The 209042-nt window shown below is 54.9% G+C and overlaps 81 protein-coding genes across 81 annotated transcripts; 42 read left to right on the top strand and 39 right to left on the bottom strand.

The window, feature by feature from the left end:
- Positions 1-1323: 1323 nt before the first annotated feature.
- On the bottom strand, positions 1324-2676 carry J7T54_003778 (uncharacterized protein; the record flags this gene model as incomplete). The annotated part of the gene is made up of 1 exon (XM_051508249.1): positions 1324-2676. One exon carries the CDS (start codon positions 2674-2676, stop codon positions 1324-1326), a length of 1353 nt encoding a protein of 450 aa, XP_051360710.1.
- Positions 2677-4840: 2164 nt separating this feature from the next.
- On the bottom strand, positions 4841-6556 carry J7T54_003777 (carbohydrate-binding module family 50 protein; the record flags this gene model as incomplete). Its single annotated transcript, XM_051508248.1, has 3 exons — positions 4841-5908; positions 5991-6019; positions 6085-6556. The coding sequence occupies 3 exons, from the start codon at positions 6554-6556 to the stop codon at positions 4841-4843; spliced, it is 1569 nt and encodes a 522-aa protein (XP_051360709.1).
- A 936-nt stretch (positions 6557-7492) lies between these two features.
- On the top strand, positions 7493-8628 carry J7T54_003776 (uncharacterized protein; the record flags this gene model as incomplete). The annotated part of the gene is made up of 2 exons (XM_051508247.1): positions 7493-8252; positions 8321-8628. 2 exons carry the CDS (start codon positions 7493-7495, stop codon positions 8626-8628), a joined length of 1068 nt encoding a protein of 355 aa, XP_051360708.1.
- Positions 8629-8902: 274 nt separating this feature from the next.
- J7T54_003775 (putative chitinase) lies at positions 8903-10787 on the bottom strand (the record flags this gene model as incomplete). Its single annotated transcript, XM_051508246.1, has 5 exons — positions 8903-9032; positions 9115-9449; positions 9687-9807; positions 9858-10475; positions 10549-10787. 5 exons carry the CDS (start codon positions 10785-10787, stop codon positions 8903-8905), a joined length of 1443 nt encoding a protein of 480 aa, XP_051360707.1.
- A 1072-nt stretch (positions 10788-11859) lies between these two features.
- Positions 11860-14059, top strand: J7T54_003774 (SGNH hydrolase; the record flags this gene model as incomplete). Its single annotated transcript, XM_051508245.1, has 3 exons — positions 11860-13137; positions 13215-13899; positions 13959-14059. 3 exons carry the CDS (start codon positions 11860-11862, stop codon positions 14057-14059), a joined length of 2064 nt encoding a protein of 687 aa, XP_051360706.1.
- Positions 14060-14843: 784 nt separating this feature from the next.
- Positions 14844-16214, bottom strand: J7T54_003773 (lin1 family; the record flags this gene model as incomplete). The annotated part of the gene is made up of 1 exon (XM_051508243.1): positions 14844-16214. The coding sequence occupies one exon, from the start codon at positions 16212-16214 to the stop codon at positions 14844-14846; it is 1371 nt and encodes a 456-aa protein (XP_051360705.1).
- A 485-nt stretch (positions 16215-16699) lies between these two features.
- J7T54_003772 (Ubiquitin fusion degradation protein-like protein) lies at positions 16700-17846 on the top strand (the record flags this gene model as incomplete). Its single annotated transcript, XM_051508242.1, has 2 exons — positions 16700-16990; positions 17037-17846. The coding sequence occupies 2 exons, from the start codon at positions 16700-16702 to the stop codon at positions 17844-17846; spliced, it is 1101 nt and encodes a 366-aa protein (XP_051360704.1).
- A 386-nt stretch (positions 17847-18232) lies between these two features.
- On the bottom strand, positions 18233-18854 carry J7T54_003771 (uncharacterized protein; the record flags this gene model as incomplete). Its single annotated transcript, XM_051508241.1, has 3 exons — positions 18233-18293; positions 18367-18630; positions 18688-18854. 3 exons carry the CDS (start codon positions 18852-18854, stop codon positions 18233-18235), a joined length of 492 nt encoding a protein of 163 aa, XP_051360703.1.
- Positions 18855-19761: 907 nt separating this feature from the next.
- Positions 19762-20266, bottom strand: J7T54_003770 (uncharacterized protein; the record flags this gene model as incomplete). The annotated part of the gene is made up of 2 exons (XM_051508240.1): positions 19762-20056; positions 20124-20266. The coding sequence occupies 2 exons, from the start codon at positions 20264-20266 to the stop codon at positions 19762-19764; spliced, it is 438 nt and encodes a 145-aa protein (XP_051360702.1).
- Positions 20267-20491: 225 nt separating this feature from the next.
- Positions 20492-21040, bottom strand: J7T54_003769 (uncharacterized protein; the record flags this gene model as incomplete). The annotated part of the gene is made up of 2 exons (XM_051508239.1): positions 20492-20647; positions 20867-21040. 2 exons carry the CDS (start codon positions 21038-21040, stop codon positions 20492-20494), a joined length of 330 nt encoding a protein of 109 aa, XP_051360701.1.
- Positions 21041-21504: 464 nt separating this feature from the next.
- Positions 21505-22885, bottom strand: J7T54_003768 (uncharacterized protein; the record flags this gene model as incomplete). Its single annotated transcript, XM_051508238.1, has 3 exons — positions 21505-21529; positions 21579-22430; positions 22731-22885. 3 exons carry the CDS (start codon positions 22883-22885, stop codon positions 21505-21507), a joined length of 1032 nt encoding a protein of 343 aa, XP_051360700.1.
- A 2132-nt stretch (positions 22886-25017) lies between these two features.
- On the top strand, positions 25018-25735 carry J7T54_003767 (uncharacterized protein; the record flags this gene model as incomplete). Its single annotated transcript, XM_051508237.1, has 2 exons — positions 25018-25089; positions 25142-25735. The coding sequence occupies 2 exons, from the start codon at positions 25018-25020 to the stop codon at positions 25733-25735; spliced, it is 666 nt and encodes a 221-aa protein (XP_051360699.1).
- Positions 25736-26511: 776 nt separating this feature from the next.
- Positions 26512-27045, top strand: J7T54_003766 (uncharacterized protein; the record flags this gene model as incomplete). The annotated part of the gene is made up of 2 exons (XM_051508236.1): positions 26512-26679; positions 26731-27045. The coding sequence occupies 2 exons, from the start codon at positions 26512-26514 to the stop codon at positions 27043-27045; spliced, it is 483 nt and encodes a 160-aa protein (XP_051360698.1).
- A 763-nt stretch (positions 27046-27808) lies between these two features.
- J7T54_003765 (uncharacterized protein) lies at positions 27809-28201 on the top strand (the record flags this gene model as incomplete). Its single annotated transcript, XM_051508235.1, has 1 exon — positions 27809-28201. The coding sequence occupies one exon, from the start codon at positions 27809-27811 to the stop codon at positions 28199-28201; it is 393 nt and encodes a 130-aa protein (XP_051360697.1).
- Positions 28202-29357: 1156 nt separating this feature from the next.
- On the top strand, positions 29358-30321 carry J7T54_003764 (uncharacterized protein; the record flags this gene model as incomplete). The annotated part of the gene is made up of 5 exons (XM_051508234.1): positions 29358-29432; positions 29553-29696; positions 29750-29802; positions 29848-30236; positions 30284-30321. 5 exons carry the CDS (start codon positions 29358-29360, stop codon positions 30319-30321), a joined length of 699 nt encoding a protein of 232 aa, XP_051360696.1.
- Positions 30322-31146: 825 nt separating this feature from the next.
- On the top strand, positions 31147-32391 carry J7T54_003763 (uncharacterized protein; the record flags this gene model as incomplete). The annotated part of the gene is made up of 1 exon (XM_051508232.1): positions 31147-32391. One exon carries the CDS (start codon positions 31147-31149, stop codon positions 32389-32391), a length of 1245 nt encoding a protein of 414 aa, XP_051360695.1.
- An 824-nt stretch (positions 32392-33215) lies between these two features.
- Positions 33216-37475, top strand: J7T54_003762 (Heat shock protein-like protein; the record flags this gene model as incomplete). The annotated part of the gene is made up of 6 exons (XM_051508231.1): positions 33216-33429; positions 33483-34090; positions 34145-34720; positions 35614-35709; positions 35761-35902; positions 35959-37475. The coding sequence occupies 6 exons, from the start codon at positions 33216-33218 to the stop codon at positions 37473-37475; spliced, it is 3153 nt and encodes a 1050-aa protein (XP_051360694.1).
- A 907-nt stretch (positions 37476-38382) lies between these two features.
- On the top strand, positions 38383-39149 carry J7T54_003761 (uncharacterized protein; the record flags this gene model as incomplete). The annotated part of the gene is made up of 5 exons (XM_051508230.1): positions 38383-38385; positions 38438-38448; positions 38597-38780; positions 38832-38905; positions 38960-39149. 5 exons carry the CDS (start codon positions 38383-38385, stop codon positions 39147-39149), a joined length of 462 nt encoding a protein of 153 aa, XP_051360693.1.
- Positions 39150-39374: 225 nt separating this feature from the next.
- Positions 39375-40059, bottom strand: J7T54_003760 (uncharacterized protein; the record flags this gene model as incomplete). Its single annotated transcript, XM_051508229.1, has 2 exons — positions 39375-39887; positions 39949-40059. The coding sequence occupies 2 exons, from the start codon at positions 40057-40059 to the stop codon at positions 39375-39377; spliced, it is 624 nt and encodes a 207-aa protein (XP_051360692.1).
- Positions 40060-40474: 415 nt separating this feature from the next.
- J7T54_003759 (tRNA (cytosine-5-)-methyltransferase NCL1) lies at positions 40475-42487 on the top strand (the record flags this gene model as incomplete). The annotated part of the gene is made up of 1 exon (XM_051508228.1): positions 40475-42487. The coding sequence occupies one exon, from the start codon at positions 40475-40477 to the stop codon at positions 42485-42487; it is 2013 nt and encodes a 670-aa protein (XP_051360691.1).
- Positions 42488-42984: 497 nt separating this feature from the next.
- J7T54_003758 (putative cytokinesis regulator protein) lies at positions 42985-46007 on the bottom strand (the record flags this gene model as incomplete). Its single annotated transcript, XM_051508227.1, has 3 exons — positions 42985-43562; positions 43613-44215; positions 44645-46007. The coding sequence occupies 3 exons, from the start codon at positions 46005-46007 to the stop codon at positions 42985-42987; spliced, it is 2544 nt and encodes an 847-aa protein (XP_051360690.1).
- Positions 46008-47191: 1184 nt separating this feature from the next.
- J7T54_003757 (uncharacterized protein) lies at positions 47192-48380 on the top strand (the record flags this gene model as incomplete). Its single annotated transcript, XM_051508226.1, has 3 exons — positions 47192-47336; positions 47395-47549; positions 47622-48380. 3 exons carry the CDS (start codon positions 47192-47194, stop codon positions 48378-48380), a joined length of 1059 nt encoding a protein of 352 aa, XP_051360689.1.
- A 39-nt stretch (positions 48381-48419) lies between these two features.
- J7T54_003756 (aldo-keto reductase family protein) lies at positions 48420-49245 on the bottom strand (the record flags this gene model as incomplete). Its single annotated transcript, XM_051508225.1, has 2 exons — positions 48420-49156; positions 49203-49245. 2 exons carry the CDS (start codon positions 49243-49245, stop codon positions 48420-48422), a joined length of 780 nt encoding a protein of 259 aa, XP_051360688.1.
- Positions 49246-50678: 1433 nt separating this feature from the next.
- Positions 50679-52615, top strand: J7T54_003755 (uncharacterized protein; the record flags this gene model as incomplete). Its single annotated transcript, XM_051508224.1, has 2 exons — positions 50679-51638; positions 51689-52615. 2 exons carry the CDS (start codon positions 50679-50681, stop codon positions 52613-52615), a joined length of 1887 nt encoding a protein of 628 aa, XP_051360687.1.
- A 481-nt stretch (positions 52616-53096) lies between these two features.
- Positions 53097-55582, top strand: J7T54_003754 (NADH-ubiquinone oxidoreductase 78 kDa subunit-like protein; the record flags this gene model as incomplete). The annotated part of the gene is made up of 5 exons (XM_051508223.1): positions 53097-53211; positions 53264-53287; positions 53341-53392; positions 53509-55413; positions 55465-55582. The coding sequence occupies 5 exons, from the start codon at positions 53097-53099 to the stop codon at positions 55580-55582; spliced, it is 2214 nt and encodes a 737-aa protein (XP_051360686.1).
- Positions 55583-55824: 242 nt separating this feature from the next.
- J7T54_003753 (uncharacterized protein) lies at positions 55825-56451 on the bottom strand (the record flags this gene model as incomplete). Its single annotated transcript, XM_051508221.1, has 1 exon — positions 55825-56451. The coding sequence occupies one exon, from the start codon at positions 56449-56451 to the stop codon at positions 55825-55827; it is 627 nt and encodes a 208-aa protein (XP_051360685.1).
- Positions 56452-57302: 851 nt separating this feature from the next.
- On the bottom strand, positions 57303-58266 carry J7T54_003752 (Acyl-CoA-binding protein-like protein; the record flags this gene model as incomplete). The annotated part of the gene is made up of 3 exons (XM_051508220.1): positions 57303-57846; positions 57901-58198; positions 58251-58266. 3 exons carry the CDS (start codon positions 58264-58266, stop codon positions 57303-57305), a joined length of 858 nt encoding a protein of 285 aa, XP_051360684.1.
- A 739-nt stretch (positions 58267-59005) lies between these two features.
- Positions 59006-59989, bottom strand: J7T54_003751 (Ribonuclease-like protein; the record flags this gene model as incomplete). Its single annotated transcript, XM_051508219.1, has 1 exon — positions 59006-59989. The coding sequence occupies one exon, from the start codon at positions 59987-59989 to the stop codon at positions 59006-59008; it is 984 nt and encodes a 327-aa protein (XP_051360683.1).
- A 540-nt stretch (positions 59990-60529) lies between these two features.
- Positions 60530-61062, top strand: J7T54_003750 (ribosomal protein S27/S33; the record flags this gene model as incomplete). Its single annotated transcript, XM_051508218.1, has 4 exons — positions 60530-60568; positions 60616-60872; positions 60931-60980; positions 61028-61062. 4 exons carry the CDS (start codon positions 60530-60532, stop codon positions 61060-61062), a joined length of 381 nt encoding a protein of 126 aa, XP_051360682.1.
- Positions 61063-62385: 1323 nt separating this feature from the next.
- Positions 62386-64660, top strand: J7T54_003749 (Pumilio-family RNA binding repeat protein; the record flags this gene model as incomplete). Its single annotated transcript, XM_051508217.1, has 4 exons — positions 62386-62388; positions 62450-63388; positions 63444-64070; positions 64124-64660. The coding sequence occupies 4 exons, from the start codon at positions 62386-62388 to the stop codon at positions 64658-64660; spliced, it is 2106 nt and encodes a 701-aa protein (XP_051360681.1).
- A 591-nt stretch (positions 64661-65251) lies between these two features.
- J7T54_003748 (uncharacterized protein) lies at positions 65252-66028 on the bottom strand (the record flags this gene model as incomplete). Its single annotated transcript, XM_051508216.1, has 3 exons — positions 65252-65325; positions 65413-65854; positions 65912-66028. The coding sequence occupies 3 exons, from the start codon at positions 66026-66028 to the stop codon at positions 65252-65254; spliced, it is 633 nt and encodes a 210-aa protein (XP_051360680.1).
- A 564-nt stretch (positions 66029-66592) lies between these two features.
- Positions 66593-68507, top strand: J7T54_003747 (Protein phosphatase 2C-like protein; the record flags this gene model as incomplete). The annotated part of the gene is made up of 3 exons (XM_051508215.1): positions 66593-67275; positions 67329-68333; positions 68396-68507. 3 exons carry the CDS (start codon positions 66593-66595, stop codon positions 68505-68507), a joined length of 1800 nt encoding a protein of 599 aa, XP_051360679.1.
- Positions 68508-69105: 598 nt separating this feature from the next.
- Positions 69106-69986, top strand: J7T54_003746 (uncharacterized protein; the record flags this gene model as incomplete). The annotated part of the gene is made up of 2 exons (XM_051508214.1): positions 69106-69360; positions 69423-69986. 2 exons carry the CDS (start codon positions 69106-69108, stop codon positions 69984-69986), a joined length of 819 nt encoding a protein of 272 aa, XP_051360678.1.
- A 476-nt stretch (positions 69987-70462) lies between these two features.
- J7T54_003745 (uncharacterized protein) lies at positions 70463-72933 on the top strand (the record flags this gene model as incomplete). The annotated part of the gene is made up of 3 exons (XM_051508213.1): positions 70463-70615; positions 70665-72770; positions 72838-72933. The coding sequence occupies 3 exons, from the start codon at positions 70463-70465 to the stop codon at positions 72931-72933; spliced, it is 2355 nt and encodes a 784-aa protein (XP_051360677.1).
- A 786-nt stretch (positions 72934-73719) lies between these two features.
- On the bottom strand, positions 73720-75807 carry J7T54_003744 (uncharacterized protein; the record flags this gene model as incomplete). Its single annotated transcript, XM_051508212.1, has 1 exon — positions 73720-75807. The coding sequence occupies one exon, from the start codon at positions 75805-75807 to the stop codon at positions 73720-73722; it is 2088 nt and encodes a 695-aa protein (XP_051360676.1).
- A 4410-nt stretch (positions 75808-80217) lies between these two features.
- J7T54_003743 (uncharacterized protein) lies at positions 80218-80545 on the bottom strand (the record flags this gene model as incomplete). Its single annotated transcript, XM_051508210.1, has 3 exons — positions 80218-80250; positions 80302-80493; positions 80543-80545. The coding sequence occupies 3 exons, from the start codon at positions 80543-80545 to the stop codon at positions 80218-80220; spliced, it is 228 nt and encodes a 75-aa protein (XP_051360675.1).
- A 336-nt stretch (positions 80546-80881) lies between these two features.
- Positions 80882-81407, top strand: J7T54_003742 (uncharacterized protein; the record flags this gene model as incomplete). The annotated part of the gene is made up of 2 exons (XM_051508209.1): positions 80882-80942; positions 81001-81407. 2 exons carry the CDS (start codon positions 80882-80884, stop codon positions 81405-81407), a joined length of 468 nt encoding a protein of 155 aa, XP_051360674.1.
- A 1422-nt stretch (positions 81408-82829) lies between these two features.
- J7T54_003741 (tip49) lies at positions 82830-85992 on the top strand (the record flags this gene model as incomplete). Its single annotated transcript, XM_051508208.1, has 6 exons — positions 82830-83167; positions 83235-84036; positions 84350-84583; positions 84639-85406; positions 85464-85795; positions 85860-85992. The coding sequence occupies 6 exons, from the start codon at positions 82830-82832 to the stop codon at positions 85990-85992; spliced, it is 2607 nt and encodes an 868-aa protein (XP_051360673.1).
- A 1694-nt stretch (positions 85993-87686) lies between these two features.
- On the top strand, positions 87687-89742 carry J7T54_003740 (Silenced mating-type M-specific polypeptide Mc-like protein; the record flags this gene model as incomplete). The annotated part of the gene is made up of 2 exons (XM_051508207.1): positions 87687-87954; positions 88085-89742. The coding sequence occupies 2 exons, from the start codon at positions 87687-87689 to the stop codon at positions 89740-89742; spliced, it is 1926 nt and encodes a 641-aa protein (XP_051360672.1).
- Positions 89743-90426: 684 nt separating this feature from the next.
- J7T54_003739 (Dynactin) lies at positions 90427-94454 on the top strand (the record flags this gene model as incomplete). The annotated part of the gene is made up of 4 exons (XM_051508206.1): positions 90427-90726; positions 90801-90819; positions 90873-90989; positions 91168-94454. The coding sequence occupies 4 exons, from the start codon at positions 90427-90429 to the stop codon at positions 94452-94454; spliced, it is 3723 nt and encodes a 1240-aa protein (XP_051360671.1).
- A 206-nt stretch (positions 94455-94660) lies between these two features.
- On the bottom strand, positions 94661-95500 carry J7T54_003738 (Signal recognition particle SEC65 subunit-like protein; the record flags this gene model as incomplete). The annotated part of the gene is made up of 1 exon (XM_051508205.1): positions 94661-95500. The coding sequence occupies one exon, from the start codon at positions 95498-95500 to the stop codon at positions 94661-94663; it is 840 nt and encodes a 279-aa protein (XP_051360670.1).
- A 482-nt stretch (positions 95501-95982) lies between these two features.
- J7T54_003737 (uncharacterized protein) lies at positions 95983-97785 on the bottom strand (the record flags this gene model as incomplete). The annotated part of the gene is made up of 5 exons (XM_051508204.1): positions 95983-96093; positions 96150-96865; positions 97020-97305; positions 97474-97650; positions 97699-97785. 5 exons carry the CDS (start codon positions 97783-97785, stop codon positions 95983-95985), a joined length of 1377 nt encoding a protein of 458 aa, XP_051360669.1.
- An 816-nt stretch (positions 97786-98601) lies between these two features.
- Positions 98602-99265, bottom strand: J7T54_003736 (uncharacterized protein; the record flags this gene model as incomplete). Its single annotated transcript, XM_051508203.1, has 4 exons — positions 98602-98841; positions 98919-99077; positions 99146-99166; positions 99245-99265. 4 exons carry the CDS (start codon positions 99263-99265, stop codon positions 98602-98604), a joined length of 441 nt encoding a protein of 146 aa, XP_051360668.1.
- Positions 99266-99901: 636 nt separating this feature from the next.
- J7T54_003735 (Oleate activated transcription factor-like protein) lies at positions 99902-102414 on the bottom strand (the record flags this gene model as incomplete). Its single annotated transcript, XM_051508202.1, has 5 exons — positions 99902-100523; positions 100585-101115; positions 101186-101343; positions 101397-102185; positions 102256-102414. The coding sequence occupies 5 exons, from the start codon at positions 102412-102414 to the stop codon at positions 99902-99904; spliced, it is 2259 nt and encodes a 752-aa protein (XP_051360667.1).
- A 964-nt stretch (positions 102415-103378) lies between these two features.
- Positions 103379-104497, bottom strand: J7T54_003734 (Orotidine 5'-phosphate decarboxylase; the record flags this gene model as incomplete). The annotated part of the gene is made up of 1 exon (XM_051508201.1): positions 103379-104497. The coding sequence occupies one exon, from the start codon at positions 104495-104497 to the stop codon at positions 103379-103381; it is 1119 nt and encodes a 372-aa protein (XP_051360666.1).
- A 3397-nt stretch (positions 104498-107894) lies between these two features.
- Positions 107895-108891, top strand: J7T54_003733 (CDP-diacylglycerol--inositol 3-phosphatidyltransferase-like protein; the record flags this gene model as incomplete). The annotated part of the gene is made up of 2 exons (XM_051508199.1): positions 107895-108072; positions 108125-108891. The coding sequence occupies 2 exons, from the start codon at positions 107895-107897 to the stop codon at positions 108889-108891; spliced, it is 945 nt and encodes a 314-aa protein (XP_051360665.1).
- A 564-nt stretch (positions 108892-109455) lies between these two features.
- Positions 109456-110932, bottom strand: J7T54_003732 (uncharacterized protein; the record flags this gene model as incomplete). The annotated part of the gene is made up of 2 exons (XM_051508198.1): positions 109456-110042; positions 110095-110932. The coding sequence occupies 2 exons, from the start codon at positions 110930-110932 to the stop codon at positions 109456-109458; spliced, it is 1425 nt and encodes a 474-aa protein (XP_051360664.1).
- Positions 110933-112241: 1309 nt separating this feature from the next.
- J7T54_003731 (Protein phosphatase 2C-like protein) lies at positions 112242-113738 on the top strand (the record flags this gene model as incomplete). Its single annotated transcript, XM_051508197.1, has 1 exon — positions 112242-113738. The coding sequence occupies one exon, from the start codon at positions 112242-112244 to the stop codon at positions 113736-113738; it is 1497 nt and encodes a 498-aa protein (XP_051360663.1).
- A 235-nt stretch (positions 113739-113973) lies between these two features.
- Positions 113974-116317, bottom strand: J7T54_003730 (uncharacterized protein; the record flags this gene model as incomplete). The annotated part of the gene is made up of 5 exons (XM_051508196.1): positions 113974-114171; positions 114302-114770; positions 114816-115540; positions 115585-116196; positions 116312-116317. The coding sequence occupies 5 exons, from the start codon at positions 116315-116317 to the stop codon at positions 113974-113976; spliced, it is 2010 nt and encodes a 669-aa protein (XP_051360662.1).
- Positions 116318-117644: 1327 nt separating this feature from the next.
- J7T54_003729 (Ceramide very long chain fatty acid hydroxylase-like protein) lies at positions 117645-118837 on the top strand (the record flags this gene model as incomplete). The annotated part of the gene is made up of 2 exons (XM_051508195.1): positions 117645-118396; positions 118447-118837. 2 exons carry the CDS (start codon positions 117645-117647, stop codon positions 118835-118837), a joined length of 1143 nt encoding a protein of 380 aa, XP_051360661.1.
- A 552-nt stretch (positions 118838-119389) lies between these two features.
- On the top strand, positions 119390-121260 carry J7T54_003728 (RNA-binding protein-like protein; the record flags this gene model as incomplete). The annotated part of the gene is made up of 4 exons (XM_051508194.1): positions 119390-120048; positions 120099-120404; positions 120454-120951; positions 121002-121260. 4 exons carry the CDS (start codon positions 119390-119392, stop codon positions 121258-121260), a joined length of 1722 nt encoding a protein of 573 aa, XP_051360660.1.
- A 1710-nt stretch (positions 121261-122970) lies between these two features.
- J7T54_003727 (uncharacterized protein) lies at positions 122971-125416 on the top strand (the record flags this gene model as incomplete). Its single annotated transcript, XM_051508193.1, has 3 exons — positions 122971-123183; positions 123250-123687; positions 123743-125416. 3 exons carry the CDS (start codon positions 122971-122973, stop codon positions 125414-125416), a joined length of 2325 nt encoding a protein of 774 aa, XP_051360659.1.
- A 497-nt stretch (positions 125417-125913) lies between these two features.
- J7T54_003726 (uncharacterized protein) lies at positions 125914-126981 on the bottom strand (the record flags this gene model as incomplete). The annotated part of the gene is made up of 2 exons (XM_051508192.1): positions 125914-126734; positions 126789-126981. 2 exons carry the CDS (start codon positions 126979-126981, stop codon positions 125914-125916), a joined length of 1014 nt encoding a protein of 337 aa, XP_051360658.1.
- A 1922-nt stretch (positions 126982-128903) lies between these two features.
- Positions 128904-130718, top strand: J7T54_003725 (aminotransferase; the record flags this gene model as incomplete). The annotated part of the gene is made up of 4 exons (XM_051508191.1): positions 128904-129003; positions 129316-129791; positions 129844-130220; positions 130280-130718. 4 exons carry the CDS (start codon positions 128904-128906, stop codon positions 130716-130718), a joined length of 1392 nt encoding a protein of 463 aa, XP_051360657.1.
- Positions 130719-131540: 822 nt separating this feature from the next.
- Positions 131541-131942, top strand: J7T54_003724 (uncharacterized protein; the record flags this gene model as incomplete). Its single annotated transcript, XM_051508190.1, has 1 exon — positions 131541-131942. One exon carries the CDS (start codon positions 131541-131543, stop codon positions 131940-131942), a length of 402 nt encoding a protein of 133 aa, XP_051360656.1.
- Positions 131943-132290: 348 nt separating this feature from the next.
- On the bottom strand, positions 132291-133710 carry J7T54_003723 (Regulatory protein cys-like protein; the record flags this gene model as incomplete). Its single annotated transcript, XM_051508188.1, has 2 exons — positions 132291-132835; positions 133401-133710. 2 exons carry the CDS (start codon positions 133708-133710, stop codon positions 132291-132293), a joined length of 855 nt encoding a protein of 284 aa, XP_051360655.1.
- Positions 133711-135376: 1666 nt separating this feature from the next.
- Positions 135377-136864, top strand: J7T54_003722 (uncharacterized protein; the record flags this gene model as incomplete). The annotated part of the gene is made up of 2 exons (XM_051508187.1): positions 135377-136057; positions 136232-136864. The coding sequence occupies 2 exons, from the start codon at positions 135377-135379 to the stop codon at positions 136862-136864; spliced, it is 1314 nt and encodes a 437-aa protein (XP_051360654.1).
- Positions 136865-139092: 2228 nt separating this feature from the next.
- J7T54_003720 (Ribonucleoside-diphosphate reductase large chain-like protein) lies at positions 139093-141978 on the top strand (the record flags this gene model as incomplete). Its single annotated transcript, XM_051508186.1, has 4 exons — positions 139093-139111; positions 139165-139322; positions 139376-141884; positions 141935-141978. 4 exons carry the CDS (start codon positions 139093-139095, stop codon positions 141976-141978), a joined length of 2730 nt encoding a protein of 909 aa, XP_051360653.1.
- A 3720-nt stretch (positions 141979-145698) lies between these two features.
- On the top strand, positions 145699-146659 carry J7T54_003719 (uncharacterized protein; the record flags this gene model as incomplete). Its single annotated transcript, XM_051508185.1, has 4 exons — positions 145699-145779; positions 145832-146044; positions 146097-146540; positions 146588-146659. 4 exons carry the CDS (start codon positions 145699-145701, stop codon positions 146657-146659), a joined length of 810 nt encoding a protein of 269 aa, XP_051360652.1.
- Positions 146660-147365: 706 nt separating this feature from the next.
- Positions 147366-148494, bottom strand: J7T54_003718 (Pirin-like protein; the record flags this gene model as incomplete). Its single annotated transcript, XM_051508184.1, has 2 exons — positions 147366-148107; positions 148181-148494. The coding sequence occupies 2 exons, from the start codon at positions 148492-148494 to the stop codon at positions 147366-147368; spliced, it is 1056 nt and encodes a 351-aa protein (XP_051360651.1).
- A 666-nt stretch (positions 148495-149160) lies between these two features.
- On the bottom strand, positions 149161-149769 carry J7T54_003717 (perilipin-like protein; the record flags this gene model as incomplete). The annotated part of the gene is made up of 2 exons (XM_051508183.1): positions 149161-149658; positions 149710-149769. 2 exons carry the CDS (start codon positions 149767-149769, stop codon positions 149161-149163), a joined length of 558 nt encoding a protein of 185 aa, XP_051360650.1.
- A 1519-nt stretch (positions 149770-151288) lies between these two features.
- J7T54_003716 (uncharacterized protein) lies at positions 151289-152576 on the bottom strand (the record flags this gene model as incomplete). Its single annotated transcript, XM_051508182.1, has 3 exons — positions 151289-152179; positions 152236-152352; positions 152406-152576. The coding sequence occupies 3 exons, from the start codon at positions 152574-152576 to the stop codon at positions 151289-151291; spliced, it is 1179 nt and encodes a 392-aa protein (XP_051360649.1).
- Positions 152577-153305: 729 nt separating this feature from the next.
- Positions 153306-154176, top strand: J7T54_003715 (putative glutamine amidotransferase-like protein-like protein; the record flags this gene model as incomplete). The annotated part of the gene is made up of 3 exons (XM_051508181.1): positions 153306-153540; positions 153598-153824; positions 153883-154176. 3 exons carry the CDS (start codon positions 153306-153308, stop codon positions 154174-154176), a joined length of 756 nt encoding a protein of 251 aa, XP_051360648.1.
- Positions 154177-158961: 4785 nt separating this feature from the next.
- J7T54_003713 (uncharacterized protein) lies at positions 158962-160710 on the bottom strand (the record flags this gene model as incomplete). Its single annotated transcript, XM_051508179.1, has 1 exon — positions 158962-160710. The coding sequence occupies one exon, from the start codon at positions 160708-160710 to the stop codon at positions 158962-158964; it is 1749 nt and encodes a 582-aa protein (XP_051360647.1).
- Positions 160711-162302: 1592 nt separating this feature from the next.
- J7T54_003712 (Dibenzothiophene desulfurization enzyme C) lies at positions 162303-163353 on the bottom strand (the record flags this gene model as incomplete). The annotated part of the gene is made up of 3 exons (XM_051508178.1): positions 162303-162727; positions 162799-162884; positions 163001-163353. The coding sequence occupies 3 exons, from the start codon at positions 163351-163353 to the stop codon at positions 162303-162305; spliced, it is 864 nt and encodes a 287-aa protein (XP_051360646.1).
- Positions 163354-163812: 459 nt separating this feature from the next.
- Positions 163813-165779, top strand: J7T54_003711 (uncharacterized protein; the record flags this gene model as incomplete). The annotated part of the gene is made up of 2 exons (XM_051508177.1): positions 163813-164121; positions 164463-165779. 2 exons carry the CDS (start codon positions 163813-163815, stop codon positions 165777-165779), a joined length of 1626 nt encoding a protein of 541 aa, XP_051360645.1.
- Positions 165780-166027: 248 nt separating this feature from the next.
- Positions 166028-167195, bottom strand: J7T54_003710 (uncharacterized protein; the record flags this gene model as incomplete). The annotated part of the gene is made up of 3 exons (XM_051508176.1): positions 166028-166682; positions 166804-166894; positions 166946-167195. 3 exons carry the CDS (start codon positions 167193-167195, stop codon positions 166028-166030), a joined length of 996 nt encoding a protein of 331 aa, XP_051360644.1.
- A 679-nt stretch (positions 167196-167874) lies between these two features.
- On the top strand, positions 167875-172480 carry J7T54_003709 (uncharacterized protein; the record flags this gene model as incomplete). The annotated part of the gene is made up of 7 exons (XM_051508175.1): positions 167875-168423; positions 168479-169083; positions 169770-169823; positions 169918-170022; positions 170108-170179; positions 170404-171419; positions 171471-172480. 7 exons carry the CDS (start codon positions 167875-167877, stop codon positions 172478-172480), a joined length of 3411 nt encoding a protein of 1136 aa, XP_051360643.1.
- Positions 172481-173574: 1094 nt separating this feature from the next.
- J7T54_003708 (uncharacterized protein) lies at positions 173575-175199 on the top strand (the record flags this gene model as incomplete). The annotated part of the gene is made up of 4 exons (XM_051508174.1): positions 173575-174104; positions 174384-174591; positions 174782-174960; positions 175013-175199. 4 exons carry the CDS (start codon positions 173575-173577, stop codon positions 175197-175199), a joined length of 1104 nt encoding a protein of 367 aa, XP_051360642.1.
- Positions 175200-178478: 3279 nt separating this feature from the next.
- On the bottom strand, positions 178479-178966 carry J7T54_003707 (Like-Sm ribonucleoprotein (LSM) domain; the record flags this gene model as incomplete). Its single annotated transcript, XM_051508173.1, has 4 exons — positions 178479-178562; positions 178614-178688; positions 178745-178816; positions 178937-178966. The coding sequence occupies 4 exons, from the start codon at positions 178964-178966 to the stop codon at positions 178479-178481; spliced, it is 261 nt and encodes an 86-aa protein (XP_051360641.1).
- A 195-nt stretch (positions 178967-179161) lies between these two features.
- Positions 179162-180616, top strand: J7T54_003706 (uncharacterized protein; the record flags this gene model as incomplete). The annotated part of the gene is made up of 2 exons (XM_051508172.1): positions 179162-179270; positions 179343-180616. 2 exons carry the CDS (start codon positions 179162-179164, stop codon positions 180614-180616), a joined length of 1383 nt encoding a protein of 460 aa, XP_051360640.1.
- Positions 180617-181851: 1235 nt separating this feature from the next.
- On the bottom strand, positions 181852-183336 carry J7T54_003705 (FAD-containing monooxygenase-like protein; the record flags this gene model as incomplete). Its single annotated transcript, XM_051508171.1, has 1 exon — positions 181852-183336. The coding sequence occupies one exon, from the start codon at positions 183334-183336 to the stop codon at positions 181852-181854; it is 1485 nt and encodes a 494-aa protein (XP_051360639.1).
- Positions 183337-183630: 294 nt separating this feature from the next.
- On the bottom strand, positions 183631-185274 carry J7T54_003704 (uncharacterized protein; the record flags this gene model as incomplete). The annotated part of the gene is made up of 4 exons (XM_051508170.1): positions 183631-184352; positions 184587-184667; positions 184729-185187; positions 185244-185274. 4 exons carry the CDS (start codon positions 185272-185274, stop codon positions 183631-183633), a joined length of 1293 nt encoding a protein of 430 aa, XP_051360638.1.
- Positions 185275-188571: 3297 nt separating this feature from the next.
- J7T54_003703 (uncharacterized protein) lies at positions 188572-191364 on the bottom strand (the record flags this gene model as incomplete). The annotated part of the gene is made up of 5 exons (XM_051508168.1): positions 188572-189050; positions 189111-189360; positions 189416-189538; positions 190009-191111; positions 191169-191364. The coding sequence occupies 5 exons, from the start codon at positions 191362-191364 to the stop codon at positions 188572-188574; spliced, it is 2151 nt and encodes a 716-aa protein (XP_051360637.1).
- Positions 191365-192491: 1127 nt separating this feature from the next.
- On the top strand, positions 192492-195048 carry J7T54_003702 (beta-glucosidase b; the record flags this gene model as incomplete). The annotated part of the gene is made up of 2 exons (XM_051508167.1): positions 192492-192545; positions 192601-195048. 2 exons carry the CDS (start codon positions 192492-192494, stop codon positions 195046-195048), a joined length of 2502 nt encoding a protein of 833 aa, XP_051360636.1.
- A 407-nt stretch (positions 195049-195455) lies between these two features.
- J7T54_003701 (uncharacterized protein) lies at positions 195456-197309 on the top strand (the record flags this gene model as incomplete). The annotated part of the gene is made up of 3 exons (XM_051508166.1): positions 195456-195523; positions 195579-197094; positions 197157-197309. The coding sequence occupies 3 exons, from the start codon at positions 195456-195458 to the stop codon at positions 197307-197309; spliced, it is 1737 nt and encodes a 578-aa protein (XP_051360635.1).
- A 329-nt stretch (positions 197310-197638) lies between these two features.
- On the bottom strand, positions 197639-200371 carry J7T54_003700 (uncharacterized protein; the record flags this gene model as incomplete). The annotated part of the gene is made up of 1 exon (XM_051508165.1): positions 197639-200371. One exon carries the CDS (start codon positions 200369-200371, stop codon positions 197639-197641), a length of 2733 nt encoding a protein of 910 aa, XP_051360634.1.
- A 1724-nt stretch (positions 200372-202095) lies between these two features.
- J7T54_003699 (uncharacterized protein) lies at positions 202096-202467 on the bottom strand (the record flags this gene model as incomplete). Its single annotated transcript, XM_051508164.1, has 1 exon — positions 202096-202467. The coding sequence occupies one exon, from the start codon at positions 202465-202467 to the stop codon at positions 202096-202098; it is 372 nt and encodes a 123-aa protein (XP_051360633.1).
- A 457-nt stretch (positions 202468-202924) lies between these two features.
- On the bottom strand, positions 202925-204412 carry J7T54_003698 (uncharacterized protein; the record flags this gene model as incomplete). The annotated part of the gene is made up of 3 exons (XM_051508163.1): positions 202925-203757; positions 203804-203953; positions 204274-204412. 3 exons carry the CDS (start codon positions 204410-204412, stop codon positions 202925-202927), a joined length of 1122 nt encoding a protein of 373 aa, XP_051360632.1.
- A 410-nt stretch (positions 204413-204822) lies between these two features.
- J7T54_003697 (uncharacterized protein) lies at positions 204823-206130 on the top strand (the record flags this gene model as incomplete). The annotated part of the gene is made up of 3 exons (XM_051508162.1): positions 204823-204850; positions 204897-205030; positions 205078-206130. The coding sequence occupies 3 exons, from the start codon at positions 204823-204825 to the stop codon at positions 206128-206130; spliced, it is 1215 nt and encodes a 404-aa protein (XP_051360631.1).
- Positions 206131-206854: 724 nt separating this feature from the next.
- Positions 206855-207517, top strand: J7T54_003696 (uncharacterized protein; the record flags this gene model as incomplete). Its single annotated transcript, XM_051508161.1, has 1 exon — positions 206855-207517. The coding sequence occupies one exon, from the start codon at positions 206855-206857 to the stop codon at positions 207515-207517; it is 663 nt and encodes a 220-aa protein (XP_051360630.1).
- Between the last annotated feature and the right edge of the window lie 1525 nt (positions 207518-209042).

Genomic DNA, 209042 nt, shown 5'->3' with positions numbered 1-209042 from the left:
TAGTCAAGCCGCTGAGGGGCTGATTAGTAGTTGGGTCGGTGACGACCAGCGAATACCGGCTGTTGTATGTTTTTTGCTCTTTTTTGTACGGAGGTACGTGGTACGTATACCAGGACCTAGATAGGTAAGTAGCGAATTCGCCAAGAAATGGAGATTAGAGTTTGGGTTGAGTGGGTGGGTCACCGGATCACTTGCCGAACCTAGGTAAAGCTAATGTAACGTCATTTCATTGGCTGAAGCTCCAGCCTACCCCGCCAGCATCAAAACCTAGGTAAAGCTAATGTAACGTCATTTCATTGGCTGAAGCTCCAGCCTACCCCGCCAGCATCAAAACCACGGTCTCAATCTGATTTACAGCTCAGCCATAGAGCAGTTCAGCCTGGTGGTCAATTTTGGTAGTGTGGTGGTCGCACCCCGTTGCCTCTTGAGGATGACAACAACACTACAATCACGAAAGGCCAGCTTCACCGCGACAGTTCCAAGACCGGTTTTCATTTATGGGACTTTATGTGCCAAACCCCTTCTTGCCTGGGCTTTAACAGGTAGTGCCGCTCATGTCGACCAAATTACGGCCCTCATCTCCCCAGCTAAGGCGTCAAATGTCGCCCGCTACTCAGTACACGGCTGTGACTACCCAGCTGCGATCAAAAAGCAAGGTTCATGACTGTCAGATAGAGCAGTCGGTCTTGGCCAATGGTTACGGAGACCAAGTCGAAGGATCCCGATATTCTTTGGGGGTCTGAATTAAGCACCGTTTGCTGCCGTCTAAAATAGACCATCACATAAGTATGTGGCACGGTGGAGCCAGCTACTGGACTAATGTATCAGAAAGATGCTTCAGTCCATATAGCAATGCCTGTGAGAAGTGCGCGTGTAAGCGGTGACGATTGAAATTGTGGGTGGCAGCAATACAAGACAGGGGTAAAGTAAAATACTAGCCTGTCTTTAGGGCGATTCATAGGCTAGATCGTCGCTCGTGTTCTCCTCTTTGGAAGGACTATTTACTTGCCCCATCCCGTCACGCGTGCCTAGGAAATTCCCCCTCATAGGTTAAGCAATGGCGAAGATAACCCCAAAAGCAAGACAAATGGGTCGGATCTAGAGAGTAGAGGGCATAATTAGAACTCCGTACTCTATTGCAAGCGATCGTTCGTGTACTTCCAGGCGGCACGCATCTCGCGTTGGAGTTACGCAGCACTCGTGGGGCCCGACCCGGCAAGCCAACTCATGGGGTAAGGAACCCGTTGCACAGGTTGGGCCTCAACGGGAAGGGAACGAAGGACCAGTATAATAGGCTAACGATAGCTGACAAGGCTCTGACGATTACCTTCTTGAAGGAGCCCATTCGTCTCTCGACTCGCTATCGTCGGTGTCGCTGAAGGTCGCCTCCCCCTCGTCACTATGATCGTCATCATTGAACGGCTGAATAGTAAGCAGCAGCTCTTTAGCAAATGCGGCTGCTGCCAGAGCTGCATAGCGCTGCCAGCCCTTTTGCTTGGGAGGGTCTGCGTAGTCGGAGATGCCGCGTATGACGAGACACGAAGACTCGGTGGCGAGCCCTGTCCCCTCCATTTCGAAGCAAAGTACATCTCCGTGGTCCTCGAGATGATCTAGAATTCGCCGCCGGCTCCCGTTGCTCATAATTACACTGTTGCCCGAGGCGATAGGCCTGTAGTGGATCGTTGGGATGTCTGGCTTGGCACGGGGCCCACGTCGAACCGCATACCGTGACATGCGGTTCCTGCAATCACATCCATGGGAGAAATGCGGTACATTTGGTAGGAGAAGAACGTCGGTCGAGGCGGGAAGTCTGTCATATTCTCTCCCGTCTTCGTCGTCTCCATCGAGCACGGCGCGAATGTGCTCCGATAATCGGGTTGGCATCTCGCGGTCGGTCTGCAATCCGATGATGGCGCTAAGCAGGAATTCGGGAGACGGTGCCAGGAATCCCTTGAGCTGGAATCCGTCATCAACATCGCGGCCTAGGTCGTACTGCACAAGACCATGATGTCCGTTGCCCGGCATCGCGACGACAACGTCGCCCAGGCGCATGTCACGCCGCTGAAGCGTCGCTTCGTTCTCTCCGGCGACGCCTCCTCCCACCCCGACGAGGAGTCGAAGCTGTATTTGCGTAAAGGAGCGAGACAAATTCAAAGCTACTCGTGCAGCGGCAATCGTGCCCTGCGTGCCCGGAAGAAACGCAAGTATGATGTTGTGACCGTTGATGTCGCCTGCCACATACGAGTTGGGGGCCTCCCCTCTGTCGCTTGGGGGGGGGGGGGGTTCCCCCTCAAGCATGGGCCTGAAGGCTCCCAGCTCGAGGCCCTTGGCGAAGATCACCGCCTCAGCGTACTCGTCCCGGGACTTTTGCATTTTTTTCGCGACCCATGATGGAATGTCGGATCGTGTTGCCACGGTCATAACTCGTAAGAACATGAAGAGTGATGATCGTGGGTATGGGGTGTGAAGAGAGTGAGCTGACGTCGAGCGCTCGAACTGGAAGAAAGCACTCTTTGTTGGCGACGGTGGCTGCAGCTTCTTTCGAGCGGGTTCAACGAGCATCTCATCACGGGGACGCCCTGTGCAGATGGATGAGGCTCTGCGATTGGTGTAGCATTTGACCATCTCGAAAGTGCGCAATGGCAGAGGGGTGAGGTCTACGGTCGGCGTCGTCATTCGGATTGTCCGTCATCGATGTTCCATTTGGCGTCAGGTACAAAATCCAGCAATACATCAAAAAGAACTGCTCGCTTTTGACCTCCCGAGGAATGATTGCCATTGTGTTGTCTCGGTCTTGTTGGCCTACACATGGGTACTATACGCGCCTCGCCCTGCTGTGGCCGTCAATGTCACTGTCCGTGTCCATGCCAATCGCGTCCAAGATCATTCTGCCCTCCAGTTAATTACTCAAGTAGCATTGAAGATTAGCCGCCAGAGTGTCCAGACCCTTGGACACTGCACATTGTAGCCTTGTAGGTCTGAAGGGGGTCACGCCTAACTTAGGCCCGCGATATCGAGACGTAGGTCATGTGCTACGTCACGTGCGGGCGCTCAGACCGCCCCTTTGCCTCCTTCCTCCTTCAGTCAGTTGTCTTTAACAACCATCCATTCTCGCTCGAACGAGTCCTGCCTCTGGGTCTACTCCGTCATCCCGCGTTTCCTCCAGCACGGTCAACTCGAGCCATATTCTCATCGTGATCTAGCCTCATCTCCTCCGCCACCCGTCATCGCCATGAGCACTGGCAACGGCTCGAGAGCGGGCTCAGGGCGCGATGACCCGCCCGGCAACGCTGTCCGTCAAACGGTGTCGCATTGGCTACGTCGCACACTTCGAAAGCGGAACCGAACGCCCTCACCACCGCGGCCCCTACCGTCGCCACGCCCACGGCCTATCACACCCTCGGCGTCGTCACCTTCGGCCAGTCGCAGCGCCCCTCAGCGCCAGAGTCCTTTCTTTCGCCTCCCAGCTGAGATCCGCCATGAGATTCTCATGGAGACCTTTGGCAACCGCACCGTGCACATGGACCTAACGCTAGATCATCCAATGACGGCGCCGCGGCAGAGAGCGCACGCCGACAGATCTTGGGACCGGCAAATCAGAATGCCGCGTGTGTGGGAGTGGGGCAGCAGCGACTGCCATCGAAACGCGCCCTTCCAGAGGTATTATCCTAAGGCTGTTTTCTGGCTTACAAGTACGCCTCTAGACATAGATTGGTGCATGAAGGGACAAGCTTACAACTGCGGTGCTTGGCTCGGTGAGATACCTTCTAAGTGTTGGATCGGTGCTATGGGCTGGCTCCTTTCATGTCGTCAGGCGTAAGTTGATAGCGCATACCTGCCCTTTCTAACACCGGCAACAAACAAACTCTTACTGACTGGTGCGGTGTAGGTACGAAGAAGGCATAGATATACTCTACGGCACAAATAAGTTCTCTTTATCAAGCGAGTTTCTCCTGGCCCATCTTGCCGACTATATTCTACCACGAAGGCTAGCCCGAATGACATCCTTCGAGGTTATTCTAGATCTACCCCTCTACAAGGCCGATCAGAGTCTAGTCCGACCATCGAGTGCAGCTTTGGAATCCTCCCTTCGAGGTCTTTCAAAAAGTGGCATGCGACAGCTATACCTATGTCTCCACGATCATAGGCTATGGGGGAGTCTTGTCGAAATAGACCCCGTGCACATTCTCAATACCATAGACGCGTTTATTCTCTCGTCAAGAATGGAATCAGTCGTTCTGCAGATACAGCCACACGCATTGAAGCGCCTTGAGGCGGAGGCAGTCTCACTACCGGAGGAGACCTTGCGGAACGCACGAAAAGGCACCTATCCACGGCTATGGCGATGCTTAGATGACGACCAGGGGCTTGCAAAGACACACAGGCGCGAGTGTCTCTATCCGCTGGTGCCTGCACCCCCACGAGACCCAGCCGCACCTGAGAAGGGACCGAGTCGCGGTTACTGGATCATGAGCACTACAAATCACAACCCCAGGCCAATAATGTGTAATATGCCCTAGTTCAGGAGAGCAAACAGTGGTTAGGGCGGGAGTTGGACCTCACGAGGCTTCCGCCGGGCTTGCGCGGATGGAAGTATGAAAACCTGGCTCAACTGCATTTCATAGCTATGGCATTCACAAGGTTGGTACCGCAACGCTTCGTCGGTCCATGGTTGCCGCCGATCCCGACACTCCTACGCAGTAATAGTACCCTGGCCACATATTAGCGCAGTCGTCGCCGACCGCGGGATTCCACGCGTAAAAGTCACTAATCATTACGTGTTAGCGCATCCCCTCTCGACACGGCCTCTTGGTTCTTCTCGCCATGCCACGGAAACGACTTACTCGAGAGACACGCCGTTCTTGACGGCCATGTCGTAGCAGAACTCGCCTTCCTGCTGCATATAAAACTGACGACAGCTGTCAGTCATGCCTTCACGGACGGGCTGCGGCACCTTCACTGCCTCGTCGTCGGCCGCAGACGTCGTTGAGGCCACCTCGGTGCTAGCGGGTGGCGAATCATCACTCGTGGTCGTAATGGGGTCCGTGTCCGACTCTCCATCGACACCGACGCAGATATACTTGTCAACCTCCAGGCCTTGGCAGTCGTCGTCGATGGCCGTGTTCCAGGTCGTCAGGTTCGTTGGACTGATGCCCGTTTCGTCGCAGATCTGTTCGCAATCATCATCCAGCCCAACCAGCCACCAGTCAGTGCAGTCATCTGCCACTCCTGACTGCGTAGGGCGAGTCGCGGGCGCCGTGGATACCGAGGGCGTGTTGGTGCGGGTGGTGGGTGTGTCCTCTTTAGCCACACAGTACCAGACGTGGTCCTGGATGCCCGAGCAGTCGTCCAACACGCTAGGGTTCCAGTCGATGAAGTCCTCCGCCGCAAAGGTGCCAAACATGTCAGCAACAAGCGCGCAGCCGTCTCCGCCCGTGGTCTCATACCATGCGACGCAGTCGCTAGGACTGCCCGACGGGAGTGTCGCTGGTTTCTCTGTGGCGTGCGATGGCAGCGGCAGACCTTTTTCAAAGTTGGCCACGCAATAAAAGTTGTTAGCCCAGAGCCCATTGCAGTTGCCTCTCAGCGCAGGGTTCCACGCCAAAAACTGCTCCTTGGTGATGAAGCCGTACTGGGCGATGACATTTTCACAGTTTTGGCCGCTCTCCACGCGGTGGAAGCCGCTGCACGAGATCGGCATGGGCCCATGCGATGGCGAGGGCACGAAAGTCCCGTCCGCCGACGGAAAGGTGGTACGTGTGTGGTCCGTCGGCTTTCCAGGGAGCGTGAAGTCTGGCGGCTCTGTCGACCACTCGAACTGTGCGGGTGCGCCTTGGGGCCGAACCCCGACACACACCCACCAGTTTACAAAGAGGCCGCTGCAATCTTGGTCGAGGACAGGATTCCACTGCAGGCTGACCCGAATGTGTCAGTTCATTCTAGGCTGGTAATATGGGCGAGGACGCCGCGCGCACCAGAGGACGACTTACAGCTCGTCTAGGCTGATCTGGTGTCGAACCTGGAGTGTGGAGCATGTTTCTCCCGCCTGGACAAGATGCCAGTTATTACAGTCGTCGGGCTGACCTTCCTTGGTTTTTTCCGGTGGCCAAGCCCTGTCAATGGTGGTAGACGTGATGTTGAAGGTGATGGACGGATGGCGGGTAGAGTACTCTTCTTGGATAGTCGACGATGCCAAGCTGGACGTCTCGACGTCGCTGGACGGCGCGGAAGGTACAGAAGAGGTAGAAGAAGACAGTGGCTCACTTGCTGTCGGCTGTGCGCTGCTCGCTCGCTCACCGGTGCTCACGCAGTACGCCTGGCCGAGCCAAAAGTTAGTCAAGCAGTCGCTGGAGACGGCTGGGTTCCATTCGAGAAATTGGTCAAAGGTGATGCCATAGTCCCTCGGTACGGACTGGCAGTCGTCGCCGCTCACGACCTTATGCCAGCCATTGCAGTCTTCCGGCTGACCTGGGTGCACTGGCGCTCCAGGACTGCTGTCCTGGGCGTACGCGACGCCGGCCACGCACGCGAGCAGGCGTAAAAATAAGGGCCTCATGGTGATCTCTGTGTTATCTCTACGCTGCTACCGTTGTGACTGACCAGAATGATTTTTGGCAAGCAGCGGTAAGTAGCAGAGAGAGAAAAGTGGGAGCAGACTTGGACGGACAGTCGCTGTCCATGAGAAAGGATAGTGCACACGGACGAGGCCGTGGGAAAAGGACGGACTCGACGGCTTTGTCGCCGTGGGTGATAACCAGAGTGCGCATGCCTCATCGGCAAGCGACCCCTGTGCTAATGTCCCCATGCAACGAGGAGGCACAGCGAGCGCCAACCGTCGGCGGTAACGAGTGCGGTGCTGCGGTCGAATTCACGCACCTGAAGCTCTCAAGACCCTGCTCGGCCTGAATTAGCACGCCTGGCTCTAATCCTAGACGGCGCGTTTCAAGCGGCAGCCGCCAAGACGCAAGAGTCATGGGGCCGTGTCGACAGGGGACATGAGATCCACTTCTATCCTTGATGTCCAGGTACCGGTACATATGTCACATACTTTGTTGCGAGAGGCAGCCGAGAATTCCTCGGCGCCCGAACGGTCTCCCCCCCACCCCTTCAATGCGTGGTCTGGTTTGTGCCGTTTAACGCAAAGAGAGAGGTCGAGAGATGGTAAAATGCCGGATGCAGGGGCAGTCGGTCTGCGAGCTTCAAAGGGCAAAGCCTAGCCGTGGGGACCTTGACTTACAGGCGAGGCATGCATCGCAAGTCATGCGGTGCGGGAAGAGCGAGAGCGGCCGACATATACCAAGGCCAAGTGCCTCCTGTTCAGCCGCTCCAGCGGACCAGCTCATCATCACATGTGTCTCTAGAACTCCATCGTCTCCCCCTGGCACTCAGCAGCGGACCTAGAGCAATTGGCGAGTTGTTGGCGGTTGTTCCATCCTGCCTCCTCCATCTTCGCTGGCGAGCACCCATTCAGCACGAGACACAAGCACTCGCCATGATCGCGTCCACCATCCTCGCGTGCCTGACCCTACTTGCCGTGCCAGTCTACGCTGGCAGTCGGCAGTGGGAGGCCAGTGTGCCCTTGGCGGCCGCCCGGAACTCGAGCAGCAGTATCGAGAAGCGCGCCATCTCCTTCAAGCCCTCGGCTGGCAAGAAGGGCCACCACACCTGGCCGGATAAGGAGATCAAGTTTTGTTTCGCGGATGCCGAGGCCAGGGACAGGCTACGCGGCCCTATGGAGCACGCCATGCAGACTACCTGGGGCGCCCTGCGCGACCTGGGCTTCTCGTACGAAGAAGTGTCGCTGCCCGAGTGCGACAGAGACCGCATCAACCACCTCAAGGTTCATTACAACGATCGCGGCAAGCTAACAACGACCATCGCCAAGCCAGTTGTCGATGCCGACTGGAACCGTGAGAACCCGGACAGACAGCTCGACGGCCCCGCAATGCACCTGTCCACTCCTGAGAGCATCGGCATGCTCGATCTCAACGCCAACGTGGCCCATGAGCTCGGCCATGCCTGGGGCCTCTACCACGAGCACCAGAACCCCAACTTCTGGGTCACTTCGGTCACTGACGCGTTTCCTGAAGACCCCGAGGAAGGTCCTTGGTTTAATTTAAATGGACAATATCCGATTTTCACGCCGCAGCAGTTCAACTGCCGCGCCCTATCCGACTACGGTGCCGCCCTCGAGCGCGCGAAGGAGCTTGAAGCCACAGGCAACGCAGCATACGAGGGCATCACGGCACCATGTGCACCACGCGGACGGTGGCGGCATTTGTCTCTTTCTCCGCCGCAGAATGGCTGCCTTTGTATTCAGTCCCCCACATCGCCGACACCCAGTTCGACCCGGACAGCATCATGTTGTACCCTAGCGGTGCTGGCGCAGTGAGACCCGGCAACTCGCCCGACGGCCGCCAAGACGTCCTCACGCTCGCCGATGGCAAAAGGATGAAGCCAAATGTCGTCCCCAGTGCCATGGACATTGAGCGCTTGCGCGTTCTATACTCTGTCAACATCGCCGACATCAAGGAGCTGCACATCCGCGGCGCCAAGAAGAGCACCTTTGAGAAAATCAAGAGTAAACTCTCTAGGCATGGGAGTGCCAGAGATCTGTCTTGCTTGTGACTGACTAAAACGGCGGTGTGGGCAAGTTGAAGCTAGACTAGACTATCAGGCCTAGAGAGGCGTCAATATCAGAGTTTATTGTTATCGTTCGGCAAGGAGTTAATGTTTGCTGACTTGATGTGTCCAACTTGTTTATACTGCCATGTGACCTCGAGATCGCTGCAGCAGGGTGGACATGTTTATTGGGGTGCCTGGATGGCCAACAAGGCACCTTTAACCGCCCTTGCATGCTTTACGTATCTACATGTATCCAGGCACCAGGCTCTTCGCGGCTTCACCAGTCTCCCTTGAAGCATTCAACCCACGGCCTCGGCGTGATGATTTGCTTCTTGGCCCGCCCAGACGCCTTGCCCAGGGAGCTAATCAACGTCCCATCGTCCAAGTCAATCGCCCATACCATGGTCCTATTTCGCACGAGGCGTGTCAGCACATCTGTCTTGTCTCTCCGCCGCTGGCCGTTCATCAGGGGAGAACGAGCATACATACCCTCCCAGGCATCTCTGATGCGCATACTCGAGCTTCATCTTGAGCGTCTCTTCGTCGTCCCAGCTCACCCACTGGTCCGAGTCCCACGTGACAATCTTGACGGCGGCTGTCTCGTCCAGCGTCACGTCGGCGCCGGCATCTATGATCTTGGAGATCTCGGCAGCGGACAGCACGCCCGCCGTTCCGGTACACTCACCCTCCCCGGCGCCCTCGAGAAACTCGCAGCCCGCCGCCATGCAGCTGGGGTCCTTCATGGTGAACGAGCGCCCATAGAAACCCAAGCCCGTGACGACGCGCTCCGGGTTGATGTTATTGCGCCAGAGAAGATTCAGGCCCTGGTTGATCTCGGTCAGATTAGTGTGCGCAGCCGCGTACGGGCCCAGGGACTCAATTTTGGCGTCCCAGACACCGTGAATGTCATAGGTCATGACGTTGAATCAGTCGAGGTATGGCTCCATTTTGACAATGTCGAAGCCACGAAGGTACCAGTACGATGCGGGCTGCTCTCTGGTCAGTGACTGTGGCAGAAACAAACAGCCCCGTCGGGAGGAGGAGGGGGGTGGGTGGCTCACCAAGGTCAGGGTGACACCGTATGGGCGACCTTCTTGGTTCAGACGCTCACGGAGGCGCCTGAGAAGGTTGACGTAGGACGCAAAGTCCTCCTCAATGCCACCGCGATCCTCGGCAACGGGACTGCGGCACCAAGTCAGTTTCGCCGTTGTCAACGAGGGAGGGGGCCTCACTATTCCCAGTCCAGATCGACGCCATCAAAGCCGTAATTCTGCATCATAGATATAAGCGAGTCGAACCACTTGTCCTGGTTGGCCTCGCCCTTGGCCATATCTGAGAAGACAGTGCGGTAGGGGCCAGGGTCATTCATGGCCCAGCCCCAGACGGCGATCCAGACCTCGAGCTCCGGATCCTTCTCCTTGAGCGCCGTGACCCTGCCGTACCGACTGGCGGTCCCCTCATCCATGACGTCCATGCGGAACGTGTCCGGGTCCATGAGGGCAAACGAGAAGAAGATGTGCGTGTAGTAGCCCAGGGGAATGTCCTCTGGCTCCATGTTGCCGCAAGGACGCTGATGGTTCCAACCCTCATAGTAGCCGATGAGCTTCTTACTCGCGGACTTTGCCGAGACAGGACACTCGGGGTTGGGCACGGTCTTGCCGCCACAGAAGCCTTGCGTGGTGCCGCAGAAGCCAAATTCACTGCAGCAAACATTGAGTAGACAGGTCGTCGTGTTCGACCACTCTGATCCCCAACCGGGATCGCACTCGCTCTTCCAATGGCATCCGGAGGTGCAACCGTCGCCGCAAAAGTCCGGTCCCATGCCGCAGACTCCTGCTCCGGTGTCATCTCTGCAAACGCGCGCTGATCAGACGACTGGAGACACAATGAGGGACGTGGAAGGTGGTATATCTGGCAGCTTACAGTGGCCCGCAGCATCCCAGCTTGCATGGCTTGCTCTCTGAGCAGGTGTAGTCCTCCTCCTCATCTTGGTGGGCCTGCACCACCATTTTGCGCTGCTGTACCTCGGGCTGGTCGACGATAGCCTCCAAGAGCAGCTTGGCCTCGGCCTGACCTGCAAAAGTGTCGAGCTTCAACGCGTGGGCCATGCAGACCAGCATCATGCCGAGGCAAAGGCCATGACATGCTATTGCGGGCGCCATACTGGATGCTCCTTTCGAGGCAATGTGTGCCACTACTGATGTCAGTGGAGAGGTTGATGATGGGAGCAAAGTCGTAAACACCAAGACGCGTATTGGATGTGCACACCAAATGGGAGGGACACACTTGCACTCGAGTAGCCAGCAGAGGGCCCAAGAATATCCAGCGCCAAGTTCAGCAGCACACTCTTTGCCATTGCGAAGCCTTGGCAGCTGGCACTGGGCAACCTGTACCCTGTAACCTGTTACTGTTGGGCGCAATTTGGCCTGCAGCAAGTGGAGACTGGACTTGGAAACATGTCTTTTGCCATTCGTGTCCATCGTTTACCGAGGTCAGAACATGAAACGATTTTACCTGTTGGTTTTGCCCATATGCACCTCGCGCGAATGCAATAGTAACGGGCCTAGGACCCCGGCTATGGTTGCATCTGAAGAGGCTCGGATCTCTTCGGCCTGCATTAGCGGCACCTTGGCTCTGCAACCAGGGCCTGATGCGCCGTCGGGATCGACAAGGCTCGGACGGGGCCGGGGGAGGTATCGGTACTTGACAGGGATCATGCGGTTCGGCTCATCTGGGGATGCCGCGTCTTGGCATTTGATGTTTCTTTGACCACCCTGCTTCATGCATGCCCCCATACTTCGGACCAGACTACAACCAAACGCTGAAAAATACTTTACCTCGTGTTGGTCCAGCCCCCTGCGTTCAAGATTAAATATTGGGGGCCGAGATGGTCATTTGACTTCCCCCTGCGTTACAAGCGCCTTGCAACGCGGTACTCTGGACTCTGAAGGACCTACTGGTGACGTCTGCTTGTTGCAGGGGACGACGACATTCACGTCTGTCTCTCCGGAAAGTTCAACTCCTGGCCTTCTCCGTGGTTCCCAGGGAAGGAGTTTCGGGCGTTCCTCACATTATTCCCACACGCTCTCTCGTTGCCTTTTCTCTTCGTTTCCGTCTCCAGTCTCTACGTTTCTCGGTCGAGCCCCTTCTCTAGAGGCTCTCTTAATCGTTCCTCTGGCCTGGTTTGGGGTATCCACAAGCCACCTCTTTCTGCTCATCTTGTGCTTCTCCGAAATGCTCAAGCAGACCATTGTTGGCCTCCTTGGCCTCTCGCACGTCGCTGCTGCCTGGGCCGTCCCTTCGCCGCACGCGGGTCTGCACCGAGAAGCGACCGTGACGGCACAGGGGATCAGGAAGCGGGACAGCGATGTGAGCGAATTCTCTTGGGTCAAGCGGTGGGCGGCCATTGGCGACAGCTACACGGCGGGCATTGGTGCTGGCGCGCCCCTTGGGCGCATCTGGGACGATGAGCTCGAGATTACTCTCCCTGACGGGACCATCAGCGGTCATGGCGACTGGTACTGCTCGCGCTACAACCGCGCCTACCCCAAGGTCATTGAGAAGCAGTTTGGCTCCCACATCGAGGACTTTCAGTTCCTCGCCTGCAGCGGCGATCGCTCCGAGCAGATCTTCCAGCAGGTCGAGCATCTCGAGGGCGATCTGGACTTTGTGACCCTGACGGCCGGGGGCAACGACCTCTGCCTCGCCAAGATGATCAAAGACTGCATCATGCTGCCCTACCTGAAAGACGACGCGTGCGATACCGTCATTGAGAAGGCACAGGAGAACATTGACACAATTCTCAAAGACAATGTGCGCCAGATCCTCACCGAGCTGAACGGCAAGATGAGTAAGGATGGCATCGTCGTCATCAACGGTTACGCCCAATTCTTCAATGTGGAGACGGACGACTGCGCCGATCAATCTTGGGACGCATTCTGGATGATCCCGCTCCGCAAGCTGTCATTCGAATCCCTCACAAAGTCCCGCCGCGAGCGCTTCAACAAGCTCGTCATTGGCATCAACGAGGCCATTGGCGAGGTCGTGGACGAGGTTGCCGAGGACAAAGACATTGGGTACAAGATTGGATTCGCCCAGTGGGACCTGTGGGCAAAGGAGGGTGTCGATGGACAGATGTGCTCCCCCAGCAGCAACGGCAACTATCCAGACCAAGCGCAGCCCGACATGCAGTTCATCAAGCCAGACACACATCCCTGGAGACTGTGGACCGACGACGTCAAGGACGAACTGCGGAGGCGCGACGCAAAGACCCTCGACGACCTGACGCCCGAGGAGAGGCGTACTTTTCTGCGCTGGGAGGCCGATGTGAGGAGACGTGCCGCCGTCTTCGAGGACAGCATATACGAGTCTGTCCTGTACAAGTCCTCAGCGCCAGGCGCCGAGGTCGTCCATCAACTCGACAAGCGGGCCCCCGCTCCCCCAGGGTGTCCCGGCGACGACGGTACCGACGTGACTTTCGGACTTGGTATGCCTGACTCTGTGGGGCGCAATGTGAGTCGACTCCCTGAACCTTGGCCCTCTGATGGAGCGCCACTTGCGGCCATTGCGACTAACGGGCAGTCCCCTAGTTCCATCCCAATGTCAACGGCCACGTCAGCATAGCCTCCTTTGTCCTCTCCGAGGCCATGGACCTGCGGGCGGTCGTACTCGGCGAGGAGCCCTACTGCGCCGTCAAGTCCAAACGCACGTGCTGGTCCTCCAAGAAAGACTTTCGCGGCTACGTCCAGGCGGACCGGCTCGACATCAGCTACGAGGACTTTTGCAGGAAGCACGTGCCCAAGGAGCACCCAGACCACACCACAAACTGGGAGGTCAAGAAGACGTACGACAAGGGGACTCCAGATGAGCACCAGCTCATCATTACGCTGGGCAATGGGCTGGCCGACTTTGACGAGGATAAGTGCCTCGAATCATTCGAGAGCCTCATCCACGACTGCGACACGGACAATGCCATGAACTGGAAGCGTGGAGGCGAGTACGTCGTGGACGGCGGTGACTACACCTTTGAGATCTACCCCAAGAGAGACAACCGGCCGTGGCCACCCCCCTCCAAGCCCGTAGGTCGATGCGAGGGCTGGTGGAAGGTGCTCTTCTCGCATTACGAGATCGAGGGGGGCGGTTTCTCCACGCATGATCATGGCCAAAAGACCATGCTCCCCAACATGGATACCTGCTACGGGCTCGGCACCTCCCTGTGGAAGTTCAAGTACTATGACGAGCCCACCGACGAGGGCTACGAGTGGAAGGCGACTTGTGAGTGGCAGAATGTCCCATTGGGAGGGCATGAGTGCAGCCATGCTAACGGATGGCAGTCAACACGCCCGTGTTCGTCATGAACCGATGCTTCCGGAACAACAAGATCGTCAAGGCCGCCGGCGGGTGGACTGATGGCTGCAGAGGGAACGATGGGTAGCCGCGCGGCTCGGAATTTTCTTTCCAATGTCTCACGAACAAAAGCAAGCGAAATTGACGCCAACGTCCCTCTGCGGAGAGACAGACTCTTGCCCCGACCCATTCTGCCGGCAGCAGCTCTACAAGTCATTCGTGAGTAGGACTCCCGCAAGGGGGTTGTCCGCATTTGGATCACAGCGCTTCGGTGACATGGTGATGGGAGCCAGGGTTTTTCTCTGCGGAGACCTAGTGTAGACTGTAAGCCGTGAAGCTTCCGCGGCTGGCGTCAGCAGCCCCCCGGACTTTGGACTTTGGAGGACTGTGGTCCCGACCTCTGCAGGCACAGACCAAACACGTGTCCGCCTAAGCACGGATAACATGCTCACCTCCGGTTGTCAGAGTGTGTACAAAGCCTGGTTGTTCTGTTCCGACTACCTTTGCTATTGGTGGTTTCTTCAAGGGCGACATCTTATCCCGCTAGGCTCGTTGATCTACTGGATAGTGTAGTAATGATAGGGACACAGTAGTGACACAGCGGGCCTCGGTCTGTTTCTGACTTCCAGTGCTCTCCAACTGCGTAGAATCGCCGGCGTTGTTCTGACCCCCGGGAGACTAAACAAAATGGGCAAGATGTGCAATGGCACATGTTTCGAGGGTATGATTCGAATCGCCAGCTGAAAGGCGCCACGACCTCATTTCTGTTGTCGCGAAGGCTAGGTGTGTTGCTGATTGCTTTCGCTCATCCTGGAGAGGGTCTTCTCGAACCCATAGGCCTCGTCTTCAACCCAGATCAAACCGTAGTTCTCTCAGGCGGCAAAGGGAGAAACACGAGTCCATGACGCCCCCTCTTCATCGGCGCGAAATTCGACGCCCTCGCCAAAATATCCAGCATCCTGCCAGGCCTTCATGGCACTGCCATCAAAAGGGCCCTGTGTCGCCCCGTCATCGCGCCCGTCAACCCATCTAAACAGCCACTTTCGATTTGGGTCGGCAGCAGTCTCAGCAGTATCCGCCGCTCGAGGCTCGACCCAGTCTTCTCCAGTTTCCCGACTCCATTCTCGCACAAGAACCTCACGCTCTTGATCGTAAATTTCCTCGTGGTCGCGACTTAAGAGCTTGTCTGATGCGTCTGTGATCATACGTATTGACTCCTTGATCTTGGCCTGCTCAGAGTCCTCGGCCTCCTGATCAACGTCCATGGTATCTTTCTTCATCTTCTTGAGTTTCCAGCTGGGAATCTTCTTCTTCGGCTTTTGACTCTTCCCTAGGCGTGCAAGGGCCTCCAACGGAGTCTCTGCCTTGTCGAGCTGCAATATCAGGCTTTTCAGCAGATCAGACACGGAGACATTGTCCTCGTCCAGCCGTTGCTGCCGTGCCTCGGCCTCCCGTTTCTGGTGGGCTTCAGCAGCTTTGCGGATGGCCTTCTTGCTTGTTCCTTCCAGCCAGTTGTCATGAACGGCATCGGGGTCGCCGGCTTGGCGAACGTAATTTCCCTGTTCATCAAATTTACCCTCCTCCAACTCATCCCGTAGATTGAAGCCTTCGAGCTTCGGCGCGTTGCGTTTCAGCCCTCCTGCGCCAACTTCCTCGTCAATGCCCTCCTCCTGGACGGCGAGCGCAACATCTTCCTCGTCGTCGCTGCTATCTTGATGATCGAGGTGTGCCGAGCTCACTTGGCCCTCGATCTTGTCGGCATCGAGAAACTTGACGTGCTTTGGCTTGATGCCGGCGGCATCAACGTCTGCTGGACCAACATCATCCGTGTCGGCACCAGCAGCTGCGTCGTCGTCGGGCGCAAACATGTCGTCGTCCTCCTCGTTGGCTGCCGTGTCCCTTTGTCCTTCTGGCCCTGTGCCAGCCGCATCGTAGTTCCCAAAGGCATTGCCGATGTTGACGTCGCCTTTTTTCCTCTTTTGCGCCTTATCGTTGAAGGTGTCATTGTCCGAGTCGCTGTCGTACCCATCCACGTTCACCGCACCGCGCTTCGTCGCTCTGCCGCCGCCAATCACGTCGGCTTCCAGTATCGCGTCATCCTCGCGAGCTTGCGGCGCGAGATTGGACGGGTTGCGCACATCGAACTGTAGATTCGTCGAGTCGGTATTCGAATCGTTGTGCTGTGCACGGGCGTAGACCTCGCCCTCTCGACTAGGCCGCGCAGCCGAAAATCTTGATGCCATATCGTGATGAACCAGCGAACTGCGCGAGCTGGCTTTGAAGCATAGATAGCATGGTTGTTCAAAGGAAGTGTGAATCACAATGTCGCAATAGAAAACGACCCGAGTTTGTGTAGCTTTGACGCCACACTTCAAAAGATTACCTAGCCACAGTGTGGAGGGGACCATTGTGCGTCATGCAGCCAGCTGCCTCCGAGCTTCGCCCCACGTCACGACGTTCAGTTTCCACCTGTCAACGATCCCGAACCAGCTTCGCACTTCCACCTCTTGAATACCAGTTGCTGCAAGCAAGCCTTTGTCCCCTTTCAAGAACAGCTCATCATCCGGATACACCATCCGCCACAACCAAATAGCGAGCGAACCGACTTTGACAATTGGTTGAGCCCTACTTGTAGCTGTCTAGTCATGGTATGGTATCTTCCGGGGGGGGGTTGTATCTGTCGGCTCTGACCTAGCCATAGTACTCCAGCTTCGGAGGCGGTCCCGGCATGGACCCAGCAGACTTTCTAAACATGCGCGCCGGCCGCCGACCGATCGTCCAGCGGTTCGATGAATACTACCGCTGCTACCCCATCATCATGGCCCCCGGCAACGCTCGACCAGAACTGAACTACGGATCGAAGATCATCCTACCTCCCTCAGCCCTCGACAAAGTGTCCAAGCTTCATGTGCAGTGGCCACTATTGATGGAGCTTATCAACGGGGCCGGACCGAAACAGACGCATGGTGGCGTGCTGGAGTTCATCGCAGAGGAGGGCAGGGCATACATCCCACAATGGGTGGGTGGCCCCCGACACCATGAAAATCCCATACTGACCGAGACAGATGATGGAAACACTGGGCATGGACGTTGGTGACATGATCCAGATACGGACGACATCGCTGGAGCTTGCCAAGATGGTGAAGCTGCAACCCCAGTCTACTAACTTCCTCGATATCAGCGACCCAAGGGCAGTGCTGGAGCGAGCCTTTCGAAATTTTGCGACACTCACAAAAGGCGATGTCTTCAACTTTGAATACAACGACACAGTGTATGACGTTGCGGTGTTGGACGTCAAGCCCGAAACCGACAGGATGGGCGTATGCATGATCGAGACAGACGTATCAGTCGAGTTTGCACCCCCAGTGGGATATGTCGAGCCTGAGCGCCAGAGTGGGACGAGCACCCCTCGAAGCGGACGGCCAGGAGTTCCTGCTGGTGGCGTGCTTCACAGTCAAGGCACCATGGCACAGGCCATCAACTACAACGCTATCGCGCCCTCTGTGACGAGCACTCCGACCAACTTTCTCGGCGAAGGACAAAAGCTGGTCAAAAAGGGCAGTAAAACTGCCACTCCCAAGCCTGCAACGCCGGTCCCAGCTGATGCCGCCGTTCCGCCGACACGCCGCGACGGAGCTCCTGCCCCTCTTCGATTAGCACCAAACAAGCTATTCTTCGGATACGAGATTAAGCCGGTGAAGACTAAGGAAGAAAAAGAAGAAGAAGCGAAGAATACGAGCAAACCACACTTTGCTGGTCAGGGACAGTCACTACGTGGCGCTGTCAAGCGCAAGGGCGAGGGCGATGACAAGGGCAAAGCCCCTGAGAAGAAGGGATCCGGTGATGGAAGCCGCCTGGACCGCCGTCCGCGATAAGAGGTCTTGTTTAGTTTGGGTCGGCGTTTGGGGTCTAGGGACGCATAGAAATTGCTTTATCTGGGACACACTATTCGCCTATTTAGCGGGCAAAATCATACTCGACGGTGCACATTTTCACGCAATCCGACTCTACGGTATCGGCTCTCGCGGATCTGTTGATCATAGACGCTCAAGAAAAGTAGGGAATTGTCACTTTCAGGAAGTCAAGTCTGCGTGCATCAACGAAGCTTCTATTGCCGAAAATCACAAAGCAGCCCAAGCCGGGGCAATGCACATCCCAAGCTCATTTCTTACCCTAAACCTTCCTTCGACTGCTCGACAAACAAACGAAGCCAGGGCATAGTGTTCGACTATGGAGCCGAGCTTACTCCTAGGCACCACCACTAGGCTGTGAAACCATTGAGCCACTCCTTAAACTTGGCACCGTCCGTGCCCGATGCAAGCCTGCTTAGCTTCTTAGCTGAGCTCAATGTGGGCTTCAAAACGAGGCACCTACCTAAACAAGGCAGAGACTTACTCCTCCGCTTCATCAGTGTCTCCGGAGTCCTCGGTCTTGGGCTCCTCAACCTTGGCCTGTCGCTTGCGCTTCTTGCTAGGCGTCTCGTCACCCATTGCCTCCTCTTCGGCCCTGACCTTCTTCGTCTTCTTCGCAGAACCCTTGCCCGTGCTCTTCTGAGGAGTGGCTGGAGCGGTGTTTTTGACCGGGGTGAATTTTTTCGCGTCGGTGGGCATGCTGTGTCGCTCCTTGAAGGACTTTAAGACCCTCTTGGACCAGTGTTGGCTTTTTGGCATGGTCATTAGCATCGCGGAACGTCTGTGGATGACTGGTTGTACCTACTTCATGGCGTCCTTGGTGAAGCTATAGCCCCAGTCGCTCATGGACTCGTGGGCTTTGTTCCAGTCCGCCTTGATCTTGCCGTCATTCTGGCTCAGAATGATAGCCATGGCAAGGTCCTTCTCGGCGGAATCATCCCACTTCTTGTTGTCCTTGCCGTTGGCGGACATGGCTGTTAGGTCGTTCGGGACTAGACGTGATCAGTGAGTTGCAAAGACGAAGAACTCGTAAAATGACGAGGACACATACTTATCGACTGCTTATTCTTTGAGTTGTTAGGGTGCTGCCGGGCGCGAAGGGAGTACAGGCAATCGGGTAGTATACTCGCAAGCAAGTGAAGAAAGGTGGGAGGAAGGAGGAAAAGAGGAGATGAAAAGAAGACAAGACAGCAGATAAACCGTGGCCTGTACTTTCGGGGCATTCACTCTCTCTGAGTGTAAGACAACAACAAGCATGGCATGGGCGAACCAGCTGGCTCGTTTGCTGGGCAGATGAGACGAATATGAACGGGACGTGAGCCGCTCAATTGCAAGGCTGCAATTCACTCGCAGCTCTTTTTTTGGCCGCGGCATCGAGAGTTTACCTTGACAAGTAGGTGTTGTCTCAAGAACATGCCGCGCGTTGACATGTCGTATAGCCTGCGAGTGTAGACAGAAAGAGTGGCGTATTCGGTCATCTTTATCAGTGTGCGTCTAGGGATATAGTGAATACACTGCATGCGATTTGCGTCAGCGTCAACATGTGATAATCAAGGAAATGTCATTTTTCATGGTCAGCCAGTCGCCCAAAATGGCAATCTGAGCAACTAGGCAAACCGCAAGTGCAGGTAAACTATCAAAGCCGTTCGTGTTTGCCCCAATCCATACCATCATCAAAGTCAACAAACCGTAGCCCACCCTGTGCAAGTTGCCAACGAGGTCACTGCAAAAGCCCTTAAGACGCAATGTCTGCCATAATTCAGTCTTTCTGAGGCTCAGTATCTGTCTCCATCTCGGACCCTCGGTGCTGTGGAAGTAATTAGCAAGTTGTCGAACCCGGGGTTTTGATGGTGACTTACTCGACAAGCCTGGCCATGGTTTAAGCAATGGCTTCTTGTTTGATCTTTTTGAGGAGTTGATCACCGTCCATATCAGCCTCGGCCTTTACCTTGGCCATGTGGTCTTCGAAACTCTCTTCCTCATCACCATCACACTGCTCGTCTTCGACCACCTTGCCCTTGGCCTTCTTGATTGGCGCCTTGCGCTTTCGAGGCGTAGAAGCAGCACTCGCAGTCCTCTTGACGGGCGTGGTAGGCTTGCTGCTGGGATCTCCGTTTGCTCCCTCGTTGAGGCGGGACATGTCGCGGCTCTTGCGAAGCTTCTGAATGTGTTGGCTGTGGAAGAGCTTGTTAGCAACTGCTTGTCAAAGAAAAGTGTCAAAGCTCGTGTCTCGAAGCGTACTTGATGGCGTCGTAGGAGTATGTATAGCCCTTGACTCTCATTCGCTCCGTAATATCTGTCACTATTGCCTTGGTGGGCTTGCAGTAGTCCAACAGACAGAGGAGAAGGTCCTCGTGGGAGGCCGCGCCCCATCCACGCTTCATGGTGAGATGTGAGGAAGGGAAGATGTATTAAGATATGTAGTTGTGGCAATTGTGGTTGTGCCGCGCAGTTCAGACTCGCTGGAGCAATAAAGCAGAATTAGGATATGAAAGGATTCAAGTAGGTAGATCGACGAAGATTGAAAGTGGGCAGAGTAAGAAATGCAGGCGGGTTGACGGGCAGGTGAGTGAAGGGGGGAGGCAAAGGGAGCCAGAGGCAAGCAGTGATTACCGTAGTGCAGACTCGGAAAAGGTATGGCCCTTGGAGTGAAGACCTTCCATGATCTTTGTGAGATCAGACTGAGAGATTGTGATCGAATGGAAGACCTCGATGAGGATGTCCTCATGAGTCTTCTCGTCCCACTTGGTCAGGACACGAGACATCTTGGAAAATGTTGTTGTGGCCTTTCAAACCCGGAGATGAAGGATACTTGTTGGATTGTGGATCGTGAATCTCGCGGGAGAGAGGGTGGTGGTAGATGTGCGGGACTGAGGCCAACAGTGACTTGATCACCGCTAGGCGTTTTCAACGTTGCGAGAATGACGAATTGGGGAGAAGAGAGAGGAAAAAGTCAGGATATACCGCAGAGCGTTCCAGCTCACATCATGGCCGCACCCACCGAGGTAGGCAGCAACAGACGCCTTGAACTCGGGAGTAAGGCCGCCACCGCTATCGAGACGATTGTAGAAAACAATCGACAACTCGCGGAACACATCGATGTTATCCCATGTGCCGGATTTGCCTTTCTTGACCAGAGTTTCGTTCTCGGATGCCATTTTCGTGGTGATCACGGTCGTGAGCGATGTGGTGGTTGTGGTATGGGGAGTTTCGTTGCTCGATGAAAGATCGACTCTTGGTGTTGACGAGGCTGCAATGGTTGTTGAGTAACGCTGATCTGATCATCATCTCAGGGGAGCCACAAAATTCAGGCCATAGACATCCTCTGGCTGTGTTGTCATCTGGTCTCATACACCCCTGATCGCTTTCAGTGCTCGACAAACAAGATTTCTGATTGCTATCTCGATTCGGAATAAATAACACACCGCCCCCAAGCATCGCTAAATCCAAGCATTACTCCCAAAAGTCAAATTTGTTTATTATTAGAAGCATATCTCCGACAGACACCGCTCGCGTATCGACAACCCCGGGGGGATGGGGCAAATGTGTCGCCAAAAGCTCAAGGGCTGCTCTCATATCACTGCGCTCCCAAAAGACTTCAGCAGGAACAAGGGGTTGTGTCTCAAGCTTCGCCATAGTCAAAGCTACTATTGATTAGCCATGAACGACTAGCACGACGGAATACGATTGACTTACTCCGGGGGGTACTGGTCGGAACCGCCATTCCCATTGTTGGCGTCGGCGAGGGCAAGAACTGGATCATCGTCATCCAAAGGCTGGTCTTGGCTAATTTCGTCTTGGCTTTCTAAGCGTTGCCGCTTCACAGGAGGGCCATCCTCGCCCTCATCTTGTTCCTCGCCCTGTCCATCCTCCGACCGTATTGACAAGTGCTCAACGCCGGAGCCGTTGTGGCCAACATTCGGCGACGCTGCTGCAGCAGGATTATGGGGTGTGGTGGGTGCCGGCGCTGGCTGGATGGTTTCTTGTTTAGTTGCTTGTGCCGATGAAGGTAAGTCCATGGATGATTGCATCGCTGGGGTAGGAGGGGTCTGTGTCTGGGTATGCAATTGTGTCTGCGCCTGCGCCTGCTGGTCGGGTACAGGGCCGTAATGCTGCGTTTGCTGGCCGTGCTGTTGCGAGGCGAAGTGATGGGCCGCCTGACTGGGATGTGGGGGCTGTCCTGCCTGGGGCTGCTGGTAGTGAGGGTGATGTTGCTGTGGATGCTGCCCAGGGTGCTGCTGCTCTTGGAACTGCTGGTGCTGCTGCGCTGCTTGTTGCTGAATCTGTGGCTGAGGCATGTTTGAGAAGGCCGGAGGAGCTGACTGCAGATTGGGATCCTGATTAGGGGCGAGCTGGCTTGGTCCAACATCCCCAGGGGATGACTGGCTTCCATCGCCGCTGGCATCTTTTTTCGGCCGTCCTCGACCCGGACCTGGTCTCCTTGTAATAGGATTCAGTGTTGGATCGTTTTTCCGGTACGGGTTGTGTATGATGCCGCCATTGGCTTCAGCCTTGCTCTGGGCTCGTCTCAGCCCCTGAAAATGCTGCCTGCAACATCGTCAGCCAATGCGTCTTCACCAATACAGCCAGAACAATGCATGGGTTTGACAATTATGAAGTAGTCTTTCATGCCGACCAGTCGAGTATGAGATCATGCCAGAGGGCCTCCGGCATGGGCAACATGGGAGGCCGCCAGACGCGCTCCAAGCCATGCGCTTATCAGCCGAGAGACCTAAATTGAAAGCATCTCAATGAGGCTCGAATGGTACCCAGAAACAACTTGCAGTCACCAACCCATTAAAAAGGCAAGAAGCTTCAGAGAAAGCGCCCGGCAATAGTTGTACTCACCGGCAACCCTCGTTGGTGAAGCCATATCCCATGGCTCGCAGGGCGTTACCAATGGTGACCCATTCCGAGCCACTGATGACGCCAATGTTCTTCACAGACAAGATGGTGAAAAACAGGTCCTTGTCGGCGCGATCGTTCCAGTTCTTGCTGTTCATATTGAATAAGATTGGAAGGATATATTGGACTGTAGAGCTACTCCAAGTCGCGTACGATGAGGACGCGATGGGTTCTTAGATGTTCAGTGTTAAGTCGAAGACAGATCCACCCGCAGAATTGGTAGTGACTTGCGTCTCTGCCGCCACATGTAAGGAAGGTTCGGCACAGGAGCGGAAGAACGTGGAGCCGGAAGAGCGCGTCTGGACTCGGCGCCGGTAAACTTGTGCTTGCACAACGAACATGGTCGACCGGAAGACCGTTCAAAGCCAGGGTATGCTTAGATACGACATGTCAGCTTTGCCAAAGCTATTTCTCAAGTCCTAGAGTGGTTTTCATCGCGAGTCTGCCGGTCATTCATCGCTAAGATACCTGAGCATATCCGGAGCAGCGCCTGAGTTTAACCGACGAGAGCCAAGACCGTTGCACTTACTTGCCTTAGGCACCCACAACTCGCGTCAGATCGCAGCTCGAGCTTGAGTGGGGCACTTTACAGCTCACGTGCATTCGTGACAAGCTGGCGTTACGGGGTCGAGATGCCTTGCACAGTGCCCATCGCGTTCCGCGCCTCCCAACGTCCGCATGAACCCCCCATCTCGTTGCGTTGAGATTACTGCTTCACTCTGACCGTAGAGCTGGCTCAAAACTCTCGAATTGCCATCGAATACATGTTAAAAACTCGCTGCAAATTTTCCCGGCGATTAGACGATAATTGAGCGTTGATTGCTCATGGTTTGCCGTCGACGCGAATCGTCCATTTTTACGACGTCACCGCCTCGAAACAAAGGCTTCGCCAGCTTCACCAGCGCAGGGGCTATTTATTGTGGATTGGACAGCGGCAGTCCCTCACATGGGTGTCACCATAAGAAATGAAAGGTGTCAACTCACTCACGAAGTCATGATCCGAAGCAAGCAGGGGTTTTAAGGTGCCCTTCACTGTTCAATTCTGGAAGGGCATCACTTGGTCAGTGACGGCGCCGCTTCAATGCCTGGAAATTCGAAAATCTGGCAAACGAATCCAACTTTAATTGAAGGCACAGGATACAATAATTGGGCAGGGCCTCTTGTATGCTATGAAAGTAAGGTACATTCTTTTCCGCTCCAGTCGTTGTGATGCATGGGCTTGCGCCTCGATTCCGGCGAGGAGTGAGTCACCGTGTGGATGGGCGCCCGCCGTCAACTCAACGTAAACCTTCGAGGCCCAGCACCACGAACATGAACGAACAGGGACATGAGTTATCCAAAGAAAATGCCTCGGAGTTCTCTTAATTCTTCGACAACCAAGTCAATCTCTTTAAGATAATAGTTTGCTTTCCCCACCTCCAATGGGCTTAAGTGGTTGCAGCGGGATTGGCAGGGGTCGCCCCAGCAAACTCAACGCGCAGTGGGGAGTTGGCACTTTGAAGCCGGCAGGTCGTCGAGAATTGATTGTCGCCGAAAAGCATGCATCCATTGACTCCGTATCTCATGTTCTGATGCCGCACATGCACGATAGGACCAGGCTTACCATTTTGGGCCGACCCTCTAGGCAACAACCACCCCTGCTCGGTGCCATCTCAGACATGATTCGCCACAACCTCACAAATGCTGCACTGTGCAGCTTCGGTTCCTGGAAACCGTGGAGCCTCTCATTCGCACCACCATCAGCTTGCTTATAAGTCCGGAGGCCCTCGAACTTTTAAGGCAGATTCACGGCACCGCTCTCGCCTCTTCTTCTCTCCTTCTTCTGTCTGATCTCGTAACCAACTTTGAATCGTCTTCGATTCGATCAGCAGCACCGCATCGCCTACTACGACAGACCTCACCAGTCCAGAACTTCAGAGTCCATACCACCCATTCGAATCCGCCATACTAGCTCATTGATGTGGCTCGCCTGAGTGCTACTCACGCGCCATTTGCCTGCAGGCTGTGATAAATCGAGCCCTTTCGAAAGTAAATACGTATCGGCAGCCGCTCCTGATTTCATCTCAGTGAGTCACCCAACTTCCATCTTGTTCTGTGTGCTTGGTCTGGTTAGCCATCACGATACTGCCTAAATGCTGCCCTAACTATAAATCTCGGTCACAATTCTTGCCGTACTACCTTACCCTCTCTAACATGAATAGGGTCACAGCATCGAAGCAACCATCCCGCCATGTCTCCTAACAGCGACAATGCCATGGCTCGCTTTTTGTTCGCCATACTGAAGCAGAAGAACCTGAAGGATGTAGGTCTGCCGCGGTGACTTCTGGAGATCTTCCATTTTAATTATTCCTCAGATTGACTGGAACCAAGTTGCAGAGGATCCCGTGCTCTTGCAGCCCATCTCGAATGGCCACGCTGCGAGGATGCGCTACTCCCGCTTCAGAGCAACGGTATCCAATGCTGATAGACGTTCACCCTCCTCGTCGACGGGCGCGAAAAGCAAGAGCATGGACAAGAACCGAGTGTCAAAGGCGAAGTCGAAGAAGGACGGTCCAATCAAGGTGGAACAGGGGCGCGCTGTCAAGCAAGAATTCACACAGCTCTCACTGTCAAACTACTCGCCCGCATCAGGATCAGCACCCTCGCCATACTTATCCGACCACTACGACGACTTCACTACTCGGTTTCTGACACCATGCAGCGATGACATGGGAAACCCAAACCTCGCCATCAATCCCTCTGCGATCGAGCGTCCCCCCGGTCCCCAGACTTTCTCCCCAGCGCTTGACTTCATGCAAGCTGCTGCCGTTCACAATCTCCAATCACCAACATTTTCCGCATTTGACGAGGCTGCCTTTGACATGAATACATTCATGACTTCCGACAGCCAGTCTGCTGGTCCCAACCCCTCGGACGAGTGGCACGACCGCATCCACCACCAATTCTGATACCCCAGCGGAAGACGTTCCGCGTCACTTGCAAAGCGAGATGCCATCATGACCACTATGTAACACAAAAAGAAGAAAAGGGGGATCTCGGAGTATAACTAGATTTGCTCGCTTTGGGCGGCTGCATTGCTTTACGATTCATGACGAGGGGGATCCGTTCGCCGGCATTTGGTTGCCTTTGGTTTTCCAGCCAAGCTGCCTGGCTTTTTTGGCGTTTTTGCAAAAGGCGTTTTCTTACACTTTATCCCCGAGACTGGTGTCGGTTGTTGGTTTTGACAAGACTATTTGGTATCGTGGTCTGAATAGAGCTACAGTCTTGATCCTCAATGAACACTGACCTGCGGCGACTGTCTCGCTCGAACATAATAATTCTACACGAAGTTCCGTTCTGTACTTGATTCATCAATCTCCCAGGCAAGTGAAAGCAGGCACTCAGGAGAACATCTCAAACTGGAATAATGGCGACGGCTAAGAACGTTCTCGTATTCAGACAATCAGCTTCCCTCTGAGAGCCTCAATGCATACACGCCACTTCCCTTCGCCTCATCTCATTTCACACCTCCGTCACTCAACCAATTGCTCACTCCTTGTGCAGCCTCACATCAATCACTTTCACTTCTCATTGATCCAAGTCAGCCCGAACTCTTCCAACAACCATCAACCTGTTATCGCCTTTTGCGCTCCTAACCATTTACTCCTTCAAAAGCTCACCAAGTCCATTCATCGTCTTCCACATTTATTCATAGGCACCAGCATCCATCCACCCAACATTCAACATGACCGAAAAGAACAACATGAACGCCGACGACAAGCCCAAGAAGGAGCCCACTCCTCTCGAGGCCATGTTCTTCTTTGCGATCGTCAAGCACACCAAGAACAAGGCTGATATCGACTGGGCTGGTGTTGCTGCCGAGCAAGGCTTCAAGTCCGCTGAAGTGGCCAAGGTAAGTAGACGGTCACATTCATATGCATCTGTCGCTAATATTGCTGCCCAGGTTCGTTTCGGACAGGTCAAGCGCAAGCTTGGGATCAACGACACAATTACGCCAAACCGCAAGGGCCCTACCAACTCTCCAGGCAGTACCCCGACAAAAGTCACCAAGACGCCAACCAAATCTCGAGGTGGACGCCAGAAGGCGCCTGTGAAGAAGGAGGAGTCTGACACGGAAGGAGACACCAAAATCAAGACAGAGGTCAAGTCAGAGAGCCGGGGCAAGAGTTTCAAGGGTGAGCGGGACGAGGAAGACTCTGATCCATCGACCCAACTACAGGCCGACATGGATGCAATGCTGAACGAGGACCCTTTCTGATGGCAGCGTCATGATAGTTGTGGAGCACTGGGACAGCGGAAAATACTAGCTTTCGATGGTGGCGGTGGAAGATATCTTCGGATCAATTTGCTTTGGTTGCAATCAGTTTTACGGTTGCAGACTGGATTTGGGGATGATAGCAAACATGAGCGCGACGAAGAAGCACAATAACAGGCTCTAAGGCTCAATGAATGGTTTCCACATCAGTATTGAATGCGGGCTCTTGAGACTTCTTTGCAAAATGATTGAGATTGTGATGGCCGATATCGAACCGAGTGTCACTTTACTCTCTCCCATATCCATGCTTCAGCCGCGATCTTCACTGCTCTTTGACGGAATGGCGATAATCATGTCTACAAGTAGGTGCTCATTAAATATATACTAGTGGTAGAATTTTGATATCAATCCTTTCTCTGCGCAGTGCCTGGCTCTGGGGGAGGTGACAGGGAACTGAACGGATACCCAGTGACGCGGATTAGCAGCCTGGCTGTCGTATCTCACCCTACCTGGTAAGGTTCTCCAATTTACGAACAGTGAAGCTTCTGGCTTTTTCCTATCTATATAAGTCTTGCGCGCTCAATTTCCTCTTTCTTCCCTACACCTGCCAACACTATCCACCAAAAATTGCTTCGAAGCTGTAGTCACCTCACAGCAACAAGACATCCCTATACTGCACAACTCTTTTGTACAGCTCGCTCACCTCCACTTCATCGGTATGCATCTGTATCTTTTAGGTTCTGCGTCGCGTCTAACATAACCAGTAATGGCCAAAGCCGAGTCCGCAGGCGACGAGCCGCTCGCCCTCAGCAACAACGAGCTCAAGTTCATCAAGGCTCTGTTCGACAACATGACCCAAAAGCCGGACGCCAACTGGGATGCTGTTGCCACCACGCTGTCGCTGAAAGACGCCAAGTGTGCCAAAGAGCGCTGGCGTCAGCTGTCTGTTCGTCACGGCTGGCGGGAGGGCGCCGGGTCTGGCAACGCCTCTCCCTCTCCGCGCAAGAAGGCTGATTCTACTGCTGGCAAGGTCGGTAAGACAACAACTCCTCGCACTCCACGCGAAAAGAAGGCTGCACCTGAGCCAGAGCCTGAGGCTGAAGTCAAGGAGGAGGATAAAAAGGAGCAGTCTGAAGAATGTTACGAGTCTCCTTTCTGATTCGGTCAACGTTCCTCCTGGAAGGTGCCCGGTACATCAAAAATATGCACCTATCTCGAGAATACCAAGTGCATACATCTGCCTCTTCTATGATCTTCGCGATGCAGTGTAGGGCATTCAAAATAGGTTGTTCAAGGTTAGATAGCTCACAAGATTGGGAAGAAACTGCATAGTATCTAAAACTCGCTGTCTCTTCAAACCCTTTGCTGTTCACCCCACGTACAGATTAAATTAACGTTAGTGATAGAAATCTTGCGACCAATTGGAGTAAGCATTTCATCCAGATCTTGATATTGCCTCGCTCACAAAATTTCACCATCCTAAAAGCCTGTCCCTTTGCGCTGACAGCTGGTACTTTTATACAATGAGTTCAATTCCGCAACACAAACCTCAGGGCAAACACAATCTCGAATGTTTGAAGTAGCGCCATGGTCTTGCTTTCGCATTGCTGTTCGCGCTCTCATGTCCATCTAGGGTAGGCATCTAGAATTGACCCTGTTGACGACACTGGAGCCCCTGGGACCCACAGTAAACAAACAACACTCACCGGTGACTGCAAAGTGAAGACATCGACATGTAGCCCCCAGAGCAAGGCTCGTTCTTTGCCACCAACAACATGTCTTGCAAGAGGCCTTCGAAGCCTGTGTATATGTCGATTTGTCGAGTTTGGATCTTTTTATCCTATCTGTCATCATCGGTCCTTCAGGTGTATGTTTGGCAAGCCCAACTACTCGTCCTGTCAAACACTCGACAGTTTCCAGACCAAAAACAATCCCGATTGACTGTTGGACATTCTGATTGATACAGTCAAAGTACAATATCAGGCATGATCACTCGACAGTGGTGCGAGCACACACTATCTGCACAATCTTCGGTGCACAGGGAACTACTTGGAACGTTGAGGCATTTTCGGAGCACTCATTGATTTCAGACGGTAGCACGAGACGAAAATCTGTTCATTCACAGCTCTAAGAACAATGAAAGCACGCCCGTGCGTGACGTTCTCGAGGGCTCTCTACCTATCCGCGCCCCTTCTAGCCATTTCATTCCATCTTGTTCCGCCCACCTTTGACGCTCCGAGTCTCTCGCATCACACTCTATCCTGCAAATTTGTAACAATCAATTATCCTTCAGTATCCTCTCTCTGGTTTGAAGAATGGACCTGCCTCCCAACTTCGTTGATAACCTGACCGCTGCCGTAAAAGCCTTGCAGAACGTGGCCTCCGACTTGGTACGTTTTCCCATATCTGACAACTGTCTAGTCTGTCTCTCTCGTCACCTTCGTCTGCCTACTGAAGTTCACACATGGACCAATTCTTTCTCTTGAATCACACATTCTGATCCCTCCCAGACCACATTCTCGAATATTATCACCGCCGCAACTCCATCTTCTCAAACTTCAACAGCTTCTCTCAAGATGGCTGGCAAGACTCAGGATTTCGCCGGACAGGTCAAGTTCTTGGTGTCCTGCATCAAGTTCTCCAGCAATGGTAAGGTAGGCTTTGATAACGAACTCACTGTAAAACACTGTTACTAAACGGAAGCCAGCCTGACTTTGAGCAAGTCGCCAAGGACCGCAACATCGTTTCCAAGGCCGCAGCGTATGTGTCCCATATTCCCCATCGGTCTTGTCTGACTCCCATCAGCCAAAAGCGGTACGAGCGCATGATCAAAGCTGCCAATGAGGCCGACAGCGACACCAACAACAAAGAGGAGGAGACTCCCAAGAAGGCTACGCCGGCCAAGAAGCGCGCTGCCAAGGCTGCTCCTGCAGATGAAGAGCCAACACCCAAGAAGCGTGGCCGTCCCGCCCGCAAGACCCCCGTCAAGAAGGAGGAGTCCTCCGAGGACCTGACTGAGGAAGAGGAGGAGGAGGAGCATCAACCTGTTGCCGATGAAGATGAGGAGGACATCAAGCCTCCCGCCAAGTCGCCCGCCACGCCCAAGAAGTCCGCTCAAAAGAACGCGTCCAACGGTTTCACCCCGGCCAACCCCAAGTCCGAGGAGAATGAGGACGATGAAGAGACTTCTTTCTGTGCGTGTACCGCAGACTTGCATCTGTGCCCTACTGACAGCCCCCAGCTGACAAGGACAAGGAGGGCTACAAGTCCCCTTTTTAAGCACCTGGCATCATCCGCACCCGCCTGATGGATGATTCTACTTGGACCTTCTATGATTTGGCGATCTTATGTTTCTAGAAGAAGTTACAGGGGCCGCGAGATAGCAGAGACTTGACGAGCTAGGTCATTGCAGGTTCATCAGGGGATAGATGCTCAGTAGACACAAGATTTCGGATCAAATCGATGATTTTTTATTTCACAATGATATGCTGCCACTTGATTTCGATCAGTTTCAGCCCAGTGTGTCTGTAAAATTGCATGCTTTTGCACCTGAAGCATCTCGCTATGCCAGGAGCATGTGTGTCTCCCACCTTGCTCCAAGTGTCCAAGCCTCTGAGAACCTCCTCACTTTCATTAGGTATCTGGTAGGCATCAACCCAACCTCCCGACTTTACTATGCTATCAAACCACGTACGCGATTCTCAGTCTCTCACAATAGAGCTTCTTAGCTCATCCCATCTTGAAGCGAAAGCTTCTCTCGTCCCACAGTATTGATCGAGTCACGCATTGCAGCCTTGGTTACTATTGTCGAGGTATTCAATTTCAATGACTCCGTACAGTTCAATGGAAAACATCGTCAACAATAGCTTCAGTAATCCTATTGATGCTCAAAGAATCGCCTCAACGTATATCTGGGCCTCCCCTCCCCATTTTTCCATCATGATCTTCTCTTTCCCATCAAACATTTCCTCGCGGCTCTCAAAGTCATCAATTTCAAAAGTGCTCATACCTTGACTGTCCATCAGCAAAGGCTTCGTTTCACCAGGGGATTGACTGTACACTCCTGTCATGTCTCCTGAACCAGACTACCCTCTTCTCCCAGCCATGGCCTACAAGCGTCCCACGATACCTACCAGCGAGGATATCACCAAGTCAGACACCTCTGTCGCCAGTACATCAGCTCAGAAGGCAGACAGTTTTTGCACAATGACACCAGGTCGCAACATTGGAGCCCCATGGTTCGGTCTCAACACGCCACTATCTTCACATCCCTCCCCCTCCCCTTCCATTCGCAGCAGCTCGAGCGACTTGCCCATCACCAGTCTCAATGGCGAACAGCAGTGCAACACTGGCCAGCTGCGCATCATGGACAATGAGCTCGTCCGTGCCCGTCAAAACGGCGAGATGCCCCGCACTTCAGCCTCGCCGCTTGATAAACAAGCCATGATTGAGGACTACGGCTACTTGACTCAACTCCGGGAGATCCGAGGCGATGTCACTGCTCCAGCACCCGATACATACAAGACACTCAAGGTTGAGATCGCCAGGAGGATCCAGGAGAGGGACTCCACCAGCAACGACGAGGGGATGCGACAAGAAGCTGCCCGTCGTATCAACAGCTACCTCAAGTCAATCGAGAAAGAGAGGGACTTCTTTGATGCAGCCACTGCCTCAACACCCAGGACCCCTTCTGCGTCTGGAAGCCAGTGCTCAAGGTCCTGCAATTCCACTCGATCATCGCAGGTCGATGGCGAGACCATTGGCGAGGAAATCTTCTCAATTGTCGGGGAGGTTGCTGATCAGACCATTCATGATGCCACTGAGCCCCTGAAAAGGCAGGTCCAACAGCTTCAGCAGCTGGCTGTGGCACTGTACGGGAGGAACGATACGTATGGAACTCACAACGACACGCTCGGTACCCACAGCAATGCGATCGGTGTTCACACTGATCAGTACAGCACCCAAAATGACATCCACAGCTTTCACAATCTGCATCTTGGACAGCTTGTGGGTGCCTCATCGCAGAACCTGGCTCTGCTGGAAGGCATCGTCACACAGATTTCCGACCTGGCCATGAACTTACCCACTGCCATCGACCAAGTCGTTTCACAAGGTGTCTCTCATCATGTTAACCAACATGTCGAGGTTGCCCTTGACAAAGTCATGAACGCACAGCAGCAAGCCATGATGGCTCTTGTCGACATTGACAACAAGCAGAAATCATCGATTGACTACGACCTCCTTGCATCGAAGATTGCCGGTCATATCTCTGCTCAAAAAGCTCCGGAGAAGCCCAAACAGCATGCCGAGCTTCGGCGTCGCCTGAGGAGAGTCTTCAACCGCTCTTGAAGGCTGAAGAGAATGCAGCAGCGGATATTTGTATGGTCATTTGTGCTTGATTTTGTGGAAAAAGAGCGAGCAGGGGAGCAGCAAAGCGTTTCACCATACACGTCGGATTTTGGGTGACCTTCGAGACAGGAGTTTGCGGTCTTTACTTCGAGATACCCCTTAACAGCAGTGCCAGCACAACAGAACATGTTCTTTGGTCAACCAGTCGCTCCAAAGTGAATCTTGCAACCTCGATCACCCCCCATATCATGACATGTCGGCCTGCTTCTTCCAACCTGCGTGCGGACAGTGCCGACCGCAAACGCCATGGCAACGCCCCTTTTTCGTCTGAATTCAAAGTTCAGATCAACCAGACCAACCACCTCCCAGCCTCCGCCTACCATTGTGCTTACAGCACTGCTAGTGGCAAAAGTGATGCTGAACCCGCTGTAAATGCCTCAGCCCGATTTCTAGATCGTTGTGCTGGACCCTCGCGCGTCTCTCTGTGGTTGTGTTATGGCCTTTTGACGTTGCCCAGTTGCTGGTGCTATGCTGCCTTCGATCCTCTTCCACCACACCGACCCTGCGGCTCAAGTGTCCTTTGTTCTTCAACCTCTTCTTACGCTGAACTGCACAAAGCGAGTCCTTTTTCGTCTTCAGACATCCCAGTCTACTCGACTGTCAAGCATAGCTCTTCCATCTTGCAAACTGCCCAAACGGAACACAACGACGAGACCCCGCATCTTCGCCAGAAATCGGACATCTGCAGTTGTGAGTACCTCATCTTGGGGCCGAGCAACGGAATCAAGAGCTGATGGCCCTCCTCCAACAAGTAACTGGTGACAATGACTTCAGGTACAAGTGCGAAGCGGACTGCGGCCAAGAACAGCACGCCCGCCAAGACTCGTCGCTCTGCTTCCAAAGCTATCAAAAGCGAATCTCCTCTACCAGCGACGCCCAGCAACCGCAAAACCACTGGCTTCACGTCCAGAATCCCGAGCTCCGAGGACATCCGAAGCAACGGTCGTGTCAACGGTCGTAGCCTGATCGTTTGGAGCCGTAAGTGATCCCCCGCTACTCACGAGCTACCAGCTCACGACGGACACACGCAGGCCCTCGCATGACTGAGAAGCTGTTGCTTCATCTCCACTACGAATGTATACGCCACAAGATCCAGCTCCCGTGGGATGCTGCCGCTCACCGTCTTCGGCCTGGCTCCTCTGGCGCTGCGATCCAGCAGCACATTGGCCGCCTTCGACGTGAACTCGTTGCTGAAGGTCATCTCGTCCCGCCCCTGCCGGTTCGTCCCTCCTCCAAGGAGACTGGGCATGATCCCGAGATTCGCGGCTATGTTCGCGACACGGACGGCGATCACAAAGCCGCCACTCGCCCCGTTCGATTCGACGAGGTCTGCGAGGACCTCAAGATGAACCTGCCTGACTCTTTCATTAAGGATGAAGAGGCTGAAGTGGGTGAGACCAAAGACTCCATTCTGGAGACTCCCTCGCGGGACCTGCCCTTCGAGCAGCATTTCCCCCAGTCACTGGCGAGCTCCCCTACACCACTGGGCCCTGCCTTTGCGTACTCCCACTCTTATCCAGAGCCCAGCAGCCAGTTTTTCCTCAATCAAGCGCACGTTATGGAGCCCCGCCTGGCACATGGCTCTTCGTTCAACACCGACTCTACATCAGCCAGTAGCTTCTCTGACAACAGCGACAATGTAAGTCTGTGAACTCTGCCACGGTGGTTTCCCAGGTTAACCTTACCCCTGCAGCACTTGATGGCGGACGTGAACATGTTCATTGGGCCTGGCGCGGCGATTCCTGATGGTAGATTGAGTGTCTCCATGAGGGCCATTGAGAACCGACAAGTTGACCAGCCGCGTGCTCAGACGGCCTCGGAGAAAACTTTTACGACCTCTTCCCATGGGTCCTCCCAGACGTCGGCGATGAGTTCGGTCGCCACTTCTTTCCAGAGTCAGGACCCCCACGATCCTTTTCGGGGCCCGCTGCGCCGCCTGGTCTACCAGGGCCCTCCCGATTTTAGGAGGTGTCCCTACCTGAACCATCCGGGTGAGCAGCACTTCCCCGAGATCAGCCCTGCGTACCAGTACCAGGAAGGCCTCGTGATGCATGCGGCTGGCGCGCGGAAGATGCAGGAGGCGAGCCTCCTCGCCGCCATGCATGGTGGCCATGGCCTCCAAGTCCGCGACACTGATGTTCAGGAGAATCGATGGGAGGCCGGCGAGGAAGGTAACCCTGTTGTCAAGGAGGAGGTAGCGACTCGTACAAGAACTCTGAGCCCCGAAGGAACTCATCTATGCATTGACGAAAACATGGATGAGTTCGTCGTAAGTATTCCAGGATTTCTTCCAGGTTCATGTCATGTACTGACGAGTAGCAGAAGGCTGAGTGTACTGACGACGTTATGTATTTGGCCCCCGAGGTTCAGCCTGCCCCTGAACAACTAAACAACTGAACTCGACTTGTCATTCAGCGACCCTGAACATGAGGTGTTCAATATTGTTTACCTACTTACGCAATTCTTCTCCCATGTCATAGCTTCTTTTTTTTTCACTGCTCCCTCTATCGCTGGCATGCGTTGCCTGCATGATTTGGCCTCGAGACATACATTACCGTAGGGTAGCTGGTTCTCATTTGGTAACTTTGGTTAGTTATCTTGCCCTCCCATTTGGCATACAGGGCCGGCGTCAGTCGGGACGAGGAGTCATAGACAAAAGTCTTTTCGCAGCAGAAAGGGAAGATTGGCACTGGCAGATAGACTCATCTTACGAATGGCACACAGAGTACCCGTCATCGTTTCCAGTGGGCATGTATACGTCGACGTTGTCAAACTTGCGATATCATCACGGCTCGATATTATTCCGATGCGCTCGGTCGCCGGTAATGTAATCCTTGTAAAGCTGAGCAGCTTGGGGTCGTGGACCGAGCCGGGTCTGGATTTGGGGGATTCGCCAATCAGACACGACCATATTATTTTTTCTGGGCCCCAGCGCAATGCTAAGTTCTATCGTCTTCTTCGTCTTCTTCGGCTTCATTCCCCCAGGTCCTCGAACTTCTTCTCCCATCATCACATCCTCCCCCGTTTTCTACTCTCTGTCGCTCTGTCATCTCACCGACTGCTCTTGTTGTGTCGTCTCCAGCCGACAACACAACGCATTTTCTCCTCCTATCATCTTTGTAATACCACTATACCCCTTGTAATTCCACATACATCATGCAGCGCGCGTTGAGCTCTGGGGTGCGAGCTTCGGCTCTGTCGTCGGCGGCGTCCAAGTACCGCGCCGGTAGCCTTGGTCAGATGCGCTTCGCTCACAAGGTATGTCCAGCCGCAGTGCTCGATTGACAGCCTGTCTCTAACCAGTCCCAGGAGCTCAAGTTCGGTGTTGAGGGTCGCGCCGCTCTCCTCGCTGGTGCCGACACATTGGCCAAGGCTGTCTCGGCCACCCTCGGCCCCAAGGGTCGCAACGTCCTGATCGAGTCCAGCTTCGGCTCCCCCAAGATCACCAAGGGTACGAATCTCTATCGATCATATTGTGCTTGGACAATGACTGATTCGCTGCTGCAGATGGTGTCACCGTCGCTAGGGCCGTATCCCTCAAGGACAAGTTCGAGAACCTCGGCGCCCGTTTAATACAGGATGTCGCTTCCAAGACCAATGAGGTCGCTGGCGATGGCACCACGACTGCCACCGTCCTCGCTCGCGCCATCTTCTCCGAGACCGTCAAGAACGTGGCTGCTGGCTGTAACCCCATGGACCTGCGCCGTGGTATCCAGGCAGCCACCGAGGCTGTCGTCGAGTACCTCCAGAAGAACTCGCGTGACATCACCACGAGCGATGAGGTGGCCCAGGTTGCCACCATCTCCGCCAACGGCGACCACCACGTCGGCAAGATGATTGCCAACGCCATGGAGAAGGTCGGCAAGGAGGGTGTCATCACCGTCAAGGAGGGCAAGACCATGAGCGACGAGCTCGAGGTCACCGAGGGCATGCGCTTCGACCGCGGCTTCGTCTCCCCCTACTTCATCACCGACACCAAGACGGCTAAGGCCGAGTTTGAGGACCCCCTCCTGCTGCTCTCTGAGAAGAAGATCTCCGCCGTCCAGGACATCATCCCTTCTCTCGAGCTGGCCACCAAGATGCGCCGCCCCCTCGTCATCATCGCTGAGGACATTGAGGGTGAGGCCCTTGCTGTTCTGATCCTCAACAAGCTCCGTGGTCAAATCCAGGCCGCTGCCATCAAGGCTCCCGGCTTCGGCGACAACCGCAAGTCCATCCTTGGCGACATTGCCGTCCTCACCAACGGCACCGTCTTCAGCGACGAGCTCGACATCAAGCTCGACAAGGTCACCCCCGAGATGCTCGGCAAGACCGGCTCCATCTCCATCACCAAGGAGGACACCATCATTCTCAACGGTGAGGGCACCAAGGACAGCATCTCCCAGCGCTGTGAGCAGATTCGTGGTGTCATTGCCGACCCCACCACCTCCGAGTACGAGAAGGAGAAGCTCCAGGAGCGTCTGGCCAAGCTCTCGGGTGGTGTCGCCGTCATCAGAGTCGGTGGCTCTTCCGAGGTCGAGGTCGGTGAGAAGAAGGATCGCTTCGTCGATGCTCTGAACGCCACCCGTGCTGCCGTGGAGGAGGGTATCCTCCCCGGTGGTGGAACTGCCCTGATCAAGGCTTCCGTCTCCGCTCTCAACAACATCAAGACTGCCAACTTTGACCAGCAGCTCGGTGTCACGATTGTCAAGAACGCCATCACTCGCCCTGCCCGTGCCATTGTCGAGAACGCCGGTCTCGAGGGCTCTGTCATTGTTGGCAAGCTCACCGACGAGCACGGCGCCGACTTCCAGAAGGGCTTTGACAGCTCCAAGGGCGAGTACGTCGACATGATCGAGGCTGGTATCCTGGACCCTCTCAAGGTCGTCCGCACTGGTCTCCTGGACGCCAGTGGTGTCGCTTCTCTCCTGGGTACCACCGAGGTCACCATCGTTGAGGCCCCTGAGGAGAAGGGTGCTGCCGCTCCTCCCATGGGCGGCATGGGAGGCATGGGTGGCATGGGCGGTATGGGTGGCATGATGTAAGTGACGGGAGACGTTGACGATGCATGTCTTGTTTTTTGAAGAAAGAAAAAGTTTCCCGGGCATTAGGGAGCATGGCTTTGGTGTTATCAGGGGGCAACTGGCCGCCTGGCGATGGCTGACCTTGGATGCGCGAAACTCCTCCGCTCTTCGTCATCTTACCTCGTGCCGCCAATCTGCTGGCTAGACAGGACTGTTTTCATACCTGTTGTATTTGTGGCGAGCTGTCTGTATCATACTATGTACTCTTGTAGACTCACCAATTGAAACGATGTAATTTACTGCCTATCTTTAATGCTTGTGATCACTGTGAAAATCTGACTCTTGTAGCTGCTGCCTCAAGGCAGCGATTCATTATTTCCATCTGAAGCCTCTATTTCGTCGCCGTCGAATCGACATTCTGCTGCCTGTCCGTCTGGCTTCTGATGGATGTCGCTCAGCAAATTGAGATCACGTGCTGTCCCTGTCTCACCGGCAACCCCACCACGTATCTGCCTACGTCGTTGTTTTGGCAGGAGCCTCACAGCCTAGAGGAAGGAGGCACCGCCTACCGGGCTGGCCTGCGGGCTCCACCAGTCGAGTCGTGGCGCTCCCCCTAAAGTCAGCTGTTTCCCCTCTATCTCAGATTGCTTCATCTCCATCCATCCCACGTACGATCGTAGACCAACGGACCTCGATTCCTCAACTTTTCCCGCCTTTTTCCTCCTGCATTTGCACATCTTCGGTCTGCTGCGGGTGCTTCTCTGAACATCCGGTACGTACTCCTTGCGCCCAAAAGAACTACCCACCCCGCATTTTCACTACGCCTCAGCGCCGCCCGTCGCAGCATTGATAGCTAACAAAGCTTCCTGCTACATAGTTCCCCTCTCCAAATTTCGTCACAAACAGACCACCTTCACACACCGCAGCCATGGTATGTTTGACCGGACAAGTTCTGCATTGATGTGTGCTGACCAGCCTTGCAGTCTCAATCCGGGTATGTCACGCATCAAACCTCTCGCCACGAGCAACCCCGCCTCGCGATCTTTGCCGCATACCACGATGGGATCGCGGGGCTTCCACCGAGCGACCGCGAATACCGCGCACGAGTTCCTAGAACAGGAGCGCTAATGCAAATCTTACAGAGCCACCGTGTCCCAGGACTGCATCACCGCCTTCAACGAGCTGAAGCTTAACAAGAAGTACAAGTACATCATCTACAAGCTGTCAGACGACTTCAAGGAGATTGTGGTCGAGGAGGCTTCCGACGACAAGGAATGGGACAGCTTCCGTGAGAAGCTCATCAACGCCACCACAAAGAACAAGAACGTACGTTGGGACGGATGCACTGCGTGCGAGGACCATGCTGATCAGAGCCAGGGTGCCATGGGCAAGGGCCCCCGTTACGCCATCTACGACTTTGAGTACAGCCTTGCCTCAGGCGACGGTATTCGGTATGCGGACACGTAGCTCCATCCGTGCCAACGACAGGTTCTAACACCCCACAGCAACAAGATCACCTTCCTGGCCTGGTCCCCGGATGATGCCGGCATCCAGCCCAAGATGATCTACGCCTCCTCCAAGGAGGCTCTCAAGCGCTCCCTGACTGGTATCGCCGTCGAGCTTCAGGCCAACGACTCAGACGACATTGAGTACGATTCGATCCTGAAGACTGTCAGCAAGGGTCTTGCCGCTTAAGCGTAGCAGCCATATATCAAAAGTTGCGCGGGTGTCGGTCCTTATGAGCCAAATGAATACAACATGCTTCCCGGAGGCTGCTCCCATTTCCAAAACCCACATATCTGAATGCAATGGCGTGCTTTACGATATGAACTGTGCTTCACTTGCCGAGACGCGAGGAAAGCATGCTTTTTCCCATTTGCTTGTAGTAATATGCAACGAGTAATGAGCATTCGCAGATGCTCACGGTTTCGATCGACTGCTCTCCCAACTTGACTTGAACAACGCAGACAACTTCTCTGCCTCACTCTCATCCTTCAATCGCTGCATCAGGAATCCTCTGAGATCATCCCAGAACGCTGCCGTCTCGAGAGCCTCTGCCCCTGCCACGTCGACTGTAGGAGCAGCCGGGACGTCAGCTTCAGCAGCCGGGATCGCAGCTGCGCCGCCAATGACCATGACAGCAAACTCCACCGCAGACTCTTCCTCCCCAATGACCTCTTTCAGCACCTTGCTGTCAGGCACAGGCTTCTTGTTGTACAGTATCCTGATCTTCTCCGTGGGAATCCTGGTCTGCGCAGTGACCTGAGTCTTGATGTCCAGAAGAGATGTCGTGCGCGGTTGCGAGGAGAGCTTGATGTCGAGAGGAGGATTGCGGAGGGATTTCAGTATGACTTTGACAGAGCGCTCTTGACCAGGCGCGGACCGTTGCGAGGAGGGTTTCGACATGGGTGTGGCCATCCGCGGGAGGATGTACTGCAGCTGTCAGCACGAGGGTCTTCGCGATGCGGGGTCCGGTCTGGGTCTAGGGACGTACGGGAGGCCGAGCAGGGTAATTCTTGGGATTCTCGACATGATCTGCTGATAGCTTGATCGGTCGGCCCTCAAGGCTGGAGAGGAAGGTCTGGGCGAAGGAGGCTTCGGCCATGATGCTGGCACTGGTTGTTGATGGCGCGAATCGCTGGTAACGAGTGTGGCAATTGGTGAATTGTGACTCAAGTCTGGTCAGCAAGATTGGAAACTTTCGACAGAGCGAGCCTTTCGGTAAGTTACCTGGTGACAAGGTTGAGTAGGTGATAAATAACACTGAGTCTGATACCCCAAATACGTTCGGCGTCGTCAAGCTACTCCGCGCATTGGAGTCTTGCTTAGGACTTGCAGCGAACTTGGAGGGGCGGCTATCACGTGGAGTCACATTTCTTATCGGCTTATCGTGCGCCGGGACCCCTGCGCCATTCAAGAAAAAAAGTCAGACTCCAGCGGGGCGGGTCTGGTCACCCAATTCCGCAGTCAAGTCGAACCCAGACTTGTCAGCCAATTCATTCCCACAAACAATCGTCAAGATGGGTGTTGGACGTCGTATGAAGAAGCAGGCGGCGCCTGAGCCCCTGTCCGAAGCGCATTATGCCAAGTTGAAGCGCAAGGCTGGCATCCCGGTCGAGGCCATCGAGGAACCGCAAAAGAAGCGAAAGATGGGCAAGGCATCTGCGACAACGGGCAACTCAACGCCCGTTTCCAAGAGGCGCGAACGAAAGGCGGCTCTCAAGAACGGCAACGGCGTCAAGGGGTCGGACAAGACCAAGGGCCCCAAGGAATTGCCTGCCCATCGCCAGGGCAAGAAGGCCGCTGCTGCGAAGGTGCCTGCTCCCGAGGGCTCGGACGACGAAGAGATGGACGATGAGTTCGCCGGCTCGGATCTTGAGGCAGGCAACTCGGATGAGGCACCCAATGGTACCCTCGGCGACGACTTCCTCGGTTCCGACAACGATGACGACGACTCGGTGTTTGACTCGGACGAGGAAGGTCGCGCAAGGGCTATCTTCTCGGAGGATGAGGATGAATCAGATGGCGAAGAGAAGCTCACAGCAGCCAACATGGCTGGGTTGTCCGCGAAACTGGACAGGCAAATGGAGGAGGAGGCCGCAGCGGACGAGGCCGAATTGAAGGAGGCGGCCCTGCAGACCAACATTGCGGGAGACAAGCCCAAGGTGTTAGAGGACGACGATGATGATGATGATGACTTGGCTGCCAAGACAAAAGCCATGCTTGCACCTGACCTGCAATTACTTCGAACGCGAATCACTGAGAACATCCGTGTGCTGGACGACTTTGCCAACCTGCACCAGGAGGGCAGATCAAGGGCTGAGTACACTGCTCAGCTACTGAAGGATGTCTGTGCCTACTACGGGTACTCGGACTATCTCGCCGAGAAGCTGTACAACCTGTTCACCCCTCGAGAGGCCTTTGCCTTTTTCGAAGCCAACGAGTCTGCCCGTCCCGTCGTCATCCGCACAAACACCCTCCGCACCAACCGTCGAGAACTCGCCCAGGCGTTGATTAACCGTGGTGTCACCCTCGAGCCCGTGGGCAAATGGTCCAAGGTCGGTCTTCAAGTCTTTGAGACGAGTGTCCCTCTTGGTGCTACCCCCGAGTACCTCGCAGGCCACTACATCCTGCAAGCCGCTTCCTCTTTTTTGCCATGCATGGCTCTGGACCCCCAGGAGAACGATCGCGTGCTCGATATGGCCGCTGCTCCTGGTGGTAAAACGACCTACCTGGCTGCTATGATGAAGAACACTGGCTTCATCATGGCCAACGATCCCAACCGGGCGCGTTCCAAGGGTCTGATCGGTAACGTCCACCGCCTGGGCGCGAGCAACGTCATTGTCTCCAACTACGACGCTCGTGAGTTCCCCAAGCCCATGGGCGGTTTCGACCGCGTCCTCCTCGACGCTCCCTGTTCCGGAACCGGCGTCATTGCCAAGGACCCCAGCGTTAAGACAAACAAGACCCAGCTCGACTTTATGCAGCTGCCTCACTTGCAGAAACAACTTCTCCTCGCCGCCATCGACTCCGTCTCACACAACAACAAGCCTGGCGGTGGCTACATTGTCTACTCGACCTGTTCCGTCACGGTCGAGGAGAACGAGGAGGTTGTACAGTACGCTCTTCGAAAGCGACCCAATGTCAAACTCGTCGACACTACCATCCCCTTTGGCAAGGAGGGCTTCACAAGCTACCGCGGCAAGAAATTCGACGCGAGCATGAACTTGACACGCAGGTACTATCCCCACACCTACAACGTGGACGGTTTCTTCGTCGCCAAGTTCCACAAGACGGGACCTACACCCCCCAAGGCCCCTACGGGCTCTCGCGGCGGTAGGCAGGATGAGGATAACGTGATCATTGACAAGACGCCCATCGCTGCCGACGAGGAAGAGGCGGCCAAGGACGACTTTGGCGGCTGGGATGAGGACGAGGATGAGGAGATTATGGAGAAGGGGAAGAGGAACGCCATGCGCAGGAGAGGCATCGATCCTCGAAGTACAAGCAAGACGAAGAAGGCGGACAAATAATTGTTCACTGTGTAGTGTTTGATACTCAAGGCGCATCACCCGGTGGGCGGGTTGTTCACAAAATTTCGAGTCAAATATTCTTTGGTTAACAAAGGAGCAAAATCGTGTATTCATGTCGTAGCGTCGTTATAAGCCCCGTGGAGGCAGCATCATCACTCTCTTCGCAGTATAACTCTATCGCAGTGCGGCCCAAGAGAGCATGCTTGTATAGGTATAGTCGTGTCATAAAGGTCGTCGTCTTCGAGGGAAACAAGAGCCAAAAAAAGTGAAGAAAAAACTCAGGAACTCCAAAATGCCAGGCTTCGTGCCCCTAGGTTTGCCCTCCCTATCCTTCTTTTCCGTGCCTAAATGCTCATGCAATGCTGTCGTTTCATAAGGTCGTGGCGTTTCCAAAGATTACAATAGCGATGTGAATAAAAGTGTCGCCGCAAGGGTCCTCGTATCGAGGACCTGCTAAGAACCAAAATGTTCATCGACGGGGCAAAGTCCGTGTCTGCTCACATGGGCAGGTCGTCGAATTGGGAGACGAGCTCGCGAATGGTCCAGCGCCAAGCTTCACGATCTCGCATGCCCCGACCGACCCATTTGTCGCACTTCTTGCGCCATCTTTCCTCCTCCTCACGTTGTCGGCGAATGAATTCTGGGCCAACGTCGAATTCTTCGCCTACAAGCCACTCATCGTTGACGTCGCTCACGCGGCCTTGGCCGCTCTTCGCATCGTTAGTGTTGTCGTCGAGGTCCGGAATGTCCTTGAAGACGTCGTCCTCGTCCCCAAAGGCATCGAATTTGTCGAATGTATCACTCGTATCCGAACGCGCAGCCTGTGGGTTGCCAATTTTGAGCCAAGACATGCTCTGAGGATCAAAGACCATGCCATTCACGACTTGTACTCCCTTAGTGGCACTGATGTTTGTGATTAGCGCAGGGCGCGGTGTTGTCGTGGCTTTCTCTTGGTTCATTGGCGCTGGTGTAGTAGCTGTAGTTGGGGTCGAGCAAGGTGCTTCGAAGATGTTGAGTGCATTTTCGTTGCCCTCCCAACGAAATGTCTCGGGGTTGTAAAACATTCCGTTCACCACTGCAGCATGGGTCAGTCAAATCTTTTCCACGGGATAGATTCATGCCCACTTTTTGATTCCTTGTCAGCATTCAGGTTCGAGATTAGATGCGGCTTTTGCTGTGCCGGTCGCTTGGATTTCTTGGCTCGTAAAGATTGAGGGTGTTCGAGATGCGGTGTATTCAGGTTGCTTCTGTTTGCCAACGGTGTGCCTCTTTGCGCATGCGTCTGGGCTAGTGGTCCACTGATGCTGACCGAGGACCTATGGGCCAGGGAAGTCTCGCGCGCGATGCGGCTAGCAGTGGTATCACGCGCAAAATGAGGCATTGGCCTTGGTCCTTGAGGTGTCGTTGGCGTTGGCGTTGGCGTCGACATCCTGTCAGAAGCTTTGTTGCGCAGCGTGGCCTTGCCGTTGCCTGATGTCGGCTGTTTCATGAAGCGCGTTTCGTTTTCTTTAGAAGTTGGCAGGTCATCAAATGCGTCCAATTCATGACCATCACCAAAGTGTCGTCGGTTCTTAGGCTTACTCAGGCGTTCCCAAGTATCTGCAGCAACTCGGTAGCGCTGCGGACTAGGCGAACGCATGCCGACTCGAGAGAAAGAACGTGACTTGGGTCGGAGCTCGATCGAGTTGTCAGAGTCATGGCGGCGGAATGAGCGCAGAGACTTGGAGGCTGCATGGTGAGATCTGTTTTGTGAACCTCCTGTTGGCAGGAAAGGCGCATTGACTTTGCGTGTCTGGGCAGGACTCTCCATTCCCTGAATTTTTGATCGTTCCACAGGCGTTTTGGGGCGGTGGCCAGACAAAGGCCGGCCGTTGTTGTCTCTTGATGGCGGCCTTTCATACCGCGAGCTGTGCATCTTGGAAGGTGGGTTAAATGGTCGAATGGCAGGCAGTGATCGCTTTTGCTTAAGTAGCTGAGCATTGGTTGTCGTAGGCTCGTTGCGTAGTGTAGGCGTAGGGACCTTGCTACCTATCTCTCGTCGACTGTTCGGCGTTCCTGGCGACCTTTGGGACGAGGAAGGCGATGGCGTTGTTGGCGTGGGTATACTGGTCACTGACGATTGAGCCTGATGGCCTTGACCCAGGCGAGACGGTGGACGGCGAGCCCGTGGAGGAATTGGGCCCCCACTCTCAGAGACGGGCTCTAGCGAGGTTGAGTGTGCCCGCTCGTGTAAACGGGGAATGCGGGTCGATGTTGAGGGCTTGTTGGTGAATGTTAGGGAAACAGCCGTCTTGGGCCGAGCAGGGCTGCTGCTGGGAGCTTCCTTCAGTTTTATGTTGCGATGCAGCGTCAACTTGCCCGAGTTGAACATGTCTCCATCCCCAATGTCCAGGCCATCGAGAAACCCAGGCCTGTCTGCCTCGGCTGGGGTCGAAGTCATCGTCTTCGGAGGCGAAGGCTCCTCAGGTACCCGCACAGGAGACTTGCTCTTACGTCGTTGCTGGAGGCGGTCGTTAAAGTTGACAGGTCCAGTGGGAAGTACCAATCCGTCAAAGGTCTCATCTTCACTCTCCGCAGTGACTGAACTGGCTACGCTGGGACTCAGAGCAGAGGTGGATGAGCTCCTGTTCGACCTGCCATCGCGTCGCGTACCACCAAACCTAGTCCCCAAGCTGCCCTCGCCCCAATCCAGGTCCTCAAATTGTGGAAGCGGGGTTTTGGGAATGTCTCTCCGTTGCGAGAGCTGTAGTGTACCATCCGAGGGCAACTCAAGACCTTGCTCAAAGTCGTCTTCCGCGGGGATTTCGGCAGCTTTCTGTGGTGTGGGCGGGGTGATGAGTGAGATGGGCTTCATGACTGGCCGTTTTGCGACCTTGACCGTGGCCAATCCGTCGCCAAAAAAGTCATCCTCATCATTGTCCTTGAACTGGTCCAAGTTGAGCGGTGCGCCTCGCGAAGCTGAGCTTGCACGACTGGGACTCCTCGTCATGATGTCCGATAGGGATGCTGTACTCCCCGGCAGCTTCGTGGGACTCGCTTGAACTGAGCCGCCACTGACCTGTCGTAGCACTTCGGGGAAGGCCGTGTCGTCCTGCGCTTTGATCTTAAAGCCCTGCGCAGAATCGGGGATTTCAAGGTCGTTGTCCCAATCCTCCTGCGTGATCTTCCGTATCTTTCTACCTCCCAGTCGCTTGATCGTCCCTCCCATCAGTGCGGATGCTGATATGCCTGTTGGTAGAGGTATGCCTGCATCTTTCGCGGCCGACAGAGCTTCCATTGTCGACTTCTCGTCATCTCCTGGAATGTGGACTTGGTTTTCTTCTTCCTCCGCCCATGACTCAAGTTCCGAGCGCAGCGACATGTGCGAAGAGTTAGAGTCCCGACGTCGCGATGGCGCGGTGGTTGCTGAAGGGCTGCGGAAACCAAAGTCGTCCCCTCCTTCCATCATGAAGTCGCCATCGTCCCAGTTTTCAACCTCCTCCTCCACAGGTAGACGATTCTTCAGTTGCAGGGTGTCCATGGTAAGGAGAATCGAGGTCTCTGCGACGGGGGGGCATGTGGTCGACCGAAGCCTCCAATCCTCATGCACGGGCAGTGCTCAAAACGCAGCGCGGGCTCAAGTATATGTTTTTCGCTCTTTCGCTCTTGTCGTCAATTGTCTGGGGTCGGCAATATCGTGGTTGAGCAATAATTTAGATGGTCAGTAGGTGTCGTTATGTCAAGCTGAGGATGGAGGGTGCAGTAGCCGGGAAAGTGGGCTTGGAACCCCAAGCTGGTGGAATGTTGAACTTCTTGAAGGCTGGGACACTGCAAGAGGCTGGGAGCCGCCTGTGGGGGCCTCAGGCCTCCTGGTTCAAAATGTCCTTCTGGAAATCAGGGCCCCTCTGACTCTGATTTCCCGCCTCCACCTGAAAACGGTGAGTTCCCACACGTGATTTTGAGCTTGCAGCTCAATGATTGGCTGTAGCTAAGCACGACGCGCTTTCTGTTCCACTTTCGCGTCACTTGAAGCTAATACTACCTGAGTACCACGCGTGCAGATGACGGTTGGCAAAGACCTGATGAAGACTTGGAGATAATCATGGCCTCGTTTGATGAAACTTTGAAACACATCTTGTCATTCATTAATTGAAGCGAATGTTTTCCGATAATTGCACAGACGGTGACGGACTTGGCGCCATGTTCGGTGTTATTACAGTGCGGACCCTGATTGAATTGGCTCCAGTCTACGTACTTTAGCAGGGTCCAGTGACTCCAGTCATAGGCCCGTGCGTGCAGCACTTGTGATTCACGCCGCACTGCATAGTGCAGTCTGCAAGGCATGGCGCAGGTGCCTGCAACTGCCTAGAATCTACAGAGTACAGAGATGTGCTTACTTGTGATATCACGAACGACAGGACCCGACCAACCCGAGCAGCGAGTTCTCCTTCATTGCGTGAAAGAATGTCATTATATCATAGTAGTGTAAGGTTTTTCCCCCACCTCGTCAGCAGTTATATCTGACTTTACCTTGGACACATTGTGAAACTTGAGTATCGCAACCCTGAGGAGCTAAAGGCTGAAGCCCTCAGATTCACCACCACTGTGAGGCTTACATCGCCACCTTGGGGTTTCACTCACTGGCTTTGACACGCATCACATTGCCAATTACGTCCAGATTTATCATCCAGGTGATTTGCGCTGTAGGCTGCTGAAGTCGCGAAGATGCCAAATAACAAACGAGTGCTCAAGTTCAGTCGCACCGATGATGAGACCAAATACATATTGGTCAACGTCAAGGACCGAGGGCCGAAGTCGCTTGATCTCAGACTCGAAGCCACAGAATTTGAAGCTGAGTATGCTTTAAAATGTGAGACTCACACGAGTACCGCGCCGGTTATTTCAAGCTGACGTTCTACGATCTGCAGTGAAACAAAGCGATGTTCCTTCGCTTCGTGCCAAGAATGGCCCAGTTGACGATGGAGAGTGGCACACGGTACTCGAGCAATTACTTCGGTACGGCTATATGCCAGATATTGAAGCCACGGCAGTTGTGGCCGAGGGCAAGTCGATATCCATCATCGTACGAAAGTCCATCCAGGGCATAAGCGTAGGCCATTCCCATTCTCTCATCAGGTCGTACTAACAGTTGCAGCAACGTCTAGGGGAGCTGGCAATACCGCAAATCGAGGGTGGCGAGCTCAATGTCCTGGAGTGGTGCGCGACTGCCGTCGATGCGGTAGTGGATTGTGAGAAAAGAGCCGCCTCATTCACGTCAAAGATTTCTCAGCTGGAGAGCGAGGTCACTGAGTTGAGGTATCAGGTTGAGGAGCTTATCAAGGCAAAGCAAGAGGACGAGACTGTCCTCCTCATGAAATTTCGCGATCTGCTCAACGAGAAAAAGGTCAAGATCCGGGAACAACAGAAGGTCATTGCAACTCTTCCCTCGAGTGCCGGCTCTGCCTCTCAGCAGCCATCTCAACCATCTCAGCCCACACAACCTCAACCAGGACGCAAGACGCAGACATCACGAGCCATCAAGAGAAAAGCAGCCGCCCCGATTGTGGAAGAAGAATCGGATGATGGCTTTGAGTCGATGGAAATCGACAAAATCAAGACTGAGCCATCCGAACCTCAGGATCCGGAAGAGACCGAGAAGGGTACGGAAAGCGACGCCACAGCCTCTACAGCGAGCGACGGTAAGCCAGCGCCGCGCCCATTGAGGGCGGCTTCGAGCAAGGCGTCCAAAAGTCAGCCTTTGGCAACAGAAGGAGAGTCCAGCGCAACGGCACAACAACAGAGGAAAAGTGCACAGCCGCCGCCGAAAAGAAGCTTGCCATTCACTGCGAAGAAGCCAGCCCCGGCAGTGCCTGTAGGCGAGGGGAGCGAGACTGCTTCGGATGATGAACTTTGAATACTAAACCCTTAGGTGCGACAAGGGAGGGTCAACTATCTAGTAGTCGATCGAGTGACCGAGTTTCTGGTCAACAGTGTCGAAGTACTTCCTCAAATACCCACGGAAACGCTTTCTCTTCCTGCCCAATGTCGCGATATCGGAGATCTCATCCCCGGTCAGTTTGAAGGTTGGCAGCTTGCGTGCAAACCCTTCAAGCCTCTCCCTTTTAGAGCTTGTGGTCACAGCAACAAAGCCCTGATCGAGAACCCATCTCAGACCAATCTCGGATTCCGTCACGCTGTATTTGCGCGCCAACTCGGTCCACAGGTCATCGACAGGGCCTCCAGGAGCCTTGGTCAATGGCACCAAAGCGCCGTAGCAGGACACTGCGATGTCGTTCTTGCGATGGAACTCGAGGAGGCCGTCTTGCTGAAGATACGGGTGGTATTCGATCTCGTTGATGGCAGGTTTGATCCTGGCCGCGGCCAGGATGACCTCCAGGTGCTCTTGCAGGTAATTGGATACACCAATTGACTTGGCTCTGCCAGACTCCTTGATGGCTTCCATTTCGGCCCACTGCTGCTGCAGCTCTTCTTTGGTCGAAGCCCAGTACGGTATGTGAATGAGGTACAAATCCACATAGTCTAGGCCAAGTCTTTCGAGTGAGCCTGCAAAGGCCGTCTTGATGGATGTCTTTGGGTCCGCGCCCGAGTACTTTGTGGTGACGAAGATCTGGTCCCTGGGAATCCCAGACGCTCTTATGCCATCGCCTTGTTCCTCCTCGTTGCCGTATACTATTCCCTCGTCAGTGCGACCTCAAACAAATACAATCCCACTCACTTTGGGCGCCATCAACGTGTCGATAGCCACAGGAAAGGGCCATCTCGGTCAGCCTAACAAGTGTCTCGTCTCGAGGCTTGCCGGCCCCTCTCTGGCGAGAGCTACCTAAGCCGTAGGCAACCTATCATGTAAGACGGTGTTTGTCAATTATGCCTGTTGCCTTACCACTGGGATGTCGTTGCCATCTGGCATTTTCAGAGTAGGAAATCCAGCGCCGATTGAGCCCATTTTGACAAGGTTCCCCGTAGTCTTGGTGAGTTTGGATGAGAAAAAGCTTTGGTTCTGACAAATTCAGTGCTTCGTGAGACTGCTTCTTTAGCACCTAGTCTTGCTGTTTTTCGTTGCTTTAGAGCAGCGGATACTCTATCGGTAATACGAAGCTGCATAATCTGTCCCGCCTCCGGCAACGGTCATGTTGTGTGGTTGGCTAACTAACGACTTCGGGTGCACAGACTTGACGTCTTCTATTGTTCCCTAGATCCGCCGTGTACATGAATTGCATTGTCGACAGTACTTCAGGTCATGTATTTAGCCCTTACCGACACTGAAGCGCGAAACAGCAGTGAAGCAGAACAGTAGATTGACAGCTTTGAGTTACTTTACATGATTCGCTCTTGAGCCAAAGCCGATCTAGGACTGGCATGATCCAACATCGAGATCCAGACAAAAGAGTCCTCAGTGAAAGCTGGTTGCTTTCGAGTGACTGCAATTTGTTCACTGTTTCAAAACTAGACGCGAGGCTATGTTGTCTGGAGGGAAAAAAACGGGCAAATGCTTGCTATTATTAGGACCGACAGTGAACTCGTGCCTGTCGCCATTCGCGGCCTCATCATTTCACCTACCCTGCGTACACTCGTATCGGTTCAGGGTGTGAAAGCGGCGGAAAGCGCAGAAGTCTCAGTTTTACACCTAGGGTTGCGTTTCTACAAAATAAATTTTTGAGTAGCTTTTGAGCATGGTAACACTCGTAAGGCTGACGGTGAGCCGGATGTGGAACATTGTTATCAAATAGTATCGTGTGCAGCGTAGTTATTCCCTCCACAATACGAACTCGACCAAATGACCCAACGTAATTGCCGGAAACCAAACTATGTATGACACTGATAGCAATAAAGCTATTTTACCAGAGTTCGATTTCGCCTGGGCTTATCGAGATTGAGCTTCTGAACGTCAATTTGATGCTGTTGTGACCCGTATTGCTTTCATGATGTCAGATGGACGAGCGCACTCTGAACTCCGGAGGTCGGACTCCGGAGTGAACTATCAGTCCCAACCGAGGTCGCAGTCTCGCCACTCAGCCAGCTATCAAGACAACTCGATTCCTGCTCATACTCTTCATTACATAGACACTAGACCACAACACACTTGATGCTTCCAGGTACTATCTGTCAGAAAAGTGTGCTCCTAGCATCAAATACCGCAAGAGCTGGAGTCAGCTTCACAAAGTTTCATTTGCCGAAGCGCGCATCCAGCAGTATGAGCAGCACCGGCGTCTCCCTCCGGGACTTGCCCAAGTCATGGCGCTTCACAGAGGCCCTGCCGCCAGACGCCACTTTCCCTACACCCGCAGATTCACACAAAACCCCGAGGGACCAAATCCGACCTCGGACCGTGCAAAAGGCGCTCTACACCTGGGTTCGCCCGGAGGAGCAAAAGGATCCCGAGCTACTTTGTGTGAGCCCTGCTGCATTGAAGGATATCGGTATACACCCCGAGGAGGCCAAGACGGAGGAGTTTCGCCAGCTTGTGGCTGGTAACAGACTCTTGGGCTGGGACGAGGAGAAACTGGAGGGGGGCTACCCTTGGGCCCAGTGCTATGGTGGTTTCCAGTTCGGTTCATGGGCCGGTCAATTGGGCGATGGACGCGCGATCTCCTTGTTTGAAGCGACAAACCCAGAGACGAAGGAGCGGTATGAGCTACAGCTCAAAGGCGCAGGCATGACGCCATACTCTCGCTTCGCCGATGGCAAGGCTGTGCTGCGGTCCAGTATCCGAGAGTTCGTGGTCTCAGAGAGTTTGAATGCCTTGGGAATCCCGACAACCCGTGCGCTGTCCTTGTCATTGCTGCCGCATTCTCAAGTGCTACGCGAGAGGATGGAGCCTGGAGCTATCGTGCTCCGCTTTGCGCAGTCGTGGTTGCGCCTTGGAACCTTCGATATCCTACGAGCGCGTGGCAACAGGGACCTCATCCGCCAACTGTCGACGTATATCGCAGAGGATGTGCTCGGTGGATGGGATACGCTGCCAGCTCGTCTAGACAACCCATCAGAGCCGGTGGACGCGTCTACACCAACGAGAGGCGTAGAAGCTTCAGAGATCCAAGGGCCCGATGACGCTGCAGAGAACAGGTTCACACGACTTTACAGGGAAGTCGCCCGGCGCAATGCAGTCACTGTGGCGCACTGGCAAGCGTACGGCTTCATGAACGGAGTCTTGGTAAGTCCCTGCCTCTTAGCTCCTGAAGGAACCTCGCTGACCTGGCACAGAATACAGACAATACGTCAATTTTCGGCCTTTCAATGGATTACGGTCCTTTCGCGTTCATGGATAATTTCGACCCAGCATATACACCAAATCACGATGATCACATGCTTCGATATAGCTACAAGAACCAGCCCACCATTATCTGGTGGAATTTGGTCAGGCTTGGTGAGGCACTCGGCGAGACGCTGGGTATCGGGGCTCAAGTCGACGACCCGACCTTCGTTGAAAAGGGTATCGAGGAGAGCCAGGAAAAAGCAGTCATTGCGAGAGCCGAGAAGATCATCACCCAGGTAGGAGAAGAATTCAAGTCTGTCTTCCTGGCCGAGTACAAGAAGCTTATGACACGACGTCTCGGCCTTCTGAGCTTCAAAACTTCCGACTTTGAGGAGCTTTTCAGCGAGGCTCTGGACACAATGGAAAGCCTCGAACTTGACTTTACGCACTTCTTCCGCCGACTCAGTGCCCTCCGACTGGAGCAGATTGCAACGCCAGAGGCACGGAAGGAAATTGCTTCCGTGTTCTTCCACCAAGAAGGACCACCCAAGTTGGTTACGGAAGACGAGGCACGGGGTCAGATTGCGAAATGGCTACAAGCATGGAGGTCACGCATTGTCGAAGACTGGGGTGAGGGCAGCGACACCGTGTCCGCAGCCATGGACGAAGAGCGCCGCGCAGCCATGAAGCGTGTCAACCCCAACTTCATCCCGCGAGGATGGATCCTGGACGAGGTCATCCGCAGGGTGGAGAAGGACGGCGACCGTGAGGTCTTGGATCAACTGATGCACATGGCTCTGAACCCGTTCCAAGATCGTTGGTCCGGGGAAGTACACAATGAGGCTGAGTACCAAGGGAACGAAGAGCAAGAGCAGAGATGGACAGGCGACGTGCCCCGCTTCGAGCGCGCCATGCAATGCAGCTGCAGTTCATAGATAGTATGTGTAAATGTCACGACCGGCGGTAAGAGGCATCGCTCATCAAGTTGAAGCTTTCGCATGCTTCCATAATCGGCGTGTGATCTCTCTTGGGCACAAGATAGAGGAAGACTCGACAGTATCAACCAGAACAAATCCTGGCGATCAAGCTCACCTACAATAAAATGTGCCCGTGTACAATTAATTATTGAGGGGAAAGAAGAAGTGAGAGAAGCGGCCTCGACGCGCAGCAATTTTGATGTAGGCAGAGCGGGCCAGTTGCGGCCTCAGGCATGAATCGCAGGTGTCAGCCAATCACGGCACAGGTAAATAACAACCTTAGTCAGCGCCACCAGAATTCCCCCAAACAGCCGGAACCTGTCGACCGACCGCTGGCAAAGAGATCCTCGATACCAGACGTCAACGACTGAGCCTTTAACCCTCCTCACCCTCGTGCCACCCCTCTTCCTCCCCTTTTCTTCTCCGTCAAGGCGACACGATGCTCCGACAGTCTCTGGCACGTTCGGCTTGGCGGGCGGGCAAGCGAACAGCCCAGGTCTCGCGCACCTTTGCGACGACGCAATATCGTCCAGCCGAGGTGGAGTTGACCATTGGTGAGTTGGCAACATGCCATTGGGGTCTGCAGTCTGGCTAACGTGGTGCTAGATGGGAAAAAGGTTTCTGTCGAAGGTACGAGGCGACGCATTCGGAGTGCTCTCCGAGGTATACTGACGTCGTCATAGCTGGATCAGCCTTGATCCAGGCTTGCGAAAAGGCTGGAGTGACAGTGCCCAGGTAAGCCCACATAAGCGTCGTATATGGAAACATCATTGACGAGATACAGATACTGTTACCATGAGTACGAGACTCCACGATCGAATCGAGCCGAACGAACACTGACCCCGGTGTAGAAAACTGATGATTGCTGGCAACTGCCGTATGTGCTTGGTCGAAGTCGAGAGGGCCCCGAAGCCCGTCGCCTCATGTGCCTGGCCTGTGCAGCCCGGTATGGTTGTCAAGACAAACTCGGCTCTCACCCACAAGGCACGCGAAGGTGTGATGGAATTTTTGCTGGCGAACCACCCTCTCGACTGCCCGGTCTGTGACCAAGGTGGCGAGTGTGATCTCCAGGACCAGTCGATGCGATACGGTGCCGACCGCGGACGATTCCATGAAGTTGGCGGCAAGCGTGCCGTCGAGGACAAGAACATTGGCCCACTGATCAAGACGTCCATGAACCGCTGCATTCACTGCACGCGTTGTATCCGTTTCGCCAACGACGTTGCCGGTGCCCCCGAGCTTGGGTCGACTGGCCGTGGCAACGACATCCAGATTGGAACTTACCTTGAGCAGAACCTCGACACCGAGCTCTCTGGCAACGTCATTGATCTCTGCCCTGTTGGCGCGCTCACCTCGAAGCCATATGCTTTCCGAGCCCGCCCCTGGGAGCTGAAGCACTCCGAAACCATCGACGTTCTCGACGGTCTGGGTTCCAACATTCGCGTGGACTCCCGAGGCCTCGAGGTTATGCGTGTCCTGCCCCGCCTCAACGACGACGTGAACGAGGAATGGATCAATGACAAGACCCGTTTCGCCTGCGATGGCTTGAAGACCCAGCGTCTGACGATGCCTCTGATCCGCCGCGAGGGCAAGTTCGAGCCCGCTGATTGGGAGGAGGCCCTGTCTCACGTTGCTCGCGCGTACGAGGCCAAGAAGCCCCAGGGTAACGAATTTAAGGTCATCTCTGGTGCTCTAACCGAGGTTGAGTCCCTCGTTGTGGCCAAGGACCTGGCCAACAAGCTTGGCTCCGACAACCTGGCCCTCGATACCCCTACCGGAAGCCAGCCCCTCGCCCACGGTGTTGATGTCCGCTCCAACTACCTCTTCAACTCTCGTATCGCTGGTATTGAGGAGGCCGACGCCATTCTATTGATCGGCACTAACCCTCGCCACGAGGCTGCCGTGCTCAATGCCCGCATCCGCAAGCAGTGGCTTCGCTCTGATCTCGAGATTGGTGTCGTTGGCGAGACCTGGGATTCGACCTTTGATTTCGAGCACCTCGGCACGGACCACGCTGCTCTCAAGAAGGCTCTTGCGGGACCGTTCGGCAAGAAGCTCCAAGCCGCTAAGCGCCCAATGATCATTGTGGGCTCAGGTGTCACAGACCACGCCGATGCCAAGGCGTTCTATGAGACTGTTGGTACCTACGTCGAGAAGAACGCCACTAACTTCAGAACTGAAGAATGGGACGGCTACAACATCCTGCAGCGCGAGGCTTCGCGCGCTGGGGCCTTCGAAGTGGGCTTTACCACACCTTCTGCCGCCGTCGCCGAGACGAAGCCCAAGTTCGTCTGGCTGCTCGGCGCCGACGAGTTCAACGAGGCCGACATCCCCAAAGACGCGTTCGTGGTTTACCAGGGACACCACGGTGACCGCGGCGCCCAGATTGCCGATATCGTCCTCCCTGGCGCTGCCTACACTGAGAAGGCTGGAACCTACATCAATACCGAGGGCCGTGTGCAGATGACTCGTGCTGCCACCTCGCTTCCCGGAGCGTCTCGCACTGACTGGAAGATCCTCCGTGCCGCTGGTGAGTTCATGGGTGTCTCGCTGCCCTATGATGACGTGGCCGCTGTTCGCGACCGTATGGTCGAGATCTCTCCCGCTCTGGCCGCATACGACGTCGTTGAGCCCGTTGCTCTGCGCGAGTTGAGCAAGGTGCAATTGGTGGACCAGAACAAGGGATCCAAGGCCACAGGAGAACCTCTGAAGAAGGTCATTGACAACTTCTACTTCACAGATGTGATTTCAAGGAGGTGAGTGAAAAAGTTCTGTACAATGTGAGATTGACAACTGACACGCAATAGTTCACCGACCATGGCTCGCTGTTCAGCTGCCAAGGCCACTGGCGACCCGCGGACCAACCTGATGGCGCCTGGAATTGAGGAGAACAGGCCCATGGGACAGGTTGAGTATGGCTCGTAGAGAGATTGTACACTTTCGGAGGAGGGCTCCATGTTGCGTTTCTAGATTGTTCGCATCCACTGTACATAAAGGACACTAGAGACGGTATAAAGTGACACTACGGTGCACTTTCCTTTGTAAGCATTTTACAGATCTATCTCGCATGCTATTTCATGACAAATTGTTGCGGTTTCTGCTCTACGATGCCGTGGCAGGACTCGACGCCCAGGTGATAATTATCCTCTCTGGTTCCTCTGTCGAGCTCAGTCCAGGTCCATTGCGACGCTTTTCTCATCTTCCAACATCTTTGTGTACCTCTCCTTCTGACTTCGGTTGTGCTCGTCGTACCCACGGAGGTTTACCAGCCCTTGACTGATAGTCCTTTCCATGTCGGTAGTCCACTGTTCCCTCGATCGACCACGCACGGAGAAATCCGCCCCAAAGTCGGGCGGCGCCATTCTGCAGACGGCGGGTGTACTTACCCCCCGGAAGTTGGCTGGCGCCGACATGTTGGCGATGGCCTGATTCAGCTCCTCTTCCCTGTGCTGCGCATTGACCGGGTACGCCGTGTCCTTCATGGCGCCATTCTGCCTGCGTTCATCGATCCGGGCTTCTTGGTAGAGTCGCAGGCACTCGCGTTTGTACAGGTCCTTCATGTTCTTCTTCACGCGGGCGGCGTGGGGCTCCATGTCCTCGATCTTGTTCTGCAGACGCTCGACCTCGGACCAGGGTGGGTTGAAGGGCGCGATCATGCTGTCGCCCTCGATGGGCATAAAGATGGCCATGGCGTCTGACGCGAGGGGCGGGATGGATGACCGTTCATCATCTGGAAGGACTTGCTGCCGTTGCTGTTGGAGGCTCTGCCGTGGGTTTGGTTGATTGTGCGCCATAGTGGGAGATGTAGTGATGTTCGAAGGTTAGGGGGCACTGCCACCAAGGAGCGAGCTGTCTCTGATCAAGGCGTCTTTAGCATGGCGTGTCTCTAGGCCAAATTGTTTGCGAAGCTTCACGCTGCTTGTGTATGAAGTAAGAATTGTTTTGAGATGATGGTGGGGGCTGGCCAGAAACGGGCAGCAGTTGGTGAATGGTGATGCTATTGACCATCGGTGGCGCCATGACCAATGAGTTTATGTTCGGATACCAAGACAGCCCACTGCGAACTCGGACCTGCGGCAGACACAGAGACTACTATCGCCTACCCAGCTAAGCAGAGAGATATTTACCTGGTAAGGTAGTCGAAGATCCCGGAATGCTTAACTTTGATAACTCTACTTCCAACCTCAGCGGCAGCGGACCTCACGCGGACATTGTTTCTGATGCTTCGTGGCAAACAATATCTACCGTTGCTCTTTCTATGGACAGAGTATGGACATGAAATAGTGGCGATGTGTCTAATCACACGCTCTTTTACAAATGTCTTGAACCGATTGGTTTCAAGGTAAACATATGATGTTGCCGAGGCCGGTAGTAGCTATGCCTCCAGCATCAGCTGCCTTGCCGGTGGTGGTGATGTTGTGCTCCGAAGAGCGAAGTGCTAATAGGCTGACCACGTGAGACCTCGGGATTGCTCGTCGCAGTCCGATTTTTGTTGTGTACGAGTAGGCTAAAGTGCCAAGGTTTCTGTACGATGCGTGGCCGCGACTGGGCTCACGAAGCTGCTGCCGCCATCCTCGTCGAAGGCAGACGACAACGAGCACGCGGATCTCACGTCGAGACTGCGAGTGCAGTGTATCCGACCCATTCACCTGGACGGAAGCACTTTTCTAATGTATTCGCGTGTGAGCTGCAGCGCCGCGCGCACCAGATCCTCGAGCCTTCTGTCCTTGCGTCGGCGCATCCACAGTAGTACGATACCGAGGATGGAGAAGTCCACAAGCAGGTGCTTCATCACTGTCCACACCAACCAGCTGAGCCACGCCGGAAAGCTCTTGTCTTTCTTCGAGCGCCATTCTCTGCCAGCAGTGATCTGCTCTCGGAGCGCGGCAACCTCGGCTGACAGATTCGTGATGGCTCGCTCGACCTTGCGTTGCCACCGTCCACTTCCCTTGTTGGACTGAGTTTCCGCTTCCTCCTCGTCGTCTTCGAGCTCCATTTGTCGTTGAGAACGTAGTTCGGCCTCGTCTTGTTCGCTCATCGGGCTCAGGACCTTCATCGGTCCATCGGAGCCGCTTGCTGGTTGCTGGAAGCGTCGCGACGCGTGGGGTGAAGAGTCGGAGGAGCTGTCCGAGTTGCTCTTGATTTGATTCCACACAAACTCCAGCTCGCTGACAAGTTCCTTTGCATCACTGGGATCTCCTGTTAGCCGTCTGTCCAATCGCTCGTCCGCGCAAGCTACGTACGGGGTGTTTGCGTATCGGTGCATAGTCTCGATGAGTGCCTCAATATATCTCCTCTTGCTTTCCGTCCGACTCAAGCCCCTTTGCGAATTCCAGGCATCCCACTTGTCGCGCTCCCGTTGTACTTCGTCCTCAGGCGCGCCGGTGCCGGACGAGGGGCGTTCCATGACGCCATCCACATCGCCCTCCATGGCTTGCTTGTATAATCCATAGAGACGTAATCGGTCGGAAGGTGGAGGTCGAGCTGCGCCCGTCTTTGGGACTTTCTTGACGGTGTTGAGGGCGTGAACGAACACCCGATCTGCTCTGGCTTAGCCTGGTTTATAGAGGATGACGGTTGCGATGACACTGACCCACAGAGTCCGCCATGGTGGGCGGGTGGACTGGGAGCAGCGATGCTCCCGGGCAAAAATATGACGGTGAGGCGACTGAAGGCTTGGATGTTGATGAAGGGGTTCAAGGTTGGGTCAAAGGGACTTCGGGGTTCCTCGTTCGCAGTGTAATGAACGTGGGAAAGCTGAGCCGAGATAAGATACAGGGCCCCCACAGCGCGCACGCGACGTCACCAAAGCGCGTATTGGATCAGCATCAACGCCGGAAAGCGAACGACAGGAAGGATGGAAAAGTCGCCTTGCACAGTGGCAGAAATGCCAGACTCGTCGAGCGTGGTGATTGAAGTGTTGGCGAGGCACGGCTTGGTGCAATTGGTCGGCCTCGACAGCGACATGATGGCATGACATGGGCCACATGCATTTACCTCGGCGCAATCGCAGGTCTCGGTCTCGGGAACCTCGCCGCTAAATGGGCTACAGTGCACACCTCACGGGTCACCTTGAGCCAGGAGGGCAAAACGACACGGACTAACGCAAAGCGGCATGCCGCGAAAGTCGTCTGTGTCGAGGACCGTTCCAGTTCAGGGCTCGTTAGTCATGTTGAAGGTAACGTACGCATCTATATCTCACGGTGACGCCTGCGTCCCTGGGCATGTGTGTGGTTGCTGCAAATGCAGGAACAGGCACGCATGATACACTGTGGGCACTAATAACTCGCGCCTTTACCCCAAGGAATTTGTCTCCTCAGGAATCCAATTACTATTGAGTTCGCGGTATCATATGCCGCTGCTCTGCTCAGCATCTTCGGCTTGCTTCTTGGCCTCAACATACGCCCTCTTCTTCTGCTCGTATGTTTTCAGCAGCTTACGGTTCTCGAGCGCCTGCGTCGCAGCTTTCTGAGCAGCCTCCTTCTTCGACTGAGCAATGCCCAAGCCCAGTTCTCTTCCAGTTTCGCCCCAGCCCGTCAGATAAAGACCTACTGCAAACAATGGCAGCTTCAAGTGCTTGTCCTTCTTATTACAGGGCAAGTCTCTGTACTCCAATGTAACCCCTGGCGCGCGGATGAGGTGTGCAACACGCTCCTTTGGTGAAAGGTCGTTGACCTCTCCAGTCACCTCGTTCAAGACTCTGACGGTGGTTGGCTTCTCCTTCTCGGCTGCGACAATCTGCTCTCGGAGGGTCATCGACCACAAGTCCCGAAGCCAACGAATGCAGGTTGCCAGGCCATTTTCCGGGTCGCTCATGATGACGGCCGCCACGTAAGCCTCGAACATGTCGCCTTGGGTCTTTGTGATGTCTTTGTCGTTTGACCTCCCCTTTCCTGCACCAAGTCCATGAAGAACCTCCGGAGGTAGTCGTGCCTTGCTCGGAAGACCATACTCGCGGAAGTAGCGAGACAGAGTGACGTTGCGAATGAGTTGCTCTCGCAGCTGTGAGCAACGCCCTGCCCTAAGTTTCGGAAATGTCTTTGATATAATGTTCGTGGAAATCAGTTCCAAGTAAGCATCGCCTATCCACTCTAGGCGCTCGTAGCTCCCGCCTTCTCCTAGCCCAATGTGAAGAAATGCGAGGCGTTCTAACTCCGGGTCTTTGATGGGCGGCAAAGGTGGGAGCTGCGTCGGAATCTCTGACGAGCGCCATGGCTCGACACTGAATGATGGGATGGCCAAAGGCGTCCTGACGTAGATATTCGAGTCCAAATGTTGACGTTTTTGATCTTGGACGTTTTCAGAGGCCAGTGACTGTATCGGCCCAAGCATGTTTCTCGCCACGCCTTCCCATCTGGTTACCAAAGAATGGGCTGATTCCCCATTACCCTGACGCCATCGCAAAAGCTGCTGTAGGTTGTCGATTGCTTCTTGTGCATTGTCGGCGAGCTTACCCAACACCTCGATTTTCTCAGCCGTAGAAGCATCAAGCCCAGGCGCATCTGTACTCCTCGGACGTTTGCTGTCTCGTAGTAGATCAGTCCCAGGTAGACTCGAGAGCTGACGTTTGCTCATCCTCCTTTGTTTGCTTCCAAGCCGGCTCCGGTTTCGAGAAGTGCCGATTTGATGCCCTTAATCGTTATTTGAATAATTTGAAGAAATGTCCTCTCTCAGAGCTGTCAGTTAAGCTAAGTTCAGTGATGCATTAATCAGGCTTAGCGCATATGCACAGTGGCCGGGGCTGCACAATCTGCCCCACGCATCATGTATGACCAATAGCACTGCAGCAGTTTGGACGTCGCGACGTTGATTTTGACGTGGACAACGATTCACAACCAAAAGTTGACCACTGCGACATTCGACTATGCCATCATGAGTGTCCCACGATCACGGATGTTGGACCTGATGAAGGTAGATGACAGTTTTGCTTCAAGATGGCGGTAGCTAACTCGTTGTAGGCCCAATGTCAGGTCTTTGCGACAACGTACAATCCCGATGGCCTTCGACTCGGCAACAAGGTCCTGCGCCAGCGACTTCGCGGACCCGCGCTGGCTTCTTACTACCCGCGAAAGGTGGCGACAGTCAAGATGATGAATCAAATGTTCGGCATGAAGGTCCCTAAGGGCACCGTGGAGAACGAGGAGACCGGCTCGTCAGACCGAAGTTTGGCGACCTGGGACGACGCCGAGGAGGACCGTACAACCTACGTCGAGGAGTACGTCGATCATAGCAGCACGCCACTGAAGGTGAATTTCGCGCTGACGCAGCTACAGATTGAAGGCGAGAGGCAAGGGGAATCCGAAGAAAAAGAAGGAAGCAGTTGGTGAGTCGTCGGGTCCTTCGTGGATGTCTGTTGCTAACAATGACAAGTCAAAACCAAGGCCTTTGGAAAGAAGAAGAAATGAACACGAAAAGAAGGCTCTGTATTTATGTATGGCATTACACCAGACCCGACACTATTGTACAATACCAGGCTGCAGGCATAGTTCGACCCGAGTTGCCAAGCGGGATTCCAGGCGCATGTATAGACCCTACATTGTTCAAATATATACCACTGATGATCAAGCAATTCATTTGCGAAAGACATGGCAGTGAAATGACCTATCGCGAACATCGAAGGCGATGGGTGAACACTGCTGCCAAGGGTGAGAAGAGGGAATCACATCTTCACTAAAAGCATACAGCGTAAGTGTGACCCGTGATCTGAAACAATTATCTAAGCGCTGCTACTAAAGCATTGTTGGTGCCGACACACAGTAACAACATCGCGGATTTTAGCTCCTAGATGTTGGACGTTGGATCTCCCAAATATTCTCCATCACAAGCCAAAGTTCCCCATCACCGTTGCAGTCTCCGATTCCGGGGCTCCTCGCTTGGTAGTACCTACCTGGAAGGTACGTACTAGGTAACTGCCTTACCTGACATTGGAGGCAGGCGGTAGCGATGTGGACTGCAGGAGGCGTCTACGGCAGAACTGCTCTTTCCATGGGCTGTGCTGCAGCGAGGTGTAGTCTGATCTTTACATCAAGGGCTCCAGTCCCCACAAGCCGGCAGCTTCTCATCGTTCTCTTCCTCGCACCTCACACTCTTTTCCACCACAGCCACCTGCCGGTGCTCCGGCACGTTCTTTCCTTCCCAAGCCTCACTAATCATCCGTAGCCTGCTTCCTATCCTTCACTTGAGCCAGGGGCAATCCGAGAAGGTTGGATCTGGTGCTAATCTGTCGGTGGCTGCCTGCCTGTCACCACCCACACGATCTTTGCATTTATTACCCGCGCGGCTGTTCTTGAGCTGTCTCTTCTGTCTTTCTGACACTCTTGTTTGGCCAGTCTGCCACAGAACCACCGCACTGTTTGATCTAGTGGACCCTTCTTGCGTGGAATCTCAATGATCTACTGTCTTCGTCGCATCTTCTATTGGTTTGATCAACTACTCAACTGTTTGCAGAGCTGTCCCTTGTACTTGAACACTGCTACCGCCGCGGCTATACAGCTCTGTCACAATCATCACCGAGCAACTCCTGCCAGCACCAAGGCAACCCGCTACGATGAACACGGAGGGTAATCCAATTCTGGGTCGGGGCGATTCCATGGTAGTCTTCCAATATCCACAAACTCATTCGCACGTGTTCACTGACATGTGCATAGCGAGGATTTACCGCTTCTTCAAGCCGGAAGAATGTATCAGCTCTGTCTACCGCGAAGCTTGCCAACCAAGCACCGCCAAAGATGGTAAGAGGGACACACCACGTTACCGTCTTAAAATGACTGGAAATAACACAGGAAGAAGCAGGGTCCCGAAATGACCATCGGAACGGAGTTTTACCCCGTGGATAAGCTGCTGGCCAAGCTCTCCGAGCAGAATGCAAACATCCCCCAGCAAAGCGAGACACTGAAGAGGGGCGAGAACGAGCGTGCTGCTGCCGCTCAACAGTACTCAAGCAGCTCTCTTCCTGTTACACCTGCAACTGAAGAGTTTCCATCGATTACTCCTTCCGCTCGACCTGCCAGTGCAGACACAGAGGATAAGAGTGCTGAGGCGGATGAGCTCACGCGCCTCAAGCTTCAGTTGGCCCAGGCTCATAACCAAATCTCGCATTTGGAGCAGGCCACAAGCCGAACATCACAGTCAGACCAGGGCCCTTCCAGCATTGAGCAATTCCCGAAGATGGACTCTCCTCGTGACGCATTGTGGGGTCAAACAGGAGACGGCCAGTCTGACAATAGTGACATCCACTCTGGCAACACGTTCAGTCGTGCCCGCGGCTTCTGGAACAATTCACAGGGGACATTTCCTGAATTTCATGCCCAGGCTCCTGTTTCTGAACACGCTGCCGGAGGATGGCTCGGCGGCCGAGGCTTCAATCATGGCCTCGCAGAATCCCCTGCTCCGATATTCAATACTGTCCATGAACAGCGCTCTGATCGCCCTGGACCGGACACTGAATATCTCATGCGAGATGTTCGCCGTCCTGCTCGATTCGACCACAGCCGCACGACCTCACCCCAGTATGGTGGCCCTTTCAATCTGTACAACCCACCTGCTGGCCAGTACGCGGGAATGCTTCATGCTGGAGTCTCGCCCAATCAGATTGCGGGTGGAAATATGCAAGGTCACTTGGGACTGGCCTCTGCGTCCGCGGGTATGTACACTCACGCGCAGCAGCCCTTCGACACGCCATTGTCACCATACGCATCTGAATTCACATCCAAGACGCCTTGGAAGACTGAGGTACGAGTGCATCAATCACACTTCCCTCGAGGTGAGAATCTAACTTCATAAGCAGACAGTATCGACCGATGGCCCCATGTACTTGCCCACGACTGAGCCTTTGAATTATCGCCGTTTGTTGGACCGAAACGTCAATTGTAATTGGAAGTACATTGTCGACAAGATTGTGTGCAGCAATGACCAGCAAGCCTCGATCTTTCTTCAGCAGAAGCTCAAAGTGGGAACACCGGAGCAGAAGTATGAGATTGTGGAGGCCATCGTCGCCCAAGCTTACCCCTTGATGGTGAATCGGTTCGGCAACTTCCTCGTACAGCGTTGTTTCGAGCATGGCACGCCGGAACAAGTCATCAAGATTGCGGAAGCTATCCGAGGCGACACTCTGAGCTTGTCCATGGATCCCTTTGGATGCCACGTCGTCCAGAAAGCCTTCGACTCGGTACCCGAAGACTACAAGGCTATCATGGTACATGAGCTCCTTCGACGTATTCCCGAGACTGTCATTCACCGCTACGCCTGCCATGTTTGGCAGAAGCTCTTTGAACTGCGTTGGACGGAAACGCCTCCTCAAATCATGAAGTATGTCAACGAAGCCCTTCGTGGTATGTGGCATGAGGTTGCCCTGGGTGAGACAGGCAGCTTGGTTGTCCAGAATATATTCGAGAATTGCCTTGAGGATGACAAGGTGAGCAACCACTATCTTGTCTTGAAGGTCCACAACTAACAATCTTCGCACAGCGTCCATGCATCGAAGAAGTCCTCGCGAACATCGACATTGTTGCCCATGGCCAATTCGGCAACTGGTGTATTCAACACGTCTGTGAACATGGCACTCCTCCCGACCGCAGTCGGGCGATTGACCATGTCATCCGTTACGCAGCCGAGTACAGCACGGATCAATTCGCATCCAAAGTAGTAGAGAAGTGCCTCAAGATCGGAGGAGCGGAATTCCTCGGCCGCTACCTTGATCGTGTCTGCGAAGGTCGCCGTGACCGTACTCGGATTCCTCTCATCGACATTGCCAGCGACCAATACGGCAATTACCTGGTGCAATGGATACTCAACAACGCATCACCTCAGCACCGAGAAGTCGTGGCGGCTCACATTCGCAAGCACATGGTCTCACTACGCGGCTCAAAGTTCGGCTCTCGCGTTGGCATGCTTTGCACGAACCACGCTGTCACGACTCGACCTGGTCCTGGCGTCGGTCCCGGTATGGGAGGTGGGCGCATGGGACCTGTGGCTCGCTTCGGGGGCAACAGTGCTTATCGCTAGTCAAACCTGAGATACCCGCCGATCCATCATGTCGACGAGCTCAGACTTTGTCGCTCTTATCCTTATCCGTTGATTCAGACCAGCAGACTGGAATTTGTCGATTCTCTCCCACGACAATACTTTCCGGTAACAGGTAATTTATAGATCGCACGTCATGCTACGCTTGGTCGGCTACAGCTTGGCTGGGCGCATTGGACACATCATGATTACGAATTTTGCAATATGGAGGAGCTTGCAGCACATGACCAAGGATCGAGACTCCTCGTTCTTAGAGAAATAGTTCGTATCACCACCATTGCGGCATCGCGCATAGGAAGGGGGCTGTTGCTCCGAGGACACTTTGATGATTCTTTACATTGAAAAAGAAGACGTATACCGGCTGTTCAGCCACCGGGCCACAATGGGAACATTAGATAGAAGACACTGATGTGCATAATTTAGGTATCGCCATGTTCACTCTGTTCCATCGTGCTGTTTGTGTCGAGTAGGTAGTTGAAATACGTGGTAGAATGCACTCCAGAACGCCGGTTGCTAAGATGCCATTCACTAAGTACCTGGTTTGTATGTGCATCGGTTTCAGGACGCCAGGGGCTATGAGTCTGGCTGAGAGCTGGTATCCACTGGCGGGAACTCGGGATCAAGCGCCTGAGTCTGGCCCTCATGGTCTACAGGTGTATTTTCCTGTCTTTCCCAAGGTTTCCGGGGGACTGTCCTTGCACCCACCGGTTTCACTGACTAGGATGGATGAGTACTTGACGCGTCGATGTTCTGGGGCGCAGCAGCACTTACGGGGTCCCGGACAACAGTATTGGGGATTTGCCTAATGCCTGGCACGGGCTTTCCCTCCTGTAGCAGTTTGATCATCTCAGCAAAGCCTCCTGGGTACGATGGCTGGTCCTCGCCATGGGCCTGGTCGGGCACTGAGCCTGGTTTCCTGTCCAGGAACAGCTCGGCCTTGGGCGCGGACTTTTGCCAGTCAAGCGCCGGCTGCTGCGGCTGTTGCCGATACTCGTCTGGCAGTACATCCGGAGGAGCGTGGTCGGGATGAGAGTCTAACCATTCTTTGTAGCGTGAAAAGTCAATTGTGACGCCAATCTTTTGTGCATAGTAGAAGATGCGGGCGTGGGTTGCCATGTCTGTGAAGGATGCTTGGGGGTTATCGGTTGGGCTTCCGAGGATGGCAAGTAGACCCGACTGTAAGTCGTATGTCAGATGGGACTGCAGCTGCAAAACTAAGCCGGAGTAACTGACCATAAAATTTGTGTCCTTCACCCACGGATATGAATCGAAGGCGTGGAATATAGCATCATCGTGATTTAGAGAGCGGATTCCGTCTGTGCCTGTGAGGGGCTGCTGTGAAGAGGACATGGCGTATAATCTGTGAGAGATTGAGTGTCTTTATATATGACGGATGGTAGTACACCGGTTATCGATTTGAAAGTGTATGTGATATGAGTAGTTGGATTCATTGACAGACTTGTTATGTCTACGACTACCAGGCCCGGGTAGTCATGGCTGGGGTACGGATAGTACCACTATAAATATGGGGCTCAAAGCCTCGGTCGGCGGCACTTGGGCGCCCAAGCACGGCTCACGTGCTCTGCCTCAAGTCATACCTAAGGCATAGGTTGCACTGTCAAGAAGAGGAGGTTGAGACTAGATTCAAAGTCAAATAGACCTAAATAGGCTGAAATGCTACTCTGAGCAACATTGAGGAGGAAAAGAGGACATGGAAGCCCGCTAGAAGCCTACACGTAGAGCTAAGAACGTGGCCACTACGGATCGACTATCGTGCACCGACAGTGGCCGACTGGACTCCACACAAGCAGCAGCGACGGTGCGAACAGCTGCAGCCCGCTCCAATCCCAGCATCGTCAGTCGCTCAACTGCCCATTGTCAACCTCGACTTCTGTCGAGCCTCTTCGTGTCCCGATGCATCGCACTGCCCTTCGCTCGTACAATACGACTCGCCTGCACCTCTCGTCTACCGTTCGACGCACGCTGAGCCGCGCCTCGAGACACCGCCAGCTCCCGATTGTCCACGCTCAGCATCGCGCGATACACTTCAACTCGCATAAACCACCTCGTTCCCAGTCGAGCACGACAACAAATGAGCCGCTGAGATCGTCCATGTACTTTCGCCGCCTCCCCGTCGCTGTGGTCTCGAGCCTGGTGGTAGGTTATGGTGCCTGGTACTCGTACAACGGAACGAGTCCTGCCAGCCCTGCTGCGAGCGTGACCGCGAGAGGGTATGCGACCACACCCGACTCTGGTGTCGAGCCGACAAGGACTGTATTGGTTGTCGGAGCCGACGAGCTGAGGCAGGGGACCATTGTGGGTGAAGGACCGATATCGAAGGAGACGAGCAGCGACGGCAGGAAGATTGTCGAGATGCTCACTCCGGAGCAGGCCACGCAGAAGCTGAGGAAGATGGAGCAGTCCTATTCTGTTGGACGTGGCCAGGGCGTCACGCGATACGACTTGGTGCAGCTGCCCAGCAACGATCCAATTGAGGATGACCACGCGGAGAAGATTGTACAGGTGCCCAGTCGGTCAAAGGATGCCGTTGGCGACAATAGCGACTGGATGTTTTGGGGTGTCTTTGACGGCCACTCGTATGTGAACTGCTCGACCACAGGTATGGAGACGAAGCTAACTGGAAGGACAGAGGCTGGACCACATCAGCTACTCTCCGTGAGAGCCTGATTAACTCTGTGGCCACGGAGCTCAACGAGACGTACAAGGCCGCTGCTGCGACTTTGCCGAGCGAGGACGCCATCGACCTCGCCATCAAGACCGGTTTCACTCGCTTGGACGACGAAATTGTTCACAAGAGCGTTGAGAAGGTCTTCAAATCAAGCAATAAGAACGTTGCGGCTGAGCTTCTCCAGCCGGCTCTTTCCGGCTCCTGCGCCCTTCTCTCCTTCTACGACAGCAAGACCAACATGCTTCGAGTTGCGTGCACGGGCGACTCGCGTGCCGTGCTCGGACGGCTCTCGGACACGGGCAAGTGGACAGCCACTGCACTCTCTGAGGACCAGACGGGCAGCAACCCCAACGAAGCTGCACGCATGCGCAAGGAGCATCCTGGCGAGGACCGAGTCGTGCATAATGGCCGCGTGCTCGGCGGGCTTGAGCCCACGCGTGCTTTCGGAGATGCTGTGTATAAATGGAGCCGCGACACCGCCATGAATCTGCGCTCCAAGTTCTTTGGACGCACCCCGTCGCCGCTGCTCAAGACCCCGCCGTACGTCACGGCCGAGCCCGTGATCACCAAGACCAAGGTAAGCCCGGAGAAGGGTGACTTTTTGGTTCTCGCGACAGACGGGTTGTGGGAGATGCTCACCAACGAAGAAGTCGTCGGGCTTGTGGGCCAATGGATCCAGAATCAGGCAGCTGGCCAGGACTCTCACTTTGAAGCGACATGGTCCAAGATCTTTGGGTCGTCCAAGCACCCCCTGCCAGTGGAGAAGGGCAAGGCGGATGGGCCTGACGGGCAGAAGACCCCGATCCGCGTTCAGCAATGGGGCATAGATCCCCAAGCCAAGGACCGGTTCTCGGTGAAGGATAAGAATGTCGCCACCCACCTGGTCCGCAATGCTCTCGGGGGATCCAACGACGAGCAAGTATGCGCCTTGCTCACCTTACCTGCCCCCTTCTCCAGGCGTTATCGGTATGTTTCTCTCTCGTGGCCTTGTAGTATAATGTAGACTGGTTGTATTAACAGTGTTGCAGGGACGACTTGACTGTTCAGGTCATCTTTTTTGGCAACGCCGAGAAGACAGGCGAGGTCGTGGTCAACACCGAGGCAACTGCGCCTGATGCGACCCTCAAGGCCAAATTATAGCCTGCTCGAAGAGCATTGGGTTGTGATTTTGGGCGTTCAGAGATTCAACGATACCAGATTATTTATTTTGAGTAGACAACAGGCCGAATTGAATGTTGGGCGATATTGATTGCTAGCAATGTCTTTCGTAAATGGGGTTCGTAGACTAAACCAAGGCGTGGACCAAAGACAACGTGGAGCGTTGAGTTACATGTACCTGGTAATTAGTTGAGGGTCTAATAAAACTAGCCCCACAAATGACTTGGAGTTGGCCGCGCCTGCCACCCCGCTATCCAGCGCGCGGACAACGAATTGAGTTAGCACGCGCAGCGACTGGACCCTCAACGTCATGAGTGTAGATGACAGGTACCTGACCTTCTCCAACGCCAGACAACGATCGTGCCATTCTTGCTTCGTTCACGACCATCGACTGTGCTATTCATATCTTCTGGCCGTGGCTGTCCCGCTTCTCAACCGCAACGCACGGAACGATAACTAACCCCTCGAGCCTAGTCGCCATTGCGCATTGAGTCTACGTGTCCATATCCTGACTGGACTCTCGGCGCGTTTCCCCTTGCGAGCATGCCACGACGGCAATAGGCTACCCTCAAACAGCACAATGTCTCTCGCCAATACTCCCGTCACCAGGCTGATGGTTGTGGGAATAGTCTCGACATCGATCCTGGCTAGCGTTCTCGATATCAAGTACTATTTCTACATCCTGATCGACACGCATCTCTGGCGATATCGTCAGCTATGGCGGTTGCTCGGCTACCAGCTATGCTACACAAATTCTACAGAGGTGCTCTTTGGCGCCATGACACTGTACAATATGCGGATTGTTGAGCGCATGTGGGGGACGAGAAAGTTTGCTGTTCGTGGTACCCTCGCAGGCGTCTGAGACCGCCCTTGATGCTAACAAACGCACGCATCTAGTCCTTCATCGTCGTTACATATCTCCTGACCTCGATTGTCTGCCCCATGATCTCGACCGTCCTGCGACCATTGACCTGGGGCTTGACCAACTACGTACCGGCTGGCCCTACCGCCATCATCTTCGCCGTGCTTGCACAGTACCACGCAATGGTGCCACACATGTACAAGTACAGAATAGCGACGTCGGCAGCGCCTCCGACCGACGACGAGTTCCGAGGCGTAACGTTGTCTGACAAGTCATACCGCTACGCACTCGCGCTGCACCTGTCCCTGCTTCAGTGGCCAGGCTCGGTTCTGGGCGCTTTGGTCGGATGGGTCGTGGGCTACTCCTATCGCGAAGGTATTCTTCCTGCTGGCCTCATCCGGTGGAGACTCCCTGGCTGGGTGCTGGGCTTGAAGAGCCATCGCAGCAGGACCGAATACGAAGGACTGAGGAGGAGACTAGAGGGACAGGGCGACGCTGCGACGGCATCCGGGGCTCAGGGGCCTCAGGGTGAGGGCCAAGCCGAGAGGCGGCGGACCATGGGCCAGCAATTCATGTCGCAAATCCGGGAGGCCTTATAAAAACTCTATGGAGAACAATACACATACAGCTTAATTTTGGCGTCTTGTCCCCTAGACTAGAGCTTTCTGCATCAATCTTTAACAAACTGCCGGTCGGATGGCTGGCGCACGCGCGCGTACCTGGGCCAGGTGGAGCTGCATCCCCCCCCCGTGGCCCGCGTCGACCTCCTTTTCCCTGCCGCTAAGCACGCAGGAGGGTCGATCATCTCCAACCACCTCGACATCGACAACTCTTGAATTTCCTTCTGATTCATCACGATCGGCGAGCTGCTTCTCGTTCCGCACCAGAGGTCTCGAATCAGTCACCACGGAAAAAGTGTTTTTCACAGCCTGTTCCCGATCGCGGCGGAATACCGACTCTGCCGCGCTGCATGGCCGCATAACAAACGACAAATCGCGACATCTCCTTTGTCTAATGGCCTGAACGAAAACGCCTCTCGAGGTTCGACTTGCATACACGTATCCTAACGACAATAATGAATGGAAACGGGCATGGACATCTGCCCAGCGTCGACGACTATGGCGTCCCCCCACGCACCGGCGTCGATCCCAGCGGGAAGGTCGTCGTGGACTCGTATCGCGCGGACATTGTGAACGGCTTCGAGAAGGATGCACCAATGTACAATCCGGTAGGTCATGCGGCGTCTGGCGATCCCCGCGCATGGCTAAGCAAATTAGATCAACCCGGAGAGGACGCAGAGTTCGTCGCACGTCGACCTCGCCGACCCGATACAGGTCCACCTCCTTACCGAGACGGCCCTGTCTGACAGCAAGGAATACGAAATCCTCTCACAGGAAGAAATCGACGACTTGAAGAAACTATGCGCCTTCATCAACCAGCGGATAGACTCCACGCGGTCGAACCTTCTGATCCAGGCGAAGTTTCGAGATGCCGCTATCTCCATGGCCAAGCTATACTCACCTACCAACACTAGCCCGGATGCTGGCATTGACGAGACGGATCGGCAGGCGGGTGCGGAAAGGGAGGAAAGCGAGCGCCGGTGCGAGGAGTTAGCAGCAGAGCTGTTCTACCTTGAGAAGAAAATTATGGAACCCAAGAGGAGGTTGCTCGAGCACACGGCTGGTATCCTCCAGCTCACACACAAGGCGTCCAGGAGAAAGGGCGCAATGAACGACCAGGCGCCAAACGGAGTTCCCGGAAGCCCAGAGAGCATGTACACATACACGCAAAGCCGAAACAGCCTGGACGGGCCCGACGATTTCTACACAGATGATACAAGCTTCACCGGCTTCGATCCACTGGATACACGGGGACCAAGGAAAAACCCGCTCGAGATTCCCATGAAGTCGCCCATCCGAGAGCAGCAAAGCCAGCTGAAGGAGGAGAACCAGGCGCTGATCCAATCCATTGCCGACATGGAAAAGAGGTTGGAGGGATTAAACGGTTCATTACGGGAGACAATTGTGCGATTCAATCCCGAGGGCAACGCTGGGTACGATGGCCCGCCCGATGCCTCGCAATCACAGGGTATGAAGCCTGGGGAGATGCTGTGGAACCAGATCGAATACCTCGAAAGTGGCCTTGTGGCAGTTCAAGCCGAGCAGGAGTCGCGCATGAACGAACCCAGAGTCGTCAGTGACACCAGTGGCGTGGACAGGACATTGATGGAGCTGTGGGAGATGATCCAAACGGGGTACACCAGCATCAAGGAGCAGAACCACGACCGAAGGCGGGCGCGAGCAGAAAAGGGGCTCGAGGACGATGAGTCCGATGACGACGGCATCGATATTGCCGAGTCGTACAACCTCCTCAACTTCTCAACAAGAGTACGTTGGCTCTACAGGCAAGCCACGACATTGAAGGACCAAAAGTCGGTCTTGAAGCGGCAGATCAAGCAGCAGCGCGAGCTGAACAACAAGTCCGACGCCGAGAAGGATGCGGAACTCGCACAGAAGCAAGAAGAGCTGGAGCAGAGCCACGTCCTCATCAGCCGCGCCGAGAAAGATTTTGCAGATGCACAGAGGATGCTCTCAGAGACGCTCGAGGACCTGGAGCAAGCCCGCGAGGACGCTCTCCAGGCAAGGGCCAACGCAGGTCCCAGCGAGGAGATACAGACCGAGCTCCGCGAGCGCGAGGCGCGAACGCAGGTCCTCGAGGCCAAGCTCCAGGATATGCAGCAGGAGCTGGCCCATGCCGAGGCGGAGAGCCAGGGCACGCAGCAGAGGCTCTTGCAGGTGGACGCGTCTATCAGCGCGCTGAGCACAGCGCTCGACGAGGCGACGCGTGCGCGCGACGAGGCGCAGGCCGCTCTCCAGAGTCGCAACACGGAATACGAAGACCTTAATCTGCTATACGCCAACCTCAAGACGGAAATCACCATTGCGCGCGCTGAGCTCGATGGCGCCTATGGGACGCGTGCCGAGCGCGCGGCCGACGTCGCCGCCAAGCAGACCAACAGCGAGATTGAGCGCCTGCGGACCGAGCTCCGTGCCACGGCCCAGGAGCTGGAGGACGTCACCAAGGAGACCCTCGCCTCGGAGCGGGAGAAGATTGGGCTCGAGACCAAGCTTGACGAGGCGCTCGCCGTGCGGTCCGAGGTGGAGGCGGAAATCAACCAGGTCAGGGAGCGGATGGACGAGGAGATCTCACGCGCCCGGGAGAGGATCGAGATGCTACAGGAGGAGCTCGATGGAGAGAGGCTCAAGGCGGGCCGGGGCAGTGGGGACGGACCCGGTCGCGTGGGCATGGGCGCGACGATGCTGAGCGAGCAGTTCAGGACGACGATGAGAGAAGAGAGGAAGAAGTACCAGGAGGATCTCAAGGTGAGTTTTCCTCTCCCCAGTGACCGCCACTATTGTAGAGAGTAGCATGAAACTGACGTGATATCAGGAGGAGCGCGCAAGGTGTCGCAAATTAGAAGAAGAGCTCTCGCGGCTGAAACGGGCCCAGGGGCCGGGCAAGAGTCCCTTGAGTCCACGGCAGTGAGGAGGAGATATACTTGCAGCGTTCGTTGGGGTTCGGCAACACGGCATCTCATGCCTTTCGTTTTGACTTTTGCATTCTAGGAGACCATATTATTGCTCGGCGACATGGCTGGGAATGATCTGCTGGGCCCTTTTTGGGCCATCAGCGTGTGCATGCATTATATAGACAGATGCTGGGACATAGAAGTGACATACATCCTTCAATGGACCTTGTGCTTCACCGGAGCCACATCTTATTGAGTGTCTAGAGTTGCGCAGCGTCTGTCGATAAAAATAGCGACTTTTAAGGAGAAGAGAATCATTGTGAAAGAGCAAGTTCTTGTTCTGTCTATGCTTTGTGCTATCTCTCGATAACCCGCCTCGTCTCCCCTCCATTATATTCTCTACCGTACATCTCAGGCCCCTTTGCCCATGTATGCATACCAAGAGTCTAAGATCAAGATGCCATTCCTCCGAACTGACCACAAAGAAGAAAACCAGGGCAGCAAACCCCATGTGTAAAAAGCAGAGTCTATTGCAGAAAAATGGAAGCCAAGCAGAGAAAAAAGATGAAAATCAGGTGGGGGTGAAGAAGCAACCGAATCTTGCCCCCCTTTTGCCTGAACGCCGCTCAATGATGCGTTTTCGGACGGATGCAGTTTTGGACCGAAGCGAGTTGTCTTGGGACCTCGCGGATGTACCCCCAATAAGCAAGATCTGGGTATCAAAACAAGGAAAGGTGGGGAGGTGAGGGAAGGTGGTTGGGCTGGCTGGCTATGCGAGCCGTATCTGCTGGCCCTTCGAGGGACTAATCACTCAGGTATGCCAGGTCCGCCCAGACCCTCCAGTGCAGGATGCCGACGTGGGCCAGCCGCATGGCCAAGTCACTGACGCCAATCTCCGCGCCGTCGCGCAAGCACTCGTAAAAGTCGCGGGGCATGTTGCTGCCCGGAGGGATCCTCTTCTCCGAGGCGGCCGTGTAGAGGCTCATTCCGTTCAGGCCCTTGTACTCCCGAACACGGTTGCTGAGGTCCTCCAGCAGACGACGGTGGTACTCGGCTTCCACATCCAGGAAGAGCTCCTCGCGGGGGTTGGAGAGGACTTCGCCGAGCCTCGACTCGACAGTGGCGAGCATGGAGGAGGGCGCCTCGGCGAAGCGGAAGATCTCGACCGCCATTAGGGGAGCTGCCTCCGCCCAGCGCTTGGCTTGATCCATGTTGGTGGACGTTGACTGGAGGATGGCCACCAGCGACGAGTAGAGGTTGTCTGCCTTCAACTTGGCTTCGCGCTCGCTGACAAAGGGCAGTTGGGGAGGCGTCGAGGCGGTTGTGAACAGGCCGAGGGATGAGCGTGGGGACTGCCCATCGCTGCTCAGGGCCATGCTGCTCGGGCGGGATCCGGCGTGGTGAAAGGGAAGATACGAGAAGCCGTTGCCGTCCGTGCTGCCCGTGGAGTTGACCGACGACACGCTTGACCTGCTATTGTCCATGTCCGTGGGGAAATACGCAGCGGTCTTGGCGACGCCGACGAGATTCTCGTAGAGACGCATGCAGACGTCAATGTTCACGGCGTCGAGCACGTCGCTGCGCATACGCAGGAGTCGGTCGTTGTCGTGGATAAAAGTCTCGGGCAGGATGGCGTCCTCGCCTCGTGCGCGCGAAGGTCGCACGAGGCGCGCGACGGCACGGAAGAAGACGGACATGTCACCGAAGCCTTCGGCAGGGTCCCGGGCGTATTGCCGCTGTGCGCGGCGGTACCAGAGCCTCGAGCGCGCAATATCGAGCCGGCGGGTGGCGATCTTCTTGCTGAAGTTGCGCTGCTCGTAGTGGATTGTCTCCTGGATGAGCGCTGGGCGGAGGCACCGGATCTGGTGGTTGGCCACGTCGAGCTTCATGTGCTCGAGCACGCTCAAGAGCTCGCGCATGCCCATGACCAGTTGCTCCAGGTTGCCCTCGCGGCTGCCCAGGCGGAAGCGTGCAACCATGTTGTTGACCTCGTCGTCACGCATGGGGGCACAGTGAGTCTTGAGCACCCCAGCCAGCCACTCGGCCAACCTCTCCAGGTCGAGCACGCCCTTGTAGAACTGCTGCATCAGCAGTTCCACATTGAACGCCTCGTCCATCAGGTCGCGGTCTCGCTTCGGCACGAGCGTTTCGACAATATCCTTGATCGTCCGTAGGAGCACAGGAAGACACCACTCGTCGCTGTGTGCGTAGCGGTTCATAAACTCGGGCCGCCTGTTCTCGTCGACAAACATGCCCAGCTGCTCTGTCAGTGTCCTCCAAAAGGCCTGCGAGCGCTCCTGCTTCGTCTTTCCCTTGTCGCCCAGGACGTTAGGTCGAAAGTGCAGGTCGGGGTCAAAGTTGATGTCATGGCGCAGCTTCGAGTTTTGCACAATGCGCACCACGTCGAGATCCGACAGGGTGGCCTTGGTGATGGGTGGCCCGATCGGGAGATCGCTGCCGACGGCTGAGCTGCCAGCGTTGGCCCTCGCACTATTCGTCCTCCTGCTTCCGGCAGACTGTGTCGCGGCCTTGGAGGGCCTTGTGGACGCACGTTCTGCTCGTGCTGCGTGTGACAGTTCAGATCGTCTGGATTTGGTTTCGCTCGGCGACGAGCTGAGACTGCTCGACTGGGCGACTGGTGTGGACACGGTCGTCGTGTTGGCGGAAGAAGACATGGACTGCGTTGCCATGTCTTGCGAGTCTGCTCGAGGCGAGTTGACGCCGGACGTATCTGTTTCGATGCCTTCCATAGGCACTATCCCTTCGTGTATCGACCCAGTCCTCTGTGGTTCTGTCTCTTTCCTCGCCGCGTCCGCGTCCGCCGCACTGACGGACGATGTGTGTCGCCTCTGGTGCCCGTCGACGGGGCATCCTCCTTGATCTAGCCCCATGTTGCTGCTATTGTATTATTTGAGCAAAGTGACCGTCTCGAAAATGGCGCCTTCCTCCGGATCGTGATCGCACGCGTGGTTCCAGTCCTTCGATCGTTCGCTGTTCGGTACACTGTTCATCAGTCTCTTGCTCATTAAAGTAAACGAAATGACGGATGCCGATTTGTTTCGCCTGGGCATGTGCCGGCTTCCCAAGGTCGTACTTGGGCTTATGTGGTTTCTGGGTTGGTCATTCACCCGCTGGACTTGCCAAGCAGGCAGACAGGCACACAAGCACGCACGACGAAACAAATCAGCACGCAGGAGGCAAGGGTAAACTCACATTGACCAGGTCAGAATGACTGAACGCTTGCAGGCCAACGCACTGTTGTCAATGGCCAGAGGCGGTGTAGAGAGCGCGCAGTGAGTAGGGTAGCGGTCGTTGTGGCCAGTTGGGCAGCCACGTCGATGCTGCAGTGCGCACAAGAAATGTAAAGGAGTGGATGAGCGCGGGTCGGGTAGAGCCAGTCAACGGTCTACTGAGTGCTTGCCTATAAGAGAGATGCGAATTCCTGTGTTGTCCAGGGAGCCTCTGCGTTGCGAGGGAGTGTCGTCGTTGTAGGCTGCCGAAAGGAGTGATACAGGCCGGGCGATCGTCTGCAAGCCAAAGCGCGGCTTGAGGGAAGGGAGAGATCTCTCGCGAAGTGGTTCGGGGACAAAGACTAGAGAGTGAGAGAGAGAAGAGACTCCAAATAGCGGACGTTAGGAGGCAAGAGGAAAAGGTTCAGGTGAGTGAGGAGAGTCTAGAGAGTGTGTGTGTGAAACTCGTTTCAGACAGAATAATATCAGAGAAAGGAAATCAACAAGGGAAGGGAATGGGGATTTGTTGGAAAGGAGTCAAAAACCGAGACCAACCCAGTCAGTGAGAGTCATGCATGCAGACAGTTTGTGATTCTGCGTATGACAGTATTTCCCTGTACCCAATGGATACCAATTGGACCTCAATGCAATATAGGTGTAGGATGTATCCGTAAAGCGCAGCCGTGGCGCAAGTGACCATCTAGTTGTAATTATTTTTTATTTTTCTCTCCCTCTCTTTTGGAGTGTGACACGGAGACGCCTAAGAATGCCACACCACACAAGCAGGTGGCTCGCCGGTGGGGTGTCCCCACGACAGGACAGCCCGGGACATACTCCCTCCAACAGGAGACATGAGACTGCTCGTAAACCAGCACGATAATCAGGTACTTGTCGATGCCGTTCTCGGCAGACTGGACCCAACAATTAGAACCCAAAACGTGCGTATGACGGAATGGTGGCCCAGGGCGTATGGCCGCGCAGGCGCTAGCAGAAAGGAGACCCTGCGAATGCAGTGATTTATTGAGTGACGGTCCCCACACGCCTAACTCAATACCTCCATGTAATTTGGCCCCTAATAATACTGTAAGTACTATTACTAGGCACCGTCCATCGACCCGGTACCAGAGTCCAGACAGAGGGGCCCTGTCCATCTGAGAGCGTGGGAAGGCCGTCGGATCACGAAAACCCGACAATTTAAGAAGACCCTGCCCCCGTGAAAACGACCGACACCTGACTCCTGAGGAATGGGATCGTCCTGATAGCGCACACCACATCGAGGCGCGGCGTGTGCCAAGGCGAGACTGATACCTGCATCCGCGCCCAATCCCAAGTGGCGATCCAAGTACCCGACACTCAATGGCTGGCTGGCCGCTTGCACCCATCCAGCCATAGTATCCACGCATCCATCCACGTCGTGCGTTCATTTCCCTTGCCTACGTCCCGTATTGTGAATTTGTGAATCATCTATGGTAATCCGTCCCTCTTTATGCTGTTTTGGTATTCTCGCCCAGATCCGTCCCCGTCGCCCCTGTTCCTCGTGCCTGACAGGCTGGACTTGACCGACGCTCTCGACTCGGCCCAGCTCGGGTCATCGTCGCATCGAGTCAGCTCACTTGTCGCACGTGCGTGTCTCCAAAATCCGTGTCGGCTGTGCACGCGATGCAGTCGACTTTGTACAATAATAGCAACTGGTTGGTACCTCTGATTGTCCTTGTACGTGCTGAACCCAGCATGACCAAGGCAGCACGCTGGTATCATCACGTTGCATCAGGATCAGCTCCAAATTAAAGCGACAGAAACGAGGCGCAAACCAGAGGCCAGCAGAGTCGCAGGGCGCATGCTCGCTCATTTCTGCCATGCAGATTCATCCCTTGCCTTATTACACGTACCATCAACTTTTTGTGGCCCGGACAAAAAACGCTTGGGACGGACTAGGCGGACGGGGAAAAGCAACCCGAAGCATGGTGCCTCGCTAAGTTAGATCGGGCAACTGACACCAGACTAACTCGTATACGTAGTGCCGCGCCTAGCATCGTAAGGGAGGGCTCGCCAGAATCTTCCATTCTGATTGATCAGTCGCTTCGCTTTCTTCTTCGAGTGTGTTGCACTCGCTTGTAGTGCCAGGTAGGTAAAGTCGGCGCCGTTCACATGGACGTGACTCGTAATTGCAGCAGCGTGCAGCCTCGTCAAGCCTCGCACGCAAGCGGTCCCTTGCAAGTAATATCATTATTGTCCGTCCAGTCCTTGTATGCATGCATTTGATCATGCGTCCGTCTTCGCTCCAGGAATCACTGATCACCTCTGGCCAAGCGTTGGTCGCAGATGCGCATTCGTTAGCCTTGTTCTTGACTCACTTCCCCATGCACGCGACGCTCGTCGCCCAGCCTCACAAGAGTGAAGACCAGTCAACGCTCGGCAGTGAGGTCACTCGTGATAGCAGAGTCTCCAAGGGCCAACAAAAGGAAACAGCCTGTCGACATCGATGTAACATGTTCGAACTGAAAAGGGCGGGCCTCGGAGAGTGGATATCAGCCCGCCCTCCCCCTGAGTCCTGACTGACGTCGCCTGAAGCCACTCCGTGGGTCTCAGCCCAGCGCATCGGTGTCGTTCACGGTTCGACGCCCTCTTTTCTTGCTTTTTCTGTCTACGAATCGTAACAGTGGTGATTGTTAGTTTCGGGCGAGTTGAGTAGTGTGATGCGTTTGACGCCTCACTCCGTCGGAGGTTTCGCCTTCCGTGGCTCCTGTCTGCGGCCCTCAGACATGAATGAATGATAATTACTAGACAACCGTTGATATTGTCTGCGCACTGCGCAGGGCTTTGTCTTCTGCCTAGACTTGTGCCTTCAGCGATCTACAAAGCTTACCCGCCAAAAGCAGCGGTTGTCTACAAATTCGTGAGGCTGCTTGTAATTACATCTCTCGCTCACCGTTTCCTTTCCAGGCTTCCGCTTCCCTACAGTCCCGACTCCCCTGCCGATCCAGCGCCAGGGTTGTGTTCTCCACCAATTTATCACGTGGAATTGTTCGAAATGACCAAACGGGACGTTTGAACTTTGACGCCGGCTCTTAGTCTAGACCCGGATGCCGGATTTGAGAATCGAAACGGGTCGATTCTGCCCGGCAATTGGTGTGACCTTAGAACCCACTGACTGTGCCTCATAATGGTGATATCTGCTGATCAAGTGTTACTTGTACAAGAAGTAATGGTGCGCTGTTGCGAGGCCCAGCGCGAATTCGTCGGCTTGGAATTGCGTGCAGCAGTCCGTCTGCACACCATTACCTTCATGCCGCACGCCACCGCTGCGGTTTATTGTGCCTTTGAGGCGGGTGCCAGGCGGACGCCGCTATCCACACTCGCGTCGCACGAGGCTGTCACAATTCATGAAACCGCCGTGGCTCAGCATAGGACGTGCGTGAAGTCGCATCTCTCATGAAGGCAAAAAGCACAGATACAGTCTGCGCTTCCGCCAGCCCAGACGTGAGCATCCATCATTCCCTAGTGGGGAGAGGTGACTTCTGCAAGCGTCCCTCCACTGGTCAACAGTGTGCAGCAGCAAAAGCTGCACAGAGTGAAGCTGACTGTCGACTTTGTGGCCATGTTCATCTATCACACATCGTTCGGACACATAGAGGTGGTCCAAATGGGGCTGAGAAACCCCCACGTAAGGCGACGTGGAAGGCGTGACTATTATCGATGAGAGATGTCTTGGTTCAAGAATGACAATGATATTCACTCTGTCTTTTGCTTCCCAAGCAATTAGCTTACGTCTGTTCTTGTACTCCTCAAACTCCCGGCTCTTAGTCTCCATGCGAGGGTGGACAACCCTCCATTCCAGACGTAGCGCTGGGCGTACTACGAAGTGACTGTCATGCGCCAGTCTGAATGTCCGCATGAAGCATCCCGTCGCGCTGAACTCGGGCAAGCAGAGTTCTAGCTGTCCGCACGCACCCAGTCGAACAGTGTTTGGCATACCCTTGAGCTTCGTCGATTGCATGGCAACCATTTATGCACATCCTGTTGTTGATGGACCAGTATCTGGCCAGTCAGTTTTCGCAGCCTCAAGATCAATCATGAAGCTCTTGAAGGCATCAAGATGAAGCCCTTTGTGGGGGGTCAGCAACGTCGCGTGGAAGCATGGTGGAGGGCACTCACGGCCATGAGCAGGCAGCATATGCTGATATACGGGCTCAACCGTTCCCCTATCCGTGCACATTTCCAGAATATGCCAGTGACGCCGTCCTTGTTGCGGTCCATGATGCCTGGGAAGAAGCTGTGCACGTAGGCGCTGGTGCAGATGAGCAGGAGAATCACGAGCAAGAGTGACTGAAAGTTGAAGAGGGCCGACTATAATCCTTGTCAATGCATGTCCAACAGACTCCCGAGTTCTGCTTACCATTTTGGCGATCTGTGAGTCCCGTCTAAGCGTGCTCGTGTTGATCCAAGGATCTGATGTTGATGGTCGTCGTTGTGGAAATGTCACGTAGCTGCAACCTCCGTTCGGGTGCCCGGATAGCCCCACTACAGGGTAGCCGTCCCCACTACTGTCACCAAACTGCACAGCTATCGGTCGATACGCAGCTCGCCTACCTCACTCAAACAAACCGAACACGACGCCCGCCGATCGCCACGTTTAGCACGCTGGAGATTTTGCGCTCTTCTCAGTGCATCGCGTTCAAGATAGCTCAGCAAACTTGCGAGACAAAGTCGGCCGCGCAGCCGCCAAACCGTCATCATGGAGCCACGCGCGCGTGCGGCCAAGAACGTTGGCAAGATGAACTTCTCCGTCAACGACTGTACGTGCCAATATGGAAGATATCAGCGCCAAGCTGAAGTACTAACATAGATAACTAGTGAGCATGATTCTCTTCGCCCACGGAGACGTTCGCGAACCCCTACCCGAGACCGTCCGCGTGTTCGACGAGATCCTGACCGACTTTATGCAATCAATCGCCTTTGAAGCCGCACGCGCCGCCCAATACTCCGGTCGCCAAAAGATCAAGTATGAAGATTTCGAGTTTGCCTTCCGGAAGAATCCCATCTTCCTCGGGAAAGTGCAGGAGACATTTGAAAAGTCCAAGGAGATCAAGCGCGTCCGCGATATCATGCAAACCGATGAGTCCGCACTGGCAAAAGAAGTGGCCGAGGAAGAGAAAGCGCAGGCTCGGAACGCGGGCAAGTCGAAAGCGGTGGACGAGGAGCTTGGGGAGGCCGATGATGACGCTGATGCGCAGATGGACGCCGTTGGCAAGAAGAGATGAAAAGGCATTGCCGGGCGTGGTCTAGCGGACTGCCTCGCGGGATACGGAAAATGCATAGGGACGGCGCTGGCGTTAGGGATCATCATTGCTTTGGGTCGAGGGACAATACCCGGAGTTCAGGTCGATTCTAACAACGAGGATATGCGTGTACGGCACTGAACTTGGCAGGTCAGCCTTTCATCTACATTTAGCGCAAGATTGATATATTTTATCAGGTCAAGCATAGCAAAAGGCTACGCTGGAAGATGGACTGAAGGCGACATTTCTGTACATACTAAGTGCTTTGATATCATGTAAGGTACCTTACCATGGCACCTCACCTTAGATGTCGTGCAGCAAGGTGCCTTGGGGACCACGATCGGCACCTTCTCAGTTGTCAAGATGACTGAAATCAGTTCTCCAAAATATCTTCATCGTGCCAGAAAGCCACAACCTGAAGGCTTAACTCGTCACCACTCTGCCTTCTCTTCTCTCGCAGGTTCTCGATAAAACTTGCGGGTGTTGAAATCCGCGTCCGGGCTCCGGCCTCAGTCCGACGGACGTCCACCATCGGCGCTGTGGGGAGAAATTGAACAAGTGCGGGTTTCGCCTACTCCGTAATCGTATTGCTCCGACCCACCAATGAACGAGGCGGGTCTCCAATGACGACGGCTAACTGAGATGTCTAGTTGCAGTTTGCGCAGCGGGAAAAGTCTTCGATCGTGCATGGCGGCGATATCGGGCAGAGAAGCGCAGGGTCGGCGGCGGGAGCAAATCGAAGTCGTCACACTGTCGCAACCGCAGTTCCTGCTGACGGCTGCTCGCTTAGCGCGCGTAGGCTTTCATGTTGCTTTGTTGGTGGGATATGAATCGTTATGAGTACTAAGCAAAACGCCAGGGACGTACAGTACTTTGACAACGCCGCGGTTGTTCCAAGTCCGGCGGCGTGGTGGGAAGTTGGGGTATCGAGGTTCGGAGGTTATGCTGCAGGTATTGGCTACATCCTTGACGATGGACCGCAGTCATCGTCCGATTGTATGGCCGGCGTCGTCCGGCGGTGTCTGTGCCTGTGCCTGATCTTCTTTCTACAACACATCTGTAGCATGCTGCTGTGTCACGAGTCTTGAAAGTCTAAATTACGTTGAGCGACGAAGACCATTTTCTGCGACTCGCGCCAGCCCTTTACACTTACTCCTGTCAGATAACATCCATTACACACAAAACCCCATCTCGGACATGGTGAAGGAATTCGGGGGCCCGCCGCCGCGGTATGCGGAGCCTCATGGTTCGTCACTGGCAGAATCGGCAACACACTTGACAGTCGACGAAACGCAACGTCAGCCTCGCAAAGAGAGTTTGACATACCACGATGGACGGAAAGCAGCGCAGTGGGCTTCCGAATCCACGCGGCATCCATCCCCATCACCAGCACCGAGTGGCCGTATGTCACCGAGGCCAGAGTCATCGTTCAACCAAGAACGCCCTGAACTGCCGCTGAAGCAGTCCTTTCTCCAGCGGTTCTGGGCCAGGAACAAAGGACCGGTCCTCGTCGCTACGTCACAGTTCTTCGGGGCCTTGATGAACTTGAGCGCACGACTGCTCGAAACAGACGGAGAGGGCATGCACCCGGTGCAAGTCCTGCTCATGAGGCAGTCCATCACATCTCTCTGCTGTTTCATGTACATGTGGTGGATGTCGACGCCTGGAGGGCCCTTTGGTACGAAGGATATCAGGATCCTTCTCCTGATACGTGGGTTATCGGGCTTCTTTGGCATATATGGGTAAGCTTGTTATTTAAATCTTCCCGCGCCTATGAGGAATGTTCCCAATCTCGCTAACATCTGACAGCATGTGGTACTCGATGATGTACCTCCCGTTGGCCGACTCAACCGTCATCACATTCCTAGCTCCAGGCATCGCTGGCTTCCTCTGTTACTTCCTCCTCAAAGAGCCTTTTTCGCGAACCGAGCAGATAGCGACCTTTGTGGCGCTGTCTGGGGTAGTTCTGATTGCCCAACCTCACTCACTGTTCTCGACTACGCCTGAGGACGAGTCCTCCTCGAGCGAGCCTCCCGAGAAAGGTCTCCCGGGGCTTGACCACGAATCCACGCCCGAGGAACGGCTCGCGGCCGTTGGGGTGGCGCTTCTGGGCGTTCTGGGAGCGTCAGGGGCTTTCACCACGCTACGGATGATTGGGAAGAGAGCCCATCCATTGATCTCTGTCAACGCCTTCAGCATTGTATGCACCATCATCTGCGTTGCTATGCTTGCCTTGGCTCCAGCCCTGGACATTTCACAGCCCGCGTTGCGCTGGGTTTGGCCCGCCTCTGCCAAAGCGTGGAGCCTCCTCCTTGCCCTCGGAGTGTTGGGCTTCGTCCTGCAGTATCTGTTGACTAGCGGACTTCAAGCCGACAAGTCGAATCGTGCAAACGCCATGGTATATACCCACATGCTGTTTGCCGTTAGCTTTGACAAGTGGGTGTTTCATCATGAGATGAATCTGATGAGTTTCGGAGGATGTGCATTGATCCTGGGTAGCGCCATCTCGGTTGTCCTGATGAAAAAGCCGAGTCCGCCAAAGGTAGATGACGTTGAACGGCAGCACAATCATAACAACCTGCTGGGCGAAGGGGAGAGATCACCCATGCTGGTAGGTGTTGGCGGGAGCAGTGATGATATGCCGCTGTCACGTGTTTGAGATACATATAGTCTATGTGTAGTTGGCTTTCAAGCTGTGTAGACATGTCAATGACAGCCACCGTGTATCAGGGTCTTTGCCACAGCATTCGTTTGATCAATGCACCACCCCAACTACTCCTATCACATATTATTGATTCCGAGTCTTCAGCATGCCATGTATATGTAGTTGTCAGTTGTTGAGGATGTAGACGTTGATATAGGGTAGGCTACAACTTCAATAAGTCACGTGGTAGACTCCACACCGCGGAAGGAACGCGCTGCAGCGCTCTGCGCGGCGTCAAGCTGGCTGGGAGGGAGCTTTCGCCGATTACAACTTTTTGCACACGACAGCAACTCCACGAATTCACGCCAAGATGGTACAAATCAGCGAGGCCAAGGGCAGCAAGCGCAACAATCGCACAGCGGCACACACACACATCCGTGGCCTTGGGTTGCGAGACGATGGCAGGGCAGATGCTCAGGCGGGTGGCTTCGTAGGCCAGGGTGCTGCACGAGAGGTCAGCCATGGAGCCTATTCAATGCCAGAGAGCTGCGATACTAACAGTCGTGTAGTCATGCGGCGTGGTGGTTGACCTGATCAAGGCGCACAAAATGGCAGGCCGCGGCGTGCTGCTGGTGGGCAAGCCTGCCACCGGGAAGACGTCGCTCGCGCTGGCCATCAGCCAAGAGCTCGGCACGAAGATTCCCTTTGTCCCCATCACCGGCAGCGACATTTACTCGACCGAGGTGAAAAAGACGGAGGTGCTGGCGGAGTACTTTCGGCGGGCGATCGGACTCAAGGTCCGCGAGACCAAGGAGGTGTACGAGGGCGAGGTCACCGAGTTGACACCCGAGGAGGCAGAGAACCCACTGGGCGGGTACGGCAAGACGATCAGCACGCTGTTGATCGGACTGAAGAGCGCAAAGGGCCAGAAGAAGCTGCGTCTCGACCCTAGCATCTACGAGGCCATCCAGAAGGAGAGGGTCACCGTGGGCGACGTGATCTACATTGAGGCCAACACGGGCGCCTGCAAGCGGGTCGGTCGCTCGGATGCCTATGCGACTGAGTTCGACCTCGAGGCGGAGGAATACGTGCCCATCCCCAAGGGCGAGGTGCACAAGAAGAAGGAGATTGTGCAGAACGTGACCCTGCACGACCTGGATGTCGCCAACGCGCGCCCGCAGGGTGGCCAGGATATCATGAGCATGATGGGGCAGCTCATGAAGCCCAAGTCAACCGAGATTACCGACAAGCTGCGCGAGGAGATCAACAAGGTCGTCAGCAAATACATTGACCAAGGCGTCGCGGAGTTTGTCCCTGGTGTCATTTTCATTGACGAGGTGAGTCTCGAATGGCCCAATTGTGGTCCTTGCAGGATTGACTGACATGCTACAAAGGTGCACATGCTCGACATTGAGTGCTTCACCTACCTGAACCGCGCCTTGGAGTCTCCCATCTCGCCGATTGTTGTTCTCGCCTCGAACCGCGGCGTCTGCACGATCCGCGGCACCGATAACATCATGGCCGCACACGGTATCCCCCCCGATACGCTGAACCGCCTGCTCATTGTGCCCACTGTGGACTACACCGCCGAGGAGATCAAGAGGATTGTCCAGATCCGGTCATCTGTCGAGGGCATCTCGCTCACGGACGCGGCCGTCGACAAGATTGCGGACCACGGCGTGCAGATCAGCCTGAGGTATTGTCTGCACTTGCTGACACCAGCGAGGTAAGCTGTTCGCATCGATATATGTTTGGCCCTTGAAATTTGAATGCTAATATGTCTTGAACAGTGTCCTCGCCAAGGCCAGTGGTCGCTCCCAAGTCGACGTACAGGACGTCGCCGAAGCCGAGGATCTCTTTGTCGACGCCCAGCGCAGTGCGGCGGACATGGGACCCGGGGCCGGCAATGAGTATATCCAATGAGCCTGGGTCGGTCACGGCGACCCGGCAAAAAGCAATACGCGGTATTAACGGGCATAAAATAGGGTGGCGCATTCGGGAGTTTTCTGATTCAATGGCATGGGGGCCCTCCTTATGATAGAACGATGTTGTGAGATTATTAATGATGTATACCAGAACCATACTCGTCCGTCCCTGTCTACCTTGTTCGACGGAGACCTTCACGGGCAGATTGCGTTTACTTGCGTTGAGGCAAATGTGGTTTCAAGCCAACGATGTCGGAGAATGATTGCTCAGAATAGTCTTGGTCTCAGCATCCAGTCAGATCAAACGGTGGACCTTTGGCGAGAAGCAGCGGGCATTGTGGCCCGCCCACAAAGACAACGATCCGTATTAGATGACATTTGAGAAGTAATGACAGATCAAACCGCGTTCTTGTCACACATGTTGGAAGGCTATCTCGTCTGAGCGTCTCTGAGAGTCAACTACCTACCAACCTAGACCCCCGCAACGTCGAGAAACTATCTTTGTTCCCTGCATGAAGCACATACCAGCAGTCGCGAATTGCGGCATGTCTACATATGAGCCAAGGCCGTCGGAGCCTGGTGGTACCCTGGTGGTACGTCCCCATTGTCCCCTTTCACCCGACGCATTCCAGTAAGCATTCCTCTAGTGTGGTGCAGGGACGGCATACCGATCCGACCACCCAACTCTAAAAATAATGGCACTGTGTGCTTCAAGAAGAAGGAGAAGAAGAAGAAGAAGAAGAAAGAAAGCAGAACGAGGCTGCGCTAGCACAAATGACCTGAAAGAGAGCACTAATCAAGGACAGCCCGCGTCAAGGCCGTGAGGTGGTGGCTATGCTGCATGACCAGGGTGGCTCGTGCTGTCCGGAGAACAAAGACGAAAGAGTTGGTTGGAAGGGAACCATGATGTGAGGAGGTCGGCTCGCTCGATTTGCAATGCGCTCATGTTGTGAATGAAAGAATGTACGCACGCAGCTACGTACGTGACAACTTAGTAGTATGTACACAGCAGGAGAACCCCGTTTCCGCCAAGGCCCGCGACTCACACAAAGAATTCCTCGCGATTCTGGTTAATGAAGGGGCTTGAATCCGGCTCGGTGTCACGCACAAGGTGACAGCTCTGTTGTATTGTTTGATGCGTCGGACCATGGTTCTTGCTCCTCCACACCACCCCCGGGACAAGCTCAAGCTTGAGTGCACTGTGAGGGCCTTCTGACCAGCACTTCAGTGAAAGCGTCGGTCCCGTCCCTCAGGCTTTGAGGCGAATGGGGCCTCTGACCGGCAACAAAGGCCGGATCCTAGACGATCAACGAGCGAATCCTCAGCCAGGCTGAGGTGCAGGCTTTGTTACTCCGTCATCCGCTCCGACAGGAGCACTGACCATCGCGCTTTGTTCACTTTGGCCTTTCCCGGGCTCTTCCTTGCCTCCTTGTTCGCATCCTGCGGACACCGTCTCGTCCCATTGTACCTTGGGCCAAGCTCGAGGACGAGGTTTAAGAGCTCAGCCTTTTGCTACTGCTTTGACGTCCGCGATCACGTCTGGAGCAAAGGAGATCTCTTGTGTCAGGACTCATGGCTGAAGTTGCAGTGCCTTCGAAAGCTCTTATGCACGTGGCTTCCGGAAGCATCGAGGTCCCAAAATATAGGAGTTGGGGCTTGGTGGACGACAATCCCGAGATGGAGTCCGTATCAATGGACGGAAGGGCCAGGCTCCCCCTGGCCAAGAGCTGCTCCCCCAAGACAGGCTCCTCACCAAGCTCTGCTCCAGCGTCGCCGAGAAGCGAGGGCCGTCAACATGGCCAGAGGACCATGCACAACAAGGCCGCCATGGAGAGTAACATGGCCGTATCCCGCCGCGTGGAAGATCTCAGGCCGAGCAACATCAAGGCTACAGGCAGAACGGCCAGCGATGAGCACTGCACTTGCCCTCAGCCTACCAAAGTTCCTCGGCCATGCAACTGTGAGTTTCCCATTAAATGCGGCGTCAGCATATGCCTGCCTTCCAGCTCGCTTGCTTTTCGCTTGCTTGTTTGCTGAGTGCACATGCGCGGAGCGAGTGTGATTATGAGGCTGACCTCGACTTCGAACAGCCTTCATTCTGTATCGCCAGAGCATGTCAGCCCAGGTCACCCAGGAGAACCCTGGGCTGTCAAATCCAGAGATATCCAAGATTATTGGTCAAAGATGGAAAGAGGAGTCGGAGGAGGTCCAGAATCATTTCAGAGCGGAGGCGGTCGAAGCAAGTCGCAAACATCGAGAAGCACATCCCGACTACCGATACCAGCCGAAACGGAAAGGCAGCACCGTGGTCACGAAGCATTCGTACACAGAAGAGGAATGTCCAAAGTGCGGAGGTGTCCGATTCGTGAGCACTCCCGTATCGGCGACGTCGGCGTTCAAACGCAGCATGGACGACCATCTGGGTTCCGCAGACGAGGACAGGCAGTACAGGGCGTCGAGGGATGGGCCCCATTGGCGAGAGCAGTACTCGGCAGATGCATTTGACTCCAAAAGGCGGAGGCTCGCCGAAACAGCAGACTCGCGAGGCATTGCGGCAATCAGCACGCAACACCCAGGCTACTCCACTGGCGCTGGTGCTGGGGGCAGATATGTTCATGTCGACACGCCCGTACCTCACCAGCAAAGCATGATGCCACCACAGCATCGCCAGATGGCGCCGCCGCCTCGACCATACGGCGGTTACCCGTCGCAATATGCCTTATCTGAAGCAGCAAACCAGGCAGCACATGTCTCACCTCAGCATCCTGGGCCTGTCGCAAACCAATCTGGGCATGCCGTTGATCCTCGTGACCCGGCAATGACGCTGCCGCCCCTGCGGACAGCCCTGACACCCGCCACTTCATCCGCATACGACCAGCTAAAGTTCAGTAATACACAACAGACTCCTAGCACTGCTGCGAGGGCGCAGCCTTACATGGGGTTACCAAATGGCCTGAAATTGACCGACAAGACACGGAGGGAGCACATAGTAGGCCTTCCCCTGCACAAGAAGCTGGTAGCCACGACCAGGATATCGCTGCCCCTACCGCGACCGGAAGAAGGCCGAGGCGCTATCATCGCTGTCGAGGGCATGGCTGGCGCAGCCTTGCACGATGTGTCCCACGCTGTCGAGAAGGCGTTGATTGTGTGTCAAGAGACTGTAGTGACAAGCTGGTCCAATGACTCCGAGTTTGCTGAACAGTGTGCCAAGGGAGAGAGCATTCCCATGTCGAATGCACTGGCCACAATATTCAGGGACATTCTCACGTGGCATCGCAAGTCCGACGAGATGATTCGGTTCGTGCAGGGTGAGAGCATTGGAGACTCGCCTGCGCGAGCTACGCACGGAAGGCGAGGCAGCTCGCCGCGCACGGAGCAAAGCAAGACGAAGACGCCAGTGGCGCTCGTCAAGGGCGGATACAGCGTGACAATGTCAGAGCTCTTTGCGTGTGCGACGAGCCACGACAAGGACGCCTACAGTCCCGTCGATCATTGGCAGTGGATGGCAACGCTCTGGCGCGGCATCGTGGGGCCCGATCTCATTGTGTATGTTCGGATGTGTCCCAAGGACGAGCTGGTGAAGCTGAAAACGGTCGAGTTCCAGAAAGGTCAGGGCGTCATGACGGTGTGCCTTCCATTGGATGGGCAGTTGGACGATGCGACAGAGCGACGGCTCAACTTTGAGATCATTGAGTGGGTGACTGACGTGTGGCCTCGGACGTCGCCCAGCGAGAAGAGCATGGAGTAGGCATGTTGGGGGTGTCCAATGCGTGGAGGCCTGATGGCCCAGATGGTCACTCCTGGGTAGTTGTATGAGCGTTGGTGTGCATGTAGATGTAGTTGAGAAACGAGGTACAAAGGATTCCTCAGCACGTTGTATGAAACCTGCGACCACGAGGCGCTGAGTCCAAACAAACAAACTTGCCCACGTTGTGAACTTGCACGTACATGTGGCTCAGCTGGTCGTCAAAGCCACAGGCCTATCGATCAGGTACGTAGACCAGGGCGGGAGTCGAGGTGGGGATGATTTGAGCCAAGTGGCAGAGTCAGGGGCAGGTACAATAATGCAGCCTCCTATAGGACAAGAGCTGCTGGATTTGCAAGGTAGCCTGAGTTATCCGTAGTACCCACCTCCAGGCGGCATCTACCCGCTTTTCCTCAGGCTATCCGTGGACTGCAGCGCGCCTTGACCAGGCATGACCGTGTCGACACGGCTGCACAGACGCCATACGTTCGTTCTTTGATGCCATGTTACTTCTTTGTCCGCATTGCAGCTGACGAACTCATCCAACAAAGCTAGGTGCTCCCTTGAAACCGAGTAAAACTCGACGACATCCTCGACCGACCGACCGGCCGACCGATCATCCCCTAGCTCGTGGCACAATGCTGGCTCTCCTATCTACACCTGTACCACCCTAACGCGACGCACATCATGGCAGACCTTCGACCCGGCCAGGCCGTTCTCCTCAAGAATGGCCTGAAAGGCACAGTCCGTTTCTATGGACAGACTGATTTCGCGCCAGGCGTCTGGGTCGGCGTGGAGCTGGAGGAGAACGCGGGCAAGAACGATGGCAGCGTCAAAGGCATCCGGTACTTTGACTGTGCCCAGGATCATGGCATGTTCCTCAAGCCTGAAGCGGTGCAGCCCATTGCACAGCCGCCCGCAAAGGCTCCCTTGAGCAAGCCTCCACGGCCGAGCAGCTTCAATCCTGCGGCTGGTCGAGTCTCGTCGGTAGGCGACGCGGCCTCGAACAAGCGGAGAAGCCTGAATGCGCCCAGTCCAAGCCCTGTGGCCAAGGCGCCTAGGCCATCCAGCATGATCAGGGTGAGGCATACAACCGTCTCTGGCAGGATGCTTTGATGCTAACCGAGTCACAGTCTCCAGCCAAGTCGCCAACCAAGCAGCTTGCGAGCGGGCCGCCAAGCTCCTCAACCTCACGAACAGGCACTCCTCTCGCTCGCGTACCATCAGTCGGTTCAAAGACACGCCCCCCTGTGGGTGGCCCAAGGACGTCAATGGGACCTCCTGCGGCGCCTGCGACGCGACGGCCAGGCGCTCCAACCACTACAGCACGACCGGGCGGCGTCCCAGCACGGACGCTTAGCGGGCGTTCCTCCTTGGCTGGACCACGGGCTGGGGCTCGCGCAGACACAGCACGAAGACCTTCGGCAGATTCTGGTGCTGGCAGGGACAGCGGGAAAGAGGACTCGGCAGACGGCGTTGGCTCCCCTCTGAAAGACGAAGTCGAGATCCTGTCGCCACAACCGCGCAGCCCTGCCGTTGCAAGGTCGAATACAGTCGAGAAGCTCACGGCGTCTGCCAATGGGAATGGGGCGAGGAAAAGTCCCGCGGCCGCCCGTACCCGTGATGCCCCCGGCGGTGCTGCAGCTTCCACACGCGAGCTGGAGGAACTCAGAGCCAAGGTCAAAATCTTGGAACGCAAGCGCGGCGAGGATAGGGAAAAGCTGCAGCAACTCGAGAAAGTCCAGGGCGAGAGGGACAAGTTTGAAAACATCATCCAGAAGCTGCAACAGAAATATCAGCCTCTACAACAGGAGAACTCGGAACTTAAAAGGGAAATAAAGGAGGCTCAAGACAAGTTCCAGTCTATCGAGGATTTCCAGGCCTCGTACGAGACAGACCTGGAAATGGCCAGGTTGGACCGCGAATTGGCAGAGGAGGTCAAGGACTCTCTCCAGTACGAGCTTGACGAGCTCAAGATCCGAGCACAAGAGCTGCAGCTCGAACTGGAGCTCGCCAAGCATGAGAACGAAGGACTCACCGAAGGCATGAGCTCCGAGGAGAGAGCAAGTGCCGGCTGGCTGCAAATGGAATCAGATAACCAGCGCATGCGGGAAGCGCTTGTTGCGCTTCGGGACATAACACGAGAGACCGAGCATGATCTGCGAGACCGGATACAGACACTCGAGGATGAGACAAAGGACTTTGGCCAACTTCGGGAGCGATACGATAACGCGCAAGCCGCCCTCCAACATACCGAGCAGCTTGTAGAGGAGCTCAAGCTCCAGCTCGACGACGCGCTTGGCGCCACCAAAACAATCGAAGACCTGTCGGAACAGAACCTCTCCTTACTCGAGAGGGTTGCGACCCTCCAAGGCGCTGTCGAAGAGCTCGAGAGCCTGAATGAGCTCAGTAACGAGCTCGAGGCCAACTATATACAGCACAACAAGGAGCTGCTGACTGAGATCGACTTCAAAGACGCCGTCATCCAGGAGCAGGCTCGTCGCTATGATGACCAGAGAACCAGCCTCAACGATCTCGAGCACACTCTATCTCGCTTCCGTGAGCTGGTGACGACTTTGCAGAGCGATCTCGACGACATGCGCGCAACGCAAGCCGTTACCGAGGGCGAGTCCGAGAAGCTCAACGAGCGATCGCGTGCGATGCAGGATCTGAACATGAAGCTTCAGATCTCTGCCTCTAAAGCGCAGGCCAAATCGATCGATCTCGAGTTGCGACGGCTCGAGGCCCAAGAGGCAGAACAGCATCTCGCCATTGTCAAGCTCTTCCTGCCCGACAGCTACAAGGAAGATCAAGATTCTGTCTTGGCATTCCTGCGCTTCCGCCGTCTGGCTTTCAAGGCTGGTCTGCTGAGTAGCTTCATTAAGGAGCGCGTCACCGGGCAGCCCCAACCTGGCCACGAGAATGACAACATTGCTGGCTGCGATGCCATCGACAAGCTTGTGTGGCTCTCGTCGACATGCGACCGGTTCGTTCATGACATGTCATGCTGTTCCGTCGAGCAATTCTCGAAATACGAGAATGCACTCCATGAGCTTGAGCCTGTCGAGCGTGCACTCAATGGGTGGATCGAGGGCTTGCGCCGCGAGGATTTCAAGGAGCAGAAGTGTGCGGACGAGCTCCAGCGCACCATGTCGCTCATGACGCACCTCGCCGAGGTCCACATCCCCGAGAGCCTCGCCAGCTTCGCAGATGAGTGCCACGCCAAGTCTGTCACCATGCACAGCCAGCTCGATTCTGCAGCTTTGGTCTTGACGACTCTGCGGAATATGGTGCAAAGGGTCATCCCGGCGGCGGGCGAGGAAAATGAGCTTGCCGAGCACTTTGCCCAGAGAATGGACGCTGCCATTTCCAAGACCCGTAGCGTCAAGGTCGCGGCACAAAAGACTGTCCGTTCTCTCGATGAGCAGAAGAAACGGTCCTTGGCTCTGCTTCCCGAGACGCGCGACTACTTTGAGCAAACCGAGCATGCAACCCAGCAAGTCGTCGAGCTTGCTCGCCATGTCGGCTACGGCGTGCACAAGCTGATGACCCAGGACGAAGGCCGCGCAGAACCCTTCACCTACATTGAGGTACGGGAATGTATCCAACGCCTGGTCCTCGAGACGACGCTAGCCAACGAGTCTGATATTCTCTTCGAGTATGTCAAGAAACTCGAAGTCGCCGGCAGCAAGTTTAGCGATTTGTCCGTCATGGCAGACGATCATGAGCAAATGGTCGAGTTTGACGTCGGTGCCGCCCCTTGGAAACTCCGCTCTGCGCAGCTCAAGGCGCTCAAGACAGTTCCGCTTGACGCCGAGGAAGAGCTCCGGCGGCTCAAGGAGGAATGCTCCGAGTCTCGACGCACGATTGCCCAGCGCGATGAGAACCTCAGTACTGCTATGCTCAAGATCGACACCCTCGAGGCCCGCATGCGTGATGCCCAGGCCAACTTGGAGCGCATCACGACCTTGCAGACCGAGTTGCAGGCTGCTGGCGAGGAGGTCGCTGGTCTCAAGGAGGAGATTGCAAAGCAGGACCATGAGCTCAAAGACCTCGAGACGGAGCGTGACAAGTGGCAGAAGATTGCTAGCGACAGTCAGGCCTTTGCCGACACGGCCGATGAGGCGGGCGCCAAGGCAGGCCAGGAGCGTGCTGTTGCCACTGCCCGCGAGATGGACGCGCTCAAGAAGGACATTGGCAGTCTTCAAGCAGCCGTGCGCTTCCTCCGCGAAGACAACCGCCGCGCTCGTCTGACCGAGCAGCCCAAGCACGACTGGCTTGCGGAACCTCTCAAGAAGCCTGCGAGTGCCGCCGCGCAACGCAGGGCGCTTGTCGCATCCGAGGGCCGAGATGTGCTGGGCGAGCTCGTGAAGATGGCTACCTCGTCTACCGTATTCGATTTTAGCAAGCTGCCCGAGGACAAGCTTGCCTGGCGTCCGGCCCGAGCCACGCCGCAGTACCACGCTGCGAAACAGCGTGAGGATTACGAGGCGTGGAAGGACTGGCAGTCGTCGGTACTAAGGAAGACAGAACTCCTCACAATCGGGAAACGCGCCGGCAGAGAAAAGAGGCTCATGGCGGACCCAGCAGCGCGCCTGCAGATACGGTTGCCTGGCTCTGATGGCAAGATGCTGGCCGGGTCAGGACAGCGTGTACAAATCGTCGGATCACAGGAATGGGAGTCCTTGCAGGGCCGACTGGGCGCGACTGCTTGAGTCGAAGTTCTGTTTGTCTTTGTGTAGTGGGAGCGGATACCCCTGATCATACTGTGTTTTCCTTCCCTTTCAAGCTACAGAGCAGCAGCAGCAGCAGCTGGCCGGTAGCAGCCAGCCAGCGATCCAGCTTGAAAGTGTGTGTGTATAGCCATCCATCAATATTCATAATTTGGCATTTCTGTATCATGACTTTTTTCTCTTTCCTTCTACGCTTTCCCCTTCTTCTTCTTCTTGTCCTTCTTCTTCCCACCGCCCTCGTCCGCGCCGCTCGCATTCCCACTGCCGCCGCCGCCTCCCGCTGCGCCTCCCATGAGGGCGGCCATGGGGTTGCCTCCGCCCTGCATCTCACTCATCATGTCCTTGAACAGATTCTCCGAGACGCCCCCGCCCGTCATCGCCGCGCTCGTGTAGGGCAGCAGCTCGCCCATCTTCCAGCCGCGTGGCACCGCGGGCCTGGGGTACGGCTTGCCCTGCTCGGGCTGCAGCTGACCGCCCATGCGGACGCGGAGGCCGATTGAGTCGTCGTCCGTCGGGTTCTCCCTCAGGTGCTGCGCGATGAGGAGGTACAGATGGTGTTTGTTGGTGACGTCGGTGCCGGCGCCTGCCTTTTTCAGCCCAACCTTGACGCGGCCCGGGTTCGCCCAGTCCCTGGGGTGCGTCTTGTCCGGCTCGAGGAGGGTCGGGAGGCGTAGTTTCGAGCACGCGTTGGCAATCTCGCGGGCCAGCGGGTCCTTGACAGCGAGCGCCTTGCCGACGCGTCGTCCCTCGGCGCGGGTGCGTGCGGCGTCAAAGTAGACGGGGTAGAGGCATTGAAAGGAGGCGTACTGAGCGCGGTCGGCGGAACGGGGGAGGCTGGTGGGTTGCTGGGTGTTGGCGGGCGCAGGGACGGCGGCGTTGCGTGGAGGAGCCGGGGCAGCTTGGGGTTGGCGCTGACGGATGATGTCGCTGTCGGCAAAGTCGTCAATGTCGACTTCGGAAGGGTCTGAGAGGGAGCGGCTGTCCTCGTCCGAGTCGGAGACCTCCTCAACGCGAGGATGGTGCGACATGGCGGTGGTGGTATGTGTTGATGCGATGCGATGCGATGCGATGCGGGAGCTGGACTGGGCTGGGCTGGGGGAGAGGCTCAGAATTGAGAGGTGAGGTTGGATTTGGTGGGGTTCCTTCTTGCTCGTGTGTGGGGGTTACCATCTGCACATACAACAAGCATTATGGGGCAACGACCTCAACTTGCAACGACGAACTACGTACAAGGGCTAAAGATCTGGTAAAGATGTTAAAGTTATATTGATTGATGGGTATGGTCGAATATTAGTCTATATCATATTGTTCGCAATATCAAGGACAGTGGTAGCGACAGCTCCCTGCCACCTAGCCATTGTACCTGTGCATACATGTATGCTCCAACAAACAGTCTGTTAGTTCCTCAGAGTACTATAATCCCACACCGTAATAAATATTCCATGGTCCTGTTGTGGAGGGCATCTCGGCTCCTGGCAAGCAAAGAACCCCTCCAAGCAAGACTCCATCACTAATTGTTCTTGTCAATATGGGGGTTCTTAAACTTGGTATTCGGCGGATGCGCATCAACAGGGAATTTGCAGTAAGGATGCGTGCAAACATTGCCCTTCATGCTCGCGCACTATTATCAAGGTCAGCATCAATCCTCTCACAGATAGCCAGAGATCATAGACTCACGTGATGTCCGTATATACAGTCCCAGTTGTCGCAGTCCTGACCACGCGTGCAAGGGTTCAGCCTCGTAAGATAAGCAATTGCATCGAGTTCGTCGTCTGTGGGATTGTAGTCGTGCACAAATACGCACACGTCCTGCTTTGCGCATGGTCCACGTAGAAAGTGGTTGTTGCATAATTTGTCAGTGTCCTTGCGTTTCTTCACCTCCTCGAGCACAACCAGATTGGGGTGGATGGGGTCGTCCATGCCACGCGGACCGAGATTCCAGTCGGGGGCCTCCAACTCCATCTTTTTTTTACTTTGCTTCGCCGCGGCCGCCTTGTTCTTGCTGCCAATGTTGACTGAACGTGCGGCGAGCGGCAGCGTGATCTTGGGGGGCGGGCTCGCAGCGCGTGGCTTGCTCGCCAACCCTGCCCAGGACGCCGTCGGCGAGACCTTGGGTGTGTCCTTGGACAAGCTTGGATACGCAGCTGACTCGTCCTGCTGGGAGGCTTGCGGAGGCGGCGTCGGAATTGTCGTGGCCGACGCAGTCCGCGGCGAGATGCCCACCGACGAAGCACTGTATTCTATAGCGAGGGTCCCTCGATCACCTAATTTGCGCGTGCGAAATAGTTCATTGTCCATTCGGAAGATATTGACGTTTGTAGCAACCAGAGCGGGAACCGTCGGCACACCCTCGAGGATGCTGACACGCCGCCGGGTATAGTCGTCGGCCAGGACTTCATCCAGGAAAGGCGCGTAACCGCTATCATGAGATATACCAACCAGCACCTGTCTACAATTCGAATTCTGGAGGTGCCAACGTGCATTTTCTAACCTTTGGTCAGGGCCCATCTGCACGTTCACGTGGGGGGGGGGAATAGAATTCCATACCTCTTATTTTGGCGTCAGCGCGCTCCTTGCCATGGCCGATGTCCACAAAGTCAAAGGCCGCCTTGGCCTGGGAGAAGCCCAGTGTGAAGTCCTTAAACTCCCTCTCGTTATAAATGGAGCCATCGCGGACCATGGCGCGCCCCAGCCCTTGGATGTTGGCGACGACTTTGGCGGAAATCTCCATCTCGCCGGCATACGTTTCACACTGCTGCGCCACGGCGTTGCGCAGCGCGTACGCTGCCTTCTTGCCGCCCTCGAGGCCTTGTCGGACATAGGATTCGTCAAACTGGCAGCGAGTTAGCGCGCGGAAGCACTGCTGCAGGGTGGGCGGGCGTGAGGCGGGCGTACAATTAAGCCATCGCCATCAATCAAAATCATCACATATGGTCTTCCGGTCTTCTTGGCCGGGTCAGCTTGGGCGCTTTGGCAACTTGTGCAAGCCTCCTGAGCTCACCTGGTAATAGTCTTTTTGGCGGATTGTCTTTTGACATGCTTCAACCTGTTTCTGTAGTTCATAGCCGGAGCGGACAGCGTCAGTGAAATCGAGCTTTGTCTCCTCGACCAGCTGGCTCAGACGCTGGTTCTCCGCACCCAGCGTTCTCTGCAACTCATCGCAGTACATCAGGACGTCCTGCACATTCAGTCATTAGATCTTAGCGCGAGATCTGGCATCATCTACCTTGATTAAAGTATCCGATGTCTCGCGCTGGGCCTGCATGGCCTTGAAGCGTTCGATGAAACGAGCCATGCCATTGTCCTGAGCCATTGTGAGGCTGCGTGACTGATCACAAAGGTCGGGACAGGCGATGATGGGGGGACAGCCAGTGAGTGCAGCAATATCGATTGGCCTCGAAAAAGAGCGAAAGCTATCCCGGTGGGACGTGATGCGTTGTTGGTAAGAGCAGAGTTCGAGGAAGCTTTTCAAGTGTGGAGTTTGCTGCTGTCGCCAAATGGAAGTTTATTTTTCCTTTTGTTCCTGGATGAACCGATATTGGCATCCAGTCGACGCGTAGATGGTCACACCAAATGCGAGCCTGTGTCGTTGCTGAGTCGCAGGCCCGTGGAATGAAAGGCGAGCGTGAAGAGCAGGTGAAACTGTAACTGAAGTGGGATAGTAAGTTAGATAGCTTTGAGCCAGACTTGGCACCTCTCCCAATCAGGTAAGGCGCCCTCGCCATTGTATCCGCGCGCCTGCTGGACACGTCGGGGCATGGGAGACTTGGTAGTAATACTCTCCCCGTTAATTGAATTGTTGAATACGAGGTTTCTGGAAGCAGTGTGCTGAACTTGTTTCAAAAAAAAATTAAAAAAATATTCAACTTGTATCCTTCTATATTCGCTAGCCAAAATTCAGCCAACCCCGTGACTGTCTTGTAGTCCAAGGGCTAACCGCTAGTTCTTCCCCAAGAGCTCCAACAAGGCTCTTCGACCGTTCCTTATAGCTTGCAAACTTCCACCCAAAGGTCTTCTCCGTCTCAGACGCATCCAGCCGGATAGGCCTCGTGGGCTGGCTTCCCTATAGGGGCAGCGTGCCGTCAGCCATAGCCTTGGGGCAGTTTCGCCTGGCAATCTCCTTGGCATCCTACCACGTGGTGCCGTCCAGACCGCCCGAAGAGACGAGATAGTGGCGGTTGCCCTTGAAGGCAGGGTTCAGTGCGTCGATGTAAGCCCTGGCAACGTCGTTGACGTGGACTGAGGCCGTGGCGGCATGAGCAGCTGCCTTGGACACACCGTAGGCGGCCATGGCGTTCGGGAACGGACCCTCCGACTTGACCACGCCAATTGTGGCATTGACTGCCGGGTCGATCAGGTCGCGCCTGCACTTGTCGGAATATAATAGGCGATGGCGGTCAGACACTTCTATGGACATTGTGGCTCCAACAGAGAGAGTGAACGTACTGGGTAGGGAAGGGGAGAGGCGACGTGGACGACGCCGTCCGCCCCGTCAATGACACCATCGAAAGCGCCAGGGTCGAGTAGATCCGGAACCACTGTGAATTCGAACTGCGCCAGATATGGCTTGATAGACTCGGGGGCCTTGATCTGCCCGGGCTTGCGCTGCGTTGCGGATCTGCGCGCACTTTGCGGCCTCTGCTGAGAGCCTCCACTAGCACGCGGAAGCCCACATGGCCGGAGACACCAGTGATCTGTGAAGACGCCTCTGGTCAGCATGCAAACACGTACAAGGCCCAAAAACAGCGGTGGCCATGTATGGGTGGACTTACGAGGAGGAGTTGCAGAGACATTGTCTTGGAGGGCGTGGTAAACTGTCAGAGAGCAGACAATAAGGTTTTCTGTAGCTGTTGTTGATGTTTGGTTCTGTTGATCAAGCCCATTTGCAACAACGGGCTGGGCGAAGCCCTTTTGTCACTGATGAGCCCATTGGTGGATAGAAAGCTCTGGCTCTTGAATCTTGGCCGAGTCAACTAAGACAGACTCCCCGGGATGGCTGCATGAGGGGGTTTGGTCCCAGTTTCGCCAAGTGTCGAGAATAGCAAATAGTGGCCTGTTTCGGGATGTAATTGTTGAAGTCAAGAGGACCAGATAGTCTACTAAATGTGTGGACTCCGGGTATCCCCGAAAACGCCACGTCAATGTGGGTGGATAGCAGGTCGGACTGGTCATCAAATCACCCCGGCCGAATGCACTCGAAGAAAGGTGGCCCCCCTGAAGCTGTTATTATTAATCGTTTGTAGACCACGAGAGAATGAATGAGAAGAAGTGTGCGTACCAACTTCACCTCCTATCTTCTAGCGGTCTGCGCTAAATTCGGCTCTGTACCGTCTAGCCTAGATCATCCTCGTCGTCTTTTTGGGTATGCACTTCCTGTCGTCGACGTTGGACGCTTGCTTGTCACCAGCAACCTCTCCGGTGCCGTTCCATCAGCCACACTCGGCCTGTTGCTGCCCATAGGGATACTGGTTGAGCAACGTCCATACAGTGTCCTCGCCAAATCCACCCCCAAAGTGCCACGGGTGAGGATGTGGATTGTCCATAATCGTCATAGAGTCAAACGGACCGGTGGTGACGGAGAGGTCGTTGAACAGCAGGTCGTACGTCGGATACATGGGCGCCATGGCGGCGAGGTTGTCGGGCGTCGTCCAGTGCGCGGCGCACTCGACGGGCGCCACGTCGTCTGCCCCCTCCGTTGAGGGCGCGCCGGGGGCGAATGCCAACGGTGTCTGCTCGTTGACGGATTTCGGGTGGAATGGAGTCGATTCGAGCACTGACGCTGGCGTCGCGGAGGGCAATGCGTCCGCCTGCTGTTGGGTGCTTGGCAAGGGCATGTTCAGAGCCTTGGTCAGCTTGGCGAGGATCGCCTTGAGGACGCCCTGAGCGGACCGCGCAAGAGGGTTGCGTTCCTGCATGGCGGAGAACCGCTCGAGGGTCCATTGGAATTGCTGCAGTGCGTTCTGCCGCAGCGCCTCGTGTTCCTGCGGGAAGACCATGAAGATTGTCGATAAGAGTACAATGGCATCAAAGCTACCGAAGAACAGGTGGTAACTGACGACGTGAGTTCGGTTAGTAGCCATATCCACAGGCACGGTGAACCGAGAGAACTCACTTCCGCCAGTGGGCGGGTGGCAGCCCATGAAACATGCATCTGCCCATCTCCAGAATCTGGAGGCTCGCCTTGAGTGCCTCGTGTCTGCTCTTCTTGCGGTGAAAGATGTACGGCCGGTGCAGGACCATGAGGTTGAAAGCGTGCAGCCCGGCAAAGTGATACCGCAAGTGCTGCACCCACGCCGTCTCCGGCTCGTGATCCCACCGCGTGTCCGGGTTGACAACGCGAAGGATGGCCGGTTTCCGTTCCTCGGTAGCCACCATGCGCTCGTGAATCGCGTCGACCTTGGAGTAGTCCTTGGGGCGAGGCCCGTCTTGTTCTAGATCGGCGACATCAAAGAGATGGTGCTGCAGCTCGCGAAGCCACAGCACACTGATGATGGCCGTCGGTGGATCGTTCCACTCGTCTCTGGGCACGACAGACTGCCGCGAACGATGGACTGGCGCTTTTGTGTCGACGGGAGGGGTTGGTAGCCCGTGAGCTCGGTTGATGGTCCCAGGCCGGCCCAGGAACATGGACATGGCAATGTCCCTGTCATCATCCATCAGCCCAAACCTTCTTCACGGCGTCTTTCTGTCTGTCTGTCTGTCTGTCCACTTACCAGTTGATCAGGATGAGGTAGATCTTCCTCCTCCGCTCAATGAGCCACGCATTCTCCAGCGCCGCCTCCGCGCTCCCGTCTGTCGGTTTCGGGTCAAGACTATCCCTGTGCATGCCCAGCTCCTGGGCGTCTTTGATCGCAACGGAGATCAGGTGCCACTGTTGCCACGGTCAGCCTCGGATGCCACTGAAAGCCTCGCGCTGGTACCTACCGATTCCGTCACGTTGGCCGTGTATTTCAGGAAGCCCGCCCTCAAAAACTCGGCTAGAACGGTCGTGAGCGCCAGCTCTGTTTTGCCAAAGAGGCTCACAATCGCCATGCCATTCTCACTATAGTCCATGGCGAGGTCCTCAAAAGTCATACCGGCGGCGTATTTGAGCCCCTCCATCTCTTCATCTCCCTCTGGCACGACGAGCAAGGCCGTGGCCACCATTTGGAAGAGAACGGCCGGAAACACCCTCAAGTCCGGTGTCAGACCGTGCGGACCAGAGGTCGAGAGAAGCTTGAAGGGCAAGGACTGCCACTCCTGAAGCTGCGCATGGAAGACGTCTGGGTCCACCGCGTAGTACTGGTAGTTGAACGTGGACAGGAAGATGGTGACCAGCCGGTCCAGGTACCTCTTGGCCGGGAGCTGCCGGATCAGGCCCTTGAACTTTTCGCTGGTCAAGGCTTCCGTGTCGCGCCCTCCCGGCCGACGGGCCACCTGGAAGCGGCCTGCTGTCGACGACGAGGCTGGGTCCTGCGTTTCAATGTGGCGTAGGAAGCCCATGGTGGAAGAGCCGGCGTGCGAGTATCCCAGCTGAGCCGCGACCGAGGATAGGGTCGCGCCGCCGCCGCCGCCGTCATGGTACACTGGCAGGGCTGGAGGCGACGACATGGACTGGGACGAGGTGGACTCCTTGGTCCCCAGCGACGGGAGCGACTTGGCGGGCGCATCGTAGAGACACCCAGACGCCTTGTTCCTCGACGTGCAGTTGGCACAAGGCTGGTTGCGGTCACACTGGGTGAGCAGTCAGCAGCTGTTCCCCGTCAATCGACGTCTGTCTCATGGCCTCGGGGAGCCCAAAAACCTTTTGCTTCCTGCGGTGACATTCTGTGCAGGACACCACGAGTCGCCGCCTCTTGCGCGCCGGTCGTCTCTCCGGGGCAGCAGCAGCAGCAGCAGCGTGCGCTGGGTCTGAGGTGGGAGGAGGAGGAGGAGGTGGTGGTGGTGATGGTAGTGGTGCCATGGCGGCGCGCGTCGCAGTAATACGTACGGCGCGTTTTTGCCCACCCACCAGACGCTGGATAGGCCAGGCGTCCGTCTGTCTGTCCGTCAAGGAAGGGCCAGTCCAGTCGCTCGCGGATTCAACGGCGACAGTTGCGTGCGTGTTGCACCTTGGAAGCCTTCATTGCGTGGGCCGGGCAATGAATAGGGTGTGTTGAGAACGGACAGGTGAGCTCGGACAGTTTCACTCGGAGCTCGAGGCTCCAATTCCATGGCCTCCGTCGGAGAGGAGAGTGAGAGGCAGGGATTTGATGGATGGATCAAATGGCTCCATGTCGCGCCTTGCCTCGGGTTTTACAGCGGACGTAACGACGGGACGGCCTTGAAGTGTCGTCAAAGACTAAGGTATTATTATTATCCTTATTATTATTTAACTTAGTCTGGTGGATATATATATATATATATATATATAGTGACTACTTAGGTACGTAGCTATGACGATTTCCGCAGAACACTACATACCCGTACGTACGCCTCAGCAGCCACTCTCGTATCTTGTCATCGTCCATACATGATACAACTCAATGTCGAATATCGTCCGCAATGACACCCACAGAGCGCGCGCGACCATGTCAGCCCCAACATCGCCAGTAAGCTTACCGCATGGTCGATGGTAAGCATTTGGTTCTGGGGTGCCTCTCGCTAATATTAGATACACCTGGCCAGCCTTGGTTCCCGAAACAGGCACGTTTGATGCATGAATAGGCACGAAGCACTGACATAGATGTGTAGGATCTGGTGGGACAATTGCCTAGACACGCGCCGAATCCCAAACCACGACATGGCCGCGCAATGCAAACAAGCAGAAAGAGAGGCCGCTGCGATTGCAGACGATCCCAGATATCACGACACCAGCAATATGTCAATGCCCGTCCCGCCACATGCCCTCTCTTTTCGTCGGATGCCCACATGCTCCCCGGGATCGCTCAGCGCACGCGCTCCGTGTACGCCTTCCACGCGGCCGAACGATACCGCTCAGCTTCGTGCTCCGGATCCCCCGCTTTGATGATGCCTCGGCCCACAATCACGATATCCGCCCCGGCGATGCCGATGATCTTCTGCGGCGTGTTGTACTGTTGCCCCTTGCCGTCGCCCTTGACCTCGGCCATGTCGTCGTCCTCCGGGGGCAGCTGGCACCCGGGCGTCATGTGTATGAAATCGTCCTCGTCCTCACTGTTGAGGGATTCCTGCGAGATGAACCCCATGACAAACTCCTTGTGCTCCCTCGCTGCCTCGACGCAGGCCTTGGTGTACTCGGCGTTCATAAAATTGCCGTGGCTCGACATCTGGGCCAGGATGAGCAGGCCCCTCTCGAGGGGTGGTTCCTCCACGCCGGCGAACAGCTGCTCGCCCTCCTCCGCGATCCCCCGGCCGAAGCGCGGCGAGTGCGCCGACTCGAACTGTTGCGTCACGGTGGTGACAGATACGATGCTGCCTTTGCGGCCCTCGCTGGCCTTGTCGTTGCTGCCACCCTCAATGTCCTTGGCCTTCTGATTTGTCTGGTTTGGTGAAAGACCACTGGCCCCCTCGTCGTCCGTATCCTCGTCTCGCAGTGGTGTGCCCACCGTGACCGACGTCCTCACCTCATACGGGTACCGCTCAAGCCACCTTGCTGCAGCATTGGCTAGTGATGTGACTGAAGCCTTTCCGGGGACCATGTTCACGTTGGCAATGTGAGCCCAGTCGATGATGCGCGCAGAGCCGCTGGTGTACTGCAGTTCAACCGTGTTGCCAATATCGCCAAACTTGCGATCCTCAAAGATCAGGAAGCCGTGCTTGCGCGCCAGGGCGGCCAATCGCGCCCCAGTGCCATGCTCGGGATGAAAGTCCCACCCGGACACCATGTCGTAGTGCGTCTTGAGAACCACAATGCTAGGCCCGACCTTGTCGGCGATCCAGAGAAGCTCACGTGCTGTCGCGACATCGGCGCTGAGACAGAGATTCGACGCTTTGAGATCCATAAGCTTGTAGAGATAGATGCTGAGCGGGTGCTTCACGGTCTCTGCCCGCTTGGCATATGTTTTTTTGAGTGAGGGATGCGCCATGATGTTTCTTGTGTGCGGGGGGCTGCCCAAGGCACCTGAGGTAGATACTTGAGTGAGGACGCAGATAGAGCGCGTCCCTTTAAAGGAGTAGGTTCAACGTGTGGAGAAGCTCAGTAGATTGCGTTTTGTGCTCTGTTGAAGACGAGGAGGCCAAGGAAACTGTCGAGGTCCTTGTCTTAGAGGCGGTGACCGCTCGGTGGTAGTCGGGAATTTTTTTATTTTTTTCAAGGGTCCGAGACCAGACGTCCTTCAGTGTTGCTCGGAGGTAATGAAAGCGCTCGCTGGGACGGCTCTCTCTACTGGGCAAAGCTGCGCTTTAGGAGTACGGAAGTCGGAGAGCAGCGAGGTATGTAAGTAGAAAGATGAGCAGAGGACCGTTCAGTCGCAAGAAGGTGATGGATGAGACGGCTGGACTGGACGGCGGTTGGAGCCTCCAAGGGGCGGCGCCCCCAATTTTGACGGCGCTGATCCGGGACCCAACAACGAGGCCTGCAGGCCAGCTTGGGCCTTGCCAGGGCGTCGGGGGACAATGACTGGAGTCACTGAACTGGAGCCGACCAACGAGGAGCGATACTGACCCTGGTTGAGCCGCAGTGGCTTTGCGGAATGATCCAGCAAACGGGGGCCCTGTCGACGATTCAGTCTAGCAGTGGTTAAACCCACCTGATGGATCAATAGTGGCGGGGTTCTGGACTCCGGTCCTGTCCTAAGAGGGCTGAAAAGCGAGAAGACGAAGCAGCCAGGCAGCTGAAGTTACGTTGCTAATAGGTTGAAAGAGACTAAACGTTGACGACGAGTGAATCGAAACTCCAGCGAACGATGGCTGGATGCTGAAGAATTCGCCGTTTGGTCACAGGGGCAGCAGCACACAAAAAGTGAAGCGGAAGGATCGATACAGGTAGACAGCATTCATGTGGGGTGTTGTCGTCGACTCCTCTGAGCAGCCGCCCTCGACTGGTAGACAGCGCTGCCAGCCGCCACTTCTTCATCCTACTAACAAGCGATGACATGGACTGACCTACTAGCACTGCGTCTAGTCCCGCGATAGTTCAGTTCATCGCGCGTCGCTTCTATTTCAGACCAAATGATGACATGCCGTGACGGCATATAAGGTACGTTGGGCAAATGGCACCTTGGTGAGTTCAGGCCTCTACCGTTCTGCCACCCTACGCCAAGTGATCGTTTTCACATCGCTGGCACCTGAATGGGGATTTTGACTGAACCTGTAGCCGCACCAAGTCTTGACGTGTATCGGCATCAGCAATACCTTGTTCAACGCGCGACGTAACCAACCGGCGCCGAACAGCACGGCGAGCAACTCCTGTAACTTTGTCTTTTGCTTACTTCTGAACTCGATTCTGGTCACTTCTGTACGGGTACGTACGCGTAATGTTTTACTTCCTCCATGGCAAGCGTCTGTATGTACGTACCCCAAAGAAAGATCATTAATAAATGCAGGGTTCAGAAATTGTTACATTTAGCCATCCATCACATTCACGGCGTGCATTAGCCCGGCGGCAGTTGGGCACCCAAGCGGCTAAGTAAGGTATGAAAAGCTGTGATCTGCCAACCAGAGGGGCCCCTTTCTAGTTTTTCGTCTGTTGAGAGAGCCTGCAGCGACTGTGCCGCCCAAGACGGGACGCTGGTCTCTGGCCATCCACCAGTATACGACGCCTAGGCTCATCAGTAGTGATGGGCATGTTTACTAGTCTGGCAGAAGTACGGATAGTCACAGTGGGCTTATAATTGCATCGTCAACCATGGACACCGAGGATAGAGCTCTGTCCAGACACCGAATGCGACCCGAGTGTCATCCGTGTGTCACCCGACCAGCAGCATTTGCAGCATCGCAACTTCAAAGTCTCTCGCAAGATGATGGCCACAATGTCTCTCTTTGCAAGTGCGTGCCTATATATCACAGCGCTCCCAGTCTGTTATGTACCTCCCAGTCTCCAGTATTAATAAAGCGAAATGGGTAGCAAACAATCAACATGAAGTCAACATGAAGAGCACTGAGATCTGCAGTGCTCAGTCTTACCGTTTTTCTGTCGATCTCGATTATTCCGCGGGGCCACCAGAATGAGCCCCGTTTTCTGCAGCACATTTGGAGTCATCTCTACGTGTCTGCAATTGCCAACTGAACACAGATGAGGCTCCATCCATTGATCAGGGTTGTTAATGCGGCTCTGGGCGAAGGTGAAGATCAGTGCAGATCCATCGCATCAGGTCCGCAGCCGCCTCCGAGCTAACGCTCTCTCGAGTCTCACCCGACGAGCACTGGAAGTTGTTCTCAAAAACTCGTCCCTCGGAATTTGAAGATTCCATGTCTTTTGAAGTCTTGAACGGGCCTCGCTGAAGTGGTATACCAGTTCAATCACCGTCTCAAAAGACATTCGAGCTCAACGAAATGCTGACCAGTCCGCATTGCGGATCCACAGCCGCAAAGAATCCCTAGGAGTTCGGCCGTGACGTGGAATATGAGACTGAGCGAGTGATTATTTAAGAAAAGCAGCAGTACTTCTTAAGGGAATATGGCATATGGTCGTTTCGCGGTAGATGTTCTCGCACATTCTGGGTTCACTATCCGTACCGGTATTCGGGCTGATCGAGAGGACCCGACACCGAGGAATTGCTGAGAGAACCATCCTAAGGTAGTCGACGCAGCACGGCATCATCATGCAGGGCGCATAAGTGGACCGCCAATCTCAAGTCGCAAAAAATGCTTTCGGAGTTTCGACTTCTACAGCTCGTTGATTACTGCAGACTACAGTAGTAGATATACTATCTTCACACAACGTTGCCACGACATTCCTACCTTAGCCTTTTGTTGCCTCTCCCCTGAGCTAGGCGATCCGAGTGTGCCGGTCACCAGACTGAAGGGGTAAATAGTGGAGTGGTAGGTCCCTGAATTCCAGGGGGGCCAAGGCCTAAAGACTGAGCTCCGGCTACCGTACTCGCGGCCACTACGTAGGCTCATCGCGAAGGACCCGCTTTAACGCCCATCAAAGTCCGCTCAGGCTCCAGGAAATAGCTTCCAACGCCAAATCTTACCTCCAGTCAGCTCTGGTTCCCGCCAAAGAAAAAAAAAAGTTCTCGAAACAGACTCGAGTTCCCTTTCCCCTCTGTTCGTCGTCTGTTACCTAATAATACCCAAGTACTTACCTACTTCTCGACTTCCCTCCAGAACCGTTCTTCTTGGGCTCTGTCTGTAATCCGTGTTCCCTTCCATTCTGGACCATAGTGATATTGATTTGCGTCACCGCGAGAGCCGACCGTCGTCGCCCTTATCGTCACTCTCCTAATCCGACACGCCCGCTCCGACCCACGAGCAAGCTTCGCGCCTTCATAGCTGCACCCGACCGCCCACCAACTGCGAAGCTCCCACAATATACCCACGATGGCTCGGCAGACTAGACGAAACGCAAAGGCGCGTGAAGCTGCCTCGTCTTCTGATGACGACGCGACTTCCCAGACCGTCATGAACGGCAAGGGCAACGGCTCAGCGCATCTCTCGTCGGAAGTCCCGGACTCGACAGATAAGGAGAACATCTTCCTCTTCTGGCCCAACCAGATCGGTATGCCGCCTATCCCACACGTACCAAACGCGCAGATTAACCCGCTCGGCAGGCTACGCCCGCATCGTCCTCGCCTTTGCGTCGCTCTACTACATGCCCCTGCACCCACGCACGTGCTCCTTCTTGTACAGCGTCTCCTGCCTCCTCGATGCCCTCGACGGCTATGCCGCGCGCTACTTTGAGCAGTCCACCCGGTTCGGTGCCGTCCTCGACATGGTGACCGACCGTTGCACCACCTCATGCCTTCTCGTCTTCCTGTCCTCGGCGTTCCCGCGCTGGGCCATTGTCTTCCAGGGCCTGATCGCGCTCGACTTCTCCTCGCACTACATGCACATGTACGCCACGCTCGTCGTGGGCGGCGTCGACTCGAGCCACAAGAACATTGATAAGAGCCAGAGCTGGCTGCTGAATCTGTACTACACCAACAAGGGTGTGCTGTTCACCTTTTGTGCGCTCAACGAGCTGTTCTTCATTGCGCTATATCTCCTGTCCTTCTCCTCGCCCTGGGTCTCGCCGCACCTGGTCAAGAGTGTCGAGGAGACGAGTGGCACGCACATTGATCCCGGATCCCAGCTCAACAGCTCGATTCTGAGCCAGCTCTTCCCCGATCCCTTCAGCGCGGCGGCCCTCGAGATGGCGCGCGCCAACAAGATGGATTCATTCGTGCCGTGGGCACTGGTGGTGATCAGTTTTCCCATCATGTTCCTTAAGCAAGTCATCAATGGCATCCAGCTGGTCAAGGCTAGCCGGTGGCTGGCTGATGTGGACGTCAAGAACCGCAAGGCCAAGGGCTTGCCCAGGGCGAAGAAGGCCGCGTAAGCAAGCAAATCTGACCTGTGGACTTGTCTACGGGCAGTACGGTCCACGCCCCGTCACTGAGAATACCGACTCAGCCCGATACGTGGATCAGCCCACCCCCGGTAGCCATTCCCTTGGCTACCTTTGTATAGCATATAACGGCGTTATGGGGTTTTGGATTTGCTAGAGGGTGCGGTGTATGATGAAGAACGGCCGCAGCAACACATCTTTCAGGGGACGGTTGGCATAGCAGGCCTCGGGGAAGGCACAATAAGGGTTCGCCCAAGAGGAATCGGTGAGACCGGGCGCGTCGCCGACAAGCTGTCCAGAGAGACAGATTTCCTTTCCAACCGTTACTATTTGTTTCATTTACCAGACACCGAGGGTGATGCACAATCACTGGACTACAAAGAGCTTGGGGGTCCGGATTCAAGTTACAATTCGCAATGGCTTAGATCGTCTATTCTATCTCTTTAATCGTTAAAACACCACAATGCGTCGTCAGTCCGAAATAACAGGGTGCTCCCGAAACGCCAGCTGTGTCCCCGATTCTGTGTCGTTCCATCGTTGCCTCATAGCAAAATGTTAAAGTTCTGGTGTCCAGTCCCAGGACTCTGAGGTGAAAAGCTTCTTGGCCATCTTATCTGCAAACATTGCACCCTCGACTCGGAGGCGTTTATCGTTGGCCAAAGCTCTGGTAAACTTGAAGGTGGAATCCTCGTCGCCTTCACCGGCCGTCTGCGTAACTACCCAGCTCACGTCGCTTCTCCTGCCCCTCCACTCTTTGAATGGTATGCTAACGACGCTTGCGCCGACCATGGCACGGATGTACTCAAAGACAGGCTCCGCGCGAACGCGTGGTCCGCAATTTATATGGTGTCTGTCGACTTGGTACGCTGGAAACTGGCGCAGCGTGGCGAGCAGGTCATCAATGTCGGCCATGGAAGTGTCAGGCACGGCATCCAAGGAATCAGGGGAGAAGTCAACAAGGGAGAGCAGATTCTTGGAGACGAGAAACCGCAGCAGCTGGCCAAGTTGAAACGAGTCGCACGCTGGCGACGAGTCATAGCCTAGCTTGCATTGACGGTCCTTTGAGGAATAAAGCTTGAGAAAGTGGCGTTGCACAGAGGCGATGGTGTTCAGTATGCATTCGCGACGGTACTGCAGCTCATCTAGATCTGTTAGCCATGCGGCCAGGAACGTACGGAGGGGCGAAGCGCTCACGCTCAAGGCCATCCGGCAATGTGCACCAAGCCGCCATGGAGTCTACAGCCTCGTCATGGAATGCGCTCCAATGGCTCGAGCCTCTCATGATGAGTTCACGAGTCGCATTGTGCAGGCGCATGGGCTGGCCAAGCAACCAAGCCACCAGGATCTTCTGACGTATCAATTGCTCGGCTTCGGTGGCTCGTCCGTTTTCATCCCTCATGGGCTTGCCCGTAGTCAGGGGCCACTTGAACTTGTACTCTCCATTCAAGGCTCTGGACAGTGCAGGTGTACAGTCAAAACGGTCCGCCGTGATGGCCAGTGTGGTGACATAGGGCATGGTGAGTTTTGTGGTCTTTATAGGCTTGGAATGCATCATCAACAGTAAGTCCTCAAAGACATGCTCTCGACCTGCCGCTTTGGATGCCTCATCGTCGTCCGCGATCTTGATCCAAGGTAGGTCGCCGGCGTCTACTTTCTTAGGGTCCGCGCCTCTAGCTCTCAAGGCATCGTGCGCGTATTCGATGGTCTTCGCTTCTTGGAACTGGGGGTTGTATAGGAGGTTGGTGAAGTACTTTGAGTTTCTCTTCAGCGTTTCCAGGTTCACTCGATATGCCGCCTCGACCTTGGTCTTGAGCTCTGGTAGGGGGAGGGCAGAGCTGCCAGCTCTACGGGCAGCGGCCAGCGCTATCTTCCTGCTCTTGCGCAGCGTGTCGATGGATGTCTCAAAGACCACATCGAGAACAATGTCACCCTCGCGGTCGATGCTTATAACCTGTCTGCTGCGCGGCGGGTTGGTCGTCGTGGACTTTTGAGCGTTTGCTGCGTCTCCTTCGGGTGGTGGAGAGTCGCCCATGCTTTTGTGGTGGCTGAGAAATACATTGATAGAGTGAAAGAGCTTCAAGATTGTCGGTCCATGGATAGGTCAGAGGTCTGGCCTCTCATTCATTTCATGGTGTTAAGCCGGTCCACAGAGGAGGGGAGGGGGGAAATTTTGTCCAGTTCATCAGTGTGCCGGAATCAAGGGTCCAGCCTACACGTAGGTACTGTAGTTGGGAAGGTGGAGGCTATGGACGTCACTTGTGCCGCCACAGCGGGTGGCCACTGCAAGAGCGCAACTGGACGTCACCTACGGAGTACTAGCGCTGTGGAAGAGTGCTCTAGCTAACCTGCACCACCGGAAGCCTTTTCCCCCAGTCCGCGTCCTCTGGAGTTTGGGCCCTTCCGAGTCGGCGCTAACACTGGATTCCACCAGGGACTATCCCGGCATCGACCAATAGCCAGAGCTCATGCTTTCTCGGGGTGCCTGCGGATCCATACGTACGTCACGCACGTTCTTGAGCGGATCATTGTCCAGCTTCTGTCGTGTTGTTCACGAAAGAAACCGCAATGTTTAATGTTGATATCTGGTGCAATAAACACCCCTAGCTTGCGAACCCCGCCTCACCTATACCCATTCGACCTCTCGAGCCAGCATCTGCTGTCGCTACCGTGCGTCGCTTTGCTGCAAGACTTACCTGCCCAAAAACCCAACTCCACCTCCCGTGTCCGGATCTTGGCGACGACGATCCCCAACCAACTCCTCCTTCCCGCGCCACCCTTAATGTCTTGGGACCAAACCGTCATCATCCCAAGCTACGTAGGACCACGCAGCAGGCTGTGATGTTCTCGCAATAGCTCTGCGTCTGAACGAGACCGCAATGGCCTCTCTGGCGCCGCCAATTCACAGGGCCGCCAGGGCTCTGACACGCCATTCTACACGGCCACTTCACGCCTCTCCAACATCATCAACAGGTCGTGCGAGGTCACGGCCGCCCCTCAGAAGATATGCATCGACGGCCCCAGGCTTCATATGGGTATATGCGCAGTATCGCTACGCGGCACCGGCTGCTGGTGCTACGAGTCCGATGTCACCTCGTGTCGAACACCCTCGATCATACGCATATCCGCGACGGCATGCTCATAAGAGCGTGCCAACAGCACGGCGATTGAATCACACATCGCACCATACACGGGGATTCCATACGTACTTCGTCACTCATCTGCCTTCATCCTCCCTACACCCCGACTCTGGTAGGACTGGACCAGGACACGGTCTGCCGCGCGACGCCTCCACGCCCCACACACAGGAGCCTGGCTCGTCGCCAGCACTCGCTCCCCTCAATATGCCGAACCGAGACTTGACCGTCGTCCGTATACCTCTCAGGCGTGCAAAGCATCACTTCGGGTCAGCGACCGCGCGGGGCAGCAGACCGTACAACGAGGATACCGATCAAGCAGGCACCATCGATATCCCCGCGTTCGCGAAACGGGCGCCGCAAAGTGTAATAAGACAAAGGCCAGGAGAGGCCAAACCAGCCGAGAGTGCCCTAGGCGATCCCCAAATATTCTACTTTGGAGTCTTTGACGGGCATGGGGGGACTCAGTGCTCCCACTTTCTTCGAGACAAGCTGCACAACTACATCGAGCAGGCTTCGAGCGATTTTGGATTGCAGAGCACCCTGCGAACGAAATATACTTCGAACAACGAGAAGCCCACCAATCCATTGTCCAAGAAAGAGGCCTTTGAGGCCTTGGTCATGAAAGGTCCGGACGATGTAAAAGCCGACATGAAAGTGCCCCAGCGCAACGAGAATGGTGCTGTTCAGTCTCCTGATCGCACAGAACCGCTCAAAAGCGATGATGTAGCTTCCGCCAACGTCAATGATTCACAAAAGGCCCTGAGGCTCGAGCGCGAGTTGGTTGACGACTACAAAAGCACAGTCGGGGGCTACTTTCGACGATTTATCCCAGAATACTTCGACTTATCTGAGGATACCCGGGGCTCGCCATCAATATCAATCGAGTCCGTCCTCGTGTACGCGTTTCTACGAGCAGATCTTGATTTTGTCGACGCCCAGGCTCGGAAGCCCGACCCAGACGACCCTCATATCAGCGACAGCCCTCTCAACAAAGATGAGATTCTGGGTCTCCCGCACTCGGCTCCATCTGGCCACGAGTCCGGGGGTCACACACGGTTCCAGGGAGGGTCAACGGCATCTGTTGCTCTGATTTCCACGCCCACCCCGGCCCCTTTTTGGCACCCAAGCGCACATTCGACCATGCTTGTTGCGCATGTGGGAGATTCCCGCATTCTACTTTGCGAGACGGCCACCGGCTTGGCCCAGCCTCTGACTTCGGATCACCACCCTGGCTCTCCCAGTGAGAGCCGGCGTCTACGGCGTTACGCGCCGGCCGGTTCGATGGTTTCTGGCGACAGTTTCGGAGAGGAGCGAATCGCAGGCTTGGCAAATAGCCGCGCCTTTGGTGACATGCGTAGCAAGCGCATTGGAGTATCCGCCGAGCCAGAGATGACGCGCGTTGATATGGGCCCGGCGCAGTATTCGTTCCTTGTTCTCATGAGCGATGGTGTGTCCGGTACCCTGAGCGACCAGGAAGTCGTCGATGTTGTCAAGGACGCTAAGACCCCCGTCGAGGGGGCTAGGAAAGTCGTTGACTACGCGACCGAAGTCTCGCATGATGGAGACAATGCCACTTGCCAGGTCATCCGCTTGGGGGGCTGGGAGCGGCGGTCCGAGGGTGGACTGGGCAGCATGGGCACTAAGGAGATTCGTGACATTCGCAGAGCTGAGGCCCTCGACCCTAGAGGCCGAAAGCGATAAGCATGACTAAACAGCATTGGACACGGCGTTAAGGCAATGATATTATGACAGCATCTTCCTGAGCACTCAGGTAACGGGGCTGATATACTAGTAAATACACCGAATCATGAAACAGGTCACTGTCACATTCACGAGAGATACGCGTAACTTTATATGGTTTGACACTCAGGTTATGACCACGGATATTCGATAATAAAGCATCTTTCCTAGCCAGTAACGCCTGGTGCATAGACCTCTACTTCCAGCCATTAGTATCTGCGCTGTCCGGGATACTGTTGCCAGTCATGTGGCGGGTGCCCGCCATGGGGAGGCGGTGGTCCGCCGTATCCTGGTGCATAGCTCGGTTGAAGAGGCCCAGGCGGCGCAACGTAACCATGGGGGGGAGCACCTGGGGGCGGCGCATATCCAGCCGGGTTTGGCGCACCATAATAGGCTGAGGGGGGTCCGTGAGGTGGTGCCCCATATCCGTAAGGAGGTGGGTTCATGGGGGGAGGTGCGCCATAACCAGATCCATATGGACCTGGCTGGGGAGAGATCCCATGGTAGCCGCTCGGTGGCTGTACCTGCTCTTGATAGTCGGGGTTCTGGCCATAGTTGAATTGCTGAGGAGGTGGCACAGGAGAGTTGCGCATCGGTGCGTTGTCGTGGCCATCCATAGCATCCATATCCCTAGTCTTGACCTGGTTCCAGAGCGAGCCAGAGACTTTGCCGTGTCCAAACTTCCCGAGCATGCTCTCTAAAGCGCCGTGAGAATGCGATGGCTCACCCGAGTGGTCAGGGCCGTCTCTCGATCCGTGCTGCTGCTGGTTCAAAACGTGGTTTTTGCCATTGCGCACAGATCCCGAGGAGAGGATGTGGTCGAGCTGGTTGCGGCGTGGGTGCTCATCAGCCCACTTGCGAACCGTATTGAACATGTCGCGCTGAATGTCCACACGTTCGTCGCGCAGAGCTGGATGGTGGAAAGCCCGCAGGACGTCATTGACCACTTCGTCGACAGGGACATGTGTGTTCTCCCAAGCGTACAAGACGCGCCTATAATCATCAGATGTGATTTCGTGAAGTCAGGGGGGTTCTTACGGGACGGCATATTGCAAGATAGTGACGGCCACGCGGCCAGCACAGGAATTGAGGATATTAGTAAAGTGATCCTTCGCTAGCATGCTGTGGGTTGGGTCTGAGCATCGAGGGTTGTCCCAGGGCTCAAGCTGGGATCGCGCGCTGGCAGAAATGAGGCCAGATGAGCCCTCCTTCAGCGTCTTAGAGACCTGCTGGATGATGGGCCGGACAAAAGGGGCGAGAAGACCGAGGACGAATGCCGTCAGTGTCTCGCTGATGTGTTCCAACAACTTTTCGAGGCCAGGAACCTTGGCGATGCCTCGACTTATGGCTTTAACAATCTTGTCCCTAAATTGGAGGATGGGATAAATCCGCCCAGCCGTCTTGACGGGATCAAAATCGGGGCTCATGCCAGGCACCATGTTTTGGTTGGAGCCACCACTTGCTCGCGTCATGTTCTCGCGCTCTTGCGCATCGGACTGGGCCTGGAGATCGCGCGCCTGGGTAGCGAAACCACCGCCCACGCCGGGTAGTTTGCCCACCAAAGCGATGAAGTCAGCTGGACCCTTGGAGCTGGTACCTCCAATGCCGAGAAATCCCCTCGAGCCATCTCCTCCACCGCTTCGATTGATGCTGACACCCTTCTCAGCGTTCTTCAAGGCAATATCGACTTCGTCGACCTCGGTCTGCGTGAAGGTATCGGTAGCTTCACCTATGACACTATGAATGAAGTCCACGGCACCAAACTGGCCGTGTCAGAACTTGTCTTTGTAAAGGGGCCTAAACCTACCGTTCCAGTGACTAGCGGGTAGATCCTCTTTCCATGAATCTTCACTTCAGTCTGTGTTCCACAGTGGGGAAATACATTGCGGTGACCGAGTTCTCGTAGGGCCAGCTCTGTGTAGTTGCTGTGGGCACTGAAATCTTCAAGACAATGCAATGCCTGACCCAGGCAGCGAAGAGCCTCATTCAGATCGTCCTCGTTGCCCTTGCGGTCTGAACCGCTGGTGTACAACCTGCCAAAGTGAATGCATCGCGCAAAGCTATATCGGATATAGCCAGCACTCGTGGGCCAGTTTCCACTCTCGTTGCAAATGTAGTTCTTCATGCCGGTCTTCATGTCGATCTCAGTCTCCACTGGCATGACAGGTCCTCTTAGGCGTTGGTCAAACTTCTGAGCATCCAAGCCATCTGCGTAGCCCAGGGGGTTGTCAATGTGCTCTTCAGCACGGTAAACGCCAAGTCTTTCGCTAGTCACCTCGAATTCTTCTGTTGCATAGCCAAAGGCCATAAAGGAGAGAACCCAGACAAGGATGCGTAGGGTTTCGGCGTTTACACTCTTCAGCGTGCCAACGTCCAACGCTTGGGAGTAGTCGCGCAAGAAATTGCCAAAGTAGACACGCTTGATTGCCAAAGAAGACCACTTCTTCCCGTGAAGAAAGGCAATTGTAGCTAATGTATCCTCAATGTCTTTCGGAATCAGTAAAGACATATTGAGAGATGTAAACCACACTCACCTCCATGTCTCCAATTGTGTCCTTCAACCTGGCACCATGTCAATCTCCAGCAATGACGAATCACTCCAGCGAGCTTACTTGTGCAATAGAAGGAATGTTCCCTGCTCCAAAAGCCGCAGCTTTTCCAGGGAGCACAACTAAGCAAATGGCAATAGCCAGAAGCAGGCCAGAGCCTCGTGACCAGCCCAGTGATGCCATCTCACAAAGTAGTCGACAGGGTAGGTTGCAGATATTGATGCTTTGGTAGCGGGGTCGAAGCCGTCAGGCAACCCAGTAAGTTGACAGGAACCGCCCGTCGAGACTTGGAGAGGAACTTGGCCGATGATAAAAATTGAAGGTAGCGACAGAGGTATGCTTAATATGTGCTTGAGTGTGAGATGGAGAGCTTTGGGTCTAAAGTAACACTCATGCAGTGCTCCCTCGTCTCCAATCGCAGTGCCGCATCTGTTGAAGCGAGTGACGCAGACACCCTGGATCAGGTGGTGACGATACCCATGCCGCTAAGCCTTTCAGGGTCGAGGGACGCGACGCGGCGACAGCCAAGCCCCCGGGCTGCGCCTGCGCCATGTTGAGCCACGATGGACGCTGCCGCAACGTACTTGTAATTCAATCTTGTCCTACGGGGTACTCCGGACGGCATCAAGAGATCACCTAATCTGCATGTGACATGGAATTGAGGAAGGGTCGGATTGTCAGTTTCTCTTCACGTTACAGCCTACAACCTGTTCTGCTTTTCGAAAGACTGATACTGCACTACTTTTTCAGATGCCTTGGCCAATAGCGCCAAACGTGATTAGAGTTGGAGGCTTAACCATCGCTTTCTGTTGCTCCAGTCGGTGGTGGCGCGACAGGACGGCGGCCTTAGGGAAACATTGAATGCCAGGCACCTTGACCAGCGGTCAGCTAGCCATAGTTGATGCATGTCTTGGTCCATAATTGTTGACCAGAACTTTACAAGTAGTCGCGAGTTCGGGTGATTAAAACAAAGTATCACCTTGTTTTGCCGGAAAGTGGTGCCACAGAGGCCATCGGCATCCGACTGAACCCCTGTCCTGGCCTCCAACAGCCCAGACGAGAATCACTCCACCTGTTTTAAATTCCCAAAATTTCCCACCTTCTCCTGATCGGATTGTCGATCGCGTTTGATTCCATCGCGGTTTCGCTCCTATATTATCCAGCCACACCTCTTCCTAGTTTGTATTCACTCGCTCAACCTGATTCACGCCGTGCAATCGACCAGGCGCCCTCATCAACGCGTCCTCTTGCTCGACCTGACAAACTCTCCGTCCGCTGCAACCCAATCGCATCGTCAGCGACGACCCCCTTCGCCACCATGCCTGGCCGAACACTTCCCACCTTCACGCGCAGCGAAGTCGAGTCGCACAACACCGAGAAATCGTGCTATGTGACCATCAAGACCAAGGTGTTCGATGTGACCGATTTTCTCAACGACCATCCAGGTGGCGGCGACTTGATCATGGACTATGCGGGCAAGGACGTTGAAGAGATTCTCCAGGACGGCGATTCGCATCCCCATTCTGAAGCCGCCTACGAAATCCTCGATGACTCGCTCGTAGGATACGTCTTGCCCGGGAAGGCCGTGGGCGTGTCTGCCTCGGCCCAGGCAGAGTCGCTGCAGAATGGCACCACTGAAGGTCATGGAGCCACAGAGACCAGCACATTCGTCCACCCACGGACTGGAATGTCTCGCGAAGAGGACCTGAGCAAAGATACGGACGCTTCGTCAGACTACAAGAAGCACAAGTTCCTGGACCTGGAACGACCGCTTCTGATGCAGCTTTGGAACAGCGGCTTCAGCAAGGAATTTTATCTTGATCAAGTCCACCGCCCTCGCCACTACAAAGGCGGCAAGTCAGCACCTTTGTTCGGAAACTTCCTGGAACCCCTATCCTTGACACCATGGTGGGTCGTACCCAGCATCTGGGTGCCGGCTGTCATTTACGTCACGTCTGTTGCGAGCCAGGGACTCGGTCCTGTGGCTACTGCCGGTTATTGGGTATTTGGGGTGTGCTTCTGGACCTTGATAGAATACGCCATGCACCGCTTCCTCTTCCACATTGACGGGTAAGCCCTGAAGATCTGTTCCGATGAGCCGCTCGACTAACAGAACACAGATATCTCCCTGACAACCGCGTCGGTATCACCCTGCACTTCCTGCTCCATGGCATCCACCACTACCTGCCCATGGACAAGTACCGCCTCGTCATGCCGCCGACTCTGTTTGTCGCCCTCGCCGCGCCGTTCTGGAAGTTTGCGCAATCCGTCATCTTCTGGAACTGGTACGGCGCTACCGCTGCCTACGCTGGTGGCGTCTTTGGCTATGTTCTTTACGACATGACTCACTACTTCCTGCACCACCAGAACCTTCCTCTGTGGTACAAACAACTCAAGAAGTACCATCTCCAGCACCACTTCCTTGACTACGAGCTGGGCTTTGGCGTCACCAGTAAGTTCTGGGACGACATCTTTGGTACCACGCTCCGCCCTGTCGTTAAGACCAACTAGGCACCAAGGTGCTGCAGATTTTTGCCCACGTGTAACACATGAGACATGCATCGAATGATCTAGGTTGGGGATTGGCTGAACGAGGTTGCCAGGGGTCGGCATGGCTCATCATTAATGAAGGCTCTGTCAGAGCCTGCTACGCATACATATATATTCACGTTGTAATAAGAGGCCGCGGGCGGCAGTGACCCCCTCGGCCATACCGGGTGGGCTTCATGGCTGTAATTCAATCCTAAACAACTACTTTAATATCCAGACTTGTCTGAGCGACTGGTAATGTCAATGATTCCAATGTCATCTGTAGCATAGGCTAGGTACTTTAATCACTGGCCAATGCCCCTACCTCCTATCGGTGCTGCGCTACACAGGGTCACGTGACGTAGTTCGGCCTAAAAGTTCTCGCCCCGCCCCACTGAACCCAGCACCAGTATCAATCAACCCGACTCGTCCCCAAGCCTCATCTCGAATCCACTCGACATCTCCGCGACTGCAGTTCACCTCGGAACCATTGAGATCATCTGGCTTACTACATTGACTTGACCACAGATCATCATGAGCGGCATCGACGTGGAGGCGCTTCTCGACGCCACAGCAAAGTCACCAGAACAGAAGAGCCCCAACAAAACCACGGGCGATCTCATCAGAGACGCGCCCGATCGACGCGACCGCGATCACGACAGAGACCGCCTTCGTCACTGCGACGGAAGCCGGACCCGCGAGAGGGATCCTCGCCGTCGGGATCGTCTGAGCCCGCACCGCAGCCGTCGTGGTACCCCTGACGTTGGCACGCCGCGAAGTGATACAGGCAGCCACAAGAGTAGGCGCAGAAGTCGCAGCCGTGACGACGATCGCCATCGCTCACGACGGAGTAGAGACGGTGATTACTATCGCAGTGGCCGAGACCGTGATCGCTCGCGGTCTCGCTCGCCCCACGGGCGGTACAGACCCCGTGACGACCGTGACAGAAGAGACAGGCGTGACAGAGGCTCGGATCGCAACGAGAACGGCCGAGCGCGCGACGCTGAGAAGCGTGAGCCTACGGGGGATGACCCCGTGCAGCCCACGGAAGACGAGCGTGATCGGAGGACCGTGTTCGTCCAACAGCTGGCCGCTCGTTTGCGTACCCGCGAGCTGAAGGAGTTTTTCGAAAAGGTCGGCCCTGTCAACGAGGCCCAGATCGTCAAGGATCGGATTAGTCAACGATCAAAAGGGTAAGTTTTTTGCGTCGTGCAGTATGGAGGGAAATGCTAACGCTCAAAAGTGTGGGTTATGTTGAGTTCAAGAACGAAGAATCTGTCGCACAGGCTCTGCAGCTCACCGGTCAGAAGCTTCTAGGAATCCCTGTCATCGTTCAGGTTACCGAAGCAGAAAAGAACCGCCAGGCCCGCAACACGGAGAGTGGAGGGCATCCGAACTCGATCCCATTCCATCGCCTCTATGTGGGCAACATTCACTTCAATGTCACCGAGCAGGACTTACAAGCAGTCTTTGAGCCTTTTGGCGAGCTCGAATTCGTCCAGCTTCAGAAGGACGAGACAGGCCGAAGCCGTGGGTATGGTTTTGTACAGTAAGTGCCAACTTTCTTTTGATGGCGACTCTGGTGCTAACTACACCAGGTTCCGTGACGCCGTTCAAGCCCGGGAGGCACTCGAGAAGATGAACGGCTTTGATCTGGCTGGTCGTCCTATCCGTGTTGGTCTTGGAAATGATAAGTTCACCCCTGAAAGTACTGCCAACCTCTTGCAGAAGTTCTCTGGCCGCGATCAGAATGGCGGCGGCGGCGGCGGTAGCAACGGAAACTATCAGGGCTCAGCCTTTTCAGGCTCTGGCGGTCGTGGGGGCCAAAGCGCAGCCTTCGACCGTGCAGGTGGGCGCGAAAACGAGAAGACCGGTGGCGCAAGCGCCTTGGACGATACAGACGTCGCCGGTGTTAACTTTAGCAACTACAGCCGAGACGCGCTGATGCGTAAGCTTGCCAGGACTGACGAGGCTGGCAGCAAGGGCAACGACGAGCGCCAGACCGTGAAGCCAAAGGTCGAGACGAAGCAGCTGCCCGTCAATGTCAACACGGCGAGCCGCTGTGTTGTGCTTCACAACATGTTTGATCCCAATGAGTACGTCTGTTCCCTTCACGCACATTGATCAGGTATGCTAACGTCACTAGGGAAGAGGGTGACAGCTGGGTCAAGGAGCTGGAAGATGAGGTGCGCGACGAGGCCGAGAATCGGTACGGCCACGTTGTGCACATCTCGGTCGACCCCAACTCCCGGGGAGACATCTACCTCAAGTTCGACAAGGTTCAGGGCGGCGAAAATGCCATCAAAGGTCTCAACGGCAGATACTTTGGCGGGCGCATGATCGACGCTTCCCCCGTTGTGGATGCTGTCTACAGCAGTCTGTTCTCTCGTTCTCGAGCATTTTGAGCTAATGTTGCTGGCCGATCGCCGTCAGATCGTAGGACTCTTGCTCAAGGTGAGCAAGTTCTGTCCGCTGGCAACATGACACGGCTAAGAATTGCGACAGACTTTTAAGTTCCTCATTCGACAAGACAGTCACCAGGGCGCACCGACTATTTGCAAAGCACCGCTTCGACTGCAAGCAGAAGGTATCCAAATGTGCCCGCTCACAGCTGCACTCGCGTCAAGAGGAGACCCATGTTTGTCGGAGGAAACAACTCACAGGTTACGCCCGTACTGCCACTGTCGCCTACTACTGATACGCACACATTAGGATGCTTCACGACTTGCCGACGGGGCAAATGCTTATTCGTCAATAGTTGTTTTCGCCCGCGATTGGCGCAATTGTCCTAGTAATACTTCCAATTAGTCAAGATTCTCTCCAAGTGATGCCCTGCATGATTCCTTTCCATTTAGGTGCGTATATCACCAACCATCAGGCATACTCATACCACGACGCAGCTGCGTGAGCCGACGGCCTGAATCAGTTGGGCGATAGTACCACTCTGAGTCCCCTGAGTCTCGTGATTGTGATCATGATGGTCGATGAATCGTCAGTGCTGCATCACCGGACCCTTGCTCGTCTGGTCTGATGTCCTCATTTACGTCGGCTCAGGTCAACCTCAGCAAGGCAGCACTCTCCTCGTCCTACCATCATTTGGATCTTGTTTATCTTTACGGCGAACAGATTATGCAATGTCTTGTTGCCGCCCGCCCCTACCATCATGCCTGCTGGAGTTACCCCTGACGCTGTTGTTCTCAATTTTGTGCCTCTAGCTTCAGTTGCCTCCAAGCCGAGAAACAAGAAGACGTCTTGGATCCAAGCTTTCGAGTCCCCAAGGCGTTAACAGCTGCCAACTCCGACCTGCTGTCAAAGAGCCTCGACACAGTGCGTGGTCGCGTCCTGTGTGACACGAGTAGTTGTTCACACCGCTCACCAAGTAACCAAGGGTAAGTTCATAATATTCCTGGCCCCATATGAGAGATTTTTGTGTCTTCATTCTGCGAGTGTTTTCGAGTTGAGGGACTGTTTCATCTGGTAAGTCTCTGCTCTTGTTTCTGGTGGAGTTTGCCTCTTTGATCTAGACCCTCACGCTTCCAACCTCAACCTCAGCTCAGGCCCCGTCATACTCTCGCACTTGAGCTGCTAAATCTCTGATTGTTTTCTTCTCATTCCCCCTCTATTTCACTTCTTTTTCTGATCTGGTGACTCTCCTTTCTGCACGGACAACGCTCGTTACTCGTCATTGGCGACCGAATATCACCAGCATCATCTTTCTCATCTGGTCACTGAGATATTCAGAATTAACTATTTCTGTCTAGGGTTCGAGAAATACTCCGCGCTGGCGGTCGTGAACAAGAGAAGGCGGTCGTCTTGGGTTCTTCATTTTGGGGCTGTTGTTGGTTCAAGTGAGTCTATCGCTCCTCTCCTACTCATTCACTCTGCCACCCCTGCTACATGAGTTCGCTTGCTTTCGGGCAGTGACTTGGGAGGAGCACTGCCATTCTCTCAGCATGGGAATTCAATGATACCCTGCCACGCAGAAGGTAGCCAGAGTTGGATACTGACTGAATCAGCGGGCTTATCATAGCGCGCACATCAAGCAACGGGGAGCTTTCCACAAGGGTTCTCTTCTATCACATCGCATCCTTGGAGAACCAGCTTCATATTTTTGAATGGCCGGCATGCCAGCCAGCGGTACCAGTGACGCGTCGGGCTTCACACACAATCTGACCCAGGCTATGCTTGCCGAGCATGGAAAGCGGCAAGAGAACGATAATGAAAGCGAGAAGGAAACCTACAGCAGCGCCATGTGTTCGGTCGATTTCCATGCTCCACTGTCCCAGGAGGCGCGCAACGAAAAGGTCAAACAGATATGCAAGAAGCATGTGAGCATTCCTCATCGTGTAGGCATGGCTTGTCTCGGAACGTTCGACTAACCCAAACCCGCCCAGCCCGCGTTGGTCCAAACTCGACGTGCCCAAGGTCTGCTGGCCGACTTGCAGACCACGATCCGTCGAATGCCTGGCGTCTCTGCCGTCGAGGGCAGACAGATTATTGACCAACTGCGGGAGGTGTCGCAGGTAACGAGCCAAGAGACGAGCAAGCTCGTCGGCGCCATTGCTCATTTGACGATCGACAGTGACGATACCGATAGGTCTATCGCTCGCATGAGTCTGGATCATAACCTCGTAAAAGCCACATCTGAAGACACGATACAAAAGTTGAAGCAGGAGCTGGTATCGGAGAAAGACAAGCGCACTGCCGTAGAAAATGTGGCCAGGGAGGTCTCTCAAGATATGGAGATGCTCAAAGGGGAGTTTGAAGAGTTTCGCGTTCGGGTCATGAGGGGCCTCGGGGGGTCGCCAGATACCCAAAATGACATAGTCAAGGTGGGTGATGAATTGCATTGGGGTTGTCGACAAGATCCTTGCTAACCATCTTCAGCATCTGGAAGGAATTATATGCCACCTCGAAGGCCAGGTCAACAATCGTCGTTCTCTTTGGGTCATGAAGCACGACAACCCGCGCCACATCTCCAAGGCCATCGGCACCATGGCGGACTCGCTGCCCAAAAAGCCGGCGTTTGAGCGTAGCTTGTCTTCGCTGCGTCTGGCTGGTGAGGAGATGAATGGTATAGCGCAGAAGCTGACGTTCTCACCGAACGAGGAGCGCTCTCCTCAGGGAGACATGGGTCGTCCGCCTCACAGTGACTTTCTACAACTGCCACCAAGGGTCCCCGTCGGCTATCCATCGCAATCTAGAGAAGACGACCTGGGCAGTTCTCAGATGGCTGTGCACAGAGCTGCATTCACACCGGCCAGCAGCGGACCTGGCCGGAACCCTCCGTCCGGTCCCAGCAGTCGCTTCCAGACTTGGGATCACGGCCCTCACGCCGACACGCAGCACTCCCGCACTGGCGCCATGGCCCGAAGCATGACCTCCCCCTGTCATAGTCGCAACATGGCCTTGACCCCCTCTCGGCGTGGCTTTGGAGCGTATCGCGGCGCTCCCACGCCACAACCCGACCTCCAAGGTGCGCAGCAGCAGTTCCAGTTAGCTGACCCCTTTGTACCGCAGCATCGCCCAAAGACCTCGCTGGGCAATCATTCGCACTCCAATGGACACGGTTCTGCACGCGGAGACTATAGCTCGCAGACTGTTGGTCGCAATCGCTACTCCAACACCAACACGCCCCGGCTACAGGAACTCTTCGATCCCTCCACACATCCCCCGACCGGGCCGAGCTCTGCCCTCGTCCATCGCAATGTGCCTGTCTGCAATATGCCCCTGGTCCATCTGACCGAGCGGTCCGTATCTGCCTGGGCGACACAGATTGGCGAGTTCTACTCTGTCATCCGCGACTTTGTCGAGAACCAAGCCGGTGAGGCTATGCCCCGCAGCGAGCACGAGAAGATCTGGCGTTCCAACATCTGGATGGTCCTGGTGCGCACGTACCTGCCGCTCTCCGAAGCCGAAGCAGCATCGTACTTGGCCGTCCATCTCACCCGCACCCAAGACAAGCGATGTCTTGTCACCCGTGTGATCATCGACTATGTGGTCAACCTCGTCTGGATCCCCGGCGCTTGGAAGGGCGCTGATCGGGAGTCGACGAGGGCGCTTATCGACCTGGAGCATGACCTGGCGCAGGTGGCTGGCTTGACCGCCGCTATCCGTCAACCTCTTCTGGACCGCCAGTCTGCCATTCTCGACGGCATCATGCAGACCAACGAACCGCGAGGCCCATTCTATTCCGCGCGCACCGCCCACATTGCCACCTCCCTCTTGGAGTCCCTCCAACCCCTGCTCGACACGAATCGCACGACCCCATCTGCGGCGTACCAGTCACTTCACCGAGTAGCTGTCTGTGCCTGGGACCTGTCCTCCAAGATCCTCACCTCTCGTCTCACGTTTGACTTTCGATTCCCCGAGATCGGCTCGCGGTTCAGCTGCCAGAGCATGCTGCCTATCTGGCCCACTGATATCGGTGCCATGGAACTGCAGGCGAAGCACTGGAGGGTGGCGCTCGTGACAACGCCCGTGGTGACTTGTCGCAACGACACGGGGTTCAACATCTCGGCCCACTCAGTCTCGCTGGCTGATGTGATTTGCATGCAGTGATGCAGGGGCTGATTGCCAAGCGGAAGAATACAAAAAAAAGGCACTGGCGAGGTATCATTTATTTTGTGATTTACGACAGCACAGGGCACCCTGCTCCCGCTCCCGACTGGGGGACGGGTGCGCGCGTGTATTATCATACTGCACATGAACCGGCTAGTATCACCGGAAATTTCTGGGTCCGAGGAAAACAAGATGGACAGCATTCGATTCTTCCGTTTTGCGTGATTGTTTTGGCGTCTCAAGAGGTCATATCAAACTTACTTACCTGGCTTGCCCACGACACGGGCAGAAGAGCACGGATAAATATCTCAAACAGCATTTAGAGGGAGAGAAATGGGGGGAAAGTCACAGTCGGAACTTTGCGGATTAAAAGCAGAATAGATGGAAATTCATTGCCATTGGGATAACTAGTCTCTCGCCATCTTTGAAAACCTGTGAAGGATGCCTCTAACTTAGAAGTCCCAAACGCCGCGCTGAACACGATACAAACGGAACACCTACTGTCGGTCTAGCCTCTTCACAACAGCGCCGAGGACGACCTTGAGGATCGCATCTGCCGTCAGGACCCCGGCCTCGGCAGACCACGTCGCCGTGTCCACCATGTCACGAATGCCCTCCTCCTTGCCGAGGTCGTCGTCCAGCTCCCTCAGCGCCTCTGTGGCGTGCGAATCATTGCCCACTTGGAAGAACTGCACGCCCGTCTGGTAAGGCGGCGCGTCGTACCTGTCGAGCTTCTTGGCGAACTGCTTGATGACCTCGCCCGGCTCATCGTGTGCCTCGCCATCGGTGATGACGATGATGTTGACGGGCTTGACGTCGTCAATGTCGGCGGCCTTTTCCAGTTCGTCTAGGTATGGCTTCATGATCTTGCGGAGACGAATACCAGTGGGCGTGCCACCCCGTGGACTGACCTCGTTGAAGATCTGCTCGGCCTTGCGGCCCGACGTGATGTTGTAGTAGCCGCCGTCGCCCTGCCCGGACCCACCCTTGCGGCCAGAGTTGTGGTTGAGGAAGTAGAGATCGATACCGTCCTTGTCGCGCTGTGCGCAAATGTCGGCAATGTTGGATAGCACGCTTCGTGCCTCCTTCCAGCGCGTGCCGGTCATGGACGCCGAGTCGTCGACGAGGAAAACGGTGTCAAAGGTGGTCAGGAAGGCGAACTTGTCATTGTCGTTGGTGACGCTAGCATGTGATATGCGCGAGGCGCGACTGGCCTGGCTAGGCGTCGGCGAGGAGCTGCGTGGGGGAGGGTTGATGACGGGAGGAGCTAGACCATGGGGGCTTGATGTTGCAGCGTCGTAGGCTGGAGGAGGCGCATCTACTGACGAGGTTTAGCACTCTGTTCCAATGATATTGAAAGAGCCACACTTACCGCTGATGCTTGGTATGCCACTGGATGTGGGCATCTGCGCTCGACGCAAGTTGGCAGCGCCGCGGAATGGGTTCATTGTATTGGGTGCCTGCATGTTTGACGACGAGCTGGTAGACTTGGTGTTGGGTTGGTCGGGTTGGGCGCCAGAGTTCTTTGAGAGTCTCTTTTTGAAAGACCCGATGATGCTGGACATTGTGATGCGTGTTCCTTGGTTTGTTGCGGCGATCTGGGGGACTATGTGGTCCTTGGGGTGAGGCTTGTAGACGACTGAGTCAAGATATGTTCCTGATCTCAGTGTTGAAAAAGTTGCTGGCTACCAGAGAGGGTACTTATGTCTACTGGAAGGGCACTGTTGGTTCGGCGAGGAGAGGACTGAATGGTCGGAACGTGCTTTGGCTTTGTGTTACAAGCGAGCAATAACTGCAAGGGTGACGTGTTGAACGATGTGCTACTTGGTCGAGGACCTTTGTTCTCCAGCGAAGCACCTTCCTTAATAGCAACTCTGTGCGACCATCTCCATCGTCATATTTTATCATGATGGAATTCCTTCTGCATCATGACTGGACTGCCTCGTGATTAGTCCAAGGCGCAGTGTCTCCTGGGCGACGCCAATCTTATTGACTAGAGGTGATTTGAAGCTCAAGTGAGATGGCTGTGGAGCAGCGCCTAGGTTGGTAGGAATGCTGAGGGGCATATTTGAGTTTCTTAATAAAGGGGCACTGCAGCTGTAGTCGCCTAGTGCAAGTGCTATGCCATGAGGGGCTGCGTGGGTCACGAACTAATTACCCGGCGGCTTGGGACCATTTGTGCACAGCCACTCTAAGGCTACAAGGCTCACAGAACACAACCTCGAGTCGCGTCAAGACTCAGCCTATTGTGATCAGATGCCTGGGGCCTTAACGAACGCCTCTGCATTGCCATTTCACTTCCACGTGGCTGCACTTTACGTCGAAGATCACGCAATTCCAGCTACGGATAGTCACGACACGGTATCAAACCCGGACCGCGCCTTTGGCCTGTGCACCGAAGCGTCCAATCTACCTACCCTAAGGCCAGTCTGAGCTCATATCTGTGGGCGTTTCCAGGGTGCGTCTATTGGAGAACGAGGCTTTGTCAAAAGTAACTCATTGTCTCGATATTTTTATAGACTCCCATTCTGATCGTATTTAGCCCTGGATATTACATGACTTTGAGTCTTCGGCAAGCCCGATGGCTCGTGTTGCCGCCGTATCGGAGGTCGGGCTATTCCGGTTCCTAGCTTCACTGCAGGCGTCGAATTCTCACGATCGGGCTTCAGTCTTCACGGACCAGAGCCGGAACCTGACCGATAAAGTGGGCACTCGCTCCGGGTCGCTCGATTGATCAACGGGGAATCGGACGGGGTCTCTGGGGTCTCGCGGCATTAGGCGCCAAGCGACTGTGGTTTGGGCTGCCACGATGAATCAGCGCCTTGGATTGATGAGCTTCAAAACTGGTCACCGCTGAAAAGGGGCCATGGCACTTGACCGTCTTTGCGTTTCGGCCGTGCGAATGAACTTGCCGGTGACCGTGTGACGCAGCTGTTGCCATGCTGAAGGAAGCCTTCCAGATTGGACATGAAGCAGCCGGATCATCATGGGTGGAATAGCAGCCCAGCAGCAGAAAAGTAATGCACAATTGGCCCCGGCGCCACGCAGCCAATTGCCGATTAAACTGCCAGCTATCCTAAATTAGGGGCATCAGGCACGAAGCACTGTCGCCCCGAAATTGTGATGTGTACACAGCTGTCTCAAAGTGTCCGTGCCGGATCCCGAGCGCGACGCTTCATGCCCATGGCTGTCATGTCGCTTGCCAGCTTGCTTGCTGCACTGCAGGCTGACGACTGGAGGCGTGCAGAGACTGGATGTGAGGAGTCAGTCAGTCAGTCAGTCAGTCGGCTTGGATTCTTTATAGTGCTTCAAGGACCCGCACACCAGCACCTCGAGCTCCCCCAGTCCTCCAGTCCAGTCTTGCGTTGAAGTTGATCTCCAGCTTTTTTTTCCCTCCTGTCATTCACCGTTTCCGCTTCCTGGTCGATTCCCGCGAAACCCACATTCTGCTTCCCCGAACGCGACACTCTCACAGCAAGACGACAACATGGCGTTCAGCGGTCGCAAGTTCTCCATCAACCGCCACACTGGCGTCCCCAAGCCCGTCGTGCGGCGCGGCAGCATAGGTGGCGAGCCAGGCGCAAACGGTGAGTCTATATGTACACGATAGCTTCACTGCCTTGACGGGAGCAAATCTCTCGAGTCTCTGCACCATAAATGGACGAAGGATGGATAGATAGATACACCGTCCTTAGTACCTCACCTTACCTTACCTTACCTTACCCAGCAAAGTCTACACCATTGCGTCGACTTGACGTTAGCACCTCGTCAACATCCTGGCGACCCCTCCCCCACATCTCGACCCCTCCACCGTCCATGTCACTCACCTCTGTCACCTTCGGTGTGATCGATCGCCAACAATTTGAACTCCATGAGAAGGCTCCGCTGACCTCGCCAAGAACTCCAGTCAAAGGTTCATCGCCAATTCCGCAATGCCCACGAGGGCCACATGCCGCACGCAGGCCTCGACGCCTCGCGTTCCTCCACTGGTGTCGTCTGGTGCACGGAGCGCGCCTCCGAATATGGCTTCCTCGAAGACCCCGACAGCTGGGCGAACCTGGGTCAGGGTGCCCCCGAGGTCGAGGACGACATCGAGGGCTGCTTTGAGCGCCCCAAGACTATCGACATCTCCGTTGCCGGCCGCGAGTATGGTCCCACCGCCGGTATCCGCCCACTGAGAGAGGCTGTTGCCAAGCTCTACAATGAGACGCATCGCAAGGGCAAGGAAAGCCAATATACCTGGGAGAATGTAGCTATCGTACCTGGTGGCAGGGCCGGACTGATCCGGATTGCCGCTGTCCTCGGCAATGCGTACCTGTCATTCTTCCTGCCCGACTACACAGCTTACAATGAGATGCTGAGCTTGTTCAAGAATGTACGTCTCCTACTGTAAAAGGGGGCGGCATGCCAATTGCTAATTATCTCAGTTCGCTGCTATACCTGTGCCTCTATCAGAGGAGGATGGGTACCATATCCACCCCGACAAGATCGCCGAGGAGATTGCCCGCGGTACCTCTGTCATCCTCACCTCGAACCCGCGCAACCCCACCGGTCGTGTCGTGGCCAACCCCGAGCTCGCGGAGATCCAGGACATTTGCCGTGGCCGCGCCACGTTCATCAGCGACGAGTTCTACTCCGGCTACAACTACACCAGCAACTGCGACGGCAGCACCATCTCGGCCGCGGAGAACGTGCAGGACGTCGACGAGGACGACGTCCTCATCATCGATGGTCTGACCAAGCGCTTTCGTTTGCCGGGATGGCGTATCGCTTGGATTCTCGGCCCCAAGGAGTACATCTCTGCGTAAGTTCGAGCCGCTGCTGCCACTACTCATCGAAGACTCTGAATTAACACACCCACAGTATCGGCTCCTGCGGTTCCTACCTCGATGGCGGTGCCGCTCACCCCTTCCAAGAAGCCGCCGTGCCCATGCTGGAACCTACTCTCGTCCATGCCGAGATGGTCCACCTCCAGCGTCACTTCCGCGACAAGCGCGACATGGTCGTCCGCCGCCTGCGTGAGATGGGCTTCGTCATCAAGTATGTCCCCGACTCGACGTTCTACCTGTGGCTCAACCTCGAGGGCCTACCCGGCGCCATCTCCGACGGCCTGAACTTCTTCCAGGCCTGTCTGGAGGAGAAGGTCATTGTTGTGCCGGGTATCTTCTTTGATCTCAACCCCTCGCGTCGCAGGGATTTGTTTGACAGTCCCTGCCACCACTTTGTCCGCTTCTCGTATGGACCGCGGATAGACGTGTTGAAGATGGGTCTCGACGCTATCGAGCGCGTTGTAAACAAGTAATTTGCTTTGGCTCTTTGATCAACTGCAGAGTTCCTTGTCTGACTTCTTACAGGTACCGCCGCTCGACATAGAAGTATGGGGTAGAAAAAGGGGACGATGTTTGCAAGACAGAGTGGGAGAGGGTTCAGATTGCATACAGCTACACTGTAGTTACATGTTGCAGGCATCACAAGTTCGATCCAGCCGCCTGGCTACTTAAGCACTTAGCCAAACTCGAACAGTTCATAGAGATACCTACAGAAACCAGGGGAGAACATGATTGACGCTGCATACAAAGGTTCCTAAGCATAACTGGCATGTAATACAGGTGTACTCGTACATGCGAAGTTGCGATCATGCTCGAGCGGTCCCACCAGTGCTCGAACCAGCTGAACTGACGCAACCCCAGTTGAGTGCAGGCATCACCAAAAGCTTCAAAAATTGCCGAGATAATGACAACCTAATGGTCAGGTCAATCAGTCTTTTATCTCATGCACCAACAAGGAATTTGGGATCGCCTTGGTAGGGAGTCTAGGGACAGCATACGGTATTCCTGGCCGGCTCGCGCATCCCCTAGTCTAGAAAGACATGGGTCATCTCAGCCACCCTCAAATTTCATGCTCTCCATCAACCACTCGCAGGCGTCCGTCGTGCTCGAATCCGCCAGGTCCATCTAGATCAGCTCAAACCAACCTGCACAAGAGTCCACAGTGCAGTGTTTGAGCAATTGAATATCGCTTTGCCCTTCCTTACCGACGCCACCTGCGGTCTCACCACCCCAAAACAGCATCAATTTCGCGGATACATCCAACGAATTTCATCAGCAAGACCTCTAACCACGCAATGCTCATCCCCCGCGTCATCAGCCAATCGCCACGCCGGCTTCATGTCGTCCTGCAAACCCCGCGTCCGTGGCCGCACTGCACGCCACGGCGGTATGCCTCCAGTAGCAAGCCAGCGGATGATACTCATAGCGAGGGCCATGGCCAGCAGGGCAAGGCCCAAGGATTACCTGCACCGGGCCAGGGTGTCACGCTGGACATGAGCGACGGGGACGCAAGTGCCAAGCTGAGTCAGTTGGGACCCTTGGTCGTCAACAGAGATGGCACGACGGGACGGGTCGCCAATTGGGAAACGATGACTACGCATGAGCAGGAGACGACGCTGCGGTTGCTCAAGATGCGGAACAAGGCTCGGCTTGACGAACTCAAGGCGAAAAACAACGAGGCGGCGGCGGAGGACTAGAAATGGTATCGTTTTCAATCAAATTGCGGCAGATTTGACAAGCGACAAAGACAGCTTTTCATCATCTTTATCGGCAGTATGTAGATCAGTAACAGCACGCCATCGTTGGCTTCGTAGAGACATCATACGTCCGATCATTGTGCCTACAAGCACGTAGTATCCCCAGCACCGTCTGTATCATGCCAGTGTATCTGGTTCCAATAGGAAACCCGTGACTCCTCCCAGAACGCCATCTTTCATCTACCTCCCACCTGTTTGAGAAATTATGCAACCTGCAAGTGCAAAGTGTCAGAAGGGGACCCTTCACCGGCCTAACCTCCAATTCGAGTCCAGAACAAGGGCGGAGGACTAGCCGTCTGTGCCAGCAGTCTCGGGCTGACTCCTACGGCTGGCGTGCTTTGTGAACTCTTTCCAGAGAGCTGTGATGTCCTCGCTACCCTCATTCTTCTCCACAAGAAGGTTCTTGAGCCACTTGTTCTCGGTCTCGAGCTGCGATACGCGGCTCTCCAGCCCGGCAACCTTTTCATTCATCTCCTTGGCGGACTTCTCGAGGGCCTGCTCGCGCTGCTTCTTCTTGATGCGGAAACGGGCGCTGGCGGCGGTGTTGCGCCTGCGCTTGTCCTCCTCGGCGGCTACACGAGACGCCTCCTCAAGGTTGGCAGGGTGGCCGGGAGTGCTAGCAGTAGAAGTGATCTCACTGGACTTCCTCTTGTCACCAGCGCGCACAGGAGTGGGTTGTTGGAATTGAGACGGCTGTGCTGGGTGGACCTGACCCGGGAAGGCTGGGCCGTGGCTGGGTTGGACAGGCTGAAAGCTGTGGGTGCTCTCCGCGGGGGGGAAGGCACCCATGGCAGGAGCCTGATAGGCGTTGAAGTCGCCAAAGTTGAATTCTCCTGCCATGATATGTCAGTCGATACTCAGGTCACGACAGGCGCCGGCAGCAAGCGAGCGCAGACGAGGATGGCTCACGCCATGATGACAGTGAGGTGAGGGGGCGACCATTGTCAAATGAGAAACTGATCGATGTCGTAGAGCAGGAAGAAGGGGGGGCCGTCCAAGAAAATCGACGCGGTGATCGCTGCACTTCCGCTGAGATAGCGGACGAGGGCGATCAGGAGCAGATCACGGGATATTGCGACATCGCCGGGATTTGTCATCCACAGCGGCTCACCCGTCACCCATCACCCCACTGAGACCGCGCTCGCGGTGGAGGGGACAGGATGCAACCAGATACCGAGGTCTCTCTGTATTGACAGGAGGGGATTGTTTCTTTGCCGCGTAGGCTCGTAGGGGCTTCTTGCGGGGAAAACTGAGGGAACTGTTGTGACAGTGACTTTCGGGGAGCTTGGGCCAGATGATGAGTGAGCAGCGGGCATGAGAGCCCAACACAACCGTGGAACATGTCCAAGACATATTGGTGACAGAACTGCAGCGCAAAGGCAGAAGAGAATCACCCACCATTCATAAAGTCCATGTTCGAAATATCCCCCATCACCGAAGCCGGATCCTCCGCCGCAGGTGTCGCAGCAGGGTCCGACTTGGCGGGCGGCGCCTGGAAGTCCGTGTTCTGACCAGAGTCCAGGTCAAAGAACTGTGTGTTGGTGAAAGTGAACAGTTCATCGTCCAGGTTGAAGCCCTCGTCGCGAGGGGAGTTGTCCTGGGGACTGATCGCATTCAGGTCCCGGATGTATTGGGACACGTTGGGTGCCTTGCGGCCGTGGTAGTTCGCCATTTCTGTCGTCGTTTGCTTCTTGTTGGGTCCAGGCATTCAAGGTGTACGGTGTCGCAACCTGTGCCGTTGATCGAGTCGGGTTCTGCCAGTCTTGCTGAGACCAAGCGCAGTCTGCGAACGCGGCAGTGCAGGGGTTTGGACAAGCAGATCGATGTACGCGCTGAGAGTATCGTCGATTGAAAATGGTCCGTCGCGGTGGAGATGGAATAACGTGTATCGTGATGTCGTCGTTGTAGGTGTGTATCCGACGATGGGTTGGTGATGGGGAGAGTTCAGGATATTGGTGGCGGGAGGGTCCTCTGGGTTGATGAGTCTGTCCGGTTCTGTTTCGGTATGGGCATGCGCTGGGCCTGCAGGTTGCGGCTTTTCTCTGTGACAGCCTAAGCATGAGACAGTGGGCCGGATGCGCCGAAAACGCACAGTGTTATGCGTACGGTGCTTTCAAATATCTCAGAGGGGTTGTGTCCAGGCACTCCAGGCGATCCAGACCAGTGCGTAGCCTGTAGGTACGTACCCTTCACACTTGCTTACTAAGTGGCGCTCAAGCAGGGCGGGGACCGCCAACCAGGGCTGTGCGCTCGAAAACGGTCATCACTGTATTTTAAGGCTCGACTGTTGTGTTCACACCGTTGTTGACACGTTGACCTACTGCTGGGAACACTTCTATGCTGCAATTTGGGCTGTTGCGCACAAGCAGCAAGTCTGCAGCTTGGGCTGGTTTCGTTGGTTATATGCATTGGTCAGCACTGACATGGAGAGACCAAAGACAACCGAATGCATCAAGGGTTGTTCCTGTTGCCGATTCCGTCGACCGCTTCAAGATCCAATTTGTTCAAAATACCTACCCCGCCAACGTTGTGCGCCCCTCGGCCGCATTTCCAGAGTGGATGATTTCAAATGCGGCGATGCCCCACGTCTCTAATTCGCACTGTGGCTCTACTGACACCGTAATATCATCTATGACGATTCACTGTAAAAATGGGCATCACTTCCGCTCCTGATCGTCGTTTGCTCCGGCAGTGGTGATGAATCGTTGACGTGTCTCTATTATACTGACTACATTATGCGCCGATGTAGAATGATTTAACTCGTTAGGAACTATTTTACATCATCCGCACAGCTTCGAAGACAACGCACAATACCACCAATCGGTAACAGTGAGGGGAACACCTGATATTGTGATTTCTAAGCATCTTAACGTGCCTCAGTCCGCATGCCACTTTTGGCACCGAACAGAGCCCCTAGAATTGTCTGCTTCGTCAGCTCGGACGCAAGCCCATCTACATCTCGGGTGTTCACAAAGTCCACTCAACAAGTCCGCCCGCGCAGACATCCGGTCATGGATTGACTGTGGTGCTTCGCTACTGCTCTAAGAAATGGCGCGACTGATATTCACATAACTTTCCGTACGCTATTGTTCTTGACTCCAGCTCTAACCATCGTGGGACTGCGCGTTTCGTCAAAGGTATACTGGGGGCCTGGTCTGATTACCCCGCGGTCCCCCATTACAAAATGAAATCAACTACCCTGGACCTGACGCGCCCCAAAGACCAATTTAGACGCGTTGCTCGTGATGATGTGGTGAACCTTCCGGCCTTCTTCACAGCGGGACCGCCTGCTGCTTTTGGCGCGCCCAGACGACGACGATTGCGTGACGCTGATCACTGTCTTCATCACCATGCCACCCCGGCTATCCGTGCCGATGAAAGCACGACTACCATCAGCCCTTCGCGTCAACACTTCTCACCCATCTGTGACCAAGTCTCTTGCGCGACTCTCCCGCGAAGCCCTGCTTTCCCTTGCCCTTGACTGGCTCGACGAATATGCCATCCAAAATTCGATACCCTACTTGCTACCTAAGAGAGATGAGGAAGACGAGGATATGGACGATCTGTACCCGCCATGTCGGTCGGTGAACGAACTGCGGCAACTCTACGTAAACATGCGCCAGCTCAAGGGATCGAAGAGAGATGTAGTCAGCAGGATCACGGAAGGCGACTGGAGGCATGGACTGACATTGTTCCAACTGGCCATGGCAGATTTCGCGTATTTGGACGAGCATCAGACATCCCAACGATGGTCTTCGTATCAGATTCTGCCTTTACAGCCGCCTACACGGAGCACCGACGAAGAGGACGAGGAAGTCCTCAAAGTTGACAAAGAAAGCCTCAGGGTGCCGCGCTTTCATCCTGCGACGTTTCTACAGCAACTCCAGGATCAGATCCTGCCAGACGTCAAGGCACATTATCATTTTCATCGAACGGCAAACTTACCTGTGCTGCTGCTGCGAATCTTTGTTGTCCATTTTGGGGTCAATGACAGCAACGCCCTCCAGGCAAAAAACTCTGGTCAAGAAGAAGCGAGCTTTGATGGCTCGAAAACGGTATATCTTGCGTTCCCAGATGGGGCACCGGCTATATACGTCTCCAGGCCCACGGCCACTGGAGGCACTGTACCCGGAGATTCAAAAAGCTTGCAAACACTGATTGTCGAAGGTGTGCCCAAAGCTCTATCCCGGCCAAGAGAGAGATATACTCTCAAATCAACAAATCTGCAGAGTCGAAATCTGTGGGCTCTGCTGGACAAGAGGGGTTCGGGGCGGACGAATGCCTCCGGCGGAGGCTGGAACATCTACGTGAACGAGAAAGAGCAGAAAAACCCCATCGATTCTATTTTGACATTGCCATCATCCTCAAAGAACGACTCGAAGGGGCGCAAGAGAGAATGGCCGCTGAACCAGGCTCAGCAAGAAGACAAACGCGCCAAGGTTGTTGCGGAGGCGAGATTCGGGGGCTCGAGTACAATGGATGACGGAAGAGGTGTGGAACGGGTCGAAGTTGTCCTCCAAGACACCTTTCCACAGCAAGACCTCACTGGCGACTTGGAAGATGATGTCGATGGACGATCGGGAGACGATCCTAGGCGACGAAGCAAAGTTGATACGGTACTGCTGCAGGCGCAGAGTACATTGGACGATGAGGCGGCTGACGCCACAGCATCTTCAACATGGGCACCGCCCATCAAGATCGCGTTCACTGGCTCTCATGTGTTCGCTGGTATCAGACAACTCGTGGAAGCTGGTATTGTCGACGGCGAGAGAATGCCCGGCTGGATGACCGGGGAGGAAGGTGTGACGATGGGCGTTGTGAGGCACGGGCGGATACGAGGATTCAAAGGCTCTGGGTTATGACATCGCCCAGGCCTATGTATGTATGCTTCTATGATACCCACATCTTTCGTGCTGTTGCTAGCCGTCAGGACGATTCTACTACATCGAACAAATTGACTGTGTTCCTCCAAGCGGCCTCGCATACGTCCTCCACGGGTACGTCTTTAATCCCCGCGACGATTTTGGCAACGCGCTCAATGTTGCATGGCTCATTCCGGCCCTTGACCATGGCGCCCTCTTCCCACTTCTCTTTCTTGACCGTCTTGAAGCGCTCAAAGATCTCCGATTCCTTCTTTTGATTCTTCTTGGACTTTTGCTGCTGCTGCTTTTCCGGCGCAGGTCCCGACCCGTTCTCGACCGGCTCCTTCTTCTCAATGAGATATTTGTACCCCTCATGACTTGGCCGAACCTCACACCATGGGCCGTCTGTCTCAAGCATGATGCGGTCAAGATGGACCTCGCTCACGACGTCACAGTTCTCCTTGGTTTTGAAGCTGCATCCGTTGATGCCAATGTACAGGCCTAGGTCCATCAGCTCGCGCATCTCTTCGGCCGAGCCAGTGAAGGAGTGGACCACGCCACCCTTCTCTAGTTTCTCAAGCTTGGGGCCAAAGGCCTCTTTCAGCAGCCGGACAAAGTCATCATGTGCGGCACGCGAGTGCAAGAACAGGGGCAGCTGGGGTTCCAACGACGCGGCAATTTTGAGCTGCGCCGCAAAGGAGTGCAATTGCACCGTCCGAGAGCAGTAATGCAGCCGATCATAGTCGAGACCAAATTCACCGAATGCCACGAGGTGTTGTTTTCCCTCACTTCGGGCCTCGGCGAGTAGGGTGGTCAGGTCAGCAATGATGTTGGCAGACTTCTCCGGACATGGCTGTTCTTCTTCTGGCACAGGTGCGTTAGGGTCTGGATCACAAGGAGTGGAATGCTCAGAGGTGGTATTGGCGTGAGGCAGCTTTGAGGAGAAGATTGAAGAGCTGCATGGGTGGATCCCTGCAGTGGCATACACCGTGCCAGCTGTTTCACGGTCAGTTCCAAGTAACTCCAAGGCGCGAGCGGCATCGTACGGAACTCCTCTGCTAAGTTGAGCGCATCACGGCAGCTCTTGAAGTCTGATCCTGTGACCAGGAGTTTCACGCAGCCCACTTGTTTTGCGCGGTCGATGACGCCTGCCAGGTCATCGGGGTGTCGTTGCTTGCCGTGTTGCTTGCCCCGGAAGATGGGATCTGCCAGGTTGATTCCAATCTACTGGAGGCAGTGATCAGCCCAAGTTGTACGAACATTTCGCATGGCACTAACATCGATGTACCGAGGGCTGTAGGTTGGCCCTACGGACTTGACGTCAGGCGTTTGTGAACCCATACAGACGGACTGCGACAGCCGTGAAAATTGAGGGTGTTGTCTGACTGATACCAGCGTAAGTCGAGGAGCTGTTCTCGCCAGCATTCGAATTAAAAAAAAAAAAAAAAGAATAAAAAAAAAGAGAGATAAATAGAGAGATCACAAGTATGCCAATTGGTGTCAAAGGTTAAAGTACTCAAGCTATCGACTCGCTGAAGGTCAGATTTCCATTGCATCGCCAAAATGAGCCAAGGCACTGCCACTAGCATGTAAGTGGATTAGTGTCCTTTGGTGAAGCAATTAATCAGCATCACGTGAATGCGCGACTCTGTCATCGCCTATTTGCCCCGCTCAAGTTGCCTGTGTCTGTCACCTGCAAGGATTGACGCGCTATTGGATTGTGAGGATTTGAACGTTCTGCTTCAGGGAGACGCGTGAATATTGTAACAACACAAGTGAATTGATGTGATCCCTAGCCCAGAGATATACGATCCTGCTGATACGAATGAGTCATGGCCAGCCCATGGCTCGGACTCCGAGTGAAGGTTGCCGAGGGGCAGCTGCGTTGCCTCGCCAGGCTGGTACGGTAATTAAATGGGTTGCATGGCAGCCAGGGCAGTGGACCGTCCATGTTTGTCGCGCTAAAAATTGGCGTTCTCGCGTCTGCCACGCGTGCCTTGCATAAAGTACTTCCATCCACCATCGTCCAGGCGCGGTTTTCCTCCCTCTCCATCAACAACTCTCACCACGAAACTGCATACTCCCTCTCCGGACTCTAGCATTCACCTGCTACGCCGTTGCCTCTTTACTCTATAGCCTGCCACTTTGTGTCTACGGCCAAGTTCATATCGCTACCACTCAAGCCAAAGTTGCAGTCGCCTCGTCGGCGCCTCACACACATCGCGGCCATGTTCGTCAGGAAGCGCGGTATGTACATTTGTCCATCAATATGATTTGCAGAAAGCTGACAGGAAAAAAAGATGGACGCCAGGAGCGCGTGCAGTTTGACAAGATCACTGCCCGTGTGTCGAGGCTTTGTTATGGCCTCGACACTGAGCACGTTGATCCTGTTGCCATCACCCAGAAAGTCATCTCCGGTGTCTACGGTGGTGTGACCACCATTCAGCTCGACGATCTTGTACGCGACTTTGCACGCTCAATTGACTCTACACGATATCTAACCTTCTCTAGGCTGCCGAAACTGCGGCGTACATGACTGTCACCCACCCCGACTACGCTATCCTCGCGGCTCGCATTGCCGTGTCCAACCTCCACAAACAGACAAAGAAGCAATGGTCTTCTGTTGTCGCTGACCTCTATCACTACGTCAACCCCAAGAACGACACGCCTTCGCCCATGATATCGAAAGAAACATACGACTGCGTCATGCGTCACAGGGAGGAACTCGACTCCGCCATCGTCTACGACCGTGATTTCAACTACCAGTACTTTGGTTTCAAAACTCTCGAGCGTTCATACCTCCTCAAGCTCAACGGCAAGATCGTTGAGCGTCCCCAGCACATGATCATGCGTGTGGCCGTCGGCATCTGGGGTGACAACATTGAGCGTGTCATCGAGACATACAATCTCATGTCCAACAAATCATTTACCCACGCCTCCCCTACCCTCTTCAATGCCGGCACTCCTCAAGCACAACTGTCGTCCTGCTTCCTTGTTGATATCAAGGACGACAGCATTGATGGTATCTACGACACTCTCAAGACTTGTGCCATGATCTCCAAGACTGCTGGTGGTATCGGTCTGAACGTCCACCGCATTCGTGCTACTGGCTCTTATATTGCTGGTACCAACGGAACCTCGAACGGTATTGTTCCCATGCTCCGTGTTTTCAACAACACCGCCCGCTACGTTGACCAGGGCGGAAACAAGCGTCCTGGTGCCTTCGCCATCTACCTGGAGCCGTGGCACGCCGATGTTTTCGAGTTTCTCGATCTCCGAAAGAACCACGGCAAGGAGGAGGTCCGTGCCCGTGATCTCTTCTTGGCTCTCTGGATCCCCGATCTCTTCATGAAGCGTGTTGAAAAGAACGGCGACTGGACTCTCATGTGCCCCAACGAGTGCCCAGGCCTGGCTGACTGCTACGGCGAGGAGTTTGAGGCCCTGTACGAGAAGTATGAGCGGGAGGGCAAGGGCCGCAAGACCATGCGTGCCCAGAAGCTCTGGTACTCGATCCTCGAGGCCCAGACTGAGACTGGCAACCCTTTCATGCTCTACAAGGATGCTTGCAACCGCAAGAGCAACCAAAAGAACCTTGGTACCATCCGCAGCTCAAATCTCTGCACCGAGATTGTCGAGTACTCCGCACCCGATGAGGTTGCCGTCTGCAACTTGGCCTCTCTGGCCTTGCCTGCGTTCGTCGATTACACTGAGGGCTGCTACGACTTCAACAAGCTGCACGAGACCACCCGTGTCGTCGTTCGCAACTTGAACAAGATTATCGACGTCAACTACTACCCCGTCATCGAGGCCCGCAACAGCAATATGCGTCACCGTCCCATTGGTCTCGGTGTTCAGGGCCTGGCCGATGCTTTCCTTGCCTTGCGCATGCCTTTCGAGTCTCCGGAGGCCCGTCAGCTCAACAAGCAGATCTTCGAGACCATCTACCACGCTGCCGTGACAGAGTCTGTGGAGCTCGCTAAGGAACAAGGCCCTTACCCTACCTTCAAGGGCTCGCCTGCCTCGGAGGGTATCCTTCAGTTCGACATGTGGAATGTCACGCCCTCTGATCTCTGGGAGTGGGACTCTCTCAAGGAGCAGGTCAAGGAACACGGTGTGCGCAACTCGCTTCTTGTCGCCCCCATGCCAACCGCCAGTACCTCCCAGATCCTGGGCAACAATGAGTGCTTTGAGCCGTACACTTCCAACATCTACTCACGCCGTGTCCTGGCTGGTGAGTTCCAGGTCGTGAACCCCTGGTTGTTGAAGGACCTCGTCGACATGAGTCTCTGGTCTGATGCCATGAAGAACCGCATCATTGCCGAGAACGGTTCTATCCAGAACATCCCCAATATTCCCGATGACATCAAGCAGCTCTACAAGACCGTTTGGGAAATCTCCCAGCGCACTGTCGTCCAGATGGCTGCCGACCGTGGTGCCTTCATCGATCAGTCGCAATCGCTCAACATCCACATGAAGGATCCCACCATGGGTAAGATCACTAGCATGCATTTTGCAGGATGGAAGCTCGGTCTCAAGACTGGCATGTACTATCTGCGTACGCAGGCTGCCGCGGCACCCATTCAGTTCACAGTCGATCAGGCGGCACTGAAGGTTGATGACACCAACGTCGCCCGGGACCGCCCCATGAAGAAGCGTGCCCCTCCCTCTGGATCTAGCTTCATGTCCTCGGTGTCAGCTGTTCCTCGTGCTAGCATTTCTAAGGAAGGCTCTGCCAATGGCTTGACCGCTTCAAATGGGATCCCTACGCCGAGCACAACGCCGCCGCCCGCTCTGGGTGCCGCCACCACATCGCGTGTTGCTGCGTCGCCCAACAAGTCTGCTGCTATGAAGGCAGACGTTGCTGAGGGTGACAGTCCACGCGCGCTGCCCACCGAACCTGTCGAGAAGGTTGAGGATGAGGAGCTGCGAGACCCCCAAGCAAAGAGCAACCAAGACGAGGATAAGACCGGCGACAATGAGGACCGCGAGCGAGATATCTACTCTGACGCCGCTCTGGCCTGTAAGTCTCAAAGGCGTTCAATATCAAGATGAGTACTAACATTGCGACAGGTAGCATTGAGAATCCTGAGTCATGCGTGATGTGCAGTGGTTGAGGCAGTCGCTGCTTCCGCTGTTTTCAGGTTGGCTAGTGCATATGTAATGGATGATGAAATGTGAACGACGGGATGGCAACTGGACTTTTATTAGGAAGGGCAAACCGAAGCGAAATTGCCCTTTGTATTTCTTATGTACGTGATTTCGACGTGATACCGATCGAGCGCAGTCAGCACAGGTCAACTGCACAGGATCATCGGTGCTTGGAATTGTTGATGAAATTCAAGGTCGTTTGGGTATAGGACACAGGGATACTTCGTCGCGTCAACTATCTTTTCAGTTATCAACGCCCCAGGAGCAGTGAACAAGCGACATCCTTTCCGTCGTACTTATGTGACTGTCCCTTAGAGACGATGTTCATTAGAAACTCTTCCACCTTCTCCCTCGTTCTCAACAACAGCAGATCGAATCCAATGGCCAGGCGCAGCAGCCACGGTCCGTGCAAGACCATTAGGTAACCCTAATTATGAAGCTCGGGAGCACTGTTTCCCGGATCATACAGAAACATCCGGGGGCACATGTTTACCTCCAATTTATGTCGTATGTGTCACATGCGAATGATCTTGTCCCGTTGAACAAGACCTTTCGTTTAACTGAATGCCATGTACCAATCTCGTTAGCCTTCTTGTCGATGGCGACGAGAGTAGTCATAATAGGCGGCTTGCCACTGCCGACATTGGAAATAAGAAGAATGGGGTACAGCGTGACTGAGACATGCTTGATGATACGAGGGTGATAGGTCGTACGAAGTATCCGCACTATGAGTACAAATGGAACATTCGCCGGTCTGGTGGTGCCACGCTAGGCGTGGCGCACCATCGGGAAGAGACCAGACTCGAACGGAAGTGTCGACTAGTAAAGGAAGGCTTCAAAAAGCCCGTGATAGAAACGCCAGGACCGTTGGCCATGTCTGCCCAGCCTTGGGCTCCTTAACGTTAGGGGCCAGCGAGTGCTTTGTTGGTATTCCCCGACACCACAACACTGTCTCGATTAGGACGGTCAAGGTTACGCATGGTACGGACAGTGTGTCCGATCCTCGCTGGCATGTCGCAAGTGCGAGCGGGTGGCCGATGACGACAGCTACACGACGACACGCAGGAAACGTCTTGTGCGTCAGCCGTCGTCAACGCCACGAGCAACAATCCCCAATGTCCGCACCGGCTTGGAGGAACTGTGGACTACGAACCGTGGCCTTCCTCAATGTCGCTAGTGCCAGTAGGACCGGAGCGGTCTGAGGCCACGGGGAGCTTGACTGGATGATTGCAACCTCGCAGCAAAAGCAAAGTAGAGCATCTAGATCGTGACTCGGCCGCCGTGGCCTACGCGAGGCCACTGCATCACTGCGGAGTGACACTTGGCCCAATCATGCGTCGATGCTAGGGGTAACACCCGCCACACGTAGATTACTCCAGCAGGGGAAGAGCGGATTTTAGCAGATCTTGGCCGGTGCTCAGGGGTACGTGTTTGCTGCAGCAATTCAGCTCCTTCTCACTAGCAGGAAAATACAAGTGCTTGGAAGCTTGGAGCTGGCTCGACACTCGAGCTGACGTTCGACTTCGAGGTCGACTAGACCATGAGGAAATATGCAGAACGACGTGCTGGTGGGGCGCTTCTTCGACCTGCTTTGTACTAATCTAGCAACAGAGGGGTTGATATTGAATGAAAGACCTGTGAAGCCGGTTGTTGAACTTGATGATGGCCTTGCATTCAGCCCCCGCCACGCCAAGATTCTTCCAGCTGGGCAGCAAGGCAGGGGTAAAGCTTGCTCAAGCTAAGCTACGGAGGACCGGTACTCCGTAGTGACGATTGAATCATCCTCTCTTCGAAGCAAGAAAGCCGGCGTTCATAGCCCACAAAACGTTGAGTACCCCCGATGGTAGCTGAAATTGGGAGCCTGCAAGTTGGAAGCCTGCCTTCACGGGCCGGCGGCGTGGATGAAAAGTTTTAGTGAACTTCGCCGATGCGGTGTGTAGTTGCTAGGCCAGCTTGCCGGGCAGCTATCGCAGTAGCGTGAGGCTCAAGCCAGGCAGCCTAATCTAGCCTCGCAAGTTTTCATTGGTCAATGGGCCAGCCCAAGCAGCTAATGAGCTGGCGATCTCAGCTTAATCTGTGTCCGACGTAATACAATCTAAGACATTCTGAACAGTCAACCGTTGCTGTACAGATTGTAATAAGATGAGAGAGCTGATGTGGTTGAGTAATTGTGCCCAAACAAGATAGTGCCGCGACTGACACAAATTACATTAGATTATTCGGAATTGAACCAGGTTCGAATGAAGGTTGTGAGCGTCGGCTGGCTACGTCGCTACGATGTGCTCTACATGTGTTTTGCGCGTATTGCGCCGAGCATTGGGCCCGCTATTTGTCGATCCCTTGCTCAACAGGCTGGGCTGGGAGATGCGGGTCGCCCGCGTTTCGATTTCCGTTTCTGAGCGTCCGAGTCGATAAACATTGATCAGACTTTCCGGTTGGAGGTTATTGAATCTTACCGGGAAAGTTCGCTCGTTCATCCGCATAAGCAGGTTTTAGACGGTAGCCACCAAAGAAGAGCGGCATGAATGCCAGGCCCATTGCGGGAGCCCAGATGACGTTCAACGTCATTCAGGCTTTTGATCTTGTGGACGGTAATAACCTTGCATGGTACGTACATGAGCCAAGTTCGCCTACGGATCGGCACCGAACACCCAGCAAAACACCGCATCTGGCTAGTACTACGTAGTTGCAGCGTAAGCTGATCGGGTGCTGTCTGGAGTAGCCGCGCCAAGACCACTGAATCAGAGCGATCGTGGAGGGGAGGTGGAAGGACGCGCAAAGGCAGGGGTGGCTGGCCCTGTTGCGGGTACCAGCCAAGCAGTCTAAGCCGCCGCAAACTTGGAAGTCAACACAAAGTGACGACAGCCCTCTATGCGGTGGCAGGAGTTGCTGCATCAACAGATGGCGAGAGGAGAGGGATAGCCTACGTGTAGGTAGGTACCTAGTGACGAAGCCTGCAGAAGCCGTTCCTGCCTTCAGGTACCCGCACATTCAGACCGCCCATCGTCGCTTAAAGCCCACCCTCCTCCATCTCGTCTCAAGTCTGCTCCCTTCTTTCACCACTTTCACGTCCACATCTCCAGCGCAAATCAACAAGCAGTAATCGCTTCCAAAGTCTAGCCTCGTCTTCGACAAGCCCAATTCACCGAATAGATTCGACTCTTTTGGTAAGTTCAGCCACTCAACCTGGAGCCACTCTCCCTCAACATTGAGCAACCTACCCACCCCATTGTGTTTGTCTATGCCAGCTTGGCCGATCGCCTTCGTGGTGAGAGACTGCCATCAAGCGAATCGACAACCTTCAGGCGATAGGATGTTACACAATTTCCGCCTTGTCCTCTCAAACGTCGTCTCCCGCTCGATTTCACCGCCCGTTGGCGTCTCACAGCTCCTCGGTCTGCATCGCACCATCACCTTCGCATATCGTCACTCGGGATGTGGGAAATTCGCCTGGCGTGGACTGTCCAGACCTCGGATCAGCTCATTTGATCTGGACTCCTGATCCTGGGCTCGAATCTATGAGGGCTATTGGCCCTGATTCACCGCTTTCACTTCTGCCTCGAGCAGACACCAGTTATCCTCTCGTTTTCCACACTAAATCCTCACATTTCACTGCATCAACCGCTGCCACTCTATTCCCTACACAATCAAACTAACGCACCTCTCAGACAACTCAAACCGTCAACATGAAGACCGCTGCTTTCGCCCTCTCTGCGTTGGTCGCCGCTGTGGCCGCCCAGGATTTCTCTGATCTGACCAGCTGCGCTGTATGTACCCTCGTAGACGATGGTACTGGTACAAAACACTGACAGTTTGCAGGCCGAGTGTGGCCGCAGCATGCTCGACGCCTCCAAGGCTCGCGAGCTTGGCTGTGAGGATACCGACCTCCTGTGCTTGTGCCAGAACCCCGACTTCACCTACGGTCTACGTGACTGCGCTCGCGAGGCTTGCTCTGGTGATGACCAGGAAGCCCTGGTCAGTGCTGGCCTGCAGGTGTGCGCCGAGGTCGGCGTTGGGATCACTACCGGCTCCGTAAGTTCATCTCACACCCAGGGCATTGAGACCCGTACTGACAACTTCAAAGGAGGGCAACCCTACCATCACCGCCACTTCTACCGATGACGCCCTTGTCACCACCATCACCTCTGATGGTAGCGCCTGGACTACCTCCACCATGGAGCCCAGCAACGTGGTTGGCTCGGTCACCTCCGCTTTGGGTGACATTACTTCTTCTGCTGGCGACGCCGCCAGTTCTGTCAGTGACGCCGCCACCTCTGCTATGGGATCCGCCAGCGACGCCGTCACCTCTGCCCTGGGTGATGCCAGCGACGCCGTCACCTCTGCTCTCGCCTCTGCCAGTGATGCTGCCAGCTCTGTCAGTGACGCCGTCTCCTCTGCTATGGAATCCGCCAGCGACGCCGCATCTTCTGCTGCCGAGTCTGCCGACCCATCCGAGACTGATGGCGGTAACGAGGATGGCGATAACGAAGATGACAACAACGAGGACGGTGGCGATAACGAGGATGCTGTACGTACTGCCACTCCGAGTAACGATTTGTGCTAACGAATTCCAAGGCTATGCCTATGCGCACTGCCGCCCCTGCTGCCATCCTTGGCGCTGCTGGTCTGGCTATCCTGATGCTGTAAACGCAGCAGGCGCAGAACCACAAGCCTTTTTACGTTCATGTTGCACGCTTTTTAACACATAATACCCCCTGGACCTCTCGGCATGACGACTTGTCCTTGACACAATTTACCCATGACGTGTTCACCGTGAACAGGTCGCTGAATAGTTGTCGGGTGAGGACTTGAGTCTGAGGAAGGTTGGCGTTGGTGGAAATGAGAAATCAAATCGCTTTGTTTAACGGCCAGTCACGAATTGCACGACATAGGGCCTCAGATTAATGGAGGCTGTATGGAGAAGTCATGAGATGTGAGACTGCAATGGCGATATAGCACAAGCGCAAGTTCACGACGGTCGACTTATTGGTTGAGCGCGTGTTTTGCCCGGTGCGGAGTGATATGCGCAGGAGATTCCGAAACTTACGATGAAATATGCGCGGGTGCGAAGGCATCAAGGGGGAGTAATTTTCTAGCTCTCCATCGGGAGAATCCTAATACATAATTTTTTGGGCACCACAATGTTTGCTAGTGAGATGACTTGAGACTGGTGTTTTGTCTGTCTATAGCAGTCAATCAGACTGAGTGCAACATTTCTAATGTGAGGTTGCGTTGTGAGGAAACTCACTTCATCTGTCCTACACTTCGACGAAAGTTAATTACCATCTTTTATGCTGAGGCCGAACGTATCTATCCATGTGCAAATACTTCAATTTCATTTAATCTTTTCCGACTAGTGAACCATGGATTTCCCAATCTCACTCTCCCATCCCTCCGCGCGCTCAAACCCATTCTTATAGGTTTGGAAATCCATGAGCGCCTGATACACGTCATCCTTTGTCGTCAGCACGAATGGTCCATATTGCACGACAGGCTGATCGAGTGGGGTGCCAGCAACAATGACCAGACGCGAAGATTTGGACGCATTCGGATCAGCCTCGATGTGGACGACGTCACCCTCCTGCTCAAAGACCACGTTGTTGTACTGTCCGACCTTTTTGAGGGTGTCGCCGTCTCCAAAGTAGACATCACCCTCGAGGATGTACGAGAATGCGTTCCACGTTTGCGGAAGAGGCTGTGTGACCTTGGCACCGGGCCGCAGCTCAATGTCGAGGATCCATACGGGGGTGTAGGCAAGATCCTTGACCGAGTCGACGCCGTGACTCTGTCCAGAGATGATCTTGATGGTGGCCTTGCCGTCATCTACATCTACCTGTGGAATCTCGCTGGCCTTGAGGTCACGGTACCGCGGCTCGCATTGCTTCAGGTTCTCGGGTAGATCAACCCAGAGCTGAAGGCCGACGTTGGCGGAGCCATCGGAGTTCTGGCGTGGCATTTCAGCGTGGACTATGCCACGGCCGGCGGTCATGAATTGCAGGTCTCCAGACTCAATGGTGCCCTTGTTACCGGCAAAATCTTCGTGATCCACGGCTCCACTAATGAGGTATGTGATTGTCTCTTGGCCACGATGAGGGCTGTTTGTGTCAGCTTCTGCTCGATTCATACAAGACAGGACCGGGCAGAATAGCAGGCAGGATAGAAACTTACTGGTCGGGAAATCCGGCACCGGGCTTTATGCTAAAATGGTCCAGCATCAGAAAAGGGCTGAAGTTGCGCAAATTAGGCGTGCCGATGGAGCGGCGGACGCGGGCACCCGCGCCCTCATCCTGCTCAACGGCGAGGAAGTTCTTCTTGATGGCGCGTGGTACAGACATGTCGGTGGCCCAGAGATGATGGTCTGCCTGAGGTATTACAGATGCGACCTCTGTTGTGAGGAACTTGCTAGTGATGTCGATGAGGGGCTGCTTGAAGTAGATGGCTAGTGCGCTGATGAGGAGTGCTGTGTAAAAGTAGAACTTCATCTGATCGAGTGAAGCAATGCCAGTGTTATATGCTTATTCTGGGCGTCTGAATGGAATGGTGTAGATGCTGCGAGGAAGAGCGATAGTTGTATTTACTTAATCAGACTGTATGTAGGGGTCATTGGTCATGCTAACTAAGAAGTACTGCGTACGTATTGAAGCAAAAGTGGCCGGAATGGCGATCGAATGAAGCCTTACAAAGGTTTACATCAGCAGTGGGGCTATCGATGTCTGCATTGTGACCAATTAGCAGTAAACATCAGAAATGGCTGATTATTAAGGATGCGGTCATCTCTCGCGGACACTGTTATTGCGGAGCCTACTGAGTAAACGCGACCATCATCGTCGACATACGTGAAAATTGACTTGGATCAGAATTCAACATAGGTAAGAAGTTTATTAGACCGGGAAAAAGCACATCTTATGCTGATGCAAACACGACTGCATTTTACACTAACACCACGAATCTCCAGCTTCAGCTCACACGCGGAAGAACATGTGGATTAACGCCGTAAACAATACGCCGAGTCCGTTAATGGCATCTTTGTCTAGACAGTTATAGGAACGCTCCATTCATCATCTTCGCGATTCTCCTCACAGTTTTCGATGGCGTGACTGCGCTGGCCGGCGAGATCAACGCCACCAGCCAAAGTCTTTTCCAGCCAATTACTGGTTCACCTTGTGGCTGTTGGCAGCCTCGCTGGCCTGCTCCTTCTTTTGCGACAGGAACTTGCTCAACCAACCCAGCGTCTCGTTGCTCACGACAAAGGCCGTGAGGACAGCGGCCTTGCCGTACCCAACTAGCCTACTACCATCACCATTCTTCTTCACCTCGGACGAGTAAACGCTGTATACGTGGTCGCGGCCCTCGGTGGCCTTGTTGACAGGGAACCAGACAAGGCTCTTGGTGTCGGCGTAGAGCTCGCCGGTGGGCTTCTTGACAACGGGGAAGCGCTCGTCGAGACGGGCGAGGGTCTTGTCGCCGAGTTCGTCGGCACGCGAGACGTACGGGCTCACGTACTGGTAGGGCTTGGTGATATAGGGGAAGATGTTCGAGGCGATGGTCTTGTAGGCTGAATCGGTGATGGCAATGGAGCGCTGTCCGAGCTCGTGGGACTTGAATGTGTGAACGCCGTCGCTGATGACGGGGTAGTCGAGAAGATGCTGCTGCCGCATTAGCTCCCCTCTGTGCAGGAGGTATCAGATCTTGCTTACCTGGATGAAGGCTGACTGCTGGGTATGGTTGGGCATGTCGCCGTTGACGTGGGAAGCCATGATAACAGCTGGACTTGTGCGCGTCTGAGGATGGTAGCGTAGGTGTTAGGTTCGCAACGAGGTCGGATCAAGGGTGTCGTTCCACAATGGATTGAATATTAGGTATGAGAGTTGGAAGGTAGGAAGAGGGGAGAAACAGGCGGGATCGAAATATGAAGCTGAAGAGGAAGGAAGTACAGAGCTGAGGAGGACGGACGGCACGGGAAGCCACGCTGGGCGGCCATACCACTTTTAACAGAGACAAACAGGATTTACATATGACTCCAAGCGACCTGACGAGCCTTTGCGCGACCACGTACGTGCCTGAACCCAAGAAGCATGTGCGCGGTGCGCCAGCGTACAACGGCGCTGCTCGACTGATAACGCAACGCTCTCACTGCATCTGTCCCGGAAACAGCGGGCATGATTGGGTGAATGTAGGTCCACCAGCCACAAGCTTCACGCTGCAATCCAAAGTGGTTGCGTCTGACATGTGAAAGCCTCCCCTCTCTTCATTGCCCCCTGTCAGTTCTTCGGAAGGGAAGGTACATGTACCTCAACGTCAACGGTTAGGCACGATGCCCAGAAGCCAGGGTTCAATGGGATCGCCAGCTCCTGCATTGCGGCTCCGAAAGCTCCAGGTCAGGCACGACTACTGATGAAACATCTTGCGATCGCCATTGGATTGGTGCTGTCATCATCAGCCCTCGTTCGAACTGCTGGAAAGTGACCACGTGAAGCTAGGCGACCAGATCTGCTTTTAGGTTGCGTGCCTCTGTATCTGTGGCTGTCGAGGATGTGGTTACCTGCGCGTGCGCGTACCTTGTGTCCCTTATCTCATGGCACCGGGAATCCGCTCACGGTCTCACAAGCGAAAGAAGGTGATGGTTGCAGGCGCTGATATGCTGCAACGGTGCCCTGCAGGCGCTAATCAGGGCCAAGGTACATGTACTACTTGTGTCTGCCATCGATCCCGATTGCCATGTTGGGTGTTTTAGTCGCATTGCCATCCCAGACGCTGGCCATCACGCACGGCTTAGGCCAGTGGTCGGTAAGACACTCCGATGTCGTTTCTTGCAGAGCCATTGCGACTGCCGCGGCTGGATCACATTCTTATCAGCACCGCCGATTTACACCTCGGAAGCCAAGCATGAGATTTGATCAATCTTTTGGCATGCGTCGCAACTATGCCCAAGGGTTCGGTTGCCGACGAAAAAAAGGGCGAGGACTGGACTCCATTCCGCTAGCTACCCGGGCCTTTAATAGAGTGGGTCGATCGCATCCCTGCTGCAGCCACATTTCACATGCCAATACGTCGCACAACTGGCAACCTGGGAAAAGAACTGTCACGACCGTCAACCACCAGCAGGACTTTTCGCCCCCTCCGCCAAGGAGAGTAGTGCAATCGGCGAATGTGTCTCCAATCATACCAGCATGCCGCGCAGCTTGCCGGTTTGATTTGTTGAGGCCTCACCGGTTGTGTCAATATCCCATGCGTTGCGTTCCTTGTTCTGCATTGCAGACGACTAATAATAACTGATTACCACCCTTTCCATGGCATCCATGTTTCGCGCACGATGTCATCGCCATCCACGACGAAATACACAAAGAACGCCGCTGCCGTGATGCACACGTGATTGCACCACACCATGGCCCTTTCGCCTACCGAGAACTCCTCCTCTATGTTTTTCGCCTCTCTCTCGCCGATCCAGCCTAGGATGCCGTGTTCCTGCGACATGCGCACCACGCCCCATGTCTCTTCTTTACCAACCACGCGTCCGAATCCTGAAAACCCAGGACTCGTCTCTCGAGAGAGCGATGTCACTCCGGCGTTGAGGAGCGCCTCATTGCGCGCGCCCGGGTAGACGCTGACGACGTCGGCCAGGACACGCGCGGCCTGGTCTTGCATGGAGATGACGCCGGTAGAGACCTGCTGAAGGTCGTTGCAGGGAAAGTTGCCCGCATGCAGCTCCAGCTTTATGTTGCCGGGAGCATCAGCCCGAAGAGACTTGACAACGTGGGCCGTGGGTGTGGCCCCGACGGAGGCGACGAGGTGACGGTCGCTGGGTAACAGCTTCGCCGCGGATATGACACTGTCCCATTCTATTCGCAGGGTCTCTTCCGCCTCTGCGCGCGTCCGACCCGCGTAGGAGTGGTTAGCGTGGCAGTAGAACCCATAGATGTTGACGGCCGGCGAAGCTTCTGCAGCACGCACGAGCGCGTGAAGAGTGTCGCTCTGAGGAGCCACCCCTGCGCGATGGGAACCGACATCAAGCTTGATAAAGACATCCCATGGCTGGCTCGAAGAAGAGTGCTTTTCCAGTTTCGAAAGCTGGGACACGTGATCGACCAGGAGCAATATCCGAAGTGAGGAGCGGAGAGCTGTGAGCTGGGGAAGGATGCTGGGATACACGGGGAGGCCGTAGAGACACTGGGCGAATCAGCTAATCTCGGCACAGATTACGACAATAGACACGGCGGCCATACCTCGTCGAGGATACCCTCGGCCGCAAGGGGAAGCGAGCCCTTGATCTCGGGGATGGTGGATGCGACGATGGAACGATACTTCCCATTGGCAAGCATCATCCTAGTGAGTTCGAGAGACTGCCTTTTGTTCAGCGTATGGCGCCGACGGGCGGATCTCTCGGTGCGCGAACCTTGAGCGTCTTCACATGCGGCCTGAAGCCGAGTCCCATCTTCTCGACATCATCGTGCAGCCTCCCGATGTTCTTCTTCATCACCGGTAGACTGAGGACCAATGCAGGCGAGGGCAGCTCGGAGGCTGGGCGGCCAATGTAGGTCTTGTGGTGCTCCAGTGCGTGATCCATGCTGGCTGCTGCTCCGGGATTGTGAATGGTGCTGAGCAGAATGTGCCAACAGCGGATGAATTACTCAATGACGAAAGGGACGAGAGAATCATAGGTCCCTAGGCAGCGCAGCGCGATCGGGGGGGGGGGGGGGGGGGGCAGGGCCGGGAAAAGCTCCGCGACGAATGTTCTCCGAGGGGGAATATCGTATCTGAGGGGCACCAGGGTCCCGCGGAGGGTCCCTCTGGTGTGTGAGAGGGAGCTTGGTCTGTGTGAGCTTCGGCAGCTACAATTGCGATCCGAGATGTTCAAACGCGATGACAGTGCATCTGGCTGGAAACCGAACGATTGGTAGCGCATTGTCCGCTGACTTCTGCTCTTCACACCGCCGCTATGTTCTTCCGTCGCTGTAGACGCAGATATGTTGACGCACGTTGTAATTTGCATCCCAGACAGCATTCACACAAGGTCACACGGACGCTATTCAAAGTGCCTCGATACTCTTCGACCGCATTGCCCCCTTGACTGATACCGTAGTACGCAGGATAATAGAGCTCAGGAGTCTTGGGTACATACGGGAAGCCGTGATGGTTGACTTGTCGGACTGATCGTCCGTATCGGCCCCACCACTCCGCGCACCAGCGCCACAATTGCCACCAGTTGTCCCTCACCCCGATAACGGTGCATCTTCACGAGTAATCACAATTAACAACGTCACATAATATCTTCCACCTCACCAACCTTTCCAACATGCGTAAATTCCGTCTTGCCGTTCTCGAATGCGACACGCCCATTGAGCCTGTCGTGGAGAAACTCGGCACCTACGCCAAGATATTTGGCACCTTTGTCCGACGGGGCCTAGAGGGGTACATTGAAGATGGAGGCGCCATGGGCGTTGACTTGGAGGTGACGAGCCACCAGATGGTGGATATGGAGGAGCTTCCCAACTTCAAGGAGGTGGACTGTCTCATGTTGACAGGCAGTAGTGAGTCGCAAGCATCACTGCAACCAACGGACGGAAGGGAACTGACGAGATGACAAGAGCACAACGCATTTGAGGACCATCCATGGATCACAAGGCTGGTGGACTATTGTCGTCTGGCGTACGAAACGACGGACATCCCACTGGTTGGCATCTGCTTTGGACACCAGATCATCGCCAGGGCCTTGGGTGCCAAGGTCCAGCGCAACGCTGGTGTGTGGGAGGTGGCAGTTGATCAGGTCGACCTGACCCCCGAGGGGCAGAAGCTCTTTCACTCGGACAAGCTGGTGAGTCCTGCGTCCATGTTCAGAATGAGTAGTTCTCGAGACTGACGATTCCGGCCAGTTCCTTCACCAGATGCATCAAGACATAGTCGCCACACTGCCCGAGGGCAGTGTCCTGCTGGGCAAAAGTCCCAAGTGCGAGATCCAGGGGTTCTACATTCCCAAGCGGGTGCTCACGCTACAAGCGCATCCCGAGTTCTCAGAGTTCATCATGGATCAGGTCATGCGCAGGCGGTTCGAGCAGAAGGTCTTCACGCCAGACGTGTATGAGTCGGGGATTAGCAGGGCATCCAAGGAGCACGATGGTCTGAAGGTGTCCAAGGTCATTTGGAAGTTCCTGCTGGAGGATTTGTAGACTTGGAGAGCGAGCGGGCACCATGTTGGCTGGGAGCATATCGCAACGCAGCTATCTGCGCTGGAAACAGACATGTTTCGTTGACTTCTGGCACACGATGGCGACCCCTAAGCAATGAATATTGCCGCCGCTTAACTGCATATTGCTGCGATGTCCACTCGCTGCAATCAAAAGTGGAGTTTTCAACGGCGACAGGTAATAAAGCAGGTCCATCTCACTGCTCAGTGCTCCGTTTGGCGGCCGACGCTATACAAGGGCGATAGAATACGAGGCATGGACGATTGCGAAGATCTGCATTGTACGAAAATATAGGCAATCTTGAAGACCACTCACTTCGTGTTGTTCCGAGTTCTTAACCCGCTGGTGGAAGTGGCCTGTTGGTTGGAGAAGTCCAAGCTGTCTCCGGAAAACGCGGTAGTCCGAATGAAGCAGTCTCGGATTCAGACTCGACTGCGGACTGTACTCCGTAGGACTGTCCACCAATCACTTTAATTACCACGGTGGCTAGGGTTGTGCTTGTGGTCACAGACTAATCCGGCACCACGGGAGCAATACGATAGTAATAAATTGCCTACCTTACGCGCTGATACCACGATGTACGGAGTAACAGTTGTCTCCATGAAGAGTACGTACCTACCAGATACTGGGAAACAGCGACCGAAGGCTGCTGTGGCTTGTCTCAGTGAGCTGTGCACTGTTCGCCTGAAGCCTGCAGCTCCAGTGATGGCACCTCCCTCCGAACGGTAATATTCCGTCGCGTGAGGCCTCAATCGCGTTGCTGAATACTTACTAATGAGCGAAGCCTTCATTGCTTTCCCATGATCGATCTATTAAATAAAGAGACGACCCACACATCGTATTTATGCAGCCTGTCAAAGTTGAAGCATACCCATGCGGTCCATTCATTATCTGCGCTGCACATCAGATACTAATAAAGGCCGCTTGAAACCTCGAACATGCGAATCCCCACATCGTCACTGGGCCGCTATGGCATGTCGCTGGCCCAGACAGTGAGCCGATGCGGGTTTCACTATCCGTAGACTGTACGAGACATCAAATAAGTGCGACATGTCAAGGAAGGACATGCGACTACAAAGGTTATGAAATTTTGATAAATACCATGCTCGGTTGAGTATCAGTGCCGCAGCAGGATGCGCCAAAGCCAATTGATGAGTGAGCGTACTGGCCAGTCAGCCGGGACCAAGCAGCCAACACACCGATCACCTTCGGAGGCTGGCAGCTGCCTACGCCCCACGTACTTGCCCTGAACTCACCTCCCATCACAGGGCAAGGTACGGATAATCATGAGTGGAACAGCCTGCCAAACCCCTAAGCTGAGCTAGCTAAGCGCTGCGGAGGATACATTCGCCAGCGACAATTCACTGAGGTATGGGCCGTGTGCACTGGCCCTGTGCACCACGTCACGAATTGAATATCTCCAGTCCCGTCTTCTCATCATTTCGTTGCCTCGCTCGGTTGGTGAGCCATAAACTGAGCTGCTCACTTGCACCTTTGCTGGTCTCTATTGATCTAAGGTAATTAGACTTTGCGTCTTTGCGGAGGCATGATTTCGTTCCGAAACAGTGATCTTCACCTCAACTTGTCCTTGTCTGTCGACTGCGCTCAATCAGCGAGCCTCCGATTGCCTGCTTATTGGATCCACGTACATCCGACCAGCTGGCCAGGATTGATCCTGCCTGCATCTCCCGGGCCCTCCAGACGAATTAACGCCTCGTGACGGTCTCGACTCTCATCCCCGTTCGTCCCTGGCGGCCTCTGGAAAAATATCACCAAGCACTCAGCAGTGTAAAGCCTGTCAACGCCAAACACCCAAACAACGTCACCTATCACTGTTGGCGGAAGTGCTGCCTGGCCGTTTCGACCTGAACCCGGTCGCCCCCTGCGGCGCCCACGTTCCGCGTGCCTGCGTCTCAAGACGCTCGTTTCTTCCGCGCAACTATCAGATTTCTAGACCAGCAATTGATACGACTTGCGACCCCCAGACAGCGCGCCCTCTACGCAATTTACATCGAACCGAACCGAGCAGTGCCTGCCTTTTCGGCAGCGGGACGACCGACGAAGCTTAGCCCGCACCTGCGCGACGAGCACCAGTCAGGCCGCCTCTACTGCTCTGTTGTCGCGCTGTCCGCCGGTGCTGCTCTAATATGCCCTTCGCCACAGACCCAAACATGTGGTAGAGAAGAATGTGTATGTCAACGCTCCTCATCCTCCTTGTCTGGTGCGTGGCCGCATCGCTGGACGGCGACGCGCCCATAGTAAAAGCCAAGGAGGTCCAAACCCTTTTACCCCAGGCTTGGCGACCGGCAACTGACGTCTCACAGCGCTCTCTGAGATTCGCAATGTTGTGTATGGTTCCCAAAGCTCGCTGCGCAGCGAGTGTTACTGACGCTGTCGCAGACTCCTCTTTAGCAACCCAGTATGGGCTGGTGCCAGCACGGTCCCCACGACCATCATCCGCAACATCACCGCCCTATCGAGCCAGGTAGCATACGAGCAGCGCATCAACAACAACATCACGACCTTGACGACGACCAACGCGGACACCCTCGACGGGCTGATACAAGGCCTCCTCTACGTTCCCGACATTTCAGGCAATGCTGCCTGCGACAAGCTTCAATATGATTTCATCCCTCCCAACGTCACCAGACGAAGTGACCTTCCCCCGACAAACTACAAACTCATCGCGCTCGCGCCATGGTTCAACATGGACTGTACACACGCCTACCTTTCAGCTGCGCGCCTTGACCAGGTTCGCGGCTTTGTCTTCTACAAATCAAATAACTCGACGAACAAACCGCAAGACGTTGACTCGCCAGTATGGAGTCTCGACGACAACGGTCAATGGAAGACGTTGAACCAGTTCCCGGTATTTGCTGTTCCTGGCCTCCAAGGCCAGGAAATGATGAAGCAGCTGAGTTTGTACTCGGGAAGTGTCAGCGAGATTCCACACGGTGAAGAAATAACCGAACTATATGGACCGAATCCCCAAGATTACGTGCGCGTTTGGACCGAGCTGGAGATGGAAAACCCTTCCAATATGCTTGCACTTTGGACCTTTTTCCTGATAGCCATCGGATCGCTCCTGGTCATCATTGCAGCCGTATCATTGACGATGCACCTGATTCAAAGGCGGAGGCGAAAATCACTCAAGGTCCGGGTCGAGACGGGCGAGGTCGACTTGGAGGCCAGTGGAATCAAGCGCCTCACGGTACCGGCAAATCACGTCAAAATTTTTCCCTATTACACATACAACGCAGAGCCGGATATGCTGAGTAGCAGCGGCCCACCCACGCCCAGCACAGTGGGCGCGCCAGTCTCTAGCCGTTCCGTGCGGTCTTCGCGGTCGCGCAACAGCCGACGGCGAGCAGGGGACGCACACAGCATCGTCTCGGACATCAGACCGCCAGGCAGCATTAGAAGCAAGCGGTCCAGCTTGGCTGGCTCTGTCGACACGACTGCGACCAACTTCCAACCCAACTGCCACATTTGTCTTCTCAAGTACACCCATCGACAATCCGTTATCCAGGAGTTGCCGTGTGGACACATCTTTCACCCCCAGTGTATAGAGGAATATCTCACCCAGAACAGCTCGTTGTGTCCGCAGTGCAAACACTGCATGCTCCCCAGAGGGTACAGCCCAAAGATCACCAATGCCATGGTGCGCCGCGAACGCGCACTCCGAAGGCTACGCGGGCGAGTTGATCTTGAAGATCACATGGTCGACACGGGCGAGACGAAGATTCGCAGCTGGGCCGAGAAGCTGTTTGGTAGGTCGAAGAAGACGAACCAGATTCCAATGACGCCGGTCAAACGCGAAGACACTCCCTTGGAAGCTAATGCCGTGTCCACCTCCCCTGCACCTGACCGTGGCAATTCTGCTACAATTCTACCTTTGGAGGCCGCGACCATCCCTGAAGAATCTACAGGCGGTGGCGCAGATGATGGCCACCCAATGCAGCCGGCCCCAGCTGCCCGTTCATCGAGACCACGCAGGAAGAAGCCTCGAAAACTGAGCACGCTTCCGACGCAACCAGAGGATGCCGAGATGGGGCCTGTGGACAGTGGGCGCGACAGTCCGTCCTCGTTTGCGCGAGAGCGAATGCGTGCCATTGCCGCCAAGAACGCGCCATTTGATGATCCGGACGCACAGCGTCCAAAATGTATGTGACCTGCCTTTTTGTTTTTCTCGTCCCAGGCGCAGCACTAACAATGCCTAGGGCTACGCGCACTGGGTCATGTCTTCCCGGCGTTCTCATAGCGATGGCTGCATTCATTGTTTGTGTCTTCATAGCGGGCTAGGGTTCTTTGTTTAACCATCGACGGCAGGTGGGAAAAGACAGCATGGCATGGCAATGGCGTTATGGTGTGGATGGCTTTTAGTACAGGCCCGAGTAATGAGGTCCGGTCACGATACCCATGGCAGGCTGGCGTTTGCAGTGATGGGGAGGTTCTGACGAGTTCCATCTATCTATACTATATATGTTGCATCAAGAGGAGATGCCTCTTTACTTTCAGACCTCTGCCTTTAAGAACATTCTTCGTCAAGGATATTGATCGTGTAGATTCACATTAAAGGAGTGGTGTTCAATGGTGATTGATCATTACTTTTACCGTCGGCAGGTCTTTGTATTTCCTGCGCCAAGCTAGCATGCTCAGTCTCGTGCTTCGCATCATTTAGTTTCCATGTCCAGAGAAGAAGAATCAACGCCCGCCTAACGCCAGCTAGAGAATAACCAAAGAAACGCATCATGCAACACCCGTGCATCAAGCCCCGCGCGGAAACTGAGGCGCTCTAGTAGCCTCGATATACGGCTTATTCTTCTTGCGCCCGCCCCCCTCCTTCCTCATCTCGATAAAGTTATCCTTTGCGTCTCTGAACTGCTGACGCGCCCGCTGCAACCTGTCGACGCCGCCCTCGATCATGTCCAAGTGGACCTCGAGCGGCAACTGATTGTCAGTGCCCAACTGCAGGCCCGGCTTGCTGATTCTCTCCTGGAGGTCCTGCAGCTGGGCCTTGACGCCACGGAGATCGTTGAGGACGTCGGCCACGTAGTCCCTAGCTCCGCTGCGCTCGGCCTCCACCTCTGCCAGGAGATCCAGGTCGCGCATGTACTTCTGCTGCTCCTTGGTCAGGCGCAGGCTGGCAAGGAGATTCCAGACTGCGTTGCCGCCCTTTTTCGATTCAATCCTAGACTTGGATTGCTCCGTCAGACGGTGAATTTCGTGGAGGTTCATGTCTGCCTCTCTGAGGTAGTCTAGCACAATCTGCGCGATGCCAATTAGGTCATCGAGCGTGACGACAATGTCCTCGGCGTACTGGATGTACTGCAGCAGGATAGCCTCGTTGGTCCGCTCAGCCTGCGAGGGCACGAAAAGGGGAAAGACCCACATGGTGAACTTGCTCAGCACCGAGGGTTGATTCTCTGGCAAGGAAGGATCGAGTCGTGCGATGCGCCGCCTGGTATAGTTGTGCGTGGACAGTATGCTGTCCACGACACCGCCGGCGCGGACGTTGAAGGTGTGCAGCTCCGGGTTCACCTTTTGTCCCAGGGTGTGTATGTAGCTCCGAAACGCCTGCACAAACTCGGCGCGGTTCTCGAGATTGGAGACCTCGAGGACGACTGTCAGGTCCCGTAGAGCGTTCTCGGTCTGCGTCATCCTCCACGGCATGGGGTATGCGTTCATGGACTTTTGGAGGACGTTCTCTATGGTGTCGTGATGCTTGGCAAATTCAATGTACTCAAAGGCGGCGTCACCATCCTCTTGCACGCCGCAGAACGGGAGCGGGAGGAGTGATGCGCCTGGGATGTTGCAGATGGGCGCGAGGGTCCTCACGGCGGAGCGGGTCGCCACCGAGTGCAGAACCAGGACGCCAGCAACGCAGATGTAACCGGCGAGTAGCAGAGCAATGGGCTTTTGGACGTAGCTGCAGGCGAGGATGAAGGTGCGCATGGCCCAGAGGCTCATGTCTTGAAGAATGTCAAGGAAGGACTGCGCTCGTGGCCCGGCCATGTGAGTGTGACAATCAGAGTCATGGTCCCTGTATTGATTATCCTGGCTCCTGTTCACGTCACGTCGCCTGAGGCGAGGGATCGGGCTGCCACGTCTCCATCTCCCATTGCCATTGTCAACGTCCAGAGTGGGCATCCGGAGATCGTTGTCGGACATTCTCGCCGTCTTGCCGCTGTAGCTGGTGCGGGCACTAGGCGGCATCGACGGTCGGAAGGGCTGTTTCAGTATGTTGTCCGGGTCGTCTTGATGGCGCGTAAAATCCCGGATGCTATCCTGTGAGGTCTGCGAAGCAAAGGAGTGATGCTCCTGCGACTGGGAAGGCGGCACGGACGATGGCTCGCCCGAGGAAAGGGGTCGCAGTGAGGTGACGAAGCTGTTGTTGGCGGAATCGAGTGAGGGGACAATGTTTGTGTCGAAGGAGTCGTTCTCGCCGGAGCCTTCCACCATACGCCAGGACGAAGAGATTTCCGAAGGCTCTCCGGCTTTGCGGCGACGCGACATGAGAACTGAGTGGGTGAGTGAGTCGGCGCGGATCCAGGCGAGCAACGTTGTTGCCAGCGGTGGTGGTAAATGGGAGATTCAGAGGAGATGTGTTGTATATAAATGGTGCTGATCTGTGTTTTCTGTTTTGATCGTGCAGTTGATATGCTTGCGGATCAGGCAGAAGCGTTGGTCTAGTCTAGGTAGCTGTTGGCGTCACGATGCGACTGGCTGCCTGCCGTGGCGAGTTGTTGATGTCGACAAGGGTTTCAATGAGTAAAGTTGTAAACTAGTTGGGCTGCGTCGTCGGCGGTCGCTTGAGATCCACACAACCGCGCAAAGAAAGAATATGCCGAGGACACAAAGGAAAAGTAATTAGCGAGGCTTTGATCAACAAAGTAACCCTCGATGTTTTGTCGCGTTCCCTTCACAATGACGGGATGATGAATGAACGAGGCGCTATCGATAAGGAAAGTTAAGGCTGGTGCACGGGACCCTGAATCATAGCAGCGTGAATGCACCGTGCACACTGAAGGAAGTGCTGCACACCCGCGTCGTGGATTCGTGACCAGCCTGTCTCGTGATGGACGTCGAGCATCCAAGCCTTTGGGTTCCTGGTACGTTGATGTATGGATGCCATGATGTCACTGATTGTGTCTTAAAAGCACGGAAAGCTGCATTTGGCTTTTTCGTTCGCATCGTGCGGACATTAACCGCCAACTCTTTCGTCCGACTCGACTTACCAGAGCCGGCACATGGCGATCGCGCAAACCTCACTCGATTAGGTGGCAACGAACAATTTGTCGAATGCTCTGTGTACACTTTAATTCTCCAGTTAGCTTGAAAATGAAAATGTCGAAAAACAGTCGTCGAAACATGTGGTTGAGATCAGCGACCCGGGGTGAATCAGAGTTCAGGGTAGGTAGGTAGGAGGCGGTTGGCACCGCAAAGAACAGACTACACCCTTGGGCAATCTGCCGATCTCCTCGAGTCTCCCAGTCTACCGGCATTCTCTTCCTCACCTCGAGTCCGAAAAAAATGCGTCCGGGGGCAAACGAGTATCCTCTGCTCTCAACCGAAAAAATATTATATATTGGCCGTGTCGTTTGCGCAGGCCAGGGCCGGGTGTCAATCAAACCATCTCTCACGTTCGCAAACAACACCCAGAGGATCAGGCATCCGAGGGCGCAAGGACACACGAGTGTTCCTATAGTGTCCGAATCAGTCAAAGAACACATCATCAATCTTTGGAAATGAATTTGGTGACAGCAGCTTCGCAACACGAGCCCGATCCCTGCCTACCGTCAGATGCTGCGCCCTTGTGCATGAACTACTCAGCTCTGTCGAACCTGTGAAGGAAGTCTGGAGGCTCGAGACCCTTAACCACCCGCTATGTGGCTACTGTCATTTTTATGGGTGATTTAGGCGTGAACTCAACTTGAAACACGTGGCTCATAAACGGTCATGCAAATGTGCTAACAACAGTACCGTATTGGTCTTTATTGGCCTTTACCATTGAAGACCTCGGGATCGTCCAGCTTTCAGTGAGCCTAGGGAAGAGAGGCCCGCCTTCGAGACACTTTCAGAGCTTGTCTGTAAGAGAAGGTCAGCGACTAGGCCTTTAAGTATACCACGTCGGCGTAGGGATTTTCCCCAACCAGGTGATAACGTCCCAGCTCCCGATTCTTGTACGCCACAGGATCATGAAGGCTATGGGTGCGGATGTCTCGCCAGAAACGATCGAGGCCTACCTTGGTCGCCGCTGCCTTTGCGCCCGTCACTTCGAACACGCCCGACGTCACTCGCAAGCCGGTGTCGGTGGTCACTACCTTGACACTGGCAACCCACTCAGCAAGCCCGCCTCGTGCCTGGGCCGTGACCTTGGCTCTGGTGGTGGCGTCACCCAAGTTCTTGTAGACAGCATCCACCAGGTCAGCATGATCAGCCAGTGTAGTTGCGGCACGGAGATGCGCCAGGAAGTTGCCGTACGTTGACAGGATATAGAACTCCTCTTGAGCTTTCTCCTTGTTCTGGTGTCCTGTTAACAAGAGGGACATGCGATACGATCTCCTGAGGAGTTACTTAAACCGCCGCCGAATGGTCAGGCACGCGTCGACTTGTTGGTGTGCGCTGCGCCCTCGTTCAAGGCGCGCCATGCAATGCCGAGATAGAAGTTGCTAAAGACGAGTTGAATGCTGCAGGGGTTGTGTCAGCATCTGCATGACACATCGGACTACCTGCCGAGGATCGATGGGTCGGGCTTCTTCAGCACCGCATCCCAGCCTAGGGCGTCTGCCCACGGTACGGTGACCTTTTAATCCTGACGCTGCCAGACTCAGTCAGCCGAAGACCGAAATTGTCCCAGTCGTACGAGAACTGAATTCCTAGTTGGTCTGTCTTCACAATGGCAAAATTTTGGTCGTCGGTGTCGTTGTACGATCCCTCCAGTGCCGTCAAGTCTGAGACCACGCCTCCCATGTTGGAGAACTGGAAGCCTTCAAAGACGAGATTGTCCTTGTCTGGCGTGATCTTGAGATCGTTGTCGCGTGGGCTGACGGCACCGCCAACAAAGTGGTTGTTGGAAATGATGAGTTTTTCGAAACGCTCTGCTTGCTCGGCGCTGTTGGCAGTGGTTAACCAGAGAAGATGATAGACTCGAAGCATCCCCAGTGAGTGATCTAAAGAACCATAAGCCTTTGAGCGAGTGAATGTATCCATGTTTTTTTTACCCGTCGCCCTTGGCAACTTCTCGGATGATTTGATATCCAACGCTCCAAGGCTGCTCGCCTCCACCGCACTTCTTGTGACCAAAAACCTTCCAACAAACCAGCGTGCTTCAGGAGGACTACCTCGGCACGTGGTGACTTGTTCTCACTTTGACGGAGGCCCGCATCCTTGGCTTGAATAGCGGCAACCTCCTTGGCTCGTTGGATCCAATCAGACTTATTATCTGGCTGGGTTCACCATTGCGTCAATGGCTTCGTCATTGTGCGAGAGACAGAGGATGAGACCATCAACGTCCTCTAGGCGTTTCAAGGCAAGGCCGACAAAGAGGCTGTGGCGCAGGCGCAGCTCCAGGAAGCAGTGAAGCATGCTGGCGCAGGCACCTCCAACAAGACTGGCATGTGGGCGAACAGCAAATTCGAGGACTTGGTGCAGTATAACGACGGGTTCAAGACCAAGTTGCTTAGCACCAGTGAGCAGGTCGCTGAGCGCATAGATCTGCTGAAGAGTCTCGGCATTGATCTTGTGTTGGCCGCGTTTCTTCACTACGACCAAGAGATCAAGAAATTCGGCGAGGTCATACCACTCGTTCGGCAGTACGAGAAGGAGGGCAGGGGCAGAGATGTCGATTATGAGATTGAGCGGACTGGGGACGTCTACGTTGGAGCGCTAGCTGAACCTGGTGTCTGTAAAGGTAGCATAAATCGAGTATGAGCACAGAGTCGCATGTTCTAGTTCAGTCTCCCGCTATTGGGCATTTATCAGTTCAAGCGATCAAAATATGTGAACAAAGTGGTTTAGGGGATGTTCAAACTCGAGGGGAATACGGATACGATTCTCAAGTCTCAACGCAATGGTCTAGGGTAGTCGTGGGCTCGGCTGAAGTGACGTTGGTCCACGGCGGACCTCGGCTTTTGACATGCGACACCAAGAGCCATGGACCTACACTAATAACGCCTGGCAACGATGATGTGCAATTGCCTTCTTTCCTTATACGCACTCCGCCCACACTGAACGAATTCGTCATGACCGATTCGACCTTTGCCCAGGCGCAGCAACGCGTCGCTGCCCGCCGACAAGCACGCGAGGCACAAGCCCTGGCGGCTCAACGCGCCGCAGCCTCCAGAGCGACTCCAGGACGACCGGCAATCCCACAAGGACTCCGCTCGCCGATAGCACACGCCTGGAACTCCATATCCTCCCGCGAGGGCACCCGCCCAGCCTTTCGCGTGGGGCAAGTCGATGCCGAGCTTCTCGACTCTGAGCTCCTCGACCTCCTCCGATCGCAGGTCGGCGACGGGCTCAAGTACTTTGCGGGCGGACACCTGAAAGACGACTGGGCGGCCGAAATCACACTGTTGCTACGGGCCGTGCTGTTCAAATTGACGATATGGGACCATGACGCGACGTACGGTGCTGCGCTGCAGAACCTGCGATACACAGACGCGCGGAAGGACGGTCCCGTGCTCTTTGCCCCGTCAAAGCTACAAAAGTCGGCTCTTGGGCTGGTCACGGTGTTTGGATCGTATGCATGGACGAAATGGGAGGACTGGCTGCTCGAAAAGGACGACGGCTATGACCAACCGAGCCCTCGAGTCCAGCGACTTTCACGGCTGACCTCGCTATTCTCGACAACACATAGCGTGACCGCTTGCGCGTCCTTTCTCGTCTTTCTGTGGAACGGACGATATAGAACCTTGCTCGATCGTGTGTTGCGGATGAGACTCGCGCCGCCGACGAGCCAGGTCAGCCGCGAGGTCTCTTTCGAGTATCTGAACAGGCAGCTCGTCTGGCACGCATTCACAGAGTTCCTCCTCTTCGTGCTGCCTCTGATCGGCATCAACCGCTGGAGGCGATGGCTGAGCAGAACATGGCGGAAGACAAAGGAGATCATGAACTCGGGGTCAAATGACGATGCAGAGGCGGCAGGAGAATATGCATTCCTGCCCGAGCGGACGTGTGCAATATGCTATCAAGACCAGAACGACGTTGCGACGACGGAGAACGATGTTTTGGCAGCCGCGGCAGCTTCGAGTGGCGTTATTGGGTCCGCCAACACTGATATCACGAACCCCTACGAGACCATTCCGTGTGGGTGCGTGTTCTGCTTCGTCTGTCTGGCGACGAGGTTGGAGCGGGAGGAGGGCGAAGGCTGGACATGCCTGCGGTGTGGTGAGCATGTCAAGGAGTGCAGACCATGGAATGGCGACGTTCTCGAGCCGGCAAGCGTGAGAGCCGGTGCTGGCAGAAAGGTAGCGTTCATCGACGACGTGGCGGAAGAGAAGACAGACAACGAGGGCCCCGATGAGGCAGAGGTCGAGACGCATGACGAGGGTTATTCATCCGAGGGGCAGCATCATAACTAGATCGAAGCCACGGAAGATTGACTGACGACTTAATTTGTACCAAATGATACCCACGGGCCACTGCCGCAACGCTTGGTTTGGAACGTGTATATGTAGAGGCCTAGAGCCTACGCCGCGGAACGAGCCGTGTATAAATCAACGCTATGCTGGAAGCCATTTTCCCTAACCTCTAAACCGTATGTCAACTCCCTTCTCCACCCTTCGCGTGGTACGCCAGCCATCCCAAAGACCAATCTCTTGAGGCCGCATCACCGCTCTTGGTTCCAGTGTGGCTTATTACTCCACGACGAACCCGAGAGCACCCCCATTCTTGTGTTTACGAATTTCTTGTCCGCAAAGTCGTAGTGCGATGTGACTTGAAAGATGGCGGATCCCGTCTGCCCTTGCACCTCCAAAACACCAGACACAGTAATGGCGCCCAATGGTGGTTCAGTGATTCTCGATCCCGACTGCTTCTTGTAGGCTGCAACAGCCGCCAGGGCTGCTTCAGTCGCGTTTGCGCTCATCAACCGTATTGTCTCGTTGCTGCTCTCTCGTGTGCGAGAGGCCGGTTTGCTGCTGCTGGCCATGTGTCCCAGAGGGCTGACGACTGGTGGTGGTACGTGGAGTTCTACCTTGAGGGGACTCGGGACGCGGAAAATGTCCTGGGCCTGATTTGGATCGGGTAACTGCGACTTGTCGTAGGTCACGGCGATCTGAGGCCTTGCACGATTGGGATCCTTGCCCGAGTCCAAGCCTAGAGTCCACGCCGCGTCCGACAGCTTGCAGCGCGCCATTGTCTTCATATACGTCCAAACCGCCATCGCTGCTGCCGTGGGGTACTGCACCGCTTCCATTGCCTTTACATCGGCTGGGTCCACCATGCGATCAGCAATGGCGACGCTTTCGTCGTCGATCATGAGCCTGTCTCGGCGTAAGCCTACGTTCTTCCCCCATTGTCTCCTTGTGCAGGGGGGGACCGGCCCCGACTTACCCCCTTACCCAACGCAGCGGTGGCGGCCGCTGAGGGTACCCAATTACTAACCACTTTCGTACCACCTTCGGACCTTTCCCAGTATAACTGGAGAGTACGGGATGTTTGGCAATGGCTGGTACTATGCCGTTGACCAGAAGTTCTGTGTCTTGTTAGTGGGCCGTCGCACGCCAAGCCTGGGTCTTTTGCATACGCTTTACATGCTCCTTTGCCTTCTCATCCTTGGCGAAATCCCGGTATACCTTCCACACTGGGTCTGCACCATCGTATAAGGGTTGTTCCTCTTTCTTCATCGTGAAGGGAAACGCCAGGAACAGGACCGGACGTTCGTCTTGTGCCAGCTTCTCCAGATCCTTCTTCTCATTCTCTGAAAGGGAGTCCCATTCTGCCTCTTCCAACTCTATGAGCGGCCTTATAACCAGGTTGTAGAAGATCTTCCACATTATGTAGTATACCAGCAGGCAGAGGAGGGGGTAGCGTGCCCGCCGCAACAGATAGGAAGACCATCTCCTGGCAAACGAAGGTTGGGGAGGCGTGGGGAAAAAGACCGGCAGAGGCGCGACGTTGCTTGGAACTCGTCGTTGAAATGGCCAGAGCGATACCGACCGGACGGGGTGAAGAGATCGTGAGCGGCTTGCGACTCGTGACGGAGTGGACAGGAAGGACGGCACCGTCGCTGCCGCGCGCCGCGAGGCTCTTGCTCGGACAAGCATCGCAAGTCGATGGTTGTGGTAGAGCGCTGGAGCAGAATAGATACAAGTACAGAGCGTAGGGCTACAAGTGGACGAAAGTCATGATCGCATGGGCGATAATGTCCTTGGTGGGCAATCCCGAGTCAGTAAACAACGATTCTTGCTCGATAAGCGTGTGACGGCCAATTATCAACGCTGGGGTCGCCTCTTGCTCGACCGGACCCTCTTCTGCGCAGTCACGGTCGTCTTCTTCCGGGTATGCAGACTGCCGGACTAACCTTGCGCCGACCGGAAGTAGCAGCTGCTGCTGCTCCAACGGTCCGTCCGTCGTGACGTTGCAAGCTACCCGCCCGCGAAACCCCCTAGAGTCCTGGTCGGCCAACACATCGAATCTCGCGGCTTCAACTGCCCTTACCGTCCGGAAGAAACGATGAAGCTCACTCTCGGGCTCACTGCGGCCCTGGCTGGCTGCGCGGCCGCCGCGCAGCAGGCCGCCCACGTCTACATGTTCCGTGGCGACGCTGATAGCCACCAAACGACCGCGACACCCTCCATCACACCCAGCCTAGCGCGCTTGATCCTCCTGCAACGATTGTCGCCGTTGGGGAAGGGACCCTCAGTCGCAGAGATACCGGAGAACGTCGATGACAAGACCGTGGTGGATTTGATGAACCAATTCGGCGGACCGAGCGAAACCCTCTTCGAAGACGACACAACGACGCCCAGCCAGGCCCTCGTCTTGATTGAGGGGCTCACAGATGGCGAGATGAAGGAGATGGATGGAAAGTTTGGCATGGGTGCCGCCTTCACAATCTCAGCGCCCCCTTCGACATCGGCGCACGATAGCCTTCTCAAGAACGACATATACAACACTGGCGTTGCTAGCCAACACAGCTGCAGCATTTCCCAGGTCTTGAACCCCTTTGCGAAGGAATGTTGGAGCGAAAGCGCCGCTGTAGCAAAATACAATGTTCAAAAGGTGGGCACATGCGTTCGCACTTGATTCGAGGCGACTGATAAGCTAATTGATCTAGGACAAGCAAGTTTTGAAGGAACTGTTTGATCGAGCATCCGATCTTGCAAAGCTTGCCGCAGCGGGCGAGATGGAGACCACTGTGGTCGTCCTGCCCGCCTCTGGCAAGGCCGCCAAGTGGGCAGAGGAGAGCCAGGAGCTGCGCCGCCGGCAGTCGCAGGCTGAGCAGGTCATCTCTGCCGTCGAGCACCCTGCCGAGTCGGATGCCCCCGACGCCGAGACCTCGGAAAACAAGCAGGACACCGTCTTCTACCCTGGCAGGGAGGCACTTCCGGCGTGTTTCGGATCCAAAGATAGCTGCACCACGAGCACGGGCAACTGCTCCGGCCGCGGCGAATGCTCGAACAAGTACGCGAACAGGGACGGCTCAGATGGCAAGGAGGTCTGCTACACCTGCCACTGCCTCAGCACGGCGAGCGACTCTGGCAGTGTGACGCACTGGGCCGGTCCCACGTGCGCCAAGAAGGACGTCAGCACTGCCTTCTGGCTGTTTGCCGGCTTCACTCTCCTCATGGTCAGCATCCTGACCCTGTCAATCTCCATGCTTTTCAACGTTGGGGAGGAGAAGCTGCCCGGTGTCATTGGAGCTGGTGTGTCCAAGTCCAAGTGAGGATTACGTGGAAGCGTGTGCGTACTCGTGCAATAGAAAGCGAAGCGACGATGAGGGACGGATCGGGCTGAGGGTCCGGCGGGCGGTAGAAGCCTGGAGGGTTCTGACTATAATCGTAAAGGGCGGAAGGTCCATATGGACTGACATGACTTTGGCAGTATGTACCATCATCAGCTGTAACGATACTTTTGTCGCCATTTGGGCAGCGAGCACAGATTCTCCTGGTTCGCACTACCGTATCCCAGGGTTTTGTCGTCAGTAGTTCAGAATTGCTTCGCGTACCGTGACGAATATGCAACTGCGATTCTCGATCAACCAGCACCAAAGCCAACTACATCCCGCCTCGACAAGAATGTTGGACGGCCGCTGAACAACACGCAATCCGCTCGTCATTTCTCAAACTTATTAATTGTCAGCAGCGATCCGAGAAGTGTCAGCAGCTCAGCCACTCATTACCTATGGTACATGTACCCGTGGGCTCAGCCCCGTCGCGGCCGACTGCCGAACGGACATTATATATAATGTCCGTCCTCTCCACGACCAGAGGAGAGGGCCTTTAAGCAACGCCCCGACGGAACCATCTTCAATTTCTTGCTCTCGCAGTGGCACGCAAATTGGCAACGGCGTTCGATGCGATAGGCTGCTGGTACGATGAAGCATTTTAGCGCATGTGTTTTCAAAGTCTCTCCCACCCGCTAGACGCAGCCGCTACCAAATCGCCCGAGAACCAGCTCGTGTAAGTGAGCAGAGATGGCGCCATCCACGCAGCAATCGTCGCCCGTTTCCGGCGACGAAGCCAACTCTAACGAGAGTACACTTCCCAATGCAAGGCAGCGACCGTCAACGGCAAAATGGGGAGCCGCATGTGCCTCCTGCGCGACGGCCAAAGCCAAGTGCATCCGATCCAACCCACAGCCTGGCGCCAAATGTGACAGGTACGTATCCCCGAGACGTTCTGGAATATCCAGGAGAACAGAAAGTATCGGAAAAGTGGGAGCGCCTGGCTGAAGCTGGGAACAGATGTGAGCGACTGTTCAAGGACTGTGCAGCGCAATTGCATCGTCCCCGCAAGAAGAGGGTGGCCAAACCATCGTAAGTGCCCCTAACAATATGAACCCAGTGTACAAACACAATAACCTGCATGTGGCTTGTAGACGGACATTCGGGTGGTTCTAAGTCCCCGGTCTCCATTCATGCTAGGGCGACGACGTCTTCCCAACGTGGTCGTGGCCCTGGGGCTTGGCTTACAGATTGCCTTGCCATGTCGAACCCTTACGCATACGCTCTGATGGTAGTGGCTAATGTGTTTCATGCAGTAAAGCGGTGCAGCTAGAGAACAAGCTGAACGATCTGTACTCCCTATTCAAGAATGGGGAGCTGAAGAACGGAGAAGTTGGTGCGGACAGGCTGGGCACGCTGCTGGACCCAGGCGTTTCTGCTACTCCACGCAAGCCATCTGCCTCCCCGGTGGACAGCGACAGAGCCTGGACGGTACCAAAGGAGTATAACTCCCGTTCTCCGCCGTCATGTATCTGTCGGCTTGATGGCGGCGATGTGCCTCCAATTCCAGACTCCGACGAGGCCCTCCTGGACATCTACCGTCGCGAGCTGGTGCCAGCCCACCCTTTTGTGGTCGTACCAGCTACCACATCGGCGGCCCAGCTTAAGAACGAAAGATCCTTCCTCATGTCGGCCATCAGGATGGTTGCCTCCTTCCGAAATCTGCGCTCGATGAAGGCGCAGATGTACTGTCTCATGCAACAAATTTCGGAGAGGATGCTTATTCAGTCAGAGCGGTCGCTCGATCTGTTGCTGGGAATCATTGTCATCATTGGGTATTACCAATACCATTGCTTCACGCACGCCCAACTCAGCAACCTGATCATGCTGGCACAGGCGTTGGCTGGAGATCTTGGACTGAAGAGTATGCCCACCAGAAGCGAAAGGTCGATGTTGATGATGGTCAAGCCACTGGATGTACAACCTCGAACAAACGAAGAAAGGCGAGCGTTGGCCGGCGTCTGGTTTCTCTCTTCTGCACTCGCCCTGGGTTTCGGCAAGACCGAGTCCATGTGCTACAGTCGGTACCTTGATCAGTGTGTCCAGGAACTTGCCACTGGGTTGGAATATGAGACGGATCTGATGCTCGTGAACCTGGTTCGCGTTCAGTACTTGAGCAATCGCATCTCGAGATTCAATGTCCAAGATCACAGCACAGACGAGATGCCATTATTCTCGACAGCGCAAGTCAGCCGAACTAGCTATGTGGCTGCCTTTCAGGCAGAGCTCGACGAACTGCGGCAGAATCTGCCCCCGGACCTCAAGATCAACAGTTAGCTGACTTCTCCCGACAATTTCTGTGGGTGTACTGAATCTGCTCTAGTAATATTACGAGCCCACATCAACTCGGCGGTGCTGCGTCTCTACGCGCCCCCTATCGTTGACAGCAATCTCGTCCACCAGATGACAGAGTGCCTCACGACACCTCCAGACGGAGGCTGCTCGCCTCTTGAAGAGCTGTACCGATCCCGAAATGCACTCATCGACTGGTTCGACAATTGGCTCGCTATACCAACATCAGCATATTACTGCCAGACGACAGCTACATGCTCACTCATCGTGCATGCCTGCTCCATGCTCGGACGGTGGGCAAAGCTGATAGCGCCCACGAAAACACACAACATTGACACTGATCTCTCGCATGAGGATCTCCACGAGGATTGTCATAGCTCTCCTACCCCTAAAGATCCCAGCCGTGGCACAACTTCGACCCTGACGCCGGCGTCTTCCGACTCGTCTGCGGAGAAGGAGCCCTGCGAACACAGCCATCCACTTAGACAAGAACACTCGGATCCCTTATTACCGGTTGCCGTGGTCAATCTGCAATCGCGTCTGAAGCGCCAGTCCGGGCTTCACATAGACGTGCCTAGAATTATCTGTACACTACAGACTCGCTTCAAGCAAGTCAGTAAAACCTTGCAATCGCGCTCCGTCGAACGAGCCGGAGCAGATGAGCCCAACATCTGGGGCATGTCAGCGGCCAAGATGCTCATCTTGCGCACGAAGCTCGAGCAATGGGCCGACCTGGTGGTAGCGGGGACAGAGGCACTGAGTTTGGAATATGGGGGCCCACACGATGCGGTTATGGGCGATGTGGGAGGGAACCTGATCATGAACAATGCGTTCGCAGGGGACATGCATGTGCCGGACTTTGATTTTGGTCCTGACGCATTGGGGGATCCTAGTGGATGGCTGATGGATATGTGTGCCATTGGAGAAGGAGGTGTAGACCTTTTCGACGGGAATGGCCTGGACTGGGGCCCGATGGTGATGAACTCGATGGGGTCCGTGGAGCATGGGAGGCAGGATGAGGGGCCGCTATACCAACTCTGAAGAATCAGGGGTTAGTTTCAAGCTCTGGTCACTCAACTCCGAGACGGAGGTACCCCTGAGTGTTTATTGTTGATATAGGGTAGGCAAGAAGTAGAGGTAGGTGTTCGTGGTCATCCTTGTTCGACATACACCCACTGGCGACTGATGCTCGTCGGCATAGGTAGACTGAAAAATCAATACTAGAGAAATCCACCGTGTATTATCGACAAACAAGTATTGACTACCCGTGTAAAATACATGGAGAAAAGATGCTGCAATTCTTCTCTCGCGCAGCTCTCCGCACGATTCTCGCCACCCCCCTTGATGCGGGACAGGCGGGCGGACCGCACCAAAAGTCAGCCTCCGTCATCGCAGTCACGGACTCAACGGGTTTGTCCGCTTCAGCTGCTCATCTCACCAACACCTAGCGGATCTAGCCAGCTGAAACAAAGTTCGGCCCCAGAAGTCCATTGATGAGCCTCAGGGACACAAAAGCAGCCGTGGCCCGCCTCCACTGTAGGAGCCGGTGAGTGAGTGACCTGAGTCCTGACATACGGCCTGTGAGGTAGCGACATGCATGGCGCCTTTGCGTGGGAATTCTCGCTGACCAACTGATCTCAGAAAACGGCGGTGTGATGGAGGAAGGCCGCAGTGTCGGACATGTCGAACGAAGCGGCTCGAGTGTGTTTACAAGCAACCCGTACTGCGGAAAGATCCATCCGACCAAGTGGAACGACCAACTTCATTCAGCTCAACATAAATTCGAGTCCGCACAGCGAGTGCGGAGTCTGACACCAACACCACAGGCTTCACGACGCGCTAGCACCGAGCTGGACATTTCGGAAAGACTTACATCCATCGCTCAGCAGCTTCTGAAAGATCACAATGATCTGCTCGCCTCTTTTCAGGCTCAAAGATATCCCTAGTTCTAGACGCCTGCACCTCCCGCGCTGAACGAGATCTCTCCAACAGAGTACGGGCGGAATAAAAGCGCGCCATCTTGCTCGGTGGATCGGCAAAACGGGCGGGATCTGAATTTATCTCAGCAGCAAAGCGACTCCCCTCTCTCATCGACATGGGTTCGTCCACCGCACGGAGTGAAGCTAAGCGCGCCAATGCAAGAAGACAACGACGGACCGCCCATCACGATTCCTCTAGGGCACCAAACGAGCACCAGCAACCTGCTCATGATGCCTCAATGTCGAGCACTGCTGGGAGAGTACCCGGAGGAATTCTTCTTCAAGGTCGAAATGAACCGGCCTCGGGCATGGGCTGTCCGCACCATGATGGTGTCGGACCTCGACAACTTGGCAGACACTGTGAAAGTACGCTGGGTAGACGGCACCCAGTTTCTAGAGAGCTATCTCAAACGAGTGCACCCCTTCCATCCTTTTCTGGATCGGGATGAAGTCAGAGAGATTTACGAGGACACCATGCACAAAGGCATTGGCATCGACAACTCCTCGGCGCTTGTCTTGACGATACTAGCCCTGGGTGCAACAGTGTCCGATGCTGTGGATCTAAAACCCGAGCTGAGGACAGGCGAGGCGTTCATACAGCAGGCGCTGAAGATTCTTTTCGCGTCGTGGACGTTTAATTTCAGCGGTGACGTGATTGTCTCTCAGGCCTTATCACTATGCTCCCTGTACTTCACCTATGCTGTTGAGCCGTTGATGGCCTGGCGATTAATCCACATGGCTTCCACCAGCATTCAACAGCTGTTCTCCAGGTCTCTACGCATCCCTCGCTGTACCCTGACTGTCCATGCACTGACTTGGGAAGCAGGTGTAAGAACTTGTTGTCTAGCTAGCCAGAAATTCAAACGCTCACCCGCCTGAGCTGGGTCTGCTTCATTATAGAGAGGTACGTACGAGATGCAAGCAATCTGTAGGCATTTTTGCTTCCGGTGCTGACAGAGAGACAGTGACATACTTGCCGAGTTCCACCAGCCGCGGAATGGCATAGAGCTCCTCGTCGACCGAATGCCATTCCCCAACTATGGCGAGTTACCTTCGCCCGAGAACCTCTACGCTCTTGCGGACATATCGGCAAGGGCTTTGTTGAACCGAATACATCACGCTCTGTTCTTCACTGAAAGCCTGATCATCTACTCGGGTCATTCGTTGAACAATGTGAGCTCATCCCGGATACCCGTACTGAATCCCGATGCATCCCATCTGCGCGTGTGTAAAGAGTTGAGTAGACAGCTGGAGGCATGGTACGATAGCATACCCGACGTCATCAAGCCGGATCTCAACGGCAATCCAGTTGGGAGCAAACAGACGTGTCTGTTGAGAGAGACTGAGGTACTGGTCAGCAAAGCGCAACATCTTCCGCGCATTCGTGATCTACGTCACCTCGAAGATGTGGGAGGGAGAAGAGATCCCCAAGACTGTACTGGACATGTGCGAAATTTGTCTTCATGGCTGTCGCATGTTTATCATCATGGCGCAGCATCTCATCAGGGAAAGATCGCCCTATACCTACAGCGCAACTCAGTGGTGAGTTTTCCTTGATATCGTTGTCTCATGGAACTATGGCTTACCCCTGCAGCTGCTTGTCCAGTTCCATCATGGCCATTGCAGCGCAATCGCCCCCTCTAAAAGGCATGATTGCAGATATTGAGAGCATTCATGTGATCACGTTGGAGCTTTTGGAACCTTGGGCACAGGCTGGCACTAGTATCAAGACCGGCTACCAGATTGCCTCTCTGATAGCAGCTAAACAACTGTTCAAGTAAAGAACACTCAGGACGCTGGGGGACATGATAATGCCTCTATGATATTTGCATATTACCAGAATTCCAAGCCTGCGCAGCTTACTCATGTAAACGCTTACAAGCCGCTTCGCAGGCTTGCTCAACAATGACCCAGATGTTTCCATCCCCGGCCAGCGACCAGCCTTAGCTTCCAAGCCAAGCATGGCTTCCGCATGGCTACATGATTCAAGAGACATGACTAAGCACGCCAAACAACGACAAGCGCCATAGACAGTAGACTCGACTCCGAGCTCAGCTAAGAGCAAATGAGCCGACCCTCTTCTTCGTTGCGCGCATCAAAAGCACCGCCGACTACAACACCACCGATATGGCATCCGGAGACGTAGTTTTCTCGAATGATGGATGGTGCCATGGACAATTACAAGCCGACTCTGACATCGCTGGCTGGGGAGTAAGCCTATCATCCATGATCTGGCGAGGGGGCGATGACCGACACCCGCTAACTCGGCGTCAATACAGACAATAGCGACATTTGCGGTCAACGCGGCGACGAGTGTGGCCGCAACGCTATATCTCTGGGTGGCACATACTCGTAAGGCATATCAACAAGCAACCCGCCAGCCGCAGATGCCTCAAGAAACACCGGCTACAGCAGGAGGCCTCACATCTCTGGACAACTTTCTGGTTTCTACAACCGACACGAATCTCATCTCTGCCCTGGCCGTTGTCATATCGTCCATGGTCAATATGACGTCGGCGGGAGACGCCTATCCTAACTACCACATTTGGATCTCATGGATCCTAGCTGACATGGCACTTATGGGGTTCAGCGCCGGAACCCTAGTCTATGACAAAATGAGAAAAACCGAGAATCCTAGATTAAAACTACGAGCGGCATTGGGCGGTGTTACCTGGGTTCTTTGGCTCGTCTGGACCTACCTGATTCACAATCGTTTCCAAAAATGGGAGGCCACATGGGACCAAGACGAGAGCCACACGCCCCAGTGCTTCAGCACTTACTTAGACTTTGAGGGCAGCTCGACGTTCACCTTTTGGATCCGGCTCAACGTCTACTGGGTGGCCGAGACCTTTGTTTGGGTTCTTCTATCTCCATTCCGCACTCACGAATACCTAGAGCGGTGTCTCCTCACCATCGATGTGTGGCTTATTCGTCTAGGCTTGTCGCTTCCACAAGTTAGCATGCGTCTCTTCCAACGTCGCGAATCCAGAGCTATCGTCTGTTCTGTTATCTTCCTTGCCTGGCTGTTTCATTCCGCAGTCTATGTCCCAACCCTGGGCATGGCGCTCTTGTTCGTTCCTAGCCCGATGATGGACCTACCATACAAGATCATTTTTCTCTCCTGGGATATGTACGGCATCTACATCGCCAAGAAAAGCAACGATGGCCTCATTGTGAATATGCCGGCGCTTACACAGCCAACCAATAGTGGAAACAGCGAGTCCGAATGGGGGTTTGGGCAGATATTTCCGATGATAATGATGCTTTCACTGCTTATGGGTCTCATAGACGCATTTCTAAGTGCGCCTCTACCTCTCCATTCCTATCATTGAACCAGCCGGCAGCTGACTTTGAAGTCTCAGGCTCGACGCAAGGGCTTCAGCGAAATTCCGTCATAGCCCCTCGGTATCCACACCGTCCGCAACGATTCGGTATCGATGGATCGCAAGCCACCCCCACGATATCAGGATTACCTACTGAGGCAGCAGCACACACTCAAGCTGCCTATGTACCATCGCTCCCTACGCATCTGTCTTTGCCGACTCGCGTTACCCCGATGTCGCCTGAAGACGGCGTGGCTCCAAACCACCCCGCGGTCAGAGACTCCAGTCGTCAGTGAGCCCACAGATCCGAGACCATTGAGGATTCTACTTGGCGTCACTTCCTGCTCGGTGCCTCAGAGCCTCATCTGTCCGTGCTTTTTCGTCAAAGAGGCGCGTGAACGCCCAGGCTCCTTACAATGGTTCTCTCCATTGGGCAAAGGGCGACGCACGACTTCGAATTGATCATGGTCTTGGAGCCTCGTCAGAGTTTCTTCCTATCATCACTCCATGGCTGACCGACACTTGCTAATACATATCTCTTCCGCCTCGGTCAGATTGCCTAGCTGAGCGTGAGCGTCGGCGGACATATTCTTGTATTCCATACACTCCACCTGAAGATAATATGCTGCGTCTCCTGTACTTATTGACTGTGATCTGGCTCTCAGCACATGTTGGCCAGTCACCTCATCGTGTCGGGCACAGTGTAGGGCAGCCGACCAGCATTGCAGGAGACAGGGAAGGGCACGTAGCTTTGCGTGAATGGTGCACTTCTGCCAAGACTTTGGCAGCTTTCACAAGTTTCGCTCTGTCCTTTGTTCAAAATAGGCGGACGGAAATTGGGGTCTGAGGTGAAATCAGAATGGTACAGGTAAACACCTCATGAGGTACCGTACGGTTATCCCGTGCCTTAGTCCAAAGTCAGGAGGCGCGGGGCTTCCTTGTTGCTGCACCACCTCTACCTTGCCTTATACAACGGCGCAACTCGACGCATCTGACCCAAACCCAAACCCTTTGGCATATTCAGAGTTTGCGAATCTTGTCATTATCAAGTGAACGATGGCCGAAGCGACTCAAAAGGAGGAGCCGTGGTGGGCAAGCTTCCCCGAGCCCAAAGCAGCATGCAAACGCATCGAAGCGTCCACGGTGAAAGACATGATATTGGCAGACAAAGATCCTGGAAAAGGAGCAGCCAGGGATTTCCTTCTGGTTGATGTACGCCGCACCGATTACGAAGGTGGAACGATCGCCACGTCCATCAACTTGCCTGCACAGTCCTTCTACCAAACACGGCCAATAACATATCAGCTGTGCAAACAAGCAGGGATCAAGAAGATCATATTCTACTGCGGTAGGATCTCCCCGTTCCCTCCGTGTGCCGACTATCCCTCACACAGAAGCAAGGCAGCTCAAGTGGCCGTGGCCCAAGGTCAGCCAGCTGGATGCAGGACTACCTCAATGAGGTCGGCGAACAGGACATCCAAGCCCTCATACTCACAGGCGGAATCAAAGGATGGGCCAAAACGTACGATGGAGACCTCATGGACTTTTACGACGAAAAGGCCTGGAAGCAACCGCCCAGCTAATTCGCTCGGGTTCGCTCTGCTGAGATGGGTATATCATTCTCGTGGTGTAGCCCAGCTTGTGTCATGAAGCCGTTCCAAAGATCAAATGGCCCCTTTATCCGCATTAACGCCAAATACGATTTTATGCTGTCAAGGTCCCCTCGTAAGCGCCGCCCTATCGGTGATGTTGGTGCTGTCTGTCGTCGCCGCCGATCCTCTCTAATGCTTCAAGCATGACGACCGAGTTACCGCGAATGACCTAGAAACGTCAGAATCTTGTTCATAAGAATTGATGTGCAGGATCACATACCACCATACCAAGGCGAACCTTTTCGCCGCCGTCCTTCTCCTCTACCGCCTCATCGAGAACCACATTCAAGAAGACCTAAGGAATCTGTCAGACAAGGCGAAGTATCAATCGAACAGGGACCCAATCCGTACATCGTAGCCGCGAAGAATGCCGATGACTTTGCGGCTGCCGTTCAGTTGCACAAAGAGGCGCTTGTCGAGGTACTGTCGCAAATGTTAGCATGTGCCTGTACCGGACGATGGTGATATCTGCGTGCAAGTCCGCGGAACATCGCGCAAAGTGATACGACTTGAACGAGGTTCGGGTCAGGGTGTAGAACTTACCTTCTTGAGCTCAGGCTGTGCGGGAGGCATCTTGGGCTGATTCTGTCGGATTGCTGGGGGTACGACGTCGACAGGCACGGTTGCGACGCGGTGACCTGATGCATGTCCGAAGCTCGAAAAAATGGAGTCACGTGCCGATAAGATAGCGCATCCCGTTCGCGACTTCAAGTGCCTTGTCGTCACGAACAAGTTCAGGTTGAAGCTTCATTCAAACAATCACACAACATGAGTTCTTTCAGTGCCAAAAGAAAGCCTCGAGTCATAAAGACATCGGAAGATGATGACACCACGTCCACAGTGTCGTCTTCCGAGGAAGGCAACGCGTTGAAAGACGGTAAGTACCACGCCCCAGGCCTTGCGACTTTTTTGCTGATTGAACGGCTAAGGCTGACTGCGTCGCGAACAGATGCACAAAAGCCCACATTTTTATCCAAGGGGAGGAAACCCTTCCGCCAGTCCGGGTTAAGAAAGACGATCTCAGCTGCAGATGACATATCCAACGATGCTACAAAAGAAGACGACCAAGAAGACGGACCAGCAGTTGTGCGCCCCTACGTCACCCGCAACGGCTCATCGATGCGCAAGAGGCCAGCGACAAAGTCGAAACTCTCGTTTGCAGACGATGCAGGGGATGAAAGGGCAGACGAGGAGCCCGCGGTTGTCAAGCCACTGAAGAAGAACCCAATCGGGAAGAAAGCTGCAGAAAACAGTGCAGCGAGGAAAGGAATCGTTTCAGGCGGCTTGCCGTTTCGCTCCCAGCAAGACGACGATGATCGACCGAGGTACAGCAAAGAATACCTGAGCGAGCTGCAGTCCTCCACGCCCAACACGCCGCGCGATGTCTCCGTCAACACGACAGATAACGAGATGGACCTCGATCCATCGGAGCTTGAGGGTGCTATGATTGTGGAATCGTCTAGCTCCCCGAAGACCAACGCCGAAACGCAGATCCTCACCGAAGCCGAGGTGAAAGAGAAAAAGGAACGGAGGGCACGGCTTGCCCTGGAGCAGGACTTCCTAGCAGTAGACGAGGACGAGGACGATGATCGGTATGGATTGAGAAAGAAACCCGAGACCAGGCTCAAGGCTGAAGATGAGGAACTGGGCGAGGGTTTCGACGACTATGTGGAGGATGGTGGCCTCTCGTTGGGTAAACGAGCCGAGAAGGAGCGCAAGAAGCAGGATCGTCAACAGATAGCCGAGTTGATTTCGGCAGCCGAGGGTCATTCCTCGGATTCGTCCGAGGACAGCGATGCGGAACGACGGATAGCATACGAAGCAGCGCAGACGCGTGCGGGCATGGACGGACTCAAGAAGGCACGAAAGGATCCCGCGGAAGAACTGCTCAAAGTGCCCTCCAAGATTACGCCGATACCTAGCTTGACGGAATGCATAGGCAAGCTCCAACTGTCGCTCAGGGCCATGGAGGCCGATCTCATGAGCAAGGAGGCACATGTGCAGAAGCTGCGCGACGAGAGTGCGCAAATCACAAAGAGAGAAGCAGAGGTCCAGGCATTGCTCGACGAAACCGGCAAGCAGTACCAGAACGCCATGGGAAATGGAAATGTACAAGAGAAGACGGCGCCGCAGCCTGGTGTGGGCGCTGAAATGCTGAGCGAGCGAGGTCTGGAAAGTATGGGAACAACGCCGCACAGGAATGGCGGAGATGTGGAAGTGTGAGAGACCGCGCTGTGGTTCTCGACGAAACATTTTGAACAGCCAGACGAGGACTGCCTTAGATACCCACCTCGTTCGCCTTGGTTGTATTGCAAACGCCGATGCGGTTTGTCCTCCTTTTTTAAAACCTTGTGGATAGCGTGCGTGTTCATGAGGGCGGACATGAATATCGATAGGCGCGAAACGTCCGTCGTGAACCGGGCGGATGAATCAAAAGTCTCTCCATCACATCTCTCCATCACCCGCAACTTCGGATTGCGGGAGCCTGAACGCCATGGGTTGACGATGTGGGTGTCAGACCAAGTCAAGCCTGATGGAGTGGTCAACAATGCCACTGTACAGCTCGCATGATCAGAGAGCTGTCAGTTGTGGTTATGTCATACAAGCAGGGTTTCTAGGTGTCTTCAGGGGCAAGCCTATACATAAGCAAGCCAAGTTATCCGGGGCCCAATAGGTCGGGCACCCCGGTGCCTAGATCAGATTTCTCATATAAGCAGACCAATAAAACAGCTTCGCGTGCCAATGAGCTCCGTGTGTGCTACTCACACGGCTTCTTGTGCGCCTACAAGACTGCCTTTGCGTGCGGCGATGAGGCTGCCTATATATGTGCCTCTGTGTGAGGTGATGAGGCTGGCTGCGTTTGCGTGTAATAGCCCCATGGCTATGAGGCTACGGCGGCGTGAGGTATTTGATTGGCTGATATATAGACCTATGGGTCCCCACTTATATAAGAAGTCTTATTTGGGCACCTGGGTGCCCACGTGTTGAGCCCCAAGTTATCCTGATTGTTTCTCTGCGTCCGTCTATGGTACAAGCATTGACTTATGGCTGCGTGGACTTACGTCAATTAAACTGCGTGGAAGGAAACACGTACTTAGATATATGGATATTCTTGTATCTGTTTGGTCTTGGGCGAAGCAGACCACGCAACACCTCTTCATGCATTGAAACATCCGCTGATCCCCATGGCCCTTAGCCAACGGATCAAACCATCCCACTGTTTTACATGTAGCACTCTCTGCGCCAATTCGTCGGGTGCATGCCAAGGTGTCCCTCTTAGACTCTGTTTTTCCCGGGCCACGGGGACTGTGCCATATGGTTGCGCTTCATCTCCCCAAGTCTGAGCCCGGTCGCGGCATGTAAATTCGTTTCTGTTGTCGTTTCTGTTGCTTCGACTCCAAGATGGCATCCTCCTCGGAGCGGGCTGAAGTGCATGCGATTCCAAATTCAATGCTGCTTCATACGCTCTTATCCTTGAAGCCACCGTAGACAAGACCGTCTTCCATGCTGCCAAACCACAGCGCCATCGTGTCTACGAAAAGGTTCTTTCTACCGTACCAAGGACCATGTCCTGTCGTCTTCGGCATCCTGTCTGCCGCCTTGAGAATGTAGCCCGGATTCGCAGAGACGGCCAATTGCGTCTGTGCCTCGACCTCCTTTGTACGCTTTATGAATGGCACAACCGTCGCGGCACCCTTCTTCTCCATTGTCTGCAGCAGCCTCACCACCATGTGAGCCATAGCGTTGGCGCCGGGCGTCCATGAGGAGGTGACGTATCCGAAGATGAAGGCTGCGTTGGGCATACAGTCCAGGGCCATGCCGCGCCACGAGTAGTGCTGTCCGGGGTCAATCTCGACGCCATCGACGCGAGGTTTGATTCCATCGAAGAGCTGAAAGTAGAGACCAGTGGCTTGGACGATGATGTCGGCCTCAAGGTTGCGACCCGATTTGAGGAGGATCCCATCTTCCATGACCGTGTCGATGTGATCGGTGACAATCTCGCAATTTTCCTTGTGCAGCGCCTTGAAATAGTCGCCTTGCGGGCAAAGACCTAATCTCTGCTGGAAAGGCCCGTAAGAAGGGTTGAAGTGCACGTGTGGGTCCACGTCAGCCGGCAACTGCTTCTTCATGTCGTCCATGAGTACCTTGCGACCGATTCCAGGGCACATGAGAAGAAACTCCGTCGATAGAAGCTCGACCACGCTCTCAACCCATCGACTCACCAAGCAAGCCCACGTGAATGGCAGGAGAAGGTGCAGCCACCAGTCGTGTATGGGCTGCGTCGAGCGCGACAAAACGTATGATGGGCTTCGCTGAAGTTGAACCACGTGCGCAGCATCCTTGACGAGCTCAGGTATCACGGTAATAGCCGTGGCACCAGAGCCGATCAGGACCATGCGCTTGTTCTTGTAGTCAAGATCCTCAGGCCACCACTGACTGTGGACCACGCGACCGTCAAACCTGTCCAGCCCGGGGATGTCAGCTTCGAGGGCCTTGTTGTCTGCATAGTAGCCCATGCAGCCAACAACAAAGTTGGCCCTCATGGTCTTGGGCTTGCCGTCAGCATCCACGTAGAGCGTCCACTTCTGCTCCTCCGTCTTGAACTCGAGACCGGTTATCTTGTGTTTGAATCGGATCAAGGGTTCAAGACCATCCTTATCGACGGCCTCCTTGAGATATTCGAGAATCTCGGGACCTGATGCCATCTTGTACGGCTTGGTCCATGGGTACCACCCCAGTCCAAAGGCGTTGAGGTAGGAGTCGGTGCGAAAGCCCGGGTACTTGAAAAAGTTCCATGTGCCCCCTATTTGGTCCCTCTTTTCGAGAATGGTGATCTGGCGATGGGGCATCCGGTCACGAAGGACGTGGGCCGTGTTGATGCCACTCAATCCCGCGCCGAGCACAAGGATGTCATGCTCTTCAACAGGAGGTACGGACCCCATGATGAAGGTGCGTGTGAGCGAGCGAGCGGACGATGCTCCCGAACACCTCAAAAGAGACACTAGTAAGCAAGCGACTGTATTGATGGCGGTGTTCGATATGAGGAAATTTTTGGACTTTCACACTCAAGGCTGGTGGTTACTTCCTTAGATTCAGATGAATCAAACCTGTTGGGGCGATTGTTCTTGCCGCTAGTTGATCGACCTTGGCCGCACAGTACACTGTGCGACATCCCCTCCTGACACGTTTGACTTACCTTACCCTATGCCTCCTCCTTCTCCTTTATAAATCATGATTCACTTCAGCTTCACGCCACCATCCTCCATGTCTTCTTCCTTGACTACCGTCACCTTCGCACGAGCTGGCAGCGACACAATCACTCTTTGCTTTCGACCATAACCTAGAACAGTGAGAGCCGCATCCGAAGGAATCGACCTTACAGAAGGCGTGGCATACGTATTTGAGTCGTGTTTCTTCCAGTGGGCAGTTCTTTCAATGAGCATCCGAATGGCGTCGCCCCGAATCATCTGCATGACGCTGTTGAGTGTGCTCTGCCATTCCCTTCCTTGCGGTGTATTCTTTGACCCGTGGCTATCTGGAAAACGCCAGTTCGTGTAGAGATTCCCATGGCTCGGTCGCAGGGCAATATCGTTTTGTTTCGCCGCGAAGTAGTACTTGCAAAGGCAACACGTAGGCTTGCTGGCGCCGATGTACTTCCAGCCTTGGTCCCCTCGGAAGAACCTGAGCCGTTTAGCCTCCGGCGAGTGCAGGATCCAGTCTTCAAGGAGAATTTCGCAGTGGACATTCAGGCTCTTGGCTTTTTTGGCTTCTTGCTCAATAGCCTCGTCCAAGCCGCAATGAAGAAACGCGGCGGCTTTTTCTCGGAGGACTCCTATCTCGCTCGGCTCATTTGACAGTCGTCCAACGATTTCGTGGGAAGTATACCTGCGTTTTCCCGTGGGCAGCGACTTGGGGGAGCTGGAGGGCACATGATGGACCTTGAAGTACTTGAAGAGGTCTGGCCAACGAGTGGCTGCGTCTGCAATACACCTTGCTGCGTCTTGGTATGCGTGTAGGCGAGAAAAACAGTGTTTCAACTCTCCCCAACTTGACTTCTTACCGAAAGGTCCACTAGGGAAAGACTCAAACCCTTTGAGGAGTAGTCGCATGGCTTTGAGAGATGCGAAGCATGATTCAAGATCTACTCCGGGTCAGCGATTGGTCTACTAATGCAAGGCGGTGGGAGTCTCACACTTCTCGTCAGTAGACTGGTCGAAATCAGTAATGTAAACGCAGCTGACCACCTTGCAGATTCTCTCGCGCAGTTGCGTATCTGGAAGATCGGGTCAGCCATCCACATGGCTCGCCATCAACATCATGCCGCCCAAACGAACCTTTAACCAAACCCTGGTCTGCATCATCCCACAACTCGCTGGCCCAGGAAATCATCCACTTGATATAGCTCTGGACCTTCGACCTGTTGAAGAGGAGAATCCGCTCCAGGATCTTTTGTCTCATTGCTACCGGTGAGACATCCCGAATGGCTCCGTCTCGCAAGAGTGAAATGATATGCTCAGCAACCATGCTGCCTCCCTCATGGGTGACCTGGTTACAGGCGAAGAGGAACCAATAAGCATCATCGTCCTCCATAACGGAAACGGCCGTGATAGTACCTGGCGACAAGTTGCTGTCGCACACTAGCGCAATCTTGTAGACAAACTTCTGAAAGATCTCTCGCTCACTGGGACGGGCCGGGGCACGCAAGTCTCTGCGCACGGAGGTCTTGTCGCAGAAGCTTGAAATCGCTTTACAGAATACGATGGGCTCCCTCAGCCGTTGGAAGCTTTTGACAGCTGCTGGAGTCAGCAAGACTATGCCACTGGAATTATGGGCAAGTTGATGAACCCACACTGTTCCACACTGGCATTTGCTCCGGGCATGGTGGACGCTTAGGGGCGGGATGTACCTGAAAAATTGGTTTCTGCTGAATTGTAAGGTACTATTTCTCGTCCAAGGATGGATAAAGACTCACAAGCGGGAGTTCATGTCGACGACAAGCGCCCCTTTTTATAGCCAGGGTGCCAGTCATCGACTGCGGTCATCGCCTACATAAATTGGAGACCAACACCGCGATATTGCCCTCAGGGTCAGTCTCATCTTTGCCTTTCCTTGCAATGTCATGGCTTAGCAGTAAGAAGTACGCAGCCGAGACTTATGCAATGAAAGCTCATGAGGTACCTGCAACCGCTTTGCGCTGCAAGCAAGCCCAAGCGAATCACATCCATGCCGAACCCTCTGCTTCTGTGCGTATAGGTGTGTACTGTGCTACCAACAACATAAAATGATCACTCGAAGTCGAGCATCAACACGCATGCGAACTACAGGCGACCCGAGTCCGCAGCAAGCCAACACGATTCACATGACATTGACATCCCATGATTGGCTTGGGCGCATTTCGCAAACAGTCCATTGTCTTCTTCCAAGTTCTCTAGGCGGTTCCCAAGGCATAGTGACAATGCAATCTTAAGCGCCTTCCAGCTATTTGCGAGCACGCGCGATATGCAACCGCAGCAAGACACGCAGATGCGTTGATCGCATGCACGTCGTGATTCGTTGGATGACAATCGCACCAGGAGGCCGGTCCTGCACTTTCATCGCAAGATCAGCTACAAAGATTGGACTGGGACTGATATTGTTTGAGAAGGGTGAAAACCCCGAAATACTCACATACATGTTGAGATTGCCTTCAGTATACTGAAAACATAGTAGGTCGCGCGAGTTCAACTCCAATATGCTGCTGCTAACTTGTAGAAGAAGAACGACGACCAATCCATCATGCGCGCCCACGGCATGCGTGCAGACCACTATGGCCCCGATAACCCAGAAGATTATGTCGACCCTTCCCAGATTTCAGGACCTTCTTTTACCAACGGGGTCTCTGCCGTTCAAAGCCCAAGTTCCGAGCATTAGCACGACAACTTCAACAATGCCGTCCCAGAGCCTTCCCAAGGCTGGAACTATGAGCAATGTTATGGCGCTGAGAATGGAGACGAAGAGGGAGGGCGTAATATACAGGAACGTGATGGGGGTGATTGCGGTGATTTTATGCCGCCAGGGGATTACCGTGAGTTTTTTTCTTTCTTTTTTGTTCTCGAGATTCTATCTGGTACTGACGGCACCACTGTAGGTTATGCTTGTGAACAGTGCCCCAAACTATGCAAAAATGAACGGGCCCTACAGTACGTATACCTACTAGAAATATGAAGTAAGGCGATGCAACTCACACTCGATACTTTAGGAAGCACAAGCGTAGCCATGACAAGCGCTACGTTTGCCAAGCTAGGTCAAGCTGTGGCTACAAGGTCACAGACAAGAAAGACCTGGAGCGTCACTATCGGGTCTCTCACCCAAAATACGCGGAGGAGCTGGGATTGAAAGATAGAGAAACAGAATGTGGCAAGTGTAGCAAGTCATTCACAAGGGATGACAATATGCTGAAGCACAGGAAAAAGTACCATGGCTAATGCGACCTTGGCACGCTGAGGAGACACGTTGACGGGATGGGATGCACGCACGTTTGAGTAGCATCCTGGTGTTGGGGTAGACCACGCCCCCTGAGAGCACATTACCATCCATCCATGACTGGACTTGTTGGTTTACATGGTGTTCCCCGGGGCGTGGCAACTATGCCAACGGCGGGCTTCTACCCAAACGTGCGTGCAACCCACGTTCTCGACAGGCCGCCTTTGCGCTTTCAGGCGGCATGGTTCACTGAGGTAGGGGCTGATGGGGGGAGCGAGGATTTGGCTAGCAGTTAAGGAAATATTTTGGCCGATGATTGCGGATTACTTTAAGATTAATTCATTTGCGTGTTGTCGAGTATACTTCAAAGGAGAGTATCTCCTGATCCTGAGCAACAACCTGCAGCCCAAATTAAGCTCTCGCTATTATAGTCAGAAGCCTATGCACCAGAATTGACAAGACTGATTACTTTCATTAGAGGCTATGGAAGTTATTTGTAAGGACTATCGTTATAGGCCATGATTGGAACAACGCACCCTGCATCCATGATTAGGACAGACACATGAAAATCAAGCACTGCGCTCATGTTCATATCCCTCCCTTGACGCCACGCTCGCACGAGAGATTTCTCAAAGACAAATTCAAGCCGCGCTCGCCACTATCGCATGGTCATCCGCTGCGTGTCTTAAATCTCCACTCGAGCTGGATCTGGCACTCCCTCTCCTCTGCGCCTCTGGCATCTGCCCAGCAGGCCCCATCGTATCCGGGAACTCCTCTCTGGCCTAGTGATGTGTCAGCTCAAGGTGCTATGGGTCACCTGGCCTGAAGAGATTTGTGGGACATTACATACATGTGGAAGTATGGATGCCGACGCCACTCTCCGTGCACGTGGGCTCGTGTTAGGTGATATGGAGATGTCGGATGTAGCATCCGACGGACGATGCATTGGTACGGCAACGCCGATCTCATAGGGCTGTGGATTTGAGCTCGTCGCAGTAGGATCGTAGAACTCCAATGGTCTAACTGTCGTGTGAGCTATCCATTGGTGTTGAGTGGAAACTTCTTGTGAAGTTGTCAAATGGGGCTCATACGGCTGGTGATGATCTGCCCGGTGATGCAAAGCCGGGCCTGTCTCACGAGGCATCATCTCTTGACGAGTATCTTTCGACAGACAGCAACCCATTTTTGAACCTTTGATTAGACGTTGTAAGGGGTACGGGACTGGAAATGTGCCCAGCAATACGGTAAGCTGGATCGGATGGTGAGTGGCGGATAAACAAACAGGTTAGCTAGCACTGAACGTAGATCCCGAATTAAGGTTCACGAGACAAGACCGACTCCCGGGCCCCGGCTACGCCGCAAAGGGTCGTCAAGCTTTGCCTTTTGCGGCGACTCACACATCCGGAAACCTGAGCCTGAATTGCCGATGAGACATGGCCCATAGGCGGAACCGGATACCTTCCATGGCGTAGCTGGGCCAACGCAGCGACGTTGTTCGAGTTTCTCATCATGAGTGTGCTGGATATCATTCATCTCTCCAGTGCTTCTACTTCACACGCAATACAAAAGGACGACGGGAGCCAAAATGGACAAGCACTGCACGCACTGAATACCAACAAGCAACCATGGTAACCAGTCTCTTCAAATTAGACCACAAAATTTAGACCCGAGATAGACCACGTCCCATGTCGACAAAATGCCGCTCGCCTCAGCCATCAAAGCTCAGTCTTCTCGCTCTTCGTCTGCAGAGCATGCAGCTCCCTAGGCTGCCCGGCCGAGTCGCAGCTCGCAAACCTCCACCAAGGACCATGCAGCGCGCCCACGACATTGGTCACGGCCCATCGGATCGGCGCAGGCATGGGCGGCCAGTTGGCCCACATGCCGTCCTCAAAGGTGGCGTCCAGGTTCATCAGGAAGAAGGGCAGGACGTCGGACATGCCGGCTTTGGACACCGTCTTCTTGCCCCACGCCTTGAACAGAGCGGAGGCGACTGCTGCATCAGGTGAGTCAGGGGTCGGTGCATTGGGATGGCCTGCGAGGGCGGCAATGGTGGTAATCTCGTGGTGGAAATGGTGCTCAAAGGGTTCCTGGAAGGAGTCCATGATGGCCAGCAGCTTGGTCGCCGACAGATCATCTGAAGACTCCAAGGTGGAAAGATACAAGTTGAACTCGGCGAGGCCCCCGAGGAATGTTTCTGCAGTCTGTCAGCTGACGCTCTCTCGCTCATCTTGGAAAGGCCGTCCAAGTCGCTTACCATGCTCGTCGTGCGTCTCGGCAAACACCTGCTTGTCGTTCAGAATCTCCTCCACCCTGCTGAAGAGATTGAGCTCCTCATCATCGTGATGCGACATGACGAAGCGGTACCACGTCAGAGCGTAGTTGACAAAGTCGGCCTTGTCGGACTCTTGGACATGGGGTGCTTGCAGATAGATGCTGTTGTACCCACGGATGATGGCGTTGTGCAGCAGGCCCATGTGCGTCGCACCAGTGGTGAAAAGGTCTGTCTGCCGGGACAAGTCAGCTGGGCGTCCCACAGACTGGATCTTGTGAGATTTGTACCTTTTTTGTCTCATACTGAGGCGTGTGTACAAGTCGCATGGGCGAGTCCGCCCATTGCTGTGTCGGGGTTGTCGTCTCATAGGCCAGCGGCGACCGGGAGACGAATCCAAAGTAGGCGATGGACTGGAGGACGAAAAAGAGTATAAGTCCCGGGCCTGCCATCTTTGCAAATGCTGGATGGACTTCTATGTCCAAGATGATTCAAAGTTGGTATGACAGGTGAGGTAGGTAAAGTGTGATGTGATGTTCAAGTAGGAGGTGACAAAAGGACACGGATCATTGGCTGCTGGAGTACGGAGTTGTCAAGGGTCTGTCGGCCCCTGATCCGACTTGCTTTCAGGCTAAACAGTTTTCATAAAGCCGGTCAAAGACTCAGAAGTGTCAATTTTAGGCCTGTTGTAAATGGCAATTCTATGAATTCGATGGCGATTGTTTTATGGTCCATGCCCACTACAATAGCAGCGCGAAACCCATCAATAAGTATGCCACCCGACAACGCCGTCCGTGCCTTGTGTGATACTCCAAATAGAAATAACCCCATTTGTACCCATTCAAGCCCACGCGCCCACAAGAGCCATTGATAGTGCACCGACTGTGACGGCGCCAAAAGCCCTGGCGCGCTTCGTCCCCTTGAGCGTCTTGAAGCTCTTCTCTGAGAGAAAGTCCTCCGCCAACAGCTGGACCAGGCCAGCGTATAGTAACAGACCAGCTGAAATGGCATTCATGAAGCCAACCAAGAGCAGACCAGGCGCGCTGGCCGGATCGTACACGCCATTGAGCCCCAAGCCTATGGCTTGGCCTATGGGTGTCGTCGTGCCATACGCAAGCACCATGAGCCACGGACGGAGTGAACCCTTTGGAAATTGAATGGCCGCAATGCGACTGCCGAGCGCCAGGCCCTCAAAGGACTGATGGAAGCTGATGGCGATCAAAAAGACCACAAACGCCGGCCCCGTCGCCACGGATATGGCCATGCCAATGAAGATGCTGTGGAAGAGAATGCCCGCCTCCAGCATCACGCACTGCAGCACCTGTCGGTTTTGCTCTTCCTGGCTCTGTTGAGGCGTGGTCAACTTGTCCACTTGGTGGTTCCGTCGGGTCAGGTTCGCGGTCTCCTCGTTTCGATCAGAGGGCAATGGCCGGTGCAACTCGTCCGCTTCAAAGTTGAGGTCCGACTCGTCGTCGTTGAAGACGTCCTGCTCTTCGGGCTTTGTCCCATCTCGCTGGCCGATGGGAGTCGAGGTGGGTAGGGGCGACACGCCCGCCACCAAGCCTTGTGTCGATTCTTCGTCGCCTAGCGAGAGGTCGTTCGGTCGGTGGCCGGCTCGGCGCGCTGCGGCGAGTCCGCTGACGGGCTCCTGCATCGGTATGTGCGTCGTACTTTCGTTGTCGCTACCGTCCCACAAGTCGTGGCTATGCGTGTGCGAATGCCCAGCACCGCGGGCGGTAAGAAACGATTCGACGCCGGTCACGACAATGGCGGATACCATCGCGACGAAACCAGGCAAAGGCGTGTACCCCTCGCTGAAGAAGTAGGGGAGACACGGGTCGGTCAGGGATTCGAACGCCATGGGCAGGAGATGGACAAAGGCCGTCGCCAGAAGGACCCCTGAGCCCAGGTGCTGACAGTAGAATATGATGCTCGATCGTTTCCGGCCACTCGTCGATCGTCGTGATAGTAAAGGCAGCGCGCAGCCTAAGAAATATAGTTAGAATTGCTGCTCCGCCCCAGCGCGCCGTATGTTGGACATACAAAGAGTGCTCAATGCAAGAATGAGGAACAAGGCGGCCACATGCGCGGGGACATCATAGTGTCCCCGATCTCGCGAGCCGCATTCCGGTCGTTCAGTCTCGTCCGCTTGGCCTCCAGCTCCATGCCGCCGTTGGAGTTCCGCGCGGAGCAGTTCGGTCGGTATGTTGGACCAAGCATTGTCGGCCATGGCGGCCATCGGTTCGGGGACTGCGGCACTGGCCGGATCTGGTCGTGATGACCTTTGGGACGGAGGAGACAAGAAGTAAAAGAATGTCGTCAATTTTCTGCAGTCATGGTTGGCCGACCTCTTGCTACTCTTTGTCTAGCTTGAGCAGGGGGTGATACAGCCAAAGTGGAATGTTTGAAAAGAGAAACAAGGGGACTGACTGACAGGATGGATCTCAAAGGTTGAATGCGGACGCCATGCCGCCGTTTCCCCTTGGACGGAGGCAACTAGCGGCATACCCGGTAGCGCAGGGTCCAGCCTCGGGTGCCAAAATGCATAGCGACAGAAGTATTGAGTATGTCTTGTTATTAGCCAAAAGTATGTAGATGAACTTAATTGAATCCCTCGAATTTCCAGAAGCCGCTGTTGGACAAATACAGAGTCTCGTTTCCATTGCATTGGATAATGAATCTGTGATTGTCCTACCTATCCTCGCAACTATATGTACGTAGCACGTACCTGGTAGGTACGCGCGGATTTTGAGCAGATTTCATATTGACTGCTACTAGGTGCCTTCGGGTACGTGGGGCTAGTAGATATACCGGATAGATGCATAATGTTCCATCGCTTTACCCATAAATATATTTCGGTTCCAACACTCTTCGACTCCAACAGCACAGATCACAGACGTCATTACTGACCGTCCAGGACATGCATCAAAGCAAAAAGGATTCACTGCTGACGCACAGCCATGAATAATGGCTTTCCATTTCCAGTATGTCCGAGATGCGGTGCATCGTCCCCCGAGCACTCGTGTGGGGAGCTCGGGGAAACACTGGAGGAGCGGGCGCTATTTCATCGGGAGTCGACGAATGGGAATCGACGCGACAACTCCAAGACGGTTGTTCATCGCTTGATTTCCGGATGTCCTCTACGCTAATGTCTTTGTAACCCACAGGACTCGGATAGGACCCTCTGTTCATGGACACCCAGCCCACGTTCTGTCACCAAGTTAGGTAGCCACGGAGGGGCAGCCTATGGCGACCATGTTGACTGACGATGCGAATGCTTTATTAAAGGCGCGTCGTCCCCTCCTGTGAGACGGTTCGTTTTTGACCTCTCTATACACAACTACATGTAATATACCATATCTCGCCATGTCTTCCGTTGATCTCAACGCAGTCCTCGCGAGGCTGACCCTGGAGGAGAAGGTAAGCTTCCACAACGAGCCCCTCTCACGACACCATGACTGACCCGCCTCATCAGGCCTCTCTCCTGGCCGGCGCCGACATGTGGGAGACTGTTCCCATCCCTGAGAAAGGCGTGCCCAAAGTCAAGACCTCTGACGGTCCCAATGGCGCCCGTGGTGCCTCCTTTGCTGGCGATGTCACCGCTGCCTGCTTTCCCGCTGCCTGCTGTGTCGCGTCGACCTTTGATGTGAACTTGGCCCAGCGCATCGGTGCTGCCCTTGCTGAGGAGACTCAAAGCAAGGGGGCCCGTTGCATCCTGGCCCCGACAATGTGTATCCACCGCCACCCCCTAGGCGGTCGCAACTTTGAAAGTTTCTCTGAGGACCCCTACCTTACTGGCAAAATGGCCTCCCGAGTCGTGTCCGGGTGCCAGGACAAGGGCGTCGCCGCGACCATCAAGCACTTTGCTGTCAATGAGCAGGAGACCGACCGTCTCTCTGTTGACGAGACGGTCAGTGAGCGTGCCCTGCGCGAGATCTACCTCAAGCCCTTTGAGATGGCCGTGAAAGAAGCGAACCCCATAGCCGTCATGACTGCCTATAACCAGGTCAACGGTCACCACGCAGACTCCAACGAGTTTCTCCTCAAGAAGGTGCTTCGGGGCGACTGGGGCTGGGACGGCCTCGTAATGAGTGACTGGGGCGGCACAAACTCGACTGCGGCGTCGCTGAACGCTGGCCTAGATCTCGAGATGCCTGGACCGACTCGCTGGAGGAAGCCCGAGGCTGTCGTTGAAGCTGTCAAGAACGGTGAGGTCAGCGAGGGGACCATTGATCAGCGAGTTCTGCGTGTGCTGGGCTTCCTGAAACGCCTTGGTTGTTTCGAGGATGGCAGTATCCCCGATGAGAAGGCTATCAACAAGCCGGAACACCAGTCCCTGATTCGCGAGGCCGGCTCCAAGGGCATCGTACTACTGAAGAACGAAAAGGAGATCCTGCCTCTGTCCAAGGACAAGGTGGCTGGCAAGAAGATCGCCTTGCTCGGGTATGCCAAGACGGGCATGGCTCACGGTGGTGGTAGCGCCTCTGTCAACGCACACTACCGCATCACTCCTTGGGACGCTCTTCACGAGGCTCTCGGCAAGGATGTTGAGTTCTCGTACGCCAAGGGTGCCCACACTTTCCGCTCATTGCCCTGCATTGACGACGGTGTTGTGGATCTCAGCGGCGGCAAGGGCTTCACACACAAGATCTACGAGCCTGGTCAACCGGAGCCCGTTGAGGTTGAACACGGATACCCGAACAGCGAGATTAGCGTATTGTCCTTCCGTACTCTTGGCAAGTCTGCCACTCTCGAGGGCACCTACACCGCGCCTACGACAGACAGCTACTACTTTACCGTCTCCGGCCTTGGCCCCAGCAAGCTCCTCATCGATGACAAGCTCATACACGAGCAGAAGGAAAACTGCCGCGACGCCATGGGCTTCCTCTTTGGCGGTGCGCCTGCCCCTGAGATCAAGGTGCCTCTTGTGGCCGGTCAACAATACAAAATCAACATCTTCACGAGTCCACCGGCACCCCAGGAAGGGGATGATCTTGGCATCTTCGATGGACGCATCGGTCTGCGCACCGGCTACATGTCTGCTGCCGAGCACGACAAGGACCTCCTGGCCGAGGCCGTCGAGGTCGCCAAAGCCGCCGACGTGGCTGTCGTCTTTACTGGCCACGAGACATTCTGGGAGACCGAGGGCCAGGATCAGCAGTCCTTCAACCTACCCAAAGACGGTAGCCAAGATCGCCTGATCAGCGGGGTCGCCGCTGCCAACCCCAATACCATTGTTGTCAACTCGACGGGTGTCGCCGTGGCTATGCCGTGGCTCAACGAGATCCAGGCTCTGGTGCACACCTGGTTCCCCGGTCAGGAGGTTGGCAATTCCATCGCGGACATCCTCACTGGACGGCAAAACCCCGAGGGCCACCTGACCTGCTCGTTCCCCAAGAAGCTCGAGGACTGCCCCGCCTATGGCAACTTCCCGGGTGAATACGACAATGGCCAGCTCAAGGTCTCCTACAAGGAAGGCGTCTTTGTCGGCTACCGTCACTTTGACCGTCTGTCCCCTGACAAAGTGAACTTTCCCTTTGGCTTTGGCCTGTCGTACACCAGCTTTGGCTTTTCCGACTTGTCCGTCCGCCCGGCGGGCGATGACTTTGACGTGGCTATCAAGGTGACCAACACCGGTGGCGTTGCGGGCGCGACCGCTGTGCAGATCTACGTGGGCAGCGCGTCACCCTCGTCAGAAGACCCCATCAAGGCGTTGGCTGCATTCAGCAAGATCTCCCTTCAGGCTGGCGAGGCTGCGACGGTGACACTGAAGGTCACTGGTCGGGATATTGCGTCGTGGGATGAGAAGTCCTCCAGATGGGAAGTCAAGCAGGGCGAGTATAAGTTCATGGTCGGCCGATCAGCTGCCGATGTGGCTTTGGAGAGTAAGATGGTCGTTGAGGCCAGGTCATACGATCCTTGATTGCCAGACATAGACAAAGCGAATCTGATACCTGCCACTTGAGCACTGCATGAAAATTTGGAGCCTGTTGATCGTGGTATCGAGTAGAAGAGAATGTGACGCCACAGCAACAGTGTCACTCGCCCCGACCGTGGCTTGGGCGGGCCCGCGCCGGGTGGGGGAGGTGCTTGGTCGCGCTTGCCTACCTTCTGGTCTATGGAAGCACCTAGAAAGTGCCCCACCAAAACTTCGTCGTCAATCCATCAGAGTGCCAGTATTAGAAGTTCACGTTGAACTAGAAACTTTAAAGATCCCGCCTGTTTGCGTACTCACAAAGTCTACGATCCTCCATTTTAGCATTTGATACCCCTTGTAGTTTCCAGACAAACCTACACGCAGAAACAAACAGACACACAAAGCCAACAAACATGTCAGCCGACGAGCTCAAGGCAGCTGGCAACAAGGCCATTGCCGAGAAGAACTTCGACGAGGCCATGTACGCTCACCATCCGGACATCTCTTCCCTGGTGCCCAATACTGACCTAGAACAGTGCCAAATTCACCGAAGCCATTGCGATTCAGCCCGAAAACCACGTCCTCTACTCCAACCGCTCTGCCGCATACGCCTCAAAACGTGACTGGGACAGCGCCCTGAGCGATGCCGACAAGACCACCGCAATCAAGCCCGACTGGGCCAAGGGCTGGGGCCGCAAAGGTGCCGCCCTGCATGGAAAGGGCGATCTCCTTGGCGCCAATGACGCTTACACAGAGGGCCTCAAGCACGATGCCAACAACGCTTCGCTCAAGAGCGGGCTGGCATCTGTCGAGAAGGCCATGCAGCAGGAGGCTGGTGGTGGCATGGGAGGGGATCCGATGGGCGGCATCGGAAATATGTTCAAGGACCCCAATCTGATCAGCAAGCTGGCCAGCAACCCCAAGACTGCCTCGTACTTGAGCGACCCGTCCTTCATGACCAAGGTGCAGAAGCTGCAGCAGGGCGACATGAACGAAATGTCCGATATCTTCAGCGACCCGCGCATGATTCAGGTTATGGGCGTGGCCATGGGTGTCGACATGGAGGCTCGCGACTCAGCCCCCGAGGGTGCCTACGAGATGCCCACGGGCGATGCGCCATCGCAGCCCAAGCCTTCTGCGCCCAAGAAGGCCCCCGAGCCTGCACCCGAGCCCGAGCCGGAAGACGAGGAGGCTATTGAGAAGAAGAAGCTCAAGGAGGCTGCCGACAAGGAGAAGGCGCTCGGCACCGAGCAGTACAAGAAGCGCAACTTTGACGAGGCGATTGCCCACTACACCAAGGCGTGGGAGACGTTCAAGGACATCACGTACCTCAACAATCTGGGTGCCGCGCAGTTCGAAAAGGGTGACTACGATGCCTGTATCGAGGCGTGTAACAAGGCCATTGAGGAGGGTCGTGAGATCTACGCCGACTTCAAGCTCATCGCCAAGAGCTATGCCCGCATCGGCACCGCGTACGAGCGCAAGGGCGACTACGCCAGCGCCATTGACAACTACAAGAAGTCTCTCATGGAGCACCGCACACCAGACGTCCTGACCAAGCTCCGCGCGGTCGAGAAGACCAATGTCGAGGCCGCTAAGAAGGCCTACGTGGATCCGGAGAAGGCTGAGCAGGCCCGCGAGGAGGGCAACAAGAAGTTCAAGGAGAACGACTTCCCCGGCGCCGTTGAATCCTACTCGGAGATGGTCAAGCGCGCGCCCGAGGATCCGCGCGGCTACAGCAACCGCGCCGCCGCCTTCATCAAGCTCTTTGAGTTCCCCAGCGCCGTCGAGGACTGCAACCTCGCCATCAAGAAGGACCCCAAGTTCATCCGCGCGTACATCCGCAAGGCCCAGGCCTACTTTGGCATGCGCAAGTACTCGGACTGCGTCGATGCCTGCACTGATGCACAGATGGTCGACATGGAGCACCACAACAACGCCAACGCCCGCGAGATTGAGAACCAGCAGCAAAAGGCCTTCTCGGCCATGTATTCGGCCCGTGACAATGAGACGGAGGAGCAGACTAAGGAGAGGCTCCAGCAGGATCCTGATGTAAGTTCTTCCTTGGACACTTCTTTTGACGGAAGATGGACAGTTTCTAACCACATTCCCAGATCATGGCCATCATGCAGGACCCCGTCATGCAGAGCATTTTGCAGCAAGCGCAGAGCGACCCCAAAGCTCTTCAGGAGCACATGCGCAACCCCATTGTCCGGACAAAGGTACAGAAGCTGGCGGCGGCCGGCGTCATCCGCATGGGCCGGTAAGATCGGCGTTGCGGAGCAGGGCGTCGGGGCTGCCTGGCATGCAAAAGGCCTTCTTTTTGCTAGATAGTAGTAATGCGATCATGAAGTTCAAAGTGCGTTTTGCCAGTGTGGCGTTTTCATCATCTCTCTACTTGGGTAGAAGTGCTAACGAAAAGGGCTGCCGTGTGTGCTTGTTGTAGGATGGTAGTCCTGATAATTCATGATATCGTCTACATACATACTAATAAATACTCCAAAGGCTCAGCCTGGGGCACCCGAGCCCCGTGCCCAAAACACGACACCAAACTCCTTACTCAAATGGGTACAACAAAGGAAACACCACGCTGGGCTCAGTGAGCGCCGTAGAATCCACCCATGTGCTGGGCCTCCCACTTGAGGAAATCGCCCAAGTCGTGCTGCAGGTTGTACGATAGGCCGCCCTTCTTGACGGCCTCTTCCTCGTGCTGCTTCGCGGCCACCTTGTCGTCTTCATCGACTACCAGAGTCACTGGTGAACTGCTGTCGTTGCGCTTGTGCGTGGCACCAGTCGAGACACTGCCGTCTTTGGGCTTGCCTTCCATGGTCCACCGCTTGAGGCCCTTCCCCCGGAAGAACTTTGTGGTATCGTAGTCGGCCTCGGGCAGATCACCCTCGACAGAGGAGATTGAGCTGCGGCTTGACGATGGCGGGCTGGGAGGGCACGCTCCTGGGACCAGCTGCCCGTGTGTCTCAAAGCCGAAATCGGCAAACCAATCCCGGAGGTCATCCGCATACCTGGCGTCGCCCTCATCATACAGGTCCGGGAGGATTTCACCCGCGCCGAGGATGGCCATCTGGAAGGCTGTCCAATCGAGCGTCTCGTCCATGGTCTTGGCACCGCGACCGAGGTCACTCTTGGCAAAGGCAATGGGACCATGGCGGAAACTTGATACGGTCAGTGTGTAAGGCGTGCTCTTGAGGTAATAAAACTCGTCGTCTTCCTCCGCTTTGAGCGTCGGCGTGATATTTTTGCGCTTCTTGCCTGGTGGGATATTGGGGAGCTCCGCGCAGGGCGGAGGTGTGTTTCGCTTCGGGTGCTTCGGGGGCGGCATGGGAAACTCGGACATTTGAGTCATGGGGGATGGAGATCCGAGGAAATCAAAAGTAGCCAGACCGTCGTTCTCATCCTCTTCGTCGTCGGCCTCTTCTGCGCTGGACAGCTCAGGCTCTGTCTCCACGATGTTGGTCCAACGGCGACGACGACTTTCCATGTTCTTGGCGGGGATCGGTGGTTTGTCTTCTTCATGGGTGGATGTGGCCTTGTCGTCCACCGTTGCCAAAGCTGGCTCTGACGTGAAGAATGGATTTGCTGGAGAATCGGGCTGTCCATTGATCGATTTGGCGATGCTGCCCTCTGAAGCGTTCTTCTGATGACCCTGGGAGCGGCGGTCCGCACGAGGGGGAATAGCTGGCTTTGACTCCTCCTCTGGGTTTTTGGAAAGCGTTTCTTTGGCCGGCTCCTCTGCGTCATCTTTGGAGATCGGTTTAGGTTTGGGAGGCTTTCGGCCACTGTAGTTCATCTGCGTGTCCTTTGGAGGGACCGTAGGCCTGAGGCTCGCTTTGCGTTGGGCCTCTGCACGCTCCTTGTTAACTCGCTCAAGTTGCTCCTCCGTCAAGATCTCCTCTATCTCATGTCGTTTAAAAACGCTCCCTGTGAGTAGCTCGGTGACGTTTTCGGGGAGCGCCCACCTTGTCGCCTTGGATGGCCGACGTTGCGGTGCGTTGACGTTTGCGTGTGACTGGCTATGCTGCGCTAGAGGTTTACGAATGGAAAGCGAAGGCTTCAATAAATGCCCATGGCTGCTGCTCTTGGTGCTGTCGGCAGTCTTTGGTGTTTTGGTAGGCTCACGGGCTGAGCGAGGTGCCGAGGACCCTTGCTGTCGCGCTGATGTTTGACCTGGTGGTGGGGGTGATGACTTCCGAACCTGGATCGGTGGTGGAACTGATCGCGACTTGCGGCGCTCAGCCATGAGCACCGAGTCTCGGCGGGAGCCGCGGCGAGGGGTGATCTCAAGAGGCGCCTCAGCCTTGGGTCCGCATTTGATGTGATCCCCTTTGTTGCTGTTCATTAGAGCCAGCGGCCTCGGTGCTAGGGAGAGATCTGGATCTGAGCGTGATGAGAGGTCTTGTGACTTGACGAGGGGGTTGATGTCGAGCCCAGCGCCAACAAGGTCATTGCCAACACTATCAAAGGCCTGGTCTGTCTCGCGAATGAGCTCGCGGACGCCATCCGACCAATCCTTCAAAAGCTGGGTTTCCATGTCGCGTTTGCCCTCGGTGCTTGGTTGGTCAAGGCTCACAGTTGGCAGAGTTGTGTCCGGTGTGCTTGCAACCTTTGTGTCCAAATTGTTGTCGTTGTTCCTGGTCGGTACAGCTGAGTTGTCCGCTGATCCTCGGTGTGATGAAGAGGAGTCGAACACCGACGAATGTGTAGGACTGGCCAGGAATGTCGTCGGTTGAGCCTTGTTCTGCTTCTTGTCGGGAACGGCAACCGGAACAGCAGAAGAAACATTGGTTTGAGGAAGCACAAAGTAGTTCACATGGCAGTTCAGGCTGCCCGGTTTAGCACTGGCTTCGGAGCGCGACCTTGCATGGGAAGTTGTTGATGGGGGCGCGTCATTCAGGGTCCTCTTGTCAGGGTCCTGCCGCTTAGCGGCGTCCAGCTTGGCCAGGGCTGAATCCAGCGCGGACGCCGAGCTGAGATTAGAATTGGAGGGCGCCCCTGCATTGCTGAAGGCATTAGATGCCTCGGACGGCTTGCGCTGATGTGATGAGCCATTGGCGCTGGGTAGTGGCGAAGGCGCACGCTGGAGGTCTGAGTTGCTCCGGCCGTGAGCGGAAACGGGAGCTGTGCCGCCAGACGTCGAGGATCGTCGCGCCGGTGGGGGCAGCCATGTGGTCAGACGGCGCTTGATGGGGTTCTTCTGGTCATCGTTGAAGAATGACGCACTGTCCTCCTCTTGGAAAGCGTCGTCATCTTCTTGGTGAAGCTTTGTCTGGATGAGCTTGCGGAGAGAGAATGTCGATGTTGTTGCTGCTGCCATTGTGGTCTGGGTTTGTGGTTTTGGGTACCCTGTATCTTTGTATCCCGGTGTAAGGGCGAGAAGGAACTTCGAGTCCGTGAAAATGATGCTCGCGCGAATGTTTCGTTTGATAGATCATATGTCGAACAGCCCCAGGACAAATAGATCAGGTTTTGTTGTTCGGGTGTTCACGAACAAAGAATGTCTTTGTCTAGTGCTCGAGTCGAGGATCTCGTTCCTAGGCGTTTTCTGTGGCGGCCAACAAAAAGATGTTCACGAAATAGATTCTTCACCTTGGCTGAACAAAATCCAGTTAAAATGTGCTGATAGGAAAAGGTCAATGGCTTTGAAGAAGACGCCAGACTTAACATGGGATCCTGAAACAGGAAGGAGAAATGACGATTCCTGGTCAGCGCGGAAAGACATCAGGGACCAGCATAGCACAGCCTGCCAGAAGCCAGAGATGGGCAGAGACCCTCTAGGTGAGATGAGTGCCGAAGGACCCTGGAAAGTACGAAGCTCGTAGGAATCGGCCGGCGGTTCGCATACCGCATCGAATCCCACCAACTGATATCGCTGATTCCTGTTTGGCGGCCTGGTGCGGCGGACCCGAGAAAAGCACAAAAGACATAGCGGACTCTTGTTTAGCGCCGCAGGGAGATCGTCAAAGATGCGAGGCTTCACCTACTACAGTATACGCCTTGGATGACTGAGCACAAGCAACAGCTTACAGCACCGACTAATTCTTGCGTACCCTTGGACGACTTTGACCAAGGGATCCATCCGGTGATGTTTCCTCTCGATGGATCCAAGGGTCTCCCAATGCCGACAGGGATGTACATCCTCCACTCCATGTTGTGACGTGACTCGCCCAGCAGCGCAGTGAATGATTGGATGGTGACAGCCAGCAGCTGGGGAGGATCCCTGCCAGGAAGGGCCCCAACTCCGTAGATCGACGTTGTCGTCACTGACACTCAATCCCTTGATCGACGACATCCTCGTGGTCGGCATGCGCAGTGCTCACGACGGGCTTTGGTTTGGGATATTTTTGAAGGTGCGAGTCCATCCGTTTTGGCTTGGCTGTTCAGGCTCAGCGTCCATCCCCGAGTCGAGCTTGTAGCATAGCCGCCGTCCAGGACTCAGGGACTGGAGTCGCGACTCACGATGCGCGCGGTGCCGGGGGGACCGATAGTCTAGCGTCTCCCGGCGCGGATCGCACCATGAGTGTGTGTTGATCTTGGCTGTCTTTGAAGTAACAAGAAATCGAAATGTGGGAGCTGTTTCAAGGTTGCAGCACGCGAATTTGCACCCGCGCCGACATTTGCAAGTCTATAGAGTCGAATTTTCAATGCACGTGGCCGCAGAACGCTGATCAAGCCGGAAGAGTGCTGGCGATTGTTCCCCGTAAAAGGGCGTGTCATGACCTCGAGCTCGGACGCGGGGTCCGCGGCAGGAAAACCGCCGTTTGACTCCCTACAAGACATAAAGGTCTCTTCTTGCGTTGGAGACATTTGCATTACGATGTTGATCGAAAAAGGGTATGCAGGCACTGTTGTATATGGAATGAAGCATTGATCCTCGGTCAAGACAAAGGGAGTTGAAGCAGGGTAAAAGGGGCTAAAATGTTAGGCAGAAGGCTCACGACGTAACGCGAAAGTGTCATCGAAACGGACTTTGAACCACCAAGATCTTCTTTCTTTATTCGGCGCACAAGTCCAGCTTGCACACCGTCGCCCGATCCCCCCTCATATCCCAGCCTTCCACCCAGACACCTGTCTCGCCCTTCCGACATCGACACTCGCAATTCTGTACCTCCCTCTATCATCTCCATCGACGCCCATCAACACCTCATCCTCGTCCCAGTCCTCTCCCGCATCGCTGTCCTCGTCCAGCAGCAACTGCTCCTTCTCTTGTGCCTTCTGTCGGGCTTCCCTAGTAATCTTCTTGTTGTTGATATTTCCGCCCCAGCACATACCCAGAAGTTTGTGTACAGATCTGAAGAACCTCTTGGGACGGCTGGGTTTCTTGCTCTGCTTGCCTGCTCGGCGGTCTGCTTTGAGAGTTGGCTTCACCCTGTCGGAACGGTTAAAGGCTGTAGTGGAGGAGAAGTTGTGCATGATGTACTGCTTGATTTGATGGAGTGAGATTGAGAAGTATGCCAAGAAGATACAAACCAGAGAAAGCCGTCCGGTCAGAGGCGAAAACTACTTATACCATAGAATGAACGTTGTCGTGTCCCATGTCTGGCTACATTCCAACGTCCCGCTTTGTCTGAGGGGTTGGCCAGGAGGCGGCTGGTCGTGAGCATGGGCTGTCTGTCTCAAGCATTCCGAGGGTTGTGTGAGGCGTTGCAGAGTCGGGCTGACGATACTATGTTTCAGCGCCAGGTAGCGGAGGCCAATCATTTGGCATGGACTGACCATTGGCTCGAGACATGCATACGCATCGGGGCGATTGGTGAAGAATTATGCCCTAAAGACAATGCTCATTTGTTGGAGTGGTAAATGCTGGCCTCAAACAGGAGACAAAGATGCAATGGAAGGGAGTATTGTAGTAATCTTGCCTTTGATGCCATCAATCTGACATCTCCAGGTCGCCTCCCTCTCCCTGCCCCCCAGCCCCATCGCCTTCCTCATCATCTTCGTACTGCACAAATGGCACGAAACGGAAATCAAGAAAACATTGTTTATCGCCTTCCGTGACCACCATGAGCTGCAGGTTGAGGACTCCCTGCCGATCACCTCTTAGACTGACCTTGCTCGCAATGCGCATTGCCTCCGTTGAGTTCTTAATAAAGTCAAATTTGAAGCTCTGTGACCAACGTTCTTGTATACTGAAGGTTTCCATAATCTCGCGACCCCGTGCAAAGTCAACAGCGGAGCTGCCGAGATCGCCTAGGCCGGCCAGGGTAAGAAAAGGCGCCGACTTGGATGTAGTAATGACGAGTTTCGTGGGGGCCGTGGGCGAAATTTCCGCAAAGGAGTCCAATAGCGATCGCGATGGCATGATGATCTTGAAAGCCATGTCGTTGCGGTCGAATGGTATCTCCTCGGGAATTTCGGGCACATATGTGGTCAGTGCCGCCGTCGTTTTGACACCAGACTCTTCAATCGTCACCTTGAAGGAGTCGCCCTCCTCGGCGTAGAGGAGTGTGCAGGTCCCCGCCAGCCCAAGGGTCTGATTGCTGAAAGCATCGGGACGATAGTTTCGCAGGTTGCTGCGGTACGGATCTGCATCAGCCTTTTGAGCCCGCGCTGCAACATCGACTGCGCCGAAAATCTGGAGAACTTCTAACAGAGAGGCAAGGGGTATTTGGAAATTGACAGGCTCGTTGGCTTCGCCATCGTCGGATACTGGAAGATTGACGCTGTACGTTTGAAACAGCGCCGAGTCGAGGAAAGAAACACCTTTATAGTCAGCACTCGCACGGCCGAAAGCTGCTTGCTGCCGTACCTTGCATTACGCGGGCATGGTCTGCCGCAAATCGGATCCCCTGCTGGGTGATCTGGACGTGGACCCTCGGTGTGAAGTTAATACATTTGAGAAGTTGATATAGAGGCCGCGTGGACGTGGCCACGGCCTTGAAGATCGACTGCGTCTCGGCTGGCATCGTAATGAGGGTATTGCGGGCGCGAAAAAGGAAATCAACCGCTAAATGCGTTTCTTCGTTCAGCTATGGTACGCCCTTCTCGTCCCACCAGCTCGGATTCAAGGGGGGGTAATCTAGACGTAGACTCCGACCGCGCAGAACATGTATACCGTGCCGTACCTGATGATGTCAGTTAGTATAGTATGAATGGTTCGGGGCGAGGCAACGAACGCAATGGCTAGAGATGCGGGAATGCCCAAGAGAGGCACGTTGGTAAAGGAGCGGTCTATGGTGATTAGCAGACTGCGACTGGAGTGGTGAGTCGAGAACATACTCAGTGCAAAGACACCAGTGAGTGAGATGCCAATCAATAGGAGAATAAAGGCGACGAGGAATTGTGTATTCTTTCCAATGGTCGGCAGGAAGGGGCTGCCAGCAGCGGCTTGCCAGACTTCGTGCAGCGAGGAATCCATGTGCACGCTTGGTGAAGCAGAATAGAGAGACCTTGCTATGTTGGAGGCGTCAGTACAATGGTGCTGACTGGGACAATTGCTGCCTGGCCGTGGAAGTCGGATGCGTGGTGAGGTTGAGCTGACTGGAGCTCCGAATTCACGATGGGTACGTACAGGTAGCTGCAACGTGAACGCTGGCCCCAATTCGGACGATCCAAGTTCAGTTTAGCGTGGAGAAACGCGGCCTGGGGACTTGGGCCGACGTGTTAACATTACGTAAGCCGGCGGCCATCGCCAAGTGGAACCCCACGGAACTCCTACCTCCGATCCACCTTCCTGCATCACCGCATCGATTAGAACAACGTCCTCATCATCACGACGTACGCGCGCATATCCCGACTGGCATGGAGCTAGATCAACCACTGGTAGACATGGAGTTAGACCAGCCCATGGCAGAAAGTGAGTCTTTTCATTCATGGTTCCGCGATTATGCTAATGTCTCCAGGCAGTAAGCGCAAGGCTACCGAGCCTCCCGAATCGCCTGCTGCGGCGAAACGCGTTAAGCATGGCGACGTCGAGGACACCCAAACTGCCAAGAAGAGCAAGGAGCCCTTGAAGCGGATTCCATTCCCAGAAAAGGTCTGTATATCTATCATTCGATGAGTGACTTGCGCTGACAGGAACAGCCTGCAGTTATCGAGGAGCGCAATGGGGAAATTGAATTTCGAGTTGTCAACAACGACGGCGAGCAGGACTCACACATCATCTTGACTGGACTCAAATGCATTTTCCAGAAGCAACTACCAAAGATGCCAAAAGATTACATCGCGCGACTCGTTTACGACAGAACACATCGATCGATTGCCATTGTCAAGAAGCCTCTCGAAGTCATAGGCGGCATTACGTATCGACCGTTCAAGGGCCGCCAATTCGCCGAAATCGTGTTCTGCGCCATCAGCTCGGACCAGCAAGTCAAAGGCTATGGCGCACACCTCATGGCACATCTCAAGGACTACGTCAAAGCATCTAGCGACGTGATGCACTTCTTGACGTACGCGGACAATTACGCTATTGGCTACTTCAAAAAGCAGGGGTTCACCAAGGAGATTACGCTCGAGAAGAGGATATGGATGGGCTATATCAAGGATTACGAGGGCGGCACCATCATGCAGTGCACCATGCTACCCCGGGTCCGCTATCTTGAGCAGGGCCGCATGCTGCTGAAGCAAAAGGAGTGCATCCTCGCCAAGATCCGGGCTTACTCAAAATCACACATTGTGCATGCGCCGCCTAAGGAATGGAAGAACGGAGTCAAGCCCATCGACCCTCTCTCTATTCCGGCCATCGCCGCGTCCGGCTGGTCCCCTGACATGGACGCGTTGGCCAGACAGCCACGCCACGGACCCAACTACAACCAACTCCTTCACCTTTTGAACGACATGCAGAACCACAACTCCGCCTGGCCGTTCCTTGTGCCTGTCAACCGCGATGACGTGGCCGACTACTACGACGTCATCAAGGAGCCCATGGATTTCAGCACAATGGAGAGTAAGCTGGAAAAGGATCAATACCTGACTCCCGAGGATTTCATCAAGGACGCCAAGCTCGTGTTCAACAACTGCCGCAAGTACAATAATGAAAGCACACCGTATGCAAAGTCCGCCAACAAACTGGAGAAGTTTATGTACTCCCAGATCGAGGCCATCCCCGAGTGGTCCCACCTTGCAACGTCCAAGTAGCGCGAAGATCAAGGGGGCACTCGCCACCATCAGCAGCGAGCGGCAAGCCTACCCTGGGAATACGTGGAGGTAACTTCGTCGCCCATGGGGTCCTTGGAAGGGACAACGGACATAAGTTCCGAAAACGTGCAGGCCCAAAGCCGGCGCCTGAATTCCGGGATACGAAGCAAACGATTTCTATGATTGGGATGCTTCAATTTGAGCGCGGAGTTTCGGTTAATTTTGAGTATCTTTTTCGCCCTTTGGAATACCCCGAACAGTGCTATTGGTCTAGAAGCCCATCACTGTTCTAATAAAGAAGCCAATGATTTGACTATGCCAAAGCTATCGCTCCTCGTCCGACGCGGCATGTCCCTGGTGATATATTGCAGCTATTGTCCTCGAGAAGCCGCGCTCGAGGATATGTAGAGTGTCTCCGACGCCCTTGTGCCCGTTCCGCCGCGAACCAACATCATCAACCATTCATTCACCTCTTTCATTTCTACCCCACACTAATTCAGGTTTCGCGTTCCCGCAAATCGCCTTGAATGATACTCGTGGCAATGTATTTCCATTCGACGCTCCGAAGCTCAGCTATGTTGACAGAATGGCGCGAATGAAGGTTGAGGTCGTACCTCGCAACGTCTTATTCAAAGACCACGCGGGCAATCCAGCTTGGATGTGCTGGACCAGCCGTTCGGACCGACCAACGTCTCTTCCTTCTCTGAGATCGTGTGTGTCTTATATGGTAAACCCCGATATCAATCCCGAATCTTTCAACGGCCATGATTTCAAGCGAGGCCCTGAGGCGCTAGATGTCACGCACCATGGCCGAGATTTCCAGTACGAGTTTCTCTTGCCCCCGAACGCTGCCGCCGAGGAATGCGTCATTCATTTTCGAGGTGAGATGACTGCTCGAGGCACAATCTGGGATCCAATCCGAGAAGTGACTGCGGCAAAGGAGATGCAGAACCTCCAGAACCCTGGGTTGGAAGTCAGTGATGACATGGCCGCTCTCAGACTCGGTGCAAACCGCAAACAGGAGCCTTACAGCGATCGGGTTGGAGAAGTCCAGAGGCTCCCGGGACTTCTATTCCTCCTGGAGGATACTCCTTGCGACATTTTCGACCACATATACCGTGGCGCCCTTTTCATGTACCCCCACGCCGATGTCAGCTGGGGCGGCACTGATGCAAGTGCTGCTCGTGAGATCTGTCTGGTAAACTTCGATCCTATCCCTATCGACGATGAAGAGAGGAGCGAGGGCACTGTCAACTTTGATCCTATGGACGATCCCGTCCACCCACAGTGGCTTCCGGCTGCCCCGCCGCCGAATGAAAGAAAGCGCCAACTTGATGGCCGGCATCCGGAAGAGGGCAAGAGTATTACCCTTTGGACGGATAGATAGGCGTATTCCGAGTTTCCTCCACGCTTGCAGGCTCGGGAAAGCGACGACTGATGCGACTGATATGGGCTTCCAGTCGAGATGATATGGTCAACAAAAGTGATAGCGATTTCACGTAACGGCACATGTGGCAAGGCAAGTCATAACTTTGCTATGCGATTTTGCCCATCAAAATGGTCCTGCGGCGCCATTGCTACTCATCCACAAGTCCTTGTATCTGCTCCGATCCCAGATGGGATGGGCTCCCTCGGTTTGGATCTTTGTGCGGGACCGCGACTTGTAGGGAACTTGAGCTTCTCTTTGGTGATACCGCCAATATCCCCGAGCATATTTTCCCGCCATATTTTCCCGCTCTCCTCTTGTTTATACTTCGCCGCGTTATTCGCCCTTGAAGTTGTAAGCCATTGCTCACCCAGATTCTCGATTCCTCGCAGATATCCGTCGATCCAATAGCAGTAGGAGTCGCGTAATCCGGGCCCTCGGACCGCGACACAGGCACTAAACTTTGTAGTATGGTTAAGGTCAAGTGATGGTGGATGGCAGACAGCCTTCTGTGTAAGAGAAAGCCGCCAATTCCGGGCGCTGGATTCGAACAATGGCGCACGGGTCCAGCCGGCCGGACAAGGCATACGAATTCCACTTTTGTCTAACTTACATATAGCGTCGCGAATGGCGGCAAGACCCCGCCCGCCGCGAGTCCGTGACAGACTGGAGGCATGTGCACATTGTCACGGACTCTGGTCGGCACGTACCACAATGCAACGCTCCTTTACGAGCAAAGCATTCCCATTCCAAGTCAATAAAGATCCCTCTTGTGGGTATCTGCGGCATGTGAAGCAATCTTAAATACCAGCGCGGTGTCTGGTCGGCCAGCGCAGAGCTAACACGGAATGCGTCGCGCTTCGAAAGCTAGAGCCACGAAGTGGCATTATGCATTTGTCGCGTTATCAACAAGCGTGGTACTCTGTACTGCCGACGACTAATACCAAGGTGTGACAGTCCGCATCGTTGGCTGCTGTCTGCTTCATTGTTCAACGGCAGGCAGCGTCAGAGGCCGACCTCATTACTATTAATAAGACCCTACCTCACCTGAGTGACCTCACCCAGCCCTTGTTCTTCTGGCGACACATCCCTCATCTTTGCACCAACCAAACATCGCTCTCCCCTCAGAACCTGCTCATCCTGTCGGCGACATTTGGTAAAATTGCATCGAGCACTTCCTAGGACAACATACCACCGCCAACGACCAGCCAAGTGTCAGCTCACCGCGGGGGCGACCATTGCAGGGCAGGTGACGCTTGTGTCTCATTGCCTGAGCTGCAGTACGCGCCAACGTCGGCGACAATCTGTTGCCAGATTCTAGCCCGCCCTTGATCAACAAGGCTTGGCCACTCCTGGCTTTCCGTACACGCCGTGAACCGCTCTCGCGCCGCTCTATCTGCGCCTTGTTCGTTGGGGGGGGGGGGGGGGGGGGGGGGGGGGGGGGGGGGGGGGGGGGGGGGGGGGGGGGGGGGGGGGGGGGGGGGGG

This window comes from Emericellopsis cladophorae, assembly GCF_022114955.1.
Source record: "Emericellopsis cladophorae strain MUM 19.33 chromosome Unknown NODE_41_length_209042_cov_117_554763, whole genome shotgun sequence".
Lineage (NCBI taxonomy): Eukaryota > Fungi > Ascomycota > Sordariomycetes > Hypocreales > Bionectriaceae > Emericellopsis > Emericellopsis cladophorae.
This window is presented reverse-complemented; position numbering and strand designations above follow the sequence as displayed.